The sequence below is a fragment of the Bombyx mandarina genome, chromosome 08, assembly GCF_030267445.1.
Source record: "Bombyx mandarina strain Sakado chromosome 08, ASM3026744v2".
NCBI lineage: Eukaryota > Metazoa > Arthropoda > Insecta > Lepidoptera > Bombycidae > Bombyx > Bombyx mandarina.
The window spans coordinates 5,473,973-5,693,489 of NC_143215.1; the positions used below are offsets into that span (position 1 = coordinate 5,473,973).

General features: G+C 37.1%; 2 protein-coding genes and 2 long non-coding RNA genes across 7 annotated transcripts; 1 reads left to right on the top strand and 3 right to left on the bottom strand.

Annotated features, from left to right (window-relative positions):
• Window positions 1–37,888: 37,888 nt before the first annotated feature.
• On the bottom strand, window positions 37,889–204,657 carry LOC149502485 (uncharacterized). Of its 2 annotated transcripts, none has more exons than XM_089729044.1 (9): window positions 204,364–204,657; window positions 119,282–119,392; window positions 116,459–116,591; window positions 94,276–94,415; window positions 83,393–83,490; window positions 82,497–82,634; window positions 81,157–81,234; window positions 40,765–40,952; window positions 37,889–40,532 (listed from the first exon to the last, which is right to left on the bottom strand). In XM_089729044.1, exons 2-9 carry the CDS (start codon window positions 119,355–119,357, stop codon window positions 40,316–40,318), a joined length of 1,068 nt encoding a protein of 355 aa, XP_089585170.1. In that variant the 5' UTR covers window positions 119,358–119,392; window positions 204,364–204,657; the 3' UTR covers window positions 37,889–40,315. The 2 variants fall into 2 exon arrangements, with proteins under 2 accessions (XP_089585170.1, XP_089585169.1); XM_089729043.1 differs by having other exon boundaries at window positions 94,276–94,421.
• Window positions 141,561–143,533, top strand: LOC114242737 (uncharacterized). 3 transcript variants are annotated; one of them, XR_016323393.1, is made up of 5 exons: window positions 141,561–142,066; window positions 142,145–142,321; window positions 142,405–142,803; window positions 142,887–142,935; window positions 143,186–143,533. It is a non-coding gene; the product is annotated as an uncharacterized LOC114242737 (long non-coding RNA). The 3 variants fall into 3 exon arrangements; XR_016323392.1 differs by having other exon boundaries at window positions 142,145–142,803; XR_003624663.2 differs by lacking the exon at window positions 142,887–142,935 and having other exon boundaries at window positions 142,145–142,803.
• On the bottom strand, window positions 143,517–147,036 carry LOC149502486 (uncharacterized). Its single transcript, XR_016323394.1, has 2 exons — window positions 146,398–147,036; window positions 143,517–146,192 (listed from the first exon to the last, which is right to left on the bottom strand). It is a non-coding gene; the product is annotated as an uncharacterized LOC149502486 (long non-coding RNA).
• Window positions 197,113–198,266, bottom strand: LOC149502487 (uncharacterized). Its single transcript, XM_089729042.1, has one exon. It carries the CDS (start codon window positions 198,249–198,251, stop codon window positions 197,118–197,120), a length of 1,134 nt encoding a protein of 377 aa, XP_089585168.1. The 5' UTR covers window positions 198,252–198,266; the 3' UTR covers window positions 197,113–197,117.
• Window positions 204,658–219,517: the final 14,860 nt, after the last annotated feature.

Below are 219,517 nucleotides of genomic sequence, written 5' to 3' on the forward strand. Positions count from 1 at the left end.
ACCTATTTTTAATTATATCACGAACCATTTCTATTGTTTTAATCTGCGAAACTGAATTAAATTCTTTTTCAAGCAAATAATGAAAAGTAAAAGCTTAAGCTGCAACTGCAAGTGGAAACTTTCAATTAAGCTCGTAGCCTTTTTGTCCGTAATTAAGTGAATGTAACTTAGAATTTCCAAGGAGAAATTACCACAATTTAGGACCGTTAAATATTTTACATAATTAATTCGACTGTGAAGTTTATTTTTAATTTCCTACGTAGTCTTTAGAGTGCTTTATTATATATAAGTACTGTTTCTAGTTTCGGTATCCAAGCATTTAATGTTTATTTAATATTACGTAGCCTTCACAAAATGATTAGCTTAGCACTGTTTTCCTGTTTATGTTTCAGTATTAAAGAGACGCTTTGAGTTTGTGGATTGTTCTCTTAAGCCATATTATCTGATTCTCTGAATTTTCTCACATTTTATGAAATCAACCAATGCAACGTTTGATAAAAGTATACCAAGTGCCAAAACTTGAAGGCTGCAACAGCTTCCCGGAAATTTAAATCGTGCGTTCCAATACTTTCCTTGAAATACAAGAGATCTATTATACGTTATAATATGTCGAGGAAAAACTCTTTTCACATTATAGTATGTATGAACTACTATATATATTATTATATGAGTTGTAAGGCCTCACTTTTAACAGTACAACGGCTGCCCTGCCCTTCAAACCGAAACACATAACTGCTTCACGGCAGAAACAGGCAGGGTGGTGGTATCTACCCGTGCAGACTCACAAGACGTCCTACCACCAGTAAGAGATAGAAATATAAAGATGGAATTCAGTGCCATTTTTGTTTTTTTTTTCTTTCAGAACAGACGACTTAAATCGGGGGCTGGAAAATAGTATGTGTTTATTTGGATAAGACTGTGTTTTTATATAAAGTGATGCATTTTTATTATATATATATTATGTATACATACAATGTATGTAACTAAAAAGAAGATATTCATTTTTAATTTTATAATCCCTCTTAAAACGAAAGCATTTAAACATAAAGTGCTTCAACAAAATGAAGGGTTGAATATTAAATTTGTTAAGTGAATCTTTTCAGCCTACATTTCACTTGGACGGTCGCCAACAACGGAGTCAAGGGCTGTATTCATAAACGATTTATTAACGTTGCATTCGATAAACGCGGACGGTTCATATCGAATATTTCACTTAAAATTGATCGACTTCAAATCGTGCTACTTTTAAAAATGAAGGATAATAAATGTGTACAGTGCAAAAGCGTTTCAGTTGCGAGAATTCATAATTAAAACCAAAATGAACTCGATAAAACTTATTAATTAAGTCCGTGACCACAAACAATGCAGATTGGAAGGTCACAACATTGAAAGGGTAATTAATGTGTTAAGCCAATTTAAATTGCTAGACATTTTCAATTTGACCACAGTATTGCGCACATATAACATATTATATATTATATTACATGTAGGTGTGGGTCTAAATGAAATACTCTTTTCTAGGGTTTCACAATATTTTTATTTAGTTCTTAGAGAGCACTTTGAACACGTCTTACTCCTAATGGCGGCGTCGTGCGAGAGAGCGAACTAGAGCTACATCCGTCCCTTTCACACATCATGCGTTCAGAATCTTTCACTCGTTCAGAAATGTTTTACAATAATTAGAAATGTTAGTAATAATTAAATAATTAAATCCTACATACATATAATATATTTTGGTACAGTGGGTGACGGAAATAGAAAAATAATCACTATGCATACTGTTTTTTTTTAAATTTAATTCGATATTTCCAAGTGGTCGCGGTGGTATTGGCTCACCATTTGACATCAGGTAGACCGTGAGATCATCAGATCATCTTGGTTTTAAAAAAAATATATATACTGTATGGTGTGTACCTAGTTTTGAACATGTGGCCGCAAATTACAAAATAACGTTGATAAAAAATAGCAAAATTACCAAACTTTAGGGTCTAAAAAAGTTCTCAAACAAGTTTGCCCAAAGACAGTCTTACAAATTGTACGAAATAAATAAAAACAAAATGGAACATTTTACCATCACCCTAATAAATTAATAAGAGCAACTTGAAAATAAAGTTCACGATTTTATTCCGTTGACAACAATATCGCGTGACAGCCTGATAGGGCCTTCCAAAGGACAGAACTGTCGGCAAGCATTTGTATCTGTGTCAAGGAGTTACGGAAACTGTCTTTCGAATATGTTCCCAACGAAACGAACAGATTGCGGCTTTAGCGAATTTGAACACCGTTTTTTTACTTATGAACTTGTGGTACACCTGACCTTTATTATCCCAACGCATAAATAAACACATTGACCGCCATATAGTTCACAGGTGCCATATGTGGTCCATTGAAGTAATTTGGTCGATTTATGTTACTAAGCGTCTGGATTGCCTTTTTTTTCGGGCCGGGGGCCAAATCTCCCACGAGGTCCCCGCGCTTAGGGGGCGCACGGGGTATGTGGGACTGGTCCGCGACTGGACTGGGACTGCGAGACCGCGAGCCCAAGGATGTTTTCAGGACCCTACCCACTAAACGACTCCCCTGCACTCTTCGCCTAAGCGTCCGATCCCTTCCGAGGTCAGAACCCGGATGGAGTAAGGGCTTACCGCGGTCAACACTACAACCAGACGACGCAATTCAGACCAACCGACGGAGCTTTCGAGGCGAATCGAAGGCTCTGAAACGTCGGCCGTCTCGGTATGGCAGCCTGTCAGGTCGCCCTGTCTGAGTTCTCTTTGCCTTCTTTTGTTTGTTAATGTATGTTATACTTAATCTTTTTGTAAGTTTTTTTTTTGTTTAAATAGGTGGACGAGCTTACAGCTCATCTGGTGTTAAGTGGTTACTGGAATCCATAGATATCTATGACGTAACTGCGCCATCTACCTTGAGATATAAATTATAGTTAGTATATCAGGTCTCAAGTATTGTTACAACGGCTGCCCCACCCTGTAAACCAAAACGCAATACTATGCGCTTCTGACTAATATGCTTCATGGCAGAAATAGGCAGCGTGGTGGTACCTACTACCCGTGCGGACTCAAAGAGATCCTACCATCAGAGTGTTTTGTTAATGTCTCTTAGAAATAAATTCATTCAATATCTTCGGATTGGTCTTTCTTCTCAGAGTCTACTAGGTATTCCGGTGCCACAGTAAAAGATCGAAGAGAGAAATCAACAAAATTACTTCAGTGCGCCACATAGGGAACCGGTGACCTACATGGCAGTTACCGTGTTAACACATTCACACACACATTTTTTCTTCTAGAAAGTCGCAGAATATATATATTTATATGATGTCGACTAAAACTAAAGCAATTATTGCTTTATTAGCTAACAAAATACATTCAACAACACATAATCGTTGCGTGTCTTTAAACAATTTATTAAATGCTTATCTCCAAAACGAAATTTTGTGGAAAGAAAAATTGCATCGAAAATTGAAAAACAAAAAATGCGTAGATGCTCAGATATTTTTTACAATAATAAGATTCAATCGTTTTATGTAAATGATGGTGTGAATGCTCTATGAATATTGAAGACTGTATTAACATACAGAAGAGTTTCTGATTTATACGCGAAATTACAGCGATTAACACACTTTTTTCAGAATTCTATAGCTAAGTTAATAATTACACTTATATTTTTAATCTATATATATATTATATAAAAATGAATTGCTGTTCGTTAGTCTCGGTAAAACAAGAGAACGCCTGGACCGATTTTGCGAATTTTGGTCTTGAATTATTTGTGGAAGTCCAGAGAAGGCTTAAGGGTAGATAAATCTGAAAATGCTTGGATGTGCAAGGGATGTGCTTCCCTTTGATGTGTCCCCCATCGGACGGATTCCTTTTGTTTGTTTTAAGTTTATTTTATACAAAAGTTTAGGTCTTTTATTTAGCTATTGAGGCACTACGAAGTCTGCCGGGTCAGCTAGTAAGCTTATAAAAGTAAAGTAACGAGGTCATAAGTAATTTGATTTTCGTGCGGTTATAAAAATATAACTACCGAACTTTGTGACTTGCAAATTTTTAGCTCATGGCTCTCCCACGCAGTGTTACCAATTATTACGGTATTTGTGCCAGTTCCTACAGAAGGAAATACCGCCTCCCCAATAATGTTTATTTTTCCTATTCGCTGGTATTTCAGCTATGCCCAGATGGGTAGGTTAGCTAACGGGATCAGCCTCAGAGAATTTGCTATCACTAGCCGAAGCAAGAGCAGTGTTTCACAGAAACTACCACCAGACCGGAATCTCGACCCACTGAGAAGATCCAGCGAGAAACGCGGCGAGCACGATAAGAGGATTATCGTGTCACACCACTTAGTCAAAGTAACGTTTTAACGCTACCTAAAATGCCTACGTATCGGTTCTAAATTAAGATCGTCGTTAAGATCGACAGTCTGCACATACCACGATGCTCCGACGGCTATCCTGCAGAAACGGGATAGGATGACCTGAAGAGAGACCATATGTATGCGGGCCGCGTGAGCAAACCCTACACTTGTATAGATCATGACGAAACCAGTAATGAATTAGTGCAGTGGTTACACACGCAGACTGACAATACGCCCTGAGACCAATACACTGCAGTGCACTGGTACGTATTGTAAGCTCATTGGAAGCCGCCATCTTGTCAATTCTTGCCGTGAAGAGTGCGACCGATATTAACCCGGCGTCATGGGGGTTGGGTCAAAATGACCCGAGACGTTTTTGTTAGCTTACAGATTCGTAATTACGCAAGTGACGATGCCGTACCTCTCAATAGCTGGAATTTATGACTTCCTTTATGCATTGTTTACAATTATATAGTTATGCTGCGACCGTGCTTGGAACTAACTGTGACCAAAGTTAAAAAAGGGTAAATATGACCCATCCCCGTACTCGGTGTAACAGTTTTGCGCCATTGTTTCCAATATGGCTTTTATGTTTTTTCATTGTTTTAAGTGTTGTTATTTTACATTTTATGTTTGAACTATCGTTTCTTACTATTTTGCTATCTTTTTATTAATATATCGAAAAAAAATGGATCGAGAGGAAGGAGGACGAGAACGTATTTCATCAATTCTTGAAGCATATGACTCGGATGTCATGTCCTCGGATCAGGAGTCTGCTGATGTCAAGTCTGCACCATAACAACAGTATTGATAATTCAACTGGAGAAAAGCAAAAGTCGGAAATCAATACGTAGTACAATTCAATAAAATATGGAGTGGATATGGCTGATGAGTTGTACGCTACATAATAATATGACGTGTGTCGCAATTCAAAAAACTAATCTTTGAGTTTTCTACGCCTTTTTGAACATGTTTGCTATTAACGGACTTACATACATACATGGAATCAATAATGAGTGGAACCAAAAGCGATGTCAATATCTGAAGAAACTAGGCCTTGCCCCTGTTGGTGAGCATCTGAGAGTCCGCTAGAAGAATGTGGCACGATTGCCTCAAGAAATGCGAAAAAAATAAGATTATTTGTTAGTGAAGATTCGGAGGAGTCTCCAGCTAAGAGACCCAATACTCACAAGAGATTGTAGGTATGTCCTGCGAAAAAACACTGCAAAACAACTCATACATGTTATGGTTGCAAACAAATATATTTGACCTGAACATGTCGTACTTTTCTGCAGTGATTGTATTCACAAGATGATTCTGATTAGTTTTAAGTAAGTTTTATCTAATGATATCGTAGTTAAGTTTATAAAAGTGCTATAAATAATTAAAGACTATCAATTAGTGCAAATAAATATGAGATTAGGCTAAGGAACGCCATTTTTGTTGATTTTTACGTGTTTATGTTTTGGAAGGCTTAAAGATTTAATTACGATATTCTGCAATACAAATTCTTGTTTTATTTACTAAACCATAAGACAATAAAGTCATTACTACAAAAAAATTAATTATTTATTTTAATATTATTGAAATATCTTACATCAAAATATCTGGTAGATATGACCCACCCCTACGTCCGTGTAGTCATTTTCCACCCCCATGACGCCGGGTTAAATACATTATACAACTATTATACAGGCTATATATGACATACAGCGACGTTTACGTTGTTATTATATTAGGTTCAGTTACCCAACCCAATTGAGCCCCTTACGAATGATAAATAAATAATAAGGCAGGATTACTAAAATATTCTAAATTAAGAGCATTTTCGTTCAAAAATTCCAAGCCCATTAGTCGTAGTAGATAATTAGTCGTGAAGTCATTCACCAAAAAAGAAATATAAAGAAAGAAATGGTTGATAGTTAAGCTGTAGTAATTATAGAATTAGGTACTTTGACATTAATGACATGGGCTTAATATCAGGGATGGCCAAGTTTACCTGTGAGATTTCTGTTAAAATTTTGAATGCGAATACCACAACCTCAGTACATTCGCATGTCTCCGTAAATAATGTAGACCTAAGTGTCGACAAATTTAAAAGTATTTCATTTGATTGAATTATACGGTTTGCTTTAGTTGTTTTTTTTTTCAATGTAAAGCTAGCGCCAATTTCATAGCTTAGAAAAAAATCCGGCAAAAACACTGTTACCCAAAAGACTACTAACGAACTGAAATACGTGAGAATTTTGTTCAAGTGATATTATATTTATAAAGGGACATTTTTATTATTACGTAAATTGACATGAATATGGAGTACGTCGTTTCTGGAAAATCATGACATATCGTTTTTTTTATGGACCAAACTTGTTTGCCCAAGTCTAATGAAGCTTTGAATTCTTTTTAAGGATTTTTTAATAACGCTCTCGACATTCTATGGTGGTCTAAAATATAAAAACAAACTAAGTGTAATCGTTCTTAGCGATGCGATTCCAAATTGCAAATCCCCCAAGCGAATACTTTTATTAACGCGCTTTCATTAGCTTGATCTGTGTCTATCCGTACGTACGTAAGGGAATCTTTCAACGCAAATTTCAACAACTTCAAAGCGTCCGATTGATTTGTGATTATATGATGATGTATCAATGACCCATGACTTTATATGTATTAATATTATGTATGGCTCAAAAGCCCCGACGAAGACCATTCGATTTTTGTTTAAAAAGGAAAAGAACTTTTTTTTTATTACTTAGATGGGTGGACGAGCTCACAGCCCACCTGGTGTTAAGTGGTTACTGGAGCCCATAGACATCTACAACATAAATGCGCCACCCACCTGGAGATATAAGTTCTAAAGTATCAGTATAGTTACAACGGCTACCCCACCCTTCAAACCAAAACGCATTACTGTTTCACGGCAGATATAGGCAGGGCGGTGGTACCTACCCGTGGGGACTCACAAGAGGTCCTACCACCAGTGAGAATGAGAACTCGCCATGCTATTTAAACGTGTGTTTCAGTTTTTGAACTATATTATTTACTTATAGTATTTCGCTTCGCGAGTCGTAGACGCAATTAACAAAAGTCTAGTCTGTTTCTGACGCAAAACGAACATGAATTTCTGTTTTAAAATTCCGACAGTCGTTGTTCAGTTGAGAATTTGGCTTCATGTCGCATTGTGTGATGTTCATAAGCTTCAATTAGTACTTAATACTAGTAATAGTAGTAGCAGTAGTAAGCCAGTACGCCCAACTAGTCCCCTAAATATAAAGGGGGCGCAAGTATAGCGTCAAAAATATGTTGTACTCAATTGTGGAAATTTCACATTTTAAATTTTTATTTATTGCTATGATAGGTGGACGAGCTCACAGCCCACCTGGTGTTAAGTTGTTACTGGAGCCCATAGACATCTACAACGTAAATGCGCCACCCACCTTGAGATATAAGTTCTAAGGTCTCAATATAAGTTACTTACAACGGCTGCGTCGCCCTTCAAACCGAAACGCATTACTGTTTCACGACAGGCAGGATAGTGGTACCTACCCGTGCGGACTCACAAGAGGTCCTACCACCAGAAACAGTGAGTAAAATAAAGTATGATTCACAGCATTCATAAATTAATATACTTAAGTTAATCAAATAATAATAAAACGAAAATTTGAAGTGCGTGCAGACATTCACGATGAGGGATTTTCGGTATTAGCATTTTTATAACAGTTTTGTTCAGCTTACGTTATGTATTCATGAATTCGTAGCGGCAAACGCGCTAAGTCAGCTTTGAGACCAGAATCTTCATGTCTTTCTTCCTATTTTACTGGCTTCGTTTTGACAATGATAGCGGAGTTATAGAGCTTTTAAAAATACAACTCAATTTTTTACTCAAGAGTTTGAAATTTGATCGACATTTGCAGTAGACATAATTATATATTGTTACGTTAGTTAGAGTACCGCCATCTATCAGCAAATAGCAGAAACGAACATCATAGGAACTAGTAACATCGAGAACGCTCGAACAGTAGAACGGCATCTATTGTCAGATGGCGGAAACACACATCGAATCTACTCGACTTGCCCATGACATGTTCTCGATAAGCCTAAGGATGTCGTATCGATAAAAGCGTTGCAGAGATGGCACAAAATAATCGGAACTACTCGAAGCGAAACAGCGAACGGATCACATGAAGCAAAGCGGAAGAAGTGAATTAAGAATTCTAAAGCGTTCGTTACGTGTTTTAAGTGTCAATACAATTTTAATTTGTACCTCGGTAGAATTTTTATTTATCCCGAATCCCAAAGCGTAACAATATGTTGCGTTAGTTTGACTAGGAAACTCCTGGAAAGATCTTGTCTTGGTTGTAATACAGAAAATTCTGGGCAGCGAGCGGGCAAATTAAAAATTTCCACTTCTAAAGATTTTCTTTAAAATTCAATATTGTGGAGAAAATTCAATGCATGAAAACACATGCTGGTTCTGAAATGTAAATTCAATTTTAGAAAGCAAAATGTAAATTCTTTTTTTTTCTGGTAATAAAGGTTAAATTAAGGTTGCACTTATTTGAAACTGTAATCCGAGTGCTTCAATGCTTTTCAATTTTCTAATATACACATTCAGAAGAAGAAGAAGAAGGGTTTTTTTATTATCATTAAACACAGATTTGCCACAATGACCTGTATTGTCTACATTTGTAGGCAGCGGCTTGGCTCTGTCCCTGGCATTGCTGAAGTCCATGGGCGACGGTAACCACTCACCATCAGGTGGGCCGTACGCTCGTCTGCCTACAAAGGCAATAAAAAAAAATCCAGAGGTCCAATGACCTTCATCGATGCACTTTATTAGAGGCTTTGTAAATATTAATTCAATCAAAAATTTCAATGAATAACCTTGGCCACGTATGATATATCTTGTTGTTAATTAAAAGCGTATATCCTTTATTGGTACAGAAATGTTCTGTATTCTTGAAATTTGGTAACAGAGTTGTTGGCGTTTCCCGGAACAATCTTTAGAATTTATTTAGAATTGATCTCAAAAATTATGTTGTAATGATCGCTTCGTTGCATCCATTATAAATTAACAGTCGAGAGACGAATGTAAAATATTTGAAATTTGAACGCGTGTGAGGAAATCTTAAAGAACTTCTTCGTCTATGACCAATATTTTTACGATGAAGTAATTGTCATTATGATATTGCAGTAATAAAATTAACGGCGTAAAAACATTGATAGAACTTGCAACAGATTTTAATGTTTTTTATTACATACTAGCTGACTCAGCAGACTTCATAGTGCCTCAATCGATAAATAAAATACCTAAATTTTGTATAAAATAAACTTAAAACAAGCATAAGGAATCCGTCCGACGGGAGACACATCAAAGTAAAAACAAAATTGTTATTTTTATTTAATTCCGAGCATTTTCATATTTATCTACCTTTTAAACCTTCTCTAGACTTCCACAAATAATTCTTGTTCCCGTTCTCGAGTTTTAGCGAGACTGACAAACAGCAATTCATTTTTATATATATAGATTTCTCCGGTTAATTGAATTGGAACAAGGCATCCTTTGTTCAAGTAAAATTTCATCTTCAACAGCTACAATGAGATAATATAGTTAACAGTACTTTCCTCTTATCTTTCTGCGGTTTCGCTTTTTCCCATCTTGATATGCCAATCCAAAGACTACTATTCCCAAGGATCCTTATGCCTCAAGATATATTCTTGTTCTGTATAATACCGCTTGCAAACGCTTGCTTTACATTATTTATTCAACACGATTCAAGTTGGACTAAATTTTTATTCATAGGAACTATGTACCACAGATATTTTTATTTCAAACTAAACTTCGTTCCTTCATTCCTAATTCATTGTCAAATAGACTATGTAAAGTTCAAAATGCCTTGACTAACATATTTTACAACCACAAATTTTAGCTAAAAGGCTATTAAGTTAGTTATGCTTATGTTAAAGGTTTTTTTTTTTTTATTATTGCCTTTGTAGGCAGTCGGGCATACGGCCCACCTGATGGTAAGTGGTTACCGTCGCCCATGGGCTTCAGCAATGCCAGGGGCAGAGCCAAGCCGCTGCCTACTGCTTAATACTCTCCACAAGCCTCGTTTGAAGAAGGACATGTCATAGCGCTCGGGAAACACCGTGGAGGGGAGCTCATTCCATAGCCGGATGGTACGTGGCAAAAAAGACCTTTGGAAACGCACTGTGGATGACCGCAGTGGCTCCAGGTAGTATGGATGAACTCAACTCCGGTGTCGGGCGGTGCGATGGTAAAAACGAGATGCTGGTATCATCTCGAACAATTCCTCAGAGCACTCCCCATGGAACATACGGTAAAAAATACAAAGGGAACCGAACTCCCTCCGCAGACCCAGAGGTTCCAAACGATCCGAGAGAATGGGATTATCGACAATCCGAACGGCCCTCCTCTGTATGGAGTCAAATGGAAGAAGCTGGTATTTGGGAGCCCCGGCCCAGAGATGGGAGCAGTACTCCATGCGAGGCCGGACTTGTGCTTTATAAAGCAAAAGTCTTTGTCCAGGCGTGAAGTACCGCTTCGCTCTGTTGAGGACTCCCAGCATTTTGGACGCCAACTTGGCTTTGCCTTCCAAATGACTCCGAAACTGGACATCGCTCGAAATGTCGACCCCAAGTATCCCGATACTCTCGGAAGGTTGCAGGGATACTCCTTGGAATTTCGGCGCCATGACAAAGGGGTCCTTCTTCGCAGTGAACGCGCAAACTTGTGTCTTTATCGGGTTGAATTGAACCAAGTTCAATTCACCCCATTCGGAGACTCGCCCCAGAGAGTTCTCCACTTCAGACACAAGTTTTGACCGTCTCTCTTGCACCATGCTCCGAGAGAGACTCTGACGGCCGATATATCGCGCATCCTCCGTGCTGTCATCCGCATAGCAATGCATGTCATCAATAGACAGCATGTCATTGATATACAGGATGAAAAGCGTGGGGGAGAGCACCGAACCTTGTGGAACGCCAGCGTTAATGGTCATGGTATCAGAACAGTCACCGTCTACAACGACCGTGATGCTCCGCCCATCCAAAAAGCTAGCGATCCACTTGCAGAGACCCTCGGGGATTCCGTAAGATGGTAACTTCGATAGAAGTGCCCTATGCCAGACCCTGTCGAAGGCCTTCGCGATATCAAGGCTCACAGCAAGAGCCTCGCCCTTGCTCTCCAAGGCTTCAGCCCACCTGTGAGTAAGGTATACAAGAAGATCGCCAGCTGAGCGACCGTGACGGAAACCGTACTGTCGGTCACTGATCAATTGGCGATCTTCAAGATACTTCAGGAGTTGTGTATTTATAATTCGCTCCATCACCTTGGAAAGCAAGGAAGTTATCGCGATAGGCCTGTAGCTCGATGAGTCCGACCGGTCACCCTTCTTGGGGATAGGGTGGACGTGGGCGGTCTTCCATGAAGACGGAACCCTGTTAGTGCAATAAGAGAGGCGATACAAACGCGTTAGCGCAGGTGTCAGCTCAGGGGCGCACGTTTTCAGAACCACTGCGGGGATGCCGTCTGGCCCACTCGACTTATGGACGTCCAGGAGTCGAAGCTCCCGCCTGACTGCACACTGTGTGAAGCAGATATCTGGCAGGGAGCTATCACATCGGGGGATGTTCGGTGGTGTGGCACCCCCGTCGTCCACAGTCGAGTTCGAGGCGAAGAGTTTGACCAGAAGGTCAGCCTTCTCTTTCGCACTGTGGGCCAGATTGTCATCGGACTTGTGCAGTGGTGGGAGACTAGACCTGCAAAAGTTTCCTTCTGCAGCTTTGGCGAGCGACCAAAAAGCACGGCTCCCGGAGGGATAGCTCTTCAATCGCTCGCCAACTCTAGCAACGTGCTCCGACTTCGCCTTGGCAATTACCTTCTTGTAGGACCTGGCATTATATTTCCGCCTTCCCCTGAGATGTTAGAATCCCGACGTCTCCTGGCATTATCCCATGCCACGTATGCGGATCGCTTGAGGTGTGCAGCATCCCTGCTGGCATTGTTATACCAAGGTTTGCTGCGACCCCCTTTTTTTTTTTTTTTTTTTTTTCCTACCTAAGCTGAGAGCCTTGAGAGGCTATGTCAGCGTAACCCTAACTTTAGTAGGTGAGCTCACGGGGCTCAAACCTGACGATGTTGCTAACACGAACCCTAGCAAGAGTCGTGCTTCGCAGAATCTACCACCGGATCGGAAACGCGACCCACTGAGAAGATCCGGCGAGAAACTCAGTGGGCTGTGTCTGAGAGTTAATTTACTCGTCGAGCCCTTCGTCGCAAGCGACGGGTTCGACGAGAACGGTGACCGGTGCTTGAAGTACCTAGAAGCACCGTTAGTGGATCGGGCGGATCCGAGATGACGTGTTTTGGGCGACGTCGACTGCTTTCCATTCTGTCCGCAGGATCGGGAATGACATCAACGGGCACTTCAGAGGAGGGAATAAACAATTCCATCCCCTGGAGCACCACGTCTTTAAGACGGTCCGCACAGACGTCAGGATCAGCAGAGGAAAAGCAGAACCGCCCCCATGGGTAGGATACGTAAAATTCACGCAATCCATCCCAATCTGCTGACATATACCGCCAAACTCTTCGATACCCGGTCGTCGTTCGACGATCAGGACGAGAGAGTGGTACGGCAGCACGAATTAGGCAGTGATCAGACAATCCAAGCGGAGCGTCGACCACCACACTGTATCCGGCCGGATCTGTGGTCAGCAGAAGGTCCAACAAAGAAGGCTCGTGCCCCTCGATATCTGGGACACGGGTGGGCTGTGTCACCAGCTGGGAGAAGCCGTAGGCCAAGGCGAAATCGTAGGCAGTGCGACCCGGGAGGTCAGTGGTTCTGGACCCCAACCACTCTTGGTGGTGAGCGTTAAAGTCTCCAAGAAGCACCACCTCCGCAGATGGGTACTGCTCAAGCACGCGGTTAGTCCCCTCTTGCACATGCTCAAACCGAGCTGAACCTGCATCACTGCTGTGGGACCTGTACAGGCACGCGTAGATTCGGCTACGGCCCCCGTGATCTACGCGCAGCCACAAGAGGGACAGGTCCCGTTGTTCGAGGCCCCGACAACGGCGACAACTGACATCAGCCCGGACGAATACGCACACCCCGGCTTTACGCAGGAAGTTGTGCTCCAATACGTAGCCGGGGTATTCAAGGTATGAGATATCATCCGGAGCAGATATCTGCGTCTCCGTTAAAAAAAGCAGGGCAGGCTGCGCCGTCTCAAGGTGGTGATGTACGGCGTCAAGGTTGCTATGTAGGCCCCTGACATTGCTGAAATCCACATTAAATGTGGAGTGGGGAACCGCCTGTGAAACCCTTTTCTTTTTTTTTGACTTCATAAATGTAAAATTTTCGGAGAGTAGGATTAGGAGAGGTAGGATGTTGGAGGTGAGATCGAGGCAACACCTGAATGAAGCGCGGAAGATAGTACGTGCTCGACCACGGGTTGCGTGAGAGACTGACGCAGGGCATGGAAGGGCTCCCAGTCCACTCTGCGTGCGATCGCCGGGATCCACTCCGGTCTCCGACTCCGGCACGACGACAGCACGACAGGATTTTACACCGGTTGGCGGGACAGCTTCCCGGGGCGGAGTTTAGTAGAGACACCCGGGTTCAGGTCCCCTACTGACCGGCCGGCGGCAGCGGGTACCGTTTCACTGGGTCTCCCTATACTGCCGTCAAACAATCACGCCCCGTGAGCTCGCACGCACGTCTGCTCCGCAAGTTCCAGGCGTCACCAAGACTCACCCCCAACAAGGAAGGGGAAAGGGAAGGAATAGAACTGGCTCTCCAACCCACACGCCGGAACACAGCTAGGCTATTTGGCGGCGGACTCTAGTTGGAGGGTGGTCGCCAGCCCTAGGTCCTACCACCGGTTATGTTTTCGGCTCCCGTTTAGCACCACCCAGGGGTCACTTGTAGGGAATCGCGGGTTAAACCTACGGAAGCGGGAAGCACCAACCCCCAATTCTACTTGCAATAATAGCCAAGATGGTTCCCTATCATTTTTTGTAAAAAAAATATTGCTTAGATGGGCGGATGAGCTCACAGCCCACCTGGTGTTAATTGGTTACTGGAGCTCATAGACATCTACAACGTAAATGCGCCACCCACCTTGAGATATAAGTTCTAGGTCTCTAGTCGATGGTTTGGCAGATAGCTCGTCGATAGTCGTTAGTTTTGGTAGTGCCTTTAGTGTCGTTGAAAGAATTAATAGTTCTTCTATGTTTTACAAGACCCATACCACGATTAGTGATTCAAGTAATTGAGAGAGTTGTTTCTAAATAACCAATTTAGTACACACAGCCAACCACTAGAACGAAGTTCAGCAGTTTCAATGATTATCAATTTTATATTGACTCTTTGAAATAAACGTTCGACCATTTCTCCAGTATCGTAAAAACATGTACATACATATTTCTTTAAAAAGATTTCAGAAGTAACTTCATAACACGCAAGGTTGTACCGCTGATACTACTGCTATTATCAGTTGACAGTTTAAACAGCAAAATATCCACTTTGCGCTCTTAAATATAGATTTTGGCAGCAAAAGCTATGCAGTTAAAATCTGAGATCGTCTTTCATTCATAAAATCAGCTATTCATTCATATTGTGGAATATATGTGCTTTGGTAACTGCTCTTCATCAGATAGACACACCTATAAAGAAACTACAATTTCATTATTTCAGTTCAGTAATACTTTAAATACTTTTTTACTAGTGGTAGGACCTCTTGTGAGACCGCACGGGTAGGTACCAACACCCTGCCTATTTCTGCCGTGAAGCAGTAATTCGTTTCGGTTTGGAGGGTAGGGCAGCCATTGTAACTATACTGAGACCTTAGATCTTATATCTCAAGGTGGTGGCGCATTTACATTGTAGATGTCTATGGGCTTCAGTAACCACTTAACACCAGGTGGGCTGTGAGCTCGTCCACCCAACTAAGGAATAAAAAATAAATAAAAAACGAAGCTTTGTGCACAGAACATGCGATATTCGCAATCTGTCATTCTGTGAACGAATGTTTTATACCAATTACGTAGGCATTAAGCTCCCTTGTGACTCCCTGTGGCTCACTATAGGTATGCGATAGTGCTCTAAAATAACTACAATGTTGCTTGAATGGCATTTATGTGACGGAGCAAGTTTAATTAGAGTCAACATCGGAGACAATTTTGGCTGGTGCAAAGGAAAAATAAAAGGGAATTTAATTAAAAATTTTAAAACCGCTTCAGACTTTTCAACGTGATTAGTACTACAAAGTTTTATATAGTTTTTAATCTCACAACAACTTTATTCATTCTCAAACGATTTTCACAACGCTGCTAAAAGTTTTTCTAGTCAAACAGTTTTTTTGTGGGACAGGGGAATGAACTTATGTCCAACCTGATAATATATTACGTTATTAACCTAAGTCCGTAGACATTAAAACGTTAATGCCCTAGCGGTAGCATAGATACTCTTAGATGCTCGGACCTACTTCGACACACTGGTTTTTTTACTGGTGGTAGGACCTCTTGTGATTCCGCGCGGGTGGGTACCACCACCCTGCCTATTTCTACCGTGAAGCAGTAATGCGTTTCGGTTTGAAGGGTGGGGCAGCCGTTGTAACTATACTTGAGACCTTAGAACTTGTCTTGGGGTGGGTGGCGCATTTACGTTGTGGATGTCTATGGGCTCCAGTAACCACTCAACACCAGGTGGGCTGTGAGCTCGTCCACCCATCTAAGCAAAAAAAAAAAAGAAAAAAAAAAAAATGATCGATTTTTTCAAACTTCGAATCGAAAAAGATGATAAGTCGCAGTTCACCTTCCAATCATATACGAGTATACCAATAATGCCACTGTCTGACTTTTGGTTTATGAACTGAGTTTGCTTGAGTATAAGTCATTTCAAATCTCGGGCCGTGAGCACTTAAATGTTAATATGAAAAACTACGATTTGGAATGGAGGGTATGTACTCAGTGTTTATTTCGCTCACAATCGATCGTATAAGAATCGTATAAGTTGATATTTTCTTTATCTGCTGATTTAACGAGCTCTTTATACTTCAAGCATAAACCGAATTAATGACGGTATATTTTAGTGAGTCACATAAAGGTGAGCTTTAAGAGCGTGTCTCTTGAGATTGGCCTGCGAATTTTTGTGTTTCGCATAAGAGGATTTGATGGATATATTTGTGAGAGGAAATAATTGTTGTATACCTTTAGGAACTGGACTTTATATAGGACTGAATTTAACTTTAAATATTTTTACTTAGTTGTAAGTAATTTACATTGGCGAATTAAACAGGTATCACTACATAGTATAAAACAAAGTCGCTTTCTCTGTTTCTATATCAGCCTGTCCTTATGTATACTTAAATCTTTAAAACTACGCAACGGATTTTGATACGGTTTTTTTTAATAGATAGAGTGATTGAAGAGGAAGTTTATATGTATAATAACATCCATTAAATAGTAGAAAAAGCAATAATAAATTACAGTTTCCGAAGCGAAGCGAGGGCGGGTCGCTAGTGGGCTTATAAAACAGAGTAAATCATGTGTAGCCTTAAATATAGAACTTTGGATAGAAGAGCTAACGACCTGTAGTGGTTGACGGAATCCGTAGATATGATTTAACGCCGCCATCCACTCCAAGACTCTAGACCGGTGTTATTTTTTTAAAAGTCTCTATAAGGATGAATTTAAACTGCTCCCCAAAACAATGAGTCAACTGCGCAATGTAACTCAATTTGGAAAAACTAATGGTTATAGGTCTACTAACTAGGTAGGTTGTGTAGGTGTAGGGAAGGAAAGAGAAGTCGAGGAAGATCGCCAGCCAGGTGGACGGAAATTGTAAGGGAGGCCACAAAAACCAGCGTCCCGGGCGCCATAAAGCAGGCCAAATGCAGGCAACGTTGGTGGAAGCTAGTGCAGAAACTAGACCAAGGTGGTCACGACCCTCGGTAATGAGGAAGAGACGAAGAAGTAATGCAACTCAACGGCTATTTCAAATTAGTTATACGCGCAATTCTTAGTTTTGATGAATTGTGATGATAATTCACCCAAAGCATTCCTTTATTAAGAGCTTCCTCCCAGCGGTATTTAATGCTGCTTCGACTCCGAAATATTTCTCTACATACCAAACAAACTTTAATTTTATGATAAAATTAACAAAAAAAACTACACTCGTCCAGAACTTAATGAAAGCGCCAACGAAAATTCCTCCATTAAGACAATCTACAAAACTTCTATACTTAAGAACTACTTACTTATTTACCCCAAATGTCGTAACTAACTAAAGTTAAAGAAACTACTGAGAAACAGCTGGCTAACTCATTAGGTACCCTTGGTTTATTACTAGTAATGTATCTAATTTCATTTCATAGTAATTTGTAAATTTACCAATTAAACAATTGGAGCAGTGCTTGACCTTAACCAACAGAACGTGGATACTCAAGTCAGTGAGAGTTTAAGTTGCTTTTTATTGCACTTGATGGATGGCGTGTTCACGGATCACCTGGTATGAAGAGGTTGCCGTAGTCCGTAGATATAACTAGGCCAATGTTGTCACCTAATTTATTTATTTATTTATTTATTTAGACACACCAACAGCAATACACACAAACCATTCAAGCTTAAAATTAACATGTATAAAATTAAGTACTGGTATGTAAGCCATGTACAGCAATCTCTTATAACACACTATGACATGTTACAGCAATTTTACAAACAGCGGAAAAATAGGCTAAATTTAAATGTTAACAGTACGACAAAAAAGTATATTTGAAAACAACATGAAAACAAAAGGTCAAAATCTCAGTTTTTATTGTACAAAAATTGTGCCAATTTACCAAACCAGAACGCACGCTTACTTCGTGACAAGAACAAGATTATGTTATCTGCCATTTTACATAAACTATTAAACCATTTTTTGTTTGCATAAATAGCGAATGGGTTTACAGGCCATCTGCTATTAGACGATTTCCAGAGAAAATAGACAACTGAGACCTTAGAACTTATATCTCTAGGTGGGTGGCGCATTTACGTTGTAGATGTCTATGGGCTTCAGTAACCACTTAAGACCAGGTGGGCTGTGAGCTAGTCCATCAAAAAAAAAAAACGCGAATGTCATCATCCAGACTTGAGACTATGTATCAATTGTATAAAATTACGCAATTAACTAAGTTGTACGAATTTCTCGAGGTTTTAAAATTTATTACATACAAAATGTTCCTTCATCGTGGAAGTCATTCGTGAACATATAATAAGTTAACTATGACATGAAGTTATGACAGTACAACATTCTGGAAATCTGTTTACAGTAATGACGCGATCTGCATTGCAAAAATGTCGTTATTGAAGAACGCCTTTCATAACATCACTATGTCGCACATCGTCTGTTTATAAGAAATCTATTATTTTAGATTCGAGCAAAGCCAGAAACCTTAAACGAGAACAAAACGTAGATACAAACGGAAAAATAATACTTGTCTTTGTTATAACGTCTTTAGAAGCGTCAATTTTCACTTACGTAAGTAAAATATACCGTACCTCAGCTTTGAGCCACATCGGTGTAAGTTTCACAGGGTGCTTACGTTCGTATGAACATTAATCTCAACGTATATTCAATATTTATAGCTCTAACGCTTTTTAATTCTTAAAAAGAATATTTCCACTAAAAACTTAAATTGACTATCATCCTGTTGTAAGTTAAATAATAATACAATTGGAATTTATTTGTAATTTTAATTTAAAAAAATTACAGACACAGACTTGTTACCTACTGGAGTTGTTACCTACTTAATACCAGGATACGTATTATTATGAGAATCTCAAGCAATCAAATCCCTGTTTTTCGTGATTTGCAACGCGCAAATAAACATTACTGATATTACGTAGTATCTTCTAACGGCAATTTTATTTCAACAGATAGCAATTTAAAGATTTCGTTCGTGATTATTTTAAATTAATTAATTATTACCAGCACGGGCACTTGTGGTTACGCACGTGTAACAGAAGACTTCTCTTACACTTGGTACAGCATAAGCTGGTACTGTAAACGAAGCCCCTCCCACCAAACTATGTTCAGTGCATACAATAAATATTGGAGCGTCATGTTCTTTTAATGAATTATTCAGAACGCTTCTTACAAGTGACGAGAATAATGTCCAAGTAACTGGAGCGAAGCAACACTGAATTCACAACGATTTGCGCGCGAATATTAACAAAGGATTTCCTGTTGAACATGGAAATCGTAATTCACAGTCATTACGGATGACTAATGTGATATTTAAGTAAATGTTTAGAATTTGCTTTCACAATAATTGCGTTAGATTGAATTTGAAAGTGACTTCAGAGCTGCAAATTGAATATTGGAATTTGTGTTTTAATGCTGTCTATGGGTAAAAGAGGAAGTGTGATAGTAGCCCCGGTAATTAAAAAATTAAGGAGTGGATGGTTAGCATGGTATGGACATGTGATGCGTAGAGAGAAGATGCATGTGACTATAAGAGTTATGGAAATGGTAGTGGAAAATAAAAGGGGAAGAGGTCGACCCAAGAAGACATGGATGGAGTGTGTGACTGACGATATGAGAGAGAGAGAGGAGTGAGTGTTGAGATGACGGATGATAGAAGAGAATGGAATAGAAAAATTCGCTGTGCCGACTCCACCTAATGGGATAAGGTGGAGAAAAAGAAGAGTGCTGTGTATGGGTAGATTTAAATATTATAGCGTGAATGTCGTTTGCTCACCTTGAGACACAGGACTGCAGTCACAATTTTATTAACAACAGAATCAGATGATCCCGTGGGCGGTGATCCCGTTCGCTGATTCGTGTAGCAAAATAAAAGGTTCCCAAGTTTTATTTCCAGAACTATCAAGTATTTTTGCGTTAAGGTTAAGAGTTCTTGCCCTTTCAGCTTCGGAAGATGCTCTTTTACTACTTTCTAGATAATTCTTACAGCCTTGACAATGAAAGCTCGTCGTTGCTCAGTGACGTCAGCAAAACCAAGGACAGCCGAACCACTATTAGCCGATAAAAATTTAATTCCAATTTCATTTGAAAAAGGACATATCAGAGTTACCTTGTACCCAAGTAAAATAAGCTTAAATCAAAAACAGAAAATTGACGCAAATTGGCTTCATTGAAAGAGTAATTTTTATCCCACCGTTATAGCATTTTTGTATGTTATTCTATTAAAATAGTCTCTTGTTTGAACCGACAGCTGTGTACAATCTCATATTGATTTGATTCCCCTCAGGCTACTATGATGGGCTGTAATCAGTTTTGATTGTCTTGTGCGAAATGTATTGATTGTATTTTTAGTATTATCTATATTGTGGCGTATATAATTATAGAGAGGGAGAGAGAGGGAGGGAGAGGGAGGGAGAGGGAGGGAGAGGGAGGGAGAGAGAGGGAGAGAGAGAAAGAGAGAAAGAGAGAGATATTAACAAAAGCAAAACATTAACGGTCCCCTTCACACTCATAAGCTAGAACGCGCGAGAGAGAGATGGGCAGAATTTTCATGATGCGCATGCAGTGCGACATTACGCCGCGCGCTTATTCACAAACACTACACAAGCGCAACGTGTGAATGTGTTGAACGCGAGCTACATGGTAGGCGGAGGTGTTAGGTTTTATTTTCGTCACGGAATTTCTTGATTCGATCGCCACTCTCAAAGCCCGCGATAAAAGCTATGCAATATCTTTAAAAAAGTAGAATCGGCGATCTTATCGCTAAGAGTGATTTCTTCCAGACAATCATCAGGTGGAAAAGGACCCTAAGAACTTTTGCGTCCTTTTTCCGACCTTTTTGCTCATGTCTTAATACTTTGTAAAAAATCTTGGGTTGGAGAGCCATCTCCTAGTATGTTCACTCTTGATTTTTTTATTGCATACATGGGTGACTAAGCTCACGACTTACTTTTTATTGAGTGGTTACTGAAGCCTATAGACATCACAACATGAACGCCGCCACCAATCTTGTGAGGTAAAGTAGAAATCTCAATTGTACAGTACAACAGCTTACTGTCCCACTTCTCAAATCGGAACTCATAGCTGCTTCACGTTGAAGTGGCCATTGTGGTTTTTGTAAGCTATTGTGTGTTTCCCATTGTCAGAATCTGTGAGGACCCTTTACAAATGCCTAGTCCCAATCTTACATAGTCCGGCTTTATAATTTAGTTCGCAAATAAATAATTATTTTCTATATAATTCAATTGAAATATTTTAGATGGTCACACACGGCCCTGCTTCCTATTATTGAAGTATTTCATTTGCTCCAAGCAATAAAGATTCTCGTAGCGTTTAATGAACGATTATACTCGTATATATATTACAATGAATTGTCAAATTTGAGTTCGATAAATGAAATTTCAAATATATCATCATATAAACTAAGTTTGGTAGACTTAAATTGAGCTATAGTTCTGTTGCTGATGCTGACATTAGAGTGATAGTTTCATGATTTACTAAGGCCAATTCAATAATTAGTTATCGTCAGTAGCTACTGTCATTGACAACCATATTAAAAAACATTGCCAAGAAAATAGAAACATCTGAACAGACATTAACGAGGACGTTCACAATTTTGGAACGAATGCTTAAAACATTCGGAACGTACTGGGTTTCTTCAATTTTAATGCAATCTAAATAGAATGCAAAACACCGACTGAAGACTAATTCGAAAAATTTGATCTTCAAATATAAGAAAATTGCCTTTATCAAAGAAAAACAAATTTGGAATTCGAAAATGAATTCATTTCAAGATGAAACTCAGCTTAAAAATATTTTATTTATATTTATACAATATAAATTATATTTAAAAATTTCCTAAGTGTAATGTGTTAATAAAAACCTATAATAATAAAGAATATTTATTTCGGCAAACACCCAAAACTCTCGTTCTTTGACAAAGAATATACACAACTTTTATTATACACGTTTTGTCTTGGATTACAAATTTTAATAAATCTGAATTTAGTAATTTTAAAAGCTTCTTCAAAGTTTAATCTGCATAATGCCGAACACATAATGTTGAGCTGTGTCAAATAACGCAATACGCCTCACTACCGCTAATTATGCAAACTGCTAACCCTGCTGCTATACTCGTACCACTTGATACGAATACACCGGGCGTCTAACCCGCTGTTATACGGATGTTTTTGCTTAACATGATTTGATAATTGTGATAAGAATTACTTTATCTGTTACCTGTAATGGTTTGTATGGGGACATTTCCCATACACCGGATATGCATCCAAATAATTAACGCTTTGTATGATTATAAGTCGTTCATTGATAATGATTTAAAATATATAAAAACTATAGGACTTACAAACTTTCCTACCGAATTCAATTTATCATTTAATAAACTAAAACTTCAAGACTGTTCTAATGGACTAAAACAATGTGGAAGTTATGAGTGCAAAGACTTGCAATAGATTCTGAAAAGCCAGCATCGCTTATTAATGCTATTATTGAATACAAATGGTCGTAACAATTCAAAGGAAGTACAAAAAGCAGATTTATAGATCATAGATATTTCGTAGAAGCTAAAATGTTTTCATAATTGTTTGATTATGGTATTTGACTTGCTTAAAATATATATAGTTCATATTCTCAACTATGTAGAGATATTAAAAGTAAATCTATAAGATCATATTGATATCATTGATTTTTAACTATCAAATTAACTCTCCAATGGACTCTTACTTTTAAGTCACGAAACCATATACCATAGAATACACACTCGTCTTAAGACCAAGTTTACTACTGTAATCTGGGTCAAATAGGTTCTGATCGTAAGCTCTAAGTGCACGGAACGGTTAAGTCACATCATTATTTGCTTGACATAAATAAGACTTGGGTTCTAAAGACTTTCAGGAGCCATATTCGTAAAACTCTACAGTTTTATTAAAAAACTCAATACTGTGAGTTTTCTATGAAAATACAAAATTCTGAAAAATATGTTAATGAGTAGATGCCGAAAATTCGCATTCGGCATCTACTCATTTACATATCTGTGGTAGACAATGATAAGTACATTTTTGCTCAGTATGACTTATTAATAAAGGTATAATCGCCAAAAAATGCTCATTCATTTGGTCATATCAGAATAAAATTTACAAAATATTACTGTTGTATTGAATAGTAATCACATTATGATAACTTTTATATTTCAACTTTTGTTTTGGTCATATTACGTTAAGTGATTTTTTGTATATATGTAAGTAAGTACCCATATACATTAGTAGAGTTAATGTATAGTAATGTATATATTTGTATGTTGGATAGAATCGAATTTCTTTCATAAGACTATTTTACTGGGTTTTTCTCTTGCCTCAAAAAGCAGACGACAAGTCACATTATGGTGGACGGGCACCACTAGTATGGGACATCAGCAATACCATTAACGCGGACTGGATTGAATACCACTGAGAATTCTGCTGTGTCATATTTGTCATAACTCTCAGAATATACGTGTGCGTATCATTACATTCAAATAATGTAATGTCATATTATTATTCTTTATTACTATCTAATTTATACTTGTTCATTTATTAGTTATACGATAATTATTAGAATTAATTCATTCCATGGCTCGTGAACGCTGCCACCTGCCTACAGACATGTGGCTGAAGTCTCAAGTGCTTTAGAAATTTCTAATTAGCGATGATGGCCCGTGGTTGAAATTCGACCATAATCAGTTAAACCTCAAGGCTTAGATTGATTTTATGTCATTTATACTAACTAATTACTCGAAGTGATCCCATTGTTATGTTTAATTGATATATTGATGTATTTATGTTACTCATGCAGTTAGTTTTTATTTATTTATTTTATTAAAATTACAGTTTCTATTACCATTGATATCTTAGTTGGAAACAATTCTAATAAAAAAAAAATATTTTTAATAAATCATTCAAATTTATGTTCATTGAAAGCAATAAAGCTCGTGAATAGCTATCTAAAAATCGGGCTTATAAACAGAGAAGACACATCACTGAACTATTTATTATAAAAAAAACGAACACAATATTCCTAACCTAAAAGTACATGTTATTATCCGCAACATGCTTCGTCAGATTACAGAAATAAAGTTATCAGCAACATGCTTCGTCAAAAAGTACAATACTTACTTTCAGTTGCAAGCGTCGTCATAAGTAACATAAAGGTCCATTGCTAACAGCAATGCGCGCGTAGGCATCGGCTAGTCAAACAAGCCACTCTGGATCGCACCCGGCCCGAAAGTACCCATTACGCTAGCAGCATTGCCACGCTGTATGGCAATGGATAATCTCTGAACCAGGTACGACCCAGACCGAGGATCGTGGCCTTGCCCTCTGAGGCGGTGGCGAATTGCGGCAATAAACTTTTTGGTCTCCGAACTCCACACACCCGTCGTTTCCACTGCCACTGGAACAAACAGGTATGTAGATTTCAGAGCATCGTACTTGGCATGCTTCGTTTTAGTCGACGCCTCAGCAGCAAAGCTCGCACAATGTCAGGTCCCAGATAAATGACACGCCGCAAACGTACAGCTTTTTTTTTTTTTTATTGCCTGGATGGGTGGACGAGCTCACAGCCCACCTGGTGTTAAGTGGTTACTGGAGCCCATAGACATCTACAACATAAATGCGCCACCCACCTTGAGATATAAGTTCTAAGATCTCGGTATAGTTACAACGGCTGCCCCACCCTTCAAACCGAAACGTATTACTGCTTCACGGCGGAAACAGGCAGGGCGGTGGTACCCACCCGCGCGGACTCATAAGAGGTCCTACAGGTTGCATCCCATAACAAACAGTGTCCCTTTTCCCAAGGAATCAGAGTCAAGATATTTGCGGTGACCAAAGCACGTCGAATAATATCATTAAGTGCATGGTGTCTCGGGAAGCGGCCAGCCGATCTAACACAACTGAGTCCATGCAGTCCGGCGGCATGCACACAGACACATCGATGGGGCTCGCAAATGCTGCAACCGAGTCTCAAAGCCGTGGCCACTCTCAATGAATTATTATCAAGAAGTGTTCCCAGCTGTGGTGAAGGCAATGCTTGCAACCAAGCACCAGATTCCGGACTGGAGACCGCTCTCAGACGCGCTAATTCAACTCCAGTGGCGTCTCCTAGCAAAGTTGACAAAGTCAGCTTGCACAGCACATCATCCCAACACCTCTGCGAGCTCCTGTTCACCGGGAGCGCCTCATTCGGACATAAAAGGCCCCAAGCCGCCAAAGCCTCGCTCGTAAACGGAATCGTAGATCCATCACTATTCGTACCCAGTAACTTAGCAACAAAGTCTACAACCCCATTACACGAAGCCAGGAAAGCAGCGAGCCCAGTACGCTCCATTTGTCGCACCCCCAGGCCGCCATGAGGTATAGATAAAACAGACTGGCACCATTGTCTGTCATCCAAGTTTACGTTTAAAATAGTCTCCAGTGTATCCCTCAACAAAGCATCAAGCTGGGCCACATCTTGAGTGAAAAGCCACGTTGGACAAGTTCTCACCAAATACGTCAAACGAGGCATCGAACTGAACTATTTTATGTTTACTTGTTTGCATATAGACGATATTAATTGACCTAAAATTCAAAATAACTGGTATAGCCATGTGACAATACCGTCTTTTGATTCGGAAAAAGATACAATAGTTTGAAGTGATGTTATTTGACATAAAATAAGAAATAGCGTTTGTTTTAAAAACGCATATTTGTGAGGGATACAAATAAAAAATTACTTCTAAAAGCGTTACGCATGTGGTTTTTAGACAGATTTATGTTATTCAACATGGATTGTGATTGATGATGACATTCTTCAAGCCACATCCCGATGGGAGAACTTAAGCAGATGCTCTAATTTTCGGAAATATTTTTCTATATAGTTTGATGTTTATAAAGTATTCACCTTATAACTTATACATGAGATTTTAGACCTTTGTTCATTTTAAAAACTGAGCTGAACTATTGCATTGTTCTGTGTATTTTACGGTTGTAATCTTCCATCAATAATACTCGAAGGTTGTAATATTAAATTTTACCAAAATATCTTCGATCAATAATACTACCAAAATATCAACAACACCATCCTTATTACATTTTTTTATTGCTTAGATGAGTGGACGGGCTCGCAGCCCACCTGGTGTTAAGTGGTTATTGGAGCCCATAGACATCTACGACGTAAATGCGCCACCCACCTTGAGATATAAGTTCTAAGATCTCAGTATAGTTACGTAACGGCTGCCCCACCCATCAAACCGAAACGCATTACTGCTTCACAGCAGAAATAGGCAGGGTGGTGGTACCTACCCGCGCGGACTCACAAAAGGTCCTACCGCCAGTAAAAAATGAATTTGAATTTCAAATGATTTTTATGCTATTTAAATTAAGTGCTAACTACTTTTTGATTCAATCATACATTTTTTGATGCTGTGAATCAATTTAACTTGAAAATCCATTCAAAATATTAATTAGTTAATTTGAGGATATCAAAAACCCTTAAAGAAATGATTTAGAAATTTAAAGAAATTACGGGACTCTGTACAATCATTACAGAAACCAATCATTAATCTAATAATTTATCTAAAGATTTCCATTGTGTTTAATAATGCCGTCGTGCTAGCTTTTGTAGTACCATTGTAGATTCACATGTCTTTATTATCTCTTTGTTATAATATGAGCCCAAACAAAAAATAGACCTAGAATCAACTACTGGAATTCCTATTGTATTTGTTATGTTGGAAAGGAAATTCAGTTATTCGACATCACCGAACCTCAAATAATCCTTTTGCGGAGGAAACAGAAAGTATTCCGGTCCGAAATGGCTACGACTCCGTTCATATCGGGTACGTTCGCTTATATAAAATCGCACAACTGGAAAAGCAAATATTATTTCTCGATTGTACCTACCACACGCTCGCTTCGGTTTTGTGTTTGAGGAAATAGAATCGTAGCTATTTTACTGATGTGAAGTAGTATGATAATGAGCTATATGTGTTTTATGTTATGTTTTAAAACTAATAAAAATTCTTTGGTAATGATTTTCAATCACATTTTTCAGTAATAGCATTTTTTTGGGAAACTTTGCAAATACAGGCAAGTCTGAACCAAAACCTGTCACTTTAATACTAAATACAACTATAATTTTAAATTGAATGGGTAATGCACAGTGCAGCAAAAAATACTAAGTTTTTTTATAAATTAGATCGATTATTTGAGATAGCATTAATTTAAAAAAATTATGACAAAATTCAAATCAAAAACAAGTAAGTACTAGACACCGTGTAGAAAACCAAAATCATTTATTCACTTTTCTTGAATAAATAACTAAAACATTTTGTATTTATTGTACAAAATAAAATTGTATAATAAATTTTAAGAAACTCTAAAATAAATATTCGAATATTTTGTGGTACGATCACAATTTGACTCCTGATATATTGAGTCCGTCTATTGTGCCATTGTATTCGAATTATCTGCGCTACTATGGGTCACTTCAATAAATATTTCAATCTTAATTCCCATTGTGTTCAACATCAAAGAAACTATAACATAATATACATAAAAAAAGCGACATCAGTATGTGAACACATTAAGTAAAGGATGGTCTAAAAAAAAGGATTGGATTTCTTAAAATCGCTGCTTGATCTCTGTAAAAACACTTAACCCAACTGTTGGTTTTTATTGAGTAAATAGTCAGTATATATAAAATTTCACCATCAACCCTGAGACCTAATGCCGAACTCTGAACTATATTGTGGTAATGGTTCATACCCTTCAAATAATAAAAATTTAAAATTATAATAAAAAATATGGTAGTACCGGCTATTGGCTCATATAATAGAGAATATACATACTACCAGTAAATAACCTGTTTTTTGCCGAATTCATTTTTATTAGACGATCTGATTCTTTAATGTGAAAGTCAATGGTTAATGTGTGATAATAATGTGAATAATATATGAAAAAATAATAATGTGAAAAAATGTAACCTACCTAGCACTGTATTTAAGCCATTTTTGCATTACCCGGTACTAACGTAACTGCTTATTTTCTTCTTATCAATTAACACACAGACGCTGATATAATTTGTCATCCTTTAATATACCAAAACGTTTATTATAAATTTTAAACAAGTAAAGGTTACAAACAGAAAAACTGAGACTATAATTCAGATTTGGCCACTATGTCTTGACCCGGATGACGTCATTCATGTTGCGATGTCTATAAAATTCAGTCTCTTAACACCAGACGGGCAGAGAGAACTTGTTCACTTATCTAAGCAAAAACAAAAAAACATCTGTTATCGTCACTAAGGTTGGATCACATTAAGTTTACACAAAATTTAACACTACCGTATACATATAGATTATCAGTTATTTTCGCAGCCTGATTTTTAATAATTTGACCCCAAGACTTAAGGAGCAGACTCTTGGCGTAGCTTGAGTGGACAACCATCAAAAAAGGTGTCGATATTTTGAACAATAGCTCCTTAAGTGAGATCTCGAAATATAAAAGGCTACTCGGGAGAATGTTGAAGTGTAGCACACATTTAGATATAAGTGTCAGCAGTTCGATTTTCTTTGACAAACACTTGCTGATTAAAAAGGTTTTTTTTTATTCTGGTATAAATTTAGCAGTAACTTGCCTGGAGCTAAATTATCATCGAAGTCCGCAAACATTTTGAAATGAATGCTGCCAGAAACTTAAGATCTAAGTAGCATTTTCATTGATGTTAAGGGATAAATAAGATGGCGACCTACCTAATATTAAATGGGATTATTATTATTATTTTAATTTTTATTGCTTACATTGCTTAGATGGAATAGCTCACAGCTCACCTGGTGTTAAATGGTTACTAGAGCGCATAGACATCTACAACGTAAATGCGCCACCCACCTTGAAATATAAGTTCTAAGGTCTCAAGTATAGTTACAACGGCTGGCCCACCCTTGGAAACGAAATTTATTACTGCTTTATGGCAGAAATAGGCAGGGCCGTGGTACCTACCCGTCCAGACTCACAAGAAGTCCTACCACTAGTACGAGTCAACTTATTAAGATTACCAACTAGATTAAGAGTCAAAATCCCGTATTACATAATCCTTCAAACTCTTCGACTGCTTTGAGTGCACCATCTGGCAAAACCATATGGGGGGCGCTAGAGAAATACATCTGCCCTTTGTTTCATTTCGCTACGTTCGGATGGGAATATAAAAAGGAATTTGTACCTTAAGTGTTTCGGGCTACCCCTCATACTGGCTTGGGAATGGCTGAGTAAGACTCAATAATACGCATGTAGATATGTCAGAAAGAGAGGCCTGTGTAGCGCCGTCTAACCGGAGAGCCCGCAGACCAAAAAGACCAGCATCTCATCAATAACAATGAAATTGAAAAGTAATGATGAAAGATGACGAAAATTTTGGGCGCTGTGATAAATTGCGTCTACCCTGTTGGCTCTGCCGTATTTTGACACCCAGGATCGTAAGCGGTTTATTAAATAACAGGACTGTGTTAGTTGGTTTAACTTTAAAATACCCCGTTGACTGACCTCAAAGAGTGAATGGGAGTCCAGCGATATCCAGCTGCCAAAAAAAATATAAACATAGAACACATGATTACTTCATGAAACTTTTAACTCTTTAAACTGAAACAGATAAATCGAAACAGGAACAAGCAAGAAGGTCTACTATTTTTTCTTTTCTTTTATTGCTTAGATGGGTGGACGAGCTCACAGCCCACCTGGTGTTAAGTGCTTACTGGAGCCCATAGACCTCTACAACGTAGACGCGCCACCCACCTTGAGATACAAGTTCTAAAGTCTCAGTATAGTTACAACGGCTGCCCCACCCTTCAAACCGAAACGCATTACTGCTTCACGGCAGAAATAGGCAGGGCGGTGGTACCTATCCGCGCGGACTCACAAGTGGTCCTACCACCAGTAAAACCAGTCTACTACTCGGAAAACGTTGACGACGATTCTTCGTGGGAGCCCTTGGTCGCTTTTTACCACTTCCATGGAAAGAGCGGCGGCGGTTTTTTAAACGTACATCAGATCAGCCAGAACCTTGTAACATCCAAATTTTGTGACCAGGTAATGACCTTCTAAAAACCATTTACATTCTTCATGTCCCATCGAATGAAATACAATATAGCTATAGAAGTAGAAGTCCATTAACCTTCTTCAAACGAGGCTTGTGGAGGCTTAACGGTAAGCAGCGGCTTAGCTCTGCCCCTAGCATTGCTGAAGTCCATGAGCGACGGTAACCACTCACCATCAGGTGGGCCGGGCCGTCTCGGCCGATGCTCGTCTGTCTACACGGGCAATATATTTTATTATAGATATATTTAGATATATTTATCATAGAATAAAAAATTGTTGGCAAAAATCTGAATCATGTTAACGACATTTACATCATCAATTTACAAAAACATTGGGAACTGTCTATCAAAGATCTTCTTTTCTTTTTACTGATCTTACAAATCCGGAGGCAGCTGCAATAAACCTCTTAGGGCTGCAATACTTGGTTGTTGAGTGACAGGAGGTTTTAGTCAGTTCGACTCTGACATACCCCGCCCAGTATCCCCAGAAAAGGGCGGAAGTCCGGCGATTTCCTCCTGACCAAAAAAAAAAAAAAAAAGGGCTGCAATACTAGCTTCTTGAGGCACGACAGCAATTAATTTCAATAATATTAAAAGTCCATAAATTGTATTTGTACAATAAATCATAGTCGCTCAATAAATCCAAACATCCGAGAACAAAGCCGCCAATTAATTTAGATTCCCGTAACAGCACACCTGCAGGTAGCGTATAATAGGTCTACCCCCTAAACAATTAATTATTTCGTTAGTGCGTAAATGTATAACCATACGTCGCGTCTGTTGCAGGTGTAAACCGTTCATAGGTTTTTGATTATCGCTCGTTGCCAGAGCCGCCGTTACGTTCAGCTACGCACGGCTATATAATGGCAAAATTTATACATTAAAATAATTTGTACAATATAATGTGTGAGATATTGTAATCTATACTAATATATATATATATATATATATATATATATATATATAAATGAATTGCTGTTCGTTAGTCTCGCTAAAACTCGAGAACGGCTGGACCGATTTGGCTAATTTTGATCTTGAATTATTTGTGGATATCCAGAGAAGGTTTAAAAGGTACATAAATATGAAAAGGCTTGGAATTAAATAAAAATAACAATTTTGTTTTCCCTTTGATGTGTCCCCCCTCGGACGGGTTCCTTTTGTTTGTTTTAAGTTTATTTTATACAAAAGTTTAGGTCTTTTATTTATCGATTGAAGCACTACAAAGTCTGCCGGGTCAGCTAGTACTAATATATAAATCTACAGTAGTTTTTGCGGATGTTCCATTATAACTACTGAACCATGCATCCGACTGACTTGAAACTTGGTGTCCATGTAGAAAATACATGTACTTAATGGATAGGTTAATATTTATATGAGTGTTGGATTCCCTACACCAGTTGCGGGGGCGTTAATGATGAGAATCTTTGTGGGGCTGAGAAATAATAATGTTAATTTTAAATGCCCAGCGAAGCGGACAGGTACACCTAGTGTATATATAATATAGTTAGGTATAGTTAGGTATATTAAGTGTAATAGTTTCAGGTTTCTACCTGTCACACACGCAAATATAAATTAATTGCTTGATTCAATTATCTAATCATTTTTTTATAGCTTAGATGAGTGGATGAGCTCACGGCTCACCTCGTGTTAAGTAGGCATCTAAATACAATGTAAATGCCACCAGCACCCACCTTGATGAGAAGTAAGGTCTCACTTTTTAACAGTACAAAGGCTGCTCCGCCCTTCAAACCGAAACGCATTACTGCTTCACGGCAGAAAATAGGCAAGGTCCACCACCTTGGTGGTACCTACCCATGCCGACTCACAAAATAGTAATTTAAAAGGCAAATTAATTGCTTTATTCCATTACCACATCATATCTACGATTTTACAATAGAATATTGAATTAAGATTTTTTTTATTATTTTAACTCATATTAATATTTATTATGATTAAAATCAAAATCACCAGAAATCAAAAATATTCTCAAAAATATCTCAGCCTACCTTAAATTGACAATTTATGAAGATGTCTGAAAACGGTAAACCGAAATTCAAGATATCTTGTCCTTTCTGATACTCAAATATTTGTCTTTCGGGTCACGTAATTTTCTTGTTCGAAAGATATCGAATGATGTAACAAAGGACCAAGATAAGTCACTGTTTCTGTGAAAGTTCGAGCTACAGACGAGGAAACAAAGTTATAATAAATTCCTAACAAATATACCGACATCGAATTGTATTGTAACAGCTGCAATACATGTTGTTAATACATGAAGTCGTTGTGGCTTAAAGGATAAGATGTCCGGTGCATTCGTATCTAGCGATGCAACGGTGTTCGAATCCCGCTGACGGGTACCAATGTTCTTAATGAAATACGTATTTGACAAATGCTTACGATTGACTTCCACGGTGAAGGATTAATATCGTGTAATAAAAATCAAACCCGCAAAATTATAATTTGCGTAATTAATGGTGGTCGGACGTCTTGTGAGTCCGCACGGGTATGTACCACCGCCCTGCCTATTTCTGCCATGAAACAATAATGCGATTCGATTTGAAGGGTGGGGCAACCTTTTTGACCATACTGAGACATATAGAATAGAGTATAGAAATCATTAGGGCTGAGGTCGGGGCTGTACGGCGGATGGTCTAATAATTCTATGTTTTCTTGCTGTAAAAACTCTTTTGTTCTGTGCGCGGTGTGAGAACTCGCATTTTCGTGATGGAGGATGATGCGGCGGTTGCAGTTCTCTTTACGGAGTTCAGAAACGACCTGTGGCAAACAAATGCTAGCATACCATTCTGCATTAACCATTCTTTGTCCCTCAAGAGGAATAGTCGTAACATGGCCGGTTTTGGAGACAAACGTGGCCACCATTTTTTTTTGCAACACTCCGTGAGCGAACAATTTTTGTTGGCTTTAACTCATTTTCGAACACCCAAACTCGTGACTGGTTTTTTGTTTCGGGTTCGTACGCGTATATCCAGGATTCGTCACCTGATACAATGGTGTATACAGCATTTGAGGATCCTGCGTGGAATCTTTCGAGAGTTCTGACGCACCAAGTAACGCGAGCCGCTTTTTGCTCTTCACAGAGCGAATGCGGTATCCATCGGGAAAACAACTTTTTTACACCTAATTGTTCATGCAAGATTATTTGTATTTGACTCATGCCAATGTCTAAAGTTGCCTGAATTTCGCGGTATGTCACATGTCGATCTTCCTCAATCAGCTTACGCACAGCATCAACGTTTTCTTGGGTGACTGCAGTTTTTGGACGACCTTGACGGGGATCATCACTGAGCTTGACACGTCCACGTTGAAACTCAGCAAACCAGCGATAAATTGTGGTTTTGGATGGGGCTTCATCACCAAATGCAGAAATCATCCGGTCAACACACTGTTTTTGTGTTAAACCACTTCGAAAGTCATAATAAATCATCGCTCTTGAATTTTCTCGAGTCAATTCCATTTTCTCAACGACTAAACAAGTTTGACAAAACCTCGTGACAAGACCGAGAATATTTTTTTAAATAAATAAATGGTATTCGATTTTTAAAACCAAGGAGTTTTCAATTAAAATGATTTTAATATGACAGGAACAGTGGAAATATTCCATTCCCGATACTTTTAGTGCAGCCCTCGTATGCAGTTAATATAGTATTGGTGTGTGTAGAGTCCATTTATTACACACCAATATGCTATTGATAGTCTGAGTGCTCGTAATTAGGACAGTTAATTTATTTAATTTGAATTAAGCAAATAAATTTACTGACCGAACAGAGCAGACTATCTGCCTGAAAACAATATTGAACTGAAATAAAAAGTAAAATACACTAATGGCTGGAAAACAATAGATCGAGTTTCAGTATATCCTGAAATTTAATTTAATAGGTCAGAAGTAGCTTCGTAAAATAATAAATGTAACTCAAAAATAAATATTTCACATAAATAAAAGCCATGAATAATCAAACGAAACTAATTAACGTCATTAATCACAATATAAAAAAATACATATGAATTTATGTCCTCACGACCTCTGAAATGGTTAAATAGCCACAATCTAATGAATGAAGTCAATTTTTTTATGTTAACAAGAATAAAGTTAGTAAAAGCGACACAGCATTCCATACATAATTTTGTAAATTTTGGCAACGAAGTAATCATACCTTTCAATTTAGATAGCCATATTTTAAATAGTAACTGACTTAAATTACATACTGTATCTCTAAATATGCTTTGGGATTCATGTAATAATAATTATCTAAGCGTTCACGCATCTGCCATGCTGAGGATGTCAATCCTTGAAATTATTGTATATGTATTTTATTATTGGTATTATTGTGTACATTTTGGCCCCAATAGAATCGAGCTGTGTGTAACGTAAGACACGTGTGCGGTTGCAATTGGTTAAGAATATTGTTCCCTGACCCCACTATTCTATAAAACTGTACGATTACTGACTCAGAATACACACACCAACTTATTTTTCAAAAATAAACATCTTTTAATTTTACTTAAATCTCAAATCTAGACAATATTAATAGCAATTTCTAATGTGGAAAATCTATTGCCGCCACACTTAGAGCTAGATTAATTACTCCACTACTCTAACGATTAAGCGCCAAGTCATTTACATCATTTAAATGATACCATCTCTTAAATTACTGGTACATCCCGAATACACTGTTCCAATCAATAAATCAATAAAGTATTAATAAAACAGTATTCGTATGGCATAACTAGAAAAACTCCAAATGTGTGAGTAAATAGAAGGCTTTTTCATGGTTAGCTCTGAATGTTTCATAGCAGGACGGAATTCAACGCTTCCTAACACATTAATGGTTAAATGTCGGAACTATTTTTGGGTGTTCCAAATACGTTACAATGTTTTGTTACTCATACTTAAAGGCTTTTGTGGTTTGTTTTGTTTCATCGCGTGTTCTCAGGCGGGAAAACAATGCCTTTTTTCAAGCATTGTGTTAGTTTGACCTGTATTATGTGAATGTAATGGAGCCTTTTAATTTATACTATCATGCATTTCTATATGTTTTTTAGACCGCGGAACGATAAAACAATGGTTTTTAATAACTTTCGATGATAAAACAATAGATTCGCCAAGCTAGCTTTATTATCTGCCGTGGAATTCTTGTATGGCTATTAGTAAAACTTAGTTTACTGTTTAAAAATATCTGTTTTAACAAAGAACATTCTAAAATCTGCTTCTTTTGTTTTTCAAATTAATGGTGCTCATCTGAATACACATCATCGTGTTTCCTTGTTTTGTAAAGCTATAAAGTGTACCAGGAGGGTTCATATTCGATAGGTTATCGAACTTAGGGTCGATTCGACCAAACAAGAGTAAATCTTATTCTTAGAATAACTCGTCAGTTAATCGAGAGTAAATCAATTTTACGTTTTACCATCTACAATTCTAAGAATAGTGGGCCTATTCGGGAATTGTTACTATACCGCCGTTTCGCACGGAATAACGGAGCTATTCCTAGAATAAAGTAATGGCGTCAGTCAGTCCAACGTCTGATTTCTGTCATTTCATAAATATTTATTCTGTTTTAATTTCAAGTCAACGCAATGCACTAAATTATTATTAATAGTCTGGCATTGTATAATGCAACGTTTAAACGAAAAAAGATAAAACCACACGACAAAACTTGACAATTCCCTCAAACAAACAACAAATAAAACTAATACGTTTGACAGCTGGATATCTTACACAACAGCTACTTTTCACACTAAAATACGGCAAAATCGAGTTGACGATTTGTATGCTCTTACACTATGCCGTTGGACAACAACATTTATTTGCCGGATTTTATTTTTGTTCACCATTCACTCTGCTATTCGCGTATTGTTATTCCTAGCGCAAGTATACGTGGTATAGTTAGTTACTCGAGTATAAATTTAAGTTTGGTCGAATCCACCCTTAGAGGCATAAGTTTGGATATTTATGACTTCAATTTTATTATTGACTAGCGACCCGCCCTCACTTCGCTTCGGAAACATTAAATTTTATTATTGACTAGCGACCCGCCTTCGCTTCGCTTCGGAAACATTAAATTTTATTATTGACTAGCGACCCGCCCTCGCTTTGCTTCGGAAACATTATTTTTTTTATTGATAGGCGAGTGCCGCCATGTTGCGCGCGGTACGACAATTGAATAACTGCGGGTGACGCCGCGGGGCAAAGCTAGTCTAAAAAAAGTAGCCTAAGCTACTCCTTATACCATCAGCTACCTATTAGTGAAAGTCTCATCAAACTCGGTCCAGCCGTTCCAGAGATTAGCCGGAACAAACAGACATACAGACAGACAGACAAAAATTGTAAAAAATGTTATTTTTGTGTATATACCGTATATATATTCATATGTATGTAGTAAAAAGCGTTTTTTTCAATATTACAAACAGACCCTCTAATTTTATTTATATGTATAGATAAAGCATTTAAGCTTTTTTGTATGTCTGTTATGGATAAGTGTTTCTTTAAACATTAACCTGACGTCGGAGCAAAATTCATCCTTTCTGGAACTGCTCATCCACAGTGCAATCCCCGGGATTAATTTTCGCCACCATCTAGCTCTTAAGTGAATATGCCTTCACTGTATTTCCTGAACGAAACAGCATTTTTTCCTAAATACGATTAAAAAGGTTGTTTTTGGTAGACAGCTACTTGCCCCTGGAATTACCAGAGATCATGGACGACGGTAGCCATAGTTATCACAACAAGAGTTTTAAAAAGTCGTCGTGGTCTAAAGGATAAGACGTCCGGTGCTTTCGTATCTTACGACTGTGTCGGTGTTCGAATCCCGCTGACGGGTACCAATTTTTCTAATGAAATACGTACTTAACAAATGTCTACGATTGACTTCCACGGTGAAGGAATAATATCGTGTAATAAATTATAATTTGCGTAATTAGTGGTAGGACATCTTGTGTGTCCGCACGGGTAGGTTCCACCGCCCTGCTTATTTCTGCCGTGAAGCAATAATGCGTTTCGACTTGAAGGGTTAGGTAGCCGTTGTAACTATACTGAGACCTTAGAACTCACAACTCTTAGAACTCAAGGTGGGTGGCGGCATTTACGTTGTAGATATCTATGGGCTCCGATAACCACTTAGCATCAGGTGGGCCGTGAGCTCGTCCACCCCTCTAAGCAATAATAAAACCTTGTATTACATTTATATAGATTTTTTTTATTCTAAAGATTTTATGAGCCCGAAAGTGTGTTTGTAAATTTCTCCTCACACATCGCAATAATGCAGCAAAACGACTTATTTTGTTTCCGAAAATAATATTTTTATGTTGATTTTTATTAAAATGAAACAGCGACAACGAACCCAGCAATTATACAGGAGCAGGTTATAGAAAAAAATAAAACTAGTAAGAAATTTTTAAGTTTATTTCATCGTGAAAGTAAATACACGTAAGGATGTAAATAGTTATTTTACAGTAATATAATTAATAGACTTTTTTTTATTATACATTAAGATTATGAGCATTTAAAGTAATTGTGTTGCTATAGATATGTACAACTTGAATATATTTTTTTATAATATAATTCTAAGTTCACGCATATTATCATGTAGAAGCTACATTTCTTTTATAATAAAGTGAAGAATACATAATTTACATACCAAAACATTATCTAAGAATCTAGCTATTAAAATAAAAGAAAACTTAACCACGTCACTTTGACTTGCCTTGTAGAAAGAATTTTGAAAAAGGCAACAATGATACCAAACACCCAATAGATATTTTCTGGTACAATTTATAATATGACATCTCATGTTGGTCGGGGCAATTTTGCAAATAGACGTGGTCAGTTAAACCTATTTACGGCTATTTGAGCTAGATCTAATATCTTAATAAAATCATAATATTATTTGAAAGCCCTAAAATATTTAGATGTGCCTTATAGGTAAAAATAATGAAAATATGTTTTCTTAAGTGATTCAGAATATCGAAATTGGCACGAAAAATGGTCGTCTAATATTTAATTTCACCAAATTTGCAGATATGCAACATATTGTGCTTATCAGTTTAAAAATAAACAAAGAACTGATTTGCGTTTCTCAGAAAAGTAATTTGTGAAAAAATTTTACCACAAGACCTTGAAACAGATCGTCCTATTCGTGGATAGTGTTGTTACTATATATTTTAAGCTCGGAACACTAAACTAAAATAGGAAGGTTGGGCACTTACGACTACACATTTCGTATTTTGATATAACAAAAAATGTTTTTCTATTTATTTGGTAGGTAACTTGAATAATTTAATAAATTGCGCTCTATATGATTATTAAACTACAATGAAGGTTAATTACTAGCATATCATAGTGGAGGGAATAACGTTATAGCTTAAAGTATTTGAAGAGACTCTCAATAAAATCGATTCAGCTAATTCGTTAAAAAACATAATCAACCCAAAAATTTATTACTCCAAATTCGAATTTGGATTAACTGAAAAATATGTAATTATGTAAGGACACTAACGCGAAAATTTAAGATATAGGTATATATGGATGTATATTATTATGAATATATATGAAAAGGTTAAAAAGGTACTTGGATACTGTAATCCTTGATTTGGATAAGGCGTACTAAATGACAAATTTGTCTGTCTGGTCCCCAATCACCAGTTGAGATTCATATATATTATTTACGAAATGAATCGACTAAGATTAAACACTATATTACATCCCATGAAGTAGTGCCATAGTTAAAGTTAACAATATATTTACAAATAGATAATGCTGCTACACTGTGCAAGTTACAATTTGATGTTTCGAAAGATATTTTAATATTGATAGAAATAGGTGCAGTAATCATAATTATTTCTAATTGACCTTAGTAGTAAGCCTGAAATCGGACTTTCATTTGATACAATTCAACTATATAAAATAATTGTTTGGATTAATATTTCACTATATAGTATTTTATTTTTACATTGGGCGGAATCCAAACTATTGGATTACATAGAAAATTTCGTATTCTAGAAAGTACACAAAAAACATTCGTAAATTTATAGCATTTTATTATAATATAATTGAATAAATTTAAGAAATTTCACTTATAAGTAATATAGCATCAATCACGTGCAAACAGTACATCTCATTGGACCAAAGTTCAACCGTCAGATCATTTTATTACATCTTACTAATAGTTCTTAAAGCTATCAATGCAAAACTAATCTTTAATTTACATATAAATAAAGGTATAATTTGAAAACCACTCAATCACAATTAACTAATGCCTAAGGCAGCAATACGTTTTCTATAATTTGTTATTATTATGTACTTTTATTTGCTCAAAGTTGGATTATATAAAATGGATATGGTATTATCCGAAAGACATAAGAAGTGGCACTGGATTTATTTACGTTTCATAAAATTATTGTGCACTCCTTAAACGCTAAGAAAAGTGATTTTAGAAATTTAAAGACAAAATCCTTATTTGCTAAACACGACATTGATACTCGATAGTATATTTTGTAAAAATACGAAAGTCAATTGCGAAACACACCACGCGAATACCATGGTCCCCCAGCAAGACACACTTTTAGATATAAAAAAGAACTTCAGCTAGAAGTCTTAGAAATTCGTTGTGACGTCGAAAGTTCTGAAACACACACTCCTAACGTTGTAAATAATCGATAAATATCACAAAATCAAAGTTCGTAGAAGTCCAAGTGCAGTGCAAAGACATATTATAGTCTAATCGTCAGCTTTGGGACTTTGTGCGGAACTGGGCCAAGGAGGCCTCATCTTTTCCAGCACATATTTGAGCTGGAAACCGGTATGGAAATGCTACAGATACTCATCGATCTGGTCATAGTCTTCGTCGGGAGGCGAAGGTCCCGAAACGGAGAGGATTGGAAGGCCAAAATGTTTTACTGTTTCAATGCTTCCTAGACTGTCATCGGATTTGGCTTCCTCGTTAATTGTTTCTTCTCTAGGTGGTTTGGCTGTACAGAGACGTTCTGAGGAATCACTCATTGTAGTTAACGGTATATTATCAGCCGATCTAGAAACAAAATACGAATAGTTATTAAGTTGGCCTTCTTCAAACGAGGCTTGTGGAGAGTATCAAGCGGTAGGCAGCGGCTTGGTTCTGCCCCTGGCATTGCTGAAGTCCATGGGTGACGGTAACCACTCACCACCAGGTGGGCCGTATGCTCGTCTGCCAACAAGGGCAATAAAAAAAAAGTTGACAGATGCTTTTTATCGAGATTTTTTAATAGTAATATTAAATATACCTAGCCTTCCGGCACAGTTTGGATTGTGAGCCGTGACGCCTTAAGAACTCGCCGGGATCGAAGCCAGCGAACCCACTCGGCTCAGCCGATACAAATATAGCAGAATTGACGCGTGGCCTATTGCAACGCGACAGCAATCGCTCCTCGCACTCCAAGCTCTGTGTATGCGTGTGGGACCAACGCATATGCTGTAATTAAATAAAGAATTTAAAAAGAATTATCACCAATATTTTTTTTGTTGTTATTCAATTATGGTCCTTGTATAGTGTGATAGTAGAGCTTGTAACAATCTAATAACTAACCTACAAGTAGAAGTTCCACTCAAGTTTAGTTACGCGTCTGAATTCTATTTTTGCGTTAAAGGTCTAAAATAACATGTAATATAGGATTAAGCTTATAAGGAAATATTTAGTTATTGTTCTCAATACTATAAGATACAATTGAGTTAGATTAGGTATGCTTAGTTGTTTTTGTGCCAAAAAAATAAATTACATATAAGAATATTAATTTGAGATTAATGTACCGCAAGTTTAACAAAAAAACGAATTACAAGAGAACATTACATTAACTGAGCATGGAATTTATGACTTTCAAACGAAACAAGTTTTGGGCTGCTTCGTTTGGTACTCGACAGTAACTAGGTGTTTCTGAGAAACATCCCAGAAGTTTCTATATCGGGAATTTAATATGAATACGCATTACGTTGGGATAACGGAAAACCATGTTCACTATATAAATGTAGAAATCATATTTTGTTATAATAATTACATAGATGAAGTTACATCGAAACATTTAATAAAATGTTAATTAAATTATTTTGAGGAAGTAAGTATTCTGACAAGTTGTATTTTGAAGATCAGTGTATTGTGTTTTATAAAATATTACTAAAGATTTTGGAGCCAATTTAGGATTCTAGAACTTAGGATTAGACATAAAAGTTATATCTGTGAGACAAGGTGTTATGTGTGTTAGGCATTAAGAATTGCTCCTGAAAATAAGGGCGTGAAGGGGGTGAGGTGATTGAAAAAGGAGGAGGTACACGAGATAATAGAAAATACTATTTTGAATACGCTTTTATTAGCTTCAGACGTATGTATGATAGTATCTAACGGAATCTTTGAACATGATTTTTTACCCTTTTCAAAACGTCGGATTAACTCGAAATTTGGCATACTTATTAAAGACCGATGACAGTTCAATACTTAAAAAAATATATTGAAAAAATTGAAATTAAACTAAAAAATGAAAAATAAATTAAAAATAGTGTAAGAAAAAATGATTTTATTGTAAAAAAGCGTGGGGTGCTTTTCAGGTATCATCGAAATAACCGTTCTACTCATATCTGTTCAAAAAATATTTATAACTACTGATACCATGCACCCCACGCTTTTTTTTACAATAACATCATTTTTTCTTACACTATTTTTAATTAAAATTTATTAAAATTTATTTTATATTTTTTAGTTGGATTTTCTGTAAAAGCGTATTTTTTTAGTTTTTTTTAAACTATTAATTATTTATATTTGGCGTAGCACGCAATGTAATAAGTGGACGCGCAGAGTGCTTGTTAACCACGGAACGCGGGAGGCCTTTGCCACTTTGCATTTCATTGCGGATTCGCTAAAAACATTTTTTAACCACAAGCTTTATGGCTATCAGAAATCATTTCTGTTCACGTTTGCATTGAAGTCTATATCCCTTTCAGCTTCGTAGACAATCAGTTATATTCTGTATTTCTTTCTTTCTCTACTAACACATTTTGAAAAGAGCACCTCAGACTGCCTATTAAATATCTCGTTTATTTCGGAAAAGTAAGATGATTGACTAAATGAAGTTTTTATTAATATATATATATTGAACGCAATCTCACTATCTGCTCACAGGCACGGTGTTTTATTAATTCTATTGATTGAACGACGAATGACCCGAACAGTCCTTGGCCTAGATAGGTTTCTAATTCAGGTGAATTCAGTAACGGTTTTTTTCAAAATACCTATAAATATTTCTAAACTCTAGATAACTTTACTGTACATCAACACCTGTATTTGCATGAGTATTTATAATTGTATTTTCATTCAAGGGTTGTTACTTTAAATCTTCTTGCTATTATATAGATGAAGACTTATCGACTATATACGTATTACTATAATGTATAGAAGTATTTTATTTAGTTGTTTAGATAAGTGAACAAACTGACGGTCTACCAAATGTAAAGTGCTAACAGGAGCCCATAGGCATCACAATGCGAATGCCATCACCAATCTTGAGACATAAATTCGAAGTCTCAATTACATAATATAATTGCTTCACGGCAACTATATACATAAAAAAATTATGTATAGTAAATGCATGGAAAGATTTTTGTTCAGTAAAGTTTCGAGTCAGTCTTCAAGGAGTCACAACATTAATTCAATAAATAAATCTTTAAACCGACAATCACAATAAAGTGATAATACCTATACTGAATTGTTATTGATTTTATCGATACTTATTGTGAGCCCACAACGGTAAGTACCATATTGGTAAGACCGTTGGCCAGACTGGCTATTATTATAACGGACACATATATCTCATGTCTCAAGATAGGTTGGCGTTTACCTTGATCTTTATGGTATTGTGGAATTTGTTATTATTAATATATTGATATAATATATGTGAATGAAATCATGAGGGTTTTGTTAAGGTTTTTTATGAATTCTGGAATTAAATTCGACCTCATTATGTCTTGTCGGTAAGCCTATTCTTCTTCTTACGTCTTAATACGTCAAGTAAATTAAAGTAAGACATATCATTTCGGTTTAAATGATACACAGCTAAAATGATACATTCGGTTTAAATGATACATCGGTTTAAATGACACATTTTAAATTCAAGTAATTAGGTAATCTATGTATTTATGACCGTGACCAATTTTTCCATTACAATAAAAATGTGGAGCAAGGTTTGATATTTTTTATTCAAAGGTTTGCATGTCTAAGAATGAACGACCTGAATTCTGTCCTAGATAAGTTTTTGAATACAGTTTTCATATCATTTAATGTTTGTTATATAATAATATGGGGTACTTCATTTAAAAACAAAAAATAAATTTTAATAACTGTTTCGAACGTGAAAAAATAACCAAAGAGGATTAAGCCTATTTAATAAGCCTCATTATGGCAGATTATTGGTGAGATTTACTGGTGGTAGGACCTTTTGTGAGTCCGCACGGGTAGTTACCACCACCCCGCCTATTTCTGCCGTGAAGTGTGATACGTTTCGGTTTGAAGGGTGGGGCAGCCGTTGTAACTATACCTGAGACCTTAAAACTTATGTCTCAAGGTGGGTGGCGCATTTACGTTGTAGATGATTATGGGCTCCAGTAACCACTTAACACCAGGTGGGCTGTGAGCTCGTCCACCCATCTAAGTAATAAAAAAATAAATAAATAAAGATACTGCTTTAAGATAATATTTTCGAATTTCATATTTATATGTCCATCTCAATATGTATTAACAGCGTAATCAATCGAAAATGTGTGAAGCGGTTCGCTGAGGCGGGAGATGTTGTACTATAGAAGCAAGACTTAGAACTCATGTCACAACATTAACATCTATGAGATCCGTCTAAGCAACAAAAAAGTTGTTGCAATGCTAAAATCGAATATAATTTTTTCATTTAAAAAACAAAACGACTAACACCAATTTTATTAGACACGTTATTGTTTTATATTACACATTATTTGAAAAAATATATTCAAATTTAAATATGGACATGCACTCTGGAGCGCTTATTTCAAATAAATTTCAAAAAACAAATAAATATTTATAAGCTCACATCAAATAACCCAAACCCCTGCGGTATAGAACTTCAAATACCTAGTGTAAAAAGTCATTTGACAATGTCATGTTTAACACGAAAATATCACTAATTTCAATCACTCAATATCACTGGTGGTAGGACCTCTTGTGAGTCCGCACGGGTAGGTACCACCACCCGGCCTATTTCCGCCGTGAAGCAGTAATGCGTTTCGGTTCGAAGGGTGGGGTAGCCGTTGTAACTATACTGAGACCTTAGAACTTATATCTCAAGATGGGTGGCGCATTTACGTTGTAGATGTCTATGGGCTCCAGTAACCACTTAACATCAGGTGGGCTGTGAGCTCGTCTATCAATCTAAGCAATAAAAAAAAAAAATATTAATAAATAAGACACGAAACTTTATAATATAATGTTATACTGCTAAGATCCTAAGGAGATATATCAATTTCATCAACGAAATCAAATGATCGCTTCGTTGGCTTCATGGTTAGTGACCTTAGCTACAATTTATCACGGGACGGTAATACGATTTGAGTAAAATTGTTAAATATATTCGAGTTCTATAAGTACTTGTTCTAGCCTCATAAATTCCTTGTACTCTTGTACTTAGGGGGCGAAGAATGTGAAATAATAAAAAACAAAAATGTTAATTAAAAATTGATTTTTTTACTTTAATCTTGGTTCTTCTTAATAAATTAAAATTTCAGAATCTTTCTATATGTTGTATGCATTGAAAAAAAGAAACATTTTTTTCTTCTTCACATTTAATTAAACTATCGCTAAAATATGTACATATTCCGTCGTATCTCCTAGATTTCAGTTCGTATTTTACATAATTATACTGAAAATATAAAACAGATTTATTGAAACTTGACACAATTACCATAGTTTCTTGGAATTCGATTTAAGCATTCCCTTTTGAAGCCATTCGTACAATTAATGTCGTATTCTAGATACAGAATCAACAGGCGTATACACGGTGAACGTCACGGAATTAATTTTACAACTCTATGTAATAAAAACTTCTAGCTAATTTCATATTTTACTTTCATAAAAGTATCTCCTACTTTATTAGTGCATCCTAGTTCCGTATTACCTTTAATTAAGTAATAAATAAAAATTATTATCTCACTTGAAATCGGATCGGACAAAAGTATAAAAAGGAATAAAACTATCGGGTATTAATCATTGACGATATATTAATTACGGGTAGGATGTCTTAGCTAATACTTGGGTAATAAGAAAATAACAAATTCAATAAATTATTTAAAATATTAAATTAAGGTGCGCCGCTTTTGTGTGTGCTTCAATTTTCTTATTGTTAAATAAGTGAACAAATGATGAGTGTGCTTTTTAAAACCAATCCTAATACACCAGTTGTTTTTCAAAAAAATTCGCAACCGCAAAATTATTCGTGTGAAATTAACGCAATTATTTAATACCGTGGCCCTCTTAAATCATTGTTATTGAAGCTAAAATTAACTGAGAGGGTTAAAAAACTCAGTAAGTCATTCGAAGTCGCTGACCCGATTTGTTTTTATACCTTAAAGATTTATGAACACTCACGAATCGACACGCTTCGAAGAAATGAAAACAACTGCGTCAATGCGTCCCTTTAATATGATTATCTGGTCATAGCATCAATACTGTGAGAAAGCGTAAATACATGATTGCTTTGTAGCCTCCTTGTTTATATTGGTGCTTGTATCCCGGTGCATTCAATTCGTGTATAGCGTGCGTTTAGCAATTACGTGATGTGACGCGACTTTGTATACTTGTAACACACTAGTTAGCGTGCTACGCCTTACTTGGTGGTCGCAACTGGCACACCGGCATTGGCAGTGGGGGCAAGCCCGCGGTCTAGCGCGGGCTGGGCTCCGCTAGCTACACTGGTTTTGTTCGTCTGGCGCGGCATGGAGCAATGCAAACTGACAGCCGCAGTCGCGGGCGCTCCGCCGCGGGTATTGGAAGCAACGGTCCAGGAGGCAGCAAACGTCCTGCGCACGACACCAGTTAAGCAACACCCACAATGAACAAGCTCCTAAATACACGATCGGGATGCGTGACGTGACTAGTATGAAGCAGTCTAATGGTTACTCATACATTTCTTTTACGTGACCTTTGAGAAATACGTGTTATTTCCAAGTCGGATAAAATTCTTCGTTGTCAGGACGCATGATAGATTCTGAAAATAATAAAAGATTTATTTGACCGTTATGTTCGATTTGATACGCGACACAGAAATGTATGGTTATCTCAATGAATTGATGACGTGTTCATATACCGAAGTTTTATACGCCCTGCTGTATTGATATTGATATTGATCATGTCATGTCAGTCACGTCACTTATGTATTTGGAGCTTAAGGTTACAAGGTACACCGTCTCATTTGATGGATTAAGTTTTCAAATTATCGTAATTTATCTATTATTATAAAACATATAATTTTAGGTTATAAGTCATTAGGGACATCTCGAGGATTTGGTAAGAAAAGGCACACAGATCACATAGTATGAAAATTCACACGTCGATTCATCCAAAAAAATAATAATACATATACATATAAATATACATTACATATATTATAGAAGATAAGGCTTGTCCTTCATTGAATAAATAAATAATCATTTTTCGCTTTCATTGTAAACACTCTTCAATCAAAAAAAATAAATGTACATCATCGACTGATTCGGGAGGTTTCCAGAGAGTATATTCATTATTTTAATGGATTAAATACCTTAGATTCGGTTCGCACTTATCTTCAATATTATTACGTTATATTATTCATATGATATCTAGAAGTGTATACGAAATAAATAAATAAAAAATTCACATGAATTAATAAAAATACACAAATCGTTTTTATTTTTATTGTTCTTTAATAGTTTTAATTTTTTAACAGCAGAATAACTTTGATTCTTCAAACTCAAATGATGTTAGAGATGGATACCTAATATCTTAAAATGCTACATGTACATTAAAAGTGCTACACGTAATACCGCTGTTCCCTGTATACTTAGACGATAAAACTAAATGTAATGGCCCTAAATCTTCAACAACGACGTCTAAACCCGAAGAAATGACTGTATCTATTTAGCCCTCAAAACAGGGTAAGGCGAACCACAGGGTAGATAACGCACTAAATCCTATTGTCGGTGGTGCTTTTGTACCCACACGTCCCAAGTAATCTCCGAGATTTTCTTTACAATTTCCATGAAGATAAGACGGACGACGCATAAGGTTCGTCCACAAGGGGCTAGGGCTCATATATACATGTTTATCTGATGTCATACAGTATTATATGAGTGAGTTACGCATATATTGCGTATATTTTGTTTTGAGTCTTGTGAAAATGAGGTCGGAATTTTCATGTTTGTGCTATCAAAAAGACATTTATATACGATAAATTATATGTAATGAAACATAAAAGAACAACAGAGTTTTGTTTACCTTAGTCATTTTTTTTTTATTGCTTAGATGGGTGGACGAGCTCACAGCCCACCTGGTGTTAAGTGGTTACTGGAGCCCATAGACATCCACAACGTAAATACGCCCAACGTAAACCCACCTTGAGATATAAGTTCTAAGGTCTCAGTATAGTTACAACAGCTAAACTGCGGCATAATAATCTGTACTAATATATAAATCTACAGTGGTCTCTACGGATGTTCCGTTATAACTACTGAACCATGCATCCGATTGACTTGAAACTTGGTATCCATGTAGAAACTACATGTACTTAATGGATAGGCTAATATTTATATGAGCGTTGGACTCCCTACACCAGTTGCGGGGGCGTTAATGATGAGAATCTTTGTGGGGATGAGAAATAATAATGTTAATTTTAAAAGCCCAGCGAAGCAGACGGGTACAGCCGGTAGTGTCATAAATATAGATGACCACTACCCATCGCTTCGAATTATTTTCATTTCCAAAGTTTCTCTTATCCCTTTTATGTACCTACCGAAACTCGAAATAAAATAAAAGTAATATGCATGTCTCAAAAGCGTTATTTAATCATTTTGAACATTTCACAAAATGTTGTAACACAAAAGTTTCGTCAACAAAGATGTGCCAGAAAAATAGCTTCGATGTTTCAACCCAATATAATTTTCTCTAAAACGTTTCTGAATTTGTACGAAAAAGAATATTTTCACAAAAAAAGAAGAAAATGTATTTTTTTAAATCCTTATAGTTGAGATTTTTTTTATTGCTTATATGGTTGGACGAGCTCGTAGCCCACCTGGTGTTAAGTGGTTACTGAAGCCCATAGACATCTACAACGTAAATGCGCAACCCACTTTGAAATATAAGTTCTAAGTTCTCAAGTATAGTTACAACGGCTGCCCCACCCTTCAAACCGAAACGCATTACTGCTTCACAGTAGAAATAGGTAGGGTGGTGGTGCCTACCCGTGCGGACTCACAAGAGGTCCTACCACCAGTAAATACGCAAATTATTATTTTGCGGGTTTGATTTTTATTACACGATATTATTCCTTCACCGTGGAAGTCAATCGTAAGCATTTGTTAAATACGTATTTCATTAGAAAAAGAAAAAAACACCGGTGCATCGCTCGATACAAAAGCACCGGACGTCTTATCCTTTAGGCCACGATGACTTTAACTTTAAGGATTTAAAAAAATTGCTCGTCTTACATGTTGTTTGAAATGAAGCCTACAACTAATATGCTATCAACCCTCACCAACCCTCATCTTGATAACAAAAGTTCTAATTTGCAATTGCACTGAAACGACTTTGCCGGCCTACACACGTTACCAAAATACTTCACCAATTTATTTTAACATCGACCGCAGAGAATAATTACAATGCAATAGTATTGTAAAATTTACACCCGTTATTTTTTTATAATCTTGACAACCAGTTTAGTTTTCAGCAGTAAGCGTTTTTTTTTAATTTGGATAATATTATAATAGTTTAATGTTAAGAAAACAGCAAGTTAAATCAGATTTTTTTACCATTATTTAAAACACTCAAAGTACTTTAAAATATGAATGTTTTCAAGTAGTTACTGATAGTTCTAACGAATTGTAGCCGCGATTCATTAACCATTTTATTAATCATACTAACGACCCGCCCTCGCTTCGCTTCGGAAACATTAAAACACACATGAAACAAAAAAAAAAAAAAAGTAGCCTATGTTCATCAGGGACAATGTCGGCTCCTAATGGAAAAAGAATTTTTCAAATCGGTCCAGTAGTTTCGGAGCCTATTCGAAACAAACAAACAAACAAATCTTTCCTCTTTATAATATTAGTATAGATTTACTAAATTGTTGAAGAAAACCAAAATCATAAACTAGTATTTGTTAAACAGATTATAGTATCATGAAATCAAAGAAAATACGTTATCTTCTGAACACTTAAGCCTCACAGACAGAACATACTTTACGAGAATTATAAACGGAAATACGAAACTCTAGATAAATGGATTTCTAATCAACGTCTCCGCTGTTGCAAAATTAGACAGACGAGACTCGGTTCAAAGCTCGCGAGAATATGCCCTACTTCTCAAGAGAAGAGAGGAAAATTGAAAAATGAACCTTACAGCACAAACATTAATCGATCTATTTGCTTGGAAATCAAGTATCATTATTAATACCTGAAATTGCTGCTGGCTGGACTTTATTGTTAAAAATGGAAACAGCAAACGGATTACTGTACTCCAAACTTATTCTGATTATGACCTGAAGGGATATTTTGGAGATAATTGTGTCACTATCTGGTTGGACTTTATAAAGCCCACTGATGAAAGCGCTTCATATTGCTACAGTGCCTTTTGGGATAGGCTGCGTAATTCGCGTAAGATAGCTCATCAGGCCCCTTGTCTGTCCTAGGGGGGTCACGATGCTAAATGGGGATTTACTCGAGCGTCATAGAGACCTATTGGGTTGCAAAGCTTAGATGATGATAAGAAAAAGCGGCTATAGATTTTCAAATTTGTAAAAAAAAAACTGTTGCATGGACATACTTGAGCGCGTCAGATATTGATAGCATAAATGTCCTATGTTTTTTTAATAATGTATGTATGTTAATCTGATCGTTTGCATGATGAGGGTGGCCGTAGGTAAGGGCCGAAAATGAAAAAAAAAAGAAAATAATCGAGCGCGTCAGATTTTCTTATGGGGTCTTAAGTGAACCTTAAATAAAGCTCTCATGCAATAAACTGACTATTTCGATGTGGCGCAAACTCGAGGCCATTATTATAATATGAAAAAAAAATCACCATTTTGAAATACTCAAGCGCGTCAGATTAAGCTATATATGGTTCATCTTTATGTCCTAGATGTGCTGTCTCATAATCTGACGATTATTTAGAGGGATTTGCATAACCTGACAAAATTTTTTTTTTTTTTATTATCATTGAACTTAATTAATTGAACTGCTCACGAAATAGCATGCAAATAATAAAAGTGTTTTTTAAGTAAAATTCTCGTATTTGCAAAAAAATAATTAAAAAAAACATGCTCAACAAAACGCGGATAGAGGAATATAGGCATTACGCAGCTGCACGCATTCTACTTTATCGACGAATTTTTGTCATTTCAGCTTGTGGAAATCGTCAGATCCTAATAATATATTTTTCGTTATCCTTGAATTATTTCCTTCAAAATAAATAAAAAATTGAGCCACGCTCGAAAATGTCCAGATGACGTTTTTTTTACGGCTTTGTAGCCCTCTCCTTTATTTACGTCACTCTCAAATTGTCAGATTAGTGGAGTATACACTTTTTAGCATGTAATTAACTCACCCTACCTTAATCTGACGCGCTCGAGAATTTCTGATGATCAATTTTTTTTACTAATCTGATCCTTTACACGTGGCCTTATTTATGAGGTGCATATTTGCTGGAGGTACTTAACCGGGTACAAGGTATCCCCCGGTATATTAATCTGCCGCGATTTAGTATATCCCGAAATTCCCGCTTGGGCTACTTATTATTCAGCTATGATTCCACAAATTCGAAAAAGTGCGCATGCCGTTGGTGACTAAATTCCTAAATTCTGACGCAAAAAAATACACGGCCACTATTAGATATTTAAAGCTCTTGAATAGCGTGATTATTGCACTCACATTCAGGTCGGAAAAAGGGCAAAAAAATGCATTTAGAAATAGGTCACACTTTTATTATTATTATTAAAGTCGCAAATCATTGAATTACGTGGCGTTACTTCGGATCGAGGGTGGCCATTAAATGGATTAATGGATTACAGTTTTCATGACGACTTTAATCCGAAGCTTTCAACGTAAATGTATGGAAGTAAAAGCGCGTTGTAACTTAAATATTGGATTACTTAGGTGTTTTTTTTTTATAAACATGTTTAAGATGTTTTCGTTTTTCAAACACTAATATCTTTGCCATTAACACCAGTAGTATATTATAACTGAAATATATTTTGGTTAAACCCTATCAAGCGTGGTAGTTAATTAAAATAAAAAAGTCTAAGACGACAATGACCTCGAAAGTATTTTTATACGACACTAATAAATAAAGCTCTGACCCGTATTTCCTAATCTTAGGAAATTATTTGTGGCGATCGTCATTAATTCATTTATTAGAACCCCTCCGGACACGTGACTAACATCTATACTAATATTATAAAGAGGAAAGATTTGTTTGTTTGTTTGTTTCGAATAGGCTCCGAAACTACTGGACCGATTTGAAAAATTCTTTTTCCATTAGAAGCCGACATTATCCCTGATGAACATAGGCTACTTTTTTTAATTTTTTTTTTTTTTTTTTGGTTTCATGTGTGGTTTAATGTTTCCGAAGCGAAGCGAGGGCGGGTCGCTAGTTCTCTATAAAGAACTTACACAATTCAGGTTTCGTTCCCGACCTAATCGTTGTTCAGAACTAGTTTCATTAGCCATAATTAGTCTTGATTACAAAACAACGCTATTAAGTCCTCGAACACAAAACATTTAGTACATAACGACTGTTTGGCGTGATACAATACTAAAATCGTTCGGTGATACAAGAAACGCAGCTGGAGTTTAGAAACATAAAAACATTTGTGAAGAGTGTTTCCGAACACTTGTTTGAGACTATAAACATAATATATCCTTTAACTCCTATTATTCACTCCATTATAATGCTGGAGTTTAAAAGCATAAAAACATGTGAATAGTATTCCGAACACTTGTTTGAGACTATAAACATATATCCTTCATTTCCCATTACTCACTCAATTATAATAGATTAGCCACAGAGCAACTGCAATGTTTCCAGATTTCATTATGTCACGAGTCATTCGGTTCTAGAATGAACTTCTCTCCTGGTTGTTTCCCAAGCGTTATAACAGGTCTTTTTTAAAATAAAATGTAAAAAGAGTTCGTAGGAGACGACCACAGCTGGGCTGTGTCCTTGATAATTGACGATTTTACTAACCACCTTCTCTTGAATAAGGCGATAAAAATAAAAACACACAAACTCATACATAGTTCTATCTCTTATTATAGGTTCTATTTAGAAACTACTTTATTCTTAAAAATTATGAATTTTCACGCTGTAAATACATAGTTTAAACTTAAGTGACAGGATTGCTGTAATGGAGGACCTGAGTTAGCACCATCCGAAAAGGTATGCACCTGCTATCAAACCACATAAACCGTTTCCAAATACTAATTCATAATTAATTAATGAAATATAGGTAATAGTCAAAGAGTAATTCAAAGAATAATGTTCAACTCTTGACGCTATAATAATGCTTGAAGACATGTAGATGGCTTAAAAACTATTTAAATTTTTGAATCTTTTTGTAGTATCACCCTTTTAATATCAAAAGCATGTTTTTTTTTAATTGCTTAGAAGGGTGGACGAGCTCACAGCCCACCTGGTGTTAACTGGTTACTGGAGCCCATGGACATCTACAACGTAAATGCGCCACACACCTTGAATGTTGATTGCCTAAACCGAATATAAGTCGAAGCTTCATTTGAAAATTTCCAAACATATTATTATACAAATGATTAAAATATGTTAAATACGAATACGAGGGCAGCACTGAAAATTTCGGGAATTAACGAAGTGACACAATATTACTATTTAAAAATGTATTTATTGCTTTTCGAAGTATTCTCCGCGAAATTTGACACATTTTTCCATACGATGGAACCAATCATTGAAGCAACCATTCCATTCGGAAGTTGGGGTCTCCAAAATGGCCGTTTTGTAGGCGTCCACAGCTTCTTCAGGTGATGAAAATCTCTGTCCACGCAATTTATTCTTTATTTTAGGGAAAGTATAGAAATCATTAGCGCTTAAGTCGGGGCTGTACGGTGGATGGTCTAATAATTCTATGTTTTCTTGCTCTAAAAACTCTTTTGTTCTGTGCGCGGTGTGAGAGCTCGCATTGTCGTGATGGAGGATGATGCGGCGGTTGCAGTTCTCTTTACGGAGTTCAGAAACGACCTGTGGCAAACAAATGCTAGCATACCATTCTGCATTAACCGTTCTTTGTCCCTCAAGAGGAATATTCGTAACATGGCCGGTTTTGGAGACAAACGTGGCCACCATTTTTTTTTGCAACACTCCGTGAACGAACAATTTTTGTTGGCTTTAACTCATTTTCGAACACCCAAACTCGTGACTGGTTTTTTGTTTCGGGTTCGTACGCATATATCCAGGATTCGTCACCTGATACAATGTTGTATACAGCATTTGAGAATCCTGTGTGGAATCTTTCGAGAGTTCTGACGCACCAAGTAACGCGAGCCGCTTTTTGCTCTTCACAGAGCGAATGCGGTATCCATAGGGGAAAACAACTTTTTACACCTAATTGTTCATGCAAGATTATTTGTATTTGACTCATGCCAATGTCTAAAGTTGCCTGAATTTCGCGGTATGTCACATGTCGATCTTCCTCAATCAGCTTACGCACAGCATCAACGTTTTCTTGGGTGACTGCAGTTTTTGGACGACCTTGACGGGGATCATCACTGAGCTTGACACGTCTACGTTGAAACTCAGCAAACCAGCGATAAATTGTGGTTTTGGATGGGGCTTCATCACCAAATGCAGAAATCATCCGGTCAACACACTGTTTTTGTGTTAAACCACTTCGAAAGTCATAATAAATCATCGCTCTTGAATTTTCTCGAATCAATTCCATTTTCTCAACGACTAAACAAGTTTGACAAAACCTCTTGACAAGACCGAGAATCTTTTTTTAAATAAATAAATGGTATTCGATTTTTAAAACCAAGGAGTTTTCAATTAAAAATATTTTAATACGACAGGAACAGTGGAAATATTCTATTCCCGATACTTTTAGTGCAGCCTAGTATGTACAATAAATAAAACAATGCAAACAGAAGTTCGGGTAAAGAAATACTCACCTTGAACGTGAAGACGGAATGTAAAAAAGAAAAAAAATACATTGGACGAAGAATCTCACGCCCTGATGAGTGACTTAATATAGAATATAAAAAAGGAGGTAGCGTAAAAGCCAAATTTACTCACGTTTTGATGGCTACGGTAAACACTAACGATAGTAAAGAAAAGTCAAATGTTTTTTATGAGAAAAACTACTATAGCTATACTATAAATAAGAGAATACACTGAACTTATTTCCAAAGAGCAGTGTTGTATTTTACTACTCAGCCGTGTATGACGCACAGCATTTTAAATGTAAGCTAACAAAATAATAAAAGGCAATTTATAGGTATATTATTAACATATATATTATTTAATAAATGGCATGTCACCTTCGCTCTCTTATGAATTTGTCGAAAATAAATTTCTGGATCGTGTGATGTAATCTGGTACTAATATCTGATACATAGTTTAATTTAATTTTAAAAGTTTCAATGAATATTACTGGTGGTAGGACCTCTTGTGAGTCCGCACGGGTACCTAGGTACCACCACCCCGCCTTTTTCTGACGTGAAGCAGTAATGCGTTTCATTTTGAAGGGTGGGGCAGCCGTTCTAACTATACTGAGACCTTAAAACTTATCTCAAGGTGGGTGGCGCATTTACGTTGTAGATGTCTATGGGCTCCAGTAACCACTTAGCATTAGGTGGACTGTAAGCTCCTCTACCCATCTAAGCAATAAAATAAAAAAAGAAATTTTCCAGTTTTCTTGGAAAATTTTCTTGCAGATTCTTGACATACAAAAATAACTACTGGAAAAGCTGTTTTGGACGACATATATACCAAATAATAATATCAATAATTAAATTGAATTAAATAGACCCGCACTAACTATAGTCATTTTAACATAAATTTTAAAAACGTCACTAAACTATTTGAGTAATTCGAGGAAACGAAGCTACACTAAAAACAATTTCCTCACGAGAGCAGAACTTCGCAATGTCCAAATTGTTTGTGTTCCGAGGTGTTCCACGAAGGTCGCAAAGCCTATTACCCTTCTCTTTCATGTTTAAATTGTCTGCCATTATTTTGTCTAAATAAAATAGCATATTGGAAGTGCTAAGGTATATAAGTTAAAATAAAAAATACTTCATTTCTTGTTTCAAAGTGATTGATTCGTACACAAAAACAATTAGTCAAAGTTTCAACAATTTTAAAAGTAAAAAAAATATTTAAAAAACCAACGAAAAGCTAGCCAAGTTTTCTCCTCTGTTACCTGTGCCAAAAATAGGTATAGTTATAAGAACGGAACTGGTGTTAAAAAATTGACTTATTTGAATGAATTGAGTTATTTGAAAATCTAAATTAGAGTGGAGATGTTTTTAATAAATAAAATATAAATCTTAGAACCAAAAATGGATAAAGTAAAAGAAACATCAAAATAAGATATAGAAAAGACCTTCTACCAATGGCAGGCTGTAAATATACTACTGGAGATATAACCCAAGGAGGATTGACATTAGGCAAGTGGTCGTACAACTCCTGACAAACTCTTAATGCAGCATGATTACAGGGCAAACTGCACCAATCCCACATAATGTGGGATAAGGGCAAAACGAAGCAAGTCGTTCCAGAGACATGTTGAGTATACGTACTTAGTACGCTTCCTTATAAAATTGGTACTGCGTGCGATATTTGAACATTGGCGTGCTCGCATCCCTTGATAACAGCTTGATAACACCTTGTAGGCTGTAATGATTTCACTTTTAAAAACACTATAGATTTTCATTTTGTAATCACACTCGAATCTCCTAGTACCGTAAAACCTTTACCGGCTTTTTAAAAGCCGTTGGCTAAAAAGGTGAGGATAACGTTAATTTGTATTTTTTGAGCGCCAAACAACAGAATTTTAGTATCCGAAATAAACTCATTACGGTTTCGAGCAAACTTTGTATGGTCAAAGTAAATAATTGCAAATTCGGATATCGGTTTTGACACTTTGAGATGACGTAACCGCAGAACTTTACCGGTACCCCGTTGAATGATTAAACAGCTTGTTCGAGTATTGATTAAGTATCGATTGCTTATATCAATTAGTGTTGTTTTGTGAAACTATAATATTAGAGATGGTGATTGATTGGACGAAAAAAGGTCTTTAGTATTAGTATTGAAGGTATCTACGTACTACCGGGATAAAGCTCGTCACTATGCCAAACAAAATTTGAATAGCCCACCTAAGCTGGAAAATGGTAAACAGCTCTTAAATATTCTCTTCGGTTTTTGCGAACCGTAGATATGTTATAATTAGAACTACTTGGCCCTTGACTAGGAAAGCTGTTAAGTATTCGGAACGGAAATAACATCATGATAATAAATAAAAAAAACACAAGATACGTAAAAGTAGTTTAAATTTGTTCTTATTTAGTTACAGATCAGCATAATATATGATACATTACATTTTTCTAAGTTTTTTCTAATTTTAATTATTTAAAAAAAACCTACCCTAAAAAGCCGTACCATAAGCCATAAGCAAGCCATATAATACGAATATAACTTAATAATTGGAAGTAAGAGTATCCGATTTGAATATATAAAAAAAAAACTGTTTATAACAAGAACAGCGTTAGTAATTCGTTCAAGTCGACTATTAATCATTTTTTTAAACGAGGTGTAATAACCCCGTAACAGTCAGTACCTTAGTTAAATAAATCTGGTAGTCTAGTGTACATGTTTTGTAGATAATCCTACCATTTAATGATCTAATCAAATACAGTTCCTGACTGAAGTCCTAAAACTGTAATTTAAAAGGAATCAGGAAACATTGTATGGTACCTACTATTTTAAACAAGGGACGGTGGATAAACGATAGATAAACTCCCATCACCTATGCTGCCGATGCTATGTACCTGTGATAGTCGATTGCTTGAATACAATGTCACGATATGCCAATTATGGCCACACTTAAACTTGATGCTAGTGTTTGAATTCTCTACCTCTACTTTAAGCCCTTAATGACCACAACCACTCCGTCAAAAGTGTACGACTAGGAAGAACTTTAAGCCCAATATTGATAACTACGGCATAAGGTATCTCAATTGGTTCTTTGTTTGGTTTATGGCAATTAAACTCAGAAAAAACGTCATCTTAATTTAGATCTTATTTTCCCTATTCTAGTTTTGATGCGTCTGAAGAAAAAACTAATTTTTCGATTTAATCTCGCTTGCATAAAAAAGGCTTAAAGTTACATTATGTCTCAATCGATAATTTAGCGGAATCGACTCACTACTTACATAAAATTCCAATCTTGAATACGAAATCGTATTTTATCAACGAATGCACTATTTCGAGGTAATAACAGCCTATTAAGAACAACGTTGTATTTACAAGTCGTATTCCGAAGGCTTCCTGCCTAGGTAATTGAGTTGAGTACAAATTGCCCATAAAAATTGTCGTTCTTAATTCCTTGTTTGCTTTATAACTTGAAACGTTTATGGCGCCTTAAAATTGTTGTTCTACATGGTATGTAAGCTAATTTAAGGGGTTAGGTTAAGGGGTAACTCCCTTTGACGGTCAGGTTTTTGCCTTTAGATAAACAAAATATCACGTTAATTTTTTAAGATGTACATACGTATAAATAGGTAAAAACAGAATAACTTTGCACATTTTGTGAATGAATCGTGTTTTTTTTGGTATATTATGGACAAACGAACATAATATAGTAAATACTATAAACAGAAAAATTTGGAAGCTGTTTTTTTCGCACCTTTACGAACGTCAACTGATTTTGTTTATCTACGTGAAAAAAATAAAAAGGGTACATTGAAAAGTATAGCGCGATTTTCATAAAATTTTGTATGCAGGGGATTTCGGGGGCAATAATCGATCTAGATACGATTTATTTTTTAAGAAAATGTTGTTTTATTCGTGTTTTCAATAATCAACTCTTCCCGACATCTATTGGCGAAAAATAACACTATTTTTCTTAATTGAGGGCAACTAACCGCTTTCAAGACACAACAAGATGGCGTTATCAAAAAAAAAAAAATCCTCTAATGTTGTTAAAGCGTAATAAATCAATAGGCAGTTACGAATCTGCATAAACAAATGAAACGAACGTTTAGATAAACTAAAATTGATTTAAGCCGCATTATTGTCCGTACGAACATTGGATGCCGTCCAAAAGTCGTACTAATGTCGGATTTAAATTTAACCGGCGTAGTCCTATGTTTGCTTTGCACGGCGATTGAATCACGATTACGTAGACATATACGGCGAGTAAACAGAACGTTCTCGAAATCGAAACGAGAATAAACCGTTTGCCTAAAATGAACGGAATCTATATATTAATATTATTATGTGAAGCAAAAACTTTGTATCCCTTTTTACGGAAATTGCGCGGACGGAGGAGTATGAAATTTTCCACACTTATAGAGAATATAGAGAAGAAGTGCACAATGCTAATATTTTTTTTTAAATACTGCATAAAAGATACATTAAATCAATAAAGAAAACATTACACACACTACATACCATGTATTTGACGCACACACGCATGCATACTATTTATTGTCAAACTTTTGTTCTTGACGTCTGTTGTCAAATTGAGAATAGATTAAATATTGTTTGTCTTTGTTAATATTTTTTATAGTGTAGTCTTGGCGAAATTTGTGATTATATTTTAGAAGTATAAAATACAATCATAATAGTGTACAAACTTACAATTCCAATTAATTATAGTCGAATTTCGACTACTGCGGGACCTCTAGTAGGTTTTTAATCTACTAATTACATAATACTCGTTTAATAAGTCGATTTTTTGGAAACACCAAAATATATAGTTCCAAGTTAGATGCATTGCTTTTACTGGTGGTAGGACCTCTTGTGAGTGCGCACGGGTAGGTACCACCACCCCGCCTCTTTCTGCCGTGAAGCAGTTATGCGTTTCTGTTTGAAGGGCGGGGTAGCTGTTGTAACTATATTTGAGACAACTTATATCTCAAGGTGGGTGGCGCATTTAAGTTGTAGATGTCTATGGGCTCCAGTAACCACTTAACGCCAGGTGGACTATAAGCTCGTCCACCCATCTAAGCAATAAAAAAAATTAAAAAGTTATTCCTCTAATGTGGGAATTTTTTTTCATACGGAACTTATTAAATTTTTGCAATGAAATTATCGAATTCAGTTTTTTTTTTATTCTGTTACCGTAGGTATCAGAATAAAATTTATTCCGCGTTAATTGCGACCATTCAATTACTCTAAATGCTGCTGTTAAATTTAAATGTAAAAGCCTTTCGTTTATTGTCAGTATCTACAAATAACCCAGAGTTTATAGTACGATTCAACGTACAAACATTGTTTAAGTTTGCGCTACAGTTAAATCGTTATTTTTTGACTTAAAATAGAATATTATTTAAAAGTTGCAACAATGGTTATAATAAGTAATTATTTATTACGACGCTTCGTTGTAACAAAAATAGACCAAAAAATCAAGATACAATTTGTTTTGAATTCCAAAGTTTTAGCCTTACTGAAAGCTCAAGTCTTATTGAAAATTACAGGTCAGCGTTTTGTTTTGTAATTTTATGATAAGGTTGGTACTGTGTTTGGGGTTCCCTAATGCCCCAATGTCGAATGACCAACAACCGTCGAGGCGATCCGGTGTTCCGTAGGACGGTTGCGTTAATTGGGGAAATTAGTGAAATTCAGAGGGTTTCCTACTTCTATCTTCTTTTTTTTAGGATTGAAGGATTACTGGTGGCCCGGAGGTCTTTCCAGTTTCACCAGGACAGGTGGGCGAGTAAATGCTCAGCCAAGAGGGGTGGGATTTGCTAACAGCTACCCGAGCGCTACTTATATCTGTTTGTTCGAACTAGCCTCGTGGAACAACGATACAGGGGTTCTGTTTCTGCAAAAATCCATAGTTTCAGGTGCCAACTTTGTAGCAACCTAGTAAACTAGGTGAACTAAAAATAATCAACCCTTAAATTATTTAGAAGTCATTTAAAATAACTATTTATCAAAACGTTTCATCGTGATGCTAAAAATCTATCCAATTTGTTACTATCCACGCCAGAGAAATAAATTAAATTCGACGTCTCGTTCCTGACGTCTTGAGAATTTATCACTTTATTCCGGACGATATCAATCTTAACTTGTCCGTTGGAGAAAAAAAAAACTCTCTCCACTATTTATTAGCTTTATAAGATGAACATTTTAAAATGTTTAACGCACACAAGCAACAAATTAAAGAGCGGACGGCTAGCGTGGTATGGACATGTGATGTGTAGAGAGAAGATGCATGTGACTAGGAGATGTATGGAAATGGTAGTGCAAGGTAGAGGGAGAAGAGGTCGACCGAAGAAGACATGAATGGAGTGTGTGAATGACGATACGGGAGAGAAAAGAGTGAGTCTTGAGATGTCGGCTGATAGAAGAGAACGGAAGAGAAAAATTAGCTGTGCCGACCTCATCTAGTGGGATAAGGTCGATAAAAAGAAGAACGCCTTAACATAACGATGAGTGAATCTTGAAACTAAACCAACATTTCCATCTACGATTAGCTGTACCTTGAATTTTTCATAACAGTTACTGGAATTTTTGGATCCAAATGTGAATTATACTCTAGTTTTCTATTTCAAAATATAAAAAAATCAGCTCGTTTCACTGACAAAGCAGTCCTCCTCCTTCAGTCGTACTGCTCATATTTGAAGGTCGGGACCTCCTCCATCCATGACTTTCGTCCTCACGATGTGCCATCTCATTCTCTCTACGTCTACTAACTAAGAGGGCATCGTAGACGATGGAATCCAGGTTAGTCCGGATCTGACTAATGCGCTACGCCCCCACTATCGTTTTTCTTTCACTTTGTCAATAATCAGACAAGTTAATGAGAATTCTCTAAAACAAGATAAACCACCATAATGGTAAACCTGCATTCAAATGAATGCGAGTTAAATAAATATATATATGATTGATGTACTAAATAATTCATCCATAATGTTAATTACATATAAAGCAAAATAAACATAAAACTAATTAATTATAGACTTTTCATTGCCACTGTTTATTCTCACAGTCTAAATACGTAATAAATCTATTTATCCTTAGTATTTTATTAATTTATTTATTTGTTCTTCAACAACTGCCTACTTTATGCCAGTCCTCTACTTTGTCTCTTTATATTGGAGGTAAGAATTTTTAAGTCACATTATAAAATTCTTCAGGTCAAAATATGATTTTTTTTTTTTTTTTTTTATTTTTTTTATTGCGTAGATGGGTGGACGAGCTCACAGCCCACCTGATGTTAAGTGGTTACTGGAGCCCATAGACATCTACAACGTAGACGCGCCACCCACCTTGAGATACAAGTTCTAAAATCTCAGTATAGTTACAACGGCTACCCCACCCTTCAAACCGAAACGCATTACTGCTTCACGGCAGAAATAAGCAGGGCGGTGGTACCTATCCGCGCGGACTCACAAGAGGTCCTACCACCAGTAATTACGCAAATTATAATTTTGCGGGTTTGATTTTTATTACACGATGTTATTCCTTCACCGTGGAAGTCAATCGTGAACATTTGTTGAGTACATATTTCATTAGAAAAATTGGTACCCGCCTGCGGGATTCGAACACCGGTGCATCGCTTCAACACGAATGCACCGGACGTCTTATCCTTTAGGCCACGACGACTTCCAAGTTATGCTAGCTGTAATGATACCTAGTTACTTATTTATAATCAGACTTCAATTGTCAACTTTGTCTATGAGACTATGTATTTTTAATAACTAAAGCGAACATTTTATTGGTGGTTTTTAATAACATTCTAAAAATATTGATTGGCACAACTGTAGTCTTTTTACAGTCCTCTTTTTACAGTCCTCTTTTTTAGTCCGCGCTGTTTGAAACTATACCAGTCTGTTTTACAAGCAAAGTTCAATTGGAAACCGAATTAAAAAACTTCATTGAATCGTTATAACCAAGTATTACATAAAAATAATGGTTCTGGGACCTTTAAATCGATGTTTTATTTCATTAAAAATGATTAGGAGCTCACGGTTACCGTAAGAGTAAGTGATTACTGGAGTCAATTAGAAGGCCACGCGAATCATCAATCATTATCAATTTTTTAAGGATAATACCTGATTCATCCTTGATTGCTATACACATTATGTCTTCTTACATTACTCTTGGACCTTTACATGAAATAGAAAATGTTTTATTTTACTTTTTTGTCGATCATATAGCTCCATCTGTTCAGGATGGACTTGTCTTCACTCAATTACGAAGGGCCCCTAGTGTAAAGGATAAGATAAATAGGATCTCACAACCTCCCTTTTGTATAGGATCTAACAACATTTCGGAAATTTATAACAATGTCTTTTCGGAAGTCGAACTTAGCTTATGTACATAAAGATATTCTCTTTTGGCATATGATGAATTTTGATGTACAAAATTTAGTGTCCAAGCCCATGATTTCCTTAAAGTGTATGTCGATGGCGGACTTACATGAGAACTAAGTTTCGGCATTGGGATAAAATCTGAGCCTGATCTGAGCTACTTATGTAGATAAGTAGAGATAACCTATTTTACGTCTTGCCAATCTGGGCATATATAACCAGCCGATACTCCAGGCCCTTTTTTCGGGCCGGGAGTCGAACCACCTACTTGGTCCCTGCACCCAGGAGGCGCAAGATATGTGGGACTAGACGGTCCGCAGATGTTAGGAGTGGATCGGGGGCCCAAGGGATAGAATTTGGAATCCTACTCACTAAACGACTGCACTCTTTCACCTGACGTCCGATCTCCGCCGCGGGGCCAATATTTCAGACTTTAAATATCTTCTGTGTCTCCTCGAGGTATAATCCATATTTCTAATTACCGGTCGCATAAGTTTTGACATCTATTCATCATCATTTGATCTACCTAGTCAGGTCATAAGTATTGTCACACAGTAAAAACTTTTCTTTTAGAATGCTGGCCACAAAAAAGTTTTTTTGAAATCGAATTTCGAATTGTTCATGAAAACAAAAATGTATACTTTTAGAATTTTACTCATTTTTAAATATGGAGTGGACGCTTAAAGAAGACCGTGTTGCAGTTATTGCGTTGCATCGTTGCGGTTACGCGCCAATTCAAATTTTTAACATACTGAAAAATTTGAATATAACCAAAAGATTCGTTTATCGTACCATCAAACGATACAATGAAGACTCTAGTGTAGATGACAGGTCAAGAAGTGGTCGCCCTCGGTCTGTTAGGACTCCAGCAGTGATAAAAGCTGTGAAGGCGCGAATTCAAAGAAATCCCAAACGTAAGCAGAAACTGTGGGCCCTTCAGATGGGGTTAAGCAGAACCACGGTAAAAAGGGTGTTAAATGAAGACTTAGGGCTTCGGGCATATCGAAGAAAAACAGGATATCGTTTGAATGCTCGTCTAATGGACCTGAGACTGAAGAGATGCCGCGCTTTGTTGAAAAAAATATCGGGAAACTCTTTTTTCGGATGAAAAAAATTTTACCGTAGAAGAGAGTTACAACAAACAAAATGATAAGGTGTACGCACACAGTAGTGAAGAAGCGAGCAACCGTATTCCGCGTGTCTAACGAGGTCATTTTCCATCCTCGCTCATGGTATGGTTGGGAGTTTATTATTGGGGCTTAACAGAAGTACATTTTTGTGAGAAAGGTGTAAAAACGAATGCAGTTGTGTATCAAAATACAGTCCTGACGAGCCTTGTGGAACCTGTTTCTCATACCATGTTCAATAACAGGCACTGGGTATTCCAACAAGATTCGGCGCCAGCTCATAGAGCGAAGAGCACACAAGACTGGCTGGCGGCGCGTGAAATCGACTTCATCCGGCACGAAGACTGGCCCTCCTCCAGTCCAGATTTGAATCCGTTAGATTACAAGATATGGTAGCACTTGGAGGAAAAGGCGTGCTCAAAGCTTCATCCCAATTTGGAGTCACTCAAGACATCCTTGATTAAGGCAGCCGCCGATATTGACATGGACCTCGTTCGTGCTGCGATAGACGACTGGCCGCGCAGATTGAAGGCCTGTATTCAAAATCACGGAGGTCATTTTGAATAAACTTTAGTGTCATAAGAATCTATGTTTTGTTAAGTTCATTTTGGTATATGAATGGTTACATAATGAATAAACTTGTTTCAATTATTTTACATTAAACATGTGACAGAATTTATGACCTGACTAGGGTCAGGTCATAAGTATTGTCACACAGTAAAAACTTTTCTTTTAGAATGCTGGCCACAAAAAAGTTTATTGAATTCGAATTTCGAATTGTTCATGAAAATAAAAATGTATACTTTTAGAATTTTACTCATTTTTAAATATGGAGTGGACGATTAAAGAAGGCCGTGTTGCAGTTATTGCGTTGCATCGTTGCGGTTACGCGCCAATTCAAATTTTTAACATACTGAAAAATTTGAATATAACCAAAAGATTCGTTTATCGTACCATCAAACGATACAATGAAGACTCTAGTGTAGATGACAGGTCAAGAAGTGGTCGCCCTCAGTCTGTTAGGACTCCAGCAGTGATAAAAGCTGTGAAGGCGCGAATTTAAAGAAATCCCAAACGTAAGCAGAAACTGTTGGCCCTTCAGATGGGGTTAAGCAGAACCACGGTGAAAAGGGTGTTAAATGAAGACTCAGGGCTTCGGGCATATCGAAGAAAAACAGGACATCGTTTGAATGCTCGTCTAATGGACCTGAGACTGAAGAGATGCCGCGCTTTGTTGAAGCGGTACGCGGGAAAAAAATATCGGGAAATTCTTTTTTCGGATGAAAAATTTTTTAGCGTAGAAGAGAGCTACAACAAACAAAATGATAAGGTGTACGCACACAGTAGTGAAGAAGCGAGCAACCGTATTCCGCGTGTCTAACGAGGTCATTTTCCATCCTCGCTCATGGTATGGTTGGGAGTTTATTATTGGGGCTTAACAGAAGTACATTTTTGTGAGAAAGGTGTAAAAACGAATGCAGTTGTGTATCAAAATACAGTCCTGACGAGCCTTGTGGAACCTGTTTCTCATACCATGTTCAATAACAGGCACTGGGTATTCCAACAAGATTCGGCGCCAGCTCATAGAGCGAAGAGCACACAAGACTGGCTGGCGGCGCGTGAAATCGACTTCATCCGGCACGAAGACTGGCCCTCCTCCAGTCCAGATTTGAATCCGTTAGATTACAAGATATGGTAGCACTTGGAGGAAAAGGCGTGCTCAAAGCTTCATCCCAATTTGGAGTCACTCAAGACATCCTTGATTAAGGCAGCCGCCGATATTGACATGGACCTCGTTCATGCTGCGATAGACGACTGGCCGCGCAGATTGAAGGCCTGTATTCAAAATCACGGAGGTCATTTTGAATAAACTTTAGTGTCATAAGAATCTATGTTTTGTTAAGTTCATTTTGGTATATGAATGGTTACATAATGAATAAACTTGTTTCAATTATTTTACATTAAACATGTGACAGAATTTATGACCTGACTAGGGTCAGGTCATAAGTATTGTCACACAGTAAAAACTTTTCTTTTAGAATGCTGGCCACAAAAAAGTTTATTGAATTCGAATTTCAAATTGTTCATGAAAATAAAAATGTATACTTTTAGAATTTTACTCATTTTTAAATATGGAGTGGACGATTAAAGAAGGCCGTGTTGCAGTTATTGCGTTGCATCGTTGCGGTTACGCGCCAATTCAAATTTTTAACATACTGAAAAATTTGAATATAACCAAAAGATTCGTTTATCGTACCATCAAACGATACAATGAAGACTCTAGTGTAGATGACAGGTCAAGAAGTGGTCGCCCTCAGTCTGTTAGGACTCCAGCAGTGATAAAAGCTGTGAAGGCGCGAATTCAAAGAAATCCCAAACGTAAGCAGAAACTGTTGGCCCTTCAGATGGGGTTAAGCAGAACCACGGTGAAAAGGGTGTTAAATGAAGACTCAGGGCTTCGGGCATATCGAAGAAAAACAGGACATCGTTTGAATGCTCGTCTAATGGACCTGAGACTGAAGAGATGCCGCGCTTTGTTGAAGCGGTACGCGGGAAAAAAATATCGGGAAATTCTTTTTTCGGATGAAAAATTTTTTAGCGTAGAAGAGAGCTACAACAAACAAAATGATAAGGTGTACGCACACAGTAGTGAAGAAGCGAGCAACCGTATTCCGCGTGTCTAACGAGGTCATTTTCCATCCTCGCTCATGGTATGGTTGGGAGTTTCTTATTGGGGCTTAACGGAGGTACATTTTTGTGAGAAAGGTGTAAAAACGAATGTAGTTGTGTATCAAAATACAGTCCTGACGAACCTTGTGGAACCTGTTTCTCATACCATGTTCAATAACAGGCACTGGGTATTCCAACAAGATTCGGCGCCAGCTCATAGAGCGAAGAGCACACAAGACTGGCTGGCGGCGCGTGAAATCGACTTCATCCGGCACGAAGACTGGCCCTCCTCCAGTCCAGATTTGAATCCGTTAGATTACAAGATATAGCAACACTTCGAGGAAAAGGCGTGCTCAAAGCCTCATCCCAATTTGGAGTCACTCAAGACATCCTTGATTAAGGCAGCCGCCGATATTGACATGGACCTCGTTCGTGCTGCGATAGACGACTGACCGCGAAGATTGAAGGCCTGTATTCAAAATCACGGAGGTCATTTTGAATAAACTTTAGTGTCATAAGAATCTATGTTTTGTTAAGTTCATTTTGGTATATGAATGGTTACATAATGAATAAACTTGTTTCAATTATTTTACATTAAACATGTGACAGAATTTATGACCTGACTAGGTAGATATTATATTTCGACCCTTTTGGTACAATATCTCCAAACTGAATCAGGATGAAGAGTCAGAGCTAAGTATAAAATCCAAAGAGGATAAAATTAATGTGGGCATTTATTCACAACATACCGATTATTAACGTGATAACTTTTAGCTAATTCCCGAATGGAGTATTATCATTTCTGTAATCGTTAAGAGGCCCGATGCTCCAAACGGTAGCGAGAAAAGATACATGCGCTGTTTAGCGGAGAGTAAACTTTATTAATCACTTTACTCCCGCCTGCCTCGATTTGTGCCCGGGGTCACACGAGGTCTGGACGCGAGTTTCTGAACAACCCGGTACTTTAGTTGATTCGACATTATTGTACCCCCGGACCTGTCGAACCGAATGCATAAGATTTATTTAGCGATTGAGGATTATTTTAAGACCGAAAGATCTTGCGATAACTATAGACTGCCGTTACTACCTCATTCATTATTACCTAATAGAGTCTATTCCAACTAGTTACAACTAAAATTCGACCCAATTATTTAGACACTATGTACGAGTATAGTGTACTCAAAATAAGACATTGTTCCAATAAGTTAATTCTGAAACGGCTTAAATGACACTGAGTTTTTTCAAGCATACTATTATTATTACATTACCCCGTATATGGATTTATCTCGTTTACTTTTTATAATACAACCGACCTCGATCCATTTTGCTTTACTTGTAGTTTCAGGTCAATTGGTACTTATGCTCGATTAACTTCCCACGTAGAACCGAACTAGCGGTTATAAAAAGGCAATATTAATTCAATGTGAGATCGTGTGAAAAATACCGAATTTTAATCTTTGAGTTAGTCAATAGTTTTTTCAAAGATTACTTGATTATTAAAATTTTATGCTGTGTACACACATTGTGAATATTTAATTGTATGCGTTGTTTTAAGTCACATCGATTTATAGGTAAAATTATATAGAAAAAAGCAGAGAGAGAGAAAGCTTTATTCTATACAAAATAAATAAATAAATGCAAAACGTTAAATACCAAAAAAATACAATTGGCGGTCTTATCGCTAAGAGCGATCTCTTCCAGGTGGACAATAATCACTAGGAAACAAATTACACACGCTAGTAGATGAAAGAAAGTATCTCTCATTTTATTACTTACCCAACATAGTTTTATTTTAAATTGTAGATAACTTAATTTCCACCCACTTAATATCCTTATTATCAATGAATTTAAAAAGAATCTGCGTAGTTAGAACTTTTTAGAACGAAGTTCCTTACGGCAGGCTTGGAAGAAATAGGGATTTTGCTGCGGGACCGAACTGAAAAAAATGTGATAGTAAAAACCGTAACAAAAAGTCCGTGGAATAAGGCCTTGTTTTCCGCACAGCGATATTTCACCGCGCGATTTTTTTCTCGTAATTCCTTTTTTAATTTTTTTATATGGAACTTCGTTCCTATCCGGTGTTCCACGACACCACACATCTTTTTTGTTATCTCTTGCACGCTCGCACAGTGATCATAAGCCATATTATTTTCGAATATTTTTTAGAAGAAAGAAATACAATTAAATAACCCTGTTGACTGATATACTAACGCGACGCCCTTTCGGCAAATCGAAATTGGGAGTTATCGAGAATTATTGGAAAACAGTTATACCCTCCTTTATGTATTAGATAAAGTATAGACGAAGGAAACAATCATGCGATCAGATCCTCATAATCCATTAATAACATCAGCGGATTATTTATCTTGTGTGAACGGAAAACATTGGTTATTGTTATTGTACAATTAATCGTGTGTGCGATAAATGTATTCCGTAATCAAATAAACAAAAGAGCACAGAATGAATTCGATTATATTAGGTCTATCGATAATAAATTATTACTGCTCTCAATATTGCTGATAGTACATTTCCTATTGTATTCAGAAAATAAGCCAAAGAATTAGCTTGATTTTAAGTGGAAGCTATTTATTCAACAACCTAAACACAGTAGTGTAAGCTGGAAACTCGCACAGCTTGTTATCATTGTACTTATTTCTTTAAAGCAATCTTCCCGATTTAAAGAGTTACTCGTATAGAATTTCATTGTAATTACGGAGACTTTATCCTCGTAATATGACAAGATGGACAGTAGTGACAAACAGCCACATGGAGCACAGACGTATTGTTGCTTTGTCTACAAAGTTACTGTCTACTGTTAAAGTCTACTGTTTAACAAATTAAAAAGAAGTATTCAAGAACTTTTCATTTTTCCGAGGAAAATTACCAAAATTTTATAACGCCTTTATTGTTTCATTTTCCTTTCTTCATTTCATTATTTTTCGACGTTGCGAATTTACGGACGTCAGTCCTTAGTCAAAACGAACATATTAAACGCGAAAACAAACAGTTAAAGTAGTTTTAACAATGTCCATTACTCGCGAAAGCCAAAGAAAAAACGAGCTATCATTTGAGTTTAATTATTCTGATGAAACTGGTAAAGTTAGACTATGATTGAGAGCGGTGACACGTAAAGTCGATCAATGCTATGTTAATTTCAATACTTAAATCACTGAAAATCATGGTTCATAATTTAATACTCGACAAGGACTGTTGTGATTTTTTTCACCTATTCACCGTCAAACCAAAGAACAACAAAAAATGGAAATTTAAGTTTCACGGAAATTTTTAAGAGGATTTAATGTATTTATTGTGTAGTTCTGCAGGGCGGAATCGATGGAGATATCTGGTTGACGGAATCGGACGGAGTCACGATCCTCAGCAGTGAGGGACCGATCGAAGAGAGAGTGTAGTGATAATCACCATATGGTGGGAGACTACAAAAGCCGTCGCTCTGGCCACATTTTCAATAGACTGAAAAAACACTTGCTCGGTGAAAGTTCTTCCCTTATTTGTTACACTCAAGATTATGTAGAATAATATGTCTCAGTAGCTTAGCCATATAAAACATTGAGGAGAATTCATTATTGCCCAAACTTTTGGACTAAACTCTTCTGTTTAATTCTGATTGTTTTATTTTCAATTTATTTCCATAATTAATCGTTGGTACTTTGGGAAGCAGAAGGGATATTTTTGAGTGATGTCATCGAAGATCTAAAAGTAAGTATTGAACGAAGATATGTTTATACCACACAATTTATAATGCTTAAGTTCTACGATATAGAATATTTATTTAGACTAGAGGTCCCGCAGTAGTCGAAATTCGACTATAATTAATTGGAATTGTAAGTCTTTACACTATAATGATTGTATTTTATACTTCTATAATCACAAATTTCGCCAAGACTACACTATAAAAAATATTAACAAAGACAAACAATATTTAATCTATTCTCAATTTGACAACAGACGTCAAGAACAAAAGTTTGACAATAAATAGTATGCATGCGTGTGTGCGTCAAATACATGGTAGTGTGTGTAATGTTTAGTGTAGTTTAGTGTAGTGTGTGTAATGTTTTCTTTATTGATTTATTGTATCTTTTATGCATTATTTTAAAAAAATATTAGCATTGTGCACTTCTTCTCTCTATTCTCTATAAGTGTGGAAAATTTCATACTCCTCCATCCGTGCAATTTTCGTAAAAAGGGATACAAAGTTTTTGCTTCACGTATTAATATATAGATAAGGTTAGGCTAGTAAAAATTAAAGTAGTGTTTTTCCTTTTAATTTAAATCGTGAATGTTTTATTATCAAGTCTGTCTCTGTCTTAATTTCCTGTGTACATTTTTGTTACAACAAATTTTGTGTTCAGTTTTTTATGTGATCAAGTACTAATTTTTCTTAGATTGTATGAACGAGTACTTAAGAAAGAGATGAAAAAATACGATTCTAATAAAAAAGGCTAATGGAGCAGTCGAATAACGCGTTTTGGTGATAAAGTTAACGATAAGATCGTTTGCTTGTATTTTTTTTTTCTTATTTTATGTTGTACTTAATGATCATTTAAGTTATATGAGTAAAACCATTTAGTTTTTTTTTTTTTTTGTTAAGATGTACTTAAATGAGTCAGCTGTAAGCAACGTTTTAGGTGACGATAAAAAATAATTACAATTGTAATATCAAATTATTTCACATTTGAATTCCGAAACCGCTTTTTTTTTAAATGACATCAGCTTCTCTTCTACTAGAAGTTTATTTTAGTTTACGCGGCAAAAAATGGGCAAGGTAATATAAGTAATATTATGGGGGATAAGTCAATGCCAGTATGCGGTATGCAGGAGGATTTTAGAGTAAACCAAAACATCAGTGTGCGATATAGATATAGGCAGGACTTTTCCTTACGGATGGTCGTCACCCGTAGAAGACCTTACTTTGTGGGTAGCTATGGCCAGGATTTGCGACTTGGTTATAGCGCTACGTGAGGCTGAGTGGCGCGAACGGGAATGGAATCCTTCTTCGGTTACTCAGCGTAGACGGTAGGTTAGACGATGTGTGCGCTAATTCCCCGCTCAGCTCCCATAGAGGTCGTCGGGAGCTTGGTTGTTGGTTCGGTGGTGAGGTGGCGCAAGGTACCCCTTAGATAGGTGGACGAGCTCACAGCCCACCTGGTGTTAAGTGGTAACCGGAGCCCATAGACATCTACAACGTAAATGCGCCACCCACATTGAGATATAAGTTCTAAGGTCTCAGTATAGTTACAACGGCTGTCCTGCCCTTCAAACCGAAACGGAATACTGCTTCGCGGCAGAAATAAGCATGGTGGTGGTACCTACCCGTGCTGAATCACAAAAGGTCCTACCACCAATAATTACGCAAATTATAATTTTGCGGGTTTGATTTTTATTACACGATATTATCCACGATATGACTTCCACGGTGAAGGACCGTGGAAGTCTATCGTGAACATTTGTTAAGTACATATTTCATTTAAAAAATTGGTACCCGCCTGCGTGATTCGAACACCGCTGCATCACTAGATACGATTGCACCGAACGTCTTATCCTTTAAGCCACGACTACTTCACGACTTGCGTTGCCCACGGTGTGTCTCACGAGACGACGTCCTACAGAATCTTCCCGGGAATAAAATCCCGTCATATTATCGAGACAGCTACCAGCGAAGACAAACTAAAGGAATTTTGTTGTATTTATTATTCGAAAGCTGATAATATTTATTCCCTCGTGTATACTTCATTATGATTACTTTCAGAAATGAAACGTTTGAGGAAAAATAATGGGATAGCAATTCTCAAATCTTGAATGCTTAAATGCTACCCTAAGAGTTATTTCCTAAAGCAACTTCGTAACAGGCAGTTATTTCCTTTGGTTTTTATCGTTCGTTTGACAGAATGACGTAATTTTTCCTTCAAATATAATCGTCTCGTATTTCAAACAGATAATAAAAAAACATATAATCGTAAAGATACTCGCTTTGTTCTTAAGTAAGCTTGAGTCAAATAAGATACATTGTGTGATTGGTGTTTGAGTTTTAAAGAAAGCTAGCTAAGCCCATAATCATGGCATCAAAATGCTGTGGTCGTGAGACAATCTTAGAAAATATCCAATTACATCGCTCAGTTCCACAGGCGCCAGAGGGCCACCTGTCGATGCCCATATCATGGCTGGAGGCATCCGTATCGCGGTCGGGGTGCAGTTGAAGTACTTCGGCTTAATTTTGGACAGTCGTTGGATCTTCCGTACTCACTTTCAAAACCTGGCCCCTCGTTTGTTGGGGGTGGCCGGCGCGTTCAGGCGACTTTTTCCCAACGTGACGCGCTCTCTCTATACAGGGGTAGCGCAATTAATGGCCCTATATGAAGCGGTGGCAAAGGTGCTACAACAGCCGCAATGCACTATCCGCGGTATCTGGCGGAGAACGGTCAGCTCCGCGTCGACATGGCCGAGTTGCGAAAACAATGGTTGCCGATCTCATCGAGCGGCAACGCAGCTCGGCCCCTGTCCTCAGTGAGGTCGAGGAGTTGAGGCGGCAGCTTCTTATACAGGAGGCAAGAAGCTCCAAAGTGGAGCACGCGAGACCGCCCCTCGCTCACGAGACACGAAGTATGCCGGTGTCAGCACCCCGCAGGGCCGCTGCAAAAACGTATAGCGACCACAAGAAGACAGCCACACTCGTGCAGATTCCCGCTGCGACTGTCTCCAGATTGGCAGCTACGGGGGCAACAAGATCCGCCTCCCCAAAGAAACCGGCGTCTGCTCCTGCCCCGTCCCAGCCTGTGAAGGCGGGGCCTGGCAGGAGCCGAGATAAAAAGAAGGGGAGGACCAACGCCACTAAACCGGCACCGGCCCCTCAGCCCCGCCCACTGCCCCTGGCCCCAGCGAATATGGATGAGGCTTGGACGACGGTGGTGCGGCGCGGGCCCAAAAAGGTGGCGGTGCCTCTTGCGTCGCGCCCCAAGCCCGCCCCTGCGGCTGCCGCTCCCCGCCAAGAGGGTCAAGCGGAGCCGAGGGGCCAAACTGGACGAAGGAAGCCACGCGCCCTGCGGTCGGCTGCAGTGGTAATGGAGCTGCTGCCGGCCGCTAAAGAAAAGGGTATCATCTACCACGAGGTGATGACCCAGGCGCGGCGGCGTAAATGTGGACGTCCTCGGCGTGGAGGGGGGCATCAAGGTACGGCAGACGGCCAACGGGGCCCGTCTCTTAGAGTGCCCCGGCGAAAACACGAACGCTGCGGCCGAAAAACTGGCGGCCCAGCTTCGAGAAATTCTGCCGGACCCCGAGATGGTGCGCATCGCGTGGCCCGTGAAGATGGGTGAACTCAAAATCACGGGCCTCGACGAGTGAACAACTAAAGAGGAAGTTGCCGCGGCCATCGCGTCGCAGGGCAACTGCGCCCTCGCCGACTTAAAAGTCGGGGAGTTCCGGGAAACTTACTCCGGAACCCGGACGGCGTGGGCGCGTTGCCCGATTGCAACGGCGACACCCCTGGCCACCCCTCCACAGGGGCGGCCTTCCGATAGCCCAGGATGGCTGCGCGTGGGCTGGGTAGTGGCCCATGTGTAGCTGCAGGATGCCAGGCCGTGGCGTTGTCTTCGGTGCTTCAGCACCGGTCACGGCCTCGCCAATTGCCCCTCTACACTGGACCGCAGCGACCTTTGCTTCCGCTGCGGCCAGCCGGGGCACAAGGCTGCATCCTGCACGACAGCCGCGCCGCACTGCGTCTTGTGCGACGCGGCTAAAAGGAAGGCCGACCACCGGGCCCTGGCCCCGGCGTGCAAATCCGCCCCTTCCTCAACCAAAACGAGGAGGGGCGGAAAGAAAAGGAAACCGGCTGCAAAAAGGGCAGCCGGTGAGTCAGTTCCCGCCGCGGCACCAGAGCAGCCGCAGGGCGGGACAGACCAGGGAGCGATGGACGTAACCCCGTAATGGGTTGCGTCTAGCGCTTCCTCCAGTGCAATTTGAACCACTCCGCCAGAGCACAGGATCTCCTCGTCCACACCATGGTGGAGTGGTCAATCGACGTCGTTGACACACAAGCCCTCCGCCGTCGAGCGCAGGTCATGGAGGCGGATCTCGCTCAAGCCCTGGCCCTCTAAGTGTTTCGAGTCCCATTCGTATTTTTTTTACTAGACTCATCCCTGATCGGCATAGAAAGGAAATATAGGTGGCAAAGTTCATTAAGCAAGAATCACTAATATTCTTCTTCTATTCTAATTACTTTGACTTTTAATTTAGTAACGAAGAAACAAGTACACTTTGAATACAAATAATTATTTCACAAATCTATTTAATAAGGCAACATTTTGAGCAGTACATGAATTTTAAACATGGACTAAAAAGAAATTCGCAAATAAAATCTGAAAATATTTAAGCTGATTTAGTTGTTTAACAACGAAGTAATTCGGTGTACAAGTTGAAGGGATCCCATCAATCCAAGTTGATTGACGCAACAATTAGCGGTCTGCGACTGATGATGTAGAATATTAATGAATGAATTATCTAATTAGCCGAATTGGAAAACGCACTTTAGCTTGGCGAATATTTTATTTGAAACGTTTAACCGAAGTCAAGAGGAAGCTCAGAATTTAAGTGTACGCTTTTTCTTTAAATCCGATTGACATGATCTACTTTGTTTTTGATTGATAATGATGAAAATCATCATCATCATCATCATGGTCCAAGCCGGTTTCGGCAACGGCGACCAAAATTTTCTGTTCAATAACTTAAAAGACAATGTCCGCGCCTCTCATGCGCTCTAATATAGCTAACAATTAAAATAAGATTTTTGGGACACTCAATTTTATCAACATGTTAAGCAAATTTTGCTTCAGTATCAGTTAAGAAAACGCGAATCCGAATAACGGTGAATTTTAAATTGAATTGAAAATTTCAATTAAAAATACGATGCACCTGGAATAGTATGGCGACATTTTAAGGGTTCAGCAAATATTAGGAGTGCAGATGAGCGGACATTGGCAACTGTAAATACTCCAAGCCTGGCATCGCTTGTTACGAGTTTCTATTTGCCTTTCGAAATATCACTATATATATATTTTTATTGCTTAAGTGGGTGGACGAACTCACAGCCCGCCTAGTGTTAAGTATTTACATCATTTACTGTATGTGAGTCCGCACGGTAGGTACCACCGCCCTGCCTATTTCTGCCGTGAAGTAGTAATGCGTTTGGATTTGAAGAGTGGGGCAGCCGTTGTAACTATACTTGAGACCTTAGAACTTATATCTCAAGGTGGGGGGCGCCTTTACGTCGTAGATGTCCATGGGCTCCAGTAATCACTTAACACCAGGTGGGCTGTGAGGGCAGCCACCCATCTAAGCATTTTAAAAAAAGAGTCAAAAGACATCAATAATGTTAATGCCGCCACCCTCCATGAAATATGAGCTCTACGTCATTTTTTTACAGTCAAATACTGTCCTGTCCTTCAAATCTAAGCATTACTGCTTAATGGCAGAAATAGGCAAGGTATTACTAACCCAGGCGGGCTCACAAGATGCCCTACCTCCAGTAATTACGCATATGATTGATTAATCAGGTTTGATTTTCATTACACGATCCTTCACCGTGGAAGTCATTCGTGACCATTTGTTAAGTAGGTACGTATTTCATTAGAAAAATTGGTACCTTCTTGCAAGATTTGAGCACCGGTACCGTCGCAATGCTTGGTACTCATGCACTGCGCATATTAATATTTAGGCTACGACGACTTCATAATGACGAGACTGAAAACGATGTTATCTTTTAGAATCACTCACCACAGCTCTGAATTAATTATAGCCTTGAGCCCTATCCCATTTACCTAAAAATATGCAAACCCGTAAGAATAAGAGGATCTCGGCTCTTATTCGTTCAAGAACTTCTGATACGCACGTGTGATTCTACCTAGATAATTGAAAAATCAATATTTAGCAGCCAAAGTTTAAATTATGTCTACCACTTGCAAAAGGAAATAAAATAATAATCATTATCGATGTCCTGTTTAAAAGATACATATGATTCTTGCATATTAAAAAAATACAGCTATAGAATCAATTTAATCAAATAGACCAAAACCTTGTTATTATTACGTACAAAATATATTACTGTAGAATTAGGGATCGCAGCCTACGAATAAATAACGCAGCACATAAAATAAAAGTTACACTGCTCCAAAATCTTCTGTTATAATAATAATTTAAAATTAATTAACACTTTTATTATGTACGCCTTGCCCATTTTCCAACCGTCTTCGCCATCTTTCTTTTCTCTGACATTCTCTTCTCCCTTTCTTTCCGTTTTCTCTCACTCACATCTTAACGCTTCGTTCCTCACTCTTTTCATACGTTCCATTCTTACCATACCTACATTACGAACGGAGTAAATATCGATTTTAAATTGGGCTCTTTCCAACCAACGATCGGGTATACATTTTTCATCGAGAGCTCCCCTTCAAACAAGAACTCAATTATCGTTAAAATGATACATGTTTCATGTAATTATACCGTGAGAACCGAGCGGGCCACTTGATAAATTCGGCGAAGTTGGTCCTAATTGACGTTATTACTGAATGCGTAGTAGGTATATACTTAAAGTGAAGACGAATAATACAAATGTGTACTTATTGAGTAATGGTTAAAATATGAGTAGAATCAAATAATCGTTGTGTTTTCGTACGAAATCTGAGAGTTTTATAATGGCGTTTTTCTGCTCTCCAAATAATCAGTAAGAAAAGATGCGTGGGACACCGGATAGGAACGAAGTTCCTTATTATAAAAATATTTACTTTAAGTTCTATTAGAGGTATAAAGAAAATAAAACTGAAGGTTTCGCAACAACCCACGGTCATTCGGTAACGTGCGAACTTATTGTGGTACACTTCATTCACGGTTGTTTGCATAAGTGTATTGCGCAAACGAACGCTCTGAGATCGTGGTCAATGAATGATAAAAAAATATGTTACTTTTTTCACGTTATTATAAAGTTAAGTCGTACACTGTGTGCATTACTAATAAAAATCTTACGTTACGAACGTTTTTTCTCGGTTAGCGTACCCCTCCGCATCGTCCCATAAGGAACTTCGTTCGAAAAAGTATAATACATAATATGTGGTTATATTCGTAAAGATGGAAATTACAGATTACATTTCGAACACAGACGAATGTATGACTCAATGGACAATAAATGAGTAATTCAGGTATCGGACATGGACAATAACAGTGGCACACTCGTTCCATTGCCTTTTATTAAACTGATCTCCTAAAAATACGTCATGAAAGACATGTAAAAGTAAGAATTACAATAACGTAGAATGCTTCATATTCCACAATTGACATTGTGAGTTTATTATTACAGACAACATAAGTTATTTGAAGTATGAGACTTCACGTACTGGTTATACTTATGGTCACCGCATACTAGTACTAACATATGTACTACCGCTATACCAAAAAATAAAAATGTCCCTGGTATATTGATGGCATTAGAAATATTGATTGTATTTAGAAGTCGTCGTGGCCTAAGGGATAAGACGTCCGATGCATTCGTATGTGGCGATGTACCAGTGTTCGAATCCCGCAGGCGGGTACCAATTTTTCTAATGAAATACGTACTTAACAAATGTTCACGATTGACTTCCACGGTGAAGGAATAATATCGTGTAATAAAAATCAAACCCGCAAAATTATAATTTGCGTAATTACTGGTGGCAGGACCTCTAGTGAGTCCGCGCGGGTAGGTACCACCACACTGCCTATTTCTGCCGTGAAGCAGTAATGCGTTTCGGTTTAAAGGGTGAGGCAGCTGTTGTAACTATACTGAGACCTTAGAACCCATCTCAAGGCGGATGGTGCATTTACGTTGTAGATGTCTATGGGCTCCAGTAACCACTTAACACCAAGTGGGCTGTGAGCTCGTCCGCCCATCTAAGCAATAAAAAGAAGATATTTTTTTATTGCCCTTGTAGGCAGACGAGTATACGGCCCACCTGATGGTGAGTGGCTACCGTCGCCCATGGACGTCAGCAATGTCAGGTGCAGAGCCAAGCCGCTGCCAATCGCATTGCATTTGCATTGAATTTATTGATTGATGAATGAGTTCACGGTCCAACGGTCCACTGGTATCAATATACCAGAGCCCATACTATATCACTTTGACATCGAAGTTTCAAATGTGTTGCATAATGGCCGTCTCACTCTAAGCCTGCTTTGACATGCTTGACTGCTTCACGTCAATGTATGGTACTTCGTACACATACAGGCTTATAACACTCCCTAGAAGCAGTGTCTGTATGTGTCCAGTATATAAATAACTTAATATTGCATATAACTTCTGCTATCAATAGTTATTGTTACCCGTTCTTTAGCAAGGAAATTCACTCCGTTTTACATACCTTAAGTATCTTCCGATATTAAGCAGTAATCATCTATACGGGCTTGCTCTAAAAGATGGGTCGTAAAATCGTCTGCCCGTTTCCGGTCATAAAAATGTCGTTTATATTCAAATCGAGAGAATCTAGCTCAAAATCTGACCGCACTTATCGGTGCAATAGACGTAGAATAACGCAAGTTTTACGAGATATTTTACTGCATCAATAAAACGTTAAGCAATCTAATATTCCTCGAGACATCTGTATAGACATAAGGACCCATCACATTTACTTACTCGTAAAAGTTCTCACATTTCGAACCTCGTAAAATTATAAGGAAAAGATTGTGTTACAAGAAATGGTTCTGCAAAAAGATGACATTTGTTTTTATTATTTTGAATATGTTTGAGAAATATCTTAAATAATATACTTTTGTTAAAAATACTTAACATCGGAACTGCTCATCGTCATTTTCCATAATAATAGCGTGTTCGAACTTATATAAAATATGATTCGTAAATACAATAAAGATAGTATATCTAGGATTACCTAGTAAGTAATGAAGTGTACTGATGCTTTTTACTAAAAGGATCCCACTCAAATTGCTAGTTACTCCTGAAAAGTTTTTATTCTAATGGACGCCAAACTTAAACTTAAAAAAAAAGAACAGACTAAATTTTCAGGGCACCGTACAAAATAGCCCGAGGATCTGAATTGAAGAAATTCTATAGTTAACTAAGCCTAAAGGGTAAATTTGAAAACTTTTCACGATTAATCAGGCTATTCAGAAAATTTCCTCGGCCAGAATGATCTAGAACACTCTTACAAAAGCATAAAAGTTTACGGCAAACGCCCAATTTCAATGTGACACGGAAAGTTAAAATCGAAAGGGCGTTTCGGCAAGTCATTAAAACCACGAAAATCTAAATATATCTTTTGCTGCAGGATTTTTAGCGGCCTTCGAACGTTAATGCTGCAATGCGGTAAGAGGGATTACGCTATTGTTTTACTGCAATTCTAAGTAAATTCATTGCTATGGCTGACCTTTAAACATCAAGTGCTTAGATAACGTTTGATTTACAACATCCATATAATTCATCCATTTGTTTGTCATCACACTAATGCTAGTCGGAAGTTTACGGCTATCTATATATTAATACGTGAAGCAAAAACTTCGTACCCCTTTTTACGAAAATTGCGCGGACAGAGGAGTATGAAATTTTCCACACTTATAGAGAATATAGAGAAGGAGTTCACAATGCTAATTTTTTTTTTTAAATAATGCATAATTATAATATACATTAACTCAATAAAGAAAACATTACACACACTGTCATGTATTTGACACACACACATAATATGTATATATACTCTTTGTTTATTGTCAAACTTTAGTTAATGCTTAAAGTCTGTGGTCAAATTGAAAATAGGTTAATATTGTTTATCTTTTATACTATTTGTCTATAGTGTAGTCTTGGCGAAATCTGTGATTATAGAAGTATAATAAATAGTCTTTGACAATATAATCATAATAATGTTCAAGCTTATAATTTCAATTAATTATAGTCGAATTTCGACTATTGTGAGACCACTAGTATTAGGTTAATAGCTTTGAAATTAATCAACAAGAAGGCAGCGAAATAAATGGTATCATGAAAAATAAAGCTAATTTAAAAACAATAATTACCGAACAAGCTGTAGATGCAGAATGGGCCCCACAAGTCGTTCCAGCCGCTGCTGCTGCCAATGCACTGCTTCCCGGCACCTGCGTTATAAAAACAACTTTGATTTCTCAAGTCACTACATAGTATAAAGCAAAGTTGCTTTCTCTGTCCCTATATCCCTATGTATGCTTAAATCTTTAAAACTACGCAACGGATTTTGATGCGGTTTTTTTAATAGATAGAATGGCTGAAGAGGAAGGCTTATATGTATAATAACATCCATTAAATAGTGGAGAAATCAATAATAAATAACAGTTTTCGAAGCGAAACGAAGGCGGGTCGCTAGTAAACTATAAAAAATATACCGTACACACCATACAACAGTAATAATACCATCACACGGTAAACAAATGAGCTCAATTTAATTAGCTCGATATTTCTACTGTATAATTTTAACTTCAATTTTAAATGATAAAATTGAACTAAGTATGAAGCTGAAGATGAATAGCTGGTAGTTTGAAATTACCATCATTATTAGATTCAAGTAATGTTATTTTCTATATGGGGAAAATTAATTAATGAAATCAATGAACGGAATATTATGGTACCTAAGTTTTGAAGTATCATCGTCCTTCTTAAATGATAAAAGCAGATTGACGAACAAATTACAAAGCAAGTTTCTCGTATATTCGTTATTTCGAATACAAGATCGATAACTATTAAACTTACGAAATGAAGTACTGAAATTTGTATTACATGAATAATTAATATTCGTTACTTTTTGGATAGGATGAATAGGTACCTACCGTAATGTATATTATTATTATAGTAATTCATTTAGGGAATAAGTTTATTGCATTACACTAATTTAAAAGAATTACTAAATAATTATGTCATACCAAGCTACGAGTACATTAGCGTTAATTTAATTACAAATACGACTACTTTTATACGTATTTTTTTTTTCTATTTTTATTACAATTATTGAACTCAAATTTACGGGTACACATTAAATGGTAGGTATAAAATCTTAATATTAAGGGATTAATACAAAAAAAAGGTAAGTATACGATGGAAAACTTTGTTTTCAATAAACAAACCATATTTAAATCCTAAAGTGTTGTGGCTGTATTCAAATGGCACTGTTCCACCTGTCAACACGATTTTGTATACAATTTTATTTTTATTTAAAACTACATTTCACGTAGGTATATCATATTAATAGACTTTAGTTAATTGGATCACCAAAGCTAATTCGATTTCGGTCTTGTTGTTATTTTTGCACATATTTATAAACAAAAAAAGCATGTCATTAATTGAAAGAAACAATAAATGTAATTTGGTTTAACGATCAGAAAATTACCTTGAGTTGTTCTTGCTTGTAATCTGGCTGGTAAGGTAACAGCATTCTTATCTTGCCCCATCGGTTGAAAAACAGAGCTATCGCTCCAATCCAGACTATTAACACCAGAACTACGATTCCGATTTCCACTCCTCGTATCTGCGATATTATAGTCTTTAAATTTTATGAAGAGAACGAGATATAAAAAATATTTAAATAACCACGGAAGAATCAACTTTCCTTCTGAGCATGTTTTTAAAATTACTTTTAATATCCTGCGCGTAATTTTGTGAACTACACATAAATAATAAAAAAATGTAGACTTTCTAAAATGTACTTTTTATTAAAATGATAAAATAAATAAAGAAAGATGTGTGGTGTCGTGGGACACCGGATAGGAACGAAGTTCCTTATTATAAAAATATTAATTTTAAGTTCTATTCGAGGTATAAACAAAATAATTATTCGGGTATACATTTATAAAAATAAAATTATTTATAAAAAATACATAATAAAAATATGTTATTTTTTGTACGTTATTATAAAGTTAAGTCGTACACTGTGTGCATTACTAATAAGAATCTTACGTTACGGACGTTTTTTTCGGTTAGGGTACAGAGGGGTATCATCCCATAAGGAACTTCGTTCTAAAAATAAAGTAATAAATTAAATTAAATTCAATTAATTAAAAATACGTTATGATACTGAAGACATTCGACAATAAGCTCATTGTCTATAGCAAAACTCAGATTAGATTTTAATAGTAAACGTGGTATAACCTAACCTAATAACAAAAGCAGAGTTTCGTTAAATACATTTTCAGCCAGCTTCAAACACGCGCGAAATAGACGAAATAGGATGTAACTTTGAAATAGGAACATATCAATAACAAGGTATAGCATTGTTCAAAATCTCACCGTTGGGAACGTAGGTGAGGGATCGGGTGGAGCTACAGACGAGCGGGGCGTTGCCCCCACCAGTACCCCGTCCTGCTGCGGCGACGTCCGTGGGGGCTCTGCACAAACACGATACCGGCATTAGTGCTAGACATCTATGATTGACGTCTATTGTTTGTTTGAGTACTTTGCGTTATCAAAAGTGACACGGTCCCGAAAGTGACTGCAAGTTCGGATAGGCATTTTTGTAGCCGGAAACCCTGGTCTGCTTGAGGTAATGCAGCTGCTTTGATACATATACATAGTTTTTTGATTCTCTATGCGCGCAGATAATTCTGCATCTGCGCATCTGGTAGGCAGCGGCTTGGCTCTGCCCCTGGCATTTCTGAAGTTCATGGGCGACGGTAACCACTAACCATCAGGTGGGTCGTATACTCGTCCGCCAACAAGGGCAATAAAAAAAGTGCTAAGGGACATAGAGCCCATAGGCTTTCAATGTGCATGACGCTACCCAGTTTGAGACATGATGCTGAAATTTCAATAATTGTTTTATTTATTTATTAAACCGGAATGCTTTACTGCGTTAGCGCGGAAAGATACCGGACAGAGGTATTACGAAGATGCACATCATCTCTACAATCTATATCTATACTAATATTATAAAGAGGAAAGATTTGTTTGTTTGTTTGTTTCGAATAGGCTCCGAAACTACTGGACCGATTTGAAAAATTCTTTTTCCATTAGAAACCGACATTGTCCCTGATGAACATAGGCTACTTTTTTTATTTTTTTTTTTAATTTTATTTTTTTGGTTTCATGTGTGTTTTAATGTTTCCGAAGCGAAGCGAGGGCGGGTCGCTAGTCTTAGATAAAACCAGCTATCAATAGTGACGATGTAAATTAGGACAGAGTAATTTAGTAAAATTTTGAGATTTCCCTTTTGTTGAAATTCGTCCATAACATTTTCGTATGGGTTTCGCATGCGAACATAGATTTTTTCTTTCCCTTATTTTAAGTGATTCCCAAGCTGGAACTATATGCTAAATGAAAAGCACTTCAATTCAAAAACGATTCAGATATACTAAGCATAAATACATACTTCTACTTTCATTATCATATCTCATGAACTGGTAATGTATGTAAAGCTGAGTGTGTTGCGAGATTCGGCATGGTTTTTGCATATAATCCGCGACACTCCAACCACTGGCTGTCGGAATAGCTCTCAGTAGTACAGAGAGATTCAAGGAGGAAGGCGTACAAATTCAAACTTTAACATAATTTAGATTTACCAAATTCATTCAGAGAACTTTTACTGGGGGTAGGTAATAACCACTAATAACCAGTAATAACCACTTGAGACCTTAGAACTTATATCTCAAGGTGGGTGGCGCATTCACGTTGTAGATGTCTATAGACTCCAGTAACCACTTAACACCAGGTGGGCTGTGAGCTCGTCCACCCATCTAAGCAATAAAAAAAAAGAATAGTAATAAAAAAAACTACAACTAGTTACATCATCATGGCTTTTGACACGATATCGAAAAGCACTAGCCCGATAATCTCCTCCCAAAATTAGATAAACATAGCCTAATTCGTGTTGATAAAAAGGATTACAGTATTATCTATACGCAGTCATAGAAAACAAAATGTCGACACCAGTTTTAGAAATCGGTCAAACCACTCGAGTGTGCTTTGCACACGGCATGAGGGCTTATTCGAGAGATTTGCGTGGAGATCTCGAATGCTGTACATAATAATATAAGGCATAGGCACATATTTGGGCCTTAAAATTCATAATAATTAAAAACATTTTTATGTTAATGTTCATTACTTCATTTTTTTTCACGAATTTTTATGTAATTTCAAAACTCACGAATGTGTCATCTCATTGTGAAAGAATAAACAAAATCATGTCCATTTTGTGTCAGATTTGTATGTTGTAATATTTCTGTAGTTTAATAATAACGATGCAGTAATAAAAATATATATATTAGTAACCTCATTAAAACCGCTTTTATGGTTTAAGCTCGCGTTTTTATTGTCATTAAATTATTTTCGATTTTTCAAATATATTAGAGGGTCGGTGGTCACCGATTAAACAGTAAAAGCAGTTTTGATTAACTATACAACTGAAGGAAGCATTGTATTAGCAACATCTTGGAGTCTAGAAGATTTTTATACATAGCGTGTCATCAAAGAATAGATTTAGGAAAGCGTTACCTAAAATCCGCGAAAACTTGATAAAGCACTCGTAATAATAAACACAGCAAAATATTTGTAAGTCGATGTCATAAATTCGTTACTCAAAGGCGAAGAATTCTACAGAATTCTGATTTCAGAGAAACGAGACATACGAGAACATGAATACGAAATGTCTATAATGATATGACTTGAGTTTTCGAATGAGCTTAATATGGTAAATTTGTTCTTGGAATTTTTCTGGATGTCAGTCTTTAACGTTTCAATATTTTTATTGAAATGAAAACTTCTTTAGAATCGTTGTGATTTCAAACCGGATGCAACGGAAAAAGAACAGGTAAGAGACACAAATACAAAAATGTGTAGGATGAAGCCAGCAAAGAATGAGACAGAAATATACATACTATTTAATACAGCGCCATCTGTGAGATTTTTTAATATGTGTGTATGAAAGCTCTTGTAGTGAATTTTAATTTAGGATTATACGTGAAATTAAAATATCAATTCACAGAGGGCGCTACCTTACAATTATTTACTAATGACAAAATTTTACATATACTTAAGACGTTTAGGATAATTGTATTTTAATTTTGGAAGGTTTCACTTCTACCACGTGTGAATTGCACACATTTTGTTTTATTTATAATTTTCGAAGTTTCAAAGGCCCTATGATTCGTCTGACTAACACACATCTACAAATCGCGAATCGCATAAAAACCTAAGTAAGTAAGTAATTACCAAAGTATTTCCGCCGTGAAGCAGTAATGCGTTTCGGTTCGAAGGGTGGGGTAGCCGTTGTAACTATACTACCTTAGAACTTATATCTCGAGGTGGGTGGCGCATTTACGTTGTAGATGTCTATGGGCTCCAGTAACCACTTAACATCAGGTGGGCTGTGAGCTCGTCCACACATCTAAGCAATAAATAATAAAAAAAAAGTAAGTTTAAAACTATCAAAGCCCATGTCCTATTTGAAAGCAAATGCCGATATTTTAAGCCCAAATCAGAATTCAGCTTAAAACTATTAAAGCCCATATCCTAAATACCGATATTTTTAGCCCAAATCAGAATGAAGTTTAAAACTATTAAAGCCCATGTCCTATTTGAAACCAAATACCGATATTTTTTAGCCCAAATCAGAATTCAGCTTAAAACTATTAAAGCCCATGTCCTATTTGAAACCAAATACCGATATTTTTTAGTCCAAATCAGAATTCGATCTTGAGAATACTCCCCTGCAGTACAAGGAGTATGTAGCAATGTGCCAATGCATCCGGAAGATCGCGCACGGGTAAACGAACTGTCTGAAACTGGATCGGTGCCAACTACACAAGAGAAATGGAATGAAAAGTGTAACACTTGTTTTATAACGTTTAAAATGCAGCACGCAGTTTTAAAATAAGTCAGTTAAAGAAAGATCTATATCGGAAGATCTTGTAGAATGTTTATAATGTTGTTAGAATGTTAATGTACGAGTCAATTCATATTTCGTACCGTTAGATTTAAGAAAGCTTAATTTAAACTAATATTATAAAGCTGAAGAGTTTGTTTGTTTGAACGCGCTAATCTCAGGTAATACTGGTCCGATTTGAAAAATTCTTTCAGTGTTAGATAGCACATTTATTGAGAAAGGCTAAAGGCTATATAACATCACGCAGAGCACCAATAAATAATGTTTTAAAATCGGGTTTTTTTTCGCTTTTGAGAGCATCCGCTGCGTGCGCTGCGGAAACGGTTAAACTTTCGCTAAAATAATGTATGACAGAATCGTTTCCCTTTAAAAGATCTAAAAAAAAGTCAGCGACAGCATGTTTATATGTTAAGGTTGGCTCACTATAACGTTTTTTATGCTAACCAAATTTGTTCTAAAATAAAGCATTATTATTTGTGAAAGTGTTTTTATAAAGATGATATTCTTACCTTATCCTTAAAATTTAGCGTTATGCCAAAGTAACTATTCCACGCGGACGAAGTCGCGGGCAAAAGCTAGTTTTAGATATTTTAATAATAAAAATTGGTTTCAAATATAATAATATGTCTAGAGAACAGTTGTGGAATATCAGATCTTAGTTCTGAAACACTTAGCTACGAGCTGCCTTATAGATTATTCTAAAATTTAATATGCTCTTTATGAATGTACGTCTTGTCTGGCTACCATGACATATACATGTAATATGTACATGCAGTTTTAGTTGAATACTCCTTCAGTTGTGCTCCTCATGTCTGAGCGTCATGACCACCTCCATCCATGAATTTGGTCCTAACGATGCGGTGTCATCTCATTCTGTCTTCAGTTACTCGGAAAAGATGGTGGATCTAGTGTTAGACCACAACCATGTGTTTCTTTTTCCTCCTACTTTCCTGGCTATTTTTCCTATAACTACTATAGATTTGCTCGAAGCTGATGCAAGAAAGTCTTGTTTGGCTATTAAGTTTATCGAGTATAGATACATTGGTTTATTATCCATATTAAATAGGGAACTTTATTTTTTAATATAATCATTTTATTTTATATAATTATCATTATATTCGTTGGGCTTATAGATCAGAAATAACTTTAGTTCGTAATGTTAGCAATGGCATTGGATATCTTTGGACTGACCACTTAACATTAGCTAAATCATGAGTCAAGTGAGCCTCAACCAATTTGAAATTGAAAATAGATTAAATAACACCCGCGTAGACTCAGGCGATGGTCAACGACTCAAAGATCGGGATTAGCAGAAAAGTGAAAAGGACCTTGGAATCAGAAATTAAAGAGAAGATAGGAATTAGCTGGTCAAAGTTAAAGAGTCGTTTTTCGTATTACAGAAACAATATTCAGCAACTGTTCTGTAATGCCACTTATTTTCGTAGCTATGTATATAACAGTACCTGGCTTTGCGACTGTAAAAAATAACACGACCTTTTCATACACGAGTGCTATGTATGAGTAGTACTTTGTTTACGTAACTATCTCATGGGGCGCTCAGCGGTGTGCATTTGGGAGGACATGTCACGCAAAATGTGACCTTATTACTTATTCATAAGGTCAACCACATTTTACTTAACGAGAAATAACATTTTTTAAGGATTTGTTAGGGATTCTTTGTGTAATACTGCTCGTTATTTTCGAGGTGTCCTGTCTTTGTTCGTGAAGTGTCAAGAATGGCATGTTTAATTAGCGAATCGACTTATTTCTGTATTCGCAGCATTTTATTGCTATCTTATTCATATAAATGTTATGATAATTCACTACATACTTGTACTAGAAACACTGGTGATAGGACCTCTTGTGAGTCCGCGCAGATAGGTACCACCACCCTGCCTATTTCTGCCGTGAAGCAGTAATGCGTTTCGGTTTGAAGGGTGGGGCAGCCGTTGTAACTATACTGAGACCCTTAGAACTTATATCTCAAGGTGGGTGGTGCATTTACGTTGTAGATGTCTATGGGCTCCAGTAACCACTTAACACCAGGTGGGCTCTGAGCTCGTCCACTCACCTAAGCTATAAAAAAAAAACACATATTATACAAAAAATACAACTCTGAACAAAGACTCTAAATTTCAAATGTTTTAGTTACGAAATTTATATCGATATCAACAACCACATATCCAACCTAGACACTGTAGTTCAGCAGTCACTACACCAATGAAGGAATCATTTCAATTGAATAATACACATTCGGATTACTGACTGATGTTTAAACAAAGACAACTTCACTATTCATGTTTGCCAATTGATTTTAACAACGACTCTATAAATTTATAGATAATGACAATTAATATTGGACTCATGTATCAGACGATACAACACACGATTCATTAAAATTGAATTAATCATTTAGTTTGCATCAAATAAAGCAGATAGCGGATTGGCTATGCTCCTGGCATTGCTGATGTCCATGAGCTACGGTGACATCTCACTCAAAACTATATTTTTACCGTTCATTAATTTCCAAACCAAACTAAGTACAAGTAACACAATTTTTTTTTTTATTGCTTTGATTGATGGACGAGCTCACAGCCCACCTGATGTTAAGTGGTTACTGGAGCCCATAGACATCTACAACGTAAATGTGCCACCCACTTCGAGATATAAGTTCTAAGGTCTCAGTATAGTTACAACGGCTACCCCACCCTTCGAACCGAAACGCATTACTGCTTCACAGCGGAAATAGGCGGGTTGGTGGTACCTACCCGTGCGGACTCCCAAGAGGTCCTACCACAAGTGACTCCCAAGAGGTCCTACCACCAGTTTAGTATATTACAATTAATGAAATATGTTCACGGCTGTTTTTCTTTCATAGATGATGTCAGGTAGTGAAAATAGTTAAAAACACTTAATCGATTAACTCCCAAAAAAATGAAATTGTATTCGAAATAATCAAATTATGTCATCAACCGAAAAACACTAAAATATTAAGTGCCTTAGTAGTTTGTAATAATTGACACAATTTCTATTTTATTGATTACGATAATTTTCCTGTTGATAAGAGCTCATAGACAAAAAAATAATTAAAGCACTTGTTGCGTGCACAGGTTCGCGTGCTCGAAACGTCCCGAGTTTCCAACCCTCGTAATTGAGTTTACTATTAAAATAATTACATTAAATTTATCTAAGTATGACGTGAATTCATATAATTTCAGATAAAAGCAAGTCATCGACAGTCGTCCCACAGCAAGCCAGCATCGCAGCCTCAACAGGACCATCGCAGCCGACTCACCGCGCTTCCTGGTCCTACGGCACGCACCTACACTGCCTCATCACGCAGCATTCAAGCTCAGTCTCGACTCACCGCAGACTTCGAGCAGCACTGGCGACAATCACGCAGCATTCAAGCTAAGTTTCGACTCACCGCAAACTTCGAGCAGCACTGGCACTTGCAAGCTAATCTCAGCACGGACAACGATAACTAAATATGACACGACCTCCAGTCTCGGAGGGGAGTGATGTGGCGGGTAGCCATCATACAACGTAAGATATTTGACAGATACCTGAATCTCGCTTACGACATCTTCAAGATAAAGCGCATATATACAAGTTCCGAACAACAACATTCGGACCGTCGGTCTACCGAGCATTATCAGCCGCTCGGTGGAAGATCTTCCTTTCGTTGTATATCCCTACACTGCAATCACCAACTGGCGTCTATTGGTGCAAGGGTATCTTGTAGGCCATAACAGATAGGTACAACCGTTCTAGCTATTTCGACCGCGAAGCAGTTCACTCAGCTTTGGATAGCCGTTATATAAACTGCAACTTTTTAGGGCTTATATGGGTGAACGAGCTGACGGCCCACCTGGTATTAGGTAGTAACCGGAGCCCATAAGCATCTACAACGTAAATGCCACCCACCTCGAGACATGAATTGTAAGGTCTCAGTTTTAACGTACAACGCGGCAGAAATAGGCATGGTGGTGGTACCTACCCGTGTGGACTCACAAGATGTCCCACCACCAGTAGACTTCACATACAGCGACTTCGCGTCTCAAGGTGAACTATAAATTTACGTAGATCAATATTAGATCAGAAACAACATGCTGGTGGGTGAATAGGTTTCCATTACTCTTATTTTTATTGTACAAAGTCGAAGTTTATTATTTTATTCTATCGTCAATAGTTTTCGCAAGGCACGCCATGTAAAGAATATTTTAGGTATTTTTTTACACTTTGGGTTATATTATTTGAGTTTTAGTAAGGACCCCTTAATTTTTTCAAAAAAGATTATAGCCTATGTCACTCGGGAATAGTGTAGCTTCCAAACAGTGAAAGAATTTTTCAAATCGGTTCAGTAGTTTCGGAGCATATTCAATACACAAACAAACAAATCTATCCTCTTTATAATATTAGTATAGACTAAGCTCTAAAACCGGTCAGACCATGAAAGCGCACACCGTAGATAATATTCAGTCTCGTCTCTTAATGCTAATGTGGAGTTCGCATGTTCTGACAACTGTATTAATAGACGACACGAAACGGGGCGAGCTCTTTCACATTAACAAACCTTTGAACTTCTAGTTCTTTGCAGATTGACGGAACGCTGGCCATCGAATTATCAATCTATTGGATGCATCGCTTATTTATGTATGCTTTCATATCTTTTTTTTTCTTGTATGTTCTGTAGTTGAATTTCGTAATTGAGTTTAAACTTTTTATATTATTGCATAAACGACAGCCTGTGTGATGTTAATTTGTTAAAGGAGTCCATTGTAATGAAGATGCCGCAACCCACCTTGAGACAGACAGGTCCTACGCTTGGTTTAAAAGATGGGACAGTCATTATAGAGATGACAATTCGTTCTCATGTCTCGAAGAGAGTGGGGACTTTCAGAACTAGGTAACCAGTTAAAATATTCATCTACTTAGTGCAATATTAAAAAGTAGAAAAATCAGTAATTTTTGGTATTTAATAACATTATTAAAATACTTATAGGTTTTATTGATGAACCAACGGCTTTTTTTTATTAGATTTCTGACCTGAATTACAGAAAGTGGTTTGTGGCCAACTTGCGTCTCTAACATTTTGTGAACTCATCTATCCAAAGATATTGATGGAAATCCAATTCGCGTAATATTTGTTGCGTGTTAGCAGCAGCAGCTGATAGAGCCTAACGCAAGAATACAACGAATCGATAATATTTGGCGAGAGCGTATAAGTACGCCCTAAGGATTACTGCTGTTTTCCCTGCGTTTATTGTTCCGGATGCTCTGAACACAAATCTCTGAGGAAGAAGAGCCGCTTTCGAACAAAGGAACAACTAACAATAATTAGGACGCTTTGTGTTTAACGATCTCTTTAGCAATACGAAGCCGGCGTTAGATTACATCTCTAAGCGTTTGAAGTTGATTATGTTAAAATATAGGTCACATGATATGATAACAACAGACCGAAAAGCTTTTTTAAAGTATTATATATGTATACTACACAACATAAACATGTGTGTGTTTGTACAAGGTTCAAATTAGGGCACATCCCGCTGTTTTCAATTACTTCGGTAAGTAATATGCGAATCGTGGTTTTTTTTATTGCTTAGATGGGTGGACGAGCTCACAGTCCACCTAGTGTTAAGTGACTACTGGAGCCCACAGACATTTATAACGTAAATGCGCCACCCACCTTGAGAAATAAGTTCTAAAGTCTTAGTATAGTTATACAACGGCTGCCCCAACCTTCAAGCCGAAACGCATTAGTGCTTCACGGCAGAAATAGGCGGGGTTGTAGTATCTACCCGTGCGGACTCACATGAGGTCCTACCATCAGTAATAATGGATCAGTGTGTTATCTAAATATGCTAGATAAAGAGTTAATTGTGTTAATGTAGTAAATTACACCGGCCGACATAATTTTCCTTGTTCAAGTTCTGATTACTTTTTTCCACTAATTTGGTAGTGCTGATCACGAAATTATACCTCATTTTATCGTATCACATCAGGTTTTAAAAAAAATTAAGACATTGGCTATTTTAAATTTTTTGATTAAAACAAATTAAATTTTAGATTTAGGCGCTCTTTTCTCGAATCGTGCGACCTCTCGTGAGGAAATATATTAGTTGCAACAACGACACACCCATTCGAAACAGGTTACATGCAAATAAACCTCTACAGTTACTTTGTTCATAAACTTTTTACTGAAATTAGTGTGTTTATTTTTTAAAAAAACTTACGTTACGTACTTATATATTTTTTTTAATATTTTTTTACTTATATACAAAATTTCCATGCTTCTTGTGCGTGTGGGACAGTATAGCACGAGACAAGCACTACGTTAAAAAATAATGGAATCCTCGTAAAAATCTCAAAGTAGAAACAAAAAACGTTATACAAAAAAAATTTATTAGTCCTGAAAAAATTTTACTACCTCCGCTTCATATCAAACTCGGTATGATGAAACAGTTTGTTAAAGCATTGGATAAAAACAATGCTAGTTTTGAATACCTGTGTAAAAAAATTCCAAGATTATCTGATGCAAAAATTAAAGGAGTGTTCGATGGACCGCAAATCAGATCTTTGATGGCTGATGAAAAATTTTATGCCACAATGAATAACACTGAATCAGATGCTTGGCTGGCGTTCAGAGATGTTGTCAACAATTTTCTAGGAAATAATAAACATCCCGACTATAAAAATAAGGTTGCAAACTTATTGGATAAGTATCAAAAATTGGGGTGTAATATGAGCATAAAACTCCACTTTCTAGATTCACATGTGGACTTTTTTCCTGATAATCTTGGTTGATTACAGTAAAGAGCAGGGAGAAAGGTTTCATCAGGACATAAAAACTATGGAGACAAGGTACCAAGGTCGATGGAATGTGAATATGATGGCTGATTACTGCTGGTCACTGACACGTGATATTACTGAAGATACTCACAAAAAAACTCACAAAAAAACTACACCCAGACGTAATTTTGTCACGAAACGTAAAAGATGTCACTCTAAATAGTCCTGCAGCATTGTTTAGACTCATTGTTTTCTTTGTAAATGTTCAAATATATGTTTTTGTAATATGATTATTGATTTTTTCGTTAAATTTTGAAAAAAAATGCTTTTTCCTTCTTATAAAAAAATCTGATGTGATAGGGCAAATATGTAGGTGTTTTTGTGTTTAAAATAGTATAAATTGGTGATATTTGTGGCTCAAATACAAACAACTTTCAAAAAATTTTCATTTGTCGGCCGGTGTTATTATTATCATGATACATTACAAAAAGAGTAGACTCACCCAGTGTGCGGAAGACTATCGGTCTGCTTCTGTATTTATGTCCGCCCCAGAGTGCGGCAACCGTGACCTGGTACTGCGTATCAGCCTCCAGCCCGCTCAAGATAACAGCGTCCGAGTTACCGGCAACTTCAAGGACCACTCTGTAACTAACGTGCAATGAGTCATTTTCGTGGTTTTGTATTACCAAGCTGCGTGTTGAAGGAAGAAGTAAGAGACAGAGAAATATATAGTTAAAAAAAAATCATAGATTATCATAGAATAATTTCGTAGGAAACCTCAGGCAATCGAACGCGCAAGACTGGTCAATATGGCAAACCTTGGGGGAGGCGTATGTCCCGCGGTGGACTGATGATGAAACTGATAATAAAGATGTTTAAGTATAGGAATTTTTATTATCCCCATACAAAAGTAATTAATTATTACCGTACCCTATACATGAAGAAAAACATATAACTTCTCATTAGGTCAAGGAAATCATATAGGTAGGGATGATTTCAGTTATCACTAAAATCTAGTCCTAAAATACTATCAATAAAATTCTGATCTGTTAAAAAACTACGTCACCGGTCTTGTTGAAAAGTAAAAAATATTTCATGAAATAGAGTCTTACAATATTTGCTTGAGTTAGGATTTTTCATCTAAATTTTATTTACGAATATACCGGAAAGTATTTTTTATTTATCTTGTATTTAAGACCAAATTACAAATTTAATCTGTGTCATTTCATTAAAACGAAGATACTAAAATTTTAATATTTATTTTATTTTTAAGCTCAAGTGAAATCCGCGTCTGGTAATCTGAATAATACTGATTCAAATCTCTAAGAAAAATTATGCGTGATTCGTAGAACCGCTAAAGTAAATTAACCAGTGTGGCTTGCGAATAGCAGGTCCTAATCTTTTTCCAAATTCAATTTTGTTGATCGATTCATCAATCAAATAGGCTCTGATAATTGAGTTTACTTGTCGGAATCTCAACGAGAATAGCTTTAAAATTTTCAAGTTTTCTTTGAGCCTGGTAATTGCCTTTGCTTGTTTCGAAAAAAAAATATAATTCAAAAAAGGCTTTTATGATTGCCAACAATGAGCTTCATAATTACCCAGATTAACCACTTTTTTTTCCTTATAGCATAAACATCTTTATTTTATATTCTTCAGCATTTGTAAGTAAATATTTAATATATTATTGAAACTGTTTTTTTTTTTTAATATTTAAAATATACTTTTAATCAACTTTGCAGTATTATCTTGTGATCAAATTACTTATTATTTCCCAATTTTATTTTAATTTAGGCTTTTTGATTCATATAGGGCCATTATGTGTACCTTAGCAATAAGTTGTAGGTATAAACTTCAATGAGTATCAGTAACACTCATATAAGAAAAGGCAACACAATAAATTAGGGTTGACACAACAAAGCGGACATGTTTTACTCAGGAAATTTATCGGTAAAACGACTTCCGCCACGCGACCCGCCCATAACGTAAGCTCTTTGAGCTTTTTATCAATTCCTTTGTGTTAATAAACGGAACGAAGTAATAAAGTTCCAACTTACTTTGATTTGGGAATATAGTTGACATGCAAGTAAGTTGGTTGAGAATGCCAATTTGTTGTTTTTGAAAAGCTCAAGTTATGTATAGCCTACCATGAATTATCAATAAAAAAAATATTTTGGGATAACCATGGCCTATGTTCCTTGAGAAATTCTAGGTTTTATGAAAAAAATTCTACCTAACGATAATTTAGTCGATTAGTCTTAACAAACAGACAGATGGAGAAAAGTAACGGGCTTAGTCATAAAATACAAACAGCCACAAAAGAAAAGGTTTAAAAAGCCTTTATTTCATAATCACAGGCCGACGCTTACTTGAAGGAGTGCTTTATCTTTCGAAATGAAATATTTTAAATGGTAATTTAAATAATCGTCAATGACGATGTGTCCTTTTTGAATGTTAGTTATAATAGCCGGCAAACTTCTTGAGCATTTGTTGACGTAGTGGGGGTAAGTTCGCGCATGGTACACTCACGTGCATAAACATTACTTACTCTGCGTCATAATGCTATTAAATTATTAAAATCAACATATGTATTTATTTATATATTTATTAGAACATCAACAAAACATGTAGGTCAATAATTGTAATAATTTAATCTTGGGGTAAAATAGATATTCCTTCTATTAAGTCAAAACTAGAGCTGTTGCCAGGTCTTGGTTCAGTTGAAGCGAAGCTGGTATTTGTAATTTTTTTTCGTTATCATAATCTTGACCATCATCATCATCACTGTTTTCATCACCCGAGTCGCTATCATCGTGATTAGTCGACATAGGGCTCATCGGTGTAGTTTACAACTCGGTCGATTCGGTCTTCTTTTTTGTGTATAATTAATTATTTTTTTAAGATATTCGATTCGTAGTAATCGAATGTTACTTTTTTCAATTACCAGCTTCCGATTATTTTCTGTTCTTTTTTTCCATCTGAAGCCTAGCTCTTTCATAATACGTGTTAAGCTTCATTCCGAGCCATTAGAATTTATATCTTCTTTAAATTTTTCGAAGCCTTTCTACGGTACGGACTTTCGCTGCTTGTTATGTAGTTATTATGATTACATCTTTTTATTACAGATTGAACGAAACTATCCATTCCGGTAACTTTCTTCTTCCTTGATATTTTCTTACCCGGAGTCCGAAACACGGCGAGCAAGCCAGAGCCTTTAGCTTCCTTAATAATAATGCACCTAACAGTACTCACTGATGGTTTTGTTACTTCCGAAGTCTGTTTTAATTTTTCCATATCATTCTTCCCCTGTTTTATAATGAAGTAATATACGTCGTACACAATTTTTCTACCCTTTCTTTTGAATAGTACACCAGTTTGTCGCGGCATAGTGTATGTTTTATAAAAAATCAACAAACACTCAACAAATAGCAATGGCAACAAAGTCCACAAGTGATTATAACAAATAACTTAACGATTAATAACGATAGACTTTCCACTGTACGCAAGCGTACTTTTGGGAGCAAGCGGAATGAGGGCGCGGTGCGGGACGCAAGGTTCGACTGATCTACCAATAAAGCGCTCGATACGATTTCCCCTGCCGTCGCGCCTCACCCTCACCACCAAAGTGATCTAAAATTCGGTTCTGCGCAGTCAAGGTCATTTGCTCACGAAGTTTGCCGGTTACTATACAAATGAACGGAAATTGCATAAAGGCACATAAATAATGCTCTATAGAGATGCATAAAATGAAAAAAAAAAACGCATGAAGGTAAATTAACAGTTTTAATAAAAGCGCTTTCATTTTTAAATGAATTTTGACCACAACCGATGCTGGTTGTTAATGAGATCGATTGACGAATTAATATTTAGAGTTAATCGATACAACCACTTCTTCTTCTTATTGCCCTATCCCACTATCTGGAGTCGGCAGCAAGTCCTCTTTTTTCCGTTCAGGCCTATCATACCACATCACCCAACCATCTCTTGCATATCCTTTTTCATACAATCCATCAAGTATTTTTAAAACTCCCCCTCCTTCTCAACCAGTACAAACTATATCATTGAAATACATTGTTATCTGGCGACATAAGCCGGCAAGTCAGTCCCATTAACTTGTTCCATGTCACAAAAATCTATTAAAATTGGATTCTATTAACGGAAATTAAAATTGTCAATTGATACATATTTCAATCATAAAGGACATCCCATCATTGACATCCAAAAACGAATTTGTTTCCAAGCAATAATAATATGATACCATTTTGTTCCGATGTCCAGCTTTGATAACTAGACTCGAATCAATGTCGCTTCCATAATATTATATCTAATCAATACTTGTGACCTAATATTGTGAATCTTGTATGATAATCAACTGCTCCGAGCTTTTTATGGCGAAATTTCGTGTTTGATACGCGATTGATATGAATGTTCAGGTGTTTAAATAGATTACTTTTTTTTATTATTGCTTAGATGGGTGGACTAACTCGCAGCCCACCTGGTGTTAAGTGGTTACTGGAGCCCATAGACATCTACAACGTAAATGCGCCACCCACCTTGAGATGTAAGATCTAAGGTCTCAGTATAGTTACAACGGCTGCCCCACCCTTCAAACCGAAACGCATTACTGCTTCACGGCAGTTACAGCTTAACACAAGTTGTATATTAATACAAGGATAATCATTTAAATAGATCAAATATCTCAGAAAATCTCAAAAAATATATCAGGATATTGCCTGTTTCAGCCACTCATCATTTTCCAAATTGCACTCCCTCTCTATTAGATTTGATGATGGTATCTTCTTCTAGTAGTATTGACACTCATGGTCAAATAACCGCTTCATTTTCATACCATGACTTGATTTTCTTATCTCTCCGTGTGCGGGCTCCTAAGCGTAAGTCTGAGTTTCTATTTCTTCGCAGTTACAAAGGCATTAACATGGAGGCATTGAGACGTGATGCAGGCTTAATCGATTGGAGGCCGCTATTCAATGAATTGGATATAAATGGAAAGGTAGCATTTTTCACGGAGTCGATTTTAGAATTATACGACCATCATGCTCCCATCAAGCGTGTCAAAATCAAACATAAGCCAGCGCCTTGGTTATCTCCTGAAATTAAGCAATGGATGGCCTGCCGAGATAAAGCTCGAAAGAGGCTAAAACGTCAACCGTCCGAGCGTAATCTAACATACTATAAACTATTACGTAATCGGTGCAATCGTCTATGTCGAGATGCCAAGAGACGTCATTTCCATGAATCTCTCATAAATCGTAAGTCTTCTGATGTATGGAAATTTTTAAAATCCGTAGGCATAGGAAAAGCATCATCTACGTCCTGCGGCGGTCTCGATTTAAACGCACTCAACAAACATTTTTCTACACCCTCTTTCTCAGTTGATCAGTGTCGTAAATCGAGAACTTTGCAAACGTTACTTAATCTCCCTTTGCCTAAACATTCTTCCTTTAAGTTTCAGTCAGTATCGACCAATGATGTTCGTAAAGCTATTTTATCCATTTCTTCCCATGCTGTAGGTAGTGACAACTTGTGCTCTAAAATGCTTATCCCTATTCTTGATATACTACTTCCTTGTTTAACGAACATAATTAACCATTCCTTACAATCTGGATCCTTTCCTAAATCCTGGAAATCCGCTAATATTATCCCTTTACCTAAAACCAGCAATCCTTCGTCTTTGTCACATTATCGTCCTATCTCCATACTTCCTTTTCTCTCGAAAGTGTTGGAGCACATTGTTCACAAGCAACTACAAAATTTCCTCCTCTCCAATAATATTCTTAGCAACTTTCAATCAGGTTTCCGATCGGGACACAGCACGGTGTCTGCGTTGCTGAAAGTGACAGATGACATTCGATGGGCAATTGAAAACCAATCCCTAACCATTCTTGTACTGCTTGACTTCAGTAACGCATTCAACTGCGTGGATCTCGATATCCTGCTCGGTATTCTTCGATCCCATAACATTACTACTTCTGCCCTAAGGTGGTTTGATTCATATCTTCAGGGCCGTTCACAACGCACACGTCAAAATGAATCCTTCTCAGACTGGGTTGCTGTTGATGCTGGCGTGCCTCAGGGTGGTGTTCTCTCTCCTCTTCTTTTCTCAGTGTTTATTAACACAGTCACTACTTTGATATCCTCAAATTTTCATCTTTATGCAGATGATTTGCAAATTTACCATCACTGCGCACCTAGTGAAATTGATAGAGCAGTCAAGGATGTTAATTGTGATTTGGAAAACATTCATGAATGGGCAACGTCTCATGGACTCTTACTCAATGCCAACAAAACACAGGCCATCATAATTGGTAGTAGATATGCTATTCGTGCATTAAATCATTCTGCAATTGGATCTCTCAAATTGAATGGCCAACCGATTGTCTTTAGTGATACTGTTAAAAACCTTGGCGTTACTTTTAACTCTTTCTTAAGCTGGAATGAGCAGGTTAACAATGTTAGCAGTAAAGTTAACTTTGCATTCCATTCACTCAAATGTCTCCAATATTTTTTGCCTTTGGAAACTAAAATTTCTCTTGCCCATAGTCTCATTTTACCCATTTTGGACTACGCTGATGCTTGCTACTTGGATGCCACTGAGGAGCTTCTCAATAAGCTTGAGCGTTTGCAAAATTTGTGCATCCGTTTTATTTTTGGTCTCAAAAAATATGATCATATTTCTGAATTTCGCAAAAAGCTCAAGTGGCTCCCAGTCCGTTTCCGCAGAAATACTAGAATGTTGTGCTTCCTATTTAATATCCTACATAATCCTAACTACCCACAATATTTACGTGATCGCTTTACCTATGCCCGTCCCTCCATTGCTCCTTGTAGAACCCACATTAAAACTCTCCTCAATTGCCCTGTTCATAAAACACATGCTTACGCAAAATCGTTTTCTGTACAAGCAGTTATACTTTGGAATTCCCTCCCTCCAAACATACGAGCGTGCAAAACCATAGCAGCATTCAAGAAATCTGTTAAGGAACATTATTTATCCTTACCATTTTAAATAAATTATATATATTTGTATAATGTATTATAATATAAAGTAAGTATATGTGTGTATGTTATATATATGTATGTGTGTGTGTGTGTGTGTATTTGTATGTATATATATTGTTTTGTATCTTGTAATATGTATATATTATTATATGTAATGTTTACTGTATGCACTAGGTTTGTGTTCTTAATTCTTCTTTCCTTTTGCGGGCCTACTGGAAGAGATTTCAACATGAAATAAGTAGTGCCCTTGTACTCTGTATCCTTATTGACGTTTCTTTTCTAACAGCTGTGTGTACAAAATATATTAAATAAAATAAAATAAATAAATATATCATAACCATTTTTTTTAGGTCCATATTCGGTTGGATGCACTCTTTGGCTCTCTGTTCCCCTGTTTCCATAATGGTAAATACAAGACTTTATGTAGGCATAAGGCGAATCCCGCTATACAACTTGAATTCGAAGTCTCAATACAGCTGTCTTTTGATGCAGAACGCTTTATTGGTTCCAGCTAGAGTTGTAGACTTAGGCATGACGGTGATACATTGTTATGGCCCTGGTAGGCAGGCTCAAGATATACGCTTCAACCGGTAAAGGTAATAATTCTGAAAAATTGCGAAATCGGAATAATATTTTCAGAAAAAAAAGAACGAACTAAACCGAATTATTTTGAAGAGAGGTCGAGGAGGACACGAATAGGAAGGGCGCAAAACCATTTACAAGAAGGCGGAAATTCAATTTTAACGTCGTAATTTTGTTTTGACAGAAAAAAGTTTACAATTTATTCATAGTCTTAGTTACTCTGCACACATAATTTTTTATAGTTTTTTTCATATTAAATATCTCCATAAATGTAATTTATAAAAAAAAACACTTCTTAAATATATATTATTAGTATATATATTATGAGTATAATGTTAAATTATGTTTATAGGACTGAAAATTAACAAAAAAAAAGTATAAAATTGTGGTTTATGGTTGTACCTAATTCCAAGATAATTACTACAATGATTTTTTTTCTCCCTACCAGCGAGTTGCTTGGTAAATATTGGTCTATCTTAGTATGCTGGTAAAACTCAGAAAAAGCTATTGCCCGTTCTTGAATGGATCGCTTAGTCACCTTGACAACTTTTTGGGCGTTAGAGATAATAAGATGGGCTTTGACTTTATAAACTAGTTCATATATAATTTTAAACAGCTTATAATTAATATTCTACGTCCCAATTGATTCAACTATTTTGGAAGTAAACGTTAACTATTTTAATTATTCACAGCCTGCTTGAAACTTTTATTTTATTTTACCCCATCTTAGACTATACACACGTTCACAAACTCTTTGTCTTGTTGAACCATTTGACTCATATTAATCAAAATTAATTTCGAATTATACGCCACAGTTCGACCGATTTTTAACTATACCAAAACATGTATTGTTAAAAATTCTTATTATGCTCTTCGAAAATTTAGTCTGTGACACAGCGCATTTGAATAGGCGGGTCGGGTGATCCAATATAAAATTATGTCAAGATTGATTTCCATCAGCAGGCGAGGTTCACATTACCATAGTTATGAATTTCAAAGGATTGTGCCTTCTGCATGAACTACGGTATAAAACGTTACAGTCTCTATTAATATATCGCTAAAAATGTTAATTTAAAGATTACAAAACTATTTAGTATTTGGTATTCGGAGTGTGGGTGTATTTGTTTTTGTTTGTAGAGGAAATGCATACGAAACAAAAAGATCTTAGCTACATATTAATACGTGAAGCAAAAACACTGTATCCCTTTTTACGAAAATTGCGCGGACGGAGGAGTATGAAATTTTTCACACTTATAGAGAATATAGAGAAGAAGTGCATAATGTTAATATTTTTTTTTAAATAATGCATAAAGGATACATTAAATCAATAAAGAAAACATTACACACACTACATACCATGTATTTGACGCACACACGCATGCATACTATTTATTGTCAAACTTTTGTTCTTGACGTTTGTTGTCAAATTGAGATTAAATATTGTTTGTCTTTGTTAATATTTTTTATAGTGTAGTCTTGGCGAAATTTGTGATTATAGAAGTATAAAATACAATCATAATAGTGTACAAACTTACAATTCCAATTAATTATAGTCGAATTTCGACTACTGCGGGACCTCTAGTTTGTATTTAATACAAATAAAAAGTTAATAAAAATAATAGAAATATAAGTGCGTTACAAATACAAATAATGTTTTGTTCTAAAAAAATAACAAAACAACAACAAATCACACCGAAAAACATCCGAGAAAATCCTTCGGAAATGAAAATTAAACCCGTGTGCTAATACCGTTTTTCCTATTTTTTTTCTGCGAAGCAGCCACGCGTTTTAGTTATTGGGGGACGGGTCAAATGTTGTACAATACAATGGAGACTTTATTCTCACGTCATATCTACAGGCTCTAGGTCAGTAAGCGCGAGTAGTTCTGGCTCTCCGTTTGTGTATCTCGGGAAAAGAAAAATAATAATGTACTGAGTGTCTACTTCTTCTTAAAAGCTGTTCCGTTTTTAAGCGTCAGCGGCCTCATTGATATCATCTATGAAGTATTATATTGAATTAGTCACGACAAATAGTACTTACAGTATTTTTTCTAATAAAAATTGACCACTTTAATGTAATATTGGACAATTTAAGTATAAAATTAACTAAAGTACTAAATAATATATAATATGCCTTTTTACCTATGTAGTTGCCGCTTTATAATACTGTAAAAGCTGTATCAAATTGAACTTAAGCGACATATCAACCTGTATAGCGCAAACAAATAAATTCTCAAATTTTAATCGTTGGAAATCAATATGACGATACGGAAATATGTGAATACATAATTATATGGTGTAAACTATATTCTCTATTTATATCTTTTTTCTCTTCCATGAGCTTTCATTTGATTTTCTCTATTTCGAGCTGAACTCAATTTTAAAACGTATATCCCTGTCTTTGTCTGACTCTTTCTATTTGCGTAGAAGATAAATGCCCGAAAGCATAATTTACATAAACCGAAGATTTTATAATGTTAACAAAAAAAAACAACAAATAAAAAAATCTTACAAATAAACATTGACCCTCATATAGTTGAAAGTTCTGTTTTATATTTCGATTCAGAACACACACCCTTATACCGTACCTGTTTCGGTCAAACTTTATACTTAAACTCTAAGCACACAGAACGCTGAATATTAAACAGCTCGCGGTCTCGTACTCAAATATTGATTGTTTAATTAATTTTAGACAGTCTGCCCGTAAACGTTGGAATAGAATGGCAAATTTCGCTTTTATTGCGTAACATTTAACATTTAGGACTAATTAATTATAAATACTATTATAATATTATATTATAGTATGTGGGTTAATAAACTAAAAAAGCGCTTAATAACAAAATGAACTAACGCAGTGGTCGGGAACTTAGTCATCCAAAAGAGCCAAATATAGATAATATGTATGTATATATGGGCGCAAACGCCACTATTGGCAATAATTAACATCATTTATAGTTTAGTTTATTCTATATTATTATTTATTTATTATTAGTAAGGTGAAATATTATTCCGCCATATTTAATATTTAGTACTGTTTTGATGTGAAAATGTTCAGAATATGTTTATAATGTTTATTTTATTGTTTAAAAAAACAAATAATTGTCAAAATAATCAAATATTAACAAGTATAAATATTAATAATAAATTATGTTAGGTATGTACAATTAACATTAATACTTTTTTTTTATTGCTTAGGTGGATGGACGAGCTTACAGCCCACCTGATGTTAAGTGGTTACTGGAGCCCATAGACATCTACATCGTAAATGCGCCAACCACCTTGAAATATAAGTTCTAAGGTCTCAGTATAGTTACAACGGCTGCCCCACCCTTCAAACCGAAACGCATTACTGCTTCACGGCGGAAATAGGCAGGGCGGTGGTACCTACCCGCGCGGACTCACAAGAGGTCCTACCACCAGTAATGATACTTAACAGTAGAGCTAAACAATAATAACATTAAAGCTACATTTTATGAATTGTTTTGCAGTAATTTCATTTGTTTGTATTAAAGAAGTTGTAGTTGATATAACCAACACAAAATGCGTAATTGTGTAAAAACTAAGATGTGGCTTTTTTTGTAATAAACAAGTAATGTTAATGTTACATAAAATTGTAATGTATTTTTGTTGTAATAGAGCTTATGTTTTTTTATTGTCCGTGTAGGCACATGGGCATACGGCACCTGGTGGTGAGTGGTTACCGTCGCCCATGGACTTCAGTAATAGCAAAGGCATGGAAAGGAGCTCATTCCAAAGCCGGATAGTACGTGGCAAAAAGATCTCTCTTTTTTTTTTTTTTTTCCTACCTATGCTGATAGCCTTGAGAGGCTATTTCAGCTTCACCCTAACGTGTGTAGGTGAGCTCACGGGGCTCAAACCGGAGAGTTGCTAACACTGACCCTAGCAAGAGCAGTGCTTCGCAGAATCTACCACCGGATCGGAAACGCGACCCACTGAGAAGATCCGGCGAGAAACTCAGTGGGCTGTGTCTAGGGGTTAATTCGCTCGTCGAGCCCTTCGTCGCAAGCGACGGGTTCGACGAGGACGGTGACCGGTGCTTGTGGTGCCTAAAAGCACCGTTAATGGATCGGGAGGATCCGTAATGACGTGCTTTGGGCGACGTCGACTGTTTACCATTCGGTCTACAGGATCGGGTATGTAGTTTCCAGCGGCCACGACAAGAGGGTTCTCATGTCGTGCCGCCTTCTCGAAATGGCGCAATGATGCCGACTGTAGATACTTACTGACAGAGTCGAGCTCCAGGTCATCGTGGAGATCCACGTTCCTCAGGAACCATGGTGCTCCGACGGCTATCCTGCAGAATCGGGATTGAATAACCTGAAGGGGCTTCAAGTTGGTGCGGGCTGCGTGAGCGAACACTACGCTTGCATACGTCATAACGGGGCGTATGCAAGTTTTGTAGAGAGTTACCTTATTACGGAGGGACAGTTTGCTTCGCTTGCAAAGCATAGGGTAGAGACGTCCTAATATGAAGGCGGCACGGTCGCGTACCGTTTTAATATGGGGACGGAATGTCATCCCTCTGTCGAGGGTGACGCCTAGGTATTTGACCTGCGAGGTCCACGGTATGGGCTGGCCAAAGAGAGTGACGGGGCTAACGGCGGAGGTGTTTGCGCGCCTATTAGGGAGTGGGATACTCGAAGTGGTATTCGGAGGGCGACCCCTTTTGAAGAGCACCGCTGTGCTTTTCGTGGGGTTGATGTCGATGCGCCACTTCCGGAACCACTGTCCCATGGTGGCTATTGCGATCTGGAGTCGCCGATGCAGCAACGACATCTTCCTACACGAGTAGTAGATAGCCGTGTCATCGGCGAAGAGCGCTAGATGGGTCTCCGGAGACCGGGGTATATCATTGATATACAAACTAAATAATAACGGGGAGAGCGCGGAGCCTTGCGGGACTCCGGCAGTCAGATGACGGGGGCGGAAGATCTCTCGAAACCCTAGTAACACCGACAGATACAATAGACATATATTTAAAGAGCCATTTTTTTACTTAGACTTTATAGCTTTGCATTTCAAACACTTTTACTCGTCTCTAACAAGGAAAGATAATAACTAATATTCAATAACCGTAGCCGACGAGTCAAAGAACCGCATGCGGCTCGCGAGCCGTGGGTTGTCGACTACTGAACTAACAGATAGTATTATCTTTTATTTTATCCTGTTGATTCCGACCAGCCTATTAGAGCGAAGTTATCAAGAAGAAATTTATTGTATTTTCAATACAGATACTTGATGGGTGTGCAAATTTTAAAGTTGACATCTTGAAGTCGGTGAAAATAGCCTTCAAATCTAATGTCACATACAAACAAACAGGTATGTAACATAACGATCTAAAAAGAGCGTGTTAAAAACATAACAATTCAGTTGGCACACAACGTGTAGTATGACGCCAAAAACGGAATGAATGATTGTTTTGTTTAGACCACCTGTTCGTCTCCCAGGACCAAATATTATATGAAAGACATAATTCGGTCTATTTTTATCGCGCGCGCTTTCCTATTGTGATATAAGCTTGGGCGACCAATTAACATCGAGTAGGTCCCGACCTCGTCTGCTTATTTATTAAATCTAAAAAAAGACTATTAAAACCAGTTTTTTCTTAAAGATACACTTCAAAGGGTTATATAGATATACTTATAGATATACTTCACTTTTTTGCAAAACTATTAAAACACTATATTTCAGTAGAATCAAATTTTTATTGCTTTAAATGAGTAGACGAGATCGCCTGATGTTAAATTATTACCTTAGACCACAGGGTATCAGAACGTAAATATCCATGTCTATCTCGGGACATGAGGATTTTAATACAACGACTGTCCAAGCCTCCGATTATGAACGCTTTGATATAAAAATGTATACGTATGGACTACGCAAGGACGTGCATATGGGCGCAAACGCCACTATTGGCAATAATTAACACAATAATATATAGTTTAGTTTATTCCATGTTATTTATTGTTTATTTATTATTAGCAAGATGGAACTGTTATTCTACCATATTTAATAATTGTCAGACACTGTTTTTATGTGAAAATGTTCAGAATATGTTTTTTTTTTTTTTTTTTATTGCTTACATGTGTGGACGAGCTCACAGCCCACCTGGTGTTAAGTGGTTACTGGAGCCCATAGACATCTACAACGTAAATGCGCCACACACCTTGAGATATAGTTCTAAGGTCTCAGTATAGTCACAACGGCTGCCCCACCCTTCAAACCGAAACGCATTACTGCTTCACGGCAGAAATAGGCGGGGTGGTGGTACCTACCCGTGCGGACTCACAAGAGGTCCTACCACCAGTAATTACGCAAATTATAATTTTGCGGGTTTGATTTTTATTGCACGATGTTATTCCTTCACCGTGGAAGTCAATCGTGAGCATTTGTTGAGCACGTATTTCATTACAAAAATTGGTACCCGCCAGCGAGATTCGAACACCGGTGCATCGCTCGATACGAATGCACCGGACGTCTAATCCTTTAGGCCACGACGACTTCGACTTGTTAAATATTCATATTCTTGTTTAAAAACGCAAATGACTGTATAAATAATTAAATATTAATAAAGCATAAATATGAATAATAATTTATATTATAATTAACAGTAATAACATAATTAAGTATTTTAATTGTTATGCAATGATGTTGGCACCATCTATTATTAGGCTGGATAATGACAATGTTAATTTATATTATTTAAAGGTAATTTATGTAAAATAAATTAATGTCAGTCATATAAAAATCACTAAAATATGTATTGTGAATATTAAGCCATATTTTGTGAATTGTTTCGCAGTAATGACATTTGTTTGTATATAAGAAGTAGTAGTTGGTATAACCATCACAAAATGGCTAATTGTGTAAGAAGTAAGACGTGGCTTTTTGTAATAAACAAGTAATATTTAAGTTTTATAGGATTGTATTGTATTTTCATTGTACAAGACCCTATGTGTGAAAAACCCTGGCGTAACACCGACATGCACTATACCTACCTACATATGTGCATTAATGTTAAAAAGAACAGATTCAGGACGGAAACATTGATAACAAATAATCTCCTAAACGATTCCATTACGTTTCATTAACAATATTGATTAAAGTAAAACTACAGTCGAACTCTATTTGTTGTGGGTAAGTTTTAACTAGTTTGGCAACTAGTCTCATGCTAAAATTTCACTTGAAATATTCATTGAGCGTGCACGACACAATGTGAACGGAAACTGATCGTCTCAACATAGATACTATACTGAGACCTTAGAACTTATATCTCAATGTGTGTGGCGCATTTACGTTGTAGATCTATGGGCTCCAGTAACCACTTAATACCAGGTGGGCTGTGAGCTCGTCCACACATCTAAGCAATAAAAAAAAGATAGCTTCCTGTATTATAATAATTATTATGTTTAATTATAACAGATATCCAAACAGAATAATTATCATTATTGGCAACTCTAGGAGCATAATATTAAGGTTACCTACAGCAAGAATTGTTTTCGATGTTTTTTTAAATTAAACTATGTAATATATGTCTATGTAAGGAAATCATCGGAAAAATGATCTCAAAGCATTGCCAATTGATTAAATTATAAGGCACCGTATACATGAATAGACGAATCAAATCAATCAATAACGATCACCGCTACGGACAACACCCTTGATGAAAATCCATTAATGAAAATCGTGGTGAGAGCCCGTCAATTGAAAATATGTGTAACGACTTTAAATTAAGCATATATAAGTTAAATTGGAAAATGAAATCATCTGGAGCTAACATCTCTTCTATTGATTTAATGGGTACACGAGCATACGGCCCACCGGACTATGAGGGGTCATTAATTTTCGCGCACCTCGGAAATGCCAGGGACATAGTTAGATAGTTCAATCTTCACGCCCATAAATTTTCCACATCGTGCTAAGGTAATCGTCAACTTTATAATGTGTTACCGCCTAAACGTTGCTATATATAGATATATATATTTATTGATTAGATGGGTGGACGAGCTCACAGCCCACCTGGTGTTAAGTGGTTACTGGAGCCCATAGACATCTACAACGTAAATGCGCCACCCACCGTGAGATATAAGTTCCAATGTCTCAGTATAGTTACAACGGCTGCCCCGCCCTTCAAACCGAAACGCATTAATGCTTCAAGGCAGAAATAGGCAGGGTGGTGGTACCTACCCGTGCGGAATCACAAGAGGTCCTACCACTAGTAAAAAGCCTCTTAGAATATCGAGTTATTTTACGTATTCGAACCGGATATAAAATAAAGGCCTCGGAAAGTTAATTAATAATGATCGTTGTTCGTATACAAGTTTGCCGTTGATTTAGTTTATTTATTTATTTTGTAGACCGCAGGCATCACAAGCCACTTCGAAATAAAAATTCATATTTAAAAAACTCATACTATTGTACGCTCTGAAACAATAGCGTTCATTAATCGGTTGTTAAGCGTTTTGTACGACTCAATGATGTTTTTCATCACAAATGAAAGAGCAAAGTAAACATGTTTTCAATTCTACATTACTCGTTTTTATAGAAAGTTGGTAAAATATCATTTTGATTTACGTAGGGGTAGCTCCTTGAAGTTTTTGTAGCGGTTTATTAAAAAGGCGTTTCGGTTTGTTTGCTGAAAAAATCAGATTACGTAAATCGTTTTCGTGTTACAGTTGAGTTTATGTTGATTTTAATGTAAATCAATTAACATTAGAATTATTTGAGCTCAAGATAAATAATTGAATCAATTTTTTATATTATGAATCTCTAACGTCTTTCCGTGGTATCAAACCACATTCACAGTTTGATCTCGCGTTTTTTATTGACATTATTGACGGTGACCACGAATTCTGTAGAACATTCGAAACATTGAAAGCTATCATATAAAAAGCGCAATTATACCCGTAAAAGTAATTTTAATTATGTCGTCGACTCCCGAAAACCGGAATCACTATAATGCTTAGTCTGGCCATAAATACTGTTACAATTAAAAATAAACAAAATATTACATTTGAATTTAGAATCTGTCATGTTTATATGATTGCTAGTTTTCTCATTTTGGCGCCAATACATTGTACAATATTTTGCGATATTAAAATGGAGTGGGGTGATAAAGAGAACCGAATCGCTGTGATTGCATTACGCAAAGTAGGTATGGAGCCAAATGCAATTTTTAAAACTCTCCATACGCTTGGTATTAGTAAAATGTTTGTGTACCGGGCTATTAATAGGTGCAATGAGACCTCCTCTGTTTGTGAGAAAAAGATCTGGCCGTCCACGTAGTGTTCGTACGAAAAAGGTGGTCAAAGCAGTAAGGGAAAGAATTCGAAGAAATCCTGTCCGAAAGCAAAAGATTTTATCTCGGGAGATGAAGATAGCACCTAGAACCATGTCGCATATTTTAAAAGATGACTTAGGACTTGCAGCCTATAAGAGACGTACTGGTCATTTCTTAACTGATAATTTAAAAGAGAATAGGGTGGTAAAATCGAAACAACTACTGAAGCGGTACGCAAAGGGAGGTTATAGAAAAATTTAGTTTACGGATGAGAAAATTTTTACAATTGAGCAACATTTTAACAAACAAAATGACCGTATTTATGCTCAAAGCTGTAAGGAAGCTTCCCAATTAGTCGATAGAGTGCAACGTGGGCACTATCCGACTTCAGTGATGGTTTGGTGGGGTATTAGCTATGAAGGAGTGACTGAGCCATACGTTTGTGAAAAAGGTATCAAAACATTAGCACAAGTGTATCAAGATACCATTCTTGAGAAGGTAGTGAAGCCCCTTAACAACCCCATGTTCAATAATCAAGAATGGTCCTTCCAGCAAGACTCGGCGCCAGTCAGTTTTAGAGAGTACGGCTTGCTCTAAACGCCATGATAATTTGGAATCCCTAAAACAATCTGTACGATTGGCAGTGAAAATTTTTCCTATGGAAAGAGTGCGTGCTTCTATTGATAACTGGCCTCAACGTTTAAAGGACTGTATTGCAGCCAATGGAGACCACTTCGAATAAGCTTTTTACACTTTAAATTGTAATAAATGTTTTTTGCAATAGATTTATTTTTATTTTTAATTGTAACAGTATTTATGGCCAGACTAACTAGTTCGTATATTTTTTCATACTAAATCAGTTTGTGGTTGTGTTCACTTCACTACTACTTACTTACATATTTAACATATATTTTCCTGTAACTGATTTGAGAACTGATAGTAGCATACGCATTACGGTCCTATATATTTCTGCTTTAACCTAATGATGGGTTCTGCTTTAAAGGATTGAACTGTCACCGCTCGAATTCAACTGCCTATCCCAAGGTAGATAGGAACATATGTTTTTTTTTTGCGTCGACGGTGACTAGCTCCTGCATAATCAGGATTCGGGGAGTAGTCAGCGGTGGCAACGATAAGGCGATTATCATGACGTATAGCCTTATTGAAGTACCGTTCCGACGCTGACTTCATGTATTTCCGGATTGATTCGAGGCCCAGGTTGTCGTGTAGGTCGACGTTCAAGGAACATACGTATGAATGGACTCCGTCAACTTACTACACTCCTCTAGCTGTGAGGGACATGCCAGAAAAGTAATTGAAAAAAAAAGTTTATCGAATGAAAGAATGAGAGACATAGTATGCTCTATTACACACCAAAACCTAAAATTGAAACAGATACAACAGTTATTTTGGGGCGTACTATGTATAATAATTTTTATATTTCCATGAAAATAATAAAACTCTAAGTACTAAATAACTTCGCAATTAGATGTGAATGATTGCGGCTTGAAAATAAAAGAAACCTTGACTTTAATTTACGTAAGAATTAATTAAAGCCCAAAATGTTTATGCGTAATTTATTTCCATTATTTTTGTTTTGTTTTTTTGCAATAAACTACAAATTTTCTATGAAGTTTAAGTCATCTGATTACGAGCCATTGCTTTGACAAATATGTATTATAAGTGAATACTTAAGTATATACTTAATACTGTTATAATCGTGGTATTAATTTTGTAATCAACACAAATAAGAATATAGAGGTATGTCATTATACTCGCATCACGAAATAATACTGTTTTTAGTGTTTAATTTCGGTTTTTTTTTAAATTCCATATTTCCTAAAATGGTAACAGTGAGGTGTTGTTCGTCGGTTATAATATTTTGGAAACTTCTATCAAATTCTCTAGTGAACTTATTGGAACGAAGTTTTGGAACGAAGTTCCTCATCGCGCGTTGTGAAAGGGGGCTAGACGGAAAAAATTCTTACGAAAAGTTGTCACGACACTTTTTAGATCCGTCATTCTGACCAATCAACGTGTAGGCGCTTATCGCGTGACATTGCTCGTATCCGATTGGTCCGCGTAATGAGTACAGTTTCTCGAGATAGCGTTTCAACAATAGTAATTTAGTTCATAGTATTGTTTTTTTCTTCTTCATAATGCCGTAATTTATTATTATAACTTAAAAAAAATTTACAATTCCTTCACTAATTAATCCCTTGACACCTCTGAAGTTTTTTTATTTAACATTTATTTTTCTTTGCACGCAGAAAAATCAATCAGTACTTTGAGGCTTCACAATTTGTTTGACTTCGGCTTAGACTTTAATAAAGAACAAGAGGATCCCACAAATGGGATTAAGCTGTAAAGAATTCGAAGCAATTGTGTGTACCTTTAATTAATTAAATAAAATTAATCATAGTGAATTAGTGCCAAGCCTCCTTAACCTACGGAATAGATTTTTCACACATTGTTTCGGTGTCCATTTAAAATATAACTACTATTTATATTTATGTACACTAGCTGACCCAGCAGACATCGTAGTGCCTCAATCGATAAATAAAAGACCTAAACTTTCGTATAAAATATACTTAAAACAAACAAAAGGAATACGTCCGACGGGGGACGCACGCATCAAAGGAAAAACAAAATAGTTATTTTTATTTAATTACGAGCATTTTCTAATTGATCTCAATCCTTTTAAACCTTCTCTGGACTTCCACAAATAATTCAAGACCAAAATTAGCCAAATCGGTCCAGCCGTTCTCGAGTTTTAGCAAGACTAACGAACAGCAATTCATTTTTATATATTATATAGATTTAAGATATATAGATATACGATATTTATACGAACACCCTTAAAATACTGCATGGCTCAAAGCGATTAGGCTCACACAAACAAAAGGCTACCTAACCCACATACTAGAATTGTTTGAACTTGTTAATATCAATACGTAGATGGCTCTATCGATTCCGTCCGGTCACCCCAAGCCGTGTCCTTCAACTCTGACCGTCAATTTTAATTTGACTGACCAGAACATTACCGTGCGAACCTTTATGCTTCTTTATTAATAAATTTCATAAAATAGAATCAACTGCGTTCGTAATTTGTTTCATTTACTTAGACTAGAGTATATATTAATATCTAAACAATATAAATAATAAAACAGTAGAAACGGATAGACTGAAGAGAAATAATTAAAATTGAAGTTTAACTAAAGAAGAACAATAGAATATAATCCAGCAACTTGAATAGCTATTTGTTTGTTAACCGACTTCAAAAAAGGAGGAGGTTCTCAATTCGACTGTATGTTTTTTTTTTTTATGTTTGTTACCTCATAACTTTTGACTGGGTGACTCGATTTGAGGATTCTTTTTTTTATTAGAAAAATGCTTCCCGTGTGGTCCCATTACAATTTAGTCCAGTTCTGATAATGGTATCCATGAGAAGAACATATAAGCCTTAAATTTGCATTAAGTACGTGCGCGACAAATAGATGAATAGCTCAATATCACACCAACCGATTTCGATGATTATTGTTTTTAGTGTATATTAATTTATTTGGAACATCTTTTTTTTTTTAAGTCTGTTTTTGTCAAAGCATGTCTATTTACAATTATTGGTCCACATGTCCGGAACTACTGAGCTTTATCCTTGCATTCCGCTGGGGAGCCTTACGTGTGTTATCTGTGTGGGTAGATCACAGATATTTACAATAAATGCTTCAAATCCGCATTTTGAAGTCAACGTGGCCTAAAGGATAAGACGTCCGGTGCATTCGTATGTAGCGATGCACCGGTGTTCGAATCCCGCAGGCGGGTACCAATTTTTCTAATGAAATACGTACTTAACAAATGTTCACGATTGCCTTCCACGATGAAGAAATAACATCGTGTAATAAAAATCAAACCCGCAAAAATATAATTTGCGTAATCACTGGTGGTAGAATCTCTTGTGAGTCCGCACAGGTAGGTACCACCACCTCGCCTATTTCTGCCGTGAAGCAGTAATGCGTTTCGGTTTGAAGGGTGGGGTAGCCGTTATAACTATGTCCTACCACCTAGAGGTCCTACCACCAAACTCATAAAAGGTCCTACCACCACTCACAAGAGGTCCTACCACTATCTCATGGTGGGTGGCGCATTTTCATTGTGGATGTCTATGGGCTCCAGTAACCACTTCATACCAGGTGGGTTGTGAGATCGTCCACCCATCTAAGCTATAAAAAAAAAAAAAAAACACTTCCAGAATTCATATGTGAAGTAAAAATGATCTTATAACAGTACCTACTCACATTATTGAGGCACGAGGAACAATAAAAACCAAAATTTAAAGCCCACCATAATTAATGCTATTATAAATCAAAATTACAAGCTTCAATTCGTGCGAAAATTTCATAGCGAATCGTCTAAATCTCGAGGGTCCACAAGTTTAATAACGTCTCGAAGTGATTAAGGCTTATTGAGATCTCATTAAGCAATGTTTCCAGTTCGGATTTTCTCTGGGATTGGAGCAAAATTTCATAAAGTACAATTTTCGTAGAACTTTCCAAACTTTAAAACTCTTTGGATCCTGAGCGCTATGACATATTTTTCTACAAATGAGTTTTAAAAATAGTCTTGAGTGCACTGATTTTCGACCACCTTGCTTTACCAACCTACAATTAGCTTGGGTGTGCTTCTGGCGTGACTGCTGTTCATATCTGACAATGACCACTTGACGAACAAATGAGTGGTATGTTGATCGACCGTGGAAGACAAAAAAGTGCTTGTGATACTCTTATGCTGGCACGAGGAACGTCATCTGTCGTTAGATAGCAAAAACCGATATCGAAACAACTGGAATATCTGGAATATTCTGGAAACATTTCTCGAATATTCTCTTCCTTGGTTTACCAGTTGTATCGCGTGTTCCAATGGCCCCGATAATGTTCTCGCCATAGACAAGACTAGTCTAACACGTTTTCGAATGTTCTAGTTCTTCTCGTAACAATATGTTCTATTATTATTTAAGTCGATGAGAAAGCTTGCAAGACGAAAATATCGATCAATAAGTTCCTTAATTAATGTGCGCTAGTGCTAATATCCCAATGGTCAGAAGGAATTAATTACTAACCGGTTTATAGTGTTTGTAACTAATCACTCGCAACCCGGACTATTATTGTTTGTAGCTTTTGATTAATTTTAGGAAACCATGAACAATTCTCGATGACGCTTATTTCATTGATGAATTCCCAATAATCTTAAGGACCTAAAGGACTATTCCAACTACTGACGGATCGGTGATCCCAGGGGCTCATTCTGAGAGAACTGCTGACCCTAGCAAGAGCAGTGCTATGCTGAATCTACCACCAGGTCAGAATCGCGCTTACAACCAATTACCACCTACAATATAACAGTGATATTTGAAATACATAGTTATAAGGACATAAGAGGTATGCTTAACAAAATAGCGAAAGCCGGACACACTCCGATATGACTAAAGGTAATTTTATGAAGAACATGAATTTCTTGTAAACTATCGCCTACCATATGTGGTACATTGATCGTACTATGTTTAGCCTATGTGCTATTACCTATTTGCAAGCTATTACTTAGTGATGCTTCATCAAAATCCGTCTTGTAGTTTTTGCGTGGAAGAGTAACAAACTTCTATACTCGCAAAATTTCGCATTTAAAATATCAGAAGAATTACAAAAGACAGAACACACGCTGTGTAAGATAAAATAGTATTAATAGAAAGATAGCTGGTAGCGTAACTAAATGTAAAGTACAGGCCTTACCTTGCGTCTGAAGGTTTGTACGTGACGTCATATTTCTCAACGAGGTCCGCCGTTGTGGACCATGAAACTTTGACGGTGGTCGGATTCAGGAATGTCACTGTTATATTCTCTGGCACACCGGGGCCCATTGAGCCTGTTGAAATGAAAAAATAATGCGATTTTATTTTCTAATGTGAGCTAAAGTGTTCTAAGTTCTAAGTGCTAAATGTAAGTGTTCGATTTTCATAAAATCGTGTGATAAGGGTAAAGATTTTTACATTTTTCGCAATCTGAAATTCGTTCTCGCGTATTTTACACGTGTTGAATGTATTCTCTTTTTATTGCCAACCCACGTATTCTAGTCTAGTATTGGCAATCATTCAAGTGGTGACTGTGCAAATGGCTACTAGATTTCGCATCAAAAATTCGATTGGAAAATCTACATATTTCCAGGAACTGAACTGCGTAGACATGGCTGTAGTTGTAGTTATGTTATATTACTGTATATGCTGTAGTTAGGTATTTTATAAAACTCTTTTATCTATACTTATCTATACTAATATTATAAAGAGGAAAGATTTGTTTGTTTGTTTGTTTCGAATAGGCTCCGAAACTACTAGACCGATTTGAAAAATTCTTTTTCCATTAGAAGCCGACATTGTCCCTGATGAACATAGGCTACTTTTTTAATTTTTTTTTGTTTGTTTCATGTGTGTTTTAATGTTTCCGAAGCGAAGCGAGGGCGGGTCGCTAGTAATATTATAAACAGGAAAGATTTGTTTGTTTGTATTGAATAGGCTCCGAAACTATTGAAGCGATTTTAAAAAATCTTTCACTTTTTGGAAGCTACACTATCTCCGAGTGAAAAAGACTTTTTTTTTTAAATAATAAGGGTCCCTACTAAAAAGTTATGCCACAATAAGTGTTCTTTTATTTAAAAAAATCAAACAGTGTCAAATATCGTTTACAGGGAAGCTCTGACTTAATAAAATCAATGGCTTTGGTTTTGTATGTATGACCTTTTAATGAAAATAAGAAAAATAGTTATATAAAAATAATAAAAAAGAGATAAAAATATCATTTAAATGAAAATAAAAGTTCATTAAAATAATAATATTCAAAACTATCTTTATAGTTTTCTTTTTTTAGTAACCTGACGCAAATAGAAGAGATGAGTGTGTATTATGATTTTTAATTTTGATATTTTTATTAAGAATCCGAGCGAAGCTGGAGCGAGTCGCTAGTTTTGATAATAAGTTCGTTATTCGCAAGTATAACAAAAGTATTAAGGCATGTTAAATGCTATTTTGGACGGTATGTGTTCGGGTTACTTGAACGATTTTTATGGTTCTAAAAGGTAACATATTATATGAATTTAATACAGCGTTTATGTGTAGCCAACACGAAATACAACTACATCATAAAAATAGGTGAGTTTTTCAAACATACTTTTCCACTGAGCAATATGAGCAATATTAGTGTACACGTACATGCAATAAATTAGTCGTATGTAGGTTCAGAAAACATACTCATTCACTAATATAAGTTTTTATTTGTACCGCTTTATAACGGTGGGGCAAGTTATCAGCCCACAAAAACGCTATTCTTTGCTCAGGATGAATTTGTTACGGTATCTACCATAGAGCAGAAAATATTTGACAGACGCCTGAATCGCGCTAACGACATTTTAAGTATATGCGTCTACTGAGCAATTACATCTGCTCGGTGGAAGATCTCCTCTTTATCGTTGCTACCTAACATCCATTCGTTCAATATATTATTTTACTGTTAAAACCTCCAAATTATGTTTTAAAGCGTGCTGTGGGGGTGAGATTCACTATCCAATAACTATATGCTCCAGTAAACGCATTAGCACACACACGCACATTTAGGTGCGACATGAACCCTTCTGTCCACGCATTGCAATAAACATGCCTGTGGCAAGATCTCTGGTGTAGTCAAATTGAGTTTCAACTACTTTTTTTTCTCTATGATGTATAAATGAATCGAGAGCCCACCTTATGTTAAACGATCACCGGAGCCCATAGACATCAGAAGCCATAGGCGTTCTGATACTAGCCTTGATATACGATTGAAATACAAGAGACCTATACGTTATATATATATATATATATATATACATATACAGGTACATATAGTGTTAAGTAAGATGAAGTCGTCGTGGCCTAAAGTATAAGACGTCCGGTGCATTCATATGTAGCGATGCACCGGTGCTCGAATCCCGCAGGCGGGTACCAATTTTTCTAATGATATACGTATTTAACAATTGTTTACGATTCAGTTCCACGGTGAAGGAATAATATCGTGTAATAAATTATAATTTGCGTAATTAGTGGTAGGACATCTTGTGTGTCCGCACGGGTAGGTACCACTGCCTTGCTATTTCTGCTGTGAAGCAGTAATGCGTTTCGGTTTTAAGGGTTGGGTAGCCGTTGTAACTATACTGAGATCTTAGAACTATCTCAAGGCTGGTGTTGGCATTTACGTTGTAGATTTCTATGGGCTCCAGTAATCACTTAACACCAGGTGGGCTGTGAGCTCGTCCACCCATCAAAGCAATATAAAAAATATATATAATTCTGGCCATTGGAAGTAGGTATAACGCTAAGGTTGAAAATCCACTATTTCAATTTTATTCGTTCAATATTTCAAATTGTTATTGAATCTAAAATATTAGGAACCATCAAAATCGGTTCACTTAGAAACAACAACCTCTTTTTTTTTTAAGTCGGCTAAAACAAACCCGTTGAAAAACTGGTATCGAAAATCAGACTATTTCTTGTATATTACTGTATAGCTACTAGTTTTTGGATTTGTACCTACCAGCGTTAGCAAGTCTCAAGACTACGGAGAGTGCTAGAGCGACGGCGGCTATGTGCGCGGGCGGCGCGCACCGCATGTCGCGCCCACCCAGTCGCTCATGCCATGTCGCTTCTAAAACAAAAGAATACAAAAATTCAGCAAAAATATTAACGATCTATCTTCAAACGCAGAAAATGAGAATATCATCAATGTATTTGAAGTCAATTAAACATTAAGAATAACATAAAAACCATGGTCAGATTTTAATAAACTTTCACCTGGGAGATGTTAAAATACATAAAACACATAAAACCACGTATCTGGTTGTAGTGCTGACCGCGGGAACCCTCCTACCCTTAAGGATAACACAAAAACCATTGGTCAGATCTTATAAACATTCACCTGGGAAATTGTAAAACACATAAAAATACATAAAACACTTAAATGGTTTTTGTGTCTGGTTGTAGTGCTGACCGCGGGAACCCCCCTACTCTGACCGAGTTCTAACCCCGGACAGAGATCGGGGAGTTGTTTAGTGCGGTAGGGCCCTAAAATTCCTTCGGCCCGTGGTCTGCTCCCAACAGAACTGCCCCCTGCAGAACGTCAAGTCCTATATACCCCGCGCGCTCCCTACGCGCGGGGACTTCGTAGGAGGTCCCAGGCCCGAAAAAAAGGCCAATTATATTGAAATGAGTGAAAAATTGTTTTCAAATCCATTAAAAATATTCGTAATAATAAATCACCCTTTGTTTATAGAATAGCAACCTAATGTAAGAGAAACACCGAAGCTAATGTTACTGACTGATAACTTTGATATGACCCGAAACAGAATCCAATATAGTACCTCAGTACGTGAAACTAATTACTTACGTCTTCAATCCCTTGATTTCGATTGCTTTATCAAATTTCAATCATATTGGCGATTGAATAGAGCATTATACCATTTTCAGTACACTAAGGACCAAACAGTGAGTACTCCCTGTCATTTCTATCAGGGCAATTCTATTAGGCTGTTGCTTTTGTTGAAAGTTGACATTGAAGTTTAAGTATGAGAATAACGGCAGAAAAAGGTGTAAATCAGTAATCACTAAAATAGGAAATGCTGTTTTTTTCATCCGCCTCTTCTCTTGATTGGTTTTAATTATTACATATTATGTTTGTCTCTTGATTGATATTAACTATTGCATATTATGGTTGGATCTATTCATGAATCCTATGCTTCGGAAGTGGCTAAGAAAGCCCATGGACGTCCATGTGGATGCCACAATCTACCTCGAGATGTATGAATCAGATCTCAGTTATATGATAAAACCGACGCCTTATCTTTTCAAATGAGATAATCTGGGTACTCGCGCGTACAATAGACTTTACCACGGTATTATGTTTACTTGTTCATAAAATAACACAGTCTAAAAGACCCTTAGAGATAAAATAACATATTTTCCATATACCTAGTCGCACGATTAACATGCTCATAAATTTGAATATATTACCAACTCCAGGTTAGCTATAACATCAAACTTTAAGCAAAATTCACCTCAAACAAAATTTATTAGCTTCTCGACTCTAAGTTCTTCATTAAAATTCTATCGTCGGACGAGCATCCGTCGAGATAAGAGGATTAATATCCAGTCACTACAATCAATATGCAATGAAATAATCCAAGATGTTCACAAAATGTACGCGGCAAAATATGAAAAACAATAATATTGTAACTCACCAGAAACTTTAAAATGCAACTTAAATATTTGTTATTGTTAACTACTTTCATTGCATACTATACGATGAGTAAGGTATTTGTAGATTGATATGAGATCAAGTATCATACATCCTACTAGATATATACTATAGTGTATTTGAAGATATCAGCGACTCGTAAAGAACCGGTGAATTATAAAATCAAATAAAAACTCTAGCAAAAAGGGTACATATCTAAAAATCCTATCATAATAATAATAAATATCTGATTATGATGACATACATGACAAACCGTTGCGTGAAATAAAACAAATTGATTCGCCAAATTAGTGGTCTCGCATGCTCAAAACAGAGAAGCATATCGCAAATTGCTTAGCACTACACAATCCACTACGTCTCCAAATAATTGTATGAATGATGCAGAGCTAGCGATCACCCACAGAACTGAAGTACATTGAACAAAAGAAGCTGGCCAGCAAATTAATGTACCGTATTAATACATTCCTCATCTTGCATCCATCCTAATTTATATACCTATATTCCGCAAACAGTCCATTTAAAATAAAACGACGAGTACTTGGAGTCGCGTAAGGAAATCTTGTTATATTTGCTACATTACATCATCTTCTATAAGTAATACATAATACATCGAAATAATAATACAAAACTGATAATTATATTATTATGTATTATTATAATATTCTTATAGATTTAATGAAAGCTATTTGTTCAATTACAACCGATGGGTTGTTCGATTACAAGAACCACGAATAAAACATCCAACGTGACTCATGAGATAAACTCTAAATTACTTTAAAATTGCGCTGTGTATCCTTAGAAATAGACTAACGTAACGAAACTATGATAAAATCAAATACACAACTACAATTACTTTTACGATTTAATCTCATGTTTCCGTGAAAGGACCACCGACCGTCTAACTAATCGTAAAAGTTGTTTTAATTATATCTACGACTACGGCGTGCTGCCCATGGGATTACTTGGTAACATAACGAGTTTTAATTCTCTAAAAATGCGTAAACAAATTTAAAATATCTCGTTACCTTCATCAAACAAAATATAATGCAGTTAAAATATTAAACACTACACTAACCTCATATATAACACGGTACTCACAACCAAAGACCATTCTATCTAATATAAATAGGCCTGCGTGACCTAGCGCTGTAATGGCCATCGGTCTGGCTAAGCCGGGTCAGAGCGAAACCGTCAGAAATTGGCTGGCGAAGAACAAATTACAGAACGTTGTACGATACGTGTAATATGTGAAAATGGTATATCTCATGTGGGGTAAAGCGCATTGGGATTTGAGCGAAAAATACAAGAGAAAATAGCCTATTTTCGTCAATACAAATTGCGGTCTAATCACATTAATTAGAAGGAAATTTTGCTTCGGTAAGGATACTTTTGGATTTTATTCGTTTTATTTTTTATTTCTTAGATGGTTGGATGAGTTCACAGCCCACCTGGTGTTAATTGGCTACTGGAACCCATGGACATCTACAAAGTAAATGCGCCACCCATCTTGAGATACTTGAGACCTTCTAAGGTCTCAGTATAGTTACAGCGGCTGCCCCACCCTTCAAACCGAAACGCATTACTGCTTCACGGCAGAAATAGGGAGGGCGAAGCTACCCGTGCGGACTCACAAGAGGTCCTACCACCAGAATCGTCGTTCGAGTCGTTCGACTAAAATTATGTTTAAAAAAATTACGAAACCATACCTGTGAAACTGTATTTTTCTATTTGGGTGGATAGTAGTAGCATTATTTATATATAAAACACTCTAAATTTTGTTTCAAAATTGTATCCCTATTTGAATTGATAAATTGACTTTCAATTCCTTCTATTTATAATTATTCCATTTCATCTATTCTCTAATCTGACCGACACAGGAACAACTCAAATTTTGAAGAAAATAAATTTTTTTCTTAGCTTAGATGTTCAATGAATAACGTTTGAAAGGTTTCCTTTGTAGTAAGCTAAATTTATGACCTTTCTTTTCCAATTGAACGCGAACGAGAAGTCTTCAAGAGTGAGCAATGGTTTGGAAGTGTTCTGAAATCCATCAGTATCGATAGCTACTCACCATGAGACCATGTGTACCTGTTTGCAAAGTTATTATAGAACCTTAAAGCCCTCACGAGTCCTAAGGGATATAGGTTATAAGTTTAACCTATCCACCTTTTTTACGGGTATAAGGTGGACTGACCGTACTATCGAATAGTATTTAATTAGGATATATTATAATACAGGTAGCTACTATTATACCTCCTATTTGTACAGTGAAATTTACAATAAATACTATGGAATAAGCATTTTATAAAATTGAAGGATATAGAGGAATAGGTAGACCTAAGAAGAAATGGATGGATTGCATGAAAGACGATATGTGTAAGAGGGGAGTGAGCGAAGAAATGGTATATGATAGAGGAGAGGAAGGAGAAAACATGTTGCGCCGACCCCAGGTGACTGGGAAAAGGGCAGGAGAATGAAGAATGAGGCATTTTATAAAACTAGTCGATCTTATTTCTCCAAGGTCAGAGACGTCATTCATGTTATGATATAGGTATGATATAGGGGCTTATTATATTTTAAACGAAGCTTGAAGCCAACTCTTGAAAGTAACTTCGTATCTCAAAGCTAATATACTTAGTACTTCAATACTAAGTATTTCAATAAAAGTACTTAGACATCATAATATATCGCATGTCTGGTATATCGCATAGTATATCGGCGTGCCTTCAAGCTCAGTCAACGCCTCCGGTGTAGTTTTCATTTAGTAAGCCACGGCTCACTGGTTCACATCAACTGATAAATGGGAATATATCGGTGTACCAGATGTAGCGAAGAAGCAGCCCCAATATGTTGGCTCAAAATTTTACCAATAGCAGAGTTCTTACTGAATCATACCTAAATATCGTATTTTTTATTAGATTCCAAATTGGACATATCATTGTTGTTAATAGTTTTAAATGTCTATTCGCTTCTTTTTTTTCAATTTCAACATACTTTATCTCATTCAATAACAAAAATTTGTTCTATCGAAGGCTATACTAGGTAAAATTGGGTTTAACCTTTTTTTGAATAACAAACAGAAAATAAATGGAAAGCCTTACGTTGAATGGGATATTATTTAAAAAAACAATGCGAAGTAGAAAATCTGTAAGTCACTCGCTAAAATAAGGCGCCAAACTGATGTCAAGCGATAAGACAATGTCAGTATTCTAATCGCAAAGTCAGATACAAACTTTTCTAAGAAATTACGTATTTAACACGTGCTCACGAACGAGCTCCGCAATGAAAGAATAACATTACAATAAGAATCTAATCTGAGAATTTATAAATTTGATTAGTTTATCTTACTTATATTCGAAAGGCTGGACCGCTGTTAACAGTTAAATTGTACAACTGGGACTTCAATCTTTTCAAATCAATTCAAATAAAATGTACAAATTGTCTAAAAAAAATTTTAATTCCAAAAAAAATGACTTCTATTTTTGTTAATTAGATTTTGTTATTAATTAAAACAAAATTTAATACACTCATGGCACTTATGAAATATAAATAATCCAAAAATGCGTATGACTAAGCAAGTAGTTAACAAGTGATGTTGCCTTAAAAACTGATAATAAAACTTGGAAAATAATTTATGAAGTGAGCCAAGGCTAAGGTGTATTGATCGAGAATATATCTCGCTATCACCGAGGTGTAGACTAAAGACTGCGTCAAATCACTTTGTATGCGAAGGTGTAATAATACTATGCATGTGTTTTTAGTAATCCATTCCACTTCACTGTAGTCTTACTATTCAGAACAGTATGTGCTTAGTGCGGGTTTTTAACGCTCTCGATAGCGTAAAAGTTAATTCAAATTTGTATGCATTTGGGACAGCGCCCCTAGCGGCAAGCGCACGCAAACGTTCCAACTTCATACAAATTTGAGTTAACTTTTACGCTATCGAGAACGTTAAAAAATTCGCACTAAGCACACAGGTCCGTAAATCGTGGTCAGAAGTTTTGTACCAATGAAAATCAGATCATAAAGAGACAGCTAATTATTTCTTTTTTAAAAACCTGAAACTAAAATTAATTCAGCAAATGTAACCTTAAAATAGGTCCTACAAAGGGTGGAGACAGTCGTAAACGACATTATAGCCCTTGGAAAGAGGTCCCTTTGAAGTGATTCCTGGGCGCCATGATGCGCAGTTCTTCAACAGAGGTTTGAAAAGAAGAGGTAAGCAAATTGTTTTTTGTCATTTAACTGTCATCTAGCATAGGTATGTCCGTGCAAAAAAAAAACAGAAATCACATACTCAGGCATCGTTGACATTGTCGCAGAACACGAGGAACAAAATTACCAGATTCTGAGATCATAATATAAATTAATAGTTCCGAATATTATTTTGTTCACAATGTAACTCACTAACACTATATAGGTATAACAATATAAGGCCATCTGATGATTTTTGGAAGCCAAACATCAGAAACTGTATAGCTTATTGACTAAAATCAATATGACATTAAACTGAATAATTAATTGTACGATATAATCTCGTAATACAGGTTTTGGAAGGCCCGTAGGGGCAGATATCAACTTAATTTTAGTTAAAAAAAAATATTTTTTGTCACTAACAAACATCCTTAAATTTTAGTTTTGTGTCACTAACATTCACAAAATTCATGTAGTTATTAAAGAGAAGTGTTAGAGAAAAGACTACCGTTTTACGTTTTAGTGAATGAGCAGGAAGTTTTTTTTTTGTAAATTAATTCTTCTCACGATTTTACGATTCTATTTTAAAGCATTTTTACTGGTGGTAGGACCTCTTGGGAGTCCGCACTGGTAGGTACCACCTCCCTGCCTATTTCAGCCGTGAAGCAGTAATGCGTTTCGGTTTGAAGGGTGGGGCAGCCGTTGTAACTATAGTGAGACCTTAGAACTTATATCTCAAGGTGCGTGGCGCATTTACGTTGTAGATGTCTATGGGCTCCAGTAACCACTTAACACCAGGTGGGCTGTGAGCTCGTCCACTCATCAAAGCAATAAAATAAAAAAAAATAAAAAAAAAGGAAATGAAATTCCATTGTTATTTCAAAACACGTAAAAACGCCGTTTATGTGCAAACAATCGCCTCATTTGTTCATTGATCAGTAAGTAGACTTCTATCGTAGAAGTGGAGACCAGAAAAGACAAAAACTATTGACGAATCCCTTTAAAACTAATTCAGGAAAAGAAACAGTAAAATCGCATGGTATAAGAGTTAATAAATAGAATATAATAAATGTAGTATATGCATGCGTCACAAATAGTGATTAAAGTTAAAATAAATAAATAAATGTATAATTAATCCAAAGAAATAAATAATGATTTGAATTTGTCGTCATTACCTATTGGGATTCCCTAGAAATATTTTTATGTATTATTATGATTGGAAGTTGAAGTCAATAACGACTCAAATACCATTATTTTTATTTGAATCAATGTTATTTTATATTGCAATTGACATTTTTAAATTTTATACAAATTATGTTTCCATTAAAAATCGGATAGTCTCTCTCATATTTAATGTTAGTAATTACATATATTATAAAATGTAAATTGAGTTCAAACATTCTTTTCATTTTCCCTACTTGTCCGACCGTTGTAGGGAAAGGTTGTTTCTACTGTGATAAACCGTGTTATTTTTATGATGAATCCTAAGAGAATAAACAATGACGTTAATAGGCACAATGACGTCTAGTTTCTTACAAAGCGAACATTTCACACCGCACCTACATTCTACATTAAACAATACTCACCCGTTTCCAATAGCGCTAGATAACCAAGTCAGCGTTTGTCTGAGTTTCCATTCTATTCTTTGTAATATACATAATGCAGATACATGAATAGCTTACCAAGTATCAAACGTCAAGATTCATTTGTATTTCAAGCATATAGAAGTACAATGGGCCATGAAATTTTGTGGTGTTGTGCGGACGTTTCAATAGATTTAGGACGATGAGGAGTGTTTGCAGAACAATCATTTATGTGTTCTCATATTTCAAGCATTTGAAGTTCAATCAAAAATATGACACTAGTAAAAACAACCTCTAAATATATGGTTTGGCGAATGATTTCTATGATAAACAAACGTACAAATAAATTAGAAACCCGTAATTTTTGGATATTATCGAAATATTTACGTTTTTTTTTTGTGTAAAGACAAGGGTAGCCGCAATTTGAATGTAATGGAATCTCTGTGGACTACAATCAGCTCCGTTGGCCTATCTTTGGTTGATATAGTTTTTCCCGTGATTTTTTTCTACTGGATCTCCAAGCTTGGCTGACTGAGCCCTAAATCCCTCATGGAATATGTGTCTTAGTTACCCCACTGGCAAAAATTAAGTTAGGAATGCACTAGTCCCTTAGAACGTTACGTGAATCGTTGATGCATGGTTTATAGTTTCTTTTTGTATAATGTTTATTTTTAGAAGAATCAAATTGCGCAATTTATGTGTCATATCCACTCATTTTCTCTTATCTGTGAAGTTTATATTCGTGTACATTTTTTCTTTTTTTTTTATAAAAATAATATTTTATATTTAAACAATAATAAATAGCGTGCAATATCAAATTCATGCATAAAAAGAGACAGCTTATAAGTTATAAGAAAGTTAAGAGAATTAGTTTTTTGTAAAACTTCGTTCTCGTCTCGGGATAATCTTGAGTCGTTTAATTCAGCGGCAGCTTTGTTTCCAGACAACAATATAGGAGTTGTATAAGAAGTTGTAAAAGATTCAAGAAAAAAATTCATTATTTCGGTGAGATTCTTAGTTGAAGTTACTGGGACTCTATGGTAGTCTACCATGAGGCACGAAGGAACAACAATTATAGATCTTCTAAATGCTATTAATTTAGCTAATGATAAGATCTGCTAAAAAAAACTGGAAAGCATTATAAAAGTTACTTTTAAATAGGTAAAAATACTTCTAACAGATATAAGATTTCCGTTATTCATAATGATTAAAAAATACACGAGTACCTCATACTACCTACATTAAAGAATAAAACTAGTAACTTAATGTGCTAATGACATTTTAGAACACATAAATGAAGTATTATGATCCTCCATTCCATTTTTAGAAACTTTTAGTGTCAAAACAGTATTTTTATTAATAGTAAAATGACTCATAAAAAATTATTAAAGGTGGTTAAAAGTAGAAAATTAAACTACTACAATAGGAAGCCTCCTAAAAAGGCTCATGTCGTTTATAACTTATTAATTTCATAATTTCTTACCCGCTGTTAAATCGTAAAAACATATGCCTATTCTTACAAAGCGGAGTTAAGCTAGTTAACTTAAATACGAAAGCCGTATAACAAAGTTTAGATGTTCTCCTTTATAATATTTCTTAAGTTTACGAACTTTGTTATACAGATTTTCATTAGAAAAATTACGGAAGCGAAAAGGGGGAATATGTTATTAAATTTTCAATATCGGTTCGGTCGCATGCTGCTAAGAAACTTTTATATCTGACGTCGAGGTTAAGGTAATATTGTTAATAAAGAAACGGAGAAAATCCATTTTGGGCCTAAGCGTTACACGAATGGGATATGTACCAAAAAATTCGTCTATTTTGCTTGATTAACCTATTGAAATCTTAGCTTCATTGACAATGGCCAAGTGTAGAAAATAAGTTGAATTCAATTTTTTGTTTTAAACAATCTTTGTAAACATCTGCAACACTTATTTCAATATACGTAACTAGCTCCACAAACGCGCGGATTAGAATTAGAGCATCCATAAAATAGGATCGATTTAGTGGAAATCGAGTGTAAAAATTAATTAATACTCTTTTGCTTTAGGATAAATGACTGTTTTTATAGGTATTTTAATCAATGTAAATAGAGTATGGCCATCGAATCGTGACACAACTACTTACAATGGCGGCAATTCAAAATATCTACAACTGACAACATCAAATATAGCATGAAAGGGTAGTTTTGCATTTTTATATTAATGTGACTATGCCATAGAAAAACACAAATGTATCAAATCGTGTTATGTTATCTTTAATGTTGCCAACTGAAGATATTTTGGATTGCCGCTATTTAGTTGTGCCATGATTCGCTGGCCAGACTATAAACTTAATCTCATTGAATAACGTAACGTAAAGCACCAAAATCTACTAACAAAAATCATTAAAAGAAATAAATAGCTGTGCCATTTAGTTATGACACGAAATCATGTCGGCAACTGCGGCAATTCAAAATATTTTTTTATGGCAATCTTAAATATAACATGAAAAAGTCGATTTGGTACTTTGAGTTTTTCTATGGTGTAGTTATATTAATAATTTTACTGGTGGTAGGATCTCTTGTGAGTCCGCGCCTCCCGCCCGCCTATTTTTGCCGTAAAGCAGTAATGCGTTTCGGTTTGAAGGGCGGGGCAGCCGTTGTAACTATACTGAGACCTTAGAACTTATATCTCAAGGTGGGTGGCGCATTTATGTCGTAGATGTCTATGAGCTCCAGTAACCACTTAACATCAGGTGAGCTGTGAGCTCGTCGATGGGTATCTAACCTATAAAAAATAAAAATAAAAAGGGCATGAAATAAAATGAAATGAAATGTGATGAGATAATATGGGAGCACGTAATGATTTTGAATGTTATCATATAATTAATATAGTTTTTGATATAAAAAAGTTTTCATAAAAATTAAAATAAGACTGACCTGACCTGAAAGGTCTTAGTTACCAGGTCATAAAATCCCTTAAAAAAATCATTTCGTGTGCAGCGCGTTTCGCATTACGTTGTTTTTAATTTTTGGCTTTCGTTCGTTTTCGTAAACAACCTAACGCGCGATTTCTCGTAACAGGTTCCATTTTTATTTTAAAGCAACCTGTTGCTGCAACAGGTTTCATAAAAAATTACTCATCTTTAGTAGGAAACAGCCTCAAAAATATCGTTTTTATTAAAATATCTCGAACAATAAACATAACCTAAAATGTAAACATTGTCTGATTTTACTAATTTGGCCATTGCTGGGAGACCTGAAAATTGGGCTCATGAAACCTTCTTAGGTATTGTAACTTATGCCCAAATTCTAGCACTGTAACGCCAGGCCCAAGTTTGTATGGATTTCGGGTTTGTCCTTTGACTATTGTAGTCACATTGAACATGACTTACAGCAGACACTGCAACGTTATTATTTATACAAACCAGAACACTTAAAAATACCTAGCCATGCGAGTCCGTCCTATCAACTACGCAAAAATTAGTCTTCGACAGTTTGATATTTTATTCTCCGAAATCATTCCTTCATTGCGGAAGTAATTTGTGATGTAGATATGTATATATCCTTGGAAATAATTTGGCCCAACAGAGTCGTATTGCTAGATTAGAGCACAGTGGGAGTCTTATCTTCAAATAACTATCATATTATATTTTTGTTAGTTAAATGTGGACAAAAATATTATATCTTTAGTAGTGACTTTGATGATGAGAATTTGGTTGTTACCTTAACTATTACTTCACTAATCATAATTATATTCACATATATCACAAAGATTGACATCCACAAATACACACTTCTATTAAAATCCTATATTCACATTAATATATAGCGGCAATAATGAAATCAGCGTGATCAAATATGGTTCGCCGTCCGATGCGAAATTCAATTACTTAGAAACAGCAGGTTGCCTCTACAGATGTGTGCTATCTCTTTGTACGTAGGATTTCAATTTGAAAAACATGTTTGGATGGAAATTCAGAAGATTAAAAAAAATTGGTATCAAGCTTCTGAAACAGCGTATTGGTATTTGGTGTGTTATATTTTTTTGTGATATTAAAATTGTATCGTGATTCATTATTTTAATAAATAAGATAGAGGTGGGCAATCGCGTTGTCTTGCAAAAATCATTCTCTCTGTCTCTGTTTTCCACTCACTTCTTTATTGCGACATCGTCCGAAGTCGTGTATGTGCATTATTATTTGTTATTTCACAACTCTGCTTCTAAATTTAAAACATTGTGCAATTATTCGTTCCTGATGAGAATTCATTATTGTTGATTGTCTTTGAAAATTCGTTTGCAGATATCGTGGCGCTCAGGAGGAGGGTACATACAAAAAAAAAGACGTGTGGCACTCGGGGACTGCCGCGGTAAAGCTGGTGCAAAGCATTTTTTATCAACTTATGCAATTACAATTAGACAATAACAATTTAATATTAAAACAATAATAAAAATAAGACCACGCTATATTTATAAACATTAACAAAAGCAAAACATTAACTGTCCCCTTCACACTCATAAGCTAGATCGCGTGAGAGAGAGATGGGCAGACTTTTCATGATGCTCATGCAGTGCGACGTCACGCCGCGCGCTTACTCACAAACACAACGCTGGCGAATCCATTTACGGATACCCGGTCGAGGGGGGTAAGAGACCGGGTTATGTCGGACTCCGGCGCATCCAGAGAAGAACAGGGAGAAGAAGAAGAAAGGGGTCCTCCTCTTCTCCCAATTCCTACCGGGAGACTACGCCTTGAGAAAGGCGCGCGAGGCACTGCACGGCGTCAGCCACCAAGAGCTACCCCGCAAAACCGACTACCGACTAAACCCCATCGAGCCCCACCACTCCGACTCCACGAAACCCACGGTACCGCACAGTGCGCGCCGAAGGCTCGCCGTCGCCGGTACCCATCCTGTTAATAGGACGGCACTCCATCTCCGGGAAAATCCCGCAGGACGTCGTCTCGGAGACACACCGTGAGCGGTGCACAGGAGCCACCTTGCGCCGCCTCACCACCGGACCAACAGCCGAGTACCGGGCACCCCCGCACCCGGCACCCGAAAGCCCCTACGGGAGATGAACGGAAGCTTCGCGCCCGTGCCGCCCACTCCGCCTTCTTCGCTGAGAAGCCGAAGAGGGATCCCACTCCCTTTCGCGCTCCTCAGCCTCACGGAACGCCATGACCAGGTCGCAAAACCTGGTCATGGCCTCCCAAGAATTCTGGTCCTCTAACATGCGGGCGATGACAGCCCGTAAGGAGAGGTCTCTCCCCAGCACCGCGATGAGGTCTCGCCGCGAGCGTTCCCAACGCAGGCACGCTTCGAGTGCGTGCTGAACGTCATCGTCCGGATGCCCACACTGGTGGCAACCCGGATGTGGCTCTCTCCTGCAGACCCTCCACAGGTACCTCCCGAAGCAACCATGCCCCGAGAGGACCTGCGTTAGGTGGAAGGAGAGCACGCCGTGTCGTCTATCTGACCATGCCTCCAGCACGGGCACCAGGGCCTCGAGGGTGCGTCGGCGAGTGACTGAAGTTTGGCCAAGCTCCTCCAGCAACCGCTCCCTCCACTTGGCGTACGCCAGATGACGCACAGCACGCCTCCACCGACCCAGAGCCGACGGGCCGGGCGTCCGTCCCCGACTCAGGGGCTGTGTCCTGCGCCGGTATACCACAGCTGCTACCTCGGCCTCGAGATCCCAAGGAAGGGAACCCGCGAGGGCGCAGGCGACCTCCCGGGAGATCGTACGGTACCCCCTGATGACCCTCACCGCGAGCACCCGCTGCGCTCGTAGCAGCAAAGCTGCGTTGCGCGCAGAGAGTGCGGACGACCACACGGGAGCGCCGTACAGAGCCATACTGCGCACGAACCCCAGGTACGCCGGACGCCGGCACTGCAACCACCGACGTTGGGAAGAAGACGGGCTAGTGCACCCGCCATCCCCAACAGCTTCGGGACTAACTCACCAAAGTGGTGGTCGAAGCGCCATCGACTTACTCACAAACACTATACCAGCGCAACGCGTGAATGTGTTGAACGCGAGCTACATAGTAGGCTTAGTGGGGGTATCAGGTTATTTTCGTTACGGAATTTCTTGATTCAGTCGCCGCACTCAAGGCCCGCCATAGTAGCTATAACTTAAAAATTCTGGGAGGAATTGTTCGAGATGATACCGGCATCTCGTTTTTACCATCACACCGCCCGCCACCGGAGTAAAGTTCATTCATACTACCTGGAGCCACTGCGGTCATCTACAGTGCGTTTCCTGAGGTATTTTTTGCCACGTACCATCCGGCTATGGAATGAGCTCCCCTCCACGGTGTTTCCTGAGCTCTATGACATGTCCTTCTTCAAACGAGGCTTGTGGAGAGTATTAAGCGGTAGGCAGCGGCTTGGCTCTGCCCCTGGTATTGCTGAAGTCCATGGGCGACGGTAACCACTCACCATCAGGTGGGCCGTATGCTCGTCAGCCGACAAGGGCAATAAAAAAAAAAACATTTTTTCTATAAAAATATAACTATTTATATTTGAGTGCAGTAGCCAATTTCATAATGGTCAACTGTTGATACGAAAATATATTCTATAAAACTGCCATGAATATATATCAAAAAATAAATCAAACGGATAGAAATGAAGAATAGTAGGTAAAAACACACAAAACTTTAATATCATCCCGCGGCCTGTACGTATTTCTTGGCACGTTAAAAATTCACCGAATTCTTCATCTAACTGCAGCTTTTATTGCCTGTGATACGATGAAGGGTGCGAAGTACCTTTAAAATATTCCTTTTTCCCACTCGCTACATTATTCAGGCTTATCTTTCTGGAATTCGTTATAAAGCGCTGTACATTATTATTCACATTTGTATCTAATAAACATTTGAATGAATATAAAAGTCATAATAATATTATTTTATAATAAGTATTTTTTTATGACGAAAAATTTAATCAGTAAACTTATTGTAGCAGTAGCCAGTGCTGTAGCTATGCTTCTGACATTGCTAATGTCTATGTTGTAGCTATTCGCTACCAGCTAATCCTAAGTCATCTACATAGTAAAAACAGTTTTACTTTATTTATACTATACTAGCGACCCGCCCTCGCTTCGCTTCGGAAACATGAAATTTTATTATTGATTATTTACGACATCACATTAAACTCAAACACTCAAAAATAACAGTATTTCTCCACTATTTAATGGATGTTATTATACATATAAACCTTCATCTTTAATCACTCTATATATTTAAAAAAAACCGCATCAAAATCAGTTGCGTAGTTTTAAAGATTTAAGCATACATAGGGACAGACAGATAGATATAGGGACAGAGAAAGCGACTTGTTTTATACTATGTAGTGACTATACTATATTTAAATTACTGATTACCAATGAAAACAAAGGGAAAATTATATCTACCAATCAGAATGACTTGCGTAATACGTTTCGTTTATTATCATTAAGTTAAAGCTAATAAGGAAAATCGATAAAGAGTTTTACTAGAAGGGCTTCCTAATACATTCTGAGCGCACTTACACGAAGTAATCCTTTTGTAATTTTAATATTGTTACGGTTTAGCTTATTATTCTTTAAATTAATTTAATTCAACTACTAGTACTTGAAAAAATATATGGCAGTAATCATTATTAGGTGTTTATAAAATTACATATTTAAACAACTAAATGTCTAATAATGTACTCAATATTTAAAAGTGAATTCATGATTCTTATATTTTGTCTTGCGGTCACCATACTATGAAGTTATTCGAAACGTCGGATACTTACAAAATGAACAAGCGAATACGGTTTCAAATTGTTTGTAAATAGTTACGAATAAAGGTTTTGTAGAAAAAAAAACTCGTGTGGCACTCGGGGACTGCCGCGGTAAAGCTATTGCATAGCATTTTTTAACAACTTATGCAATTATAATTTGACAATAATAATTTTATATTAAAACAATAATAAAATAAGTCCATGCTATATTTATTAACATTAACAAAAGCAAAACATTAACTGTCTCCTTCACTCTCATAAGTTAGACCGCGCGAGAGAGAGATGGGCAGACTTTACTTTACACTATGCGCCTGCAGTGCGACGTCACGCCGCGTGCTTATCATCAGAAACACTACACAAGTGCAACGTGTAAATGTGTTGAACGCGAGCTACATGGTAGGCGGAGTGTTAGGTTTTATTTTCGTTACGGAATTTCTAGATTCGGTGGCCGCACTCAAAGCCCGCGATAAAAGCTATGCAATAGCTATGAAAATGAAAGTTCCATTATTAAGATCCATACATAAAACTCGACCAGAATAAATAGCCTTAGCTAACCTTTAATTTTAATAACTTTTCGCATTTAGTTAGTCAGTGATACGCACGTTTTATATTCTAGACTACCAGGATATCTGATTTTGAGGATGAGGATGCGTTCCACACACTTTTAGCATTATTTTACAGTATATGTGAAACGCACTATAGGGCATGTCAAAGCATTCGTTTCTTTTAATCGAGTATTCAAACCCATTACTTGTCCAAGTATCTTTGTGCTTTTTATAATAATAACTAACTCTTTGCGCCACTTCGCCCGCATTGTCAAGGAAAACTGACAGTTTAGTTTCCTGTGGGAAAGGTAGCATATGTCAATCCATTACTTTGTCGTGAAAGAAGAACAAACAAACAGTGTGTTTGTTTGTTCTTCTTGCTATCTACTAACCATTTAAGAAAAAAACAAAAATTTTAATTTGATTTTAAATAAAGTCTTAACATACTCTTAACATTAAACGTTGTATAGTGTGAATTTAATTTCTCCGTACTTTAAATCCCCTAGAGTTTTACAACGTTGTTCGTAGACGCTCTACAAATGATCGTAGCACTAATGCAATAGCGTAGCCCAATGTAGAATATTGAAGCGGCTACATTCGTTTTTAGTTCTAATTTGAATATTATCTTTTTTTGAAGTGAAACGAAAAAAATAAGTTCATAGAGACACAAATACATAAATGTCTATGATACAGCCGGCGAGAGAATGAGATATAACATAATATACGTGAAGTTAAAATATCAATTCACATAGGGCGCTACCTCATACTATAAAAGATGCCGCTGCACGTAAATTCAACAATTCCTGAATCGCGGTGACGAGATGTTACACAGTTGATAGACATACCGTGATCATGCAGGCGGTTCCCCCAGGGTGAGGCTGCTCCATTGCACTGCGGAGTGGTTGACCATTGTGATTATTTTATATTTTATAAGTTTCACTTCTACCGTGTGTGACTTGCACACAGCTACACACACACACACGCTTGTTTTTACTATGGATTTCAACTCAACTGGATATGAACTCGATCAGATTCAATTCAATTTATATTCTGACAAACTGTTTAACTTATTTGACTTGCTTCGGAAACGCTAAAGAATATAAATTGTATAACAACAATATCAAAGTTTCTGTAAACCTAAACTCGAAAACAATCTATAGAAGTATTTGATTTGCTTGAATAAACATTTAATCAAGATTTAGTATGCAAAAGTCTTATAAATCTGTTCCAAAAAACTCTTTTTAATATTTGATTGTTCGCAAACGAATCCAGCACAAGATAATGAAATCTCTTTTTAGAAAGACCTTTTTTTTAGGATTAAGGCTTGTAACGTCCAGTTTGTCAGTCCTACTGTCCGTATGCAATTACCCAATGATAAAATAAATAGTAATATAAATGCATCCTCTGTTAATCAAACATGAGATTGAACCGTTATATAATGTTTTTATAACTTTAATGATAACATATTTTTTTATTGGTCACAAAATAAAATTAACTATATTGTCTTTATCTAGGCGCCATGATTTGTAACTTTAATCGATAATTAGTTGGAATTTTAATGTTGGTTTTAAATCGATTATTAAAATAAATCGTATCCTGTTCGCTTAAATGTTTATAGTATTAAAATCACAACGATTTTGATGACTTTCAATACCAGTACGTCATTTTTCCCTAGTCCAATGCCGTCATTATTTTACTTCTACACATTTTTCTTGAATTATTTACGAATGTTAATATTTTTAATTATTCTTTCATGAAAAAAATGGATCTACCACACCACTACGAACACCGCCCTGGATTGACTGATAGAGAATACCTTAGGCATTAAATCCGCCAATGGACTCTTGTGAACAAAGTTAGATAAATAAATCATCAGAAAACAACTCAGCAATGAAAAGGCTTACATTTGATTTTATTTGTCACATAAAATTATTTAATCATTTAGTCAATTTTCACAAAAACCCACAGAATGAAATGGGTTGGAGTTATTTTAGGCACCTCATAGCCGACAATACAGTTCACCTGTAAATACAATCGTATACAACATTAAGGTATAATGTCTGTGAAATATTCTGTGTTATAAAATACCGGCTTCACATTTTACGTCGTACGTACTATTAATTAAATTAAAAGCCTCATAATTTAACTCGCATTCAAGCCACATTATACGACGCTATCAATCCCGGGTCGCCTTTGCTTCGCGTGTAAGTAGACAAGATATGTTAAAAAACGTCAAAAAGAATGTACACAAATATAAACCGATTGGTACGTCACCGTTTTTTTTTATGTTTAGATTTACTGGTGACCCGGAGGTCTTTCCGGTTTTACTAGGGCAGATGGACGAGCAAAGGCTCAGCCAGGAGAGGTGGGATTTGCTAACAGCTACTACCCGAGCGCCTCCAAAGGAGACCTAACAACTCAAGAGTAGCTGTTTCGCGAATGAATCTACTACCGGATCGGAATCGCGACCCGCTGAGAAGATCCGGCGAGAAACTCAGCGGGCTGGTGCTTAGGTTAGGTTGCACGTCGAACTCTTTGCCGAGTTCGACGACTACGGTTACCGGGCTCCCTACTCCTAGTATTAGAGCTGAAGGCGTCTAATGCAAAGGTTATTGGATCTGATGGATCCGTAAGGACGGGTCTACGTTACCGTCTGCTCTGCGGTAGCCCGCAATATTGATGACAATAAAAAATGTCGATTATATATAAAATTATAAATCTAATATTAAATTTTCAAATATCATACTGTGAAGATTATGATATATTGCATGTTACATAATATATCATATAATATAAAATTATTAGATATCACTTAACTTTGATCTGCTTGTTGTAGAGAGTTATTAGAAGGAGAGTGCTAACTTTTTATTTATTGCCTAGATGGCTGGACGATCTCACGGCCCACCTGGTGTTAAGTGGTTACTGGAGCTATTAGACATCTACAACGTAAATGCCGCCACACACCTTGAGATATTATTTCTAATGTCTTTGTTTTTAAAGCACAACGGCTGTTCCACCCTTCGAACCGTAACGCATTACTGCTTCACGGCAGAAATAGGCAGGATAGTACTATCTGTCGTTACTAGCCCTTAAATAATCACTTCAATCTTGTATCTCAACAGTTTAACGAGATACGTCTTAGGATAGATTAGATTAGATAGTTTTAGGATTGCATGAATATCAAACAAACATACATACTGGTAACTAAAATGGCCTGAGAAATGTATTGGTGAGGCTGATTCCGACTCCGTATCTCCAAGACAAAAAGATACTCAAACATTTCATCAGCTGTCAACACTTCTAGACCTCGGGAAGGTCTCAGGAATTACTACATTTGTTCTACAAGAACACAGACTAGACGTTAAAAAAACATCATAAAACACGGTCGACCGTTGTTTTCCATAAAATATTAAAAATCAACCTTCACTACAAATAGTCGGTGGGTAGAGCACCGTAATTTATGCTTTCACCTGTCATTTACTGACTATTATTACCATAATGCCAAGCAATACTCAACCTTAGAGTCGGGCCGTAAGAACTGAAAATAATTTCGCTTTATTTCGTTCTAGATTTATTAACAACCTACACATGTATTTTAAATTGTGAGAAACGTTTTAAAACGAGTGCGTAATTTATTGTTTTGGGCTTTATTCTGTTGCGCAAACGGTACAAAATTGCATGAAATAACTTAGCTCCATTATAAATCACTAACGTTACAAGATTATATTCGAAAGTCTACTTTATTTTTTAGAATCACATTATGTGTTATTTGAACACTAAGTACCTCACGGATTAGAGTAAACACATTACAGCAGTGAGATGTTTATAAACAAACAAAAAACACGCTTACGAATTAAAAGAAAATACCTTTCAAGAATTTCAGAATGTCTGAAGTTACTTTCAGAAAATTATTAATCGGATAATCATAAATGTGCAATTACTAAGAACGTTTGATTTATAACAAACTAGCTTTTGCCCACGACTTCGTCCGCGTGGAATAGTTCACAAATAAATATGCAAAATTAAATGTATATTTTTCAATATTTCTGAGAGATTTTCTTAATATTTGTTTCCGTAAGAACCTTGTACAGAGTATTAGAAAACTACAAAAAAAAAATAAGCCAAATCGGTCAAGCGGTTTTCATGTTATGTCGTGACAACGGAAAACGGGTTTCATTTTTATATATATAGATGAATTACAAACACGTATACGCTTTGATCTCGTTCTATTTCGCGTCAGAAAGTATAATAGCAGACGTTAGAAACGCTTTAAAGTTTAAAAAGCTTGAAGTTTTAAATCTGTTTTGAAAAGATTCACAAAAGTTGGCACCTTCCTAACATCAATCGACATAATATACAATTCAGTTTCATAAATGTGCCGAAAAACAATTTAGGAGAAACCGTTACGACTTTACGTGTATGTGAAAGTTATTTGTGGGCTTCGGATATCAATTTACTAAAGACGCGCGTATGAAATAAATTGTGGCATGAAAAATAAATATTTCACGTTGTTCATATATATTATAGAGTTTCGTGGATGGTTTGTTCAGTCTTCTAAACGTTCAAAGCACTACATACAAATATTAAGAAGCAAAAAATGTGTTGAAATATAATTTAAGTTTTTGAATTCGATTTTTTTTTCAATTTTCCAGATATATTTTCAGCTATAAAAGCTATGAGTAAATTATTGAACTAAAGACAGAGAAACATTTTGTGTATTTTCAAATTTAAAGACCTCGTAAATAAATCAATCTCTATAAAACTCTTCTGTCTCATAGACGTGCATTGTGAATGAAGCAATCATTGTCACGCTTCATTAAAATTAAACAGTCAAATTGATGACTCACATTACGATTTTGCTTTGAAGAATTGCGATCAAGTTTCTAGAGAAGAATAAAACTATTTAGTTCCAAATCATCGAAAAAATTAAGGTTTGTAAAGATTTCAATTTTTCATAAAATATATAATAACTTTTCTATACGCAGTCTGTTTTACAAAAACTGTGTTAATAATAATTATATCAAAAGAGGTCCATGTGGAAAAGTCCATAACATTTTCATTCTATTTCTACTACTAAAATAACTGAATACCAATTTTCGTTTACAATAAAACAAGAGATTTACGGTCGTTTTTCGGTTGAGCTTCTGCTGAAATTCATACATTCACTAGTGAGAACTGCTAGTAGATATCAATATTTTGGGCATTTCAGGCATTTGATTAATAACTTTCAGTTAAGACAAATAGCAAATCTAAACTAAATCATTCATCATCATTATCCTGCCCTTCTCCCAGTCACCTGGGGTCGGCGCAACATGTTTTCTCCTTCCATACTCTTCTATCATATACCATTTCTTCGCTGACTCCCCTCTTACCCATATCGTCTTTCACTTTCGTCGTCTTTCAAATCTAAACTAAATATTGTGCATATTAACCACAATGTACTCTAAATTATGTCGTACAAAAAATTTAACAAAATTTAAATACACTCAAACCCCTAAAAAACATTTCGATTGTTAGATTTTCGGATAACTAATGGCCCGAAGTCACGGGTTGGCGTGGCACTGCTATAGCTTGAAAATGGTACAAGCCTTAAGCAATGACAACCGCTTTGAACTAAAACAAGTTCACAAGCGCTGGCAGGACTTCTTGGAAGTCCGGACGGGTAGGTACCACCACCCCGCCTATTTCCGCCGTGAAGCAGTAATGCGTTTCGGTTCGAAGGGTGGGGTAGCCGTTGTAACTATACTGAGACCTTAGAACTTATATCTCGAGGTGGGTGGCGCATTTACGTTGTAGATGTCTATGGGCTCCAGTAACCACTTAACACCAGGTGGACTGTGAGCTCGTCCACCCATCTAAGCAATAAAAAAAGGCGACTTAATATACATGGTTTATAGTGGGTAAGTATATTAAGAACCAAGCGGCCCGCTCCGGCTTCGCTCGGGTCTTTAACAAAAATTTCAACGATATTTTATTGATTAATTCAGATAATTTCAGAGAGCAGAGATTAATATCAAAGATAATTTCAACGTTGTTTTATTTTTTTAAATAAAAACACTTATTGCGGCATAACTACCTATATAAAAGTTAGACATATTCTGTCGCGACACTTATTGTAAATAATAATGTGGTCTACAAAGTCGAAGTACATTATTCTATTCTATTTTTTTACACCTTGCTTTACATTATTGGAGTTTTAGTAAGGATCCCTAATTTAAAAAAAAAGATTATAGCCACTATACACTCGGCCATAGTGTAGCTTCCAAACAGTGAAAGAATTTTTCAAATCGGTTCAGTAGTTTCGGAGCCTATTCAACAAACAAAGAAACAAATCTTTCCTCTTTATAATATTAGTATAGATTACGGGGATCAATAGACACAATAACGTTTAACATCTAGGGAATATGAGATCGAATACTCAGTAATAGCAATGAAATCGTCTTAACAAAAATCCACCTCAAGGCGCCAAGGGAAAATGTATACTGCCGTGCGATTCTCTAAAATTCAAACAAGAACTCGCATCTCACTACGAAATTCTCCATCACTTCGCATTCGCAATGGAATGACCTTGATTTGGCATTCTGTAAACACTAATCTTAATTACCCTGCCTCGAGCGAAGTGAAGTGACAACGAAGTTTGTTTACAATACTACTAGGGATAGCCGTATACACGCAAATGTAAATCGAAGCTTACCGGTTTCAGTTTTTCTTTGTATTTAGAAGCATTCTGTAAGAAAATACTATGAATTTAAGCTTTGGTGTCTAAACCACATCTAATATATCTAAAAAGAAAATTAAAAGTCATATATTTATGAAATTAATTGTAATTTCTGGCTGTACGCTAAGTTCCTTTGCGTGCACTGGCGAATACCAGAATTAAAAAACAAAATTTTAATTGTTTTCAAAACAATTTCGAGCGGTCGGAAGTTTTTATTTTGCTTTTTCTAGATTTGTTGTTACTTTGTGAGTGAATTTAACGTTAAATAAAAATTATGAGGTAAGTAAAAGTTAATTTGAGGCTATCAATGTTTCATCCATTCGTTTTTAATGTAAAATTTAAATATATTACCAACAGATTTAAAGAGCGTTCTTCTCATCCGACATTGGCGCAAATAGAGGCATTGATAAACGTTTTGGGTTAAAAGCTAGCGAAACAAAAGGATTAATCGAATCTCAACATGTTCAATAAGAGAACAAGGATATTAAAAAAATATAGGAACTAAATTCTCTTGTCAGTTAAGATCCATTCCCGGTGAGATATTTAGGACATGTTAACATATATTTATGTATGATATATCTATCTACAACGTTTTTATTGATGTTCTATTTTAACAGGGCATGAAGGTGATTTATTTGTATCTCAAATTCACCAACAAAAAAATTATTTTGAATTAAATAAATCAAATCATTAACAATTTAGGTATTGCAAGTTAGATTGATGTTGTTGGAATGTATTTATTGATGCAGAGGTGACTGTATCTATGGTAAAGGGTGTGCATACTGGTACAGGGGTGGCAGGCAGTGCCAGAGTATTGACTAAACTGACATTATGTTGGCTAAAGGCTGCATACTCAGTTTAAAATAAATGAACAAAATTTAGACATAACCTATTTTATTATATTTACGGAACTACAACAGATTGAAAATACTAATCCACATCATCAGAATATTGTAAGGAGAATTTATAGCCCACTCGGAAAATGTATCAGTATTGGAACAATCGCAAACATACAGGTATGTATGTTATGCCTAATTATCTGAAATAAATACCTAAACAAAACTTGCATTTTAAAAATTAATATTTATTGCCTTTTTAGCATTGCATCAAGAATCACCTATTTTGCAGTCATCATCCTCTAACTAAATGCAAGTGACTTCTACTTATTGTGATGCTACTACCAGTAGCTCCAGCCACAGTAGGTCTCACATGTTAGTCAAGAGATTGGGTTGATATGTGTTTATTCAGGTCAAAGTACCTATTCATTGAACCACCATATTAGGGACATTGATTTGTGTATAATGCTGTTACTTGTAAATAAAAACATTTTGTTGCATGTATTGTAAACATTGTATTTTACCTAACCTTGTTTTTAAATAAATTTATTATTTTTTTCAGCACCTCAACACCTGACCTGCTATTTCACCACTTTTACAATGAAAAGCAGAGTGTACTCAAATTACTGAGAGAATTTTGTGGATAGAGGAACTGCAGGTGAAGATTCAGGGTGTTCATATGTGTGTCGTCCAAAGCATTTTTGAACACAGTACCATATATAACTTAATGAAACTTACAACCATGGGGGAATGAATAGTCGACAATCTGCAAGAAGGATGAACTGTTGGTGGAATTAGCACATGCAGCTAGCAATTTTAAACCTGTATTTCCACTTAAGTTACTGATGCAAACAAATTTCAAAATTATTGTATATAACTATTGAATAAAACTATTTTTATAAATCATTAATTTATATTTGAAGTTACTTCACACTATAAGTTAGCTAATTAGTAAAATTTAACAAAGTAATTCAACATGACCACCATAATGTACATGTAATCTCATCATCTGAAATCATGGGAACTGGCAGCTCTGCACAATTGCAAATTTTGTGCAAAACACAACACGAAACAACTATTTTTGCTATCTTATCAGGGTGGTAAATTGGCACCCTATAGATCAGCAAACACCTGAATCTACTCTTTAACATACCTATTGTTCTTTACACTGAGTTACGGGCAGTGGAATGAAGGCGGTGCTACAAAGCTTCAGGAGTATCTTCCTCCATATTAGCAATAGCTAGCTATTATTAGCTAGCATAGCATAGCGTTATCGCCTATTTCTGCCGTGAAGCAGTAATGCGTTTCGGTTTGAAGGGTGGGGCAGCTGTTGTAACTATACTGAGACCTTAGAATTTATATCTCAAGGTGGGTGGCGCATTTACGTTGTAGATGTCTATGGGCTCCAGTAACCATTTAACACCAGGTGGGCTGGGAGATCGTCCACCGATCTAAGCAATGAAAAAAAAATTAGCAAAAGGTGTCATAAGGTTGGAACGTTGACAATATACAGAAAGCCCGAAAAGATGTTAAATAATTATAATGGTCATTACTTGCTGTCATTGACTAATCTAGTAATTTTATTTTGTTTTGATTATAACTGAATAAAGTTTATTTAAGATAAATACTATATTTCACAATAACTTATAGCAATATACACAATTACAATTTAACTGAAATGAATACAATCTGAATACATAGGTTCTTAATACACATTTCGTTTATGGATTACATATCAGAATTTCGAAAAATATTAATAGCTTTACAAATTGTACATTTCTTGCATGATATTCTTTGCGACAGTAAATCCATTTTTTATTGGTAGCAGATCTTTTTAAGGCCACCAACTTCCCATCAATACACCCAATAACCCAAAGGATTCTAAATTTTTCATAAAAACTGCAATATTTAGCATTACATTAATATTGGAAATTTTTTATGAAGAAAACATTTTTTTATTTAGCTTAAACCTCTCCTCCTCCTCCTTGCATCGGTTTCCTCATTACTGAGGGTCGTGGTCATGGCCTTGAAACAGTTTGTTTTTTATAGTGCACCGCCATCTGTTCCTATTTAGCTTAAACCACCTTCTTCTTTTTTCTTTGCTTTTCCTTCAACTTTTGCCATTCTTGAGCATTCTGTGGGAATCTTAAATATTTATATATAGTTGCTGGGTTGTTCAGAGCCTCCACAACCTCAGATATACACTGGGATGTCTGGGACAAATGTGTTCTTATATTTTCTTTTATGATTTTTTTGGTAACTTCAATTGGCCAAAATTATCAAGGTGCACAATAACTGAAACTAAGAAATAATCATTAAACAATACACATAGTTATTAGAGAATCTAATTTGTATTCTTTCAAGATATTTTTGGTAGATTAGTTTAGTGGTATTGTTTTACAATAATGGGAGAGTTGGATATAAACAAATGGGCAAACTTTAATAATATGTTATAAAGTACCTATTTTGTACATAAAGACACAATCTTACCACGTGGAATACCTACCTTTAGAAGAGTTGAAAGTCCTTTTCAATGGCTTTTAGTGGTCTTCATCAAAGGGTGTAATTCACACCCTAACTGGTTCATATGATCCTTCGACAATCTATACACTTTCTTTATACTTTTATATCTCAAGGTGGGTGGCGCATTTACGTTGTAGATGTCTATGGGCTCCAGTAACCATTTAACACCAGGTGGGCTGGGAGATCGTCCACCGATCTAAGCAATGAAAAAAAAATTAGCAAAAGGTGTCATAAGGTTGGAACGTTGACAATATACAGAAAGCCCGAAAAGATGTTAAATAATTATAATGGTCATTACTTGCTGTCATTGACTAATCTAGTAATTTTATTTTGTTTTGATTATAACTGAATAAAGTTTATTTAAGATAAATACTATATTTCACAATAACTTATAGCAATATACACAATTACAATTTAACTGAAATGAATACAATCTGAATACATAGGTTCTTAATACACATTTCGTTTATGGATTACATATCAGAATTTCGAAAAATATTAATAGCTTTACAAATTGTACATTTCTTGCATGATATTCTTTGCGACAGTAAATCCATTTTTTATTGGTAGCAGATCTTTTTAAGGCCACCAACTTCCCATCAATACACCCAATAACCCAAAGGATTCTAAATTTTTCATAAAAACTGCAATATTTAGCATTACATTAATATTGGAAATTTTTTATGAAGAAAACATTTTTTTATTTAGCTTAAACCTCTCCTCCTCCTCCTTGCATCGGTTTCCTCATTACTGAGGGTCGTGGTCATGGCCTTGAAACAGTTTGTTTTTTATAGTGCACCGCCATCTGTTCCTATTTAGCTTAAACCACCTTCTTCTTTTTTCTTTGCTTTTCCTTCAACTTTTGCCATTCTTGAGCATTCTGTGGGAATCTTAAATATTTATATATAGTTGCTGGGTTGTTCAGAGCCTCCACAACCTCAGATATACACTGGGATGTCTGGGACAAATGTGTTCTTATATTTTCTTTTATGATTTTTTTGGTAACTTCAATTGGCCAAAATTATCAAGGTGCACAATAACTGAAACTAAGAAATAATCATTAAACAATACACATAGTTATTAGAGAATCTAATTTGTATTCTTTCAAGATATTTTTGGTAGATTAGTTTAGTGGTATTGTTTTACAATAATGGGAGAGTTGGATATAAACAAATGGGCAAACTTTAATAATATGTTATAAAGTACCTATTTTGTACATAAAGACACAATCTTACCACGTGGAATACCTACCTTTAGAAGAGTTGAAAGTCCTTTTCAATGGCTTTTAGTGGTCTTCATCAAAGGGTGTAATTCACACCCTAACTGGTTCATATGATCCTTCGACAATCTATACACTTTCTTTATACTTTTACATGGTCGTCATCTCAAGTTAAAAGTGATAAATTGTGAATTTCGTAGGCTTGTCGACGCATTTCACGCTGATCCGTAGCGTCAGCCTCTTTCAACAATGTTTTCAATAAAAACATACGCTCCACAAAATATCGATGAAGAATAAAGTTATTTTAAAGTGCAATTTTGTTAATTAATAGTATTTTTTTAATAATTAACAGCGGTTTATAAAGTTTTCGTATATTCTCACTCACAACAAACACATAAAACACTAACTTTTGATTTGACAAATAAAATGATTTTGCGATGCGAAGTTCTTGCCGAAATTCGACGTGATTTACACTACAGAATGCCGTTTCAAACGTCAACTCATACATTTTAGTAAAAAAACTCACGCTTGCTAGTTCAATTCACCCGCGAGGGGCGCTAGTGTAGATTCGGCACTACAATGAAATTTACAGAATGCCAATTTGAAAACACACACCAAATTCACGTGCGAGTTTGTTAAACAACGCTTACAGAATCGCACGGCTGAGAGCTCTCATTTATAGTGTAGAAATTATTCATATCAGACCATTAGTTGAAGGAGTACAACAGCGGATCGATCATTTAAATATTCAGTACCATTACGTATACAATAATTGTTTGGTGTCAAATTATTGTCGTGCTACAGTTAACAGGAAACAAGTGTGTAATTACTGTAGCTGTAAGCGTAACGCCAATTTATTATAAGAGTCATATTTCAAAATCAACTTTAATAAGACCTGAGGTAAATTAAGGGTTTATAACAATGTAGCTACTTTACTGATGGTAGGACCTCTTGTGAGTCCGCATGGGTAGGTACGACCACCCTGCCTGTTTCTGCCGTGAAGCAGTAATGCGTTTCGGTTTGAAGGGTGGGGCAGCCGTTGGAACTATAGTGAGACCTTAGAACTTATATCTCAAGATGGGTGGCGCATTTACGTTGCAGATGTCTATGGGCTCCAGTAACCACTTAACACCAAGTGGGCTGTGAGCTCGGCCAACCATCTAAGCAATAAATAAATAAAAAGCTAGGTTTTAAATTTAGGACATTCTTTACTTAAATATATCTCGTATTGGGTAGAATTTAGGTTTTGGTATCTGATTAAGTTAAGATGCGCCAAGAATTTCTCTATACGAATTTAGGCCAAAATAATATTATTATTCTAATAGAATAACGATCTGCAACTAGAATTGATAATACGAGTTTGAACTTATTAGTTTTTTTTATGATGTGACGCTTACGTGACGCTATTCCCGCGGCAATGCTTTCTCGATAATAACTCGCAACTTAGTGACTGGCTATAGAGTCTAGTCTTATAGGTATAGTTGCAAAACAAACTGATATGATATTGCCACTAATATCGTTAATTGTTATAAAATATTATCTGTACGATATGAACGTAATCTATATCATAGGGTTTTTGATAAACGAAATAATAATAGTGAAATTTGAGGAAGTTACGGAGAAACAAGTAAGTACGTACATGTTGATGTAAATAAATCTTATCTTATCTTATATATATATAAATGAATTGCGGTTCGTTAGTTTCGCTTAAACTCGAGCACGGCTGGACCGATTTGGCTAATGTTGGTCTTGAATTATTTGTGGAAGTCCAGAGAAGGTTTAAAAGGTAGATAAATATGGAATTAAATAAAAATTACAATTTTGTTTTCCCTTCCCTTCCCTTTGATGTGTCCCCCGTCGGATGGATTCCTTTTGTTTGTTTTAAGTTTGTTTTATATAAAAGTTTAGGTCTTTTATTTGTCGATTGAGGCACTACGAAGTCTACCGGGTCAGCTAGTTTAAAATAAAAAATTACTGTACTGTCATCGTTTCTTTATATTATGCAATAAATCCTGCATCTTGAAACTGTTGAAAGTTTTGAGTTAAAATATGCCGTTACATAGATAAATTGATATAAACCAAACAAAAGCGTGTTAAAACAAACATCCTAAACAGAAGCCAGCCCGATATGCATTTTGACTTTGTACGAGCATTTACGTTTTGAGTTTATGTTAGCCATTTGAAAACCTCCGCCGTTTCAGTGCAAAGCAAAGCCCGGGGTTACGGATTTCGTGGCCTATTTGCATTTCGACGAAAACAACGTAATACAGGACGTGGAAATATTTGGCACAAAATACGTAGATAGATAGTTACATTCATTCGAGTACGTCATGCGCCATTTTGAAGTTTCGTAATGAAGATTTTTAAACTTACCATATTGGATTAAGGTTTTTTTGCCACCATGCGCCACCCACCATTTACGTTGCAGATGTCTATGCGCTCCAGTAACCACTTAACACTAGGTGGGCTGTGAGTTTGTCCACCCACCTATGCAATAAAATTTTAATTAAAAAAAACTCACCTTAAGATATAAGTTTTAAGGTCTCAGTATAGTTACAACGGCTGCCCCTTCAAACCAAAACGCATTACTGCTTCGCGGCAGAAATGAGAAGGGTGGTGGTACCTACTGGACAAGAGGTCCTACCACCCGTAATTACGCAAATTATAATTTTGCGGGTTTAATTTTTATTACACGATGTTATTCCTTCACCGTGGAAGTTAACCATGAACATTTGTGAAGTACGTATTTCATTGGAAAAATTGGTACCTGCCCGCGGGATTCGAACACCGGTGCATTGCTAGATACAAATGCACCGGACGTCTTATCCTTTAGGCCATGACGACTTTAAATTATTAAAACTGAGATTTATATAATAGTAGTTACTTACGTCATGTGAGCGACTCTTCAAAATATTATTCCCTATTTCTGCCGTGAAGCAGTAATGCGTTTCGGTTTGAAGGGTGGGGCAGCCGTTGTGACTATACTGAGACCTTAGAACTATATCTCAAGGTGTGTGGCACGTTGTAGATGTCTATGGGCTCCAGTAACAACTTAACACCAGGTGGGCTGTGAGCTCGTCCACACATCTAAGCAATAAAAAAAATAAAGTGAAAAAATCTTATTTAAATAATTTAATTTATCAGTGGCATATGAAATGGGTAATAGTAATTAATGATTGATACTCGTGGGTGTTGACTATGCTGGGGGCAAATCCGAACTGTTCTTCTTCTTTTTCTCCACCTTATTCCACTAGGTGGGGTCGGCACAGCTAATTTTTCTCTTCCATTCTCTTCTATCAGCCGTCATCTCAACACTCACTCCTCTCTCTCTCTCTCATATCGTCATTCACACACTCCATCCATGTCTTCTTCGGTCGACCTCTTCCCCCTCTACCTTGCACTACCATTTCCATACATCCGAACTGCTATCAATACAAAAAGGATTTTGTTAAAGCCTCACTTAGAGAAAATGTCCTGGCGCTTATGAAACACAATGGACTCCAGAGGTGGGTAGGTGAAAAATAGCTCTGGAAAAGAGCTGTAGGTGAACACAACGGTTCTACTGATGATACATTGTGTCCACGAATGCTTCCTGTTGCTAGCGATATATTTGCATTGTTACTGGTAAGACTGGGTCAAATGGAGAAACTTTCAGGTAATTTCTTGCCTATTTCTGCCGTGAAGCAGTAATACGTTTCGGTTTGAAGGGTAGGGCAGCCGTTGTAACTATACTGTGACCTTAAAACTCATATCTCAAGGTGGGTGGCGACATTTACGTTGTAAATGTCTATGGGCTCCGGTAAGCACTTAACACCAGGTTGGCCGTAAGTTGATCCACCTATCTAAGCAATGAATATAAGTATATTATAATAATAATATAATGTAATTAATACTAGTTGCACTATACTGGTTGGTATTGTGAATTCAAATCCGTAGCTATCACTATTTATGGATCGAAGAGTGAGATAGATCTTAGGACAAGACATTTGAGAGTTCTGCTTATCACAAGGTGAGCGTCAACAATCATGATATCCTTTCTATGTAGTCGGTATATATCTGTGCATGTACGGAAGTAAAATGCTTATAAAAAACGATGAGAACCATTTAATTCATTAACCAGTGCGTGTGAACGAGGTTGTCCCTCGACGCATTTAAAAATAACATTTTCCTTTTTTTTTTGTTAAAGGTTATTTGTTTACTACACATTCAACAAGAAAAATGTTAAACGAGTTATGTATTTTCTTCTCTGTTCGATTTTGTTTTGTTTGAGGGAATCCATATATAGTCCCTTCTTTATTTCGCCGTAAAGTCGCGTTTTATGTACTTAACACCACAGGTGAAACAATAGGAGTTTTATTGTTGTAGTGGCATAAACAATTCCAAGTTATTTTCGCTTTCAGATTGGATTTCTTCGAATTCTTTCGTTCGTACGAACACTACGTGGACGGCCAGATCTTTTTCTGTCACAAACAGAGGAGGTCTCGTTGCACCTATTAATATCCCGGTACATAAACATTTTACTAATACCAAGCGTATGGAAAGTTTTAAAAATTGCACTTAGCTCCATACCTACTTTGTGTAATGCAATCACAGCGATTCGGTTCTTTTTATCACCCCACTCCATTTTAATATCGCAAAATATTGTACAATGTATTGGCGCCAAAATGAGAAAACTCAATGAGCAATCATATAAAAATGACAGATTTCAAATTCAAATGTAATATTTTGTTTATTTTTAATTGTAACAGTATTTATGGCCAGACTAAGTATATAGCATTATTTATTCGTAAAAAGGGCAATCCTTAATTGAATATTATATTAGTTATTATACACATTATGTTTTATTTTTACCTTTTTAAATTTTCGGCGGTAAAAAAAGGGCCCGTGACACAGACTATATTCTTTTTCCCACCTCTCGTGCGTTCCGACTTACGCATCATATAAAAGGTGCGCTCTTAAACGCCACAGCAGCTACTGACAAACTTTAATGTAATCAATAAATTATTTCATTGATTTAATTGCGTTTTTATTTAGTTTTCATTCAGTTCATAGATATTCAGTTTATTTTTTAGTTTTCAAAATATCAAAAATGTGTCAAGATTTTGAGTGATTATATTAGAGTATTGATTATAGATGACAACTAGTCTAAATAGTATTTTATAAATTAACCGTTCTATACATGATGTTAAGTTGTTAGTGTAGACCCTAATTGAGAAATGAGTACGTGTCGAATCCTTTTATTTAGAACGTTAATTTGGAGGAGAAATAGATAGATCCTTGATTAGTGATAGATCCCATGGAATCTCACAGCACACTTTTCCACTGAAGAAAAAATAGTGTTTTCATGGTCACAAACAGAAACTATCTGTCAATTAATCTAGTTTTGATATAAAAATAACGAATAATACTGTCAAAGCCCAACCCATTAGCTGTTTTCACAATTAGGTCACCGTGTATTCCCCCTTGCTATCTAATTCCGTGTTAATCAATATTCAACCTAATGCGCTAAATAGCCTGACTTTTATACGTCGAAACTAAAAATAATAAAACATTCGAAGCCAAAGTTGGCGCGGCCGCACATCAAACTTGCATAAGAAACCATAAGGAATAGACACGCGATCGCCGTGACACACGGCCGTGTCGTTCCACGAACCGCTCGACAAAATAATCGAAATTAATAATTATTAGTTCGAAGGAATTCAACCTTGACTTTTTCGTTTTTTTTTAATTCGATATGAGTTCTGATTGTAAAGTATTTAAGTCAAGTCGACACTTCCGATGAAAATTGATTAGAGGGTGGGTAGATCGAAATTTCATGCTCAGTTTAGACTGTGTATATTTGCTACAGACTAAAAGCCATTGAACAAAGTATATAGCCTTATTTATTCGTAAAACGGCAATCCTTAATTGAATATGCAATACGTTATTTCTTATTGCCCTTGCAGGCATACAGCCCACCTGATGGTGAGTGGTTATCGTCGCCCATGGACTTCAGCAATACCAGGGACAGAGCCAAGCCGCTGCCTACCGTTAAATACTCTCCACAAGTCTCGTTTGAAAAAGTGATTTTGATATAACAAATTGGCTGGGAGCTTGGAACTTATTGGCTGTATAACACGAGACTAAAGCGAGGTCTTTGTCACTATCGCGTCATAGAACAGCACACGAGGGACCGTGGTGTCATCGGTAATGAATGTCCGACTGTTGATTACTGTGACCTCACATACTCGGGTGGATTAAGCGATGTTAGGAATGAGCGGTGTTGTGAAAATTTTATGGTCCGTCGTTCTGGTGTAGTCTTGAATTTTTTTACCGGCGCTAGGGCGTAGATACTGTAATTACGCACGCACCATCCCGCCTATTCTGCCGTGAAGCAGTCATGCATTTCAGTTTGGAGAATGGGGTAGCCGTTATGCAACAACTTTTTTATTATTATGTATGTGTCAAGGTGGATGAATGGTGGAGTGGTATTCACATTGCAATATCTATGGATTTCGATAACCACTTGACACAAAGTGGGCCGCGAAATTTATTTATTTTTCAACATGCGTGGAAAACATTTTTTTCAGATCTTTCCGCTTCACTAGTCATCCAGTCATCCATTCTATTGTTATGTCTCTCGACAACTTCAAGCGAATCTTATCACATTATTTGGAATATACCGGTTAAGTGCTTAATGATGACTTTTAATCAACATAATACAATGACAACATTAAAATTTCGAAGAATTGAAATTGTTCATTTGGATCATCTATGCGATAAAATGATAGGTTTAGGTATATCCGATAATGTATGTATATTTCCAAGAGTACTAGGTAACTACATAGCTTCAAACTGAACGCGATTGAAGTAATCAATGTTGAATACTTTAGTCAGAGGTGTAACTTAGTTAACTACTGTTGAATAACTTCCCAATTTATTTGCACTGCATCTTTTCTACTAAAAACTGTTAATAAATATTAGCACGTAACGAAAAAGAGTTTCAAGAACATTTTCTGACAACTGGGTCGAGTAAAAGTAAACATAAGAAAAATAATCGACACAGCCTCAAGCCAAGTTTTTATCTTTGCGTTATGGATACTGGAAACACACACTTACACACAAGACAACAATAAAAACATATCTAGATACCGAAAATACAAGATTATAGATATGAATATTGACTTTCGCTTTATTATTTATTGGCTATTCACGGCTGTAATTGTCATGGACTCAGTATGCAAATACTAGTGTTGACGCATGGATGCTAGTTTTATGGCGATATATATACATATATAATTATCTCTATATTGAAACGGTCTTTATCCCCAGGTGGCATTGAAAATTACTTAAAAACCAATTTCAAGGTAATTTAACACCATATTACTTCTGTCAAAATCACGAATGGAAATAAATTGTTTGAAATATGCTTAGACGAAATCAGGAGTAACTCTATTACTTTATGTTCAAAAAAGCAGAAATTTATATTACCAGTATCGTGTTACTATTATCTGTTTTTGATGATGATTTAGTTTTTACAAAGTTAAAGATTAAAAAAAACTGGCGTTGCTTTTATACTAAGATCACCCCTAAAATTAGAACCATTCTCATTTAAGCCATCAGGTGAATTTTGAGCTAGCTTAATATTCTAGCTAATTAACCTTATGAAAGTACATAAGGCGCAAGCTCTCGAAAGCATTACAAAGCGGATTTGCGGTAATTGCTTTCGAGTTTAACTTAATTTTAGCTGATGCTTTTTTTTTCGTTTAAACAAAGATTAATGTGTTTTTATGTAAAAAAAATGAATTGTCTTTTTAAAGGTATATTTTTGATGCTAAGTAGCTGCTCAGTACTGGCAATTTTTGTAATATTTGTTTTGTTAACTTCGTTTTACAAACCCCAAACCGATTGACCTTTTGAGAAAAATTTTGAATATTTAAATAGGCGGTTGATTACAAATAGTATCAGACGAAATACCAACTTTTACATAAATTTTGAATTGGAATAATAGTTATCTTATTCTTCAAACTAAGTACGGTGCGAGCCAATTAACACCAATAAATGTGCATTTCAACTCTCCGGCTTCAACACTAGGAACAATTACACCAGGTAACTCCCTCATACGCTATAGATGTTAATGTCTTATGACGAATTTTATTAGCCACTAGATGGCCCGGCAGCCTTCGTAGTGCCTCAATCGATAAATAAAAGACCTAAACTTTTGTATAAAATAAACTTAAAACAAACAAAAGGAATCCGTCCGACGGGGGGGACATCAAAGGAAAAACAAAATTGTTATGGTTTTTTTTATTCCGAGCATTTTCATTCATTTATCATCTTTTAAACCTTCTCTGGACTTCGAAAAATAATTCAAGACCAAAATTAGCCAAATCGGTCCAGCCGTTCTAGAGTTTTAGCGAGACTAACGAACAACAATTCATTTTTATATATATAGATGGATTATTTATAACCAAACTATGTATAAAATTACTTTTAAATTTATGAATTAGCATCGGTGCATAAATATGGATCCTTACTCGTGTGACTATGTGCTGAAAGGGCGTTGCACGACAAGAGATGTGTCGCTCTATGCTGGTCGTCAATCTGATATATCGGGTCCGTAATACCCAGATTAGACGCCAAGCAAAAGTTACAGGTATTGGTAAGAGAATAGCGGATCTAAAGTTGAGCTGGACATTTAGCAAGGCAAAACAAGTGGTCGTGGCCTAAAGGATAAGACTTCCGATGAATTTGTATCTTGCGCTGCATTGGTGTACGAATCCCGCAGGCCGGTACCAATTTCTTTAATGAAATACGTACTTAAAAAACGTTCACTATTGACTTCCACGGTGAAGAAATAATATCGTGTAATAAAAAACAAACCCGCAAAATAATAATTTGCGTAATTACTGGTGGTAGGACGTCTTGTGAGTCTGCACGGCTAGGTAGCACCACCCTGACTATTTCTGCTGTGAAGCAGTAATGCGTTTCGATTAGAAGGGTGGGGCAGTCGTTGTAGGTACTGTAAAAACCTTAGAACTAATTTCTCAAAGTAGGTGGTGCCATTTACCTTGTAGATGTCTATCTCGTCCACCCACCTAAGCAATAAGTGCCCTAGATTAGGCCGTAGAGGTGCCGAAATACTTGCACCTGGCACGGTGGATCGATGACATGTCAGGACACCGTACCGGACGTCGATAAGAATAGTGAGCACTAGGTATCAAAGGACTGAAGATATATTATTTCGACTTACGTACAATCTGTATTAAAATTGAACTGAGTACTGACAACACAACTGTGCTATATGTGGCTTAGAATAGTAATCACAGTATATTTTCCCGCGGGCGTCGTAAAAGGCGACTAAGGCAATCACTGAAGAATAGGCAGTAGCGTTCTTCGAGTATTATAACTGTATTGTGCTTTCAATACATCCTGCTTGATTCCGCCGCGAAGCAGTCATGCCTTTTGGTCTAAAGGGACAACTGGTTTCTAATGCAATTGAGACTTCAACTGCATATTTAAAAATGGGTGGTGGCCTTCACGCCTTGTGACCACCGTAACCAAAGAAACAAAGGGAATTAACAAAGAACACAAATCCTTTCAGAATTATTTTGTGATTCAGAAATATGAAGCAATACAATACTCGTAAGAACTCGTGCCGAGGGCTTGGAAGCTCCATTGTCTAAACAAACGTGACCAGACCTTGGTAGATACTTACAACTTTTAAAAGGTTCCCGTTTACAGCTCCCGTCAATAAGGTACCGACCGAAAGAAATAAATAAAAACGAATCGAAATAATTATCTTTTGTTTCCCAAATATAATTCGCTTAACAAGAGTGAACAAAATGAATGTGTTTTTAAGAATGAAACTAAAAGCTAACATATTATACATAATGTTAGATAACGATCATAACATGAAGAATAAGTGAGTTTTGTTTTAAGAGTTGTAAAGTTAATCAAAATAGAAAATACCAGATGATCGTTTGGCATAGTGTCTCACAGAACGGACATAAAATAAGCAAGGTAAATAAATACCTGCTTCTGACAGAATATGTCAACAGAGAATAAATCCATAACTGGTGTTCACGATTGTCGGAGAAGTTAGCATTGGAAATTGAACATTTTATACGTACTGTATTGCGACAGGAAATATGTTCTCTTTTTTTTTTACTGATGTGTATTTTACTGGCACAGATAGTATTTCCAAATAGCTACCAATGTTCTTGGGTAACAAATCATAAATGATATAAAGGGTAACAAATCATAACCACGAAATCATGTCTTGAAACTGAATTCAAAAGCAATTTAATAGTAATATGCAGCTTATAACTTAAAAAACTCGATAAAATAGCAGACCAGACTAATTCTTGTTTTCGTTTTTCTTATCATGTTGATGCTGGTCAGGATAATAGAATAAATTTATGAAATTATTATTTATCATCGGTCCTACATTCACCACATATGGATGCTTGAAGGATATCATTATATCTCACAAAGCTGTGCATTGATCTTTAATACCCTTTGTTATTTTTAATCATTTATTTTCCATAGTAAATTATCTATCTGTCCTTAACACTTTACCCGCTCGAAATCTAAAATCAATCCTGTCTCTTCTTGACCTTTTCCATTAATGTAGAATGACTTTTTTATTCTTTAATACGTGTTTGCAAACTGCGAAATGCACAATGCTTACAGACAATCCACAATTTTTAAGGTCGATCGTTTGTTTAAGTACACCGCAACGACTGTATGTAATTCGACTAAAATTGGCCGTAGTTTAGTTGTTGTATTCAGTTTCTGTTTGTTAGTAGTTAGTAGTTGTTTGTATACAGTTTTTTGGCAATTGGAAAACTTATGGGAATAAAGTTGTGGCCAAAATTTGGATAAGGTTTTTATTCAACTTTTTTTTTAAATTACTTTATGTCCATTTCAAAAAGTGTTCTTACCGTACCTCGTTTAAAATTTTGAGACGTGTTTGCAAAACCAGATAATGTTATAGTGTTTTTGTGAGCTTGTGTGAATGAAATAGATCAGATTTAAATTCTCTTTTCAAAACGTATTTATTAAAAATTGTCTATCCATTTTTTTTTTATTGCTTTGGTGTGTGGACGAGCTCACAGCCCACCTGGTGTTAAGTGGTTACTGGAGCCCATAGACATCTACAACGTAAATGCGCCACCTACCTTGGGATATAAGTTTTAGCGTCTCAGTATAGTTACAACGGCTGCCCCACCCTTCAAACCGAAACGCATTACTGCTTCACGGCAGAAACGAGCAGGGTGGTGGTACCTATCCGCGCGTACTCACAAGAGGTCCTACCACCAGTAAATTTTTATTGTTATTGTTTTTGTATTGTATTTTTTATTGTTGGGATAACAGGAATGAAATGATCGCACCTGTTTTTACAATCCTTTTTACTTATCACTTTATCATCCTATATAACACTTACTTTGTTGCAAAAATTCGGCGAAAAAACATCAAATGAAAAAAAATTGAAGTTTTAAATTAAGTTTAAATTAAGGAGTAAATACTTCTTTCGAGTTTTTGGTTTAAAGTTTCCTAATCTAAACTTTTCCAATCTACTAAAGATTGTATGTGCGTAAGCCTTACTGATTGTTCAATACTTGAAAATTATTTTCTAGATTTAAATTATATAACGTCAATTTTTAAATAATGTTCAAACTCTAAGATTGAAATCTGATTTCAGAAGCTGCCATAACCATACTAATGTAAGGCGTTTGGTGCATTTGCATTGAGTATTACGACTATGGAGGGGTTTATAATTTTAATTATATCCTAACGTGTATTAATGAAGGACTTCCAGGATAAAGGAAAAATACATGTCCAACAATCAAATCTACTACTAACTTTCGCAATCTTAGTTTAACAGTTCCCATCCAATTTAGATTTTATAAACCATTTTTAATTATCATGCTGTTTGTATAAAGCTATATTTAGGCACATTGTCTGAAAGATCACCAAATTTATCAATCACACACTGAGTTAGACTTTAAAAAAGTTACTAAACCGATTTCCCGTATTAGCAACGGATACAACAAAGCACATTATAAGGGTTATTTAGATTTGTAAAAAGCAATATTTTAGAAACGGTCCCGTTTATTGGAATTCGCTCTCTGAGACCCGCATTTACCCTACGTGTACTCCAAATTTCCGTTTCATTATGTAAGCTACTGCAGCTTCAAAATAGTGGAATAAAATGCAAAACAGTAATGAGAACCAACTAAAATTTAGCTTGCCATGAATATTTTTAGGAATTTATAAATCGCAAATCGACGCGTCAATAATAATTTCAAATAAAATATATATTTCAAAATAACAATAGTCATTTTAATTATTTATTTGGATCTTCAGATCCTGTTAGCATGAGCGCTTTCCGTTAGAAATTTATTCCTAATATCAGATAGATTTAGAGGTAATAAGGGAGGAGGTCACAAGGAATTTTGAAAGAAGAAGGAAATCGATATCGGGATACTGCAGGATAGACATAGTAAAATAGCTAAATATATCTGGGATCTTCCGTAACCGATTGACTATTTTTAGTGTAAGGTCTCAAACCGAGTCATTAACTTTTGGATAGTTTTAATGTTACCATTTTAGGAAGCATTTATTTCAATTCCTTTTTACCCAATTTCAATATCTTTCACAAAGACTGGTCGTAATAAAAAAGTTTGTGTTTATACGTTCTCAATTGTAAGAAATACGTGAATAATTTATATACATCAAATTTCTGGTTTATGTTTCTCTTTGGGGGTTGTAACTCTTGGATCGTTACTCCAACTTGGATCATTACTATGCTCTGGAGGTCAGTTTCAGAGGTCGACAGAGATACATACATCTTGGATATGCTACATCCGTCTAGTTTAGAGAAATTATTTCTTAATCCAACAATAATCTTAGGGCAGACAAATTCATTGCCCGTCTGGTATTATATTTCCACAGCCCTTACGTATACCTTACAGTGTGGATGCTACCACCATCCTTGAAGCTAAAATCTCAATTTCTTTGAATAATGTCTAACCCGCTCTTAAATCTTGAAAGCTGGATTGCTTTGCAACAGCAACAATCAAACTTTTGAATCTATCCTCACTGGTTTATAGCCACTAAAAATATATTGTATCCCACAGGTGAAAGCCACTTTATATTGCCTCATCTTTTGGTTTCTTTCACAGATACTTTTAAGTAAAAAGGCCGCATGTAGTAAAAGTTTAGTTTATTGTTACATTTAACGCTTGGTAATAAATAATCTTTACTTTACTAAACTGTATTTGTTACTAAACTTTTCATATAATAATGCATTGGTTTTAAAGTAAAGCGTGTGTCTTATAATCTCGTATATACTCAGTTTGTTTCCCGAAATCACTATTGGACTTCGATGGTGCTTAGAATAAGCAATAAAGAGCTCTTGATAAATTCTTGAGGCATGATAACGCTTCACCGAAAATCCAATGAAGCAGAATTCAACCCACAGGTCAATAAGGATTTGAATGCTAGAAACCATTTATTTTTTGTTGATTGTTTTGTTTTGTTTTTATTTGGATATTACAAATTAATAGAAAAATGCGGTATCCGTTGTAAATCGAATATTATAGAAATATTATATCTAAGTAAATTATCTCATTTTATGCCTTCACAGTCAAATCCAAAAGAAACGCAACCTTTACAATGTTAATCAGTTCGCTTGTCTGTTTGTCATAATAATTTATAAGCATTTTAGATTAAAGAAATTCCAACGGTAAGAAAGAGTGAAAAATATGTATAATACATAAAAACTATCTTTAACACACTTGAGTTCCAGTTTCAGGGATAATAATATTATGATAACGATTGCACAATTGAAGCTTTGACCTCAAATAAACCAAATTAAAGTCCTTTATTACTCCATTTTACTTAACAACGTCTTTAAATATACATAAAATATGTTTGTAGCGTCATCTATCACTAAAGAGAAGAAAGACCGGAATAGATTAGATCGCGCTAATTAAAATAAAACTCAATAAAACTTAAACCATTGTATTATATACAAAATATATACAATACATATACAATACAAATATACAAAAACACCCGTTCGGCCGAAGATACCCTTTGTATTCGCTTACTACACGTTTAATAGTGTATATAAGATGAGCGTTCGCCGGCAAATTCAGTCCCAATATTAGTTTGGTCAGCACGTTGAAAGCTTTGAAAGGTACAGTAATATCCGTTGCAGCGAGCTCGCGTAGCCTTAATGGATAACATGTCGTTCTAATTGAAACCGGAGTTAATTTGGAGTTACGAAGCCGAAGTGCAGCGGTCTAACCAAAACTTAATTTGTTTTTATCTGTAAAGGAAATAATATATTTGCTGCAAAATAATTTCGATTCAGAAAGCATTTGCTTTGTCTAATATTAATGTTTACCATAGTTTTTGTAGAGATGTATTTTTTACAAGTTCGTGAATTTTTTATTTATATTTTTATTTCCCTTGTAGGCTGTCGAGCACACGGCCCACCTGATGGTGAGTGGTTACCGTCGCCCATGGACTTCATCAATGCCAGAGGCAGAGCCGAGCTGCTGCCTGTCGCTTAATACTCTCCACAAGCCTCGTTTGAAGAAGGACATGTCATAGCACTCCGGAAACACCTTGGTGGGGAGCTCATTCCATAGCCGGATGATAAGTGGCAAAATGACGGTATCATCTCGAACAATTCCTCAGAGCACTCCCCATGGAACATACGGTACAAAATACAGAGGGAACCGAAGTCCCTCCGCAGACCCAGAGGTTCCAAACGATCCTTGAGGATGGGATTATCGACAATCCGAACGGCCCTCTTCTGTATGGAGTCAAATGGAAGAAGCTGGTGTTTGGGAGCCCCGGCCCAGAGATGGGACCAGTACTCCACGCGAGGCCGGACTTGTGCTTTATAAAGCAAAATTCTTTGTCCAGGCGTGAATTACCGCTTCGCTCTGTTGAGGACTCCCAGCATTTTGGACGCCAACTTGGCTTTGCCTTCCAAATGACTCCGAAATTGGACATCGCTCGAAATGTCGACCCCAAGTATCCCGATACTCGTGGAAGGTTGAAGGGATCTTCCTTGGAATTGCAGCGCCATGACAAAGGGGTCCTTCTTTGCAGTGAACGCGCAAACTTGTATCTTGAACGGGTTGAATTGAAGTAAGTTCCATTCACCCCTCTCGGAGACTCGCCCCAGAGAGTCTCCACTTCAGACACAAGTTTTGATCGTCTCTCTTGCATCACGCTCCGAGAGAGACTCTGATGGCTGATATATCGCGCATCCCCCGTGATGTTATTCGCATAGCAATGCATGCCATCAATAGACAGCATGTCATTGATATACAGGATTAAAAGCGTGGGGGAGAGCATCGAACCTTGTGGAACGCCAGCGTTAATAGTCATGGTATCAGAACAGTCACCGTCTACAACGACCTTGATGCTCCGCCCATCCAAAAAGCTAGCGATCCACTTGCAGAGATCCTCGGGGATTCCGTAAGATGGTAACTTCGACAGAATTGCCCTATGCCAGACCATGTCGAAGGCCTTCTCGATATCAAGGCTCACAGCAAGAACCTCGCCCTTGCTCTCCAAGGCTTTAGCCCACGTGTGAGTAAGGTATACAAGAAGATCGCCAGCTGAGCGACCGTGACGTAAACCGTATTGTCGGTCACTGATTAGCTGGCGATCCTCAAGATACTTCAAGAGTTGTATATTTATTATTCGCTCCATCACCTTGGAAACCAAGGAAGTTATCGCGATAGGCCTATAGCTCGATGGGTCCGACCGGTCACCCTTCTTGGGTATAGGGTGGACGTGGGCGGTCTTCCATGAAGACGGAACCCTCTTAGTGCAATAAGAGAGGCGATAAAAACGCGTTAGCGCAGGCGTCAGCTCAGGAGCGCACGTTTTTAGAACCACTGCAGGAATGCCGTCTGGCCCACTCGACTTATGGACGTCCAGGAGTCTGAGTTCCCACCTGACTGCACACTGTGCGAAGCAGATCCCCGGCAGGGAGCTATCACACCAGGGGATGATCGGTGTTGTGGCACCCCCGTCGTCCACACTCGAGTTCGAGGTGAAGAGTTTGACCAGAAGGTCAGCCTTCTCTTTCGCACTGTCGGCCAGACTGTAATCAATTATTTGTCGCTAATTGAATTTTTTTTTTCTGAGAAAACTGTTCAGTTTTACGATGAAAATTATTGTTTTCGTATTTAATTCTACAATTTTCAGCGTTCTCGTGCCGCAATATTTAACTGTGTGTTTAACTACTTAGGATCAAAAGAAAGGATGTAGAAATTACTTTTCATTCCTGCATTGACTCTTCGGAAATTCTTGGAAATTATTAATGAGGCAATCTCGCTACAATTAATCATCTAACTTATTATCTTTTGAAATTATAGTTCTAATAATTAAATTATTTTAATCGTAAAATTAAATTGTTCTCTTCTTGTACTTACATAGCACGTCTCCATAAATAACTTAAACAAAAAGCTATTTTACAGTTAAAATTTGTTGCCGAACGACTGTCAGTAACAATTAGCAATGCTTTGTTTTAGAAATACCTCTAAAGCTACATGATTTGGTTCGTTAATTGATCCGTTCCAAGTTTAGTAATGGCTTAAGAGAAATTCGATTAATCTGATACTGATCAATTACACAAATTGTTTACTTGTTAGTAATTGTTGTTGTGTCTTTAAAGCGGTTAGGTGCCCTCAATTAAGAAAAATAGTATTATTATTCGCCAATAGATGTCGGGAAGAGTTGATTATTGAAAACACAAATAAAACAACATTTTCTGAAAATAAATTGTAGCTAGATCGATTTATCGCCACCCAAAATCCCCTGTATACTAAATTTTATGAAAATCGTTGGAGCCGTTTCCGAGATTCAGATTATACCTATATATATACAAGAATTGCTCGTTAAAAGGTATAAGATATACCAAGTGACTTAGTTATTCGACGCTGATTGGTTAATTTCATTGATCGAGTTTCGATTTTTTTTTATCTTGATATAAGCGAAGATAACTATATTATTTCAGAAATATTTATTATTACAAGAACTGTTCCATTTTCAGAAGCGGATTTGGTTACTTGTACTTGGTTACGCACGACAGAAATAAAAAAGATAATCCCGAAACCCGTGCTGATTGCAAAACATCACTAACTCTTAAGAAAGGCGTGAGGCTGTTATGAATTAGGGAGTTAGTGAAGAGTTAGGTGAGGATTTTTTTTGCACGGTAAATGAATTCGCGGCCCATTTGGAGTTAGGTGATTAGGTGGTTACTAGTGTCGATTAACATAAGAACGTGAGTAACATGATTAAAAGTGAGTCAATGTCCCAAATCATGTTTATAGTACAACGACTGTCGAATCCTTCAAACCGTAATACATGACCGCTTCTCAGTAAAAGTACTATAACCACATTCTGGGGATTTTACGCAGACGACTTAGCATTAAACAATGCGTGTGTGACTGCAAAATTTTCGCTAAAGAAAATATGTGCTTTTTTTTATTTCACACTAGCTGACCCAGCATACTTCGTAGTGCCTCAATCGATAAATAAAAGACAAAAGGAATCCGTCCGATCGGGGACACATCAAAGGATAAACAAAATTGTTATTTTTGTTCAATTCCGAGAATTTTCATTTATCTACCTTTTAAACCTTCTCTGGACTTCCACAAATAATTCAAGACCAAATTAGCCAAATCGGTCCAGCCGTTCTCGAGTTTTAGCGAGACTAACGAACAGCAATTCATTTTTTATATCTCTCCTATCCTATCCTATCCTATCCTATCAGCCCATGGACGTCCACTGCTGGACATAGGCCTCCCCCAAGCCTCGCCACAAAGACCGGTCCTGCGCTGCCTGCATCCAGCGGATCCCCGCGAACCTCAATAGGTCGTCGGCCCACCTTGTGGGAGGCCTATTTTTATATATATATAGATTTATTTATTAACATGAGATTGACAAACAAAAGTACCCTTAAAGAAAATAATATTAGTAAAGCAACAAGTTGCACTTCAATGGGCGGTCACACAAGAAAATCAGTAAACGATCGATCGATTTTGATGTGCGCATCGCATTCGAAGCGTGTCGTCGTAATGGCTGAGTCGGTTCGGTAATTGAAACAACGATAATCCGCACATTACCATTTCCCTGTGTAGAATTACCACAGGCACTTAGAACGTCATATGTTTCGTTTGAATGAGTAGTGCTTTACGCGGCAAAGGGTGCTGGCTATTGGTAACCGCCCATTTTAAGTGTCGGTCAATTAATAGTATGTGCAGACTGATACTTGGAACGCATGTCTCAATGTAGGCAGCTGCTTTTTAATTATTGGGGTCTATGGACTCTGGTAGCAACTTCACAGTAGCTTGGCCAGGAGTTCGTTCATCTAAGGAACAATGAAAAAGTTTAAACTAGTAATTATATATTAGGTATTTGGAACTTCTTGGCCTATGCAGAGAATTTTGCTCTAGCTTCGTTTTGTACCGTCTATCACATGAGGTTGGCTCAAAGAAAGTATTTCAGAAAAACTTGCTGCGGTAATTCAAGATTATTTTATTTTATTTTAAATCAATTTCCAGCGTTAAGCATTGAATAATACAGATTTAAGTGTACTGTTAGAAATGCCGATGATCAGCTAGTATAAAAATGACAAAAAAAACCTTTTAAACATAGAAACTTACAATAATATATTATGAACTTGCTAGCTCGAATTATGAATATCTCTGTAATAGACAAACGCCGTTTTGGTGAGAGATGACTATTTAGGCCTAGACCCAGCATGCATATCGTCACCCATCCATACATGAAGGTTAACTTTGCGATAAAAATAGACAGTATGTAATACGTAAGATACATATACAGAAAAATATATGCCAATTAACAGCATTCAAACGAAGAACGGGCTTCATAAAATTTTGCTTCTTTAAATTCAATCGAAATTCGTATACAAAATACCCTACGATGCAGTGCAGCCCTACACCCGGTTCTCTCTTCGAAGCTACTAAGCAGGCGCACCAAGATTCGGATATACAAGACTGTAGTCAGACCGATCCTATTGTATGGATGCGAAGCATGGACGCTTACACAGAAAGAAGAGGCAAAACTTCTCGTGACGGAGCGAAAGGTATTGAAAAAAATACTAGGACCAGTTCGGAAGGAAGACGGTTCTTGGCACGTCCGGAAAAATAAGGATGTGGAGAGGCTTTTTGGTGAGCCAAATATTCTGGGGGAGATGAAGGCACGGAGGCTCGGATGGCTCGGACACGTATGGAGCAGGATCGGGCTGTGAAACGGGTGTACACGGATGTACCGGAGGGACGCCGCCCCGTAGGGAGGCCCAAGTACCGCTGGTCTGACGCTGTGGAAGGAAATTTACGGGAGCTCCAAGTGTCGGACTGGCAAGGTGTTGCGCAGCGCCGGGATGAATGGCAAAGTTTATTGTCGGACGCCAAGACCCACTTCGGGGTCATAGCGCCAGCTCAGTAGCAGTAGTAGTAAATTCAATCTTATTTGAACCTCGTTCACAGCTAAAGAAGGGAAACGATCCTAATAAACACAAAGATATTGTTCCAATTATAATGTTTAACCACTGCGAACGCGATTCGTGTTGAACAAATAACGTTTTATTGAAAATATTCTTATAGTTTCAGCTTATAAACTGCTGCTATATTGACATGAGTATTGGCTTTATAGTTATTACGTTGTAGCTTTTAGTTAATAAAATTTGCATTATATAAATCTACATTTAAATATTGGCTTTGTAATGTCGGTATAGAATAACTACTACCTTTCCGTAGGTATCGTAAAGGATACTAAGATATAAGAGAATACGGAGAATTAGGAACAGCGCTCTCAGACTATCTTACCAGAGTACTGTGACCACCAATTCACATTTGCTGGTAGTAATTCGTATTGGAATACACCGCCTATTTTTATTTTATTTATTTATTGCTTAGGTGGGTGTGCGAGCTCGCGGCCCACCTGGTGTTAAGTGGTTACCGGAGCCCATAGATACCTACGACGTAAAAGCCTCCACCTACCTGGAGACATAAGTTCTAAGTCTCAGCTTTAACAATACAACGGCTGCCTTTCAAACCGTAGCGCATTATTGCTTCACGGCAGAAATAGGCGGGGTGGTAGTATCTACCCGTGCGGACCACAAGATGTCCTACCACCAGTAAAAATTTCTGCCACGGGAATTCTGAGACAACCATTATAAAATCCAATTGAGAATTAAATTTCAAATCTCAAGGCGAGCTGCAGGATTCAGGTTATGCTATGCATACATGTACTCAAGCTACCACCAATATAACCTTATACCGAGGGTACTATGAGCTTTTACTCGATGATTAGAAGTTGAAAAAAAAAACAACAAAAATACAGGATGTTGTATATTGTGAACAGTAGACCTAGAAATAGATTAGGGTTGCAGCGGTAATTTTTTTAAATATAAATTGAAATGCTACAATACTACTTTACTTGTATAATCTTAATCTTATAATACGTTGTACTGAAAACTTTGCAGATTGAAACAAAACGCAATAAGGGATTTGTGAAACATCATAAATTTTGTTTTAAATAATCTACTCATTTATATTAAATAGTATTTACTGCATAAGATAAAACGAGCAATTTATAGATGTAGAATCCAAATTCCAAAACAACAAGGAAATAGAGTTGTTTAAAGTAATGAGATGAAATAAAATAAAAAAAAACCTAATAATAACCTGGAAAATGGTAATCCCCAAGCGATTAACTTTTTTCAATTACCTTTCAACTTCTAACAAATAACATTCTTATTCGACTGGAGCGATGCGACGTGAGCGTTGATCTTTGTTAATATGAAATAAATTCATTAAAATTGATTTAAATATTTTCAATGTTTTTTGTTTTCATGACAAACGTAGCCTATTGCAGAGAGACATCCTAATTTTCATGCATATTTTCTAAATACAAACAGACAAAAGTGAAGTACTGGCTTTGAAATTTCGCTTTTTATTTCCCAAAATCTAAAACAAACAACAGTTGTCCCAAGATTGAGCAAGGTCATTGATCCCGCAAGTCCAATGAGTTTAGATTATTTTACATAAAAACGCGCTGAGCGAAACTTTTATTTTTTTAAAGTTTTTGGTGGTTCTGTAAAAGCTATATTTCTTATTTTCAGTGCGATTGTTGTCAGAATCGAGTTCATAAAATTTTCAATTATTATTTGAGACACATACATACTTTGACATACGTACTGAAATAATTAATATTAAAATTACAAACCCTGCCTGTTTCTGCTGTAAAGCAGTAATGCGTTTCGGTTTGAAGGCTGGAGCAGCCTGTTGTACTGTAAAAACTGAGACCTTAGAACTCATAGCTCAAGGTTGGTGGTGACATTTACGTTATAGATGTATATGGCTCCGGTAACCACTTGACACCAGGTGGGCCGTGAGCTCTTCCACCAATTTAAGTCATAAAAAAAAAACATAGTACCTACAAAATTAAATGACGAATCAGATTCGCGGGGTGATTGAGAGTTAATTACTGTTCGTATGCCACTTGCACAAAAGCGTTACTCGTATTACAGATGTAATATAAACATTTTTTTTTTCACTCTTGACTCAGACAAAATCGTTAAAGGGTTGGTGTATCGAACGTAAAAATAAACAGACTGACCGACCATCGGCCAACTAATTGGGCCACGTCGAGTTTACGAGCCGCTGTAAATATACTCGGGCATTTCAGTCCGACAAATGACTTATCAATCTTTAAGGAAAATACACTTTGGAATGAATAAAATCAGTGTATTTTCAATCAGATAACTTTGTTTAATAATATGTTTAATAGCTTTCTTTGCACATCAAAACTACGATTATTAGAGGAAATTAACTAATTGATCATAAGTTAACAAATATTGGAGCTTATACAGATCTGTAGATCTTGAATGTCTCTATCGCATATTTATGTCTAATACCTTTTCATGACGTCACAAGTTTTTATTTCCATCTAAGGTAGATAGAATAACATCAGGTCGCAATAAACAGTATTATTAATCATAAACTTATAATCCTATAGCAGCTACCTACAGCAGTCCACTGCTAGACATTGGCCTCTCCAATTGCTCCCCATTGAGCACGATCCTCGGCTTCTCTCATCCAGCTCCCGCCAGCCATTCTGCACAGATCCACTCCACCGTGCCTGAGGGCGTCCTGCACTAAGTTTGCCAATTCGCAATCTCCACTCAAGAATGCGCTTACCCCCAACCCTTTTGGGTTGTTCGGCTAATATGACCAGCCCATTGCCACTTCAGCATACTAATTCGCTGTGCTATGTCTATAACTTTGGTTCTCTGTATTTTCCCAAACGCCGCTCAGCCCAGCTGTATTCTTCTGCAGGTCTTGATTCCGAAGTTTTTTTTTTACCCCTCTATAATGTGTGGCTGAGGTAAGCATATTTTTGTACAACTTCGAGATAACTAATATATACGGCAATCAGTTCCGGCTGCGCATGTTGATTAAACTTATCACTTATCTTAAACTTATCACTCTGTTTATTCATCACAATGGAACTTGTTTCTTTTTTTTGCTTTCGTATGCAGAGCCATCAGTGCGTCGTCCGTTACTTACATAAATCAGCAATGCAGTTAACTTACGCTCTATCTCAGAGTTCAGATCAAACTAACGGACCACAACACATAACGACACAATCTTTTACATTACCAAGTTTACTTATCACAAGTGACGTCGAATTCGACTTGGCTGTTTTAAAGTACTCAGAAAGTTTATTAACGCAGAGACAAAGTATTATTAAGAGCAGCTAAAATGTTTTCTTTTGAAGTTATCGTAAAAGTAAACACGCGTATTCGTTAATCAAAATTCTTCTAGAATGAAAGTTACAATTCAAATTCAACAAAATATCGTTTTATTAAAAAAAAAAAATTGTATTTTTTATGAGAACTGCATCATTCTATTAGCTCTATAAAACTTATTTATAATAGAATGTTATCAACCCGTATAAAAAGAAAAACGAGATTCCATGAATTACTTAGTGAGTTTTGGTTTATGAAATATGAGAATGACGTGTCCTAAAATATCAAGAGATATGACTTGACATTAATACGGTAAATACGAGTAAACTTTTTTTTTATTGTTTCGATGGGTGGACAAACTCACAGCCCACCTGGTGTTAAGCGGTTACTGGAGCCCATAGACATCTACAACGTAAATGCGCCACACACCTTGAGATATAATTCTAAGATCTCAGTATAGTCACAACGGCTGCCCTAGCCTTCAAAACGAAACGCATTACTGCTTCCCGGCAGAAATAGGCAAGGCGGTGGTAGGTACCTACCCGCGCGGACTCATAACAGGTCCTACCATCAATAAAAAGAAAAGTAAAGTAAACCACCAGTAAAGTGTCTTATTTCAAGAAATACATGGAAAATATAATGAATTCTGACACAAATTTTCTATAACAAACTCGCAACAATGCTCTCAATATGTAAACAATTCGAATATTTCGTAGAAACAGAATGCTTCGTTCCTTATCATGCACATTTTGTGTGTGCATGAAATTACTATGATCCTCGTTATACGTAACGCTAAATTGTTTTCCGCTATTCAATCTTAGAAATATCTAAGAAAAAAATAACACCCAATCTTCATATTTCTGTTCGATTTACATTTTTTATTTCTTTGACCTTTTTTAAATAAAATTACTTTATTATTACATATCTATACTAATATTATAAAGAGGAAAGATTTGTTTGTTTGTTTGTTTCGAATAGGCTCCGAAACTACTGGACCGATTTGAAAAATTCTTTTTCCATTAGAAGCCGACATTGTCCCTGATGAACATAGGCTACTTTTTTAAATTTTTTTTAATTTTTTTTTTTTGTTTCATGTGTGTTTTAATGTTTCCGAAGCGAAGCGAGGGCGGGTCGCTAGTCTTAATTTAAAATTAAATATACTTATTAAAAAATAATGGAACAAGCATTTCCCAAGAACACAACTGAATGTTTAAAAGAAAGTCATATCAATAATGTTAAAAGGCAACATTGTAATTCAAGGTATTATAACATAATCCAAATATAGTATGTGTACACGAGACCAAAGTAAACCTTACTTAGAACAACGTAACACGAATACTAAAGCTAAATGTGCCGGAACGCAGCTTTCGCCCTGCACGATAACCCAAAAATTAACTTGAAAGCATTATTCAAATAAAGTCCTTACATAGCAGCATATCATAATAAATAAGAAATACGCTGGGTATAATATATATAATATAATTCGTATCAAAATAAAAAATAAATAAATAAACTCTTTGTAGCCTAACTGTTAAGAAACCCGCGGCTCTTCAACCCGTGATGAGTACCTACTCTTTTCGGCAATGCAGTCAATGTAAATCGACGCTTGAAAGGCAAACGTGACTAAGCGACAATAACTGCTTTGCACATAAATGATAGGCAATAACCATATTCGATGCGCAAAATAAAAAAATATTTCTAGGTCTATTAAAATCATTTCAATCCTACAGCTAGATTCGTTAAAATAGAATTTTTTTCAGGTATTTCAAATTTAAATTAGTCTACTGTAAAGTTCACGCATTGCCGCTTAGTCATGTTTGCCTTTCAAGCGTCGAAATGTATAAATACGTACTTATTATGAAGATACAGAAAAACTTATAAATTTGATATTTTATCATTTTGGTACTTGAAAAACTAAATTAGAATTTAGATTATATTACTTTATTATTTTATAATTATATTATAAATACGATTAATTCTTATTCGTTTATAAACATTTATTAAAATATGGATACCTATTAAAGGAATTTTAAATAAGTTAAAGTAACTGACCGACAAAGTCGTCGTGTCCTAAAGGATACGGCCAATGCATTCGTATCGAGCAAAATAACGACGCTGGTTTTGGAATGAAGCAGGTAACTACCAATTTTTCTAATAAAATACTTCCTTAACAAACGTTCACCAATGACTTGAACTGTGAAGGAACAACATCGAATATTCAAAACCGCAATAATTATAATCTGCGTAATACTGGTAGGGCGACTTGAGAACCCGCTGGATTAGGTCTCGTTATGATAACTGTTTCTGCGGTGAAGCAGTAATGCGTTTCGGTTTGAAAGCTGGGGCAGTCGTAGTACTATAAAACTGAGACTTTGAACTCATGCTTCAAGGTGGGTGGCAGAATATACGTTGCAATGTCTCTGACCTCCAGTAACCACTTAACATCAAGTGAGCCATGAGCTCGCCTATCCACGCATAATAGTAAAAATTAAGAGAAAAAATCTTGTCAAAAATAACAATAATATGAAAGTCACACATATTATTATACTCCCTATAGACTCTAAAACGGCTGGACCGATTTTGACGATATATTTAGATTGACCTAGCGAGTGATCATGTGAATTCTGGTAGCGAATGGCCAACAAAATAGGGTTGGGTTTGACTAGTACTTCATGAAGCCAAAATTAATTTCTAACAATTTTTCAACGCTTTATACAACACTCAATGAAATTTAGCAACGACTGTTGTTAACACGTGCAGACAGTTACCGGAAAAAATAAAATAAAACGTTCGTCCCAATTAACGAATAACTCTGTTATCCAACAACGCCAGGCCCCGAAGGGTGATTACTTACTGGTATCGAGGAGGCAATTCGTTGCCAAACATACAGTCCAGCCTTCAGATCATCGGGCACGTCGTCGTAAGCGGCGGGGCAGCTTTTACTGGACAACATATTATCCAGGGACCACTTGAGCCCCAAGTTTATTGACCCCAAACGTAAAACTTTATACAACATATATTTTTTTGTGAACGTGACTGGAAAAAAAGAACACATAACCAAAAAGACTGCTGTTTGAACTTGTTAAAACATTCAACTTAATATTTCGAATGTGCGACAAATTGTAATATTTGGAAAACATGGCTACACACATGCTAGAGAAGTCAAACGAAAATCCCAAGGGGAGTGGAATTAATTCGAACAAAACATTCCTTTGTTTACAGCCGTATTCATTATGCAAAATACTTTGTAAATTGATGTAGATCGTTAGCATGCAATTTATAACATTTTTTATGAGTCTAAATAGGAAATTCAGCTCAAGGCTCAGCAGATATTAAGTGGTTAACGAAGCCTTCAAGCATCATAAGAAAAGCGTGCTTCACTGTAAAACTTAAGTCTCAATTATATTGCGTGACAGCTGTCCCCTCCTCAAAAAGGAAGGTGTGACTGTTTTGAATTTAGATGTTTGGGACTGAGAAAAGGATAAGATTTAGGACTCACTCTGTATTTCGTTGATGCACTATTAAATTTTCTCACTGGCGAGAGCTATATGTGCTGATTGATCAACAAATCACAATTTTATTGTTTTTGCATCGGCACCATGTTTTAGTTTTTTTTACACACTTCGCGCCATTTTCATACGCGCGTAGTTCTTCTTGTAGTGTTAACAGATGGCGCGGATAGAAGATTGAGTAAGGAATAAGGAAAATGAAGTCCCAACACTGACTGAACACGTATTATACTTAGACAAATTGGGACACACCATAGACTTCAACCTTTGTCTCAATGTAGTCACCAGATAAGGCCAGTCTGGATGGTGGCATCCACACTGGGCCTTAGCTGATGAGGACTTAAAACCAGGCCATAAGCTCATCTATATATTTATAAAAATGAATTGCTGTTCGTTAGTCTCACTAAAAATCGAGAACGGCTGGACCGATTTGGCTAATTTTGGTCTTGAATTATTTGTGGGAGTCCAGAGAAGGTTTAAAAGGTAGATAAATATGAAAATTTTCGGAATTAAATAAAGTTTAGGTCTTTTATTAATCGATTGAGGCACCACGAAGTCTGCCGGGTCTGCTAGTCTGTCATTATAATGTGATACAATTATGCAATGATTCCATTAGACTAGACTGATGTAAAATATAGAGGAACGTCGCTACTCAGCCAATTTGTACAAAGTTGTCTGTCGCCTCCGGAAATAGAACTACTGAGGTCCGGATACTGAGGAAAAGCTTTACGTAATGGGCCGAGAACTTGGTCAAGTGGTATCAAATTTGTTGGTCTCCGTGTCTATTCGAAATTTCAATGCATTTTGTATTTTTAATTTATTTATACTACACAATATTATATACAGATAGATAACATACTTATTTATGTAACCATTTGCATCCTTGAAACGTTTTAATGTTTCTTCAAATTTAATTGAAGAGTTTATATAAATCGTACCTTCTGATTTTGTAGATAGATTAGGCATTATTAAAAATAGACTAGGAACTCATGTTTTGAAGTGTTTTTCCTATTGTTATTTGATCACACATACATACCCAGTATACCTGATCCCCTTCTAGCTAAAATACAAAACGTTCTGAAAAAGTATATATTATGTACCGTATATTAATACGATAATCCGTTCAAGACATATGCCAAGCCTAATTTTAGTACACTTTTTATTTTATTGCTTAGATGCGTGGACGAACTCACGGCCCACCTGATGTGTAGTGGTTCCGGGAGCCCATAACATCTACAACGTAAATTACGCCACCTACCTTGAGATATAGTTCTAATGTCTCCGTTTTTACAGTATAAAGGCTGCCCCACCTATCAAACCGAAACGCGTTACTGCTTCACGGCAGAAATAGGCAGGGCGGTGGTACCTACCCGTGCGGGCTTGGAAAAACTTTATCCAACTTTATTCATAGTTCGGTAGTTTGTTAAGTAATTCATGAGAAATATGTTTATAATAAGTTTATTCTACTACATTTAACTTTTTATATCATACTAATATTTAATTTAATATAATATTTAATATAATTAAATATAATAATCAATTACGCTTATGGAAAAAACTTAAATTAAGTTTAGCTACATATATGATCTATTGTAATGATGTAACTTATGCTTATTAGAAGTGACGTCACTTTAGGTCCGATTTCGAAGTAGGTAATTATAATAAAATACTGAAAAATAAATTGCGTAAATGAATATGAAGGCATTGTAGTTTGCTTTACAAAATACTACTACTACTACTACTACTACTACTACTACTACTGCTACTACTACTGCACTGCGCTGTAACCCCGAAATGGGTCATGGCCTTCAACAGTAAACGTTGCTATTCATTCATTCTTTTCCAAATACGAAAATTTATGACAACCATACGAAGAATGTTCAATGTGCTAAAGCTGGATGAGAGAAGCCGCAGATAGTGCTTAATGGCGCGCATTGAAATAAATAATAAATAAATATTTACTAACAATCACGCCACGTTAACTGGTCCAGTGCTAAGTTCGTAAAGAACTTGTGTTATAGGTACCAGATAACGGAAATAAATGTAAGACTGTTATTATACACATACATTTATTAAATTTAATATACATCTATAGCCCTGGAAAATACATTTTATATTTATCATACAAATATTATATATTATATTATATTATATTCCCTTGGCGGGATTTGAACCCGCGACCCCCTTGTGTAGTGACCATGTCACTTACCACTACACCAGACGGCCGTCAAGAGGCCTATGTCGAGCTATGGACTGCTATAGGCTAACGGTCACGATGATGATAATGAAGTAAGTAGTGTCCTTTTAAAATTGTAAACAGACTGTATAGTGGACAAACCTATTCCCATTTTCTGCTGATAGTTCTTAAGAAAAAACTTTCCGAGAACATAATACATATATTAATAATGTAAAATACCTAACTTGCGAACAAAACGCTGAAAATTATTCTCCTAACTTCCTTAATGGATTAGTGAAAGGATGTTATTACATGACCACATGGTTAGACACCATCATCCAATCTTTGCCGCAGTTCTGATTTAAAAAGGTTAACTGCTATGATTTAACAGTTGAGATTCGAAACACAGTAAGGGTACATACCACGGAATAGATTCCGTGGTATGCGTGGTATGCGTGGTACCATCTGCACTGTATACTCCTTTCCCTATTATTAGTATGTAATAAAAACATGAATATTCTACAAAGTCACTCACAAAAAAGATAATGACTTCATAATTACTTACACGCAATTGTATCGATTTTATATGAGCAACCCAGCCCTGAGCTAGCAATAGTTCAATATATCGCATTTAGATAATAATGTATTGTAAGCAAGTCACATACGATGATCAATAGTAATCTGTCATGTGCGTACCGAACTTACATTGCAGAGCAGCCGCACGTGATATGAAGCATGATTAGAATAGTTGAAACTTAAACGCCACTAATATAATTATGATGAGTCGATTTTACTAATAATAATGTTACGCCGGTAAGAGTAGCGCCATCTATCGCCGAATAGTCAAACTAATATCGAAGGATCTAGTAGCATTTAGAATGCTCGAGAAGTACAACGCCACCTACTGTCAGATAGCGAAAACACAATACTCGACGTATGTGGAATATTCTCGATAATTCTAGGGATGTGGTATCGGCTATAAAAGCGTTGTAGAGATGACACGCAATCAGTTAGTAATTGAAACTACTCGAATCGAAACAGCGGACGAGTTACCTGAAGCGAAGCGGAAGAAATGAATTGAGAATTTTAAAGCGTTTGTGAAGTGTTTTAAATGTTCTAAGTCCTAATACAGTGTTAAGTTGTATTTTGGTGGAACATTTATTTATCCCGAACCCCAGCGCGTAACAATAATATTTGTATTATATGTATATTATGTCGGAGAAGCCATAATTATTAACACCATCGTCAGACATCGCAGGGGCGAATAGGGTGATCGAGTTAAGAGAAACATTGAGTACACCAATCACGTTTGTTATCTTAGAACAGTTTAAAAATCTTCTCTTGACATTAGCAAACGAAAACGAATGATAGTTCTTAGGACCGCTCTTCAAGAAGGCCCGTTAGTAAGTGTGATGGCGTCTACGCGCCTCCATCGGCTAGGCTCTGCCGTAGAACGAAGTTAGCCGAGCTCCGACGATTACGCAATCGTGCTGCCATCTCTCGGGAATCGTGCTGCGTTTCGTTTAGCTACCAAACTAATGACCTTCTCCGACATATATTACATACTAAGATAAATTAAAGTTGTGAAAGTGTAATGTTTCTGGTACTGACAATACCAGAGCATTATGTTTAAATACGCATGACAGTGTTATACTCATCTTAGTTAATGTGTAATATGCACGATCAATGCAAATCAAATAGTCATTTTGATACATAAGCTATTAACGATAAATAAATTAATAATACATAGCTTATACGACGGGTAACTTTATTTGTAGCTATCTTTCAAAAAACCCATGTTGATAATAAGGTAGTCCAAATGATGAAAATTTTAAAGTCCCTTCAGTCTATTATAGATAACAACCGAAAAAAGTAACCTAAATAAAATCAAGCCGACAATTCCACCTGTCTAATAATTAATTCAAGAAATCAATTTCCAATACATTTTTGTTGAAACCAAATACTCGTTGTATGGTAAGGTTTTTTCACCTTGATTGATAGTTTGATAAACATTCGTACGTACTTAGTTGAAATTAGACTGAATGTAGATACAATTTATTGCTTTACAACTTTTTTAATGACGCATACAAATAATTGTTCTGTCCTTAATTATATGAGTTCAGCTTTCAAAACGTGTATTTTTAGAATGAATTCACTGCTATGACGTCGCATGCAGCGGTTTATTAATATCGATCATATTGTTTATTTACGTTCGGTTCTTTTGTTTACGTTTTATTAAGCTTGTTATTGTTATTGTTTTTACTGGTGGTAGGATCTCTTGTAAGTCCGCGCGGGTGGGTACCACCACCCTGCCAATTTCTGCCGTGAAGCAGTAATGCGTTTCGGTTTGAAGGGTGGGGCAGCTGTTGTAACTTACTTGAGACCTTAGAACTTATATCGCAAGGTGGGTGGTGCATTTACGTTGTGGTTGTCTATGGGCTCCAGTAACCACTTAACAGCATGTGGGCTGTGAGCTCGTCCACCCATCTAAGAAATAATAAAAATATACCTAGTCAGGTCATAAATTCTGTCACATGTTTAATGTAAAATAATTGAAACAAGTTTATTCATTATGTAACCATTCATATACCAAAATGAACTTAACAAAACATAGATTCTTATGACACTAAAGTTTATTCAAAACGACCTCCGTGATTTTGAATACAGGCTTCAATCTGCGCGGCCAGTCGTCTATCGCAGCACGAACGAGGTCCATGTCAATATCGGCGGCTGCCTTAATCAAGGATGTATTGAGTGACTCCAAATTGGGATGAGGCTTTGAGCACGCCTTTTCCTCCAAGTGTTGCCATATCTTGTAATCTAACGGATTCAAATCTGGACTGGAGGAGGGCCAGTCTTCGTGCCGGATGAAGTCGATTTCACGCGCCGCCAGCCAGTCTTGTGTGCTCTTCGCTCTATGAGCTGGCGCTGAATCTTGATGGAATACCCAGTGCTTGTTATTGAACATGGTATGAGAAACAGGTTCCACAAGGTTCGTCAGGACTGTATTTTGATACACAACTGCATTCGTTTTTACACCTTTCTCACAAAAATGTACCTCTGTTAAGCCCCAATAAGAAACTCCCAACCATACCATGAGCGAGGATGGAAAATGACCTCGTTGGACACGCGGAATACGGTTGCTCGCTTCTTCACTACTGTGTGCGTACACCTTATCATTTTGTTTGTTGTAGCTCTCCTCTACGGTAAAATTTTTTTCATCCGAAAAAAGAATTTCCCGATATTTTTTTCCCGCGTACCGCTTCAACAAAGCGCGGCATCTCTTCAGTCTCAGGGCCATTAGACGAGCATTCAAACGATGTCCTGTTTTTCTTCGATATGCCCGAAGCCTTAAGTCTTCATTTAACACCCTTTTCACCGTGGTTCTGCTTAACCCCATCTGAAGGGCCAACAGTTTCTGCTTACGTTTGGGATTTCTTTGAACTCGCGCCTTCACAGCTTTTATCACTGCTGGAGTCCTAACAGACCGAGGGTGACCACTTCTTGACCTGTCATCTACACTAGAGTCTTCATTGTATCGTTTGATGGTACGATAAACGAATCTTTTGGTTATATTCAAATTTTTCAGTATGTTAAAAATTTGAATTGGCGCGTAAACGCAACGATGCAACGCAATAACTGCAACACGGTCTTCTTTAAGCGTCCACTCCATATTTAAAAATGAGTAAAATTCCAAAAGTATACATTTTTATTTTCAAGAAAAATTCGAAATTCGAATTCAATAAACTTTTTTGTGGCCAGCATTCTAAAAGAAAAGTTTTTACTGTGTGACAATACTTATGACCTGACTAGTTATATATATTGGCCATACAAACAGCGGTCAGATAATGAAATAAAACCAATGGTAGAGAAATACCCGTTATAATGAACAGAAGCGGATTTTTCTAAGCTTCCAGAAACAGGTCAACACGTACATACGTGCGTTAATGTACTGTTATTGAGTATTGGTTGTGTACATTAAGGGATAAAGGGGTTGACGTGACATATTTACAAATAAAAATTTTAATAAAAAAGTAATAAACGTAGACAAGTAACATTACCACATTAAAATTCCCAGAAATATAAGAAACTGATATACATACACATGTACGTTTTATATATTAAGTATATATAAAATATATGTAGATGATAAACACCCAGACAACGAACGAACGAATCCGTTCCAGTTTTATCCGTTCCAGGTGGGCGAGCTAAATCCTGAAACTTAGATAGGGGTGATAGCTTTTGCGATAATACGAGATTGAATATTAACAATGATAGAAGAATGTAAATCGATAAAAAATAACATTTCATAAAGAATGCATGCAATACTAATAGTATTGTGGTCGAATGTTTCTATTCAGTTGTTATTTCAAAACCTACTTGTGAACAAAGAGTGGGTCGTGACTGTCAATTATTAATGTGTCACATAGAGTAGACTAAAAATGGGAGTTATAGAATGAATACTAAATCTAAAAAAAGCAGCATTGAAGATTAAAAAAAACGTAAATAACATTTTAAAAAATCCTTAAATTCTTATATCAGCAATACTTTTACTTTACTTCCGAACACACTGCTCTAATATTATCAAAATGACATCTAAATACTATTTCCTTATTCTAAATCAATTATGAAATATCACGGATACAAATTAACCAGCCTTTTCATCACCGTGAGCAAACACGACAATACAAATCTCTCTAATTAAGGTAACGCAAACAATTGTACTGGCGAATACAATATTACGTTCAGGTGTGTTCAGTTAGTGTGAGCTTACAGAGGGTTAATTCTGAAATTGGCACACAGAGGACTTTGTGACCCGGATTAAGTATTATAATTTTGTTTTTAGATAAAACTAGCGGACCCGATAGATGTTGTTCTGCATATACAACCAGCTTTCTTGAAGAGCGGTGCCTCCGTCCTAAGAACTGTCGTTCGTTTTCGTTTGCTAACGTCAAGAGAAGATTTTTAAATTATTCTTTACTGGTGGTAGGACCTCTTGTGAGTCCGCGCGGGTAGGTACCACTACCCTGCCTATTTCTGCCGTGAAGCAGTAATGCGTTTCGGTTTGAAGGGTGGGGCAGTCGTTGTAACTAAACTTGAGACCTTAGAACTTATATCTCAAGGTGGGTGGCGCATTTACGTTGTAGATGTCTATGGTCTCCAGTAACCACTTAACATCAGGTGGGCTGTGAGCTCATCCACCCATCTAAGCAATAAAAAAAAAAAAAATAATAATAATAGAATGATTTGAATGAATGCATACACAAAAATTCATTCAAGTCGATCCAGCCGCTTAGTTGCAATATAGATAAATAACTTAGATACCGAATGCAGCGCCATATGCCGAACTGATTTGTGAATCTAAGCCATCCAGGGCGTCACCCAAACGCATACAAAAAAATCATTCAAATCGGTCCAGCCGCTTAGGAGGAGTTCAGTGACATATACGATTACACGTAGAATTATATATATACTTATATATAAAGATATGCCCTATAACCATATCAGTAATGAGATCGATCAAGATCACCAGCTTGTGACCACCAACAGTTGATTAACTTTAAGTTATTGTGTTTACATAAGACGAGAATGATGCACAAAAATCGAAACCACCGCGTGATTCGATCCTCTTCTGTCATTCCACAAGCAACCATGGTTTATGAACCAAAATTTACTGGCATCGACGTCATTAAAGGACTATAATAAACTTGATCTATGTTTTTAATTGTATGTTCATACATAAAAGAATGCAGCATAATGCAGTCAGTTTACGTGCAAGGGAAAATCGTTAAGCATTATAATTGTAACTATGACCTCATGCCCCAAGGTTGGTGGTGCCATTTATGCTGTGGATGTCAATCGGTAAAAACTTAACATCAGATGCCCCGTGTCCTCGTTTTCCTATCATCAGCATTAGTCTACAACCACCAACGCGTAGACCTACTTTAAGGTATAATAATGACCTGTTCTCCGCTGACTGCATTCAGTGGATACTGACAGCCTTCAACAAGTCATTAGTACATCTTGTGGGGGGCCGTACCCATGCTGCACTTCTAGTACGTGGCCGCCAGTCGAGAAGTTTCTAGCCCCAGCGGCTATTTGGTCTACGAGCAATGTACCCTGCCCACTGTCACTTCAAACACACAATACTTTGAGCTGTGTCTGTTATCATGGCACTACTGTGAATCACCTTATTGCTGATTCGATATCGCAGGTAAGTTCCATATTATTAGTCTATCAAAAGCAGTTCAAAGCCTATAAATATCATGATAATGTATCGACCAGGTAAACCAGAATACTAATTTAGCAAATTGAACTTTATGCTTTTAAATCGTGTAATATTTCGAGAACAAACAAACCATTAATCAGCATTTAACTTGAAAACCACCAACTCTAATATGATCCAATTTAGGTCTATTGATAAATTTCGGGCTTTTCGTTGATGGTACGGTAAGGGTTTTATCAGACATGAGATAAATGCACACATTTAAGGCAAGAATTGAAATGGATCCTTTTAAATCCGGTCGCGCTCGCCGACAATTTATAAGATTGAGAGAATGATTACTGGCGGTTAACGCTCGGGATTTGTGTAATATCTTTGTCATTCTCTTTTCACATAATAGCAATGAATTTGATTTAAATGTGGTTTCATGAACATTTCAATATAATTCAAACGGATTGTTTTACAATTCAATTTCGACGCTGCGTAGTAACGTGTGTTTCATTTTTATTGTCGATAAACCCTACATAATTTCCTTCTATATTGAATAATGAACAAATCACACATTCGTGTTTAAGTGCGGTATAGCTCATATGCATTTCAAGACAACAAAATTTTCATGGTTGTTGATGACAAACTTCTGTAAGACCCTTCTAGTAGTAGCTTCTTATTCTCCCATGTCCACCCAATGCTAAGTGTAGGTCTCTTCGAATGCACCCCATTCTCTTCGGTCTCTTGCCTTTCGCATCCAACCCCTACCAACCACTTTGACCAGGCCATCGGTCCACTTTGTTGTCTGTCTGCCACGTTGCGACATCCAGTACGAGGTTTTCCCTCCAGTTGTGCCCCACCGATTATCAGTGCGACGACATATGTGGCCGGCCCACTTCCACTTTTTCCGAGCAATCGCTTTGGCTATGTCAGTCAAACCAGTTAGTTCTTCTGCGGATTTCAGAGTTGCACACTCTATCCCGTAGTAGTAGCAGGTACGGCAATTGCTAAAATACCAGGGCCACAGCCAAGTCTCTGTCTAATAGCTGATAGCTATTTTAAGAAGTAACCACCACCATCGCGGTGAGTTTCTTCCAGAGTCGGACACTACGCAGCGAAAGAAACAATCTACGGATATGCACATACAATTCGAAATGCAGCGGATTCAGGTAATACGAATGAACCCTGCTGCAAAGATATAGTGCAAATAGGGAGCTGATAGAATTATTTCGATTAATTCCTCGGAATACTTATATAATATAAAGTCCAAAAAACAGAATGAACCAAAATCTCCCCATTAACTCAGCGCGGCGTTTTGATACATTTCATTAAGTTTGTATTCACTTGGTGATGTCAATGGGCTACAACAATAACTCCACGATGGATCGAAAACTCGTCAAATCTATATAACAAAAAAATGTTTTCTTTAGTTGAAAGCCAATTTATACTTCAAATATTCGAGGTTGTTAATAAAAAATATGGTCGCCTACGTAAAAAATGCTCGGATTACATTTTGTTTAAGGCAGACGCGGTTCTTGTTAAAATTGTCAAAGAATAAATTGAATAAAGCGCCATAAACTTCGTGACTTCAGGCTAATGGGAACGTAGTGAGGGTACCCCAATAATATTCTTTAATAATAAATAAGAATCAGTTACGCTGCAATTATTTTAAATATTTAACGTAATTGATAAATTTTCTAAGGCATTTATTCATGCTATTCAGTTAGATTCTCATCGCTAATTGTTTCAGACGCTTATTTAGATCATAATTAGCAACACCTATGTCCTTTATCTTTATTTTTTGGTAGTCTGTTTGGTTTCCAACTCCAAAAACGAATGATTCCAAAACATACAGCACAACTATTGCAAGAAGCTATTTAAGTTAACATAATACCTTAAAAATGTTTTTGTTCAACTGTTAGTTTCTAAGAAGACTGAAATAAATAAATAAATAAATAAACAAACAAATAGCAAGAGCACAAAAATCGCGCTTTATCATACATGAAATGGGTCGTCGAGATATAAAAACCTCAATTCGGCCCTGCAATGAAGCGTAACCATTTGATCCAACAAACTAAGCTTATCACTCCTTCGGGACCCGGAGTTTCTTCGCCAATAACTTTGCGGGATATGGGTACATTCTGGTACCATCTTGAAAAGGTCATCTCCGTAATGCCTAGCGTTGATACAGGTCGTATAGAATATCCAATCATATGCCATTTTCGTGTAATTGACTTTTGGACATTTTTATAACAAGATTTGTGGAGTTTTCAGTAGGGATCTCGTTCTTTTTTTAGTTTTAGAAAAGGAATGCACTTGACCTAAACTTTGAGAAATCGTGTATAATATGTACAGTAAGTCTTCTTGGATTAGGTAGTTTTTATTTTTACTCAAATTCTATTTGTTTGAACTCAATTGAGATGTCATAGGAGATGTTAAAGATATTTATTTATATTAAAACAAAAATTATCTACACTCCTCCAGATAAGAATTCAGTTTCCTTTTAAAAATTATTCAATGGTCTTTTATATTTTTAGACACATCACAGTCGAAAAAATATTGTAATTATGATTGAAATTATAAATGTTTTTTTATTTATTTCTCTAGTAGATAGACGAGCTTACGGCCCACCTGATGGTGAGTGGTTACCGTCGCCCATGGAATTCAGCAATGCCAAGGGCAGAGCCAAACTTTAAGTATTCTACTGCCTACCGTTAAGTATTCTCCACAAACCACAAGCCTCGTTTGAAGAAGGACACGTCAAGCCCATGCGTGAGCCCATATGGATGGGTACGATCGTCCTATCCATTTTTATCCTAAACCAATAATTCTGCTTTGAAGATTAGACACAACCTCGTGATCGTTTGGAACCTCTGGGTCTGCGGAGGGACTTCGGTTGCCTCTGTATTTTGTACCGTATGTTCCATGGGGAGTGCTCTGAGGAATTGTTCGAGATGATACCGGCATCTCGTTTTTACCATCGCACCGCCCGCCACCGGAATAGAGTTCATCCATACTACCTGGAGCCACTGCGGTCATCCACAGTGCGTTTCCAGAGGTCTTTTTTACCACGTACCATCCGGCTATGGAATGAGCTCCCCTCCACGGTGTTTCCCGAGCGCTATGACATGTCCTTCTTCAAACGAGGCTTGTGGAGAGTATTAAACGGTAGGCAGCGGCTTGGCTCTGCCCCTGGCATTGCTGAAGTCCATGGGCGACGGTAACCACTCACCATCAGGTGGTCCGTATGCTCGTCTGCCTACAAAAAAAAAAACAACCTTGTGGTGGGTTTCGTCAGTCACGTTCTGATAAACTCCTGTAGCCACTTAGACCCAGACGTGCTTTAGCTCATCCAACCGTCTATGCAGTTATAAGTTACAAAATAGTTAGCAGTTATAAGTACAGAAGCTTTAAAATTTGGCGATTTCGTTGCTCTGTCATATTTTCATAGAGACCCTATCTTAGTAATTTATGGCCGCATCTATCATTTTGTTCTACCGGTTAAACGTTTCATATTCTACGTGAAAATCATATTAAAGTGTTACGTGCTGTTCATGAGGCGTAGAACATTGTAAACCTTGTCTTGTTGCGGGTTACAAGCGATGGATGACTCAAGCTCGTAACCGCCCGAGCATCTGGTGAAATATCGGTACAAAAGTCACTCGTATTTTGAATCATACAGAAGTTTGAAGTCGTCGTGGCCTAAAGGATAAGGCGTCCGGTGCGTTCGTGTTGAAGCGATACATCGGTGTTCGAATCCCGCAGGCGGGTACCAATTTTTCTAATGAAATACGTACTCAACAAATGTTCACGATTGATTTCCACGGTGAAGGAATAACATCGTGTAATAAAAATCACATCCGCAAAATTATAATTTGGGTAATTACTGGTGGTAGGACCACTTGTGAGTCCGCGCGGGTAGGTACCACCACCCCGCCTATTTCTGTCGTGAAGTTGTAATGCGTTTCGGCTTGAAAGCTGGGGCATCCGTTGTAACTATACTTGAGACCTTAGAACTTCTATCTCAAGGTGGGTGGCGCATTTACGTTGTAGATGTCTATGGGCTCCAGTAATCACTTAACACCAGATGGGCTGTGAGCTCGTCCAACCATCTAAGCAATAAAAAAAAAGATGCATTGATACGTACGGCTAACGAAAATGATTTCAATTTAATTCAAACAGATATTAAAGTTATTGGCTTATTGTGGCTATTCAGTGCAATCAAAAAGACGTCGAATCAGGTACACGCTTCTTCTTCTTTTTCTTCCTAGCGTTATCCCGGTCTAGTGCCAAGGTCCGCTTTCCAACTTAAACTCATCCACTTTGCCTGGTCTTCTGCATCCTCCTGAGTGAGGTTATTCTCCTCCATATCCGCCTTTACCACATCCAACAAGCATTTCTTGGGCACTATATTTTTTATTTTTCCTCCATCAAAATTTATTCTTTTACTATGTAGGACTTCACATAAGGTCGTACTTTTAATTGTATTGTAAAACAGCTGTCCCATTCTTCGAACTGGAAGGCAGAATCGTTTCGCGGCAGATAAAGGCAATATGATTAGTACTGGTGCGGATTTAAAATTACGCCCGAAATTATGTAAATAAAATGATAACTACTTTTGGAATTTGCAGAGGTAGTATCATAAACCATAAACCATCGATAGCCAGCGATTAGTTTTAACAAATGTATATAGTACAAGTGATGTAGACTCACTAATAACCTTTTTTTAACCCACAGGCATAAATGACTTACATAGATATGCCTATGGGTTAGATTTTTTATTAAACTACGAGTATGACTATCCATAATATGTATGTCACAAGACTTTATAGAAAGATTTTTCATAAAGTTACTATATTGTGTTGCAGTTTATCACCCTTGGGAAATACAATCTAGATTGAAATTTTCTTCTCATAACAACGTACATTCGCTCCCATCTGCAATCTAGTTTCGTGGTAATGATGCCCTTTCCTAAATGATTACAACACAAGCCAGTGTGAGTTTTATTGTTGAACATAAAATTCCTAAAAATAAGTCTGCGATCGGCTGCGAGGTAAAGATTCCTTTTCTTGGATGATTACAAGAAAATTAGGTGTAAATTATAAAGAGAGAGATAGAGAGAGGAAGAGAAAGAGAGAATATACTTTATTGCACACCAAAACATAATTAACATTAAGGAAACAGTCAACAAGCACATATATGTATTTGTACAATAGGCGATTGGAACATAGCGTTTCCAATGATAAATCAGCGTCCTGCATCCTACGTAAAGTCTCTCTGAATGTCTGAATTTCGAATGTAAATAATTGAATTAGTACAATAGTTAAATGAAAATACATTTTGAGACAGCCCTATATTATTATATTCTTTAAAAGAAAATATCTCCTGTATCACAGTATTTATTCTACAAACCTACAAACCGATATTCGTTGGATGTTTCTTTCAGAGTTTTTGTTCAAATTGTTACATTTTGACCCCAATATAGCAATGCGTAACCTTTGTTCTACTTTATTAATATAATGTACAATATCTATGGGATTATGTAAACAGTTATTGAAGGGCATTCAATTATTGGTTAAACTGTAAGTAGTAATTGTATTTATTATAACTCTGAGTCAAATATATTGATTTTATTATAATTTATTACAACATTAGTGTCTCTCAAAATACAAATGTCGAATTTGGTATACTCGTACTGTCTCCAATAGACGACCAGGACTTAATCATTAAGCATCTTAGTGGTTACTAAACTCAAAACAAAGAGTTCTCTCCGAAATATATCGCCAAAATAATATCTAAATTCGTAAAACAGATAAATTAATCATCCTTTGCGATTACACAGACAACGAAGTTAATTAACTTACGAGGACAAAATCTGAAGCCAAATGAAATCATGGCTATTCTTCAAGCCTGATGACACAAATGCCTTTCAACACACAAGTGGAATAGTAATTGTATCAATACCGACTAATCTATTCGAAGACGTTCAATAAACTCGCGCTACAGAATCGACGGTACCTAATATTGAATATTTGTAAACTTCGACGAATAACGTAAAAGTCGTCCGAGACCAAACTGGATCATATATATATATATAATTTTTTTTTTTTATTGCTTAGATGGGTGGACGAGCTCACAGCCCACCTGATGTTAAGTGGTTACTGGAGCCCATGGACATCTACAACGTAAATGCGCCACCCACCTTGAGATATAAGTTCTCAGATCTCAGTATAGTTACAACAGTTATAGTTATTTGAAAGGTCTGAAAATATTGAACATCAAATTTAGCCGTTAAAGCCGAGAAATCTATAACTAGTCAGGTCATAAGTATTGTCACACAGTAAAAACTTTTCTTTTAGAATGCTAGCCACAAAAAAGTTTATTGAATTCGAATTTCGAATTGTTCATGAAAATAAAAATGTATACTTTTAGAATTTTACTCATTTTTAAATAAGGAGTGGACGCTTAAAGAAGACCGTGTTGCAGTTATTGCGTTGCATCGTTGCGGTTACGCGCCAATTCAATTTTTTAACATACTGAAAAATTTGAACATAACCAAAAGATTCGTTTATCGTACCATCAAACGATACAATGAAGACTAGTGTAGATGACAGGTCAAGAAGTGGTCGCCCTCGGTCTGTTAGGACTCCAGCAGTGATAAAAGCTGTGAAGGCGCGAAAATTCAAAGAAATCCCAAACGTAAGCAGAAACTGTTGGCCCTTCAGATGGGGTTAAGCAGAACCACAGTGAAAAGGGTGTTAAATGAAGACTTAGGGCTTCGGGCATATCGAAGAAAAACAGGACATCGTTTGAATGCTCGTCTAATGGACCTGAGACTGAAGAGATGCCGCGCTTTGTTGAAGCGGTACGCGGGAAAAAAATATCGGGAAATTCTTTTTTCGGATGAAAAATTTTTTACCGTAGAAGAGAGCTACAACAAAATGATAAGGTGTACCCATACAGTAGTGAAGAAGCGAGCAACCGTATTCCGCGTGTCCAACGAGGTCATTTTCCATCCTCGCTCATGGTATGGTTGGGAGTTTCTTATTGGGGCTTAACAGAGGTACATTTTTGTGAGAAAGGTGTAAAAACGAATGCAGTTGTGTATCAAAATACAGTCCTGACGAACCTTGTGGAACCTGTTTCTCATACCATGTTCAATAACAGGCACTGGGTATTCCAACAAGATTCGGCGCCAGCTCATAGAGCGAAGAGCACACAAGACTGGCTAGCGGCGCGTGAAATCGACTTCATCCGGCACGAAGACTGGCCCTCCTCCAGTCCAGATTTGAATCCGTTAGATTACAAGATATGGCAACACTTGGAGGAAAAGACGTGCTCAAAGCCTCATCCCAATTTGGAGTCACTCAAGACATCCTTGATTAAGGCAGCCGCCGATATTGACATGGACCTCGTTCGTGCTGCGATAGACGACTGGCCGCGCAGATTGAAGGCCTGTATTCAAAATCACGGAGGTAATTTTGAATAATCTTTAGTGTCATAAGAATCTATGTTTTGTTAAGTTCATTTTGGTATATGAATGGTTACATAATGAATAAACTTGTTTCAATTATTTTACATTAAACATGTGACAGAATTTATGACCTGACTAGGTATATACCTAGTCAGGTCATAAGTATTGTCACACAGTAAAAACTTTTCTTTTAGAATGCTGGCCACAAAAAAGTTTATTGAATTCGAATTTCGAATTGTTCATGAAAATAAAAATGTATTACTTTTAGAATTTTACTCATTTTTAAATATGGAGTGGACGGTTAAAGAAGACCGTGTTGCAGTTATTGCGTTGCATCGTTGCGGTTACGCGCCAATTCAAATTTTTAACATGCTGAAATTTTTGAATATAACCAAAATATTCGTTTATCGTACCATCAAACGATACAATAAAGAGTCTAGTATAGATGACTGGTCAAGAAGTGGTCGCCCTCGGTCTGTTAGGACTCCAGCAGTGATAAAAGCTGTGAAGGCGCGAATTCAAAGAAATCCCAAACGTAATCAGAAACTGTTGGCCCTTCAGATGGGGTTAAGCAGAACCACGGTGAAAAGGGTGTTAAATGAAGACTTAGGGCTTCGGGCATATCGAAGAAAAACAGGACATCGTTTGAATGCTCGTCTAATGGACCTGAGACTGAAGAGATGCCGCGCTTTGTTGAAGCGGTACGCGGGAAAAAAATATCGGGAAATTCTTTTTTCGAATGAAAAAATTTTTACAGTAGAAGAGAGCTACAACAAACAAAATGATAAGGTGTACGCACACAGTAGTGAAGAAGCGAGCAACCGTATTCCGCGTGTCCAACGAGGTCATTTTCCATCCTGGCTCATGGTATGTTTGGGAGTTTCTTATTGGGGCTTAACAGAGGTACATTTTTGTGAGAAAGGTGTAAAAACGAATGCAGTTGTGTATCAAAATACAGTCCTGACGAACCTTGTGGAACCTGTTTCTCATACCATGTTCAATAACAGGCACTGGGTATTCCAACAAGATTCGGCGCCAGCTCAAAGAGCGAAGAGCACACAAGACTAGCTGGCGGCGCATGAAATCGACTTCATCCGGCACGAAGACTGGCTCTCCTCCAGTCCAGATTTGAATCCGTTACATTACAAGATATGGCAACACTTGGAGGAAAAGGCGTGCTCAAAGCCTCATCCCAATTTGGAGTCACTCAAGACATCCTTGATTAAGGCAGCCGCCGATATTGACATGGACCTCGTTCGTGCTGCGATAGACGACTGGCCGCGCAGATTGAAGGCCTGTATTCAAAATCACGGAGGTCATTTTGAATAAACTTTAGTGTCATAAGAATCTATGTTTTGTTAAGTTCATTTTGGTATATAAATGGTTACATAATGAATAAACTTGTTTCAATTATTTTACATTAAACATGTGACAGAAGTTATGACCTGACTAGGTATAAAAATGAATTGCTGTTCGTTAGTCTCGCTAAAACTCGAGAACGGCTGGACCGATTTGGTTGATTTTGGTCTTGATTTATTTGTGGAAGTCCAAAGAAGGTTTAAAATGTAAATAAATATGAAAATGAAAATAACAATTTTGTTTTCCCTTTGTTGTGTCCCCCGTCGGACGGATTCCTTTTCCGCCTTTTATTTATCGATTGAGGCACTACGAAGTCTGCCGGGTCATATAGTAAGATATAAAATACCATATTGGTAAGTACCGCTTGAAAATAGTGAATTGTAAGCACTGGATTAGATTCTTACAAAAACAAACGTGCTTAACTGTCATTATCGTAAAATTTTCTAAATAGCACCGCATCTTTCGTGGCATTATTGAGGGTGCCTTAAAATTCCTGTGAAAATGATGGGAGCCATAGCATTCTTTGGAAGTAAGAAAAATATTGTTGTGTTGTCTGATTCAACTATGGTGATGACGGTTTGAAATCACATAAAATATACTTAGTTATCGATGAGAAGTCCAAAATATTATTAGGTTATTAAGATATAGTGCGAAAATAATAAAAGTGAGTACCGCGGCAGTACTGTAATAGTTTAAAGTAGTCAAATTTTAGCAGCATTACCATTGTTAGGCTTTTTCAAGAATTAGAGCTAAATTACATTTATTATTAATTAACAGTTCGATAGAGCTCTTAGTTGATTCACACATACGACCTGAAAGTACATTGCTGGGAAAGTATTGTAGTTTAAGTGATTGAAATTGGTAAGTAAGTAATTACTGGTGGTAGGACCTCTTGTGAGTCCGCGCGGGTAGGTACCACTACCTTGCCTATTTCTGCCGTGAAGCAGTAATGCGTTTCGGTTTGAAGAGTAGGGCAGCCGTTGTAACTATACTGAGACCTTAGAACTTATATCTCAAGGTGGGTGGCGCATTTATGTTGTAGATGTGTATGGGCTCCAGTAACCACTTAACACCAAGTGGGCTGTGAGCTCGTCGTCTAAGTAGCACCGCAATATAACAAGATATTTCGCAATAATATGCGCCTTACTTCATTCGTATGATAAAATGGAGAGTTTACGTCAGTTCCGACTGCGGTTTAGCCCGAAGCAATTTGTTAAGTGACCAATTACGTGTAAATGCTTAAATTATAGGCACGCATACTGCCGTGGATGGAGGTCGACAAGGCCGGGAAAATCATTAAAGTTTTTTGTTATCGCAATGATAATTCGAAGATCGGTTAATATTTTATCGACTTTTAAAAAACCGTGTTTATTACAAGCAAACTGGTTTCGGAATAGTACTGTTGGATCTGTGCTTATATGAGCGTGTGTGATATTATGCAGGGTGATAATTATTAATAAGACGCGACAGTTTGCAACCTGTTTATTTTGCGACGACTCGACACAGACTGTCCAAGCTAAGCCCGCTACAGTACTATAGATTATAGAGAATGCAATGAAAACGTCACCATATAACATTGAACTTACAGTCTGCCTTCTCCTATAACAACGATAAGTCTGCAAATGCAATCACAAGATTCCCTCACAAAAGGAATAAGCAGAACGGCTATACCAACTCGTCCAATACGTCGTAACGTAGTGCAGATTCAAGATAGGTATTACGAGAGATTTATGCAAGAAAATAGAAAATTAATATCAAATCACAAAAGGTTGTCGAAGTAGTGGTTCAAAGAAACTGGCTTATAACTGTGACTTTTTTATAAATATATAAGATTATTAGGTATGTTGTTTTATTTATATGTATTATATGTTTATTAAAATAAAACTTCAATGTGTTGCTTGTTATTTCGGACAAAGAAACGACATTTAAAGTTTATTTATAATCTAGTTAGAAATTATTTTTCATAAAATTTTATACAATGACATAATATTTATCTGTCAAGGCTTCTCCACTTTACAGCACATGCGCGGACGTTCCGGCACATGTCGACAGCGCATGCGTGACATAATTAAAATTAAAGAAAGGAATAACTTTCTTTACATCTCCCCTCTTAAAGTAGAAAATTCACACAGAATTTTCTTTAAATTAATTCTTTTTCAATTTCCTCATCTTCATTTTCTTCTTTTACGACAGGAACTGGAATAAGTTTTGTGATATGAAATAGGTTTGATTCTGTTTTTTTATGACCTGTATCTATTCTATATATTGACTTTGAAATTTTGTTTATAATTTTAAAAGGTCCGATTTTCAGTTCATCCAATTTTTTTCTGTTAAGCTTGTTTCCATTTTCCACATACACCATATCTCCTACATTAAATTCATAGTATTTCCGATTTTTGTCGAATAGTGTTTTATTATAGTCATGAAATTTTATTGTATTCTCAAGTGCGATTTTTCGGTCATTAATCCAATCATTATTGGATTTTCCTTGCTTTAATTCATTTGGTACGACAGTAACATCCGTTCCATATAAAAGATAACTTGGTGGATAGCCAGTGACTGAGTGATTAGTATCATTATATTTATTTGCACATTCCTTAGCTATTGTGGTCCAAGCTCTTTTTTTTTTATTGGAGTTTACTCCTTTAGAATCGATTTACATATATAGGCCCGGGGTATGAAAATTATGGGGACCAAAATCGTACTAGCATGTCACACGAAATGCGTTATGCGCCTGATTGGCTCCTGATTGCGTGATGCGTGCGCGCGCCAATCAAAATCGTACTAGCATGTCACACGAAATGCGTTATGCGCCTGATTGGCTCCTGATTGCGTGATGCGTGCGCGCGCCAATCAGGAGCCAACGCGCGGCCGCGTTATCGCAGGTGACGCCGGGCTGCTGCGCCGGCAGTCCGCCACAAAGCCTCGTACTGATCGCGCGTTTCTCTCATTATTGTATTTTCATATATTTGTTAGTCGTTTGTTTTGTGTCTCGTTAATTTGTTAATAATCTGTAGTGTATCGTGTTGTCGTAATATAGAACTATTTCTCGTATTGTTTCGTTTAATTTTTTATATCCAGTAAACTCCAGTCGTGCGTCGGAGCGGACACACACACTTTTGGAGTTTACTCCTTTAGAATCGATTTACATATATAGGCCCGGGGTATGAAAATTATGGGGACCAAAATCGTACTAGCATGTCACACGAAATGCGTTATGCGCCTAGCATGTCACACGAAATGCGTTATGCGCCTGATTGGCTCCTGATTGCGTGATGCGTGCGCGCGCCAATCAGGAGCCAACGCGCGGCCGCGTTATCGCAGGTGACGCCGGGCTGCTGCGCCGGCAGTCCGCCACAAAGCCTCGTACTGATCGCGCGTTTCTCTCATTATTGTATTTTCATATATTTGTTAGTCGTTTGTTTTGTGTCTCGTTAATTTGTTAATAATCTGTTGTGTATCGTGTTGTCGTAATATAGAACTATTGGAGTTTACTCCTTTAGAATCGATTTACATATATAGGCCCGGGGTATGAAAATTATGGGGACCAAAATCGTACTAGCATGTCACACGAAATGCGTTATGCGCCTGATTGGCTCCTGATTGCGTGATGCGTGCGCGCGCCAATCAAAATCGTACTAGCATGTCACACGAAATGCGTTATGCGCCTGATTGGCTCCTGATTGCGTGATGCGTGCGCGCGCCAATCAAAATCGTACTAGCATGTCACACGAAATGCGTTATGCGCCTGATTGGCTCCTGATTGCGTGATGCGTGCGCGCGCCAATCAGGAGCCAACGCGCGGCCGCGTTATCGCAGGTGACGCCGGGCTGCTGCGCCGGCAGTCCGCCACAAAGCCTCGTACTGATCGCGCGTTTCTCTCATTATTGTATTTTCATATATTTGTTAGTCGTTTGTTTTGTGTCTCGTTAATTTGTTAATAATCTGTAGTGTATCGTGTTGTCGTAATATAGAACTATTTCTCGTATTGTTTCGTTTAATTTTTTATATCCAGTAAACTCCAGTCGTGCGTCGGAGCGGACACACACACTTTTTTTTTTTCTCGTATTGTTTCGTTTAATTTTTTATATCCAGTAAACTCCAGTCGTGCGTCGGAGCGGACACACACACTTTTTTTTTTTGGAGTTTACTCCTTTAGAATCGATTTACATATATAGGCCCGGGGTATGAAAATTATGGGGACCAAAATCGTACTAGCATGTCACACGAAATGCGTTATGCGCCTAGCATGTCACACGAAATGCGTTATGCGCCTGATTGGCTCCTGATTGCGTGATGCGTGCGCGCGCCAATCAGGAGCCAACGCGCGGCCGCGTTATCGCAGGTGACGCCGGGCTGCTGCGCCGGCAGTCCGCCACAAAGCCTCGTACTGATCGCGCGTTTCTCTCATTATTGTATTTTCATATATTTGTTAGTCGTTTGTTTTGTGTCTCGTTAATTTGTTAATAATCTGTTGTGTATCGTGTTGTCGTAATATAGAACTATTTCTCGTATTGTTTCGTTTAATTTTTTATATCCAGTAAACTCCAGTCGTGCGTCGGAGCGGACACACACACTTTTTTTTTTTATTTTCATTTATTGTACATCTGATCTTATTTATTAATGTCTGATTTAGCCTTTCGTTCAGGCCATTAGAGAATGGTGCATTTACGGCTGTAAAGACTAACGTTATTTGTTTATCTTTTAGGAATTCCTTAAATTCTTTTGAATTAATTCCGGGGTATTGGTCCGTGAGAAGTATTCCAATATCTTCAGTTTCTGTTATATTTGTAATTAGTTTAATAAAATTATTAGCGTTCTGGGTTTTTGAAGTTAATATGAAAGCATATCTTGTAAAGTGATCCACTAACAGGTGTAGATATTTCTTTGACGATCTTGAGCTTCCAAAACCTCCAATGGTGTCTATAGAGATTATTTCAAATGGCTTTTTAGCTGGGCCTAGATGAGACATAAAACCAAATTTATCATGACTTCTTGATTTATTTTTAATACAAGTTTCACAGCTTCTACTAACTTTCTTAATATTGTTCATCAAATTTTTGGCCGTATAGTGTGGACTTATTGTCTTCTGCATTTGACCTATTCCGATGTGGCAGAAGTTTTTATGTACTTCTTTTAGGAGTTTGATACTAAATTCTTCTGAAATAATAATTTTTTCTCTTTTTCTGACCTTTCTTAAGTATACTTTGTTTTTTTCAATTAATTTATTTTTATTTCTTTGTATATCTTCATTTTTATTTTGATCTATTAAAATATCTTGTAATTTAACCAAGTTCACAACTTTTAACAGTTCATCTGTATTTTTGTCCGATTCTAATACTGGATTCCTGCTCAGACAATCTGCTTCCAAGTTTTTCTTTCCTGGAGCATATTTTATTTGAAACTCATATTGCGATAGATAATATGTTAAATCCCCTAACTCTTCGTCTGTTCTAGATTTCAAATTCATGTTTTCTAGTGGTTTGTGGTCTGAATAAACTGTGAATGATTTACCTATCAACCAGTATTGCCAGTATCTCACAGCTTCTTTGATAGCAAAGCATTCCAAGTATATTGCTTTTTTTTTCTTTTGAGATTCATTAAGCTTTTTAGAAAAATAAGCCACTGGTTTTTCTGTTCCATCAGTCTGTCTTTGTTTCAATATAGCTCCAATACCTTCTAAAGAAGCGTCTGTATATATAATTATTGGTAAATATGGATCAAAAATTTCAAGAATTGGTTGGGAGCATAGCAAGGTTTTTACAGTCTCAAATGCTTCTTGGCATTTATCAGACCAAATGAATTTTTGGTTTTTTTTTTAGTACATTATGTAACGGGTCTAATATTTTTGCACGGTTTGGTATAAACCCATGGTAAAAGTTAATTTTTCCTAAAAATTGTCTAATATTTTTCTGTGTTCTTGGAACAGGAAAATCCTTTATTGAAATCAAATTATCATTTACTGGTTTAATGCAATTTTTTTGAATTATATGACCCAAGTATTTTACTGAATCAGAAGCAAATGTGCATTTAGTAAATTTTAACCTGAAACCTTCTGTTTTGATTGCTTCAAAAAGTTGTGTAAGATGGTTAATGTGATCAGAAAAGGTTTTTGAAAATATAAGAATATCATCGATAAAATTAACTGTAAAATCCGTCAATTTATACTTTCTAAGTATATTATGAAGTATTCTTTGAAAAATGGCTGGAGACGTTTTTAATCCGAATGGTAAACAAGTCCACTGATAATGCCCATCTTGGGTTACGAATCCTGTCTTATTTTTGTCTTCAATTCGTAGAGGGATCGACCAAAATGCAGAATTAATGTCTAGCGTTGAAAAAAAATTGCAATTCCTGGTCTTTAAAATTAGATCTTCAATTAAGGGAAATGGTTGAGCTTGAGGTACTACTATTTTATTTAACTCTCTAAAATCTATACATAACCTAGATCTTTTATTTTCTTCTTTTTTAAATGCTAATGTTACAGGTGCAGCGAAAGGACTGTAGGATTCTTCTATCAGCTTATTATCTAGTAATTTTGCTATTTGTGTTTCTATCTCTTTTTTATCTTCTATAGTGCACCTGTAGGGCCTCTTGCTACAATATCTATCCATTACTAAGTCGATTCTCGCTTCATACCCGTTAACAGTACCAACATCGTATTTATCTTTCGCAAAAACTGATTTATATTTATCAACCAGTGTATTTATTTCCGATCTTTGATATCGATCAAGATGATTTAATTTAATTTTAAAATTTTCTTCTTTTACATGTTCATTAAAATTTATTTTGTGTTCTTTTGTCGAATTATTGCTATCTTTATTATTTATTTCAATGTTTGCCTTTTCATGAGTTGTATTTTCTTCTGTTTTATTATTTAGGTAAAATTTCTGTGTTATTTGTAGATCTTCATTTTGTATTAGTTTAAAATCTTTTATTAAGTCTAATCCAATCAGAAAATCATATTTGAAGTTTGGTTCATCAATTATGTATACATCAGCATTTTTTTCCAATTCAAAGATTTTTATTTTTAAGGTTGTCAAACCACTTGTTTTTTTAACACCATTAATTGTTACTAAATCTGCTTCATTCAAACTGTTTCCTTTTCCTTTTAACTTTAGTATTTTTGAATTAATTAGAGAAACATTTGAACCAGAATCATAAACCCCATATATTTCTAGTTTATCATTCAATAGTAGTTTGACATTAATTAATGGTGTTACTATTCGTTTTTTTGATTAGTTTCGTTTAACTCTGCTTCTATCACCGAATTGTTTACATGCTTAATGAAATTTTTCTTTAGTTTTTCATCTTCCTTGGCTCTAAACCAACACGTGGACTCAGGGTGATAACGAGAACCTTTATTCAACTTTTCACAAATCTTGCATACATATTTTTCTTCATTTCTATTATTAGTTCTCATATTTTCATTTTTCATTATAGGCATATAGCTTTTTTTATTTACCAAATGTTCATACTTACTCACTTCATTAAACAAATCCACTGTATCTTTTAATGTTTCTCTATTAATCCTATTTAGTATGAATTCTGGTAAACCAGCTGCTACTAGATCCACTAGTGTATCTGTGTCAATTGTTCTTCTCATATCCAATAACAGTTTTTCTTTTCTCATGGCGTAATCCAATAATGAACCATCCTTATATTTAAAGAATAGTGCGTATCTAACTGGGTTCCAGCCTTTGTTTGCAAAAGATTCACAGAATTTGTTTTTCCAAGTTGACCATTCCGAATTCATTGTCAATTTTATTACCATTGAACTATACCAGTCCACACAAGCCTTATCCATAAACAATCTAAGTATTTCAATTTTCTTTTCATCCTCTGTTACATCAAAGCGTTTACATTCACTCTCAAAAATATCAATCCATTGGTTAGCATTAGAATGTTTACTTGTAAATTTTTCAATTACAAACTTTTCTGCAATTTTTGTCAAGTTTTGTTCTTTAACTTCCTGTGTATTTTGTACAAATTTCTCAAACAATTTTTCCAGCGTACCGGTTTCTGTTTGATATGCAACAGAATTTTTTTCTTGGTTTATTTCTTCTAAATATTGATTCTCAAATTGTAAATTATCGTCTTCATCTATGTATATTTTATTGAGTTCATCTGTCATTGTAATCCAAACCCTTCTGACCTGGTATCGTTTTTTCAAACTATTTTTCACCTTATTGTAAGCGGCTGTTTTCAATATTTCCTTATGATAACTAATTGCTTGTAGCTCTTCAGGTATTGAATAGACTTTATTATCACTTGTGGTTATTGAGGTAAGCGAAAGAATATTTGATTTTCCATCACTTCCAGGCAATAGTGTAAATTCAAAACGTAGTTTATCCATCTTTGATTATAGTTTATAAACAAAAATGTCGTTTTATAAGATTATTAGGTATGTTGTTTTATTTATATGTATTATATGTTTATTAAAATAAAACTTCAATGTGTTGCTTGTTATTTCGGACAAAGAAACGACATTTAAAGTTTATTTATAATCTAGTTAGAAATTATTTTTCATAAAATTTTATACAATAACATAATATTTATCTGTCAAGGCTTCTCCACTTTACAGCACATGCGCGGACGTTCCGGCACATGTCGACAGCGCATGCGTGACATAATTAAAATTAAAGAAAGGAATAACTTTCTTTACAAATATATAAAATATTTGTCCTTATACTGCTAGAGCACATGTGCGAAAAAATGTTCCTTATATAAATATCACGTTCCGTAACAATTGCCGCGTAAGTAAAGATCGTCTTATATATTACTCTCAAATATAACAAATGTTTTTAAATTATATTTAACTAGCTGACCCGGCAAACTTTGTTCCGCCTTAGAGGCAATAAATGAGCAGACTTTTGATTTTATCATGGTCAATTTCTTATTTGGATAATTAATATAAATTAAAATAGCAAGTATTTTAATACTTTATTGACCATGTATTTTAGCTGGTATTATTATTATTGTATTTTCTTGTTCTTCTTTAGTCCTTTCACTCGCAATGTTTCGAATTTTAGTTGCATTACGGCTTCGTCGGGAAAGATTTGATAGTGCTGGTCGCGGCATGGCTTTCTTAATGATTACCTATCTCGGCACAATAAATAGAAATTCGAAACAAACACATCAACCGGTCAACTTCAAAATTCTACTATAATTAGCCATAGACTACATTACGTTTAGCTGTCAGTTGCATTTTGTTATTCCATATCAGTTGCGCTTTTTTATACCACGTTTTATGTCGCGTCCCACGGGAGCGTGATAAAAAGTCCTATGTCCTTCTCCTGGTTCTAAGCTACCTCTCCACCAATTTTCAGCCAAATCAGTTCAGCCGTTCTTGAGTTATAAATAGTGTAACTAACACGACTTTCTTTTATATATATAGATTTCATTACGACTTATGTCAAAATTCTAATTTCTTTCATAAGAAAGTATTTCAAACATTTTTTCGTTAATGACATAATCAATTATAATTTAGTTATACATGAAATGTATTGATGTTACTTCAGTAAGGAACATTCATTCAAAGCGTCTTCTAATAAATTGAATTAAATATAATCAAGGAAAAAGCACCTAAAAACTACTAGAGACGCCGGTTCCTTGTCAAATCAAGAGCCCTTGATAACTTCACAAGCTTTACCCAATTCACTCATTGGTCTGAATTCATCGGGATTAGATCGGAATGAGCGATATCAGTGAACGCCGGTACTTTATGTTGATAAAAATCGACCAATTTCCTTTGGCACGTGACCGGACTGGATCTGCTGAAATCTTGATCCGTCACGTCAGAGTTAAGGGAGAAAAATCAACTTGCGATGCGTACGTGACGAACCACGGGTATAGCTTCGATATACGGGGCCGAATCGTTTCATACTAAACGAGAATTAATCCAATTTTGCAAAAACAAAAAAAAACAACAAAATGTTTTTTAGTAATACTGGAATGAATTTAAGTTTTTTTATTGCTTAGATGGGTGGAAGAGGTCATGGCCCACCTGGTGTTAAGTAGTTACCGGAGCCCATAGACATCAACAACGTAAATGCCGCTACCCAACTTGAGACATGAGTTTTGGGTTTCAATTTCATAGTGAAACCGAATTTCATAGTGAAGTCGAACCGAAATGCATTACTGCTTCACGACAGAAACAAGCAGTTTCAGTTTGGATCGTCGTGGTCTGATAAGGATAAGGCGTCCGGTACATTCGTATCTTGCGATGCCACAGTTGTTGAATCTCACAGGCAAGTACTAAACAAATGTTCACGGTGAAGGAATAACAACGTGTAATAAAAATCAAACTCGCAAAATTCTAATTACTGGTGGTAAAACGTCTTGTGAGTTCGCACGGGTAGGTATCACTACCGTACCTATTTCTGCCGTGAAGCAATAATGCGTAAAAAAAAAGTAAAATTACGAACGACAACTTCATCATTTTATAAAATTTTATTAACACTATTAAGATCTGAATTTGGATCTTAATTCTGTATTGAATGATGGCTTTTTAACTACGCTGTTTCTTTTGAATGTGTGATAATGTTTGTCATATAACTTTTCTGTTGTGTATTCTTATTTTAGATTAGAAAAAACACACACAGAAACTCCTTAATTTCTCTAGTTCGGTAAGCAGACTAAAGGATAATGTATTTTACTTATATTTTAGTAAAACGAGTCCTTCTAAAAGGACCGGCACGGCAAACGGAATTAATTAAGTGCACGTAGCTTTTTACTAATTAAATAGCAAATGGACATTAATCCGGAATGGATACAAAGTCTAAGTGATCCCGAATAGGATTGAAATTGTATTATCTTCAAGGGAATACCTGGCATGTTTTGTTGTGACTCACCGTGACATATTTAAATGCGTTTACGTTATTTTAGTTGAGAACCACGTGGAATTCCCGGTATTGAGATCGTGAATGTAAATGCTGCCACTTATCTTGGCATATGAGGTTAAAGTTCTGAATTCTTAATTTTACCAACATATTGATGTAATTTCTCACGAACAGTCTAACGTGAAACATGGCTATCCACAATGCAAGAGTGTAGAGAGTTTGTAAAGCAATAATCGTTCCATTAAGAAGGCATTGTAGTCTTTATTTTCACATATCAATGCCACTTTGCCTATATAAAAGATAAGACCTGTACTGTTTCTATTGAGCTCTGCATTTGGGCTTTAACATTTTTAGTGATAGGATACATCTATCATATCATAGGAATCTGCTCTGGTAACCTAAAGTTACGATTCGATCCACTTTATATGGTGGGAATAGCCGTTATAGATTACAATAGAGACTTCAACATCATCCATCGAAGTTGAATAGCGCCGTTCGCGTTTCGAAGCTTATGAGTTCCTCTAAAACCTGGGCCGTTGACATTCCATTAACTGTTGGAGACAAAACGAGACTCAAAATAAAATGCATTTTATCTCTCGAATAGAAATGCTGCAGTCACGAAAGTGCTCATGAATATTCAAGTCATTTATATTTCGAGAATCTGTCTCAGAATGTTTTGCAACAAAATAATATAACAGGGACAAAAAAAGCGCGGTATTTAAAGTAGTTTTAATAAATCTTGTTCAAACATTTCAATTCGGAACGCATTAATTACTACTGTTCGAAAACCAGTATGAATATTGTAATCCACTAATTTTATCATAGTAAATTATTAGCCTTGATTTTTTTAATAGCTTGTAATTCGATGGTATACTTCAAATTAAATAAAAAAGTAGGAATTTTAATTAAACAAACAATGACAGCATCAAATACCGAAATATAGATTGACAAATACACAGCATAGCGTTTTTATTATTATTTTGAACATACAGAAACACGAATAGAATTTGATATTTTTCTCTTTTTGGTAATTGATAATCTAAATATTAGTGTAAATATTTATAATGATAAAATACAAATCATAGATGCAAAAACGAATGAAGTAAAAGAAACATCAAAGAAGAAACAGGAAAATACCCTCCCTATGGCAAAATAGATACATGAAGATATAACCAAAGGTTGATTGATGTCGGCAAGCGGCCGGTCGTAAAACTCATGCCAAATCCCTATGCATCATGATAACAGTTCATGCTGCGCTGATCCCACAAAATGTGGGATAAAGGCAAGAAGAAGAAGTAAGCGTGTGTTTTTTTACAGCCATTCCTTATTCATTAAAGCCTGACTTAATCCGAAATCCAGCAAATTTGTTAAATTATTCCACACTAACTAATAATTTTAAAATTATCATAAGCTATGAATTTATACTTCAAGCCTGAAATGCTGTCGTGATAAAATAATTACCGACAAAATAATTTACACAAATTTACTGATCAGATAGCCACAAAAGAGTCTTGAAAAAATCATAATGCGACAACAGGGATTTTTTCCAAATGGAAATAACACGTTTCATAGTTAATCGCCTAGCCATATATTCTATTCTTGAATAACCGTCATCGACCGTTCCCAAAACGTCTGAAAACAAATCCGTAACTTGTTTATGGTTCATGTGCCTAACTAAACATAATTTTGGAGCAAAAATCCGCTAAATCAATGTTTACAGCTAAACGCCTCCAAAATCATTACCTATACAATTTTCATGTCAACTCACTTAGCTTACAGAATATATATTATTATAATATATATTCTTCTGTTTTCAATAGAACTACCTTTAACATTCAGTCAGAGTTCGGGATCAAACCGAGTTGCGCGAAACAACTGATGACATCTGTACCATTAGTAATACATAAACCCCAAAGTTCGAGAAATAGTCGGGATTGCTAGATTGATAGATGCTCCTAGATTGCGGTTTGTGATAATGATGGGTCAGTGGATCTTATACGGAATTCAGTCCGATTATTAATCAGAGAATTCCGCCTACTACTTTTCCAATATTCCTTCGTAAAGGCCTCGGGGTTTCCGTCACCTTACAAACATAGCACCCGCCGTTCGTATTGATTGATGCTACTATAAAGGAGTTCAAAACTTACTGAAAATGTAATTTTTTATTAAATAAAAACCCTGCATCACAGTGTGATTCACTATTAATTAGCATCATATAATCAAGATTGAAGGAGTTGAATTTAAAACTTTATGTGCTTACTGTCGTGTTGTGAACTCACACTGCTTCCTTATAAGGCTTTTTCTCTTGCCTTTTGGTAGATAAAACTATTACTTTAAATTTTTGATTATAATTATTGATATTTCTTCTTGTTGACCTTATCCCACCCACTACGTGGGGTCGTCGCATGTCTTCTTTTTCCTTTTAGGCCTATCATACGTCATCTCCGCACTCAAACCTTTCTTTCGTATGCATGTATATCCTCTTTTACACATTCCATCCAATTCTTTTTACGCCACCTGATTATTATAGTAAAATTTATATAAATATTATTTTTTCTATCACTATGGACACTGCAGCTAATTTATTACCTTATATGATATTATCCACCTGATTGGCATAAGGAAAACCGCCCTTTGTAAAAAACTATTTGTATTTAATATTTTGCATCTCTTTGGATTTTATTTTCATGTAGAATTAATCATACTTCACTCTAGTCATATAAATTGTTGTATGTTATACCTAATTCATTCCCATAAGATGCAACAAAATTTTAACGTCGTCGGGTCAATGAGATTAATTAGGCTTCCTTGTCTAATAGGCTACTAGAATCCACGTGAATGCCATCACCTAGTTTGAGACCTGACTTATAGTTTAAGTCAGGAATCAGATCGAAATGTTATGACGTGTTCTTCTTCAACTGAGATTCGAGAATAATCCTCATTGGCAAGCAGAGGCTTAGCTGTGGCCTTATCTTTGCCGACGACTTTGAGCGATGGTGACCACTTACCCCAGCTGGGCTCCATGCTCGCTGTCTACAAAAGGAACAACAAATAGAAGCAGTCGAAATGTTTAACGTATATTTAATCGCGCTTTCTAGCGCTATAAATAGATAGGATTTAGGTACATAGCTCGTATGGGTTCACAATACTCTGTACCAATAATAAAATTAAAAATAAATTGGTATGCTATTGGTCCAACAAAAAAATCATTAAAGGTTTATTTTCTGTCAATTAAAAGCATGTAAAGTAAAAAGTAAAATTACATAATAATATACCTTTGCATAGCTTGCCGGCGTCTAGCATCACAAGGTTTTATTATATTTTTATCTACTAATTTCTTTAATTGCACGATTCGGTTCTCTCCAACTCGATTAATTATTAATAAATTAAGCAAAAGCGTTTCCTAAAACCAAACTGAATATTTGATTGCTCGCTACAGAATAAATTAAAAAAAGTATCATCAATACCATGAATTAAATTCAGTTAGTATTTACTTTAATTTTAATTACTAATATTTGTTTTTTTTTCTGTTAATGAATTACTTTTTTCAATTATCATAATGTGTGTGCATTTAAAAGCACTTCAACCCTATGGAAGGAAAAAGTTGAAATATGCTAGAGCCCTTACCTTTAAGAATATAGAACAGGACGCTCACCCAGAAGCCTGGACTCACTTCAAACAAGTTGCAAATATAGAAAAATCGCAAAAACTACTTCACGCTGGCCGACTGTCATCCGAGCGTTCCAAATTGAAAGTTTCACATTCACACTAACCGTCAAGGTGTACTAAATCCGAAATTGACAGTAGACACGATTTAGTTTGCAGCCCAGTTCCGATGGATATTAAAAATTTAGTGTGCGAACGGATAGCGTCGCGACACGGGCGGACGCAACGGCGTTCGGGATTCGACTGAAGAGGAAAGCGACGGAAAGCTTCGACTTTACACAGTGTAGGCGGTTTCAGACATGAAGCTCCGAAAAGTTTTTCCGGTAGTGTTTTCGGACGTTGGCCGTTAATTTTCCGGTGATCTTTTGTGTTCTTGTACGTTTTTTGCGCGGTTTGAGTTTTAATGAGTAAAGTTTAACAAAAAAAAAAAAATTCCGCGCACAAAAAAGTGGATACCAAATTTATACGAGATTTGAATTTTGTCGCAATTTTTTTTTATTGCTTGGATGGGTGGACGAGCTCACAGCCCATCTGGTGTTAAGTGGTTACTGGAGCCCATGGACATTTATAACGTAAATGCGCTACCCACCTTGAGATATAAATTCTAAGATCTTAGTATAGTTACAACGGCTGCCCGAAACGCATTACTGTTTTACGGCAGCAATAGGCAGGGCGGTAGTACCTGCCCACGCGGACTCACAAAAGGTCCTACCACCAATAAAAATCAGTTTCAAAAATAAAGAACGACCACCTATCAGTTGCAAAAATACATTCCAATATGCCTTATACAACTTCCTTTAATGAGGAGTAGTATCCAAGATTATAATCGGTCAGTTTATTCTTTCATTAGTTTCGTTTATCTGAAGATCAATAGAGAGGAGGGGCGATTTTTATAACCCAAAAAGCAAAACCTCGATCAATCAAACGGTAATTGAAAAAGACAAACAGATAAAAACGAAGAATCGCTGTTCGGTTCAGAGTAATTCAATATTGTTTTCTTAATTATAGGTCACTATACGGATCGTACATAAATAAGAAAACTTAAACAAAGTCCGAACTTGTCCAAATAAAGTCTAAATGGAACGAGGGAAACTTGATCGATCAATGTTTCATAGAAGATAATTCACCTTGACACAATGTTTCAGTGACCAACCTTGTTCAATGCTAGACTATTCAAAAGGTATATTTATAATATGTATAACATTATTTTAATGGCAGATTTTAATAGAAATGTTTTTTATAATCTGTGACATATAGCCGGTACAAGTTTTAATTTTTTTATTGCTTAGGATGGGAGGACGAGCTCACAGCCCACCTGGTGTTAAGTGGTTACTGAAGCCCATAGACATCTACGACGTAAATGCGCCACCCACCTTGAGATATAAGTTCTAAGGTCTCAAGTATAGTTACAGTTACAACGGCTGCCCCACCCTTCAAACCGAAACGCATTCCTGCTTCATGGCAGAAATACGCAGGGTGGTGGTACCCACCCGCAATTATAGGGTCATTCATGGTATTCGAAATAAATCGGACCTCGTTACCTCGCTGATTGAGTGCTTGGTGGTTCTGAATAACCTATAATTCAAATTCAATTTCCAGTCAAGGTCGTTTGTAAATAATACTTTTCTCCAAAAGGCACGAAAAGCTCACACTCTACCTGGAAATCATTTTTTCGAAAACTGATCACTGAAATTCTGCTAATGGTAAAATTCTTAAACACTAACAAATATTAGAACAATTTAAATCGGAACTTTACTTTCCCCGCCATTACCGAAGTATGAAACAGCCTACAGTTTCCGATTAAATGACACATTGTCGTGACAATGGTGATAATATTTCACTACTGGTAAACACGCAATTATAAAAGTAATAAGTTTAATTGTAATTCGGTACTAAGTCCAAACGAGCCTAGGCAATCCATTTCGGGCTTATAAAGCTTTGGGCGTAAATATATTGACCAACTGATAATATAAATGATTGGGAAACTACAGACATGCATAAAAATTGATCAAATATGTGCAACATACATATAAATACTCTAGGATTTTCTGTAAGGTTTTTCATTTTTGTCTAACTGCACCATGGCGTTTTATAAGATTGAGATGGGTATTTGAGAATAAATTGTGCTGTACGAAAAACATATACCTAGTCAGGTCATAAATTCTGTCACATGTTTAATGTAAAATAATTGAAACAAGTTTATTCATTATGTAACCATTCATATACCAAAATGAACTTAACAAAACATAGATTCTTATGACACTAAAGTTTATTCAAAATGACCTCCGTAATTTTGAATACAGGCCTTCAATCTGCGCGGCCAGTCGTCTATCGCAGCACGAACGAGGTCCATGTCAATATCGGCGGCTGCCTTAATCAAGAATGTCTTGAGTGACTCCAAATTGGGATGAGGCTTTGAGCACGCCTTTTCCTCCAAGTGTTGCCATAATCTAACGGATTCAAATCTGGACTGGAGGAGGGCCAGTCTTCGTGCCGGATGAAGTCGATTTCACGCGCCGCCAGCCAGTCTTGTGTGCTCTTCGCTCTATGAGCTGGCGCCGAATCTTGTTGGAATACCCAGTGCCTGTTATTGAACATGGTATGAGAAACAGGTTCCACAAGGTTCACTAGGACTGTATTTTGATACACAACTGCATTCGTTTTTACACCTTTCTCACAAAAATGTACCTCTGTTAAGCCCCAATAAGAAACTCCCAACCATACCATGAGCGAGGATAGAAAATGACCTCGTTGGACACGCGGAATACGGTTGCTCGCTTCTTCACTACTGTGTGCGTACACCTTATCATTTTGTTTGTTGTAGCTCTCTTCTACGGTAAAAAAAAAATTTTTTCATCCGAAAAAAGAATTTCCCGATATTTGTTTCCCGCGTACCGCTTCAACAAAGCGCGGCATCTCTTCAGTCTCAGGTCCATTAGACGAGCATTCAAACGATGTCCTGTTTTTCTTCGATATTCCCGAAGCCCTAAGTCTTCATTTAACACCCTTTTCACCGTGGTTCTGCTTAACCCCATCTGAAGGGCCAACAGTTTCTGCTTACGTTTGGGATTTCTTTGAGTTCGCGCCTTCACAGCTTTTATCACTGCTGGAGTCCTAACAGACCGAGGGCGACCACTTGTTGACCTGTCATCTACACTAGAGTCTTCATTGTATCGTTTGATGGTACGATAAACGAATCTTTTGGTTATATTAAAATTTTTCAGTATGTTAAAAATTTGAATTGGCGCGTAACCGCAACGATGCACGCAATAACTGCAACACGGTCTTCTTTAAGCGTCCACTCCATATTTAAAAATGAGTAAAATTCTAAAAGTATACATTTGTATTTTCATGAACAATTCGAAATTCGAATTCAATAAACTTTTTTGTGGCCAGCATTCTAAAAGAAAAGTTTTTACTGTGTGACAATACTTATGACCTGACTAGGTATAACTTACATTTAATTTTATTGATTACGTTATAGATCACGTGACTTGGAAGAAGAATGTTCTTGTGCCCGTAATAAAATATGCGACTTTGTACAATTGTTTAATTGAAATGTGAATAAACTAAAATAAAATAAAAAAAGTGTAGAAGAAAAAGTAACATACTCAAAAGATGATCAGCAGCGGGCTATTACGGCTAATGTTTACCATAAAGCAATAATTAGAAGTCTGAACTACATACGCTACTACTTAAAAAACCCGGTCACCGTTTTTATGGAACCCGTCGAACGCGACAAAGGGTTCGTCAAGAAAATTAACTCAAAGACATTGAGTTTCCCCGGATCTTAGTGGGTTGCGGTTCCGATCCGGTGGCAGATTCAGCGTAGGTACCATTTTTCTTGCTAGAGCTAATGTTAGCAAAGTCTCCAGATTGAGCTCCGTGAGTTTGCCTACACGTCTAGTGAAGCTAGCATAGTCCCTCGAGACTACTAGCAATAAGTAGGCAAAAAATTATATTTTAAGCTTTCGGTAATTTTTCTTTTAATTTCCAACGCTCCGAATCCATTACGGTTTTCGTGTCGTGTGAATATCTATACAAATAAATAAAATTGGAGTGTCTGTTTGTAATAATAAAATAAACACTTTTTACTAAATAACATATTTTTTATTTATTTTGTCTGTCTGTTCCGGCTAATCTTTGAAAAGCCTGAACCGATTTTAACGGGACCTTCACTGATTGGTAGCTGATAATATAAGGAGTAACTGAGGCTTATTTTTTAGACTAGCTTCGCCCCGCGGTGTTACCCGGTACGACAATAACCGCGGGTAACATCGCGGGACCCAGCTAGTTTTAAATAAAGATGATGAGACATTCAATAGTAAAAATATATATAAGAATTGTATCTAAGATTCGTGAAAACTAAAGAAATGACTGCCCAACTATGTAAGCTCCGTGCATTTTACACAACTCCATTAATAATTTAAAGAAAATTGATTGATATTCTTTCTAAACACGTCTTTTAGTATCAGACTGGCCTTGGGTTTTGTAATATTCCGCCAACACTTCATCAAGGCTTAATGTTTTATAGGACAAAGTTTTAACGACATTCAAAATTATACCTGGCAGTGTCATTGTATATTCGTATACTATGACTAGGTAATTTTAAGTTTTCAAAGAAAATAATTATCGTCCGTTCTAATTTTTGGTACATAATTTAAACATGATCTAAATCTATAACATATAGTTATATTTGATATTCAAAAATAATTTAATCAAACGATTAACAAAAAAAAAATAAAGCTTTTGAATGGAGAGAAATTCAATTATTTATTGTAATAGGTTTTTCATTTTAGGCACTCAAATGTATACTAGTATACTACTAGTATACTGGTGTTAGGGTGTATGTAAGATAGTATGGGTCAGTACCACCTTTTTGCCCGGGACACCAGTGCTAAGTGGCCCCTATTGTTTGTGCTGTGCGATTGTGTGTGCCCAAGTGTGAGAGTGTTTCATCTGGAGTTGCTGTTTCGGAGTGGAAACACCCCGAACAGTGAGACGAAGGACCCGGGAACAGGTAAGTGATCGACACCATCTATTCCTTAACATTGGTTAATTGCGGGTAGGTGTAGATCAGCCTGTGAAAGCTGCGAAGCCATTTTATCTAGTGATAAAAATCGGTTTTCGTGAGCGCCATCGAGTCTGGCCGCCCGTGTCTATTCCCAGTCCTCCCCTACCCTTCGGGGTTAGGAGGGGCTGCTACTAACACCCGACAGGCCAATCCTTTCACAGGGTTGCGGCATCGGAGCCCTTACAGGTGGGTTAGTTTTAGTTTAGTTTAATTCATTATTTGATTGTTGTCCTAGTAAATTTCTATATTCATACTGTATATTGATTGATTTAATTCGCTTTTTTTTTTTTTTTATTAATCTTAAATTAAATTATTCGTCCATTTATATACAATTAATACAATAGATTAGTTAACTTCCTTATAATACATATAATAGTTTCCTTATCTGATAGCTAATAGGAGCAATTGCTCAAACAAAATTTAATTACATAGCGTACTTATACCTTTTTTTTCAATTCTACCCACATTTGATGTTATATTTTTTTGTTTACCAAATAATTTTAATTTTACTTCATAAATTAGTATAATCTGGCATACCGACCACCTGTCATAAGTTGTCCCTATTGCATTCCCTTATTATTTGTAGAATCACCGACGGTTGCATGCTTTCTAGGTTCCAGTCGTGTTGTTTTTGGTAAGTAGTTCTGTATAATATTATTTTATTAGATTTACATATTTAGTTATAATTTAGAACAGTTGGCGAGGCCCAGTGCCGGTTAATGAAGTTGGTGGTGTGATTCTGATGCCTGTGGTCCCCTCGGCTGTGGTCCTCTCGGTTTATTGATCTCAAAACTCGTTTTGAGATCTTGAATCGGGGGTCTTCGGCCCTGTGAGCCATCGGACTGAGGGATCGGACCCCGGCCCCCTTCCGTGCCCTTATTGTTGCCACTGTTACTCTTTATTGAACTTTTTGTTTCTTGTTTTCTTAATGTACTTAAATTGTAGATTTCTAGGTTTTATTATTGCTACTTATTATAATTAATATCATTTTCAAATAATTCCGTTGCTATTATAATTAGATAGGCGGTTAGTATGTATTAATTTATTTAATTATTCCTTATTTTGATAGTTTCCAGTTAATTCTGAAGATAGTTAGATCTATAAATACATATTACAGTTACTAGTATAAACTTTGGTACAATAGCACGCTCCTGGAGCCGGCAGGCGCGGCCATTCTTGTGTCTTAAGTTGTGTTCGTCTATTTAGCTTATAAACTTAGATTAGATTTTTCATTTAGATAGTAGAAGGCGGCTTAATCCCACTTCACATTAGAGTATTTGATATAAATATTTTCCCTTACTTTATTAAATTTACTTTATGCTATTACATTAACTAGTAAAATTTTCTTCCTTTTTCTTTCACCATTTGCAACCTTACGTCGGGAAGGTGATAGGGCCTTGTGACATAGGTCAACATAACTCATCCAACGGCTGGCCTTCCAGTGAGAGCACTGATGACCGCGTGACCAGACAGGATAGCCAAATCATGCCTGGTGGGGCTTCGTCTCCGCCCATAATCAGCACTCCCGGCCCATCCCGAAAGGGACGTAAAGCGGCGGCAGTCATTTTTGCCCACCGCCCTTCATTCATTCCTGTCTCAGGTCGTATGGACCCTGATCCGGCAAATAGGCCTGGACCTTCTTCGGAGGCCCGGGGGTCTCCGAGGATCGGGTCGGGGGAAAGTTCCTTTCCAATTCCGGCAGATCGCTCGGGGATACCTCGGCCTCGGAGGAAGGCCAGGTCCGGGTCGGACCAGGGTTCATCTGGGGCGGGTGATAAGCGCCCTAGGATTGGACCGTCACCACGGTCCAAGGAAGAGAGTGGCAGCGACGAGAACTCCTCCCCTGCCACATCATCATCATCATCCTCTTCTCCCTTACCCAGTGGCAGCCCTTCTCCCTCCCCTCCTGCCAAACCGATACCTAAACCAAGGGTTCTTGCCAGGGCGGCGGAAGCCCAAAGGCAATTGAGAACCCCCCCTCGTTCCCCCTCACCTCCCATATCTCCCATACCAGCGGTCCGGCCTCGAGGTACCCCTGCCCTAAGCAGCACGGCAGGCAACCTCGAATCAACGAGGTACGTGGACCTTGAGGCTACCCATCCCCATCCATATAACGCTGCTCAATTACAACACTCCCAACCAAAACCATCCACATCCTATGCAGCAATGGCTGCATCCCAATCATCCGGCCCCAAACGGCCCTCTATTCAAGCCCAAGTTGCCCCTCCCCCGAGGTCGAGGGGTCGTGCCCAGGTGGACTTACGCCGTCACCCACCAATTGTAGTGGAGGCCCTCCCTAATTGGCCTCGCCATATGGCGGCCATTAGGGAGCGGCTCGGCAGGGCTCCCTCGGCGCGACCCTACGGCGCCGGGTTCCGATTTCTCCCGTCGTCGATCGAGGAGTACAGGGAGGTCCAGGCCTACCTATCGGAGGTCTCTGCCAGGGACAGTGCCATTAAATGGTACTGTTACGCCCTGGCGGAGGACATTCCTTCGAAGGTAGTCGTTCGGGGCCTCCCTGTCGATACCGATGCGGCCGACGTAACCCAGGCCCTAAGAGAGCTGGGCTTCCCGGCCCGGCATGCCCGATGTATCGAGGCCAGGAGGGGTAGGCCAGGCTGCGTGTTTTTCGTGGCCTTGGACCACCTCTCCAAGGACGACCTCGCCCGCTTGTACGCAGTTGAAGAGCTGCTGTACTTGCCGGGGGTGGCAGTGGAGGGATGGCGTACAGGTCGAGGGCCTGCGCAATGTCATCGTTGCCAGGCCTTTGGGCACGCATCCTCCAACTGCCACCGCGCGGTCCGCTGCGTTAGATGTGCTGAAGAGCACGTAGTAGCGGACTGCCCGAGGCCGAGGGATGGCCCGTTTTCTTGCGCCAACTGCGGAAGGGACCACACTGCCGTCGACAGACGGTGCCCGGTCTTTCGCAGAAGGGCAAGGATGATGGGAGTCGCCATTCCCCCTCCGGTACCTCGGGCCCCACGGGCCGAATTGCATCCGGCTCCGGTACTCCCGTCCTCATCTCAAGCTCCTAAGGGGAAGGGGAAAGGGAAAGGGAAATCCTCCCAGCCCCAACCCCCTCCCCAGTCCTTGATCATCCACCCAGCCGTTGTGGTGGAGGCCAAGCCGTCAGCGGCAACGCTGATGGCAGAAGCCAATACCCCGCGGCAGGGTCCTAAACCCCAACCTGCCCCCCGCAGTACTGTCGCTGCCAGTCTATCACAGCCAGCAAATAAAAACCAAAAGGCCCTAAAAAATAAAATAAAGAACAGGAAGAAAAAAGAAAGAAGAAAGCTCCAAAAACAATTACTTGTAGCTGAAGTCCCCCCTCTATCTGCACCATTTGCACCAAATTCTACAACTATGGAGGTCGATATTAATCCTTCCCAAACGATCGAGAACCAAGCCAACGATCCATTGCCTGAGCCTGGGGAAATTTTGCCTCAGACCCAGCCGGATACATCTCAGCCCCCTCTTCCTCCCCGCCCTCAGCGCGAGCAGCGCAGCGGTCGGCAGGCCTCACAACCTGCCGGCTTTGCTGCATGGCTCCTCGCGCTCTGGGAGAAATTGTCCGAGGTGGTCTCCGGAGTGATCCGTGAGATCGCCTCGGGAGCCAGCCCTTTCGGGGCTCTCTTGTCGGGGTTCTACCGAATGATTGCGCAGTTCAATGGCTAGCCAGGAACTGCGCATCATTTATTGGAACCCCGGCGGGGTAAAAACCCGCAAGAACGATCTCTTGGTTCTCGCCCGGGAGTACAACCCCGAGGTTGTGCTCCTGGGGGAGACCAAGCTACGTCCTCGGGATGTGTTCAGGATTCCAAACTACTTCATGTACCGACGTGACGAGGTGAGTCCTGCCGGGACGCCGTTCAGGGGCACTGCGGCGCTCGTCAGGCGAGACGTGGTGCATGATCAGTTGGATTTGCTGGCCTTCACATCGACAAGGTCGATCGGTGTGAGGATCCACACCTCGGGGGGAGATATGCGGGTTTATGCCGCGTATAGACCCCCGGGGCCTGATTTTCACCCCGGGGACATAAGACGGGTCCTGAATTGCGACAGCCGCCCAGCTCTGCTGGTCGGGGACCTCAACGCGAAGCACGTCGCGTGGGGCTCCCGACTGAACTCAGCAGTGGGCAGGCGGCTGTTAGAAGATGCCGATAGGGGCGACTACTCTGTGGTCGGCCCCGACGAACCCACGCACATTCCGACCGCCGCGCAACTCCAGCCCGACGTGTTGGATGTGTGCGTTCATAAGGGGTTACGGTGCCCCTTAACTATTGAGGCACTGTACGACCTGGGTACCCCCCATCTCCCTATCCTGGTCACACTGGGAATGGGGCTCACCCGGGTTGCGACCTCGCCCCTACGACCGAAGGTCGACTGGGAGCTCTTTAAGAGACGCCTAGTCGACCTTCCCGCAATTCAGGACCCCAACACCCCTGAGGGGGTCGACGACGCGGCAGTCCGCCTTGTCGATTCCATCAGGGGAGCGATCGACCAGGCGACGACTCTTGTGCCCAGCGGCGGGCTCAGAGGTATACTCCCGGCCCATCTGAAAGCGATTATTCGCCGGAAGAGGGGCCTGAGGAGGCTCTGGGCGACAACTCGTTGTCCCAGGATCAAGCGCGAGCTTAATGAGCTGGAAGCGGAGTTGGCGGCGAAGATTAGCTCCTATCGGGGCTATGCGTGGGAGGAACGGATCGAGGAGGCCCGTGAGGACCCCTCGTCCGTGTCCCTCCACCGACTTTGCCGCCAGCTCTCAAATCGGCCTGCCCCGACTTGTCCACTCGTGGACGAGAGGGGCAACCGATGCTTCTCGGCTCAGGCCCGCGCCGATGTCCTGGCCGTAATGCTGGAGCGGCAGTTCGCTCCAAATAACTCTGCACCCTCAGAGGCCGCATTCCACCAATCGGTGGAAGAGAGCGTAGCAAGCCTACTCTCCTCCCCGGTGCCACCGTTGGGAGATGGTGATTTCATCACTCCCAGTGAATTGCGCCTCTCCATCAAGCGGATGAAGAGGCGCAAGGCGCCGGGCGAGGACGGTATTCCCTCCCTCGCATTTTTCCACTTCCCCGAAACGGTCGTGTCATGCATGACACGACTGTTCAATTCCATTCTGTCCACAGGACACTTCCCGGGAACTTGGAAATTGGGCAAGGTTATTGCCCTGCCCAAACCCGGCAAGGATAGGAGAAATCCCTCCAGTTATCGTCCGATCACTCTGCTGTCGCATATGGGCAAGTTGTTCGAGCGGCTGCTGCTGAGAAGGGTGTCGCCGCACATCCTTCTCAGACCCGAGCAATTCGGGTTTCGCAGCGGTCACTCGACAACGCTGCAATTGGTCCGCGTTATGCACCACTTGGCGGATCGGTCCAACGCGCGCCAGTACACGGCCGCAGTCTTTCTCGATATCGAGAAGGCCTTCGACCGTGTCTGGCATGCGGGACTGATCTACAAGCTGTTGCAGAACACGGACCTCCAGCACGCCTATGTGCGACTGCTGGGGTCGTACCTGGAGGGAAGATCCTTCCTTGTCGCGGTCGAGGGCGCAAAGTCGTCGGTGCGCCCAGTCACGGCCGGAGTTCCCCAGGGAAGCGTCCTGGCACCAGTCCTCTACGCTCTCTACACCAACGACATTCCCACGCTTGAGGGCAACCTCCAAGCGTGGGAAGCCGACGTGAAGTTGGCGCTGTTTGCCGACGACAGCGCCTACTTCTCGTCCTCTAATTTCCCCTCTGCGGCCATTTCGAGGATGCAGAGGCTGTTGGACCTACTGCCCCAGTGGCTGGACCGATGGAGGGTCGCGGTCAACGTGGGGAAGACCGCGGCTATCCTCTTCGGTCCGGTCCGCACAAGAGCCGTCCCAGGACAGCTCAGTCTCCGTGGAGTCAATGTCGAGTTTAGGCCCAGTGTCCGATACCTGGGAGTCAATATCGACCGGAGTTTGAGGATGACCGCCCACGCCAAGTCGGCGTTGGCGGCCGCCCGCTATGCGAGGTTTCTCCTCCGGCCGGTGTTGGCCTCCAGGTTGCCGACCAGGACTAGACTCGGCATTTACAAGACGTATGTTCGTTCCCGTATCACGTACGCAGCTGCGGCCTGGTATCACCTCATCCCGCAGATCATGCGGGTGAAGTTGCAGGCCCAGCAGAATCTGGCTCTTCGCACGATAGTCGGAGCAGGGCGTTACGTCAGAAATGACGTAATCGCCCGGGATCTAGATGTGGAGTCGCTCGAGGAGTTCATCCGGAGGCTAGCTCGTAATATGTACGAGCGGGCTGACGGTGGACCCCACGAGCATCTCCACAATATAGCTCCCTTGCACGCCAGACCACCTGATGGTCAGGCGCTACCAAGGGAGCTACTGGAACCCCCGGCTATGGTAAGATAGTCGGCTTAACCGGAGTGATATGGGAGTGCTCATAATGAGTGCCCCCATGGGACTGAGCTGTCCACACTCTTCATCTCCCCCCACACTGTTGGGGTGCCCCCCTATGGGGACCCATTTCTACCGCCCGTTTGGGTGGACCACTCCCCCTTAAGGGGAGTGATTTATTTATGTCGGTCCCTCCCCGCGACGGTCTTCCCCTTCTGGGGAGCCATTAGCGGGTGAGCGCCAAACTAGTGCCGCGGCTCCCCCTCTGACTTGTAGAGGTGGGGCCGCGGCATGGGGCCGGTGGCGGGCCCCACGGTGCTGACTGTTGTTTTTTGTAGTTGTAAATAGTTAGTATAGTTAGTTAGATTAGTTTTAGTTAGTTTATAGTTTAGTAGTTAGAGGAAAAAAAAAAAAAAAAAAAAAAAAAAAAAAAAAAAAAAAAAAAAAAAAAAAAAAAAAAACGTAGGAAGCAGAGGACAGCAGCCGGCGCCGGGGTGACTCCTCCGCGGGCATCACTCCACCCAGGAAAATAACAAGCCCATCGTATTATATTTAAGTATTTATTCATTTTGTCGATGTGAGTGTGCCGAGCACGCTGCGAACAGTCCCCTCCCATCTCGTCCTGCATCTATATCACCCCTGCCCTATGTGGCAGGGAGCTTCGTCCCGGGCAGTGGGGATTGCCCCGAGGCCCGTTCCGTACCCCCGAAAGGGGGTACGACGACCCTTCTTCTTCTTCTTCAGTACCACCTTTTTTATTTTATATTATTAAGTTTATTTTTTTGTTGGGTGGACGAGGTCATAGCCCGTCTGGTGTTAAGTGGTTACTGGAGCCCATAGACATTTACAACGTAAATGCGCTACCCACCTTTTGAGATATAAGTTCTAAGATCTCAATATAGTTACCACGGCTGCCCTACCCTTCAAACCGAAACGCATTACTGCTTCACGGCAGAAATAGGCAGGGCGGTGGTACCTACCCGCGCGGACTTACAAGAGGTCCTACCACCAGTAAACCTACCAAAATACCACTCTCCTGCTTATATCTGTATCGTATTTTCGTATCAATCGTATCGTATTCTATTGAAGATAATCCAACATTCGAACCGGAACTATGACTCCGTCCGTAACAGAAATCCACGCTTTCACGAATATCTCAAGAGTTTTCCATGACCGTAAAAGATTCGGAAAAGAAAAATATTTACTTGGTGAACTGAATAATAAATGTCGATGAATCGGCAAATCTTTCGGTTTGTTTGTGATAATCCACGATTTATTACCTCGCCTCGCCCAGGGTTACTGCATCGAATGACAACTATGGGATACGTTACAGAACTTTGTGTTCTAAAAATTTACCTTACAATTTGTATGTAGTTTAAAACTCATTATTTTTAATACCAATCCAGAGATGCGTTTTAGAACCTTTGAGGATCGATTTCTAAAGGGCTAAAAGTTTAACAGATTATCAAATTAATTTGGGCTCTCCGCAATTATTGAGTAGGTAATAAAATATCTTCTTTTTTTTATTGCCCTTGTTGTCAGACGAGGATACAGCCCACCTGATGGTGAGTGGTTACCGTCGCCCATGATGATGAACGCAGTGGCTCCAGGTAGTATGGATGAATTCTACTCCAGTGGCGGGCGGTGCGATCGTAAAAACGAGATGATGGATTCATTTCAAACAATTCCTCAAAGCACTCGACCATTAAACATACGGTACAAAATACAGAGAGAAGCAAAGTCCCTCCGTAGACCCAGACGCTCCAACCGATCATTTTAAAATTGTATAAATATTTGTTATATAAACATAAACAAGAAACATAAAGTCGTTGTTTTTTTTCCGTCCCTACCTATTTGTTAGTAACTTAAGTGGCTATTCCAGCTACGTGCGCACGGGTGGGCGAGATCACGGGCTCAACCTCAGAGAAATTGCAATTAGACCTACAAGAACAGTGTTTCGCAGAATAGACCACCGGATCGGAATCAAGAACCACTAAGAAGATCCTTCGGGAAACTCAGTGGGCTGTATCTCTGGGTTAGTTCGCTCGTCGAGCTTTTCGTCGTAATCGACGACTTCAACGAGGACGTTGACTGGCGCTTGAAGAGCTTAAAAGCACCGAGAGTGGATCCGGGGGATCCGACTAGACATTTTTCGGGCGATTACTGCTTTGCGTTGCCCCATGACCAAGGTCGGATATAACGTATGCGAATCCTCAAGGCAGTCGGTTTGTCTTAAAGTTAGTAAAATTATAATATTATAAAAAATCAAAGAAATAAAAGCATGATAAATAAATATGCCTTTTGAGTTTGTTTCGACGGTCTTTGTTAGGACAGTGGCTCTTCTTGGTTCAATGGTAACATTTATTTTAACTTTCAAAAAGAAAAGTCAGTGACATCCACATTGAAAATAAATGATTTCATTGAATTCGTTGAATTCAGGCTCTTTAGATCAATCTTAACGAGTACTATTGAAAGAGCTACACGTGAACACTAAAACTCATCAATATTCGAAACATCAGAAGTGAAAATAATAAACCCGATAATGAAACTAGTCTCAAATCTATCTACTAAAACCAAAGAAAATACGTACCTAATAACTTTTAATACGATTTTTTTTATCTTGCAGAGTTGTAACCCTAATATTTTATTTGTAAGACACGAAAATTCTATTCAAATCTGACTGATTTGTGAAATATTTTACAGACAGCATTCGTTGCAGTCATTTATATGTCTAAAGTCCTAATTGCGGTGAATTTCCTAGTATCGTTTAGTATAGACTGCCGTACATTGTAATACATGCTTTTAGTTTTTTTTTATTAATATATTAGTGTGCTAATCGTCTTTCTTTGTATTTTATTAAATGCACTGGATAGCACAAAATATTGTACATAAAGCTAAAAAGAGCGCATTACAGATATCGTTTTATTCAAAAATAGATTAGCTACTACAGAGGTATTATGTGTGCCTTTAATGTTTCGACAGGGATTAGGAGTACACGACATTGGCCATACCTAGCTACTTCTACCACTTCTCAACACAACTCTCTACAACTTCACAACAATCTACTTCAAATTCTCAGTTGCTGTTTACGTTCAAAATTTACATCCACACTACCTATTTCTACTACAAAGTTAGTACTTTACAACTCACAATCTATTAGATTGGTCTGATTTGAAGTGTACGAGAGTCGTATCACAATGATATTTAGACATCCAACTTAATATCTGGAGGTGGCCTTCTTTGTTGTCTATCTATGTCTAAGTAACTATTTAACACTAGATGGACTGTCCATGAGTAACTCATCGGTTGCCCAACAAATGTATAGCAATAAAAAGCCATTTTAATTACAAAATAATTTTACAAACAGTTTTTTTTGGAGTTTACTCCTTTAGAATCGATTTACATATATAGGCCCGGGGTATGAAAATTATGGGGACCAAAATCGTACTAGCATGTCACACGAAATGCGTTATGCGCCTAGCATGTCACACGAAATGCGTTATGCGCCTGATTGGCTCCTGATTGCGTGATGCGTGCGCGCGCCAATCAGGAGCCAACGCGCGGCCGCGTTATCGCAGGTGACGCCGGGCTGCTGCGCCAGCAGTCCGCCACAAAGCCTCGTACTGATCGCGCGTTTCTCTCATTATTGTATTTTCATATAT

Coding starts and splice junctions, on each gene's coding strand:
- LOC149502485 (XM_089729043.1), bottom strand. CDS start 119,357: ATGCGGTGCGCGCCGCCCGCGCACATAGCCGCCGTCGCTCTAGCACTC. Junction 83,491..94,275: donor GATAGTCTTCCGCACACTGG/GTGAGTCTACTC, acceptor GTGTTTGTGCAG/AGCCCCCACGGACGTCGCCG. Junction 82,635..83,392: donor CCTCACCTACGTTCCCAACG/GTGAGATTTTGA, acceptor ATAATATCGCAG/ATACGAGGAGTGGAAATCGG.
- LOC149502487 (XM_089729042.1), bottom strand. CDS start 198,251: ATGGATAAACTACGTTTTGAATTTACACTATTGCCTGGAAGTGATGGA.